This window comes from Athene noctua, chromosome 20 (genome assembly GCF_965140245.1).
Source record: "Athene noctua chromosome 20, bAthNoc1.hap1.1, whole genome shotgun sequence".
NCBI classification, from domain to species: Eukaryota; Metazoa; Chordata; class Aves; order Strigiformes; family Strigidae; genus Athene; species Athene noctua.
In genome coordinates, this window is record NC_134056.1 from 10,577,231 (window position 1) to 10,863,580 (window position 286,350).

Sequence of the window (286,350 nt, forward strand, 5' to 3'; positions counted from 1 at the left end):
TGCTCATTCCTGCAGAGGGGTCCAGCTTCCCCACCACAACCTGGGATATCCTTCTCCTTCCTCATGGTTGGGCAATGTGAGAAACTGGTCTGCACAACGTACAGATGCGCCTGCAGCTCCTTTTCATGCTCATACACCAGACGCCTTAAATGGGCCAGACTAAACAAGCCAGTCTGTCTCAGCAGAGGGAAGCTGCTAGCATTTATTCAGAAAAGCTTACAGCTGAACCTCCCAAAGCAACGTCACACCTGCTCCTCAAAAGAGGAGAGCAGCAGCTTTGTCCTGTGCTAAGTCCATTCAGTCACTTGCAGGGATGAAGGGAGGATTTACAACCATGTGCTGGTTTCCAGCATTGGAACCTGCTGTAAGTAACTGAGACTTCATGTGCAAGCTTAGACATTTCTAAATTCTTTAAGGAAAGAGTCTAGCTCTTTTTGGAGCAGGTCTCAGAAAGGTCTTCACATAGGTGAAGCCACTTGCTTGGGTATATCCACTCTGCCACTTGTTGTTGCAGAGGTGAGCATCTCCACCCAAAGCCCTGCCCAGCTGCTTCCCAACCTTGGGGCACCTCAAGTCTTTAAGGCTCCAATTTTCCACCAGAAAGTTTTCTTACATTTCTAAACACCCATCACTGGTCATGCCTGATCTACCCGAGCCTTTTCACTGCCAAGTGAATAAGCCACATGCTCACACTTACAACAAGCAAGTATCATGGATCAGGCACTTCCCTTCTAATGTGATGCACCCTGACAGGAGTTCCTGATGCTCTCATCACTGGGATACTGAGTAACAGAGGCACCACCACCTCCTCCAGCCCAGAAAGTCTTCTCAGAAGACCAACGTCAGGAAGAGAGCATGCAAGCTATGACTGGAGGAATAAGCATGATAGAAACAGTTCAGAATCCAACAGCTATGTCCTGTTGGATAGTCAGTGGAAAATTTGTACCCTTCTCCATGATATTTCCCCCAGTTGCCCTTTGGGAATCTCTCTCTTAGGCACTTGCCTCTTCCCTTGTACCTGGTAGGTGCCCAGATGCTCAGTATGGACTCCCAAAGCTCTAATAACAAAACCAAAAACAAAACAAAAAATAAAATCTTGCTATATACATGGAGATATATATATTAAAAACATGCATATATAAGTATAAATGTGTATACATATGGATTCTTTAGCACAGGATTCTCTCAAGCCAGGTCTTGTATGCTTCCACCTCAGTGCAGATAGAGGGATGGCAGCATTTCTCTCCGTGATGGGGCTATTTGGAGGAGAGAAATTAAAAAACCACAAGATGCTTCATTCCTGTTATCAAGGGCTTGCATAAAACAGTAACAGGTCACAATCAGGCATCAGGGACACCACAGCATCACCAGACTCTTCAGGCAGTGACATTACAGTGGCATTAGGGGCCAGCAGGTGATCCGTATACAACGCATGATAAAACCCTGCTGTAATCATTCAGCATCAGGACACAAGGAGGGGGCATCTCAGGAACACAACTCTGATGATTTATGAAGCACTCAGGACTCTCCAAAGGCATTATTTATTTGCATTACCAAGAGGACTTAATTATTCCTCCTCACATTAGAGGAGACACTGAGAGCTTCTATTACTGAGAAAATAATTTTAATCAGCAAACAGAGCACATGCCACAACCAAACATTTATCGCAAAGAAAGTCAGATGGCTGAAGAGTTCGTATTTCAAACCCTCCATGTATACAGCTGTGTGTGCCTGAACTGCACAGGCTGACCCATAAACGAGAGAAACTGCCTAAGTGTGGCAAAGCTGAGCAAGCTTTTCAGCGGGTAGTGCTGCAGAAGAAGCCCAGCAATGACAGAAAGAGGGAAATCAGAGGAAGAAACTGCAGCTAACATTTTCACATCACAAGAACTGGCAAGAACAGGGGTTAAAAGTATTAAATAAAATAAAGCAAAGCAGATTTAGGACCAGGAGGCCCAATTTCTTGTCTGAGTTTTGGCAGCAGGTGGAGTCCAGTGGTTAGAAGAGGGGCCTTGAAGGTATCTGGCAACTATTCACAAGCTCTAAACCTATTGCCAAGTTCTGGAAAACAACCACACCATAAACATCTCTAAAGCATTTCCATTTTTAAAAATGACTTTAAGGCAAAGTTTCAAAAAGTGTTTATAGCCCAGTGGGAGTCTCATAAGCACCTCGGCAATAGGCACCCAATTCACGATGAAGTCAGCACTTGCTGCAAAGTGTTTTTCATCTCCAAGAGCAACGGAAAGCATGGTGAGGCATGCCTGCTGATGGTGCTGCAGTTCCCAAAGGTGACAGTGACACCAAAGACATGGCGATGGGCACCATCCAGCCTGCACAGAGACCACGTCTGTAATTTCCAGGCTGGGGCAGTCCAGAAGGTGATGTCCCATCACCAAACACACAACACAGTGCCCAGAATGACAACAGCCCCTCAAGTGCTGCTGGAGCTCCTTCCCCAGGAGCTCAATGGTTAGACTAACTTGGAGCTCTAAGTCTTTTTTCCTTGCAGTTAAAGTTTTTTTCCAAGACAAAAACTAATGTCATTAAGAAAACCTGTGCGAATCCAAAGGGTGGTAACATGTATTTAAAAAAATCTGATTCAAGTCCATGGTTGCATTATTCCTAGTTAGAAAATGCTCCTGTGCCATCACTTGGTTTTATGGAATCAGGAAAATTGCCTGTGGTCTTAAAATTACAGAAAATCGTTCATGATCTGAACCAAAAAATTCCAGACCCTACAGTCTCTCTCTCCTTGGAATTTACCCCATCGCAATCTGCTGCTGGACTTGGACCTTTCATAGGGAAAGAAAACCGCAAAACTCAGGGACAAGTGGTAGTCAGCACCCGGCTGAGGAAGGCAGGCTGGATGGAGGCAAGGCCAGCCAGCATGAGCAGCCTGCCTTTCATGTCCAGCTGTTTGATCTTTTCTTTAACATCTAAGAAGCCTGTGTGATCATCAGATCAAATGTTTCTTCGAAATGCTTCTTCAGTTAACTAATCTAGGGCCTTTAGATGCAATCGGGACCGCTGCTCTCCCCAGGTTGGTTTTCTTCCACGAGCGCACCGATGCGATGGCTTCTTCCCCTGTCCTCCCCAGGAAGAGGCGAGTCCCCATGTTCCTGTCAAATGATGGTATTCACTATTCAAGTTACTCCTTGGCGAAATACAAATGTACAGCCAGTCTTTTAAATACTGGCATCTCTACAAGTTAAACATAGTAATTACGGCTCACAAGCATCCAGGGGAGGGACACGTTTCTCTGCCAGTGAATGGGGCATTCAGTATCCTCTTGACATCGTCTCCTGGAACGTGAAATTAGAGGGATCATCGCTTGTGTGGAATAGAAATGTGCATTAATGCCAGTGAGCAGGTTGGTCAGCTCAGCTCCCAACACTCTTAGCGTGGGATCATTTGCTGGAAGCTGCAGAGCAGCCCAATGAGAGCTGAAGGCTAAGACCACCAGGATCAGGACTCACTTGATCACCACAAGGATTTGGTGTGGAGTAGACTGAGCTCTCTACACTTTGGAGCAATAAGAACAGAGTTAAGAGCAACAGGAGCTACTGTGGGAGCAGGACTTGACTTTTGGGGTGTTTGAGCTGAGCAAGGTTGATAGTACCTCCCATATGGGCAGGAAGGTTGTGGCAGTGATTTGGAAGCATCCCTGACAAAGTCACCATTTGTTTTTGTGGCCCAGGCTAAGTAGGAACAGAGAGGAATGGTTCATCTTTTTGCTCACAAAACTGCCAGGACCACTACCCACTCTAAACAGCCCGCTAGCCATTGTGGCTAGTCAGGTTGGAGAGGACAACAGCCCAGATGAGCCCCACTGAACCATCTCCTGGACACAGCAGAGACAGGTCTGTCAACCATTTCTGGGGAGGAAGAGTGGCCTGCATCACTTGAGCAGGTAGCCATAGCCACACAGGTTGATACTTCTATCCAAAAAACCTTCAGAGGAACAGTACACCTTGTAGAAAAGGTGGTTCTCAAAAATAAGGAGAGCATGTGGAGGCATGTCAATAAAGCCTGGCTTTCTGCTCAGATACTAACAGCAGCAGAGGGCACAAACAGGGGAAAAGTTACAAGCAGAAGTCATGTGTAAAACAGCAAGCCTGCCTGTGACTGATTTACACTGTCTGGGAAGAGAAAATCTGCAAGGAGCATGGCTATTTTGCTCACTTTGAGGTCTCACCTCCCAGCCAGGACGGAGGGAGAGGCAGGGTAGTTGCATAATGCAGCTCTGCTCTTCTGTTTAATCCCAGCTCTGTCAGTCTCTCCTGCCGAGTCAGCCTGCAAACACCAGGTCCAGCACCATGCTCACACTGCCAGGCACAGTCTTCATCCATCCATTTTCCAACCTTTCCAAGCACTTTGTTCATCTTATATGTAACCAGGACTTTTTGTCGATATTTTAATCAGAAACCAGTTGCTTGCTTTAGTCCTAAAACATTTGGTAACACAATAACTGAGCAGCCCAGTTCACTGTTTAGAATACTTCTCTTTACTGAGGTCTTTACTGTTCCTATTTCTGACAGTTTAATAAAGGATTAGTTCTTGGGAAGAACCACATTTTTCACTTAACTGAGAAATAAACACATCAGGCTCATTTTGCTTTGCAAGTGACATAAAAGCAGGACCTCAATATTTTCAAAGAAGTCTTATGCACTCTTGGTGTTCCCTTCTCATCCCACCTTGGAGCCCTATAAACCCTCTCCTCACTCAGAGGGTGATCCTCTCCCTGCACAAAGACTGTAAAAAGAAAAAAAACACAGAGGAGTTTGGGGATTGCACAGGATAACCCCAAATATCTGTGCAACTCTGAGCAGCAGCTCCCAAGGCTGGAGGACCATTAGACTGCATCCTCATTTCTTCCCTCATTGTCTTCTCCTCTCATTATCTAATGAAGACACAGCTGAAAATAACATTTAATAAGTCTGCTGGGCTGTCAGTGGCCTGCAGGACACAGCCTGTATGAGACTGCAATCCAGCAAGTGTTCGGCATCTCTGATCTGGGGGCCTTTCTCCTGGGAGGTGAATAAAAACAGCTTCTTAATTAAGTCCTGGGTATTGATTTCATTTTTATCCTATTAACTGCTTTGCCCTACATGTGTTTGCTACACTCTGTAGGATTCCCCTTACCCCCACCCTGTATACATACAAATTGCAAAGATAAAACAGCTTCATTAGTCCTAGCTACTCTTCAGGCACCAGTTTTTTGGGTTTTTTGGTTTTTTTTTGTTTTGCTTTAAAGTGCTCATAAAAGAGCCTCCTTGACAGCTTCCAGGCCTGCATCTCTCCAGCAGAGTGAAGATGCATGAACCAACATCAAGAGCTCTGCTACTTTTGAAAGAGAAAAAGAAAAAAACCCCACTGTACAGACCATAAAGAAACCCATCTTCTGGGTAACCTCCCACACCTAGCGAGGGTCGGGTGATGGAAGCTGGAGGGGTCAAAAAAGCAAAATCGCCAGAGCTAATGGCACTTGTTGATCCTTTTTGTTTTGTAAAACATTAGCAACAGTTTGTACTTAAACACTGAACCCCAGCAGAGTCTGGCAGCACAAGGTCAGGTCACCCTGTGTGGGAGCTGCTTTTCCTGATAAGAGGAAAATCAAAGCTTTTTTTATTTTCCCCTCTCTAACCAGATACGGGAGAAAGCCTCATCAGGGAGAGGAGCAAGACAAATATCAAGTTAGAGAATGAAAATATGGAAAAATGGAAAAGAGTAGAAAGCCAATAGATTGAGGTGAGCAAGCAGAAAACCAGCATTTTCCATGAAAAGCGAAAGGCACTGAAAGGTTTGAGAGTTTATCCTGCAACATCTGCAGTTACTTGGATCAGTAACCACACAGTTCATGAACTTACACAACCACGCGGTCTTTGACCCAAAGAATTTATAATCAAAATTAAGACATCACACAAGAAATGAAAATAACCCGAGGGAAGACATATTTAGACAAGTGAATGGAGGAGGCATGTAAACATTTTGAAAAAAAAAAAAAAAAGCTATTTTCAACTCTTCATTGTCGTGTTTTTTAAAATGTCAGAGAAGGGGGCTGAAGGAATAAGAGTTGGCTAGGAAGCTCAGGGAAGATGTTCCCTGCAGAAATTGGAGCTGGCAGAGATATGGTGAGGATAAAGCCCAGCACAAGCCCCGACAGCTTGGTCAGGTTTTTACAGCACTTCCCAAACCTCCAAGTGTCAATAATTTGAACAGTGAATTTAACTTTCTCTAACATGAATATCTGCTAGCTTTCAAAAGCATAGTTGATCGCCAAAGACTTCTGGTGAAGCTTCATATTTGGATCTGGATTGTTTTTCCAAAGCAGAATTGAGTTAGATAATTTGACTAGTTCTAGGCAGTACTTGGATGTTTACACTGTTTTAAGAATTAGCTTGAAAATTGTCCTATGTGCCAAGTTAAGTGCCAGCAAGGACTGACTGCATAAGAGGTAGCTGAGCTCTATTTCACAGTCCAGATTTTTCTTTCTCTGTTTTGCTTCAAGGAATAAGGTTCAATAACATCAAAACAACATGTCCCTAGATCCAGCCCCGAGCTGGAAGAAGTCACTGTAGATGTCGTCGAAGCCACATTTGCCGATGCTGTGCGAGGATCTCAGTTCTGCAGATCTGTAGACCAGGCAGCACTTATTTCAACTGAATTAGCAAGAAAGGTCTGGAATGGTTAATTGAAATTATTTAGCCATAATGTTTTGCCCTTCTCCTCCTCCCCCCCGGCTTAATGTTTTCTAAATTGAATTCCTTTAACAGAATCCAATATGCAGCAAAACTGTTGTTCCAGAGAAATGTACCATTTCAGGTCTGGCTGATCGCCTCCCCCGCGGCTCAAGGAGGCAGCAGCTCCCAGCAACGCCTTTTGTGTCCCCATCTCTGCCCAGCATCCGCAGGAGCCAGGCACCAGAAGCAAGTTTCCTTCAGTCCAGATCCACGGGGCAGGGACGACACTGGGATCACACAGGCAGCACATCAACTCCCCTTGGGTGGCTGCACCTTGCCTCCCATGCTGGAAGACCAAAGAAATCTGTGCTTAACCAAGCTACACATCACTTGTCTGACTTTTTTTTCCGCATGCAATTCATGAAGAATTATGGAGATGCTGCAAATAACTGGAAAAAAATTATTTTACATAGGCCAGTAGACCTTGAGATCCAGGCACCCTCCAGAACAATGTGTATTTTTACCCTGCAAGGACGTTTCTGCACATAGTCAGGGCAAATGCAGACACAGCAAAGAGCATGTTCATGCAACAGCAGAGGGTCTGGCAAGTGCTTTTCCAAGAAACAGAGCTGCAATGCCAGCAAGCAGCTCCCAGCAATGGTGCAGGGGCGGTCACCTTCCAGGCACATAGAAACACAACCCTCACAGAAAGTGAGATGCATCAGTCTGCCTAAAGCCGAAATTTCGCACGGAGGAACTATTTAGAGTATCACGCCCTGAAGCAGAGGTCACTGTGCTTGGGGAGGTTGCTTGTCTGTAATAGCAGACACTGTGCTGCTGGGTCTTCTGCTATGGGAGAGCTGCAGAGCTGTACTGGGGGGTCTCTGTGTCCTGGGAGATGCCCAGCACAGGGGTAGGCACGGTGGCTAATTATCAGATAGACGCGTTCAGCAGTTGGATCACTGCATCAGAGCACGGGAGCCTGTGCGTGTAACACCCGCTTTACCAGCAGATACATTGCATGGAGAGTCAGGGATGGAAAGTTTGCAGGTCATTTGGTATTCTTCTCCCTTCTCTGCGGTAGGTTAATGAAGTTTGCAGTAGTACTTTCACAGAAAAAACAAAACAAAACAAAAAACCCCAACAAAAAACACCAACCAATATCTGCCCAAACAATCAAGTATGTTTTCCAGAGTAGTTTTACAGAAGAAACTTGGTCCTCTTAAAAACTAGTACTACACAAGACTTTCTTTATTTCCCCCAATGTCTTCACAAGGTTGGCCCCAAATCCCTGAATTTCTATTCTGTCTTGATATGAGAGCGGGAGGGTCTCCTCTAACAGGCATGTGCAGGACCCAGCACAGCAGCACCCTCATTAGCTGCCAATGACCTGGGGTGAGGTTTTCAAATGCCTGTAGGCACGTCAGGAGCACAGAGGACCACACAATCCACCGGGAAGTTTTATTCCCATTTTACTAATGGACAAATGGGGCACAGAGGTATCTTCCAGCTACTGAGAAGATGCACTGCATAGAGGTACGGGTAGGAGAATCCATGCCACTACTTAAAATGTGCAAACTCCGTAGAACATAGAAAGCCTTCATATGGGGTGAGTGAGAGGCAAGGCAGGGACTGCTCATCCACCATCAAATGCAACCAACCCTGGGGCAGAGCAGGGCACTGTCGTGTCTCATAGCTGAGCAGTTTAGGAACCTTCGAAGAGGATTTATACCCAAATGGAATGCAGGGATAGCTTGGGCACAAAGTGCATCAGCACAAAGCTGCCTGAACCCATTTAACAGCTGGCAGCTTGGCACTTCCCTGCTCCAGTCCCCTTGCACATGTGGGTGCTGATGCTGAGTATCACGTATCTGGCCACTGAGTCATCAACTCCTGCTCTTTCTCCACCCCGAGGTTTACAGCTCCAGCATCCCATCAGGTACCTAACTCAACCCACTCTCCCAGAAGAGCTGCGGCTGCTCCAGGAGATTTGCACTGTGGGCAGAAAAGAAGCTCTCTGCCACGGCAGGAGGGAAAAGACAGACAATCGTCAGCAAAACAAAATGCTTTCATGCCACAAAAGTTCCTGAACTTCTTCCAAACCAAGTCGGTGTTGAAGGGATGTTCATGATATAAATGCGAATATTCTCCCCAATCCTTTTTTACTCATTTTGTTAATGTTGCAGGCCATGTTTGCTGTTCACAAATTCCTAAGCAATTTATTCCAGCTATTTTCCTCCAACAGCTGCATGACTAGAGAGAAATTCTCTTCCTAGCAGAGGCAGAAGAAAAGGATATTCGTCTTATTATGTCTGCGCAAAGCTTATCTGCTGTTCAGAATTATATTTACAGAGCACAATAAAGACAAAGCCAAGTGCACTAATTGCTGTTGTTCAGGTGGAATATTTTCTGCCCACTCTGAGCCCTGCATCAGTGGGGCTTTATACTTTATCTAGAATGAGTGAACCACACAGAAGGCTTTTACGATTTACCCATCACTGCTACTATATTTTCTGAAAGAAGGAAGAAAAACCTCAATGATTTCTTGCATGTTGTTCTGCTTTTCAAACAAATTGCTGATTTTTTTAAGCCCATTACAAATCACAGACAAATACATCACCATTTAAATCAACCTCGCTCAGAAAACACAGATGGAGGCTCCTTCAGAGGACAGGGGAAACTCCTGATAATCAGGTGCTTTACATCCTTGACATGGTGGGCTCCAGACATCACTTTTCTGGGCTCTCAAGCGATGAGCATGATGTAGTAAGCAACCCCTCCAGCAGAGAAGACTTCTAGCCCCAAAATCTCTGTATTTTCTGCCTTATCAACACCATGGATCCTCATCTTATCTCTGCTCCAGCTTGTTTAACTAGAGAGCATTCCATTGACCCTGTGTTCATACTGCAGAGCTCAGGTCGGGCACCAGCACACAGCTCCCCAGCACTGATGTTTTAAAGTATCCCCCGGAAGGGCAGCACCAGCGTGGAGTGGGAATTAATTTGCCTGTAAAGAGGTTTGTCTGGTAACACCCTTCCCCCCTTTCCTTGGGAAGGAGTAAAACAACCCAAATGCAAAACGCAGCTGTAGATCCTTTGATGTCCCCAGAGCTCCCTGTCCATGCCCTTTTCCCCACCCACCTCCTTAAAATTAACTCAGCCCAAAATGCACTTGGCTCTGCCTGGGCTTAGAGACATTTTATGCCTTTTGCAAACCCACCCTCAGTAGTTAACTGGGTGCATAGAATGAATACGTGTCCAACACTTTCTATTCCTGCAGCAGTATTAAAGACTTCTGCAGCCAGGAAAGTTGGCAAATGGATCCCTCTTAAAATAGTCAGCCCTTTTCCTAATGTAATCTCTTGTCATTCTTGTTAGATAGCAGAGCTCCGAGTATTTAAACAAAGTCTTGGCTTACTGTGCCGATGCCCTGTTCCTACCAGGTCAGCTGGGGAGGTTCACTATAATGGTGAATTTAATCCCAGCCAAACATCAGGCTGTGATGGCTTAATAAAAGAGCATTGGCAGCCTTGGGGCATAAACCCCCTGGTCCCAGCGGGTCTAGGGAGAGGGTAAGGGCAAGGGCAAGGGCAAGGACCTTCATCTTATGTACCTGCAAACCTTTTGGGCCTCCAAGAGAAAGGATGGTGAAGAGCTGCTTAACAAACCCCAAGTGTTGTTGTAGCAACCTTCTTCAGTGCTGGTCAGGGTGTAACGTGGTTGTGACACTTCACTGCCTGAGTTTCCTTCCTTGCACTTCCCCACCCATCCCAGAGGGGCTGGGCAGCAGCTATTTATTATAGATACAAACTTTCCAGGCACAGGGGCATTTCCTTGCTTGCAGGGGCTGCTGAGGTCCCTCTGAGGAAGTAAGAGCAGAGGGAGCCCAAGGGCTGGACTCTGCCGCAGCCCCGGGAGGAGCGGGGTTCTCCAGGCTGCACACGAAACCCTCGGTACCTGGGGCCGGGTCTCGGGCCGAGCCGCATCCTGCGCAGGAGCAGCAGATGGCTCCGCTGTGCTGGGTCTGGCTGGGCTGGAATTGGTTTTCCCCTACAGCAGCCCTCACGGTGCTGTGGTTTACGCTGGGAGCTGGCAGGGTGTTGGCAGCACTCTGGTGTGGTGGCTGCTGCTGAGCAGTGCTTACACAGCACCAAGGCTCCTTCTGACATTTCCCCCAGTGGGACGGGGTGGGCAAGATCTCGGGAGGGGACACAACCAGGACAGCTGACCCCAGGGATATTCCAGATCATGTGACGTCTGCTCCAGTATAAAGCTGGGAGGAGGAAAGGGCACCACCCTTGGTCCTTCAAGGCAACCACTCCGCATATTTGAGCTCTGCTCCCTGAGAAGGCCCGACATTGCCTCTTCATGGGAAGCAGAGAATAAATCTGTCTTCTTTTTTATGCTTCCGCGTGCGGACCTTTGCTTCACTTTGCTTATATTAAAACTGGGGGTTTTTTACCCACATGGGTTGGTCTGTCTTATTTTCTTTCCCCGCTTTGCCCTGTTGAGAAAACATGGGGAAAGGACAGGAAGTGATAGAGCAACTTGGTGGGTACCTGGCATTTAGCCAAGGTCAAACCACCAGAACCACACGCTCCTCGCCATGGAACTGGAGCTTTGGCTTCTCCTGGTCCCCAGCACTGCCACCTTCCACGGCCCACAGGTACATCCAGGAAGACTCATCCCCTGTATCGCCCACCCAGCATCACCAGCAAAGTGGGAGGCCCAGCAGTTGCTTAACAGTGGTCGGGTGCTGGGTCCTCTTCAATGACTCTCACATTAGTTAAACAGAAATTCAAAGGCAGAGTCGAGCAGGAAAACTGAGGCTTGAGGCTGACCTTGTTCAACCTTCCCACCCCAATTAAAACAGCAGCATCACACCTCTGCTTGCAGGAAACCTGAAGCAATATTTGCTTTTTCTGGGCATTTAGTCCATTAGTGCCAATGCCCGGGGAACAGACGGGCAGGGGCTGAGCCCAGCCTCCCCTGGCATCAACACCTCTCCCCTCGCCTGCTTCATCACTCCCACCCTGTCTGCAGACTTTAAACCTGAACCTCAGCCTGGTGCGAGGCTCTCATAGCCAGCAGCCAGGACATCAAGGCCTCTCCCTGCCAACAGCGATAGCGCCCGTAGCTTTTCATCCTGCCCTGTAGCACTAGAAAGGAAATTAAAAGGGTGATAAGGGAGCTCTTTCAGCAGACGAGGGAATATTCTGTGCTATCAGTGAGATAAACTAATATTTCTTCCAGCTCTGGCAAAGGCTGAGGAATGAGACATGGGGTGAAATTGTACATTTATAGAGATTTTATAACTCTTATCTGCCAATCCTAGGCTGCGGGATAACCATCGCCCTCGCCCACATTTCCTCAGTGAGGGAGGTCAGGGCTGTGGGACAAAGGAAGAGACAGACTCTATAAAGAGGAGACAGACTCTATAAAGAGGATCAGCTCCAGTATTTCAGGATAGGTTTATGGCTTTGCTGGGCCAGTTCAGCTGCAGGGAGATGGCTGCTGCCTTTCAGGTGCCTTTCTAACACCCCTGTGCCCCAGCAGCCCCCAGAGAGAGGAGCCAGCACAAGCTCCCCAGCTCCACGACCTGCTTGGTGCACAGAGGGTTTGCACAGGGAAATGCCGTGTGATCCCGTGCAGATGGATTCGATCCGTCCATGTCTCATCCACTGGCCCCAGAGCAGGTGACCAACCCCTGTACAATGCTCCCCTATAGCTATAGGGGGGCTGATGCCCAGCAGGAGCAGGGTGCAGGAGGGAAGTGAGCATTTAGCTCAGTGCCATGGCCCAGCTCCCCAACAAGGCACCCCAAATGGCCTGGCCCCACCCCCATAGTGAATTAGGGCATCCCCACACGTGCGCTGAGTTGTGAGTGTGACGCTGGACCCCAAAAAGGGCTGTTGCACCCTGTCCCGCAGAGCTCAGCTCGGTGCAGACCCACTGCAACCCCCCACCTTGGCTTGGGGGTCCCCAGCCTTCACTGGGGGAGGGTCAGTGGGAAGAAGGATGGGAGTAGGGATGTCCCACACATGGAAGGAGAGCAGCATCTCCAGCTCTGTGAAATCAGGGGGTTTGCCCCATTACCCTCCTCCTAGCCCTGTGGCAAGAGTGGGATGCTGCAGGATGCACGAGATCCCCCCACAGCTCAGCCCCACGCCCTGCGTGAGCTCAACACCCAAATCCAGCATCCAGCCCTGATCCAGTCCGGGGCAGCTGCACAACTGTGGGGACATCGCAAAGCATTGCAAGGAGAATGCCAAAATCCCCAGGAAAAGGCAAATGAATGACTGAAGGTTTCTTTGCATTTTCAGCAGAGCTGAGGGGAAGCTCCCAGCCCCACACAGGGCGGCTGCGAGGCCTCGTGTCTGGCTTGGCGGTGGGTGACAAGGGAAAGGAATCCTCCCGTGCCGGTAACTGCCATGAGCAAAGTGACTACCAGCTGCTTGAGAGCAAAGCCCTGAGCAGATGCTCGCGCTGCATTAAAAGAAAAGAAAGCGCTCTCTTAAACAAAAGCAAAACCAGAGCTACAGACACCTCCTCGGGCAGCCCAGGGTGTGCACAGTGAAGTCTAAGCACCAGCGGTTCAGAAGGAGCCATCAGTTGGTGACAGAGCGGCGTAGCTTCAGGGAAAATATTAACATTAGAATCGTTGCATCCTTTGAATGAAACATCTCAACAAACCACTGCCCCCGGTCAAGCGGAGTCAGCAGAGTGGCTGGGGAGGCTTTGCCTCTGTACCCCGACCCCTTTCTCCTCCTGCATCCCTGGAGCAGCTGCCGAGCAGGGCCCGCTGGCGTTGCAGAAATGCCTGTTAAAATGGACAGCCCCTCTCCGGCTCATCCTTACCTGTGGAAATGTGGTGGGGCATTAAATGTGCATATTTAATTTGCAGTTATTTGCACAGAAAAGCAAAGACATCACTTGATAGCACTAGGGATTATTTGTGTCTATGTGCAAGCCAGTGGTGTTCAACCTCCACCCATGTCTGCCAGGCTCAAATCCCCTCTGCACCCAAACCAGCACCATGGGACCCCACATGGGACCCCACATGGGACCCCACACCCCACCGAAAACATGTGTGTTTCCCACCCTCAACCTCAGGAAAGTAAATGGTTTCGGGAAAGTTACATTCAGAGATTAGATTTCTCTGGGGGTTTTTCACTTCTTTCCTTCAATTAAAGCGTATTATTTTCATGATAATGATTAATTATACAATACTAGAATGTATTATTATAATTAACATTAGCCTGTAGTTAAATGGCCTCGACATGCGAGGGCATGTGGGTGTCTTCAGGGCTTCTGCTCGCTTTCCCCAACAGCTCTGGCTGTTCCTAATGGGGACCCTTTGCAATTCCAGTGACAGACCCCATTTCTCATCGAACAATCCCATTGGATTTTATTGACCAACTGTCCTCGAGCCATCAGACTTGTGAGTGAGGATGGTGAGGGCATCTCCAGGGCTCCGCAGGTGACAAAAGCTCCTGCCAAGTGGGCGAAAGGTGGGTGAGCGGGTGAGGCCACGGCCGAAGTCCTCCCTGCTTCTCCCATCCCTGGCTGGCATTGGGCCGGGCTTTTCCTACCATTTATGAATATTTTTATGAGCTATTGACTGGCAGTGACTCAGAGTTGCTTATTTTCCTGACGCAGGTTGAGGGCGAGGGTGCGCGGTGGCTGTGCTTAGTCACGCCGCCTCAGCAGCCCCCACCCGCCTGGCGCTCCAGGGGGAACCCCCAGCACCGCTGCCCCGGGACGTGCACCCCACAGCACCCTCAAACCCAGCCCCGCTCTCCCGGGACCCCACAGCACCCCCAAACCCAGCCCCTGCCCCAGTCAGTGCTGCTGGCCCAGCCAGGAACCTGCAGCGCCCCGCGGTTCCTCCCTGCTGCCTCCTCCCGTGATAGGAAATGTCCCTGGGGTTTGCTCGCAAGTAGGAGATTCTCCCCCTCACCTCTATCCTTGGCCTTTTTAATTTAATTTAATTGTCTCCATGCAGGTGATGGGGAAGCATCACAGGTCCCTCGAAGCCTACACCGAGCTCTGCGCAGAGGTGGGTACCAGCACCACCCACTCCACAGTGAGTCCAGGCTCCCAAATCGGATGCCTTTAACACTGAGAGATTATACAAAATTTAAAACCCAACCCAAACACTGCCCCCTACCCCCCGTCAGGGTTTGTTTTTTTTTTTTCTTTCCTAATCTTCCTTTTAAGCCCAAGGATGAGAGGACACAGCGCGTCTCCTTCACTCCAGCCCCACACAGTGCCACCCCTACCAGCATGGCAGACAAAAAGGCCAAACTCCTTTTAAAGCACTTTTTTTTTTCTTTTTTTTATTGATTTCATTGAAAACAGAACAAGAAAATGATCAGAGCCAAAAGACTGCTCCTTTAAAACTGTCAAAAACATTAACAGAAAAAAATAATAATAATAAACATGACGGCATTATGAATGTTCTAGAAGAGATGAACAAAAAAAAACTGTTACTGAACTAATTACAGTATTTAAAGATATATGCAAAAAAAAAAAAATTAAGATAATGACCTGCCCAGCCACCACACAAAAGGTGATGGCGAATTTATTCACACTACAATACTAACAATTTAAAAAAAGTTTTGTTTTTTTCCTGCATTTTTATACTAAAATCACTTTGTTCTTTTTATACAATTGATAGTTTATATTCACGTGGTGAGCAAAAATCACACCAGAATCAGCACCGTTTTGTTTTGTGGTTTCTTTTTGTTGTCGTTTTGCCTTTTTTTGTTTTTTTGTGTTTTTTTTTTTTCTTTTTAATGCTAGTCCCCAATGTTTCAGTAATGGTAAAAAATAAATCAGTTTATTGAAACCTCATAGCGTGTAGCTTAAAAATCAATCGAAGGTGCCCAGCGTTGAGAAAAGTGATGGGAACAGACGAGCTGGTGGCATCTGGGATCTTCTCGCCGTGACATGTCCTGTCTGCTGTTCGCCCCAGCCGGCAGACGCAAGTTGAGGTTCTCTATAATATATATATCATTCACTTTATTTTTAAAAAAAGAAAAAATGATTTTCTTAAGAAGTTAGTGTCTTGTACAATCCCCTTCAACCTTCCCTCTCTAAAACCGCTAATGCGACGGGGTGAGGGAAATCCTTCCACGGACGAACCGAACACTGAGACAGTAACACGGCCGAGTGGCGCAGACGAGAGCTGGTTTGTAACGGAGAAAGCCCGGGAGGGAGCGGGGTCTTAGGGGAAGCGTCTCTGGTCAGCTCAGGAGAGAGCCAGGGACCAAAGGGATTGTAAGGACTGTGGGTTTCTTCTCATCGGAAGAGAAAAAAAGCCAGTGGATTTGGTAACAAGGAGGGTATTTGTTAGAAATGCCCTCTAGCTCCTAGGGAAAGGCCCCACTGCAACGTCCTGCGAGATGTGGGAGAAATTAATGATTAAAAAAAAAAAAAAAACAACCAAAAAAACCAACCAAAAAACCAAACAAACCAACAAAAACCAACCAGCAGAACCTGCCCCGGGGCTGTGCCAAGCAAACTCAAACGCCAGCACCTCCCCCTCCCTCCCCGCTCCCCCCAGCTTTTAAAAAGAAAGTCCCATCAAGTATTCAAAGTTTATTACAAGTGAACTGGAGATGACTTGGCATGAGCGATCCATTCAATTAACAATAGTTGGAGGACGGGCGGCTCTCCCTTGGCTCTGACAACACTTAGCACATTAAGAGACGGAGGCCAGGACAGCTCGCATGGAAAAAAAATGCAACAGCCACCCCTCCACACGCAACTGTGAAAACCAGCAGCTTTCCAGGACCAGGGAGGGGAGAACAACATCACGGAGGTGGGATTTGCTTTTACTTATTCCTCAAGTAACAGTCGGTGGCACAGCCCTAAGTGTCACAAACCCTTGGCTTTCCTTGAGCGGGTGTTTTTTGTTTTTTCGTTTTTTTGTTTTTTCAGATTTTTTTTCTCTTTAAATGGAAATTCAGACAGTATGTGAATCTATAGGGTTAAAACAAGTCAGTCTCTGGGGAGCGAAGCCTCAAAAGGGGCCGGCTGCTGTGGCAGAGCTGGTGTCGGGGAGCCCGTTTTCTTGCGTGTCCTGGGACGAGGTGCTCGCCTGCCGCTGGGCCAGCGCTGAGCTCGAGTGTTTGCACTTGGGTGAACCGCACTGACAGCTGAAATATTTGCCTTTGATGTCCCAGAACCGGTCTCCGTAGTCAAAACTGCAAGAGAGAGACAAGAGATGGGGTCACCTGCAAAGCAGAAGCGCACAAAGCAAGACGCCCAGGGTCAGCAACCCTCCGTGCTGCCACACTTTGGGTTTTTGCAAAGCTTCAGGGGGACGGGGAGTGTTTGAGGGGTCCCCAGGGGACTCTGGGTCGTGGCCTGGAGAGCAAGGGGACGTCGTGAAGCAGCTCGGGAGCAGCAGAGCCCTCGTCTCTGCACTCCCCCCTTCCCCGAGCGAGGCGGTGGCTCCCGCAGGAAGGGCAGCCCCGGGGACAGCACCCACCCGATTTCTTCTCCGGCTTCTATATGCCTCGTGCTGAAGAAGGCGATCCTGGGAAAGCGGAGGTCCTGATGCGACATGAAGACTCGCACCGGGATGAGGTTTGGCTCACAGAGGTGGTTTATAAAGCGGCTGATGTTGCCATAGAAACGGGCATCTATGCAGTACACCTCTCCATCCTAGAAGAGAAACGTTGCATCTTTCATTAGATGAGGTCGGGTTTAGTATTATTACTGCTACTTTTAAATAAAACAAATGACCAAACTATTGGTCATTCCACTTATACTCTAGAGAGCTTCAAGAACAACCACCAGTGGGCAGGACACCCCCTGTGGGTTTAAAAGAGCTGAACACACACTACCCTGAAAATACAGCTTTCTGCATGGCACTGTGCCCCCACAAACCCAAAGACCTTATAAAATGCCCCTGATACTGGCTGGCACAGCAGCTCACCCCAGCCCTGCTCTGCTAAAGCACCAGTTTGACCAGGGATAATGTCTGATGCAGACACCAAAGCCACTGGATAGGGGAACAGGCATCTGTTCTGTCCTCTAATCGAACATGACAGCTTGGAAACACAAAGCTAGAGCCTCGAGAAAACACGGGTTTCTGCAGATAAAAGTGAAAGTGAGAAGACAGAAATCCCCTTTCCAGAGAGCCCAGAGAGCAGTAATATTTTGTTTTCCTTGAAAATAAAAGAACCCCCCTCAGGGATTTTTTATTCCAGCAGAGAATGACTGTGCAAAGCAGAGACTTTAATTACAGAAGCTAATTTCAGTTGCAAAGAGGCCAAAAGCAAAAGGATCCATTAGCGGTGCTCAAACTCCCTTTTGGGCAAGCACCTTGCAATTGTTAATGGATGAGCTGTGCCAGATCACGCCACCCAACTGGTGCAGAAGCCCAGGGATGATGTCCCAACGACTGGGGGAGGTGTCACCCCACACGGTCCTTATCACACAGTGTTACCAGCTCTAATTTCAATTGTAATTCTCATCACCCCCTCACTTGCATCCATGGAAATGCCATGGCTGGTGAGGACAACATCACCCACTAGCACATCTAGTGACCATCTGGAAGGATCTGAGCTCTCCACCACGCAAGTCAAGATGAACACATCTTCAAGAAAGGAGCCTGCTGCCTTGACCAACACGGGCAGCGTCCTCACTGCAAAGCTACTGAGGAGGACAAGTCAAAAGCAAACTGCTTCCCACCTTGCTGGGAGGGTACTGGGAACTAAGAGCCACACAGTGGCAACCAGAGAGGAAAAGGAGAAACTGTGAACCTGCTCCGGGGTGAGATGAGTTTCCCTCTCAAGAGTGGGAAGGCCCTGGGGTTTCTCAGAAGGGAGGCTGCCCGGAGGAAGCCCTTCTGGCCTGCAGGCAGGCTGGGGTCAGCATGCAGCCCTAACCGCTGCCTCTCCTCACAGCAGGGCCAAGTGTGCGAGCAAGGACTGCAGAGCATGAGCCCGCGCGTGGGAAAGGGGCGGCTGAACGCGAACAGAAAGCACCCACAGCAGCTAGAACTCAACTCGGTCTGTCCCAGAAATAGCATGGCTTTTTCCATCTCTCTAGTACAGAGACGAGAAAACCATCTCTTTAACCAGTGGAAGCTCAGGGAGCATCTGTTGTGCTATGTCTTCCTCCCGGGAACCCAGCAACGGCAGTGAGTTTTGGCTCTCTGATGTTTGCCCTCTTTCAAACACGGAATGGGATGTGCCGGCAGAACCTGGCACACGGAGCGACTCACCACGCACCCGGCCTGGAGGGACAACTCAAGGAACAGGGACCACAGAAATGACGACCCAACCACTCTCACTACAGCACAAGCCCATTCAGGCTGCTCCTCCGAGACACACTAGGACCCCAGGGCTGCCCCTCCCAGGGTTGGGGTTCACACCCTTAGTGACTTCCCATCTCTCGGGAGGCCACAAGACCCGGGTGGCTCTGCCCTGCCCTCCTCCGCCCAACCCGACAGGCTGCTTCTAATGATCACTCCATGACCTGGCACCTGGTTTTCTACAGATGCTCCACTTCGAAGACACCCCGAAAAAAGATGATGCTTATGCCTGTATTTAGGTCTCCCTCTTTGCTTCACAGAAGGCTTCACAAGAGCCTCAAGGCAGTTGGCCAGGGGCTAACCTAAAGGCAAGGCAAGGCCCAGGTAGGCTTTTGCTCATAAATGCACAAACCTAGCTGAAGTCCCCGCTGCTTTTCAATTTCTTAATTACTGTCTGACCCCACTGTTTTCAGACTGACTACAAGACTTGTTACTTACCTTTTTTCAGTTGTTGAATGTGTGTCACTTTAAAAATAAAAAAGGAAAAAAAATAAAGCAAAGCTCCTTTGTCACAACTAGCTGATGATAGAAAAAAGACTGTTTTACAGCCTTCCTTGGAAGCCACCCCACTCCTCTGAGTCCTCAGCTCACCTTTCTCCTCTTCTCCTTTCCCAAGGGAAGTCTGAAGGGATGATCTTGCTTAAAAGCTTTAGATCACACTTTTCAAAGCAAGATTTCTGCTCTGAGAAAACCCTCCACAGAGCAGTGCAGGATAACTACCAGCAGAACAAGCCTCAAGTACCTGCCACAGTATCTGATGGATCCCTTTATAAGTGTACATTATTTTTTTCTTCAGTATTCCAGCTCATTTTTTTTATGAAAAACTTAGGGAGCTGCCAGTCAACACAGCTGCAAGCATGCATGTACTCACTTGAGTATCAAAAACTGAACTCAGGATGCCCAAACAGTTTTGACAGAAGAGCATCTTGCATCAAAACTGGTGTGGGCAGTACATACCGCAGTGCCCCAGCACTGCTGGGCTCTCCTACCATTTTAACAAGCCCTAAGCCTTACCTCAACTGCTCTGTATTTTGACTAAAATGCAGTGAGGGTGTAGTTCTGCTCTTTGCAGGCTTTCAGATCATGCTGTACATCAAGATGGAGACAAACATTTTCTTTGTTTTTTTTCAGAGGCAAGACCTTGGGTTTATCTCATTAGACACCTCCAGATACAGTACCTTGTTGTCAAGGTCGAAGAGGTAGGAGTCTTCTTCACGGACGTCTGCCTCGGAATCAGATATCAGCTCACCAACGTACCTGTGGACAAACAGGAAAGGCAGAAATAAGATGCTCACACAAGCTTGGGTTTAAACATCTCTTTCTGGGAAACAGGAAAGAAAGGGATACAGCCTTAGCAGCGCAGGTCATCTCAGAGCCACCCAGACAAACTGAGCTTTGCCAACTTACAACAGCTAAAATCTGGCTCCAAACTCCGTCTTTTCAGGGCTACACTTTCAATATTAAAAATGGAGTCTTACTTTCAACAAAATTCACTTTTTCCTGAGGACTATGCTTCCTTTTGCAAATCTCTCTGTTGGCCAAGATCAACACATTAATCCAATTCTCCTTGTGTTCATGGTCAGACTTACGCCCTGGCTCTCCTATACACCACTGCAGTGCTTGTGCTGTTTACATCTGAAAGAAAAATATTTGTCTCTGTCCTTCCTGTATTTTCCAGGGTATTTTGACTGATTAGATAAGCTACCTACATTAAAAAGTTTTGTTTTAAAAGTTTTAGCTCTAACCTAACCTGGCAGGATCCCTGGAAGGATCTAGGCTTCTTTCGCAATCCCCCTCAAAGCAGAGCTGTGATCCCAGTAACAACCACCTTGTTGCAAAAGCAGGTGCAAGGCGGATTACAACCAGGTCCTCCAAGCACTCCAAGCACTGCTTGGCCCGGCTTGCTGAGAAGGACTAAACACACGTACCACCTTTCTCACCCAGACAGATGCTGGTTTTGATGCAAACCCCCTTGTTGCAGGAGTTCTCACTGCACTGGTGTCCCCATATTTGTCTCCCTGTCTCCATCTTAGAGAGCTTTGGACTGTCAAGGTTCAACATTTCCTGCCCTGCCCTGCTTGCAATCAAAGGGAGAGACACAACAGGAAAGGAACTGAGTCACAGGGAGGATATGACAACAGCACAGTGGATTCTGGTATGTAAGTCTTCCTGCCCTGCAATACAACACTAACTATAAGCAAAGAATTCACAATATGAGTAAATATTCTTCACAGCATCAATGGAGACTTCCACGATCAGCAGCCACAATCACATCATTCCTCCGCAGCTCTCAAGGCATTTCTGAAGGGTTAACCAGCCGTACCCATCTCCCCCCGTGGCTCAAGGCAGCATTTAACTCCAGGGCTGGGGAAGAGGAGAGCCACGAAACATTAACCTGGAGAGAACCCCCGTGCTCCGTGACAAGGGATCGCTTGGCTGCAGTTCCCAAATCTGAGTGATCTGGCAAGTTGAGCTGCCAGAGCAGGAGGCTGCCACCGCGTGTGATCTTCCTGTTTGCCCCCACTGCATCTTGTTATTTATTAAGTGCTCCCATAAGGCTGCGGCATTACTGGAAATCACACGCTCGTCAGTGACCTAAAGCGATAGGAAGATGATGGCCAGAAAGGGAGAGAAATTGCTGTAGCATGGCACGGCAGTCAGCAGAAGCTGAGAAAAAGCTGAATAATGCTGCATGGAGAGGCACTCTGCTCAGGGACAGCCACTTCAGGTTTACAACTCAGTGAAACAAGAAAACACAATTAATTAAAAACTGTTGGTTTGTTGTTTCTTTAAAGACTATTCCTGTAACTCAATTCTTTTCCAGCACTGCTTAAAGATACAAATGGTTCCCACACTTCCAATGTCCAAAGTTATGGAAAGATGTGCAAGAGACGTTCCTATCCAAAAAAGAGCAGGAGCATCAGCCTCTTCATTTAAGAACTCCCAAAGTCAAGCCAGCATCTTTCTTCTCAGCATGCTGATGGCAAGTGACTACACTTCAGAGCTTTACACTGCCACTCATCATTGCAAGATCAGAGCACACTCCATGCAAAAATCAAGAGCAACAAGAAGTCTCTAGCACAGGCTCAAGTGTTTTCCACAGCGTATGGGGGACGGGACACCTGGGGCTTCTCTGGCTGAAGGTGTGGCTAAAATACCTGGTTCGAGGCAGATGGAATGTTATTAGAACATCACTGTTTTGTACAGAAACAAAATATCTGAAAACCACATAATGGACGTGCAGTGAAAGGAAAAGACCAGATTCTCACAAACCTCTGGTTTCTGCATCCCACTAATTCAGAGCCTCTCCAGCAAAAGCCCTTAACCAGCTGTGCCACTTCCAGAATGAGCAGCTACACTACCTACCAACCAACCACGAACAGAGCAGATTCAGAACAACCCACAGCAATGTCAGGACGGGGTGAGCAACAGCCACTTCTAAGCAGTGACAAATTTGGAGGTCAGCGAGAAATCTGCACACGAGCATGTTCCTGAGCATCTGCGAGCAGAAAAGCCTAAAAACTCCATGGGAGCCCAGCAGGGCAGGGAGGCTGACACTGCTGCTTCCTTCCTCACTAAGCTGATGCTTCCAGGACCACGCTGAAGGTACTGGAGGCCATTAGTTGGAGGCTCTGGAGCAGCTGAAGGGTCTGGGGCAGCTGAAGCGTCTGGGGAATCTTGGTGATGACAGTGGGAGGGCGGCTGGCCACCGCGCTGGCCAAGCCTCATTCCCAGCTGCCAAACTGCTCCGAGCACTGCTAAACGCTCCCTGCAGAAGCTGCTGCGGGCTGCCAGAGGGGCTGCCTGCAAGCAGAAACAGAAAGGAAAAACATTTTTGGAGTGATTACAGAGAGAAGTTGAAAGGTGTCTGAAGTATGGAGCAGGCCGAAAAGCAGTATGTGTGTAAGAAAGGCATTTACACACAGAAAGAGTCAGGACCAGAAGAGTTTTGCAAAATAAAAGCGTTGTGAGAACTACTCCAGATTTGCCCCCCCCCTACAGGTATATGTGAAAAATTATGGAACAGAAGTCACCCTTACACCAATACAATTATCATCCTTCCAAAGCAGAGTAATAACCCCTGTACAAAGAGACAACTTGCTCAGGGCTCTAATCCAGACATTTAATGCAAAATGCTCTTCCACAAGAGCCAATCCTTGGAGCTGCTGTGTTCAAGCAGGCCCTGAGCACTGCCAGCACAGGGGCTTCTTTGCCAGAGAGGAGGAAAAGAAGAAAACAAGTCTATAGGTTGCACGTAAAGACTCACAGGAAGGACAGCAGTGCAGCTGGCTAGGGGAGGAGAGAAGGACTGGAGCTGGTGAGCTGAGTAAATAACATGTGTGCGTGATGGGGACAAGGAGGAACATGTACAGGCAAGACATAAATTAGCTCTAATTTTTAGTATGCAGCTCATTTAGATAATGAAGAAGATAGTGCCTACCACTGAAACAGTGTCAGCAGCTCCTGGCAAGGGTGGAGGGAAGAGTTAGTGTGGTTGTGGTATCCAAACCCTATCAGCTCTGATGTGCTGCACAATGTGTCTGTCTGTGTTACTTATCCTCCGTTTCCTTGGGCTGCCTGGTCCCCCCTGCTTATTCCTCTTGCGTATTAGCATGCCATTAGGATTTAGTTAAATTGGTGCCTTTTTTGTTTGGGAGCTGTTTGCTCCCAGGCTCTGGCTCATCTCCGGATCCTGAACAAGGACACCAAGACCTTTCGTACTTAACAGGAAGCCCCACCTGCAGACAGACTTGAGATACTCCCCACAAATTGCAGTTTCAACCTTTACCTCTGAAAAAAACATTTTATCATTTGGCAGCTCCTAACATGGAAGAAATACTTGGCCAATTCACTGCAGATTCTTCTCTTCCTTTTTTTTTTTTTTTTTTTTTTAAATTCTGCCATAATTTTACTTAATCCCCTGCCCCAATTCTATAAAACATCAATAACTGGTTCTAAAAAACTAAAAAACTCCATCACCTATTTTCATGAAGGGCACAAGTCCAGCCTTATTTAGAAGGTCTTCACTCACTGTGGTATTGCAATGAAGAAAACACTTTCCAAAATTTTTAATAAAGTACATATACCACTTTAAAGCCTAAAAACTGTGGGGTTCAATGGCAGTTTTTTCACTTGCCATAAGTCTGAACATTTTTGTTCTCAAGTACTTTATCGAATCAGCGCCGAAACATGTGCTTAACACCAAGTGCTTCACTGTTTTGCTGAATCAGACTAAAGACTGAGAGCTCTGACACTGGAAAGCCTCTTGAGAAGTCAGTACTGAAGCAGAAAAGATCTGATATAAAAAAGTTGTTTCAAATTGCCTTGGCCTTAAGTGACCATATCCATGGTGAACACATGAGTTGAGCATATCTGCAGCACAACCCAAATGCATTCTTCCCCCATCACTTGTGTATCAGAGGGGTAAGAGAGCTGAGAATATAAACCAGCAAGACGGAGAGGGGTGGAGAAAGCTCCACGCTATGAGGAAAAGGACAAACCGCAGGACATGGAGTCAGGAAACCTCTGACTGAGGACAAGCAGCTCAGCTCGATGTCAGTTATATTTCTGTGAAAATCTCTCCTTAGAGAGGAGCAAACCCTCCCGGCCCTTGGGAAGCCATGTGTTTGCATGAGCTAATGAAAGCTGAACAACTTACTCGCACACAAAGGTTCCCAGTGGAATGTCTTGCATCGTTCGCACACCCCAGCCCATCTTTTGTGTCCGATAAAGCTGCAATCGAGTCCTGGAAAAGAGGAAAGGAAGCCATGTTAGTGGCAGCACTCCACAGAAAAACAACGAATTTTCATAGAGAGATAAGCAAAACATCCAGCAACCTTCCACCACCACAAACTCAGAGTTGATTTCAATATTCAACCCCCCCAGTTCTCACGCTGCCACCGCTGTGGGTACGCTCCACTCCCACGGCTGCTCTGAGCACGTGGGCAGATGCTGGGATGGAAACTGCCTGGGGACAAGGGACAGGCACCCATCAACCTCTTCTCCCTGCCCAGCTGCACCTTGCAAGGTGCACACCTAGGGACTGAGGAAGAGGGTATGGGACTGGATGCTCTGTGTGGTTATGCCATGGATTTACACGTGGGACACCAGTATCCCACCAGCAGCATTTCCTTTCCCTTCCATGCACGCCCCCAGCGCTCAGGGGAAGGCAGGGAAGGTGGAAGGTGCAGCTCTGCAGGGAGGGGTGCTGCGGGGTGGGGCAGGGAGTTTACGGTGAATTAACACCTTGAGCTAAGTGCTCCAATCCCTTTGCCCTCTGCTGAGGCCAGTGCATTTAGCAACTCTATCATATCCAGCTCCCTGGCTGAAAGACAAGGAAGAAACGCTGCAACTTGAAACTTCTTGGTGTAATAGCTGCTCTGTGGAATTTTACTGATGGAGTTTATAGGCAGAGAAACAATCCTGTAAGTCATTCTGCCTCCTGCTCAGCCAGAACTTGAGTTAAGTGCAGGATGAACATTCTCCAGGGCTAGGGAAGGTTTGCTCCGTCCCTGAGGGAACAAAAACCCACTCTCAGCAATGCTGTTATTGGAATAAAGAGAAATCCGATGCTCACCTTAACTTCACACTGTTGCTTTTTCCAGTACTTCTCTCCTCTTCACCCACCCATTCCCTCTTTGCACTGTCAGCTCAAACCAGGGGCTGTGCATATTCTCATGTTTGCTCACAGCCCCTGGAGCCTTCACCAGGGCTAAACATGACTTCACGAGAACAATCACTCTGGTTATAACACTGTATTTCAGGCTGGGGGAAGCTCCCCCATGTTTTGCCTCGTCCATCACAGCAGAGCAGAGAGCCAAGCTCAGGTTTAGCCTCCGATCTCAGCTTCCCAGCTGAGGTGGGTCAGCCTGACAGATGGAAACATATGTGCTGCCGAGCGGAGTTAATTTGGAGCAAATCTGATAAAGGAAGCACTGAAAGTGGAGTGGGAGCACCCATGTGTCACACTGCAGCCCAAATGCAGGAGGTTTCCACCACCATCTCCCCAGGGACCTCGTGCACAGCTCTACCAAGCATCCGACCCTACCGCCAGCTTCCCAACAAAGCTGCTCTCCCAAACTCATGGCTGGGTTTCCAACCCTTCCAGTCTTTCAGAGAAACACTTTAGCAAGGCAAAAATGCAAAAGCAACAGCTCCTAAATAAACACCCACATAGACACCGGAGCTCTGGAGCTTGGCAGCAAAAACCAGAGAGAGGTAAAGTTCTGTGGAAACACATCGAGCTTTTTCCTTACTTATTTTTAACATTGCAAAATGTCACTGAAACTACAAAGCTTGCAAAAGAAGTTTTGTCAGTACTACAAAAAATTTTCAAAAGTATTTTTTTTCCAGTGGAATTCCTTTGAACTTAGTGCAGTGGCAAACTTCTTCATAGCAGAGGTCCAAAACAAGACATTTACATTTTTAGGCTGGCACCAAAATCCTAATATTAATCCTAATCTGCAGTGCTGAGGCCAACAGGTATTCAGGTATCTGATTCAGGAGGACTCATGCCAATAAGTTGGAAATTTTAAGCAGCCAAGTCTGGGCACGCTGGCCTATATTTCTAATATAGACTGCTAACTTACAAGATCTTCTAAATTAAGGCTTTGCAGTTTCTGTTGCTGTTATTTTCTTCACAGATCTCCACCTCAGAAGTTACATATAGGCTGTTCATGCAAACCCACAAACCATTTATATATTTTATGGTTGAGCTGATGAAAGAACGCCACAGTTCCCATGTGATGGCAACGGGGGCAGAGTGCAAATATTAACTGGGCTCATCAACGCCCTGCTGCTTCATTCCCACCGGCACCACACAGGAACCCATTTGCATCCCACCACTCTGCAGTGGCACCTGCCCCAACTTCTGTCTCATCTCGGGAATTCCTGGGGTTTTGTGGGTTTACGGGTGAGCAAAACTAGAGAGCCAGAAAGCTCATGAGTTTAGTGTTGGTCTTGCCAAGATAAGCTGCATTTAGATCCTCCTTCTCACCTGAGCCCGTTCTGCACCACCCGGTTCCTACAGGTTCGCCAGCACGAGCACGCGTGATTACACTCAAAGATCAGTGGTGGCTCAGCCATGTTGAATTCAGGCAGGAGTCGGCCGTCCTGAAGAGGAAAGGCATTCAAGAGTGGGTTAGTTGTCTGTTCTTGTGACCCCTCCAAACCAGAGGCAGGCCAAGAGCAGAAATTCCCCTGAGTGTAGAAACAGGCCAGAGAACCCCAAGGTGGAGGCATGCCCTGACCTCCCCAAAACCAGCATCAGACCTCAGCTTCTGCAGTGGTTTTGCTCTACCCAACAGTGGCAAACTCACCGGTATCACTGACAGCTGACAAACAGCAAGAGACTGTCTAGATTTTTGCTGCCTGGCATCACCCTACTCACCACAAAAAAAAAATAAAAATCTTACAGTGCTGTGCAAAAAAACGGTGTGCATCATCACTATTATCATTTTGTAGTGCTGGAGGGGAGAAGCAGATGCTTAGTCTGTCTCTGGAATAAAGCCTAAACTTCCAGAGTACAAGGCCAGTACACCCAAATTTTTCAATACACCACATTATCTTCCCAAACAGTACTTCCCAAAAAGCTACAATTCCATTATTTACCAACTGTGTAGGATTAAGGAAGTGACAGACGCAGTTCATCATATTTAACAAATTTGGCTTTTAAGGCTTGAAAGATGTAATCACCTATTAATGCGTAAATAAAATGGCTACAAAGGAAAGAAAGATGCCAATATTCCCCCTGGGAGAAACATGCAGAGATTCACAGAACTTCTGATCTTAGCAGAACCTGTCCAAATATTAACCTCAAAACCTCCCTGGAGGACTGAAGCGTCCTTACCCAAACCAAACCAGGCTTCTGGCAGTGTTGCAGTTAAAACATCTTTACTTTGCCTTCATCCAGAAGGATCACAATAAATAAAAGCATGAAAAAAAAAAGAAAATCTCTACTACCCTTTCCTTGTTTACATATTATAGCATTTTCTGTGTTGCTCTGAAATGGAAGCTGATTTCACGCACGGATTATTAAGTGCTCTCTGTCACACGGGTATAATTAATGGCTCAGTTGGCATGACAGTAACACAAATAAATAACACTAGAAAAGCTTCCCTGAGTATGCATTTTGTTATTATCACCTGGAGCTTAAAGCTGAGACTACAACTTTAGGCATTTTAAAACAAAAAGTAGAGGAGTTGTGCAAGGAACTGTTTTTAAGGTACTACTATAAATCCCGAATTGTGCAAAGTTCAGCTCGCAAACACTGTTCTAACCCAACAGGAGGTTCTGTGTCCTCACCTTATCATACCAGCAGCGCATACTGAGTTGGCCACACATGCAGTTACTGGAGGAGCAGTCGTCTATACATACACAATACTGGAAGATAAGAAAAGGGATTAATGCCACACCACACACACACAACTGAAAGAACAACTTCTGTGACTGGCTCAGAGAGGAAAGCACAAGTCTTCACCTCCTGCTGCAGCTCGTTAGCCAGAAAGATAACCAGCCTCATCAGTTCAGTGGCATTTTTACTGCATTATTTATTTCTGTGTGCAGTGAACGTTAACGGAAGGACTCTGGCTTGCAGGAGAGGATCTCATACAGAGCCACCTTCGTTTCTCATGAGAGGATGTCCCCCTGTGTTACTAACCTTCCTCCATGCTCTATGAGCTGTATTCCACACTTGAGGACAAGGAAAAATTCAAGGAAGGACCAGAGCTGGGAGACGATGCAACATGATGTCTCAGTCCTTCCCTGCTGCTTGCTTCTTCCCACACAGGTGCTCCAGCTGGCTGCTTCCCCAGCGCTCCCCAAGCCAGCACAGTCCCACCACCAGCTGCTGCACAACACGGCTTGGGCATGGGACCTTCACTTCAGCCTCCTGAGAGTTGTGACCAGAGGCAGGTCACCCTCACCCTACGCTTCCCCCACCTCTGCTTTCACAACCTGGCCCTGCGAGAACTACCAGTAGCACAGTGCAGACCTTGGCCAGGATGCTGCAGTCAGTAGGAAGACAGCACGAGGAAGGTCTCCCAACAACTCACTAACTCTCCGGATACAGAACAGAGGAAAAGGGTGAACAGGAGCCACATCAGCCAGCACCAGATGACTGATGCTACAGCACACAGCTCAACACAGAGGTTAGCTTAAGTCTTGGAAATGAAGAAAAACAAACTCCTAGAGCAAGAACTGCAGTTCAGGACTACAACCTGGAATCTGATGGCAATATTGGGGGTAGACAACCTCATTTTGAATGCAAAACTTCTTCTGAGGTGCAGTGCACTGCAGCATCTCTGAATGTAAACACCGGGACAGGAAAAAACATGTGGATATACACAATCCCTCACCTGTAAATGAGTGATGTTTCTATCAATGTCCATTGGGGAGGTGACACAGTTCTGCGAAACATATTTGTAGTTGCTAGGACAAGGCTCACTGTCCACTGAATTGACGCAGGGAATCGGGATCCGCTCATAACCCCGGGCAATGTCTCTGTTAGTGGGAGAAAGACAATTGTCACAGAAGAAAAGCTCCCCCCGAACAAGGGGCCATTCAAATGCCATCCTGGGGCAGAATTACTGTCTTTGATCACAAGCACTCAAAGCCTGAAAGCAATTCAGGCTAGAACAGAGTTCATTTTTTTCCACCCTGCCTTACAGATTGTTCTTTGAATATTTCCATTCAGAGAATGAATTTACAAACCATGGTCTGAATCAGCATGTGCTTAGTTTTTGCTAAGCTCAAACTGACCTTCACACCAGTTTAAAAAGCTAAGCATGCACTTACGGTCCTTTCTTAAACCAGGCCCCCAGCATTCCCCGTGAAAGGGCTCTATTTCATGACCCACAAGCAAAGCCAGCTGTATTCTCACCTGCTCACGACCTTCTCTATCTGGGCAGGCTTGTCAGTGGATGATTCTTTGAGAGTCTTGTTCATCTGTAGGGCCACCCAGACCTGAGAGTTAAGGCTGGAGCACTGGAGTGGAGTCTCACCCTCCTTGTTCTTTAAAGTGACATCCGAGCCACGGGAAAGAAAGAGACTGCAAAACAGCAAGAAAGGATAAGCAACCCCCAAGAGAAACTGCGCAAGGGGAAAATGAGCTGAATCATATCCTCCAGCCAGCCCTCAAGGGACAAGGAAGTGTCTGTAGTAGTGAATAATCACCTGAGTTTTCTTTATTAAGTATGGTTCAGTGAATCCTTCTACGTGAAGGCGCTGGCAGAAGCCACAGACTGGAGCTCTAGGCACTCACGAGAGCTCCGGGCAAACCCCACCTTGCTTCAGGCATGACAGGTACCTTGCTGGTACCAGCCTAACTTCACACAGGCTTGAAACTCTTTCTGGCGGGGAAAGATATGGGGTGGGAAGAGTAGGCTGGAAACGGAAGAGTCCTACGGGAAACTAGCATTGGACTTGGCCCTTGCTTATACTCACCAGCTTCTGGTGACTACACATGATGACCTTATTCACAGCAGTGATGAAGGAAAAGCCCTGTTACCATTATTATGCCATGCTAGTTGTGAAAAAAATAAAAGTTTTAATCAAAGATGCCTGATGCCTTTCTGGTGGGAAGCTCAGGCTGAGCACAGCCCCTCAGGTCCTCTGCCAGAGACTCCAAGACCACTCCACATTTTCTCATCTTTTTTACACCAGCTCTGATATTTCAGACCCACTGCCCCGAGGAGCAAGGCAATGGAGAAACAAGACCTCCATCCCAGTTTTGGTCTGTGCTTAAATGCCAAAGGTATTTCAAAGGATCTCCGGAGATTGCCAGCCAGCACCCAGATAGGAAGGAGTGGCCAGGGGAAAGGAGAGAAGTGGCAGGGCTGGAGCCGTACTTACACGACACACTCGTAGCGGTTCTCTCTGGCTGCAATATGCAGGGGTGAGTCCCCGTGAATATTCACTGCATGTAAATCACACTTAGCAGCCAACAGTATCTCTGCTATGTCAACACAGCCAGAAAAAGCAGCCCAGTGCAAACAAATATTTTCCTCCTGGAGGGAAAGACAACAGAGTAGAGGCTGTTTAGTGCATTAAAACCCGATCGCTTTGGGACTTCACCATCCTCAGCTCTACACCTGCAGCATGCAACATGTGGCTAGCAGTCTCCTTCCCTACATTGTTCCTTCTGGCTGCGACTGCCAGGATGGGCAGGGAAATCTCCACGCAGACAAACAGGGAGTTCTCACTCCAGCCGCCTCCGCACACCAGAGACGGGGAGGCTGCACACAAAGCGGTCCATCGCCTTCCTTATAGACACAGGCAAATCGTCTGTCTCTAAGGCACAAAACAATCTGGATCAATCCACCAGAGAGGTGACAGACATGAACAAACATGCTGGAAAAGGCTAGAAGCTGATCTTCCCCAGCCCAGACAGACAGGGAAGCTAGCACATCTCCCAGTGCTACAAAATTAAAGAGAAAAAGAGCACAGCACAAGCTATAGGGTATATGAAGGTGCTAGAAAGTGAACCACGAGCCACAGGTAAAGCAATCAATCAGACTTCAGGCATCTCTTAAATACTGTATGTACTCATCTCTCACTAGCAGCACTAGAAATAGCTGAATTGGGATGGAGATATTTTAAGCGATGATACTCTTGTTTTCTGTTACAGTGCAATTTGCAGCACACTTCGAACCCTTCCCCATGACAAGCTCTAAAGACATCGATTACAACAGTGCAATGATAGCAATGATCACCTAACTTTTCTTTTTCCTTTGTAAAGCAAAAATAAAGCACATCTTTTAGTCATTGCAAATTAACTTAGATCCTTCCTTAAATGGGGAGGCTATTAACATACACTAGGGAGTGGGGAGACCTTTTTCTATATGGATTCTGTCTCCCATTATGGTAACATCTAGAAATAAAAACCCTAATCACATCACATACCAATCTACAGAAAAAAATTAATCCTGTCAATTGCACAGCACATGCTGCTGCTCAGACAGGTTACAGACACCTAAACTCGCTACTTTGCCTTGCATCGGCTACTGCCTAACAGCAGCATAATTACAATCAAAAGCATTTCTCGCTGAGTATGATGTTTCCCAGCACAAGTGACATTGCTTCTTAACGACTGCAATCAGGAGACACTGAACGAAGGTACAGTAACAGATATGCAACACATACATCTGCTAAGAGGATACTTTTCTTTCAAGTAAATTGTTGACTGAGCTGATTTGATTTTCATCATTTAATGTGTGATCTTGTAACAGCCAACAGGCTTCTGTGACAGATCAAACAAGTCAGTTTTGCTCGGACTCTAGGGCTCTGAAGCGGTGTAACAACCCAAAAAGCCCCCTCTCTCACCTTGACTTCTGCTTTTAGGAGCAGTATCAGATCCGGGCCTGCCTGGGAACTATTTAAGCTACCAAAGAAATGAGGCTCCTACCGAGAAGGGGCTTTCAGACTGGGGATGGTGACTCCACAGCAACACCTGGATCTTTCTAAGACCCGTAAGACAAGGATGCCAACACCTACCCCTGCTAGCACCCAAGACACAAACCAAAGAGTTTAGGGAGACAAATACAAACCAGCTGCTTATATCCCCTGCATTAAAAAAGCACTAGGAGCCTTGGACAAGAAAATACCCTGCCATGAGGCATGCTAGAGTGTGAACTGACGGCAGGGTAGGTACTTCACTGCAACACCTCTGGGCAGAAAGCAGTGAAGCCAGTTAACCTTCGTTTATCAAACTATCTCACATCTACGGGCCAAAGCCTGGAGTAGCTCATTGCATCACAGTTCACACTCAAGCTTGAGTTGCAGGTACTTCTGGGGTTTCAGTATCCTTAGAGACAAAAAGGAAAAAATAAAAACATACTATTAAGAAAAAAAGGAGCAGTATTGATATAATGAGTCTCCTGAACAGAAACATAGATGACTGGCGAGAAAAGGAGACAGCATCTCGCTTGTATCTTCTCTGTTTACTTGAAAATCCCTGTGAAACTGGCTGGCACAGCCAGATACATAGCGCTGCTGGGCCCACGGAGCTCCCAGGGACACAAGTACAGAGTACATCCCACTCGAGCAGGATTTACAGAGGTGAAGAGCAGGCCAAGAGCCAGCTCCAGCACGCTGAGCTGCCAGCCTGGGCACACTCTGTCCACATTGGTGGCTACATGCCTGTTATGACTAAGAAAACCCAGGCTTGTAGTACTTGCTGGCAGAGCATCTGCCCAATCTATCCAGAAAACATGAGCACAAGCTTATGCTCCTCAAAAGGCACACAGGATGCCCCTAAACCATGCCCAGTGCACACTGGCCTGTGACCAGTGCAGACCAGGTAAGTCTGGACTCAAGGGGGATCTGCCCGGTGGCAGCACAGTAGACCCAGGTGGATTAGAAGCAGCAAGGCACAGAGCTGCCTGCAATATTACGTACAGCATCCTTATGGGCTATGCTGGAAAAGCTGGAGGAAAAGGGACTTCTTGTCAGCCTGTAAACTTCTTCCCAGAATGGAAAATTCTCCCAGCAGACACTGTTCAGTCACTGCCCCAAACCACCTGTGTCAAGGGACCACCGCACCTCCCTGCACTGAGCCCAGAATCTGCCTCCCTGGGCTTGTTTGGTCTTTAAATTGTGGTTAAAGAAATTGTGGTTAATTTCTGAAATAGATTCCAGGAAGAACCTTACATTGTCACGGATGTTGATGTCTGATCCCTTCGCAAGCAGCAGCTTCACAAGCTCAATATGCTTGTACTCGGTGGCCCAGATCATCGGCGTCCAGCCTCCGTCGTCCTGAGGAGGGAAAGGAAAGGGTGAGACACGCAGAATGGGCAAGTTGGTCTCCTGCTGGCTTCACAAACCCCTTGGCAGCCACAGCAGGGAGCACCTTGGCCTGGGAGCCACAGATCCCTTCCCTCCCCAGGTCTGTCTCATCACTCTCCTTGTATCTATGCTGCTGCAGGGAGAGGTCCCTCAGGGTCCTGCAGAGCCCAGAGTGACTGGAACCAACACACCTCATTAGGCTGGAGTTTGGGCATGACTGTCCAAAAGGCACAACAAACACCCAGCTCATGTAAAAGTTCTTACAAAAGCTCCCTGAGAAGCCTGGGGGAGCTGGCCCTCCCCCAGAAGGAGGAACCCCAAAGCAGTGCTGCCTCACCCTGTGGCAATGGATAAGCTCTGGGATGGCGAGTGTCAGGCTTGACCCATCCCACAGCATGTCCATGATCCCAGCACCCCCCGGCTAGGAGGGGCACAGTAACACCCTTGAGCAACAGGCTCCACCAGCAAATTCAGGGTCAAGAAGAAGTTGCAAATGGAGGCACGGAGAAGGAAAGTTTCCATGAGGTCAGTGGAGGGGATTGCCTTCTCTGGCAGACCGGGATGCCCATGGCACTCTCACCCTGTAATGTTTTCCAGGTGCCCCCCAGCAGCAGGACTGTTATCTGAGTAACCTCTGTGCAGACAGAACGCTGCTGAAACTTGGGTCCCTGACCTGCGCAAAGCAGCTCCTGCCCCTCGCAGAAAGGCCTCACCTGGCAGTTGACATCCATCTTCCCGTTGGAGAGGAGGTACTGAACAATGTCATAGTGCCCCTTCTTGGCAGCCAAGTGCAGACACGTGGAGCCCTCTGCGTCCTGGACACAACCACAGAACAAGCACTCAGGGGACATCCCTTCCCAGCATTTCCCATATCTGCATGACACCAGTGATGCTCAGGAACACCAGAGAATTTCACAGAGGACTACTCCAAAAGCACCCAGCCCACTACCAGGAGGGGAGAGAGCAGAAACGACCAACACCAGCACTGAGTAGAGGGAGCTTTACACAAAGCTCAGAGGTGCAACCCATGCAGAGTAGGAGACTGAGAATGCAAAGGCTACATAAAGAGATGCCTCTGCAAAGCCTCGGGAAGGTACCAGCCCCAAACCCTCACAGACTGATGTTCCCCTTCCCCAACAGACCCTCTCCAACCATTCTCCATGTGCTGAGAGCCAACAGGAAGCAGAAATCCCTTGCAGAGGCAGAGCTTGCATGTTACATCAGAAAAGCATCCTTGTCTCAATCTCAAATGCTCCATTTATACAGTTCTTATGATGTGTTTTATTAGCACAAGGCCTTATTCCAGCACCTGGCAGCAGGGCAAAGGGGGGTCCTGCACAAGGGCTAGAAGCCTCCTGGGAGACCAAGTCTCCAGCATGCCTGCAGCCATCTGCTGAGATAGGAAATAAAAAAAAACCCATGAAGGTTGAAAGGAAAAATGCCTTTGGGAGATGAGAATACAGGATCTGGTGGAGATGGACAGGCTGTGAGTCATGGCGGAGACACTCCCACACTAACACCAAGGATCTCAGCGGCTGGAGCTTGATTTTTATCAGGCATTTATATCCCAAGAGTTTAGCACAGAGCAAGGCCCAGAGACCAGGAAATAAGGAGGAGGAAATGAAAGACTGAAAACCAAAATGACTCCTTCCAGCTAAACCCCTGGAAGCAACATCGGAGGTGAGGGCTTTTGGATGGAGCTGAGCGGAGAATGTGGCACAGGGCTAGGGAGCAACCCTCCAAGCAAGGATGGGACGTCTACGGTCAGGGATTACACTGTGTGGGCTTCTTGGGGTAAAGGTGAGGTTTCTACACCTCCGTAAGTGCCTGTCACATCTGAATAATGCCACAGCTTTCCCCTTAGATAAGCATGAGCCAAGTGCAGCTTCTCAGCCCTATGGAGAGCAGACATATTTTAATACAAAGTTTCTGCAGGTTTTGAGTGGGGCTTTTACATCCTATTAACAGGACCAACAGCTTCACTCTGGGGCCTGAGAAGCCCCCACCCACCCCACCACTGTCCTCAGTACCCCCTCGGCCCCGCAGACCTGCAGGGCTGGGCTGGGCAGGCTTGGCATCCGCCTGCAGCAGTTAATGTCCAGATTTCTCATTGAAATCACTGGAGCTGATTTTAAACTGCAATGTTGCTGCTTTCAAAAAGATGACTAATCTGGTGCAAGAAACTAATTAACATAATAAACTAGTCTAGACTTCAGACGTGATCTCAGGCATCTAATTTGCTTTTGCAAGCTCAGGATTTTTTTCCTTTCCTTTACCTTTAGAAGCAAAAAAACCCCTTTTTTCTCTTCCACAGGGATAAATCAGGTGAGAGATGTTTGGATTGCTCCAAGACACTTGTGACAGTGGCCAGCATAAATCTACATGTGCCTGTCCTGTCCTTTCCCCCTTTCCAGCTCAGAGCCAGGCTCCCAAGGATCCATTTAAGGTTCAGGGTGGGCAGCACTTGATATCTTGTGCAATTCTTCTGGTCCTGCCAGCTCCTTCACAAAAAGAGCATCCTGGCCCTGCCGTACTCCCCAGCAATAGCAGAGGAGCACGCCAACAGCAGCAGGTTGTAACAATAAGAAGTTGACATGGGGAGGGTTCCTGTGCTCCAAATAGCATCTGATTTATGGGACTAATAAATGATCTGTATATTTTCCAAGACTGCAAAGCAACCAGAGCATACTAAAGGCAAACTGACAGCTGCATTTTATTGTATTTGTTTAAATTAAAGGGTAGAGTTTAAAGATAGGGTCCAATTTTGCCACTGCAGCGTGACTGCAAGAAACCACACATCAGTCCTTCAGAAAGCAAAGCTTCCTCTGTCATTTTTGCTGGCTTGGAAAGCACCTAATTATCAACCCATTTTAAAATGTCACCCCAAAATTCTCATTATAAGAGTCTAGAGGAGGAAACTCTGAAATCAAACTCCAAATTCACTGCAATGGATTTGTGAAACTAATACTTGTCAGCCTGTAAACTTCTTCCCAGAATATGGAAGAAAATTCTCCCAGCAGACATTGTTCAGTCACCGCCCCAAACCACGTGTGTCAAGGGACCACCGCACCTCCCTGCAATGAGCCGAAAATCTTCCTCCCTGGGCTTGTTTGGTCTTTAAATTGTGGTGAAAGAGATTGTGGTTAATTTCTGAAATGGATTCCAGGAAGAACCTTACATTGTCATGGATTTCATACGGCCCCGTATGAAATCAAATACCCTCTGTGTTTGGTGCCACAAACTAATGTAGCAAGTGGCAGCACTTGCCCCAGACTGCTCACAGCCAGGACACTGCACCATGAAAACAATACTACCAACAACCACAGCCTTGCCAAGCCTCTGTGCCCAAGACAAGCAAGTCCACTTCCCCTCTGCCTGTGCACTTCCATCCAGGACTTAACACATATCAAGAAATAAATGGTGGACAGAGGCTTCTTCAAGAGAAAAATATAAGGAATACACTGCTACCTTAGGATCTACTAGTGCTCCAGCCTTGATTAGGTATTTCACAGTTTCCAGATGGTTGTTTTCTGCTGCTTCCATCAGTGGGGTCCTCTGGTCTTCAGAGCAGGTGTCTATGTTAGCACCAGCCTGTTAAGACACCAAGGCAAATACAAGGACAGCTATAATCACTGCTGGTTAGCAGAGGGAGGATGTGGGAGTAGAGATTTAGTAGCAAGTTTTTTTCCTGAAATTTAGCCAGAATTAAGCAGGGGTAAAAAAAAAAAAAAAACCCAAAAAAAACCACAACAGGAAAGAAGGCAGTCCAACTTCACCTGTTTTTATAAAGCAGCACATGCTGCCTGCCCCTCTCCTAGCTTCTACAGCCAGTAACTAGAGCATAAGCCAACAGCTGGTATTAAATAACTCTTGTTATTATTGGATTTTGTACTGCTACTTTCTAGATATTGTTTGTGCATCCATTTGGAAAAATCATCCTCCTCCTTTTTCCAGCAGCTTTGTTTTCCCTGGTCTAACATTTTATGGACACAATGAAAAAACCAACCAGCTCTTCCCAATGTCACAAGGAGTGGGAACAACTTGCTGATTGCAACAGAGGTAGGAGCTGCAAAAAAACATCCTGGAGATTGGCTAACTATTCCTGTTGAAGTCAACGGTGACATTTCTACAAAGGTCTCTGAGCATATGTTCAGTCAACATGGAGAGCCTTGGACCAAAATCTTACTCTTTTCCAAATCACTACTGTGTCATGTATCTTGCCTACTTCAACTCTTTGGCTCAGTAGCCCACCCAATACTTAAAAACAAAAAGAAGATCCCAGAGACAGCACAATTTTTGGCAGGCCACACATGCATATATGAGTGAAGCACAGACCTGTTTACAGCAGCGACATGCTGACTCAGGTTCACCTGGCACAAGAAGTTGGCCCCATTGCTTCCAGGTGCCTCCCACTGAATGCATTTGTTTTGATTGCTTTTAAATAGCTAAAGCTATTTAAACCAGACCAAAGAAGAGGCATTTCAAGTTTAACAAGCTGGGGACATTCCCAGCCAAATACTGTGCTACTGCAGTAGCCAGACATCAGGGAAGAAACAAGAGGAAGGATTTTGGAAACAAACCAACCCTACTGATACTCAATTCAGATTGTTTGTAGTAACTCACAAATTTTGCTCCTTTTACTCATACAAGTCATTCCATTGCCTTCACGTGCACGGAGTGAGTGAGAGCAGCAGGGTGGACCCATAGCTGCATCTTCAAACAGCACTTTGAAAGCCTCTGACTCCAGACACTGAACTGCAACGTCCCAGCAGGCTCATTTTCAAAGACATGGCAATGCTGATTTCTCAAAAGCCCCTTAAGTTTTCCCAGTCACACAGGGTAAACAAAACATACTTCCAGTCACTCCAGATGATGTATGTCAGTACAAAAAAGAAAAACTGTAACTTTTTCAAGCCTTTTTTATTTGTATCATTTTGGAGCAGGTTCAATGAGAGCATCCCTATGTCTTTATCCATCTTCCCTCCATTATAACCCAAATCTCAGGCAATAAGCCAAACTTGCATCTTTCCTTCTCTCCTTTTCACGTGTGGGACATTTACACTGCAGAGGAAAATCCTGCTGGAGTTACTCAGGTTTTGACAGAAAGGAAGACAGAGTCTGCTAGCTTCCAGGCTCCAGCGCCTACCTGCCTTCGTTACAAAGAGCAACTTGGCAGCAGCGTGCAGGTCAGTGGCCAAGTGCCAGCGGTCAGCCCTGCTGGCACATCTGGCAGCACACGGCTCTGCAGGGTGTGCCCGGGCATATGGGCTCCCATATGCTCCACAGTGTCCTACGTCGAAGCTTCCCATGCTCACTGCCCAGACAGTAAAGCCTGCTTGGAGAACCGCTGAGAGACAGCTTCAGTCATGTCCTCTAAGACCTGTCCACCACTCCTCCCTCAGCAAACCCTGAGAATGAGGAATTTTTTATGAGGGATGTTTCAGTGCTGATTTACAGAAGTGCTTTAGCCATGTGGGGCAGAAGACCAAAAACCACAGAAAATTGCTTGTACAGAAGAATATAAGTGGAGACAGACCTGAATCAGCATATGGCAGATGTCCACGTGGCCAGACTCGGCAGCAGCATGGAGAGGGGTTCTCTTACTCTGATGCTCCATTTTAAAATTAGGGTCAATTCCATCCACTGAAAAACAGAGCACAGATGCTTTCAAGCACAATTTACAGATTAGAGAAAAGCGTAACAGGAGAACCAGGTCTCAACTAAAGGCTTTTAAAGGATAGGTTCCCAGTCCATCCTCAGCCCTTCTCACAACTCACTACACATTCAAGCCAGAAAGCTCTCAGGGTTGTCCCATGGACATTCAATACACAACAGCCCTCAAACCAAGAGCCTCAGAAACACCACGGAACTTAATACCTTTAAGGCATTACAATTTCTACATAGGCCATCTCCCTCAGATTCACAGTTCATCACCTCTCAGTATACAGCAAGACCAACAAATGCTACACAAGGATAAAAAGAAAAAAAAAAAAGGCTTTGTTTAAGCTCAGAGGTTGGAAACACCAAAGAGTCAGTACTACCTGGCCTTTTTGTTTCATCACTGTTAACTGCAATTAGTATTAGTGATCCTCGTTGCATTCCTGCAAACACAGGGCTACAAAGTGGATGGAGCTTCTCCAACTAACACAAGCTCCATATCTGGCCAGAGATTCTCACAGCTGTGCAAAGACTGACAGATGATGATGACAGCCAGACAAAGATGTCTGGGCATGATAACATGTTGCATATGATGAGGCCGTAGTTAAATATCAATGAATAACATTTTTGTGCTATTGAAGACATGAACAATGAAGCTAACACTTGCTGGACTAAAAAAAAAGAATCTGATAAATGAAAAGAACAGAAAGCGTCCAAAAATGTACTGCAAAGCACTGGAGTGGAAAGGAAATGATCCCAAGGAAACACTGTGTCCTTCAAACGGGGAGATTCCTCAGGAACATTTGTTAGTAAAAACAAGCTCAGTAGCTCAAAGTCATCCGATGACAGACAACTATGTACCCTCGAAACAAATCCTGTGTATTGAAGGGCTCTTCCTTTCTGCTCTCTTGCTGATGAGTCTCGGCTTCAGCCAACTTCCATCTTTTTACCTCTCCACTGGATGCAAATACCTAACTAGCCCATTCCACAGAGAGGAAGAGTTCTGTTGGACTGGAAAAATCATGTGTAGCTCATCTGGACACAGAAACAGCTTCTCTGGATAAAACCGTGCCCAAATGCAGAAACAAGTTGGGAGCAGGTCCACATTGCACAGACAGATGAAGCCATTTCCAATGACACATCACTTGCAAAAGTGGCTTTCTCCTCCAGCTCCACTCACAAGGGGCAGTGGGGAATATGACGTGCTGCCATGCTGGGAACTGGACTCTGGCAACTGCCTGGCAGGAGCTGGGAGTACTGCCAGACATGCAATGTCCTGGGAAGGAGCAACCTACCCAACATAAGCAGGACTTTTTGTAGCTCTCCTTGCCTCGCAGAGAAGTACAACTGCTTTGGATGGAACCGTAACTTCTTGGGTCTGCAGGAGTGAGGGAAAGAGGCATAATTAATACTCACTGAAGAACACTCCTTGGCATTTCACCCCACCCCACTGCTACCCCATCTGCACAACGAAGTCTGTTCCTATGGTACAGCTCCAGAGTGCCAGCAAAACACAAGAACAAGTCATCACAAGGAGGTCTTAAAACTTCCCACTCCAACCACAGACAGCCTTGCTCTAATGAGGGCCATATCTATTCAGTGTCACTCATCAAGAAATTCTGGGTCTTACTACTGTAAGTAGGAACTCCTAGTAGTTACAGCTGCAGTTGCAGGACCAGTGAAAAACTAAATCCTCCAGGCAATCAGTAAGACATTTAGAGCTATAAATATTCTCCTGAATCAGTAATCTGTTAGGGTGACAAATGACTGAAGTGAACAAAAAAAAGTCTCAGTGGGACCAAAATCCAGAGAAGCTAAATCTCAGTTTTGTCTAGGTTAAGTAACTTTGCTGGGAACTGGAGAGACCCAGCAGTCATCTTACTTTTCAGAGTCCAGGGCAATCAGGGCACTTTCCAGCGTTTCTTTAACTGGTCCCTGGGCCAGGCTAGTAGTAGGCTTTGGAAAAACTGAAGACCCTGCCATGTCAAACCCCTCAGTAGCTGAACTTTCTGGCTTGTCTTCCTCTGACAACCGCATCCCAGCGCCACTGAAGAGAAAAAATGAGAGACAGCCAAAGCACAACCATTAAAAATACACAACAGTGCCAAAGAAGGAAAGGAAATGGATTTTAAATACAGATAAGCTTAAGTGAAATCGAAACGTAAACCGGCATCTTTTACAGCCTTTTCAGTAAGATCTTGCCCCAAAAAGGAGTTGCATTGCCATATCATTATATTTTGATGGACTCTGTGCTACAGGAAACCCAGAAACACGGGCAAGTCATAAAAGCCACCATAATAAGATAGGATCAGGCGTGAAGTCAGAGCACTGTTCAGCACAGGGATGGCTTAATTTGCATTTTCCTCTGCATTTTCAACATCTCCTTATGCTTGTGTCCATCGGTGCAAGTCTGGAGCTACAGCCAGGTACTGCATGAATTTCCCTGTCACTTAGCAGAGCTGGCAACATCAACTCATTCCACTATTATTCTATTCCCAACAATGAGAGGAAGAAACGGTTTTAACTCCTGAACCCCTCCTATCTTCATAGCCTCTGTCCCAGCTCACCCTGTGGCTGCTGCACTCTTCTCCACCACAGTGAGCAACACAAAACACACCTGAAGATTCCTGCAGCTGAGTTTGGCTTGCCAGAGCAGGACCAGAAAGCACTTTGCTCCATCGGGAGGAGCACAAGCATTTAAATACAAAGTATGGTTTGGCATGAGGTTTGAGATCACCATGTGCTCCAAAGCTCACCTCCCCGTCGTGGTGTCAGCCCTTCCCTCCACAGCTGCTGGCTTCTGCTGCTCATAGGTCAGCGACACCGTCGAGGTTGTGTCTGCTTTTGCTATTGTCACCTCCTTTGCCTTGGAGGCCTCTTCCCCGCAGTGTGGGCAGTAGCTCATGTCATTGACCTGGGAGGCACAGTTCTTGTGGAAACGGTGGGAGATGCTGCTCTCCGGCTGACACTCCATGAAAGTGCCCTAAAAAAACCACATAGAATAAATTCACACCTTGGTCACTGCGTGCATTACCCCTTCTACATGCTTCATCCATCCGCAGATCTCTTAAATACTTCATTCATCACCACTCTTGTCCCTGGCGCTTCCAATACAGTAAGCAAGCACTGCCACTTCTTCAGAAGAGAACAAAACCAAGGTAACAGGGAAAAAATTCACTTGGTTAGGGACTGCAAAGCAAGTTTTTTAATTGTGCTTGGGAAACAGAATCAGGAAGTCCCAATTTCCAGCTCTTTCCTCTAATGCTTGAAGTTCTCGCTTATGTTTCGAGAAGTGCCAGTGTACTGTAAGGACGCCCCCAAAACTGGAAAAGAAAACTTCAGACCTGTATGCTGAGCCAGCATTAAAACTACCTAACAAAGCTGTGCACAAACCATTCAAGGACCTACATGAATAAAATGAAATCAGCTGTTAACCCCAATGTAACCTAAAGTATGTAACGTCTCTGCTTGGACCGGCCCTGTATGTCCTTTAACCCCAATAACGTGGCTCACTGCTCCTTCAGCAAACTCGGGCAACTCTTCTTAAAATTCTTTTCCCTTTCCAGCAAAGTCCTTTGAACTGAACTGCAGGTATCCCAGATTCACTACCCTGCCATATTAGTGCTACCTGAAGCCCTACTGTGCTCTGTATTATCAGTGATGGATAGCACAGACAAACACTCCCAGGTTCACCTGTGTGAACTATGACATGTCACTGAGAGATGTACGAGCATGTTAGACTAGTTAAAACCCACTTTTCTCCTGAATTCATGGTCCTCCCAAGCAATCTAATCAACTGTATCTCAGCTCTGCAAATGCCTTTAAGGGTTTTGAGGATTTTATCTTCTAAAGGATCTTTGACTCAGCATGAAAATCCAGGATGGTTCCATTTATTACTATAATGCTTGAGACTACTGTAGCATCTTTCATTGAGTCATCTTGAAGAACATCAGACAATTAAACCTCCTCATCATCCCGTGAGGCCCTCAATTGGTGTTCTTCAGCTTTACCAACAGGGAAACTAGGACGTTGACGACTTAAAGGACTGGACCAATGCTATTAAAAGCCTCAGTGGCAGAGGTGGAAGAAGCAGCAGGAGATCTCAAACACTGCCTTGTTCCATTGCCATCACTCAGGTTCCCCATCTAAACCATCATGAGCATATGAGAGGATACAGATGGGTGTACACAGATTCATTTACAAACCGAGCTAATACAATTTTTGATGCGATTGATTTGTACAGAGAAAGAAAAAAAAAAACCCTTCTTCCAAAGAAATTCCTAAGGCAAGACTTCCACTGTGTGAAATCCCAGTGAAAACCCTTCAGTAACACCCCTTGGGGTCTCCAGGAAGATAAAGGTGACGATTGCAGCTACCCTCACACACATTCCTGTTGAAAACACCACCTGATGTGCTGTGGAACGAGGTGGAGCTGATGCCAGGGAGTCAGTAAACCCCTTTAGGTACCATCTCCACCTTCAGCTCTTCCAGCTACTGCAACAGGTACCCCCTTCCCTAGATTGAGAGCACGGACTTACTGCAGTGCAAAAGTATCCACAGCCAGGGCAACACTGGTGTTTCACCATCCTCCCTCTATGGTCCTCACACAGCACCAAAAGCTGGACTTTGTTAGACGGGCGCATCAGTTCATACTTAACCACACTGTTTGTGCATCGGCCCAGCTGGAACAGGAGAAATTAAAGGAAATGAAATTACTGGAGACCAAAACACTCTCTGTGCTTGTGCGGAGGAAGATCTTGCACACTGCCTTGATGAGCCCTGGCTTTTTCACAGTAATTCAGATGTGTGCCAGATAGCATTAGCAGTGCAGCAGGAAGCTGTGAAAGCTGCTCTCACAGGAAGAAATGCATCATTTACTAACTAACATGCATGTGGACCCCGAGTCGTTTGTTCCTTGCAAGAAAAAAAATTGTAACTGGAAATACGCAACAGCCAAGCAGCGGCAGAAGGGGCAGTCCCATGGGCCTGACTCACACAACATACGCTCTCCTTTTGCCAGGAAGAGCGGGTGTCGGTGACCAAGAGAACAAGACCATACGCGCTAAATCTTGTTACTGTTCAGAAGTATAAGTCACAGGAAGATAAAGGGAAAAATAATTGCTCTTCATTGCCAGCGAAGTTATAGTCTGTACTGGTTCCAGCACTGGCCCCTGCCCAGACCACAGGGACGAACAGCCAGGCTTTCACTAGAGTTCAGCTAAAGTCACACTTTGAGCATGTTTTCCGAAGGATTTCATCAATGTACAGTTCTGGGCTTAAACAGCTGTCTTCTCATGCACCACCTTGTTCTGTTAATGACAGCAGGCTCCGTAACTGGGGTTCACTTTTCCCAACCAGTGTTACTCGCTGTGCTGCATCAGAAGGATCAGCGCTTCCTTCTGCCCCCCATTCATACATCTACGACATTTTCACATCCCAGTTGCCACCTGCTAGCATGACGCAATGCTGTTTGGGTTCTCTTAAGTTCCTCTTGATAATAACCTTGCTCTCCCCAGATGCCTGGCAAAGGACATTTATGAACTACAAATATAAACATGAAAGGCTGCCACAAGGAAACGTCCCTGCTGAAATCTGTGCATGGTTTACTGTGCGCTGCCACCATGAGCAGAAGAGTCGGTCAGGAACACGGTGCCTGCTCATCACCAACAGACTGTCCCTCTGGTCTAGCTGAGGTTCCATTTTCTGCTTTTTCTCAACAAAACTAGGATTTCTCTCTAATTTTTTTAAACTCCACTTCTCCTGCAGAATCAACGCCCCTACAGAAAAAGAGAACGGATTTTAACCTAGGCTCATCATTCACCCCTAGAATCTCTGATTCAACTTACCCAAATTCAAGCTTCAAAGTCTACCTGTGGTTGTGACACCTTGGCTAGACTGATCACCAGTAACACACAGACCTCGGGGCTGCAAGGGTGGCAGGAGAGTAACACTGCACTGATTATTACTTATGAGCTGAGAAAATGTGATTAAAATGTGAAAAGCTGCACTGTCCATGTGAGGAAATCGCTGCATTATTATGTCACACTTTATTATTTGTTAGAAACTCCAAAAAAGTACAAAATTATTAATTGCTATTTTCCAACCATCAGAGAGTGCAGCAGGGTGCTCATAACTATTTATAACATTCTCCAAGGACATGACAGTCTGGAGAACCCACTACTCACACATATAATACTTTATAACATCTATGAGTCACTTATCCCATTATGAAAAAGACTCTAACATAAAGCACAGCCTTTGCTATTCCTCTCTCGGATTTCTCCACAGACAGAACTGTCAAACCACTGTACACACGAGAAGCAACTCTTGCATATACCTTTTGTTTATTTAGAAACCCCAGGGTCCCCCTCTCTCCTATAAGTCTCCAGGGCATTCTCTCGTTAATGAATCAATTTTGCCACGCTTTGGAAACTCCCTTCTCTATAGGTACCAGCACACACTAACAGAAGCAGAGCTGGGCTGCAGATCAGATTATTCCCTTCTCCTTCCATCCACCCTTCTCCTGGGATCCTACAGGAGAACTAGAGATACTCTTATTCCTTGCCCTACTACCAGCAAGTATAGAGTGCTGCAGTGTGACTGTGGCTCAGCTGAAACTTAAAAGAAACTCAAGAATCTCCCAGCAAAAGGCAGATCTACCGAGCGCATTGCTGTCCTGCAGTCTCACTTTCCAGACTCTGAGAAGGAGTCACTTCTGTCACTTATTTCCACACTTTCAGAACCAGTAGAGCCCAGCTAGGCCAGCTGTGATCACTGAAAGGCATCGAGCACAATCATTTTCAGTCAGCCAGACCTGGAGGCTGCGCAGGGTTGCCAGGACATAGGAAGCTTTGTAACAGAAGCCTCTTGGGAGAGGAGGAGAGAGGAAGGCTGGGGCAGACTGAGCCGGCGGAGGGCATGCCAAGTTCCCGAAACTCAAGAGCTGGCTACAGAAAGGTTTGCATCAGCGCCTTCGTAGTCAAGGGAAACCAGCTCCAAGCTTCCTCTGATTGGATTTTCTCACTTTGATACATGCTAATGTATTTTAGCCCACTTGGCCTGAAGTGTGTCTGTTACATCAACTTGATCCAGCTGCACAGGCCAGGACATGCAGGAGGGATCCACCCAGCACCTCTCCAACTGCAGACCACACCACCTCCTCCCTTCCGAGTGGCTTCAACCCGACTGTGCAACACGCGCGGAGCGCTGGAGCCCTCAGCTTAGTGAGCAAGATGCTTGCCCTGCCATTCCCACATACCGGTGGGTTCCCAGTCTAGCAGGCTGCAGAGCTCCTCCGTGACCTGACACATGTTCCCAGCACAGTTTTTTATTCTTTATGTCTTTATCCTCAGCAGAAAAGTCTGCGAGAAGCTGAAAGACAGGCTCCTACCTCGTTATCCACACTCTCCGTGGCCATGCACTGGTTGTTGGCTAGCGTGGTGATCTCTCTGCTTTTGGGGGTTTCCATTCGACAGCTACAGAGGGGGACTTCCTGGAGACCATCCACTTCGATTGCTTCAGGACCATTGGAAAGACCTGGAGTACAGAAGACCAGCGAGTCAGCTCTGAAATTCTCTTCCAGGAGAAAGAATGCAGTCCATCAACACCACCCATGTCCTGTGGCATCTTCCCATTTAATTTCTTGAAATGCTCTCAAGACATTAACTAAACCCCGTAAAAAAAGACCCCTTTCTTACACCAGTAGAAGTTTGCAAAAGAATCCTGTACTTTTCTAAGTCCAGCCACACTACAGATGACTATACTGAAATCATGAATAAGTTAAGAACAGTTTACTCCGAGAAAACCTCAACAAAGAAAAACAATGGTGAAATACAGATTTTTATCAGACTGTCTCTCCTCACCACCTGCCCCACAACACTGCTCTGGCACCAGAAAATTTGTAGGAAACCACGCAGAGTTGGAAATTTGAATAGCTAGTGGAGTGATAAATAGAGAAGATCAAGAGAGCACAAACCTCTATTTGCAGAGGCTTATTACACAGATGGGAAAAGAAAATTCCTGGGACTATTTGGTCTCAGCCAACCAAGAATTATTTATTTTGGAAGGAGAACAAACCAGGAAAAAGAAGGCAGCAAGATGCTCAGATGTTCTTGACTTCTCCTCATCTTTTTCTCTCAGATTTTGAACAATTTCAAACCTCTTTAAAGGTGGATAATGGCTTTTGAGGGGGTACAGTGTGAATGTTCTTGTGGCTCCTCTGGATTCAACTCAATCACTAGGTTACCCATGATTGCAAAACACTGGCCTAAAGACAAAGGGGTTGCTTTTGGTCCTATACTCCCATTCTAATCCTACACAGTTGTAACATCTCTTTGCAACGTTTTCATTGCAGAAGCAAACCCTCAAACATTTGCCTTTGGATTGGTTCACCCTGAAGTGTCCCAAGCTTTCCCTACCCAAGCCTGCTATGAGATGGAGTCCCAGTGAGAAGGAAGCATGCTGCTATCTTTTAAGCTTTTAGAAGGAGAGTTATTTTGTTGCAGTTTCAAAGATTAACTTCATTCCTGAAGGAGATTCCTCTTTAGCTGCCCTGGCAATGGCAGCACTCGCACCCGCAGCACCCTGCCCATGGCTACAACCCTACCAGCCCAGCACAAGCTCCTTTCATCTTGTGAGGAGTTTCCTTTGGTCAACAAGTTGCAAGACCAAGCCTAGAGAAGGGCTGGGATATTTCAAGACATACAAGCAGACGGAAAGTCCTTGCAGTTTTCATGTAAAATCCTGTCAAGATCTTAGAGGTTTAAGAGCTTTTTCTAGGACCACAAATCACAAAGCTCATGCCTCGCCTTCCAAATTGTCACTTCCATAATCTTTCTGACATCTGCTGAAAGCATCCCTCGTCCATCCTGACCCTCCCTTGGTGGTGAACCGTCCCACCTGCTCTTTGATGCGCCTCTATCAAAAGAGCCAGACAACCTTGGAAAGTGAAAGAGCGACAGAGGACAGACGGAGGGGGGACAGACGGACGGATCCAGCTCAGGCAGAAGGCACTGGATGGATCCAGGGCAAGTTCAGGACTGGGAACAGCAGCTGGGCCCAGCACCCAGGAACCCACACTAGTGCCTCCTCTGCCTGGAGCTGAACAAGGGGATCCTTGGGGGGTGGCAGCAGCGATCTGGGGTGATGCTAAATCATAATCCGTCAAGGAATGGAGGGGAGCTGCCGAGTGGGACGGTAGGGCTGGGACTGCACCTTGGACCCCTTGCTGGGCGTCTTCCTGAGCCATCACAGAATCATCTAGGTTGGAAAACCCTGAAGATCACCTAGTCCATGCTCCACCCGAGCTCCAGCCTGGCTCCCCATCCCTGCTCCGTCCCACTCCCACGCCAGCCCCGGAGGTTCCGGGGGTCCCGGCCCGGGCGGGCGCTCTGTGGCCGGGCCAGAGCCGCAGCCGCCAGGGGGCAGCCGGGTCCCCGCACGCCGCCCGCCCGCGCCCGGCGGAACAAAGCCCTGGCCCGGCCTGGCGGGGCTCGGCCCGGCCTAGATCGGCCCGGCCCGGCGCACTCACCTCCCGCCGGCGAGGAGAGGATTCCCTTCACCCGGAGATCCAGGGAATCCAGGGACACCTCCATGTACTCCATGCTGTTCTCCTGGCCCGGGCCCTCTCTGCCTCCCAAAGATGGTTTATAGGCTTCGGCACCTAGATGGAAACACACGCGTGTTTACACGGCTGGGAGAAAAAATAAATAAGCAAACTGCGTGCAAGCCCGTGCGGGTGTAAGGGTCATATTTACGTGAGCAGGTGATATGCAGGCTCCTCAGAGAGGCCATGAGTACAGACACACATAGAATTATGAAAATGCAACATCTGGGCATATATGTGGCATGATTGATCTCTTATTTCATTCCCTGTCTGATCAGACAAATTTCCGACTTCCACTTACATAGGTAACAACAAAAAAAAAGAATAAATGAGACAAGTTCTGCCTCTGAAAGGCACATCTGCCTGCTGCCGTACTGCATCGGCAGTGGAAGCTTAAATGGCACAAGGAAGGGATGAAACTGGGGCTCAGCACATCGTCCTGTCTCCAACCTGCTGCAAAGGGCTCCAGGCACACCCCGGCCAGGCAGAGCGAACTGGCTCATCATGTATGTCGTGAAGAGGACGAGGCAGGTGACATTCAGCTTAATAGGAGGGTAAAAACATAAAAGCCAAGTTCTGGCTCTAAGTGAACAAAGCTGCTGCTGGGAAGAGATAGCACAGGGATCCCTCGCTGGGAAGAGACTGCATGGGGGCCCCTCGGAGCCTCCATGGGAATTGTCAATCTCTTCACACTCCCTTGGCTTCACTTTCTCTCCTGGTTTGCTTCTCCCACTCTGGCTTGGCCAGAGAGGCTTTCATTAGCCTGGAAGACTGGCGCCACCTTTACTGAGGGGCAGAAAACCAGACTGCATCTGAAACAAAGAATTAGTTATTTGCTCTGAAAGGAATCAATGGTCCCTACTTTGTCTTGAGAAAGGGGCTGTCTTGGGAGGAAGAGGAGCAAGCCAGATGACTGACAAACCCCAGGCACAGACCAAAGGCTGAAACACGGTCATTCAGCTCAGAAGTAGCCACAAATCTGCTGATTAGAAATGGCCTGTTCAAAAACCATTAGCAGGCATGGAAGAATAAACCCTTAGATGGCAATGGATGTGTGAAACCTTAATAACAAAGCTGAAGGCACAGCTTCGCTTCAGAGACTATCCAATTTTTCATCCATGTTGTTGCCTTTCCTGAAAAAGAAGAATCACATCCAGCCTGCACTCCTGGCTCTCTCCACCCCACAGCTTTTAGAAGACAAAGGACACTGAAAAATCTGAGTGCTGGGTAACTTAGATCAAACAAGAATGACCACCTGAACGATGTCCACACATGAGTTGGGTCAGAGGTAGCTCATTACAGATGTTGTGGTGCTTCCAGAAGAAGCAAAGACAACCTGCACAACCCATTCAGCTGGACAAATCTTCATACAGGAGCAACTAAGCATCACTCTGGGGTGGTTCTTCCTTTCCCTTCTGCATCTAACCACACTCCCCAAGCTCATGGGATATGAGTCCCCACGGACATGGGTCCATGAGGTCTTTTTTGGATACTCTAAAATAAAGTGAGTCCATAAACAAAAATAAAATATTCCTCCATCATGCCAAGGATAAAGCCACCTCGTATGTATTCTGCTGTCACAGTGTGCACACCAACAGCTACAGCCAGTGAGAGGCAAGTTCACACCCTGGTTTATCATACAGCCCATTCCTGTAAAGGAAGAGCGAGCTCTGCAGACAGCCACTGCCTTACAGTCCTCAGGTCCTCACCCCTCCACCTGGAAGGCTAACTGCTGTGTAGTTAAGGAACAAAACACAATTAGTTACCTAGCACACTGGCTTGTTTCTTTTTATTCCTCCGTCTCCTCTTGCGGGTGGGTTTCAGCCATGGACTGTCCGTCTTTCCTTTCCTCTTCAGCAGCTTCTTCTTGACACTGGACTCTGAGCTCTGAATAACCAGAGAGGCCACGTGCATGTAAGGCATGTTGGCATCAGCGTCCCAGCAGTCCTTTGCGCCCATGCGAAAGAGACTTCTCGCAGCTTGAGTTATGCGAAAAGGCCTTAAGGACTGGGGGTTTGAAATCAAGTGGTGCTAAGATGTCTTTATAGTGCCGAAAAGGAAACACAAGCACACGTGTGGGTGTATTTCCTGTCATTTCAATAGTGCATGCTTCACTTTCTCTTCCATATCAGCTCTTACACCACACTCATTGCAGTAGTAGCCAAGCACCTCCACACAGCAATGCAAGGATGCAGACACATGCACACTTCTAGCTTCTTCCCAGAAAAATTGTGGGTTTTTTCAAACTAAAATATTCACATTGCTCCGCAGTCATGCTAGAAAATGCCCACAAAAACCTGCCTTGCACCAGAAGAGCCACCTTATGGCGTTGGGATGGACCTGGGGGAATTGAACTCTGCAGTAGTAGACCAGCCCCCTTCCTGAGCAAGGTACAGAGTAGGATGGGCTAATCATGCAGCAAATATTCAGACACATATATGAATCTAAACAGGGTTTGGGTTTAAAAAAATACAGTTGTCTGGGGTGGGTTTTCAAAGTCAACACTGGAACGGCGAATCCGGCACCCCAACACTCTGAGGCAGTCTTGAACACATCAATCGCAAAATTCACGTTCAAATCAAAACCGTCAGCTCCTGATGCTTATCCATCTCCCACCAAAGCCTACGAAAAACCTCCTGCTACCATTAACAGTGGCTGGATCAGACCCTACCTTCACGGGATGCCGGTGCTGCACCATGCCCTGTTACCACAGTGAGCGAAGCCAGGCAAAGCGCTGAGCCCTGGCTCTCCAGGGCAGCTCTACAGTGTGTCTACACTGCCCCAGGAACGGTCCCCGAGTGTGGGCTCCGTTATGCCCCGCCACGTGGCTTATACCAATTGCATCACGCTGCTTGTGGGGGAGAGGTTTGTGTTTGAGCCAGTCCCTGTCTGGGGAACTGACTGACTCACCACATATGAACAGAGCAAAAACCACTGTCTAGGATGTGAAGATATGACTTGGGAGTTTGGACCTCACTGCAAGCTCAACCTTGGGTTTGAGCTAATGCTACAGACTAGCCTCAGCTACCCACAGACAGGAGCAGGCTACACAGGCCCTGCTCCTTGGTCCTCTCTGGCTTCTGTAGTGTCAGAGCACAAGGAACAAGATCCTAAAGAGCTTGAACAATTCACTTGGTATAGTCATTTCTACCTTCAGCTCAAAACATGAAGAAAATGAAGCCAGTAATTTTCTCAAAGTGACTGAAAAGTTGGGGTGCCTTAAATGTTGGCTCCCCAATGCGAGATGCTGTGGAAAGGAAGTAAAATTTTTAAGTAAAGAGGAAGGTGGGGGACAGAGACAATCAATGATCAATAATTTAAGTTAAAAAAAAAAAACAACAAACATGTTCTCTTCACTAGCCATCTAAAAATAAAAAATAAAAACCACCAGCAGCTGGTGAAAGTCTTGCCCTAGCACTACAGAGACAACCTCCAAGGGAGAGTGTCTCTCTCTCTATCTGTGTGCTATTTGTATGACTCCCTGACAAGGGCTGCTCATCTGGTACCATGAGGTGGCATGTCAGATCAGTGTGAATTTATGCTGTGGGCTGGGCCAGCGGGTTTGTGAAAAAACTCCACCTGAGCTCCGCAAAGCAGTGCAGAGCTTCAGGTTGTTAAGAAAACATTGCTGGCTCCTACCACTAGCCAAGTCTGCATTTGAAGAATTTAAGGATCCTTAAATATTTCTACTAATTTTCAAATGATTAAAAGCAGTCAACACCTTGTTGAAAACAACAAACAAAAGCCTATTAATTAGCATCAGAAAGCAAGCAATTGTATCACAGATCAGGGTTAAGCACCTTGTGGAAAACAATACTCTGTGTGTGGGTGGTTTCAGAGAGTGAGTTTTGTCAAAGAGACATGAAAGTGCACCGCTTTGCTCTCTCTCTTTCTGGCAGCAGTGCAAAGGGAAAAGTATTATCAGCAGGACAAAGACTGAACGACACATTTAGCAGCCAGGCTTACCAAGTCAGACTCATCTCCATCTTCCTCCTCCTCCCCAGACTCTCCAGACTCTTGTTCCTCCTCAGACTCGCCATCATCAATCTGCAGCCACCATTTGCCCAAGAACAGAAAAAATCTGTCAGGTCAGGTCTCTCGTAGCAGAGCACCCCCTCATCATCCTGCTGTGCCCAGCACCCAGCCCTAGCCTGCACATGCACTAACAGAATTTCCAGGACAAGAACTCCAAGGGTGTTAACACAGGTCATGGTACATCCATGGCAACAGCACAGGGAAAAAAAAACTCAACCCCAAAAGAAAGTTTTCCAACCAAATCTTAACTTCCTTGATTATCCAAAACCAGCCTCATGTCTCCATCATGTATCATGATCTGGGGAAAAAAAGAACTAAACCAATTTTAGTGCTTTACCAGCTTGTTACAAGGAAGATTAGGAAGATGTCTCTTACTGGTTCAGTGAAACCCGTAACTAAACGTGGTGGGATTTCTGCATGTATAGTGGACCACAGACTTTATGTAGCAAGGCTGAAACTGGGGGATAGGTGGGGAGACTCTGACAGGTAAAATGGGGGAGCAGGAAATGGTCTTCAAAAAGCCTCACTACCACTGCTGTGCTTTCTGACATCCTGCAGGCTAAGAAAACCCAGAAATTGTCTCAGCTTGTGCCACTCCTATCCCATGTGTACAAGCAGAGTCCCATCCTGCTCCCTGAAATCCTGCACAGGGCATGTGAATACCTTTCTGGCATTGTCTGCATCAGATGCGCTGTCTTTAGAGGTCCTATTATCATCTGCAGGAAACAGAGCTGCCTGTTCTGCTCCATGATCATCCTCCTCTTCCAACTCATCAGAGTCTTCCTCTTCAGAGTCTACATCTATGCTTTCCCCGTTCACGTGAGGGCTGGCATCACCCAGGTCCTTTTCACTCTGTAAGTCGCCCAAGCACATAAGCCATAAGGACAACATCAATTCATAGGACTGAGCAGCTGAACCCAACCCAGACCACCTATGTGCTAGGAGCCTTGAAGCTGCCAGGGGAAAGCTGACTACATGTCCCTCCAGAGCTCTTCCATGCTGCCAGCAAGGCCAGTCTGAAAGCCTGCCATGTGTCACCTAACCCTGTCGATCTGGGGACGGAGGAGCCACGAGGAGTCATTCCAGACTGATGTGGTTGTACGAGGCATTAAAGGGAGGAGGGCTGCTGGGCAGGAGCCTTCAGACAGACCCCTGCAGTCTAGTTCAAACATGCAAGGGCGTCTCCACCAAGAGTGCAAGATGGTTTCTAGGGAATGGAAAAAGAAGTTAAATCACAGAGGGATTTTCCCTCCACTCCATGAAAGCCTAGCACTGTTCTCCTTGAATTCAAAGACCAAAACTCCAGGACATGGATTGCAGCAAAAGCAGAATTTGATCAGGAGTGAGTCTCTGTCTACACCTTTTTAAGCAACCAGTTGTTCTGCCATACAACCTCAAGCAGCAACACTAGACAGTTACCTTGAGGACACAAAACAAAAAGGTTACTACATGGGGTATCCTTGAAATCTCTCCAGTCCCACAGGACTCATGGGACAGAAGGGGAACATTCACTGGAAAACCTTAGTTTAAGAGCTGGTATCTGAACAGGCACTCTCAAAAAGCCATTTTCAAAGCAGCAGGCTGCTACGGACAGGATGGTGTTGGCAGAGAGAAGATACAGCCTCAGAACGGAAGATGCTGACTGCAACAAGCCAGCATGTACGTCCCTGTGCCTATACATGGGGTTGGTGTGCCAGGACAAGGGACGTGTACGATGACAACAAACATGTCCAGCAGGCTCCACGCTCCCCTTACCTTGGCACCCGCAGAGGAATGAGTTATGCTCTTAAACATCTCAATCATCGTTCTCTGTTTTAACACTTTGGTCTTTTTCTTGGGAACCAGGCTATAGGTTCCCATTCTCCGTTTTTTCTTCCGAGATACTGCAGCAGCTGGAAAGGAGAAGCAAAAGAAACCCAAAGTTTTCTCAGGAATGAAAAGAAGGATAGAGAGTAGAGGCTGTACTGAGGGGAAATCACATTTGAGGGCACTATCTGAAAAAAAGGCTTCCCACTCCAAATAATTTATTTACAAGTCAACCAAATGATCACACACACACAAACACACAAAGAGCTTCCTGCCAGTGTTGCAAACCCATACAAATTCTGAGTATCCTCTCCACACTCCTGGCCTTTACATCACCACACACAATATCAAATCCTTAAATTGGCCTGTGTTTGGAAGTATTGCTGATGTCATAGGACACTGAATAGAATCCAACTTGCTCAAATTTCAAAGCTAATAATACCAACCTACAATGAAAGATATCATACAAACACTGAAGAACACACAGGGAAAAGGTACCTTAAATAAAGAGCCATTTGCCATTTAACCTCATTTCACACTTACTGTGGAAGTTTGTTTGATTCCTTTCACTACTTTGATTGGGTCTTAATTTGTTAAGTCTCCCTCCTGGCCTTCTAATCAAATCAGTCATCACACCTCACTGCCTGATGTTGTCTTTGGTGAATACACATCAGAAGGATGCTTAGTGCAGGCTCTTTTAAGAATAGCGTACAGCAGGGAACAGCCAGCTTCAGCACAAGCATTATCATTTGCAGCCTGTTCCTTGAAAGCATTTCTTCATCTCCCAATATGATGAAATTTCTCCAATGGAAGAGACCTCTCCAAGAATCTGTTAACCCGATTAAATTTCTTTACAGGGATGTAGTTTATGGTAATCAGTTGCAGTGATAAACGAAGTCCCTCAGAATTGATAGAAAATCACATAGGAAGATGGGATGAAAGTGTCTCCTCTAATAACAAGTTTTGTCAGAAGATCCTCAGTGTGGTGGTGTCTGATGGAGCACACCCACCTGCCCACCCCGCCTGGGAAGGACCTGCACCACATGAAACAAGGCCACGCAGGAAGGACTGCGTGGTGGGTGCTCCCTGTGGAGCAGGAAACTGCTGGACTTCACTTGGGAGGCTGCTTTAACAGGGGACTGCAAGAATATACCCTGTACAACATCCACAAGTGACCAGAAGGGAGTGCAGAGGACACAAGCATCACACTGGCAGTGCAAGAGCCACTTGCAGTGAAGTGTCCAGATGAAACAGCATCTGTCAGACAAGGTCTATGGCACCAGCACTACCGATGCCAGCAGGAAAGGAAATTCAGCAGGAAGAAGGTACTAACAGGTTTCAGTCCTTGTTAACCTGCCTCATCTCCCACTCAACCACACATATAGAGTCACAGAGTCATTCAGGTTGGAAAAGCCCCTTGGGATCATCGAGTCCAACCATCAGCCCGACTCTGCAAAGTTCTCCCCTACCCCACATCCCCCAACAGCTCATCTAAACGACCCTTAAACACACCCAGGGATGGGGACTCCACCCCCTCCCTGGGCAGCCTGTTCCACTCTCTGACCACTCTTTCTCTGAAAATTGTTTTCCTAATGCCCAGCCTGACCCTCCCCTGTTGCAGTTTAAAGTCATTCTCTCTTGTTCTGTCGCCAATCACCTGTGAGAAGAGACCAGCACCAACCTCTCTACAATTTCCTTTCAGGGAGCTGTGGAGAGTGATGAGGTCTCCCCTCAGCCTTCTCTTCCTCACACTGAACAGTCCCAGCTCCTTCAATCGCTCCTCACAGGATTTATTCTCCAGAATACAAACACATGTGGGAGATGGGTGGTGCTAGGGATCTGAACTCTGTCCTTTATACCTGTCTGTGACTTTGTGGTGGCCACATAGCTCTGGTTCTGAGGTAGTGACTGGTGAAGGCCTGGGAGAGAGGGCAACGGCAATGGCTTCCCAAACTCCAGGATGTTTTTGTTGCCTTCCTCCTTGGATTCTTTTTGATCTCTGATGTCTCTCCCATCTTTGGAGTCTTTACTTGCATGCTGGAAAACAAAATGCAGTTAAATTGAGCCTCTGCATTAAAAACAAATAATCAGAAAATAAATTCAATTCCTTTCTCTCAAGCATAATCATTTTCATTTGAAGACAAGACCAGACATTCAAAGCAAAACCACACAGCCCCTCCTCTAGCACATAATGTTACTTTGCCTCAAGACTGCAAAACACTCTCAGTCTGCTGCTCCCTCACTTGTTGAAGGCTGCTGCCTTTGAAGGTGAAGGGTTACCTTGCAGAGGCAGAGTGGCAGATCCAAAGAACTGCAGATAATGAAAAGGATCAGACACTATTTACACAGGCATTTGGTTGGCTCTGGAGAAGAAGAACAAATGCAACAAATACACCTGTTCCTTGAAACACGTCCCAGGTGCAGCTGTCACATCAACCATGCACAAGAACAGGCTGGCAGAGACATTTCAGAGGAGCAGGCAGCAACGTTCGGAAGGGATCCTTCCTTTCGGACAGCAATTGGCACAATTAGGTCTTAGCAAAGGCCCCACCTCTAGCCTAGCACACACTAAAACACCGGCAAAGAAGGTATTAGCTTGACATTGCACGTTCATCTACAGCACTATCACTGCCTGTCCAAGCTGACTCGAAACCAGTTAGCGCAGGTACTCCTGATCTACCTGTTGCAACACCAAACACAGCGCAGGCTACAAGCTCCTGCTGAAAACCGAGAGAATTCTGTAGCTGCTGCTGCACTCCCCGTCGCTGGAGCCAGGCTCCCAGGCACCAAGGCAGCTTTCATCTGCTCTGATTCAGGCTTATGCTCAATGCAAAACCTTATCCAGCACCTTTGGTGATGAAAGCAGGGTTCCAACAGCTCCACATCCCACAGCACTGCACCTTTTGTAGCAACCACTATATTAATAGAGAGTGGACTAAATGCTGTGTCTGATTCGATGTTTTACACTGGATTTGCCTCTTACTTAACAGATGAGCCAGCTGCATCCACACTTCTCCATACACTGTCCACTCAACTGTCAAGTAGCAGGCAGGTTTGGCAGAGATGCTCCAGAAAACCAAGAGCACAGTTAGCAGATTACAAGCTCTGTGGTGGCAATGTTTTAGTGCTGCTCCACTTGCAGAAAAGTACTTCTTACAGGACTTCTGAGGCAACAGCTGAAATACCAAAACAGAAAGAGGAACCCAGGCAAAAGAAAGGAAGGAATAAAAAGCAGCGAGCAATAAAAACACTCTTTAAAGTCCAGGTTCAGATAGGCACTCTTTGACACTGCTTTCAAGTAGTGTGACCTTGTGAACAAATGGGGAAGCGACTGATTTTCCTAATTACAGCTCTGCCATGTGCAGACTGCTGGCAGAAAGCAAGGACTCAGTCACAGACAGAAAAGCTGTAATGATAATCAAAAATGACCCACATAAAAAGGCCATCAAATTGCCAATGATTCCTGCATCAAGCCCATAACTTATGGCTGAATTGCCACATTTTTTCTTAAAAGGCATCTAGTCTTGGATTAACAATTTCAAAGACGACAAATCTACCATATCCTTTGATATGTTGTTCCAATGCTTAATTGCTCTCACTGTCAAATAATTATATGCATTATGCTTTTTCAACTAAATTAAAAAGCCCTGTATCATCAGAAACTCTCACTCCAAGTAGATACTTATGGACTATGACCAACTTTTTTTTTTTTTTTTTCAACTTTCTCTTCAACGAGCTTAATAGAATGGGCAAATGGAGTGTCCATGGGATCATTTTCTGCATACTGGATCACTCCTGAGACTGCTCCCACTTGTTCTATTCCTTAAAAAATGTATGTCAGGAGTGCTGGGCACAGTATGCTGATAATAGTCTCAACAATACTATTTATACCTCTTAAAAGTCTCTAGTTCATAAATCTAAAGGTTAACAGTAACTAATGGCTACAGGATTATTCGGAGAATTCCCAAGTCCCCTGGAACATCCACTGCTTTCCATTTTTAACTTAAAATTAGAAAAATGAGCTTGGGAGAGGCAGATCTGATGTAGAGCTGGCTGTAACAAGTGTACATAAATGCTGCATATTTTGTCCTTTAAGTGCAGGTTCTTGCAACTGGTCTTCTGATAAAATGTGCTGTTACTCCCAAACATCAAGAATTCACATTCAGACCATGCCAGGCTGTTTGGAAGAACATAATCAAATTTTAAATGAAAAAGTAGTATGTTATTAGCTTGGGGTTTTTCTCTTCCCCTGTAATTACAATATGGAAATAAATTAAAAATCTTCAATAGGGCTGCATGACAACTGTTAAATGTGACTTTTTCATGGCAATTCTGGTAAAACAGTTTTTAAAAATCAAATTAAGCCTTGTGAGATCTGGATTATTACTTGGAGGCATATGCAGCAATGCTAAAGAACAAGAATTCCCACAGAGAGGTGACCAGATCTCTCAGGAAGCCTGATGGCATGGGAAGCTGAGCAGGCCAGCAGTGAAACATATATATCTTTCACATGTGTATATATACATGAAAAATACTAAATCCAAGGACTGTAATAAAAAGGGTCAGCAAAGATTTGAAAGCAGTTATACTCAGTTTTCTCACCATCTTTCTTCGATGTTAGCAGGATAAAACAATTACATCTTTGCTGTTCTTATTAAATTTTACTTTTCCACAAGTGTTTAGTGGATGAAACTTTATTCTTTTCTCATTTCTAATATCTCTGAATTGTGCAAGATTCTTAACTCAAGCCTGTAGGTACAGCCCATACTGGTCTCCTACACTGAGCTTTTATTCTCTGCTTTACCTGCTCCAAATTTAAACACTCCCAGAAAAGAGGATTTGCTAATCCAGCACACTGATCCTCTGGGAAATTTCTTCTTCTTCCTTAAAATCCCATTATACTGGCCAAAAGCTGGTTCAGGCATACCTGGGCCCTTCCTCACCCAGATATTCTGCATCCTTCGCTGCTCAGGTTAGAACCAGCACGTCACACTGCTCAGCAGAGGAGAGTGGGCAGGTCCAAAAAAAAGAAGCAAAGGCAAAAGACAGACTGTGCATTTGGGAGTGGGGCAAGTGGGTGCTAGACTGTATTTGAGCCACAACAGACTCCTACTGAAGCAAAAGAGAAACAAAAAATTACAGTGATCCACTTAAATATAAAGCTGACAGATCTACCTGCAAGCCCCCAGCACCATCAGAGGGCTTCTCAAAATGCTGCACATCCATTTCGCTCCACTGAGTTTCCTGCTGGGGAAAAGGCTGTCCAAGGACAACCTCAGATGAAGGCTTCTCCTGCAGAAGAGGCAGGACAGGACGCAGCCCTAAGCCACCTCTGTGGGCAACAGTCACTGGCAGAGCTGACAGCAATTAATGCTCCTGTCACATGCCACCTTCTTCCAGTTTCATGATGGAGGGGTTCCTCCTGCCCTCCCTGCTCTTAGCACAAGGCACAGCACCAAGCAGTTATCTATAAACTGCTTGTAGCTCAGTATCCATCCAAGCAAACGCTTGCTTCTTGGCTTACGGCCTCCTTTCTCTTTTCCCAGCAGAGGACACTGGTGCTGGCAAGGCACAAAGGGCGTCACAAAGAGCTGGCAGTGAACCCAGTGGAGCTGACTGCTACTCAACATCTACTCATCCAATTTGATGTGACAAATCCTATCATGTTCCTGTTTCATTTCCTGAAGATCCAGAATCCTCTGCTAAAGGTGGAAAATGCCAGTGTGGCAATGCTGAAGCCTGCACCAGAAGTGACCATGCATGGCTCTCAGTGACCTGCTGGGCATGAACCGATCTGCTAAGCAGACTAACGAGGACACGCACATTTTGAGTTGCCCGCATTTTTAACGAAGCAGACTCCTATGCTCAGAAATTGGATGAAGATCATCCTCCTTCACTTAAACCAACAAACATTCAAGAGAGCAGAGATGCTTTCATCTAACACCTACATGGCCTCTACTGCAAACAGCAAAATTAAAGGTGAGAAGCATTATTCCTGGTCCTAGAGAAACTTCATTGCTGTGTGTTATCCTTGTCCAAAACAACCACGGTCTTTTTCTTTTCCACCCCAATTATATTTAACAGTCAAGACCAGTTTTCAGTTTTAGAGAAGTATGGCGAGGAAACTCCTGGGCAAAGGCAACTCTCCAGGACACAGTCTGAGCATGTTCACATGCTGTCCTAACAACCACATGTGTGGGCCACTGGAGGCTAAGAAAGGACCAAAACTGATTGAGAAAGAAACCGCGTCGCTAATGTCTTATTTCTTGCAGCTTCTCATGTGGCATCAGCTCATCCTACGCAAAAGGCTGTAAAGTCACTATTTCACATTGGGCATTGCAAGGAATAGTCAAGAAACTGAAGACAGTTATTCCAAGGCTCAGGACAACACTTCCAGAGATGCTTGGGTCTGGAAAATGGGACCACAACTACGTCTGACACCATTATGAGAGAAATAGTCAAGAGAACTGCTTAGATTGGTACAAGAACACAGTATTTTATGTGTTTATAAAAATTAAACTCAAGTACTTTCTACATTTTAATGGGATCTACCATGTTTCCATTATTGTCACAGCAGCCGGGAGAAGTTACTAAAAGTGGCAAAACTAGAATATCAGCCCTTTTTTTTTCCCCCAAAGGCAAAAATACAGAACAAACCTTACAAATTAAACCCCGCATTGGTTTGACAGACCGCACATGGAATTCTTCCCACAGCTCAGCAATTAAGAGGTCTTTCCATTACCAAAGCAAGCAAGCTAGCAACAACCAAAGAGAAACCAGACCACAGCTCCATCCGTGTGCTGTGCAAGGACACTGGCAAAGGTCCTGCAGGTCCTGCTTCTGGGCAGCTTTGAATAGTGCAGCAGAACGACTGCCGTTCGCTCCTGACACCCGAAACCATCTCCAGCTTAGACATATGAGCTCTATTATTTCTCTTCTTTTAAGGACTTTCATTTCCAGCACAGTACGAGCTTGAAACTAAAGCCACCTAGCCAGGAGGACTAAACCAACCACCACTGCCACTGGGCAACACGGCGGCTGTCACCGAGCAACCCTCTTCTTTCCATCCATCATGCAGAGGGGTAACGAGATTTGTACCAAGGCGTTGCCTTTGAACAGCACAAAGCAGCAGCTCCCAGGGGCATCTGCCTCTTAACAACTGGTGAATGATATTTAAGCAAGAAATATAAGTCTATAAAAAATTTCTCATAAGAGGATGACAGGGCCTGTAGGAGCTACGCTCTGAAAAAAACTACTACAGTAGTGGTGCTACTCTCCCTTTCCTCCACTGCTGCAGAATTATACCTTTCACTACCGGCACAGCTGCTGGGGGATCCTAACCACTGCCTAAACCTTATCTTGGAGCAACAAAAAGAAACCTCCATGGCTTTGGTTTTAAATCTAGATCAGACAAGCTGCAAGGCTGATCCACCTATTAGCGCCCTTTTATCTGCAGATTAACACGTGCCCATTAGAAGAGGGAATCCGGTGTGACTCGATTACAATTGCCCTGATTTGTGTGTGGTCAGGTATCTGCATAAAATCATAGCGGTTTAGGCTGCCAGGCAGACTGTGCTTAAGTGTAGATGTTCCTAAACCAAGCCACAGACCTGCATTTAATGGTTTTTGGAACCAGCATCACTCAGAGGTGTGGACTCTGCTGGGTCAGGGGGAAGAGACCCCACTCCCTGTCCCTTCCGAGATGGAGCAGCTCCAGGGGAAGGGAGTGTCACACATCAGTCAAAACGAAACAGGGTAGCTCAAGCGAGTTTCGATAGCAAGTCTCCTGACAGAAATAGTTCTGCTGGGGACCTGGGAGCATGACGGTTATATCTGTGGGCTGTGGTCAGCAGCTGGGGCAGCCACCTTCAGCCAGTGCAGCCACATCAGCAGCACGAAGCACAACCAGTTAATATGAAATGAGAAGTACTGCACAATATACATGCACTTTCCACTTTCCCCTGCAGAAAACCCTCTATATAAGAAGTCCAGTGGTAGTCTATGGCCTCGTCACTCCTGAAGGAGATTTCTCATAGGAGATATTTAACCGTGGCCAAGCTTGCACACATGGACTTCGCACTTTCAGTCCACCCCGTGCACACCTGGGTACCCCTCTGGAGAGGGTCCACCATGGGTGCACGTTCTAGGTTCAGATAAGATGACAGCAGCACCTGCAATCAGCTGGAGAACTCTATTTCACAACCTGTACTCTTCTTTTTATTTATTTCAAGATGCATCACCCCTCCTGGCCTAAGAAGACAATATCCCCATCACCATCCCCATTAGCATCTGCCCTTTGTTTTGAGTTTTCTGCATATGAGAGGGTCTGCGCCTGCTGAGCAATCCCAGCCACTTGCAAACCACCAACTGCCACCTGCCTGGCCCCAAGAGATGAACACAAAACATTCTTGGGCCAGGAGCTCCCGCAGAGCAACCCACAGAGCACGTCAGCACACTGCCGCAGTACGGCTGGGCACTGACACGGAAAATAATACTTTACAGCAACACCTGTGTGCACACAGAAAGAAAGCAGCTTACCGGTCCTGGGATCAGATATTTAGGGGCAATGCTGCTTAAAGGTGCCCTTTGATGAAATTGCTAGAAACACCAACATAAGTGTCTACCACTCCAAGCTCCTCCTTCTTGCCCAGGCTTTGTCTGCCCCAGTTAAATTCATACTACGTTTTGGGCACACACTATCAATCAGGCTGAGATACTAATTTCATGGATTTTTGCACTATTTCTCCTGACAGATCAGCTTCCCTGACTGAGTCCTCTGCACAGCATAAAAGAATACCACCCAAGACACAAAACTCAGACTACAGCCTCGTGGTCACCAAGTAATGAAATGAAACATAACTTGGGATTCCCAATTCAGCCGTCTCCCACTGCTCCTCCTATCTCAAGAGATAACTTTAGGATGCTTTCACTACCTTTCTCAGCCCTTATCCCTTCCATCTTGTGATATTAAGCTCAGAAACTAGTTTATGAGCATGAGGGGCCTTCTCCAAGCACAGGACACACACACACAGACACACACACTTGCTTTTCAGTCTGTCGTCTGACACTGGAAATCTTTAGGTTCTTTATAAGGTTGTAAATGGATTAGGAAGGAAAGAAAGATTCTTCCAAAAGGTGCAACGCTCATGTTATTGCACTATTCAGAAGGAGAGCAGAAATGATGCTATCAACAACTCTTCTGAGGTCTGTATTCAGAAACCACTTTAACATGCGACAACATCAATTAAAATTGTCACCTGTTTCAGATTCAGCTTCGATCCCAATTCAGGAAGCAACTCCTAAACAGAGAAAAAGCTGGTTAAATTTGCGAGAAAATTATTTTATTCCTTTCAAAGACCAATCCACATGTGCAGGAAAAGGCTACCAAGGTCCCCTGACAGCTCTTGGGTTACAGAAAATAATTTTTTGGCCCCAGTGGGTTTCTGGAGGAGCCAGGAGGAACAAATATTTACACTTTGCAGGCAACAAAATAACTTCCTGCCCTCCTTCTCCCAGGCAACACAGGTCTGCAAGAACAGGCTACCAAGAAAATAACAATGCTCAAAAAAATATCAGCAAAGAAAACTGCTGTGTAACATCAACTTCTGGGTGATTTCCACAATTTGTTTCCTGGAATACAGCACCTGCTAACATGGTATTTTTGAAGGGGAAAAGGTGTGAACATGGAGGCTGGTGCATGAAAAGTTACAGCACTGCTGTGCTGATGAGCCTCTTATAAGCAGCTTAACAAAGAAATAATCAGGACAGAAAACTGACAACTAGCAAGAGCTCTGTTACTCAAAAGAAAATAGCATGTAGATTTGAAAGACAATGGGGAAAAATTAGGTAGTAATTATCAGGAAGGCTGAACAAAACAGATGTTTTATTGTCTTGCAGAAACGAGATCAAATATTGGGTTCACATTCAGATGCAGAGGCTCTAGCAGAGAAGATGGGAAAAGCCTCTTCTTACCACCCTTCTTGTGAATTTTGTTTCTCTCCCTATTTTAAACCCAGGGAGAATGGCCAGAGGTGCTGAGGACAGGCTGTGCACTTTCTAGAGTGGCCCAGTAACTGCAGATTTTGGTTTTTGAAGCCGCTGTTACTGTGTGAGCAAATAACCATCAACAGCACCACGACAGCAACTCGTGTAACCAAGTGCTGCAAGCGTTCACAAACATTGCACGCAGCTTTCCAGAGACAAACCTTGAAGCACAAGGGCTTGCGTAAAAATATTCTTTTGATGTAACATAAATTATGAATGAGGAAAACACTCCCTCCTAACCTAGCAGTTGTCTTTTAGAAGGGAATTGCCTCTTTCAATTGCTCAGCCACAAGGGATCTCTCCCTGTCAAATTCCACATGGGTCTGGGGGTTTGCCCGACCTAATTTAAGTGCACAACAGGCTGCTGGAGGAAAGCTGTGAGGCAGTTTCAGCTGCAAAACCTTGTTTGGGTAAGAGACAGCCTTATGTGAGATTTTCATCAGGCTGCATGTATTGCATCTGGGCTTCCCTGCTTGCTAGCCAGAAAACAGAACAGGAGTGCGAGAGTGAGAGAATTCAAATGCAATCGGGGGAAGACAAGGGAAATGACTGGTTTGGGAGAATGGTTGGGAAATCATGGCAGGCGCGGTTTGTGCCCTACTATTGAGGCTGGGTGCCCATGAGGTTTGTAATCTTGATGTGCTCTTTGGACTCCCACCTGCTTCTGGAGGCACAGGTGGTGCTGCAGCCAAGGGCACCTTTCCCCATCTGTGGCTGGCTAGGTGCCACCCATCTTTTTTTTTCTCTCCTCCCCTGCTCCAGACCACAGCGATTCACAGCTTTGAGGCCTTCACTTCATATTATTGCTGTGCTGCAACATGTGGGTGACATCTGAGGATCACTCTGCACTTGCTGGTCCACAATACGCTGGTAGCTAACAGCAATCCATTGCAGCAACCTTTACAAAGCTGCAGCAGCTTCCTGTTCATTTCTGGGTGTGACTCACATTGCCAGGCAGGGCTCCCAATCCTCTCCTTGACCTAGGTGCAGGATACCTAAAGGCCAGTCTCTCTCCACCCCTAGACACAGTGCAGTGAGAGGAGCTAAGCTTTTTGTAGCTAAATATAAAGTGTCACAGGGCTGGAGACCATGTGCTCATGTGGACACCTACCTGTTCCAGCACTCATTCCCTACCATTGGCAAAAGAACCAAAAAAATTAACCAAACTTGGCCCATGACAAAGAAAGGCCCATTTCTGTTCGCTATAACATGAACGCACCAAACAATTTCACATCTTCTTTCGCCTCCTACAAAAAGGCAGAGCTTTGTTTTATTAAGTGATGGTGAATCCGCCCCTAAGGATTCTGGAGTGAAGATTCCTGAACAAGTTGCATTACTGCAGGCAACATACAGAGAGAGAAAACATCATCTGGTTTACTACTATAATGATATAGCAATGCAATCAAGTTGCCTCACATATCAGCTTCTTGACAGCTTCCAAGCTTAGGAGAAGCCTGAAGTTAACATGCTATGCTTAATTTCCTTTGGGTCGAACTTATAAGAAATCTAATTTGTTTCACAAGCAGCTCTGGATTTCAGCAGACAGCTGACGAGCAATACAGCCAAGAAAGAAAGGCCATTTAGTGCCTCGCATACATCTGTTGGAGAAGGTAATTGATCAATTATGTATTTAGAAACACATTGGGGAAGAGAGTTGATGGTGGCCATGTGACTCTATTTTAACACCTCTGTCTCTCTGTAGGAAGAGAAAAAATAAAAATAAATATTTAAAAAATAAATCAATCCACTCAGTGGGACACCTCCAAATGACACGTGTTCCCATGCAGCAAGGTATCCCTCTCACACATTCAAAGAAAGCCAAGAGCAATCGCAGCAGCACTGACTGCTGGGCATATACATTACCAGGCTAGGGGTGGGTTTAGGCATTGTCTTCCGTGCTCTGTGGACCTTGACTTCAGTGTTAGCAGCGGTGGCTTTTTTAGCGTCCATGTCCTTACTGCCCTCCCCGAGCTTGGCTGGCATCGTGGCTTGCATCTGAGAAAAGGAGCCCACAGTTCTCCCTTTGCTTGCTCCTCCTGGAAGGGTTTTTGCAGCATGGCCGGTGAGAGAAGCAAAGGTGCTGGTAGTCCTTAGAGGTTGCTCCTGTGCCATCTGCTTGGTTAGAATATATCCATTGCTCCCTGTTACAGAAGTCTGTGTGAAGTCATTAGCTTTCATATGGTTTTGCTTCCCAGTCTCACCATCTCGTTCAGAAATGCCATTTTCTGCTATCCTATTTAATTTAGTACTAGAGTCCTGCTGGCTCACTTTCGTATTGTCCTGAGTGTTTTTAGCTGGGTTTGGGTGGCTACCAGCTTCGCTGTGCTCACAGGAACCGTTGGTTTCACCATCTACTGCCATTTTTGGTTCCCCCGCTTGCTTTTCTGTAGCACTCTCATCTGCAGCCATGGCATTAAACCCTGGAGAAAGAGGGAGGATAAGGAGGAAGAGAGGAGAAAGAAAAGGGTCACAAGTGGTATCAAAATTCCAAAGAGAAGGTACAGCTACTTACAGTGCTAAGGAAGAGCAAACTTCTCCTCCAGAAAACTGTTTGCTATATGTACACCTCTGTCTCTCTCCATCTGGGTTGCTCATTCACCTACCTGAATGGCTTGTCGGGATCCTCAGATGGTGAAAACTGGGATGGGCGGCTCAGTTGAAAGCAGTGCACTCATTCTCACTTGCCTCAGCTGCAGATGTGGCCATTTATTCCTAATTATGGATTTTTTCAAGGTAAATATTATCTTTAGCTTTTCCAATAACTACATTTATTGGACCATATGTCAACACCTCGCATGTCAAACAAAACGCTGCCCAATCTTGCATTCAGATCTCTGGCAAAGCCCTTCACAATGCCAGACTGACACAAGAAAAGCTTGCTGGATGAGCTGTATGGGTGAGCTTTTGTGGCACAGACACAGCTCAGCAGCCAACTGTCTACGTCAGGGCTCTGCTGCTACACGAAACATCGCAAGGAGTAACTCCCTGGTAATCACAGCTCTCCTGGCAACGTTGTCCAGTGGAGACCGGCTCTTTCGCTGGGATGAAGTGGCACAGAAGCAGAATTCACAGTGTCATTTCAGAGGCAATAGCCAGAGTAAACACAGGGGTGAAACATGTTAAACGCAATTCTAGACTAAAATAATTACATGGTTCAAATGCAGCAAGATTTCTGCAGACGGACCAAAAGCTCGCACACAGATAAAACAGGGGTGTCCATCTGAAAAGGTTTTTTTTCTTCCCTTCTTAAGTTTCCATGCTCCCCCCATTAATGGATTTGTCCCATTAGAGATTTCAGACCTGAGCTGAAAAAAATCCAAGTATGAAAACCATGTACTCACAGAAAGGTTTCCGACATGGCAAACTAGCAGCTCCCCAGGCAACCAGGAGTGATAACAATTCACTTGCACGATCAGTAAAACGATTAATCAACCTGCTGTTAGGGATTCCTTGTATTGTTTTCCTTCCAGAGGCCAGACAGTTATGAAAAGCATCACAAGAAGTACCAGCAAAAGCTTTGTCCAAGTGGGCTGCCAAAACAGGTAGGACTGATTTATAACCAGCTTGAATCAAAGCAATTTTCACCTACAGTATTCACAAGGGCCTGGAGTCAAACCAGAGGACAACTTTGCAAGCCAGACCAGCACACTGGGTATCAGCATCTCATTTCACACTGCTCTTGAAGCCCAAACGTTCAAGGAAAACAACATTCTGAATGTCTCTGCTGACCTGGCAAAAACCTGATGCAAGGCTGAAGCATGAACAACTATGAACATGGATCCTAGGACATCAGGTCCAACATACCTGGGCTAACTCTTCAAAGCCGAGCTCTGGAGGGTTTTGCTGCATGCTCCCAAACCCAGGCAGCTCAGTGCAAACGTCAGCAGGGAGGAGAAGCAGCGCTGCACCAGAACAGCTCTTCCAAAAAAGCACCAAATTCCCATTACAGTTAGTGGCAATCAGAAAAAAAAAAAACCTCTCCCCCACTATTTGAGGGTCTACTCATCTCCCCTTCTTTCTTCTTCTTCTTAATGCACTCATTCAGTCCATGTCCTTACCACTGGGTTGACCTAAAACATTTTGATCCAGATTTCTGCACAAACAGCATTTGCAGATCTAGACTCTAAAAGCAATGCACTCTAGTACCTGTAACAACCATACTATTCCCTAAACTTTCTGGGTTTTGGTGTTCATCTGAGATTTAAAGACAAACATTTCCATCATCAAACTGAAAGCCATCTTAGAACTGGTCAATACATTTAGACCATCCAATCTAACCTCCATCTTGAAGCATGGTCAACACTGAATTCAAACCACGTTGGTCAGGGCTCTGTCCAGGTGGGTCTCAAAGACCTGCTGCAGAGCTCAACTTGCACCAGCCTAGTCCTACCCATAAATTACAAGGCAGACAGTCCTCATCCTGCTCCTTATTTCCAACTGAAAAGCACATATGTTGGACACAAAGCATCTTACTGGAAAGTGCCTTCAAACCCTAATGACGAGTGGTAACTCTTCGCTGAGGTTCAACTCTGGCCATCTTTCCTGATGAGAAACCAGCACTGAGCAGTCCGTTACCCCCAAACCCAGGCAACGCAGCCTGTGACTGTCTCCCACATGAACACTGCTGGCTCAGCTTCCAAAAAGAGCTCACTGGTGCTCGCTGGAGCACACGCAGCAGGGCAGAGGCAGAAACCCCACCTCAGTAAGCAGTAATCGAGTGGCTCTCCAAGTATGATTCAAAGTCCTTGCCTCCATCTGCTGCCCTCTCATGCCACCCAGACCACTTTCTGTGTTCTGAAAGCTCTGATAAGGCACACAAGGGTTTGTTTTGGATAGCAATGACTCTGGGAGAAGATAAAGTGCGAGTTTTTTCACTGTTAACTATTTGAAAAGTCATAGGCAGAAGGAGAGAACAGCCATACACACACTCTTTCAATACTTGTTTCTCTTTCTGCATTTGGTGTCTTCAAAAGACTGTGCTGGGGCCATTGAAACAATTATTTCAGCAAAGTCAGTGCCAGAAGAAAACAAAAAATGAGCTCCCTAACCACAGCTGCCGTTTCTAGTGCTCAGCATTAGGCACCTGGCTGAATGAAGCCTTCAGTATTTGTTGATTTAAATACTGGGCACTCCCACCAGAGCAGTCAAATAGCTTCAGTGGCTGACTACTAGATAAACTGAATAAGCAGAGGGAAAGAATTGCTCTACTTGCCATGAAGGCAACCAAAACAAGGTAAATTGGAGCACTGCCCTAAGGGAAAGAGTAACTGCATTACTCCAGAAAGCATCACAGACTCTATGAAAAATCCATGAGGCTAAAATTAAAATCCCACATACAGTTTCACACACACACACACACACACACTCTCTTATTAAGTGTGGAAAATGCAATCTGATTGACTGTGGAAGTGCCATCAAATCCCTATAAACAGGCACCAGACTTCTAAATCTGTATGAGTAGAGATTTGACAAAACAAATATGTGAAATTTCACTGTCCCTGAAGTTGCACAGAACTGGAGAACTTGACAGCAGTTGTCAGGGGTATGGTTTTGGTTTAACAGGATTACACACCCACTCTGCCCTGCTGTAAATGACTGTACACGTTGCAGGGCAAAGCAAGGTCCTACAGCTTCCAGCTCCAGCCCCGACCACCAGCACTGCCAGTGCTCAGCAGGCTGAGCAAAATGCACTGTGGAGTGTCACAATTTGGTGCCTAACAGACATGCAATCCACATGACAAAAGATGTTATGGCAATGGTCATCACACAGGTCGCTGGCTGGCAAGAATCAGCAGAGGCCAAGGACTGAACGGGGAGAGACTGTGTCCCTCTCTTCTGAGACACCACAGGCAAGCCTGTCATGAGCTGCTAGGACGGGCTTCTTTGGGGAAAGATTACCCCCATCCTCCTGCTTCCTCTTCTGGCAGCACAAAAACAAATTCATAAATAGCAGCACAGGGCTCACCACAGCCAACCCATCAACTGCAGGAGCTCGTCACCCCAGGCTCCTATCAGAACATCAAATTAAAGAGACCCACATGAAAAACTAGTTTATGTCAGAATCCATGTCGCTTAATAAGATGTAACCTGAGTAAGTTAGTAGGGTTTTCACAACCAAAATACTTGGTCTGGTAATAGGAAAATGGGAGTTGCCATCCCAGGCTCGGCTGCCACTCCACTTGCAACTCAGCGCTCCATCCTTGTGTAACAGGACACGTTTGCAAGTCTGACCACATCTTAGGTACACACAGTACTGCACATTTACAAGCATTGCTGAATAGACCCAATTCAATATATATTTACACTTTTTCTGAAATACGGCCTATAGATGGGGATGGGAACACAAACTACAGACAGCAGGAACCTCACAATGGAGAAATACTGAATAAAACAGCCTACAGAAGCTCTTCAACAGCACCAGACAGCTAAAGAGACACTTGTTCCTGACACGACCTTTTCATCTCCCCTTTTTCATTATCAAGAAAAAAAAAGTTCCACTGAAAACCTCCTAAAAATCTTGATTTCAAATACACCTCATGGTTAACAAGTTCTCTTCTTGAAAATGCTGTTCAACAGTTTTTCTGCTCTTGTGCTGCAAGTGCAAGTGAATAAAAACCTAAAAATTGTTTTTTCTCCAAAACAACTTGACAGTATTCATTCCTTCTAAACAGAGTAAAAATACGTTTTCCTCTGTATTCACTTTTCTGTCCAAGTCCCTCACTGTTCCTTAATCTACAACCATTTTTTCTGTAATTAAAAAAAATTAAGTTAGAAAGATACAGCCTATGTTCACGGAAGTGTAACCTCATTTACTAGAAGCATCCCAGTATTTTCAGAGCTCTCATGCACTTTCTACAGCATATGCATCAGTAAAAGCTTGTGACACTGACAGCAACACTGCATCCCAATCCAAGCATTCAGTATTAATTTAAAATCCAGCAACATGTAGAAGAGGTAACTTGACTAAGAGATTTATTTTCCATTACGGTGCCCGTTCTCCCATGCGGGTATCTGAAGCTGATGCAAAGTTGGAGGAAACTTCAGTATAGGTGTATCTTCTAGGACCTGGCTACATTTTAGTAACACAAGGAATTTAAGACTCAGAAAATTATACAAATACATTACCCCCGTGACTTCACATGGCAAAGAATAATCATTAATATATTCCAATCACTTCTCTGAATTAATAATTCATTGAGAGTAATAATGCAGAATTCACACCCCTCCCACCTCTCCCCAGAATCAAGCAGATCCTCTGCAGCAGTTTTGGTCTTAAGTCTTCTCAATACTAAACACAGTTATTCGAAATTGAATTAAAATTCCCATAAAGAGAACAGAATCTTAAGAAAGGAGGGGAAAAGCTAAGTCAGACATGATGAGGATACCTCATCTAATTTTAGGTGTGTAACAGGTATCTCAAACTCCAAGGTGCCCCTAAGCCTCCACTGTGACCAACAGAGAGACAACAGCTCAAAAAGCACAGTCTGACTTCAGACATCTATCTTTGGATAAAGTAAGCACCGCCTGGACATGCCTACCATGTGTAAGCAGAAATGAGTTGGACTAGTCCAGAATTAGAATGACAACTTCAAAGAAAACTCTAAATTAAGCAAAACGAAACCCACCTCTGCTCTCTCAGCCCAGACTCCTACAACGCTGGTTCTTCTCCACTGCCTTTCTCTGTTGGGTTTCCAGCCCTTCCAGCAGAGCCAGACCTGGCTCCAGTCCTGCCCTGGCGCTTGTTGGAGCTCGGTTCAGCCTGCCAAAACCTGCCCGTAGGCAGAGCCTGTCTGACAGATGTGCTAGGGTCCCCAGCAGCTGTCCTGGCCACAGCCAGAGGGAACCGAATCGCCTCTGCAGAGACCAAAGGGGATCAGTAGCCACCAGAAACCTTCTATATGCAGGCAGCCAGATAAGCAGCTCAAAACTGTGTATTGCTTTGAGAATGTTCTGAAAAAAAAAAAAAAAGTCTTAAATATATTTTTTAAATTCAGATCCCACTGCTCAGTGAGACAAAGTAAGAAAAATATGCAAGCATTAGGAGCCCTTATACTCCGGGCCAAAACACAATCATCACTATGTCTCAGGGAAGAAAAAAATAAAAGAAAAAGAAAGAAAAATACCCTGCAAGATCTGGAACTTTTACATGTTTTTCTGAACATCTTAGTGTTGAGCACTGGAAGAGTGAAACACCCAACTGCCCATGTCTTGCATGACAAATTTTTGCATGCCCCCAGCATAGAGCACAGAGCAGCTCCACATCTGCAGCTGAGCCGCGAGGCTTCAGCTGCTGCAAGAGAAACATCAAACTCTGAACTAAGCAAAGACAAAGCTCAAATGAAAAGCTCACGATTTTGAACAGCAGTACAAGTAAGTACTGCATATTTATAATTATATATACACACATTTCACAGATTTTTTACCTTAAGCACTTTGCAGATCATCTTTAAAACATCAGATACCACAGTCATTTATTCAATACCCTACTGTACTGCTGGATAAACCTCTAAAAACGAGAAATGCACCTGCTTATAATCCTTGTGTTACAACAGTTCCCTCCCTGCTTCCTTCTCAAAGTGAAAAAAAAAAAAAGAAAATTGTAAAGCAGAGAGAAGCCCAGCTGACATAAAAAAAGATGACAAAGACATGGGGACTAAAACTGTACAGACTAGGGAGATTTAGTGGCTGGAGATCCATTGGAAAGGAAACCACCACCTCTACCACTGAAGCCAAAAAGCAGAGCATTTTGAAGCCAAAAAACGAAGAGAAATAAGTGTTCCAGGCCAGAGTTCCTCTCTGGGGTGAGTTATTGATGGTCTCACCCCCCCTGCCCTCTTCTAGATCTGTGACGCCAGGTGATATCCATCCAAGAGCCTGCCCTGTATTTCCAAAACACAAATGCCACTCCTCCCAGTGCCCTGGAGCCCCGTCACCCTGCGGCAGTGTCAGTGTTTCCCATCTCCTGTCAGACATGCCAAGAATCAAAACAGGAAAAGAAAAATTAAAAAGAAAAAAGAACAACTTCTGCTGTGAATGCTCAATACTGAGATTACACAGGTCAGGTAAATGGGATTCAGCATCTGACCGGTGAGTTGCCTGTGAATACCAGCAGTGACCCAAAGCAGTTTAACAGCCTGCGTGAAATTAATTTGTTCCTTTGCTGTGGGATCGGGTCCACAGTGTTCCAGCACTGGCCATGAGGCCCCAAGCACATCTGTGACCAAGGGATGCTCCTGCTCTGGGGCTGCTGGGCTCCGAGCACATTTCTTCTGCTGCTGCAGCCTGTCTGCTGCGGGGTGCAGCCTCCCCGGAGCAGGGGTCTCAAACATGGGGAGCACCTGGGTGCATATCTGGCTGAACATCTAAAATATATAAGCATCATTTTGCTTTGTCGGTCTCCTGGCTGTCAGCCTCAGCAGGGGAGGCAAGGAGATTATTCTTTTTCTCCTTCTAAAGCAGCCATTTCTGCACCTGGGAATGCAAAGGTTGCAGCTGCTGAGTGGAAAGCAGAGCCTTCCTCACTCATGGCAGCTTCCTATCTGCAATAAAAGGGAGAAAAAGAAACAAAACCCACCACCACCACCACCAGAGAAAGAGGGTCCCTCCAGGAATTTAAAACCCTGACACTCTCTAAAAGCAGTTTTAAGTTTATTTGAGAGCAAAGTGACTGTGCACATCTCATCTAGCACTCTGCTCCAAGCACCAGGGCTCTTGTGAAACAGCTGCCTCGGGTGAAGACTCAGAAACGCCGAGGCTAATGGAGAACTTCATTACCAACTCCCCTCCCTGCTCCTTCATGCTGCTACTTTAGTGGAACTTTCCATCTCTGGGGCTGGGGAATCAGAAAAGAAGTGGTTTGCCTTGAAAGGTCAAGCGAGATGCAGCACAGTGTTAGGAGCTACGCATATTAGGAGGAGAACTGAAATCACTTGCAATTGAAATCACTTTGCAAGTGATTCTCGCAAATAAACCACTTTTTAATGAGTTTCTCTCCAAGTCAGACTAAAGACAATATGGCCTAATAAAACACAAGAGCAACTTTTTTCCTGCTCATCTCTTCCACCTCCCTGTCCCCTCCCTGTCAAAGGGAAAGATGGACCTAAACTCACACCCACATGTAAAACTTAACTGGAACATTTCCCCACGGACAACAAAACACAGTCTCATCCACAGCTGTTTTTCTATCTGTACTGAGCAGTTTTACACAGAAGGGGACGCTGAGTCTAGTGAACAACTTACACTGGGCTTTACGCAGGCTGGGACTCAATGCCAGAACTGGAAATGAAAGTGCTGGGAACACACAAAGATCTTGTTCCTACAGTTGTATGTTAAATTTCTAGTTCAATTATTTCACTTCATCAGTGCCAAAATGAAGCCAGAAAATGACATCCCAGCTGGTAACAAGAGTGCATTTCTGCAACACCTTCCACTCTAGGAACAAAGAACAAAAACACCACGACTGCCCACCCAAGGACCCCCTGACCCCCGACCCGCTGATCCCCAAGAGCACCCAGCCAGCTCCCTGCCCCAGCCCAACAGCACCAACAACTCATCCCCTGGGGCAGTAGCTACTGAGTTGTCACAAATGACAGGCTGGCACGCTGAGGACAACCAAGAAAAGGGATACACTGCCTCAAAACAACAGATTATAAACTGGGGCACCTCAGCTATTGCCCCACAAGAGTAAGAGCCTTCTCTGCAACCAGAGATCTTCATGGGCATCTCCAACATTATGATCTCCTTCAGTGGTGGAGGCAACTGCCTGCAGTGGTGCCAATGTGCTTTGCTTGAGCAACAGACCCCTAAATCTCATTCAAGGCTGCAAGCTACCTGAATTTCCTGGCTCATCCTGGACACAGAGAAAGCACAAGTTTGTACACAGAGGTGTAACTCACAAAAGGTCCTTCAGAGAGGCAGCCGCGGAGCTGTGGGACATGCTAACACAGTTCAAATGGGGATCTGATACTGACCTCAGTGTCAGTACCCTTCAGAGTCAAAGGGGAGTAGAAAGGGAAAAACATGGTAATTCACACTAAGTCTTTAGCCCAAACAGCACCTTTAGTCAATCTGGATTTGCAAGTTCAAGCCCCTGCAAGTTTTAGATCCCAAGTTCAATATCAACAGACGACCTGCCAAGGGGATTTTCCCAAGGGGAACAAGTCCAGAAGGGATCTAACCTCACACTGCAGGCCACAGCTCCCATCAAAATCAGTCCGCCGCAGCAGCTCAGCCTGAACTAGAACCCAGAAGCACCAGCAGACTTGTGCAGATTCCTATTCCCACACACGATAGAATTATAGATGGTTTGGGCTGGAAGGGACCTTTAAAGGTCATCTAGTCAATCCCCCTGCAGTGAGCAGGGACATCTTCAACTAGATCAGGTTGCTCTGAGCCCTGTCTGATCTGACCTTGAACCCTTCCCGGCATGGGGCGTCTCCAGCCTCTCTGGGCAACCCGTGGCAGTGTCTCACCACTCTCACAGGAAAGAACTTCTTCCTTCTCTCTAATCTAAATCTACCTACTTTCAGTTTAAAACCGTTACACCCTGTCCTATCTCTCCCTCCTGATAAAGGTCCCCTCCCCACCTTTCCTGTAGCCCCTTTCAGTCCTGGGAGGCCACTCTAAGGTCTCCCTGGAGCCTTCTCTTCTCCAGCTGAACCCCCCAACTCTCTCAGCCTGTCCTCACAGGGGGTGCTCCAGCCTCTCTGGCCCCGCTTGAACAGGTCCATCTCCTTCTGATGTTGGTGCCCCCATAGCCCCTGGACACACACTGCAGGTGGGGGTCTCACGAGCAGAATAGAGGGGAAGAATCCCCTCCCTCAACCTGTGCCCACAGTTCTTCTGATGCAGCCCAGGACACTGTTGCCTTTCTGGGCTGCAAAAACACATTGCTGGTTCATGCCCAGCTTTTCGTCCACCAGTACCCCCAGGTCCTTTTTGGCAGGGCTGCTCTCAATCCCTTCATCCCCCAGCCTGTTAATACCAGGGGTTGCCCCAACCCATGTGCAGGACCTTGCACTTGGCCTGGTTGAATCTTATGAGGGTCACACAGGCTCAATTCTTGAGCTTGTCCTGGTCACTCTGGATGGCATCCTGACCCTCAAGCGTGTCAACCACAGCAATCAGCTTGGTGTTGTCTGCAAATGTGCTGAGGGTGCACTTGATCCTGCTGTCTAGGTCTTTGATGAAGATGTTAAATAGTACTGGTCTCACTCTCCTTGCTAAAGGAAAATGACCATTCAAGCAAACTTAAAGAGAGAAATATCAGACTTCATGGTGCTTTTCCAGTCCACACAGTCCACCTCCATATGTTGCGAACCATCTATGAGTCAGGAAACAAGGCAAAAAGAAACTATTTCATGCCATCTCACAACTCTGATATAATGATTTCATGTTCACGCAACACTCAAAAATGTAAATTATTTGCCAATGCTAAACACTGTTATTAACAGACTTTAGGAACGTTAACTAATTGAATTCCCAAGATAATCACAGCTGGGTAACAAAGGTCTGTGAGGAACAATGCATATAGCACAACGACCATGCAAACCATTGTCTTTTACACACATGGTATGCTTGGGGAGAGAAGGATACAATCTGAACATTACCACAAGAATGGAGACTATGCAGTTCACATTTTAGGACCCTTCTTTCTCCAGCAACAGAACTGGAAAATAAGCTGAAGTGGTTGGAATTTGAGCATTTTATGAAGCCTCAAGACTGTTCCTGCACAGGGAGAGTTCTCAGCTTCCTTTTGATACACAGCATTTGCTTTAAGTCAAAATCAGTCAAGACATACAAGGTGCAGAAATGCCTCTCTTCCTACCCTCCTTCCAGATTTTTACTTCCATAGACTCTTGACACTTACCTCTGATCAATCAAGAGCCAAATAAACTAGCTTTACAATCCTGAGCCAAGCAAGACAAGGGATCAAAGCAAGAGCCTCCTCCCAGAGCAACGGGACCTCCCACTGACATCTCAGACTTCGTCTCTGGTCTGCCCAGAGCAGAGGTCCACATGCAACCAGTGTCAGCAGCAGCACTCACGTGCTCCCAGTTAATATGCAAGCACCGTGGCCACATCTGATGCAGCATTCAATATTTCGCCTGTTCTGAGCTTTACTTTCTGACTAGAGCAGCTTGACAAAACATGATGCTGGACAGAAGAGAAAGAAAAAGCAATGCTGTACTCACACACATCTGAATTAAGTCCAAAATTCTGTTTCTAGCCAAGACTAGGTATTTTGATGGGGCCAGTTCAGTGCTTTTCTAATGGTCTGTTATGGAAAAGAGAACAAAAATACACCAAATCCCTGCAGAGCTACAAGAAGTAACTAGTCAAGGAATAATAAAGCATGGAAAGAAAGGACGGGGTGAGAAAGATAAAGGGTGGTGGATTTTTTTTTCCTAATCCCACTGACACATTTATTAAGTCCTCAGATTTGTGTGCATGCAACTCACAGACAACCACACAGGAAAGACTTCGTCAAATTAACATGTGCACTGCATCCTGCAAAGTAAAAGCAAGCAGACACAACACAGAAGCCACAAAGCATCCCACAATGGCATGAGGTGTGGAGTGTCTAACCCCACCAGCCATCCTGCAGCGATCGGTGCCTGCTCTGGAGCAACAAAGAAACTCACAGGAAAACAGAAAGTTAAATTTAATAGAAGGAGGAAAAAGGCTAGGTCATCATGTGGCGGGGATCAGAGTTCAGTTAAAAGCAGTCACACAGAGGAGGTTCTAAGTAACTCCTTTGCATTTCACAGCCACACCAAAGCAGAAGTGAAAATTAGATATTATTCTTTAGGTGGGTGGCGATGGATGGACTGAAAAGCAAATTTGCATCTCCTGGGGAAGAGCCCAGCTCAGAATAAACACAGGAGAAGGGAGCCATTCTGTTCATGGGAGCACACCTGTGACCCTTGGAGGACAGAGCACATCTCCAAGCGCCCAGTTTTGTTCCCATCACGTGCTGATCTCACGAGCAAGGTCTGGCCCTCAACCGAGGCAGGTGCTCACCTTCCTCTTTGTTGTTGGTGATATCTTTCAGGAGCTCAGTCTTCATGCAGGCGTCTTTCCTTGTCTCTCCTTTACTCAGCACTGTTCGCTAGGGGTGGGGAGAGAAGGGACAGGGAGGGAAAAAAAAAGGAAATATCATGGTTTAGCTCAATGTTTATACACATGTTGCATCTGTTCATACACGTTGCATTTAAAAGAAGAGACAATCATGGACACATCCTGTTTACATCAGGGGCAAACCTCATTCTGCAAAATAACGCTGCCAGAAAACTGCCACCAAGACACAGGTCAAAGATAAAAAACACCAAGGCTTGCCCCTGCTGACAGCCCATCTCGCCCAAAAGCTGAGGGGTGTCGACCTGCGCCCAGGGCTGAGACCTCACAGCTCTTTGGTTAAGATGCAGTCAGACAGATTTTCTGAGTGTAACGCGCTTGAGAATGCAGCTGAGTATGTCTGTAGAGGCACAGATTAAAATGGTCATGAAAGGCATCGCAAGGAGGTGACCCTTGTTCCTCCCAAACTTCTTAGGTTTTCGGTGAGGGGAGGCAGATCTATCAAACTTCTCATTATACAATCACTCATCAACTTTTACAGTCCAAGTATGCTTCTGGTGTTTTGGGGTTTTTTTTGTAGTTCATTCAAATGTAACTTAGAAAATCCAAACCATCAGTGAGCTACAGCTAACTCATCACTTGTTAACAACCATGTTTATTAAAGTTAATGAGCTCTATTTTTAATTCTATAGAAAGTAATTTTTCTTTTTTCCTCTCTTTTTCTAATTTTTTTTTTTTTGTAAAAAGGGAACACCTGCTCATCTTCTCTGCCTTTCACACGCCTGGAGTCACGTTGCTAGATCAGGTTTGCAGCCTTAATACCTTCTCTTTCTTTTTTTTTTTTTAAAAGTGTCAAGACAAAAAGAGCTACCAAAACAAAACAAAAAAACAGGAAAAAGGTATTAAAAAAACCACAAACACACACAGAAGACGAGTCCTTTGACACAGCTCTGTGTTTAAGAGACAAGCTGGTCTGTACAGTAAAGATGGCGACAGCCTTGCGAAGCTGCCGTGTGACGGGGCCGGGGCCAGGCCGGGTGAGGGGTTCACCGCACACTGCCTGCGTCACAGGAGAAGAATAAGCCCAGGTCAAGCCAACTGTTGTAGGCCAGCACAGAGAGCAGATGGTGCCTGCAGCCATGCAAATCACAAGGTTTAAAGCGCCCTGAGTGATAAAGAAAGAACAAAAACAACCTCCCCATCTCCCATAAAGCAAGCAAAAGAGATAAGACGCACACGCGAAGCCCAGCGTATCAGCTCCAGAACCATTCCCAGCAGCAGCTCGCCCTTCCCCACATCGGTTTCTGTCCAAAGCTAGCAGGGGAGATGAGCTCTGGTGTTGCTATTACCAGCCACCTTGTGATTTCTGTTTCCATGTGAACTCAGCCACAATTCCAGGTGCCGGCAGGTATTGCAGCACGGGGTCTTCCCTCACCCCAATTTCAGCAGCCTCCTGCCCCATGCAGCCAGGCAGGGCTCACCCAGCACCAGGTCCCTGCCCCTTGGTGCCTGCACCACTGTGCCCTGCACCCACGTGCCACTATCTGCAAAGCCACAGGCAGCTGATGGGAAGGAGGAAACTCGAGGGACGCAGGCTGGGCACAGGTTCTTGGGAAAGGCTCCAGCGCCTGCCAGGCCTGCCCGTGCGGAGGAAGAGCACCTTCAAGGATTGCTCCTCTAGCAAGGAGGAAGGTGGTTGTGGGTGGCTGCGGGCCCCCGAGCACAAGCAAACAGTAAACACTGCCACGTCTAGATGCTCTCAGCAAGAAGGAACCTGTGCCCCAAGCACACCACCTTCAGATTTTCAGACAGAGACCAAAAACCAAGCTGTAAGCATTTGAAACCTCAGCTCAGCCAACCGATCAGATAGCCTGAAACAGAACAGACACTGGCCAACAGCTTCCATCAAGAAAAACACAGCCCAAAGTTTGAACATAGATCAGCTTTCCTTTTTTTTTTTTTTTTAATTTGCTAAGCCAATAATATATATCCTTGCTGCAAACATCTACTTAAAAACCCTACCTCTCCTCTAGCCAGACTTCTTGTAAACTGGGAATAACTTCATTTTTCTCATGGACTTTCCCTGCTGCAAGACTAATGCAAAGAGAATTGCAGAGAGCCGGGGCTCAACTGCAGCCCCACAGCTCCCACACATTGGAAGGGGCACCCAGGCCCTTGCCACAGACACTGGCAGCAAATAAAGAGCCTCAGTCTGTCTAACAGGGACCAGCTTGTTTTCCCAACCTCTGTTGCAACAAGGAAAGGTCTTGATATTCCTGCTATTAAATTGACTCAAGCTCGAAGCCCCAGGATTTCCAGCAGGTTGTTCTTAGCCATGCAATTCTAAGTTACTATTTTATTTTATAAGCAGTACCCCCACTCCACAAATCATCTACATTCTCCCTTCTACAGAGGTGTTGCTGCTGCTCAGCCCATGACGCCTGAAGAAAAGACAGTGCAGGAACCCTGGAGTCAATCACACCTTGGCAGCTAACGACTACCCTCCTTCCTCACTGCAATTACCAGGAGCTTGGCGCAGGCCCTGGCCAGCGGCAGGAGCTCTCAAAGCAGAATTTCCAATGCTAAGAGAGGCAAGAGAGAAACCATCACTATTTTCCTGTGAGAGTAAAAAAGCTGGGTGCCAAGGCAAGGCTAATCGAGGTGGCACCTGACGGGTTCTCCTGGGTCCTATCTCAGAGGAAACATCCCTTGCTAGCAGCGGCGGCAGCTTTACAACTTCCATGCCTTGCTCTGAAACAAACAAAAACTCAGCATCAAGGCAGAAAATAAAATAATGAAAAACAAAGAGCCAACTGTGAATTTTGAGACATTTTGATCAAAAGGAAACTACAGGAAACCCCTGCAAAGTGCTCGAAGCCTCTTCCCCCCAGGCCAGCGCTCTTCCCCTCCTTGCTCCATCACCACCCGGCAGATGCAGCACCCGGCACCCAGCACCGATGGGCACCCACTGGGCACCCACCGCCAGCCGGGCAGCACTGCCCATTCATTCCCACCGGCCCACGGCTCCACCCAGCCAACTTAGCAGCAACTTCACCGCAAGTGTCAATACCTCCATTTTTTTGTGTGTGTTGGGTTTTTTTTCCCTCCCCTCCCTTAAATTCAGAGCAAACTTCCCTTTCTGCTCACTCTCCCCATGCCCCAATCCGTCGGCTCCCGATTGGCAGGGAAATCCTATACCCACCCTCCCCGCCGAGAAATGTCTGCTCTTGCAGCAGTCCCAACAAAAGCCAACTGCCAAGCACAGGCTGCTTCACAATAAAAGTCTCACTCTCTCCATTTTTTTTTTCCTCCTTCCCCACTTTCCCGCAGCCGTTTGCCTCCATTCCCTCACCGACCCCAGACTGATTATTAACCTTCCGTGGCTGGAGAGCCTCCATAAAGAGTACACACCACCAGCAATGAAGCATTATCCCCCCCCAACCCTTTCATTTTTAAGTTTCAAGGGGAAGAAAAAATTAATGCATCTTAAGAATGACTGATTAGGTCTTTGAAAGGGCTTTAAAAGCCATGAGGATCCAAGCAGAGGAGCTAGTACTGGTTTAGTCTTTCCTCTCCACCTCTGTTTACAAGAAAACAGGCTTCCTCTCCTCCGTGAGGTCTTTGGAGAGGATGGAAGACGGGTCAGACCAGCCAAGGAAAGGCTCTGCAGCATTTCCAAACAGACGATGAGTAGAAACTACAGTGGTGCCTTTAAAACAAAAAAAAAAAAAAGCCCACAAAAAAACAAAAGAAGAGAAAAAGAACAAAGCTGGGAAACACAGAAAGAGCTTTCTCAGCCTCCTCCTTGGCATTTTCATCAGCCATCCGGGTGCCCTTCAAAAAGGTCCAAACAGGTTTTATAGGCAAAGACAATACATGCACAGCAAAACTCCAACATATTGCAGCTTACCAAGCCCAAGAGACCAGTGAGTTACATCATGAACCAGAGCTCTCTCCAGGCAGACCAGGAAGGAGCGGAGGTTGATGTGCTAAGATGTCTACCTTCACCAGGGTCTTTTTTTTTTTTTTTTTGTGTGTCTTAAAAATCAACCGTCTAGGAACCTGAGGCTTTGCAGCAGCATTATTCTGATTAGAGCCATGTAGCTGAAACAGGTCGATCTGAAAGAGAGCTGAGAGCAGAAGGACCCCTTTGAAACTCTGCTCGCTCCCATTCGGGGCAGCAGCTGCACCAACACATCTGCCTGCAGAGCCAGCGGGATGGACAGGACTGATCCTGCCTGGCCTGCAAAGCCTCCAGCCGGGAGATGGACACCAACCCTGCAGAGGTGAAGCCACTGGGCACGGCTCCCCACGCACTCCACCACCAGCCCCCCGGCAGAGCCAGGGCTCAGGCAAAGCTCTCGCCAGCCCTTCAGCTGGGCAGGATTTCACCTTTCCTGCGCAAGGTGGTGGCGAGGTTTGCAACACACACTGCAGCAAAGCAGAGAGATAAAGCTCTCAATAAATGATGCAACCCTAGCAGCATCAGATTCTCATTCACTCATTTTTTTCCTCCCCTTTTCTCCTAAAAAAAAAAGCAACACCACAACCCAAACCAACTTGCTCATAATAACCTTTGCCTTAAAGAGAAGACAAACATTTTGTACTTAATTATATAGGAAGTAATGACTAAGAAAATGCTTGTAGAAAGATAATGTTTCTTTTGTAGGCACGTGAAGGCTGCTCTTTTCAGATCTTGGTGCTGCTCAGGTTCTGCTGTGCATGGGCAAGGTCTGGGATCACGGCTCATGGGGACACTGACCACGGGCCTGTCATTAGAAGCAGCAGAAGCATTTGATCTGGAGAAGGAAGGAAACGTAACCACCAGCCTACCTGGCCTACAAAGCAGTCACCAGTCTCAAAGCTCCTTTTTTTTAGGTTAAGGCCACTTCCTTATAAGCCTCATGCAATCATGTGAACATGGAATTTTATCTGCAGCTCACAACAAGCACTGCCCTCCGCCTGAAGTTTGTCCCCAAATCAAATCCTTTGCAATTCTTCTGTCTCCTGAATTCCTTTCATGCAGACTCTTCCTAAAAGAAAAAAACCACTTCCTTCTCGACCCCCACGTCCTGTCTCCTATTCCAGCCACATAGATCAACTCCCAAAACAGGGGGAAGGATAGGAACGAGGCGCAAGTCCCTGCATGCAACAGCTGCGAACAAGGAGACACGTGCATGAAACGCAACAGGACTTAAAATGACTTCTCATAAGACAACGCATTCGCAATCCACATTGGCGTGCAGGCTTCAGGCAAGGGGGGTTTGCAGAGCCCATGCCCTCCAGTAAAGGGGAGATCGATTTACACTTCCTCACTGCTTCCATGCTGGGAAGCATCATACTCATCTAGCTGTGTCCCAGTAGAGTTAAAGCCAGTGCAACTTGTATGTGCAGGCAAGTGTAAATCCAGAGCAGACAAAGGCATCTCCTTCCACAGGCTGAGGTTAGCAAGGAGTACAGCTGCTGCCTGTCTTCTCCTAGCACCCATGAGGGGAGGGGGGGAAGAAAACCCTAAAATGGAGACCAAGATTCATCACTGTCTCTAGCAAAAGCAAACCAGCCATTTCAGAAACACCCAGTCCCCAGGAAGGCTTAGCCAGGATAAAACCATAGCACCAAGAGGACCCTCGAGCAAGCAGGTTGTAGCAGCCTGGGGAATGGGAGCTGGAAGGCAGCTCACCCCCATCAATGGGGCTCAGGCACCTCTTCAGCCTCCGCACTCCTCTTCCTCCCACCCCCAAACCACCACAGCCAGCGGAGCAGCTCCCTCTGCCCCTGCCTGTCTGACAGCGCCCGGCGGAAGGGCTCATCAGGTCGGTGGAGGAGGGAAAGCCCCGCATGGGCTTCCCTTGGGACCTGGAGGACCTCGCTCAGCTGCCCACACCACCTCCGTCTGGGTCACCTCCAGCCATCGAGAGGCCAGCAGCAAGACAGCGACGCCTGAGAGCTGGAAAAAGCGGACAGGGAGGGGGAGGTGGAAAAAACACAAAAGACAAAAAAATAATAATAATAATAAAACTTGCACCCTCGGGCCTGTCCCTCTAATAACTACAGCAAAACCTCACCAAGGCTTTACTCTTCTGGAGGGTGAGAAAGCGACACAGCGCTGCCCAGCACCCGAAGTCCTAGAGGTGGGAGATCCTCACACCCTCTCCTCCATGGCCTACGGGCTTCGTCCCCGGCGTGGGGCCTTTTTTTTCTGCTCTGTCATTAAGAGTGGAGCCTGGTCTTTTCCTTCAATCCCAAGAATTGCACTGAATTAGATCATCTTTCTCGGCTCACCTCCCCCTACAGGCTGCTCCCGAGCATGCTCAGCTCGGCCTGGCGCTGCCATTTCATAACTGCATTGTTTACAGACACACACTGACCTGCCATTTTTTGACAGGAGGAGAGGAGCGGGCGTTTGCCTCCCCACCGCTCGCGGCCCCCCCAGCCCCTCATAATAAAAATCCGCTTTGGAGAAGGGAAGTTGCAAAAGTGTCGGAAGTAGCAGGCTGTGGGTTTGTGGTGGTGGTTTTGTTGTTTTGTTTTGTTTTTTTTTCCCTTTTCCCTCCTTGATTTAGGTCAAAATTCACCTGTTTTGGAAGGAGAAGTTAACCCCTTTGGGTGTTGGGGGGAGTGGGGAGGAAAGGTCTCACAGAGCTCGATGCAAAATGCCAGCCATGATTTTTAGCTTCTTCAAATCACAACCGTGCTTCGATGTCACCTAAAAATATAATACCCAGCCCAGTCTGCCATCCTCTGTCAAGCCTTCCTCCGTGAGAGAAAGGGTTGGAAATATGGTATTTCCCTTGAATAAATAAGTTGGCTTAGTCCCAGCACATACAGTTTTCTCCTTTAAATGCAAACCAGAGTATTTTTGCAGGCACACAGGAAAATGAGAAGAGGAGGAGGGGAAAAGTTCCTCGTTTAACACCAAGAGCTCCATGAAAAGCCTTGCAAGGTTGCTCCGACCCCCTGTCCGTTTCAGTCCTCTCCCTGTCCGTGCTGATGATACTTTACAGGTGAAAGCAGCTCTGACTTACGACGGAGAGAAAATGCCAGAAGAGCTAGAGGTTTCCTCATCCTTGGAACAAGGACAAGTTGTGAAAAGCTTCCTTTTCAAGAGGCACTGTGCTGCTCCGACACAGTATGGCAGCATTGCAGGGAAGACGCTTGCACGTCAGATCTTCTTAACCCCCACTGCCTCGACCCTTCTCCACCACGTCCACCAGCCTTTCCCCTACTGATGGGGACTGAAGGAAAAAGATTAATAATTTACCTGATTTGGGGGAAGCAAGCTGTTATGTTGGATCTGAGAATATTTTTTTTAAAAAAGCTTGCTCCACATTTTTTTCCCCTCTTTTTTCTTTTTTTAAGGATACTTTCCAATTAGCTTGTACAGTGTATGAGCTTTGCTCCTGCTGCTTTTCCTGACTACTGTAAATCCTGGCAGGCAGTGCTGCCCGCTGCCCATCCTCCTCCTCTGCCCCCCTCCAAGACCAACTCCACCGTACAGCAAAGCCAGACCTTCCCTCCTCCACCCAAGAGACCAAGCTGCTCACATAGGCACAGGGAGGGACGAATCCCACAGGACCAAGTGAAACATGAGGGGACATAAGGGTCTTCTCCTCTGCAAAGAGGGGTTAGTGTCAAAACTCTAAATTCACAGGAGTTAAAAATAAGTGGCTGAAAATGGTAGTTAAGGGCTATAAATTCAAGATTCATTTCCAAATCACTGACATTACATGTCGCTGCAGGAACATATGGTCCTCAGAGCCTCACAAGCAGGGAGCGCACGCTGTCAGAGCCCAGAGCCTTTTGGTTGAACCAAAAGCAAGGTAACTCTCCTTCTGCAGTGATTCCTTGACCGCTCTCAGCTCCAGGAGTGGGAAGGGGAGAATGAAAAACTTCAGGGAAAAGCAGCAAAAGGACAACAAAGAGGAGCAGCAGGCATCAACCCAACTCTCCCCCAAACCAGCTGGCCAGGAGGATGAAGCTCATTGAAACTCCTTGTTTACCTGAAAAAAATAGCTCCCTGCCATTGCACGAGGTGCACATGATCCTGTTTCCTTAGAAGACGGCACTGTGTGGGAGAGGTGAGGGGAGCTGGGCTCCAGTGCTGGCAAAAGGAGTCCCTGGACAACCACTTCAGTCCAAGCCTCCAGGTCATGGGCCTGCTCCTGCCCCCCTGTTGCCAGGCCCAGGGTTTGTCTAACAGGGGCTGATTAGTAGAAAATATGCCCCATCTGTGCTGCAGAGCCAAGCTCTGCCCAAACATGCTCTTGGGGAGAAGGGAAGAGCTCGTGCTGGCACTTAAAAGTCAGTTAAATACGTGAAGGGGAAAAACCCCAAGATCCCAAGGCCCCACTTTGGGGCTCTTAACCCTTGCTGAAAAGCAGCACGAAGTCCAGACCTCGGGTTTCTCTCTTCCCTCCAAAGTAGGTCAGGCTTTTCAGCGTCTCTCTGCAGACACTTTCAAAGGGCATCAGCTGGCAGGGATGGAGCATTAGGTGTTTTCGGCCGGTGTCATCGTGGTCACCACCACACAGGAGCACACCTTGCACACTTCAGTGTTTTTTTGGTTGCTTGTTTCCTCAGTCTTCATTAAACCCAAAGAACACTTTTTCCCCTGGATGGGAGCTGATCAGGCAGAAGGCCTCTGCTCTTCACTGTTAAAAAGAAATCTCATTTCTCTCCTTATGTCTTCTTCTGATGCCTTTTCCTTTAGCACACATCTTCTAGATGCTGAATATTAGACATATTTATAATTCAGTGAAGACACGATAGATATTTAGATCATGTATCACAGATCATCCTGTAAGCTCCCTAGTCTTTTAAATGCCATCTTCACGTCTCACTCCTCGATTGAAAATTCAATAATCGTGTCTGCATGGCAATTTCAGGGGTCTGCCTGGAGCACAGCAAGCTCAGGCCAGTATTTTGCCAGCTGGCAGGGGTGCCCAGACCCCCCATGGCTCTGGGAACTTCGATGCCCATCCCAAGTCCCACCAAGGTCTGTGGCAGCCAACAGAGCTGTCTGCATGCAACACAAATGACAGCAAAAAAAACCAACAAGAGCATGGCAGGGCCAGGAGTCTGAATATAAGGGTAACTTAAAATAAGCTGCAGACATGGGCCTCCTGCCATGAAATCAACCACGGATGTTTTGTTTTAATCAGCTGTTGCCTTGGATTGCAAGCTACTATTAAAAAAAAAAAAAAAAAAGAGAGAGGGGAAGAAGTCACCCCAAAATAAAAAGGGTTGTTTCTTCCTGGTAAAATACTGTTCATTTTTGCCTCCATCCAAAGAAGTGAGCTGTAGGCTTGCTTGATGCAAGCAGAGACTGTCAAAGGAAAACTAGTCAGGAGGTGCCATGAGGCCACAGGTCCTCTCCTCCCCTTTGGAAGTTCAGTCTTCGAGCAGCTCGGACATCCCAGGGTTTGCTCTTCTTGCTTACAAGAGCTGCAAGCAGGGAGGGCTCCTGGGAGAATTTTCCAGAAACCTCACAGTTTAAAAACATTTTTTAAAAAAAGCACAAAAGAACCCAACAAAAAAAAACAACCCCAAACAAGCCTCCCCATCCCAGAAGACAAATAAAAGACCACCCAGACGCAAGGGAACAAAAGCCCGAGTTTTCCCGGAGCCAGGCAAGGTCGGATGCCGAGGTACCTGCGTGCCCGTGGCACAGCACAAGGCAACAATCACCACAGCACAGAGGGAGCCTGGCCAGGCTCCTCCGGCCCGCTCCCCAGCACGCCACGTGCCCTCCCGCGCTCAGGGTAGGAAAATACATGTGTATAGAAACAAATAAATAAATAACCCCCAGCTAGATTCCCTGAACTATCTTCCTCCTCTCCAAAGCTTCTCCTTCCCCAGCGGGAGACAGCCTGCCTGCGGCCAGGGCCGGCGGGGAGCTGCTCTGTGCGAGGCATGGGAGGTGGACCCTGCTGTACCTGCGGACATCTGTTGTCTTCTTCTGGTGAAGACTCAAAGAGTTGCATATTCCAGATCCTCATGAGCAGTGATTCAGTTTCTGCTCATGTGATAAAAGCTCCCTCTACAGAGTGAGCATGCCCAGAGGAGACCATTTCACTGCTCCCTCCAAGCTGCAGCCATTTCACAGAGAACCTGCCGGCTCCAGGGCGTCCATTGGAGCGCGATTATCCCGGGCATCCCGGGGACGCACCGGTAATGCAGATCATCTGTCAACTTTCTGACAGGGTGCCAGGCCTCAAAACTGATCGCTTGTCTGAAAAAAAAAAAAGCCTTTTAAACCATAGAGCAAGGTGTTCTGTCTCAGTGGCCTTCAAGAGTAGCCCTTGCCCGCAGGAAAAGGAGAGGCAGGAGGGACAGAGAGGGATGCTGCATGGCTTGGGGACGCTCCCGTGCTGATTTTGTTTTGCTTAATGAAGCGCCCGACCTCTGAGTGCTGGGATGAAGGCACACGGGTTAAACTGGTTCAGTGTGCAGTGTCCAACTGCAAGTGCATTCGAGATCCGATCTGCTGAGCTGAAGGGAAACTATTTTTCTCTTTTGAGATTAATAAGACAACCCGACCTGGTACAACCAACCTTAAAAGGGTATCACAAACAGCGTCATTAAAAAGAGGGGAGGGAAAAATGGAATAAGGGGGGAAAACCCTAATGAAGTGATAGTGCAATACTAGGTGCAGAAGCTCTGAGCTCAGCCTATGTCAAACCATATGATACAGCTGGCCCAGCCAGCACGATAAAAGTAGAAATTTTAGCTTCAAAATAAAAGTAGTTTGTCTCTGTTCCACTTAACAATTAAGCATAAACTCTTGGCAATCCTTGTATCTGCTCAAGCTCCCAGTAAAACTGCCGGAGCAACTCGCAGGAACATCTGTAAGCAGAGATCAGCTGGAAGGGATTCAAGTGAAAGACTGGCATTTATGGGAGGCAGGAGCAGGAGGCTGCTGGAGCTGGGTGTTGTGCTGGAGAACCTCCCACCCGAGCAGGGGGAGGGCGGCCGGCAACCCTGGAGAAGAGGCCAGAAGGAAGAGGAAACTCAGAAATGGACTGTGACACCACCCGCTTGTTCTTGGCCAAAGAAAAAACAGTTAAAAAGAAAAGTAAGAGCACAGAAGATAGTTCTCTTTAAGAATAGAAATTAAAACGAAGGCAAGCTGAATGTAATGTGTTACAGTGGGCCAGGGGGTACAGGAAGCAGCCTGCAATGTAGGGAGGAAAAAAAGCCATCAAAATCCATAGCAAGGTTTTGAGGAGCCCAAGGACTCTGCCTTACACCTTGCACCTAAAGCAAGTGTGTAAATTCAGGCCTTCAGCACAACCATGAAGCCATTGCCTGCTCTGCTCTACCCATCCCCTCCTCTCCACTGAGCACTGCAGAAGCGTGTCCTGCCATTGCATTATTGCAGGCTAGAAACATCAACAAGATATATTTTCTCCAGACCAGGCAGCTAATTCACCACTGTGTCCAGGCACATTTGCAAAACAGCGATAGTTAAAGCAGCACAAGAGCCTGCCACAGATCTGCCTTGCCTACAAGGATATTGTTTTTCTCTCCATACTGTATAAGTTTCACTACTAAACAGTTAAAACACACAAGGCTAAATCAAGATGTCTGGAATTCATAGAGAAGAAATATTTGAGGTGACAATATAAAGCAACGATCCCTTTTTCACCCATTGGGTTTTTGTTTGATGTAAATCTTAAGTTTTAATATACACAAAAGGAGATTTTCCTGGCCTTTCTATCAATCGCTGAGAGGTGTAGAGGTAACTCATTTAAGACAAACTCAAAAATCCCTGAACAAAAGCAACAAAAACCAACTACACAAACAGAAGTTGTATTATCCACCGCATCAGAAGATTACTGTAGTTCAAACCAAAGATGGCTTTAAAACAGTTGACGCTGCATTGCCCTTCCTTGCAGCATGAAATTACCAAGCTTTCATTAAAAACACAGAAATAGAAACAAAGATATTAACAAAGGCAGTGTCAGTGAACTACCACAGTCAACACCCCATGTCAGAGATAAAATAACAACAGAACCACACCACAGCCTCAGCCTTCCCGTGCGTGAAGAAGGGCAGCACTCCCCACTGTATCTCAACACTAGACATGTTTTTACTGCTTAAGTTAAATGCTTTTCAGAACTCACAACCATCCTTGAAAGCTAAATACTGGTTGTCGTGGGTTTTTTTTTAAAAAAAGGCAAAGCTGAACAGGGTATTGCAGATACTTCAACAACCAATTTGAGCAAAATGATCGATCGGCATCGTACCAGCATCTCTGCACAGAACTGTGTTCGCAGGGGATGCTTGTGTATTGATTAATAAGACCTTATATTAATGCCATCCAAAAGGACAAAAAAGCTTCCAGGGCACTGCCACTCCTGCACCCAAGCAAGGGTGACAGCTGAGGGGCTCAGAGGTGTGAGACTCCTGCCCCGGGACCCCCCTTTCCCCCCTTCTGCAGAGGTCAGGTGCTGCACAAGCACAGTCTCTCTTCTAGCCACCTGGATGGAGGGAGACCCATCTCCAGGCTGGCCGAGGAAGCAGTTTTTCTAAGGATGTAGCATAAGAATAAGCCCTTGCCCCAGGAAGCTTTCCCCTTTATTTAACTCAAGTATTCTCCAGCAGTTTCCCCACCAAGCTGGTACGAGACAGCATAACACCCCCCTTTCAAAATACCTTCTACCAGGGACCATAAAACTACAAGGTATTTTTACTCTGGAGCTCTCTAGCCTCCGTTCTCTGATTCAGGGCTTGAATATCCTTTCAGAAATCTCACATTTTCAGGAGGAAGGCAGCAGCACAACAACCTCCTTTCACAAAGGACACCAGGTTCCTCAGGGCTTTTGCTTAATTACACCATTATGTATGGCATTTTCACAGCTCCCTAGCAGAGGAAGTGCAAGTGGGAGGCAAGGGGAGATTTTTCTTTCTATAGGAAGAACAATATTTAGCTCTGCAAAATACGGGGGGTTTTCCTTATTTCCATCAGGCTCCTCTTCTTCCAGACCCTCCAGTTGCTCCAATCTGAAGCTCCCTTTCAGCCTCCTCAGAAGCCATCCCAAAAGCACAACAAGGTGAAGGAACTTTCAATATAAGATGAACATTCCTGATGGAATCCTGATTTGCTTCTGCACTATGAACCACTCCCCAGCTCCATTGCAAGCTGTGAAAATGCCTCCCTTCCCTCCTCAGCCATTATGTACGACATTTCTTAACCAGAGTGTCCCAGGACACACTGAATGAATGTCCTCAGTATCCTCCAAGGGAGCCCAAATGTCCACCTCCAGGCTCAGGTAACAGCCTTGAAGGAGCAGGCAGTCATTAATGCACACTTCTGGAATCACAGATTTCTTCACCTTTCAAAACCTGTTTTCCCTGAAGTTTCCAAGCCATCTCCCTTCCTGCCTCTCTTTCCCCAAAGTTGAAAACTGCTTTTGCTTAATAGGAAACGTGGAATGTTCCCTGGGATCCTGCATTGAGTACATCACAGACACTAAGAAGGAGAAAAAAAATGAACACACAAAAAAAGATGCTGTTGCGACAGATGTTGAGATGTAAGCTCTCTGGGAGATGTTGCTATGTTTTGATAAGAATATGTGTTGAATATTTCATTTACAGGGCAATCCTAGAACTTTATTTAGAAGCATATTGGCCAGACAGCTGTAATTTAGAACATACTGTATTCCTAACAGTTCCCAATTATAAACTCCTTCAGCTTTAACTTATAGTAACCACAGCTCCTTCTATTTTGGAAATCTAAAAACACCATTTCTCCCCTTCATTCAGCTATCGCATATCAAGAGCTTCTACTGTACAAACACAGCCTTGTTCAAAAAGGGTCCTAAATACAGCATTCCATCTCAGTAACACTGAGCAAGCTCATCGCTTTAACCACACTCACCGTTTGCTCCACAGGCAAATTGTTTTATTGCTTTATTTGGGGGGCAGTAGATGGGGTGGGAATCAGAGCCATGTCAATGCAAAGCCATCCTGCTTATAAGTAGTCTTCTGCCAGCAGAGCCGGCTGTAAAAATGGCTGCTCACATTCAATCTTGCTTCTGCTGCAACACTTCACTGAAACAAACGCTGGAGCTCGGGTGTAGATTCTGCCGATGAGCATCACGTGTTCAACGTGTCCCTGTTCTTTGACCTCACACCTATTTTTTTAAAGGATTAGAGCATTCACGTGAAAATAAGCGAGTTCTTCACTGGAGGAGAATCAGTGCCTCATGATGCTTTTGTATCTCTCCCCAAATCATGAACTCGGCTATGAAATATCACAGTTGATGGCTCTACAAGCAATTCTGCTGACATTATAAAATTTCTGCACGGAACAGAAGGAGCAGATGAACTCTTTAAAAACAAAGCTCCAGCCTTCATGCAAATCTCACTAGTTAAGAAGGGAGAAATGAAGCAAGCCTGATGTGTATACAGAATTGGCTCTGGAGAAGCTGCTTTTCAGCAACTGCCATAAGGTGGCAGTGGGTCTTTAAGGCTACCTTACACCTTTCACACAAGCACAATAGGAAATTATCACAGGAGTGGTTTTCCAGCATCTGAAACTGTTTAAGTCAAATTTCCTCATCAAGGGAGCAAGACCATACACGGTAACTTGGGGCTGAGATCACCTCAACACCTGAGTCACACAAGGAGAAAAAGCCACCAGGATCAATTCTGGAAAGCTGTAAACGCAGCCCCCATCTGAGCCAAAGAAAATCAAAACCTTTTCCTTTCAGTGTACAATTACAATGCTGCTTATTTTACATAAACACTTTCCTTTGTGCATTCATCCAACCATAAACAAGCCAGCCTCCATTAAAGAGTTAGAGAAGTTGTGCATGGCCAGCAAACTGAGGCTCCAGCAACTTTCATGCAGGGACTGTAAAAGCAACACCAGTGAGCAAGCTGGTCACCAATTTAGTGCAGGGCTGACACATCAAACAGGCTCAGAAAACACCGAGGAAGCATTGGGTACACAAGAAATGCAGAACCGGGCAATAAATAGGCAAGTTACTTTAGGTAATGAAGTGAATTATCATGCAGGTTGACCCAACTGTATGAGACTATCACCTGGGACAGAGCAATAAAATAAAAATCTGTGTTTTGCTTTTTACCTGAACTGCGCTATGAAAAGCAGCCAGACTTGCCCTGAAGAAAGAGCCAATCTACCTTACTGCACGCAGGCTAAAGATAGACCATGATCGCAGAGATTTCTGTTAATAAACACGGTAACTTTGTAATACCAACATAGTCACAATGCCCTAAGTAGAGCAAACCTCTTGCCTTACCTTTACTTACAGCCAGGCTGAAACAAGTGTGGACACCCCATAACACACCTCCCCCAGGAGACAGGGTCTGCCAGGGCTGAGGCTCGCGGCCGACGTCTCCCTCCCTGCTCCGCACAAAGTCAGATCTTCCCCACACCTCACTAATACAAACATCGAGAGCCAGTGTAAATGTTTTATTGGCACTTTACCACGCAGCTTGCTTGTACAACAACTGGAGTCAATCGGCTCATGCAGCACATACCTGCCGGTGCTTACACATTCCTTGTAAAAAGCTGGCAACTACAGATGAAATCCAAGAGCCCAACCTAGCACAACTTACAGAATCCCCTTCCTTCCCCCAAACCCACTTGCCAACATGTCAAACCCCTGCAAGAAGCACAGAAAATCTCTCAGCCAAAGGAATAAACATATCTATATTCCCTCCTCTCCTTGCCAGTTTGGAGGACCTGATGTGGCAAGGTTTGTTTGCAATCCTTGGAATGAAAAATAAGCCCAAAAAAGGGAGTTTGAGTTTTACATTCTTTCGCCCTCCCACAATCACAGACAGATCTAGATTTAAACTGCAGAGCAGGTCTGTGCCCTGCAAGGCTTCCCATTAATAATAATTAGCGACCGAGCCGCACAGCCCACGACTGAGACGCAATCACATGCCTTCCAATATTGAAGGCACAAACCAGCAAGTCCCCGCAGCCCTCGCTGCCAGCCCCTGCCTGCTGTCGCTTTATGTCACCACCTTAACATTAGACAGGTCCGTTCTTTATATAGGTTCACCAGTCAGTAAAGGTCAGTATTTTAAAACCCCTCCCCGCTGATCCGCAGGAAGCGGTGTGAAGCCATCTCGTGTCAGTGGTTAACTATGCTGCTTTTGAATCAATTCCAACAGTTTTTACTTCATCTGGTCTCCTCGCTCCCCTGGCCCAGGGGAACAGGAAGGAATCGGCCGGATTTGCCCTACCTCTGTCCCGTCTGCGGGGAGCTGCTGGGTCCTTCCAGATCCTGACTCCAGGCCTATCACTCCTCCAGCCACAAATCCATCTCACTCTATGGGTGCAGCCTCCACCCTGGAGCATGCTCAGTACCGGCTGATCTTCAGCCATTTCAGAGCTTTAATGAAATGTAAGCATAAGGAAGTGTCATTAGCAAAAAAAAAAAAAAAAAAAAAAGGAAAGAAAAAAAAAAAGGTGCAGGATTCATCCTGATGCGGCCAACCTTCCTGTTTCCATCCTCTGTCAAGGAGGTGAAGCTCTTGCTGCAGAGATCGCAGGCGTTTTTAGGCAGCAAGCATCTTGTTTTAGAACAAAAGCAAGGAAAATCCTGTCTCAGGCAAGCCTTGTGCAAAAATGAGCATTTCCTAGTGACACTCAAACCAGCAGATTTTTCACTCTGGACCTTCCACAAATTACAATATTTTCATGAAATGCCATTAATATTTTTTTTTTCCCCCCAATGGGCTTCAACTGAGGCTTTTAGCTCACAATGCAAATAGTGCTTCCCATCCATCTTAAAGCTAAACCTACCCCAGTCTACCCTCTATCACCTTGAAGAGTATTTTAACTCCATTTGCAAGAAGGTTAAAAGCAGGAAGAAAGAGGGCTGAAAAGAGACTACAGTACAACACACTTCATGCTATGTTTTCTTAAGGACCTGAATTTTATGGAAGGTTTGTTTTTCACTAGTCAGCTCTGAAATTACTCCATCGTTAACCTTGTCTCCTCAATGCAGTAAGACTGTTTCAAAGAAGAATTAATAGAGGAATTTTTTTGATCCTTTTCAGTTTTCAAAAAAACAAAATATGCAAAGACACACAGCGCTGAAGTCCACCAGGCGTTTTCTCTGCCAGAGGACAACAGCCCTGCATGCTGCGAGTGACCTCCACATGGAACCGGACTGTTCCTTAAAGACTTGTATTTCCCTATGGATCCTTTGTATATCCCCTACCAATCCCTACCAGCTCACAGAACTAGTCCAGAAAGCAAAGATAACTGTTGCAGAAGTAAAGCATTGCAGACCAGGACAAAATTGGTTATTTAATTCCAACAAAGTTTTAATGCATACCCTATTCCTCATGTTGGGCCCAAGCCAAAAAAAACCGCTGGATGTTCAAATCCGTTAATTGTGTGTGCACTCTGCCGAGCGATGCTCATTTCCGTGCATGCATGGCTAATATTTCTGCCATGTATGTACAGTGTCTGCTTCAGTGCTGAAGTTTTGATTCTTCAAAGGAAGAGGAAAAAAAAGAGAAAAAAAAATCAAGTTACTTTATCAAATCAGGGTGACAGATGAATGTCAAAGCCCAGCTTTTTTTCCTGAACCAAACTTCCAAGGTAATCACAAAAATACTAAGAGACTTTCTCTACAATGCAATAAGCCAAGTTGAAGTCAAGATTTTCATCAGTCCACAGCACATTCATGTCAGATGCACTATGCAAACAACTCAGAATGTTGTCCTCTCATCTCTTCTTTGATAAATTCAGCCCAGTCCTCAACATCAAGCTACAGCTTTTTAGCACATTAGTTGGGATAGTATTTGCGTTTGACTTCTGAACACTAGGCAGCCTTTCAAGCCAAGCACTGGTGAGTTACATTTTACTAAAATATTTTTCGAGCACAAACATTCAGTAAAGTGATCCAGGATAACCCATCAGAATTTAGCACAGAGAGCATGTGCTTAGCTCCCCTCAGACCTCTATTTCTGCTGAGGGATTGCACTGAAGCCCCGGGACCGATGCCCTGCGGTAGCCGTTCGGCCCCTGGCTGCCCCTTCTCCGGGGACCTCCGTTTGCAGTGCAGGATGCAATTCTCTCTACACCACGTTTAGGCAGCTCTTGAGATACTGCACAGTGCTTTCATTAAGCACAGATTGGTAAACCCTGCCGACAAATTCTATTCTCGTCCTCTCCCCTGCCTTTAAATTGAAGGTAGTTTAAAAATAATATTCAGACCATATAATCCCGAGGCATGTCTGCTGAATCTAGCAGTGTTTGCATCTAGCACAGCTCAAGCATGTCAAGTTTGTTTCCTTGGAAACAAAGACCAATTTGCAAGCATTGCTTTCTTCCCTTTTTTTTTTTTTTTTTTTATGTAACGAAGACATACATACCTGCAGCTCTTGTTGATACAAAGGAATTAAAGCAGATTCACTTACCAACAAGGTTCATAAGAGAATTATTAATATATTTCACTAATGAACAATTGGCTTGCTGCACTAAGGGAAAACCACAGTTCATCACTATTTAAAAATCCCTTTTTCCCTCAATAGATACACACTCGAGGCATGGCATTTATATTGTTTCCTTGGGGACAGGTAGGAAAAAAAAAGTAAAGCCAGAGTCATTTGCTTACCCTAGGCTAGGTACGCTGGTTCCAGTGGAGGAACAATTTAAGAGGGAAATCCTATATTGCTCCTATCATATCGCTCCAAAAGATACACTAGTACAGCTCAAAACACACCTGCTTTCAACACAGACTGAAGAGTCAACACAAGCTTAATAAAAGAGAAAGCAGTAACATCTTCTAGACGTGTTTTGCCAGTTTTAAACCCAACTTTTTCCCATGGAGGGCATGCATTAGGGCTTAAGTGGGAAGCCAGCCTTTTTATGCAGCCATAACTCTTCTCCTTGAGCCTTCTTACATCAAAGGTCCTCACGCTGAAGGCAGTAAATCCTATGGCGACAACACACAACCTCTCTGTGCAGGCAAGAAAAAGGAGGGAGGGCAAAAGTGTCAGAGCCAAGTTATCCATAGCCTCATTTGCAAAGGCAGTCAGTACCTCCACCCTCCAGAGCCTTTGTCAGGAATTACAAGAGCTCAGCACCTTTCAAAAAATCTGTCAGATATGGCGTAAAATGGACACACATGAGAACAGCAAATAAAATTATGGCTCCTTAAACATGCCCTACTGGAGGCTGACTCAGCACAGAGTTCATTTCACAACACGCTTGGGCTGAGGCCAGGTTGATCTCTACTTGAGAAGATTACCTTCACATTCAAGCGAGCAGAGCTTGAAACTTCTCTTGCTCCTATTAGCATCGCCACATTAGAAAAAGCCAAGGGAGCTGCATGAACAGAAGCTGAAAGGAGCAAGGAAAGCCTCTTTCCTCCACATAAAGGACAAAGCCTCACAATTCCCTGCCCCTGGAGAATTGCTAGAGTCATTGCTAGAGCCAGTGTCCAGCACTAAAGCTGATGTGAACCCCAGATGCTCCACACTTCTGAAAGTCAGGCCTTGGACTCCAACACACCAGATACTCCAAAGAGGTTCAGAGCTTGCAAATGCTACTTCGCTGACAGCAGCCGTGCTCCCAGTAGCACCAATTTAGCCACCTGGAGGATAAACTGTAAACAAAAAGCACCAAAAAAACCCCAAAGCCTGCAAATGTCCAGCAGAACTGCTGGTATGTCTCACCCTAGAGATTGAAAAATTAATCTCTTTTCAGTACACTGACTGTTTCAAATGTGGCTGAAGAGCATTCAACACGACTAACGCAGGTTTCCATTCCTGCTGCAATCAACTCATCCTGGAAACACATCCCCCAGCCTACCCTCTGCAATGGTGTGCACCGTTTACCAAGTATTGTAATTTCTTAGTTTTATTCCAACCAACGCCACAGTCTTAAGAAGTTCTGGAGTCTGTTCTAGCCAGCATGAATTCTGGGGGAAGAGCCAGGAAAACAACCCTGTTCTTCCCAATCTAAAGCAGAGCACATACTGAAAAAAGCATCTAAACACCACCGTGAAAAAAGAACCAGACAGATACGCTGTGATTTGCTTATTCCAACAGTAAAAATACTTAGGACTTTTTGTAAAGCAATTTATACTAAGAGATGGGAATAGTAGGCAATATTAATGTCTCCATTTTACAGATGGGAAAATTGAGGCTTGGAGAATTAACTGCCAAAAATTTCTGGGGTGGTCCTTAACAAACATATGGAGTAGAAGAACATGATATAGAGGACCTAGATGTGAAATCATGCCCTACTGCTGATTTACTGAGTCACCTCAGCTGACCAAGTTGGGACAGCAAAGAATGTGCGGGATAGCCTTTTGGGATGACATGACTGTGAATCTCAGTGAAGTTTGAGCACTTAAAGCTCCCTTGAAAAAAATCTCATTCTCCATTATTTAAAAACAAACAAAAAAACCCCCAAACACATCAATGTACATAACAAATATATTAGTATTTCCTCCCTCTGTGCAATATTCCCTGTAGCTAACATGTTTTTGGAGGGGAAATACTGATCCAAAACAGTAAACTTGCAATTACTAAGGAGCTTTTTATGCCCACTGCCAAGTTTGAAAGCAGGCAAATGCCATGTGGGTGAATGTGTGACACCAGGACACAGTCCAGACTCAAGTTAGTCACATCTGAGTCAACCAACAGGAATCATAAATTCAAATAAGTTACGTGGAAATTTTTTGTTGGATAACTGGGCTGCAAGTCAAAGCCCCTGGGGCAAGGGCAATAAGCTCTCTTACAGTTTTTCAATGCAGATGCATTAAACACCCAGCAAACACTTAGGTGAAAATACTGTATTGAAACAAAAGCGAATGTGGAAATAGAGTGAGATTACACCACTTACTAACAAATTTAACAAGTATTCCTTCCCTTCCCTTTCTCTTCCCCCTTCAGCCTGGCAGCCTCTGCAGTGTGCTGCTTGAAGGTATCAGAGGAACAAAGGGCTGATGGATGCCGTGAGCCCCACATGTGTCTAGAGACTGAACACAGATTTAAATTTGGGATGATAGTCATGGGATTTATTTTAATGCCCAAATCATTAAACCATCCTATTTGCCTGGGCTCCCCAAGCTATAATGCTAAAGACTTGCTGTATTATGGAGTACAAATGTAAGGAAGGTACTTAAGAGTTCAAGTCTAAGACTGACAAGCTCATTCTGATGCCTTCCCACATGAAAGCTCAAATTTCAAATCAAGAGTCATGCAGTGATTTTGGGTGGCCAGTTTAGACAGAGTCTTTCAAAGCTGCTGAGAGCCTGCACCTCCTTCAAGATGTTGAGACACTACAGCAAGGTGCAAATGGTCAGTACGCTTGAAAATTAAGCACTGGTTTCACAGAAACAATTAAGCCACTATTTCAAAAAATTATTTCCTTGATATCTTCCCACCTTTCCCCCTCCTCCATGTTTAATGCCCACTTACTTGCCTCACAAGGAGGCACAGAGTTTAATTTTGTTAGAACTTTAAACTGGAGGACTCAAAATACAGCCAAACACTAGGAGAAAACCCCCACAAAATGCTGCAATAATGTAACCAGCTCTCGGAGACATGAGCCAGAGAATGGGGAAAGATGAACATTGCAGAACATCTGCAACAGAGCACAGCAGCAGCCCCTCTCGTTTTCTCACTCGTGGCCACAGAATCTGAAATCTGTTTTGGAGGCAAAGCAAGGGAAGGCAGGAGCCTTCTGTGGAGAAGTGGTGCACATAGAAAAAAGACCATTTGCACTATTTTTATTACACAAAGAACAGGAAAGATCTTCACCCTTCCAGTGCTCTGTATGGAGACCAGACTCTCCCTCCTGGTGCTGATTTGCTGAATTCAAATGTGCATCATGGACCTTTGGAAGCTTCCCCTCTGCTCTCATGCAGCCCTACCCCACAGAAAAGGCAAGCACAAGTGGTTGGTTCTGGATCAGTAATACTACCAAAAATAAAATAAAATAGAACTGCACAGGCAATGGGGAAAAAAACCCAACAACTGAGTATTATTATTCTTCAACAGGAAGCCAAATGCTGGCCTTCAGCAGACACTTGATCACTCTCAGGATTCAATTAAACAAACTCAAGGACTGCCGAAGTCAGCTTCCATTCCTCAAGCAGTTTTGTAAGACATTTGCTTGGTAGCTGAAAGCTCTGGAGTTTCACATGAAACTTATTAGTGGCTGGATCATCCCTGTCACTGACTTCAAAACCCAGAACCAGAGCATCGTACCAAGACAGCTTGTTCCCGTGTGCCTTTGATTAATGACTCCTGGTGCACTTGGGGAGCTGAATTTCAGCATTGTTTTCACACACAAGCCAAGAAAAAACAGTCAGCCAGGCAGAATATGGCCCTCCAAGAAAGATTTCCAGGATTCCCTGCCAGTCAGCAGCTGACAATATAGAGCCAGACACCATCGGCGGAGGGAGGGTGTTGCACAGTGTTACCACGGCACGGTCGTTACGCCTCGCACAGTCTGCGGGCTGATCCTTCCCCAGACGGGTGAGAGTCAGGAAAGAGCTGCTACATCACCTGGCAAACATCACTTAACTTTCTTATTGCCGTGTTCAGCTCCCACAACAGACCAACGTCGAGGTGGGAGCTGCGGCTCTGGTCTGGCAAAGCACCTGGGAGCCACAGGTACAGGGCTTGCCACTGGCACCCGTCCTCCAAAACAGTCCCCGTTGAAATGCATGGGACTGCTTCAAAATAAACATGCCCATGCCCAAATAATATACCCTGCCCAAATAAGCAGGCTTAGTGATATATTGGTTTAAAGCAAAAATCCTGAGAGGAAGTAAAATGTTTTTCGCTCGGTACGTACCCTGCACCGTTCTCCCCACGGTATAATTCCAGCCCAAGCAGGCTTCAAGCAACGTCCTGAGCCTGCAAGAGAGGGTCCTTCCAGAGCACCGTGGGTCTGCAGCCTGCCTTGGAGACAGCTGTCCTGTCTTCTCCTTGCAAGAAGGTGTAAGGTGTCAGCAGACACCAAACAGAAACACAAATGCTTCTAAGCCTTGGCTGTAGGTAGGCAATATCCTCATCCTAGAAGAAGGATTGGTCAGGGCTTTTCTTCCCCCCTTTGAGAAAGATCATGATAATAATGACATTAGCCCAGATGGTTATAATGGGAACATCCCTTGGGTACTGCCATTATCACAGTAGTATTTTTGATATCCCCCTTTCCTGACATGGCTCAGATGTTGGTGTGAAAACCTTCAAGGGTGGATATTTACAAATCAATATGCTGTAACATGCCTGGAAAACCAATTTTTATTTTCCTAAGTCCTTCTTTAGAAGGAACAGAGGAAAGTATCGTCTGTAAAGCAGCCCAAAATGCCTGCCATTTCAAATTGCATTTAACACTCTTCTTCCTCTCCATACTGAAAAAAGCATTGCAGAAGTTCCTGTAAAGCCCTGCATCTCCCACTGCTAATCTAAATATGCCCCATTCCCAAGGAGACTGAATGGATGTCATAAATCAAAGTTTGACATTAAACTATAAAAACCCAAGAAGAGGCTACATCCACTGCTATGCACAAGCAAACAAACAAAAAAGAGAAATGTAGTTCATAAGTAACACAAGTACATACAAATTTTCCTGCAACAGTGTAGGTTGTACACACCGGTCTAAAATGTTTATACAGCAAGACTAACTCTGCAGGGCGGGATGCCAGTAAAGGGGACCTTCTGTTCAGGCCTAAGGGATGGATGAATGGACACCAAGGTGTATATACAGTAACAGAGTCCAGTGATTTGAGGGATTCTTATCCATTTATTTTTACCAGGTTTTTATACCTCATTTCTAATCCCCATAACGCTGCCTTGCACTCATCAGTTAACTTCACCCTCAGGAGTCTGTCAGTCTTCTTGGGAAGAAGGAAGGTTGCTGCCATCATTTTGTTTTAAAGAGCTACATCCCAGTGGATCCAGCTGTGATTTGCACAGCTGCATTACAACAAGCTCCTTACAGAATCAAGGTCAACTCAGCCTGTATCGCATCATAAAAATTCACCAAATATTTTGTCAGGTACATATAAAGCACTTCTAGAGGTGAAAGGCAAACTTCTCAGTAAGAAGCAAACTCCACTGAGCTCACGCCTTCCAGACTTGCAATGTCTATCAGTGACACAATTAATTTATTTCTCACCATGTAATTGATAATTAAATGGAGGATCTATCTGGACTGCAAAAGCCAATGCACGTCTGTGTTAAAAGGGCTACTTGAAGATAGGTTACATGAAGGTTAAAATTATATTACCTTGTCTTTGCTAGTAAGGATACATAGGATGAGATTGCAAATTAACTTAAACTAGCTATAGAGGTCCAAAAATTCTTTGCTTTGTCTTTATTGGGCTGCAAGTGCTGAAACAGTCACCTGTCCTGATGCAAACATGGCACTTTCAGCATTGCGGACAGTGAAAGATTGTGACACAACTCTAAGACAGATGTGGGAAAATGTGACTTACACAATGTCTTCAGTCATTAGCCAGGTACAGTTGTGCTCAATTTCCTCTCCCTTCAACCATTCACAGGTTGTGTGGGAGACATTCAAAATCAGGTTTCTCACCTGGTAGAGCACTGCCTTCTCCAGTGATGGGAACCAGAGACCCTCTGAGGTGCTCCCCATGGAGAATGGAAGGGTCGGTCCTTCCCATTCATCACTCCATCCATGTTCAGGAGACTTTTTTGTATCACTTTCTAGTCACCAGCATAAAGGACAATTAAAGCAAGTATTTGCATTCTGCTGCAGAGACAACAATCAGCACTTGCCTCTCGATCCCTCATTTTGTTTACCATCTTCACCCATTTCCCATCCTGCATATCCAGGTGAATTTCCTTTAACCTTGCTTTGGGATCAGAGTTTTTTCTGTTTGTAGTTGTTCACATGCACAGATGCCCAATCCCTCATGTTTCAAAGCTTCACCATCCATGCCATTTTTTCTCTTCTGTTTTGTACTCTCATCCCCTCTTTATAATTCCTTTATTTTCTTTCTCCTCTGTTTCTATTTTATTCTCTCCATCCCACTTCTCTCTTTCTAATCCTTTCTTACTATGCTCTTGGGGCAAGTTTTAAAACAAAGATCCTGTTGCTGCTCACCTTGAGGTGCAGGCAACAACGAGGCTTAACTGCTTTATTCTGCAGACTCTGAAAGTGAGTGAACCCACATGGAAACAACCAAAACCCAAAAAACCCTGACAAGATCCCTGCTCTAGTCTCAAAACCCACCAAATTCACTCCAAAGATATACACACACTCCACTGACCCAACAGACAGGAAGGTACTGATGCTGTGGGAATAGTCTCTGGTATCCTAATATAACCTCAGGATAAATCTGAACTCTTCCCCATTAACACTTGACCAATGAAAAGTGATAATGTGTATAACTGAACACATATATGCACATGTCCACATATGTGGAAATACAAGGAAGAATTTTTTTGGTTCTCTGTCCTTTATTCAGTACTTTTCTGCAAGCTTGGCCTACCTTGTCCTGCCCAGATAATGGTGCTGCTCTATTAAACGCATATTGGATCCTGTCTGAAAATTCACGTTTTAAACAGCTGCCCCTATCCCACTTGCAAGGTGAACTGTCAAGCAAGTATCAGTGCAGCAAAAATACAAACCTAGTCCAACAACAAAGAGAATTATCCCTTTGCAGATAAAATTGGTAGGTGAAACAAGTGGAGGAACTGAAGTCCCCCCCTCGCACACCACAGCCACACTGCTGCAGCTTTGCACGTCCACAGTTTTTAGCCAAAGGCTCAGGCGACATCAGATACCCCTTCTCATACAACACTGCAGGTAACCCAGGCTTTACTGCTTAATCAAACCTCCCAAAGTTCATGCTTACTCTGAAAAAGTGAGGACCCCATAGGTGAAGAAGGTCTGTACATGGCAGCTGGCAGTGTCACCCTGGGGCCAGTCCTGCACAGCTAACGCACAAATCAGGGGAAGAGCGTGCCTCTGAGCCTCTCCCACCTCTCACAGCCTTGACTCTGCAAGCTTCAAGGCACTTTGGTCCAAGTTAGCAACACATTTTAAGCACAAAAATCCCCTGCTTAAATAAAAAAAGCATCTGCTTGAAGTTAATTTGTGCTACAGGGTCCCTACAGTGAAGCTGACAAAACCAAGGGAGGGACAACAGGATGAGCAATGCAATGAGGGAGCCATCAGACCTCCTCCCAGGGAGCTTGCTGGAGCTTGGACCCTCCACCTGGTGCATTTCAGAGACACAAAAACTAGCCAAAGGAAGAGCTGATGCTGATTTCTCTTATAACTTTAGACCTCTGCCTCCCCTCCCCAGCATGCTCATTTGCTTTTGCAGAGGACGTGTACAGCAATGACCTCCATTCCGTTATGCCTTAGATTTTCACTTGCTTTCTTCCATCATGAATCATTAACAATCCCCATTTATCATCATATACTTATTATACTTTAAATTAAAATAATAAAGGAAATTGTGCTGAAGCTTCAGTGGTGGTGGTGGTGGTTTTTTTTTAAATCAGGCTATCCCACAGAAAAGTATGCACTTTATACTAAAAAGGAAAAGAAGAAAAAGTAAAGCATGGTTGAATATTGAGCCTACCAACCTTCTACACTGCCCTTTTTATGTCTGACAACAAAGAGGCGTGAATGCTATCAAGTCACACACGGGTACTGGCAATACGATCCTGCTTTGTGCCACTTTCCAGCTAGGTGCTCATTTTAATACAACACAAGCTGCCATGCAATTAAAAAGGCCCCAAAACAAAAGACTGTAAAAAAACTGCTAATATACCCGACTACCCTAATTTTTAACCTTAAACAATGAACAACGCACCAATATAGAACTACTTTTGCAATATGTCGAATTTAAAAACAAACAGTCCCCCACACCCCGCTAAAAAAAATGCTCAGCAATGATATTTTCTACATACTATATATTACGAATGTGTCCCAAGGCACAGTAGACCGAGCAGCATTTCATGGCTCCCTTTGCCATCCCCTCCGACATTCACAGCAGTGAAGCCCTTCCTCGGCACAGCTGCATTTAAAGCAAAAAAAAAAAAAAAAAAAAAAAAAAAAGGGCCTGCCTTACCGTGAGGCAATTAACAATTGGGGGGGGAAAAAAATGATACATAAATAGTTGTCAAGACGAAGCACCTTTGCAATCCATGGCCTTACCTGCTGGGAAGGGAGGGGCGCAGAGGGAGCCCTCCCAGCAGCAGCACCCCTCGCAGAGCACAGCTGGCCAGCGCAGAGGCTCCATGCTGCCCGAGCCTCCGGTGCGAGGGATAAACTAGCCAGGAGACAACGCGCTGCTACGTGCCGCTGAGCCATTTCAGTTTGGAGGCGTTTTGTCCGAGGCAATCTTTAGGAAACCCCAGTGGAGTGAAGAATCAGCAGTAAAAACCTCTTAAGGAAAGCCTAACGCGATGCATACCTCTGTTTGGCCGTGCTGGCTGTCTAGATTCCCGTCAAGGATTTTGGAGGCCTACACCGGCGCGTCCACGCGCTCCACACCAGGGGAGGTGGCGAGGAGCATGCTCAAAGGACGCAGCATCCTCCCGGCACGCCACGGCTCCATCCCATCGTGGCCCCACGCTGGAAGGGGAAGCGAGGAGCTGGGATGCTGCACCACTCCCGGAGCCTGGCAGGGGTAAGGAGGCGAATCGAGGCGAGTGGGGACAGTTTTTAAGCGCTCTCGATTTTTCCTCAGAATAAAATAAAAAAAATTACTCATCGAGCGATTAAAATGTGCAAACATTTTGCTTGGTGTTCCGACTGCCACATTTAATATTTCAAACAACATCCAGGCCAATATTGTTGCTTAATTTAACATAACTGGATCCCGAATGCATTTCTAACAGATTAAACCACAGAAATATCCACATGTTTTAATGAGGATTTGGCAGTACTTGGAGCCAAACAGATTTTAGCAATATTTTTGGACTACAAATTTTTTCGTAAGAAAAGAGAAGCCCACTGGTAATGGATCTGCATTCCCTACATTTCAATCTTTTTTGGATTTAAGTACAAATTGAAAAACCTAAATATTTAGTGCCATTATAATTCAAGCAACATCTGGACAATTTTCTTTGCCTTGGAAAAGATTTTAGCCAGCTTTGCAGAGGCTCAGTCCATGTTGCTCAGGCAGAATGGCTCCTTTTACATTTGCATGCTTCACTCAGATTCTGTAGTTTCTATGCCAACAAGCATTTGTAACTCTTTAAAAAGCACATTTGGAAGTGGGGGGAAGATGGAAGATTTGAAATGTGATAAAGATTTTTTTGTCTGGGGGGTTTCGTTGTTGTTGTTCTCCCAAATCTAAATCATACCTCATTTTTTTCTGAGCCCTGGAAACCTCAAAAAGGCCCAATAAACATCATCTCAGCCATGGCAACTCTTCCACCTGCTTCCAAATGCAGCAGTGACTCAGAAAGCAGAAAGTTTGTTCAGTCAGTCTGATGTATAAAAAACCATATACACACACTCTCAATAAGTATATAGACTTACATATATATAAATCCAGACAAAGAATCTATAGCAAACGTCTATCGGTGTCTCTTCAGAGAGCAGCTCTGTGGGGAAAGCAACAAATCTGCAGTGCTGAGAAATGAGCCCTCCAGATGTAGCCCAGTCCAACCCCAACAGGCTAGTGAAACGCCATGCAAATTTACGTGTCCATCTACTACTGCAGCGTACAGGGCCTGTGCAAGTTTCCAAATCCCAAGGAAAAGTAAACAGAGACAAGCAGCTACTACTGAACTGTCACTCAAAATCCAGTAGTTTGATTTTTAACCAGATTTTTGTAAACCACGCCTCCCCTTCCTCCCCACCCCCAGTCCCAGACCTCACAGATGGCTCTAATTTTATAGTTAACACTAGTGCTCAGCGCTGTGACGTTATAGGTGCAAGGAGACAAAGAAAACCACAACCATGAAAAAGCAAAATAAAACATTCAAAGCAGACAATACTACCGACCTTACAAAAATAAGAGAAAATCTATTTTTACACAGATGCAGCCTACTAGACACATAGCCATTGTGACCTCCTCTTCTACCTGAAGTTCACACACGGGACCTAGCGATGCCTTTGGAGCTACCATCTGGGGAATGCCAGCTCATCATGAAGGTGCCCATCAGAAAAACCAGTCAGCCCGGGTGGCTCCGCAGCAGGGACAGTCAAAACAAGTTGTTCCCACCAAAAGGCAGGACTACATGGGTGTTTCTTGGGGGAGTTGCTCACCAGGAGGAGCTGAACAGGCAGCTCAAGCAGCGTAGCACCTACCATTGCCTGCGTCTTATAATTTTCTAGTCCATGAGCTCCGGAGGATGAAAGACCAGAACATACAGTGATACTACTGCCAGCACTAAACATTCATTTACAGGCTCATCGTTAATGATGGAGATCCGTTAGACCCTTCAGTCCACCTCCGGTGCATATGTAATATATGTGCTGATGTGCTGCGAGGGGAGAGGAAGGGAAGACTGTTGATGCTGTGCAATAATCAATCCTAACCACAAGACCAAGAGAAAATACTCAAGGACCCGAATATGATAAACTTCTTTTACTTCAGCTAGGCGGGGAATACAGAGAAAGGAAGATTGGACTCCCTTAGCCAAATCAAAACATTTAACATGCTGCTATTCTGGCAGGGCACTGGTTCCTTTCCTCCCTGCACAATCATAGATGATGCAGTGCATCAGACAACAGATTTCATCAGCAACCCGGGATTTGTTTTCACAAGCAGGGATCAGGATGAGATCCAGGAAGGGCAAAAACTCCCTCAGGGAACAGGAGACAAAAGGACAAGATTATCAGTATAGTGGTGGCAAGTAAAAAAATTTATTAATTTTCAAAAGCAGTATTGTCTCATGGGACTAGTAACAAGCCCCCAGCTAACAAACACAGTTACTCCTGCAAAGAGCCATCAAAAGACCGGGAGAAAAGGCGATGTCTGTAAAACTCTTCTCATTTGAAAAAGGCTTATAGGTCACTGCCTAGCACACAAAATGCCTGGAGCATGAGGAAGGCGTCTTGCAACATACAGCCACTAACACCCACTTTTCCAGTCTTTGCTGTGCTGTAGGAAGGGGCACTGCATCCCCCTCTAGCCCAGCTCCCATCCTCTGATGTTCCCTGCCACAATTTCACAACCTTTGCCATTTCAAAAGCCCTTCTGGCAACCACACGAGCAAGCATGGAGCTATTTTACACAAGACTCTGTGTGACCGATAAATTCAGGCTTCTCCCTCCACATCATGCATACATAGTTTATGCTGCCTACACATCAGGACCATAACTGCTGTAAATTATTTTCACCTATTTCGATTAACTGTATGGGTTTGTACTAGCTGGAAATACAGTTCTATCTGTGATTTAGAAGACTGAGCCTAAAATACTGAAATCATCAGGCAGCTTTCAAAAGAGAGGAGGTGGCCACCTGAGTGTTCTCTGTCTGGGATAACTTCTTCCATGCTATGCACAACAAGCCAAGTGCACCAACAACAAGAAATAGCAATTCATACCAACTACAGAACAAACAAAACTGGGCAGTTTTAATGCTGCAGCCTACACCCACACTCCACCGGGACTTCTGAACAGAGAGCAGAGAGAGATGTCTTCTATTAAGAGTAGGGAAGAGTGATTCAAAATCAATCTTTGGCAAAATCAAAGTCTGCTGGGACTCATGTTAATGAATTCCCCTGCTGGGTTTATCATGTTTAACAGAAAAGATTGTTATATGCACGGCACAGCAGGTGAGACCTGAGGAGAATATTCACACACCTGATTTATGTTCCCTAAGCTCACTCTAACCAGGAGAGAGTCTCCCTCCCTGCCCTGTGCTATGCAACATTTGGGCAATGAACCACTGTCTCACCTGGGTATGGTAGTCTCCTGGAGTTGGGTGGTATTAAGATACCTCCTTTGTTCTTCTGCTTGAGATGGCAGCACAAAACTTTGGCTGTGCATGCAACAGATGATCACATGTGCTCTTCAGCTAATGGAAATACCCAGGGGCCACGGGTCCTTTGTGCCCAGCCTTCTCCCAGTGAGTCCCTTATGGGATTACTGTAGCAGCCAAGTAAGTCAAATTACTATTAGCTGGACTAAGTGCTACAGGAAGATCATGAAAATGAATTAACTCCTACCCTTCTCTATTCTGAGATGGATTATACTCTGCTCCTTCGGAGCAATTTCACAGGAGGGGAGAGGGAAACATACGACAGAAATGAGGAATTTATTGCCCTGTGGTTTCTTGTGTTGAAACACAGCACTGAAACTGTCCCCAACACCTCCAGTCATGCTGGGAGATAGGAAAAAGCCAGGGCCACATCCAGGTCTGGTGCCAGCACCTTTTCCCTGAATACAGTGGAGATGTGCTCCTCCTCCACTGTCCCTACACCTGGGAGCCCACACCTGGATGTGCAATGCTTAGAGGGACATAAATGACTGGGCAACAAACCCCTTTCATTACACAAGACTCTTGTTTTTAGCACAGCATAATCCCCCACTGGAAGCACGGCCATCCCCAGATCCAAGGTTTTATGTATTTCTCAAAGCTTTTTGGAATAAAACAGGAAAGCAAAGTGGAGGGCAGATTCCCCACTCCCCTGATGCTGGTCTAGATCTGGAGCTGTGCCACTGCTTCCACACCAGCTTTGCCAGCGTGCCCTGAACGCGTAGCCTGGTATAAAAAATAAATGTGTTAGCTGATAAAATATGAAACTCCCTTCCTCAACCAACGCACCCACAAAAGCTCTAATTTAGCTCTGAGATGCATCACTGAATATTACATCACTTTTGTGCCTTTTAAGGAAGCATTCCAGCATTTTCCCAAATTAATCAGGTAAACTTTTTTCTTCAGCCAGAGGAAGTTAATAATAACCAATAACCAGGTAGGTGTCTGTGAAAAGATCTTGCAGGGAATATCTTGTCCCATCACACCTGTAAGGAAGGAAGCTCTTGCCCATCTCCAGGCACTGAAATGCAGCAAAGCCACCTTCCCAGCAAACAAACACAACGAAGCCCAAGGACAACGCTCCCCATTAATGCCAGATAATTTTAGGGCTTCAATTGCAGGCAGTCCATATTGCTAGCAAAATCCTACATAAGATTTGCACTATCTACCACAGCAGGCTTGACCCCATTTTCATATGCAGAAGCACAAAAAAAAGCCCCCTCATAATCCTACAGAACACAGAGCAAATAGCACTCTCTGGGACTACTTGAATACCACCCTATTAAAATATAAACATGTTCCTACAGTAGCTCAATGATTTTAAACATTCACCATCTTTTCATTTTGGGTTTTAAGCACTTTGCCTGGCAACTGTCTGAAGGGCAAATCATTATGGAAATAGGAAGACAATTAATTTTCCTTTATTCTGGAAGAGGATTATTGGAATAAATAAAATAATCAGCTTAGACAAGAGCACAATTCACAACTTATGAAAAACAGAAGACTTTTTTTTCATTTTTCTTTCCAAATAAAAGATTTTCTTGGATGGAGTTTGAAAGGCAAGTGCAGAAGTTTGGGAGTTAAATAACCTTGGAGTGCTAACTCACAAATAACTCCCTATATGCCAGCAACAGGAGGAAGGCTGTCATTTCAGACACTCTTAGAACCACTTTTTAAATTTATTTAATATAGTAACTTAGAACACCCCAAAAAAAGATACAAAGGCTACTTCTCAACCTCATTTCACACAGAAGTAAATCTGAAGCAGCTCCAGCGTGGAGGCAGCCCTAGTCCAAGTGGGAGAGGTGTCGTGGGAGTAAGAGCAGCCATGGCATTGGGCACTGACAACAGCAGGTCACTGCTTTTTAGGGTCGGGTCCCTTCCCCATCCAAGGCTCTGCCCCCAGTAAAATCTACACTAAGTCTGTTAAGATTAATGAATTTATCTGGATTTTGAGCACTGTAGAAGATATTGGAACCAGTTTCAAAATCAAGCAAAGAAAGGTTATATGCTAATGCTTGCGGATGAATGCAAAGGAGAAGAGTGGCTGTCGAATCAATGCCACTATTTGATGCCAGCCTGTAGCACTACATGCTCAGCATCGTGATCAACATGGTTAAAGGAGTATCTGATACACTGACATGCATGTATACCTACATATATGAATTAAGCTAAAGGTAAGGCATTTAACTCCCAAACCCCAGTGGTAGAAGTGAACACGAGGAAAAGGAAAGCCTTCAAGTTCATATTAGCAAGAGATGAAGTTATTATTTACTGAGAAAAATTTGGGATATCTTGGTAAGACTGGTACAGTTATTTCTGAAAGACTCCTCTAATAAGCAGCGTGAGGTATAAAAATAGTATGGAAAATATGGTTCAAGGTTGCTACAGCCTCAAAAAAGAAACAGAGATAATTGATGGAGGTACAGATTCCTGGGAACACTAAGGACTGTAAAAGTACTGAGAAATCAAATTGATGATCTGGAAAATAAGATGAGATTAAGAATGATCAGGTTAGTGGGGGCTCCTGAAGGAGCAACAGTGGGAGAAAGCAGACTTTTAGTTTGCAGTGGATCATTAAGGAGGTTAGGGATGAATAATTCTGACTGTTCATATTGTGTCCTGGTGAGCCGTGTTCCCAGACAGGCCAGTTACGTAGCACCCCGCACCCCTCCCGGGAAGGAGCTCACTCGTGCATCAAGGAGCCCACACACTTAAACCAGCTCATAAATCTGAGCCTGGTTCCAGGATCCGGCACCGTCTCCCTCCACTGCTGTGACACCAGAGGGAAACGCACGACTGAAAGCTGCTCCCTTTGCTTTCTCCAGCAGTGGCTCTATAAACTCCAGGCTCCCCAGGCACAGCCATGTCGCATCGGCTGGAGAGAGCACCACTAGAAAGAGCTCCCACACATACCGGCACCCCTGCCCTTCCCACAGGGAACAGCCATTTCTTCTGTTTGCTTCTCTGGCTGCAAATCACTGTGGCTGCAAGTAGGTCACAGACTAGATGGCGCTTGAAGAATCACCTGCAGTTCATTCCCTCTTCCTTTCTTTCTTTTTTTTTTTTTCTTTTTTCAGGAGCCACCAAGTCACTTCACCACCACCTTCAAAACCAGCATCCTCCAGCACAGCACCATCCATCCATCCATCCATCCATCCATCCATCCATCCATCCTCCCACTGCCATGCTCACAGCTCTGTCTCCCACATTTCTGCTCTCTCCCTGATCTGTTTAATTCCATCTTTCCCCTGCAGGTGCATGCAGGTCATTAAAGCAGGATTTTTCTTCCATCTTCCCTTTCACCACAGACCGTATTTTTCCAAGCATAATGTACCACATTGTATTGCTTCTCTAGCACTCAGAAGCCCAAACATGTCCTCCACACTGATCAATTCATTAAGCCTCATCCACCACAGGAACGTAGTTAATTCTACTAATTTCACAGCCAGGTTAAAAAATGCAGCCCCTTCCCCCATGCCTGTAACTTCACTTATTAATCCTCACGGAGAGGGGGGTAGGGAGTCCCCTTTGCCAGCTGCTGCTCTCAAGCTCGCTCCAGTCCCCTCTCAAAGCAGGGCTCCATCAGATCCCCAGGGGCTCCCCGGGGTCGGCTCAGGAGACGCTGCAAGACCCTTCCCTGCTTCACCCAGGACATGCATGAGACCAGGCAGCCTGGCAGAAGGGCTCAGGGCAGAGGGAGAGCACTGCAAAAGGGTGTGAAGCAAGGCTGCAGCAGCAAGGAGCTAGTTCAGGGTGTTAAGGAAGCTCAAACACAGCCATGATCTGGACTTCAAAATGGCCAGGAAGGCAGGAGAACAGGAGATAAACCCCTCCTCTAAAGTGAATCTTGATAAGGCATGAAGGCGAAGAAAAGCTGCGCATTACAGAAAACCCTTCCACACAACTTCACAGCAGAAAAAGAATTCATCACAGCAAGTAATTACAAGGTTTATTTCATAATATCTGGTTTTAAAGTCATTGCCAATTGACTAAAGGTTGGCTGAAGGAGTTAGAAGGGAGAGAAGCAAAGACACTAGGCTTTGAAGTGCTCATTATTTGATTATTAAAGACTGGGACTTCAATGCAATATATTACCCAGCACAATAACTTTCTCCTCCCTGTTATTGCCAGGGATGCATGATGTTTCTTTAGATACACCTGTAAGATTCAGTTCTATTTTGTTCTTTCTGTTTTGAATACAGTCAGTCGTTGGCTGCTGCCATACCAAAGAGATGAGCAAGTCCCAAATTCAGGTTTCAGTTCCTCCACTAAACAAAGTTATGCTGATGGAGAAAGAGACAAAACTGGCCATACGGCAGAATTTTTCACAGAAATCTAAAGAAGAGGGCCTCTTAGTTCAGGCAATGAACCCTCTGGAAAAGCCCAAGCTACCCATCTCGGTAAAAGTATCCAGGAGTCCCCTACCCTGCATGCACCACAGTCCGCACAGCCCCATCCATGTCAACCCATGGGACACGTGAGTTAACTGCCCAGGGCAATGTTTTTGGGTGGGATGACACCTCTTCTCTCTCCAAGTGACTCCAGCTCCAGCACTGCCTGTTTCTTCCCCCACTGCCACCCCCATTCCCCGCAGGCTGCTGCTCCTACAGCCAGCACAGCAGAAGCAGAGGTGCCCCATCCGCTCAGGCGCTGGGGTTCACAGCCTGCCTCACAGCTGACATTCACTCATTTCAGCGGGCTGGGAGCTGCCCAGGCTGAAGAACCAACCTCCACTCCATTCGGCCATCCCAGAGGGCTGGGGGGCTCACACAGGGAGCAAGGTGCCCACTCCCTGAAAACACCCCAGCAGCGATTTGCAGAGCTCCTCCGGCAGAGCCCAAGAACACATCCGCAAACTTTAAACCAAACAGAAATTAAATTTGGATGTAGCTATTTTTTCCTTCTAGACTTAGCAGTTCCAGGGCTTGCTGGAGAGGTGCTGAACGTCTTCTCGGCAAAGAAGAGCCCTGCGCAGGAGGGAAGCAGCTGTGGGCTGAGGCTGTGGCAAAAGCTGCTCCGATCCAGAGGCACAAAGTCCCCAGGCCACCAAAGGCTGGGTAAGGCTGAAGCACGGTGCTCCATGCTTGGGGCTCTCCTCAGCCAATGAAAATAGCTTATTTTCCCCATTTTACTCTAAAACAAGAAGAGGAGAAGGGCTTTACTCTTTGGCTTTGAGCCCAAAGGCATGGCACTAAGCAAACTGTCCTTTTTCTGAGCCTTTCCCCCATTTTCTGGTGTCAGAGATGCCCACTCTGGTACTGGAGACCAAAGGAAAAAGTTTAAAGAGGGTCCAAACCATTTTAGGGATGAACTTGATTCCTCTTCCCAGTGAGGTTGCAATAAAGAATCAGATGACAGATCCAGGCTCCCTAAAGTCACCCACTGCAAAAAGGAACAACAGTGATGACCTGCACTGGGGGAGCAGCTTGCTCCAGCATACGGACCAGTCCTGCTGCCACGGGACCTCTGGGTCCCATACTCGTAAAGCAGTCTCCCACCTAGACCCCACCTAGACACTTTATGTGAAAGATGTATTCTGTTACACCCTGATCATAAATTTTAAGGTGTAACTTTCTTGCTTTCGCCTTTGCTTTTCAAAAAAATATTTCCCAGCCCTTCAACCAAATGCACTTTAACCAGAATTTGATCTTGTGCTTCCAAACTGAAAACCCCTTGTCATGGTGACAGATATGCCACTGGCATATGATAAAAATCTGAAATAGAAAACACTCATCCACCACTGAGAAACATGCAACACCACTGGATCCCAACAGAACCACAGTCCTCCAAGAGATGAGTCTTTGTTCTCACAATTTCCAAAACAGTATTCTGAAAACAGTGTCCCGTCCTTTATAGATTTATATTGCTATATCTCTATCATTTTCCTTACACTCACCAAAACAAAGATATAATTAACCCATACTCAATAGAAATTACAATGATTTTGAAACAGCAAGAAACAATCTATTTGCATTTGGTAGCTAATTATTCCCCCTACGCACACAGCCATCAATGTTCCCTAAAACCATCCACAGAACAGACAGTCTGTGCTAGCCAGAGCTTCTGGAAAGGAGGGACTGAACCTCAACAAAAACCTCAACACTGGGGTGGCAAAATTTTCTTCAAATATGCAGCATCTCAAGCTCAGACAAGTCTGTAATAGAACTGCCCTTCTGAACTCAACCGACAGCATTAGCATCCACCTGTGTATCGCATGTACACTGACAGCTACCACAGGTTGAATCTAGTGGGAGCCACTGACATTTGCAAAATTATTGAATTATTATTCCCTTCTTCACACCACTCTAAGGAAATACGAAGCCATTTTCCAGCACACAACATCACAAACAGATCCTGCTGCCATTGGACATCAATTTAACACCAGGTAACAGCAGGACTACTGTCATAGCTATGCGACACATGAATTTTCAGTGCCACAGGCAGAGTTGCATCTATTATTATTATTCACTCCTCGAAGGAGGAAGGGTGTGCCCTTCTTCCACTTGTACACAGTCCTGGAGACTTGCTGAGGAGCAATCTCTAACAGCTCGAGCTCGAGGGGACTGATCTATTCCACTTAGGTACATAACACGCAAAACGATGCCCTTCCCTGCCCCCCTCCCAAGCCAGGCAGTTTTTGCTGACAGTTCACCTCCATTTCCTCATCATTCAGAAGGATTAGCTAGATGTTTTTAAGAGGTAAAGATGCAAGCCATGGTTAGTGAGCACTGCCTCTCCCAGCTCAAACACTGAGCTGAAGCAGCCTGACAAAAAACAAGCCACCCAGGTATTTCTGTTTGACGTCCTGGGAGCCCCCAGGTTGGCCCTCCATCGCTTGTGCTGTAAGTATTTGGAAGAAGCTGATATAAAGCATCAAGGGTGGTAAATCACATCCTCCTTCACCCACGCTTTCTGGAGGCGAGTAGATAAAATGCTGTTCACTCACTAGGAACTAAGAGAGGTTTTCCTTCGTCCAGGATGCACCCGCAAAGCAGCAACTGGGAAGGAAGGAGCTCGGTTTCACCTTGACGCAATCCGTGTGCCTGCAACACTTACCTTGCTGGCAAGGCATTCTCTCCTCAACATACGAAAAGTGATCATCCTTTAAAGCAAAGCCAAAATATCTCAACGATTATTTTTCTTCCCCCATCTGACACAGGTTTGCAGCTCCTCAGGCATGGGGAGGAGGGGAAGCAAAATTAAAAAAAACACAACTATTATTCTGTAGGCAATCAAAGCTAATCCCTTTACACATTTTCTTTTCAACAGAAGCATGATATATCGAGTCCCACTGGGTTCTGATCACAACTAAACAGGACTAGGTGTTTTCAGCTCCCTTCTGCCAACACAGCTCAACGTGCAGCAGGCCTCACCTCATATAATCATTTAACTCAACACGAAGTCACCCTGGTGCTCTACCCCAGCTCTAGAAAGTCAGCCCGTGCCTCAGTATGGCCTTGCACGGAAATAGGATTACTTTGGCCTGGAGGAAAAAAAGAAACCACAACATGAAGGTCACCCATAAAATCATTACACAGATCCCTCTTCCCCAGCTCTTAGAGAAAAACCTTTATCAAACCCTCAACCTTAAAGTAGAAACACAAAAAGATATGTACATTAATCCCATATACCTCCGTCAATTTTTTTCCTCGTGTCTTTAGAGCAGTTGTTTACTGCAGCCAACTGCAGAGAAATTACAGTAGCTTAACTCTCCAACTCCCTCTAAAGGATTAATCTTCCAGTGAGCATGCTCACGCGAGATCTTTTTTCAGCAGTTGCATCCATTTCATGAAATGAGGGCTGCTGCAGACATGAGGAAATGCCATTTCAGGACTACAGGCAAAGTTAAACAGCCCCCAAAATAAGGGCTAATCCCCCCCTAGAGCTCTAGAAAGGATCTCTGCCCAACCCTCCACCTCCAACGAGGTTTAAAGATTTCACGTTAATGTGCCCTTTCAGGAAGAGGGGGGGCTAGTGGTTTCCCTGCGACACACGTTTTAAATGTCTGATCTTGGCTTTTCTCTACAAGCTGGTGGACAGTTCATCCACCGAATCTTAAGTCAAAAATAGCTTCTTCTCACTGGCAGATTTTTCTTTTGTATCACTTGTTGGCTCATCTTTGCTTTTAAAAAAGTCAGGAAGATAATTTGGGGTGCGGGGGGGAGGGGAGGGGGAACATTCAAATAAAAAAGGAATAGTTTTAAAAATCTAGTTCTCAACTCTGCATCATAGTAGGTAACAGATCCTAAGACACATTTAACGGCACAGATTAAGGACCCATGCAAATGAGGATTTGCTAGTAGACCACAAATCCAGTATCTAAACAAGGCTGTTCAAGTAATCTTGTCCATTTTCTCCCAGACCGCTGTAGATTAAACTGCTCTATTTGATGTATTTCTCCCTCATCCCAAACGGTGCACCTTGAATCAGAGCTTTCCTGGTGAAAATAAAACTTCAAAATTAAGAACAAGTATTTATACTTTAGAAATAGATTCTTCCATTTTCATCTTCCCATATTACCAGGGTACTGCTGTTCCCCTTCCCATTTATCTATTTCATGTCCTGTTGCTTAATTGCTCTTCGTAGCTGATAGAGATCCAAGCCTCCCCCTCCCCCACAAAAGGCTCTTATTTCAAGTTTTAAACCCTGCTTGAGTCTAGGACACATAGAAACCAGACTGCAACCCCTAAGCGCTGGGGAAAATCCGGAGTGGGCTACAGCCAAAGGTGTGAGATTGCTTCACAGATCCACTCGCTAGACTTCACCCCAGCCACTACAAAGATCTAAACATTTATTTAAAAAAAAAAAAAAAACCAACAACTCTTGAATGCCTTTGATGCCATGAAGCCCCTTTTATGTTTTAAGCCCTACACGTGAATCCACAAAAAAGGCAACGTGTCATGATAGTGTTAAATAAGGGCTATGTCTGCTTTTTAAAATGAACGCTCACCATAGCGACAGTCTCCGTAAGGAATGATAAAACGTATGGTGACACTGGATATTTTGTTCTGTTGTCACCTAAATAGAATCACCCACAGAAAGGAAATCTCTGTTACCATGCATTAAAATAGACGCTTTGTTTTATTTATAAAGCATCCAAACTGGTTGGTTTGGATGTGTCATAGCACAGGCTGTTCATCCACCCCTCCCTGCTCTATCCTTTGGGGACTTAATGAATGATGCCTGCATTCATCCTGCCCTCACCTCCCACTGATCTCAGGTGGTGCTGAGGCTGCTCCAACTTCTCAGAGGGAGGTCTGGACCCAGGGTGGGATCTGTCCCTGAAAACCCTGCCAAGAAAAATCCCAGACTTTAGAGCAGGCAGATGTGAAAGCCTTGATGCAGGAAGATCATGTCCTGCACTTCCTCCTCTGTTGCAGGATTATGCCCAAACATGAAGTTGGGATATCAGATATGGAGTTATCCTGACCTGTCATTCCCAATTTGGAAACCAGTCATATTCCCTGAGAGTTTAGACTTTGAAGATTGACTGCTATTGATTCTTCTTCAAGCAAACAGCCCAAGCTGGCAATCAGTCAATAATAAGCAATTACTCGACAGCCTCTTATCTCCAGATGCCAGCCCAGACAGCTCGATTCATTGAGGCAGCAGGTCAATAAATCAAAGCTGTTCTGAAATTTTAAAATATCATCATTTAAAAACCCACCCAGCCTTCAACCTTGCTGAAAAAGCAGCCAGGACAGAGAGATTCCTGCAGAACAATATGGTGGCGTATTACTAATATACCAAACAGGAGTTAGTACGTGATGTGGTGAAATCCACCTCTGACACTCCTCATTTGTCATGAGCAGCATGAAAGTTGCAGCTGGATGAAGATGATGAGAGAGAGGAGGAAGTAAAACCCTTCTTCAGACAATTACTTGTAGGGAAGAAGCAGAGCGGGGCAGCCTTCCTTAAACGCTCACCGTTCCTGGCTGGCTGACTTTGACCCACCTCACTGTTCACTGGCAGCCTCAGAAATACCCATGAAAGCTTGTTTAACAGCACTGTGACAGAAAATTGATGGCACCTTTCTAATATCCCTGCTGTGACCTCTATACCCTGGATACACAATTAATCATTTCATCCTAAGAAATACACTTCTTCCCTCTTTCATGGCCTAAACATGATACAAGTATGTGAGCCAAAGGCTCCTCTTGCGCATTTCAGTGAGACCCAGAGGTGATGCTGTTAAATCCACTGGTGTCAACACAGTGCTACAGAGAAGAAAATCAGCTGCTCATGTAGGCATTTTATCCTCTCAGTGCAGACTCCCTTTAAAGAATCATTTGTATGAAAAGAGCTAAGAATTGCCTATATAATTTGCAGGAGTCCACGCAGCTGGAACACGTGCCTAGTGCAATGGCAACCTTCTAGCTAGTCTTGCAGAACCTAGAAACATGGGTACCCTCACTGTTTATCCAGCAGTTCTCACATAAGTCAGGGAAACAGCCTAAAAGTACCAAAATAAAGGAGAAATACTTAATAAATAATTCTGCTTCTGCTGCTAGGAAGTAGGTGGCCTACAGGATGCTGCATCCTCCACATCAGGTGTTAACCACTGGCACAGAAGGAGGTAAACAAGGTACCAACAAGCTGCACGAGCACAGTAAATCCAAGACCCCTGGAGCCCGTGAAGCTCTGCAGAAGTGTCCCAGAGGCATCAAGCTTGGAGCAGCTCCACCACCATATTGCAGTGTTATCTGTGACCCCATCTAGGCAGGCTGCCAGGGATCTAAACAATGCCAAATACATAAGAGAAGAAGGTGGCATCACTTGGGAGTGTCCTACCAGCAGCTCACAAAGAACAGAGCACAGAGGCTTCTTGCTTTGTTTGTCATAACCACTGGTCCCAGGAAGGAACATATTTGTATAATGATGACCAGCTCTTGCAGACTGAGCATCTCTAACCTCACTAGCTTGAAAAAAACAAGATTTTGAGCCCGATATCTAAATAAAAAGGGGTGACCCACTGGAAGCAGGATCAACCCCATGGCTGGTACTCACTCTTCATGCTCCATTTGCCACAAAATGCAGACATCTGAGGACATGGTGTAAATGCCCTCAGTCTTCAACACTTTTCAGAGGTCTGGGGGGAAGGTCAGGTGAAAAGCAGCAGATAATGAATTACTTGAATTGTACTTGCCAGTTGGTCATACTTCTCGTGGAGTAGCCTAGTGGGATTTTCACCTCTAGCTACACACAGTGCACTTGGTTCTTCATTTCACCAGTGGCTGGGACAGCAGGAAGCTGTGGGAATGCATGCTCAAAATCTGGAAGGTATTTCTCCTCTTCCTACCCACAGAGTACCAACAGGTGGCTTTCACACTGTCAGACTAGTCTGCAACATCATGGCAAAGCATGGAAGAGCACTCAGGAGAAAAAAAAGTGTTAACGCATAATACTGTATCACTATCACCATTTATAGTAAAGCCACAAAATGCCAAACCAGCTGACAGGATCCCACAAACCACACTGCAGAGCAACAGCGGGCTCCTGAGTTTTGCAGCCTACCAGAATTATTTTCACACAATACCTGCGTTTTTCTGGTATGAAATATGGTGCCCTTTTCTCTCCCCCTCCAAACACACAGATGAATGGCAGGTCAGCACATCCATGCTGTAAGGACAGTCTAGCGGTAGCACAGCTCTAAAGAGGAGCCTGAAAAACTGCTGGAGTTGCTGACCACTGAAATAGTTATTTATTTCCCCACAAAGGAGAGCAGCCATGCTGCCTGCTACCGGCCTGGCTTTGATGGATACATGGCCTCAGTCTAACCTGCGTTGTCATACTCCAAAAAAGGAAAATAATCCCAACAACATTACAAACCATAAATGCGGCAGTAACACAAGACTATTTCTCATCTCTTATGATGAAAACAATGCCAGTTGCAAGACAACAAGATATCACAACCTGCCATTCATCCTTCCCATCTCACGGCACGACCATTTCATACAAAAGCTGGTGATGACCTGTTGTGCTCTGCTTCCTTCTTTTAAACCGTAGCGTTGTGTTAGCACCAGGATCCCGCTGCTTTGGGTCTGAAAGTGTTGCTAGAGCAACAAAGCCTAGAAACTAGAGCAGAGAACAAAAGGGCTTCACAGCCCCACCGAGGATGTTATCAAGGAGATAGAAAGAATGTAAAATGGGACCAAGAGACCTCTCTTAGAGCAGGGAACTGCCATCGCCAATAAGTCTGTCATCTCCGTAAGAAATTACAGCAGCTCAGCTACATGTCTGCTTCTTACCAGGAGTCCCATGACTGACCAAGGTATTGCTCCTCTTCATCATCCATTATTTCATGCCCAGCCATTGCAGTCTGAGACCTCACGGCTGACTTTGGCGGAGCAAGGCAGGAATCAGGGGACAGACTTTTCCGTAAAGGCAAAGTAAATCCCTGCTTGCATGTCTAGCAGGTTGCCTTTGAAGAAGAAGTGGTTAGAATACCTCTCACTGGACAAACCCAATTTAGGTCAAATGCCAGGAGTTCATTGGGCAGGGTAGACAAAATTAGTCTCTTAATGGGATCTCACTGCACCTTTCAGGGCTTATCAGAGTGGCCCACATGGTTGCAACAAATATGGATGCTTTACAAAATAATCCTCAACACAGACTGATTCAGGGACTTCCCTTTGTCCCTTCTAGCACCTTCAGCACAGAGACACTACACCAAAGATGTGTGCATATTGCTCTAATTGTAAATATTACCCACTGGAGTGTGGGGAGAGGGAGGATAATCAACATCAGGTTTCTGTGTGATTGCAACCCACTGTTAAAATCAATCCATGGGGGTTTGTGTTCGCTGCATCATGCTGTCTGCAGCACTAGTTTCAATACTGGAGAACTCTGGGAGAGCTCAGATCTTTATACTTCACATGCACATTTTGCCCTACACTGGTCAGAAGGAGCTAACTGATTTGTCTCTCAAGATAAGCAAAGACTGTTTAAGGGCATCCTTTGTTCGTTTGGCAAAAACTGTCCCTCTGTACCTGGTCTTCCTATCACCTACACCAGTGGCTTTCAACCTTTGCTCTGCCAATTACTGCCAGTAGGCTCTGAGAGGCAGCTAAGAAAAGCAAACCACTTACAGTAGTCATATCTGCTATGCAGACTTCTACACTCTCCTGGCATGGGATTAAAAACTACTCAGACAAACTAAGCAGAAGCATCAGAGAGGAAGTCCTGGAGGCATTTGGCTTTAAGTATGAAACCCCTAAAAAAAATTTTTTTTCTCAAAGCTTAAGCAAATGGTTTAGTGAAGCTGACAAAGACAAAAATTCTCATTGTGGCTTATGAAAATGAGTATGATGGTTAGTAAAGGCAGTACCAGCTTCAAGGAAGTAAGGCTGAAAGCTGGCCCCACCCCTGGCTTGTAACACCTGTACAGTATAGAAATCAAGCAGCAAAGAGAATGAACATTTGTCCACCCTCTGGATTAAAATTCAAAGGTAGAGAAGTTACATGAACTGCTGAGGATCACAGCACCAAGAGAGCACCTTGCTCTGGGAACAGATGGCCAAGCCCCACGCTCTCAGGCCTGCCGTAATGCAGGGTGAGAATCCAGACCTCAGCAAAATTGAAGGGTTTTGCTGCAACTTGATCCAAAGTTCCTGATAGCACATGGCCGTGACTGCGACCTTCCGAAACAGCCAGGTATCAGTGCTCAGATGTCTCCTAGGGTGGCTGCTCACAACTCTGGGAGAAGCACTGCCTCCTCCACATTCTGAGCCTTCCTCTGTTCTGCTCAGCAATACACCTTACACATGGCATGCAATGCAAGTGAGCAGTGGGACAATGTCCAGCCTCACCTCCACTGGCATCTACATGCTAGCCTTTCATTTCTATGTTTCCTCATTTTATCCATTAAAAAAAAACCCAAACAAACACAGAGAAATGCAAAGACATGGAATGACAAACACCAAAACAGTATAATGTAAAAAAAGGTAAATTAATTCGAGGATCTGATTACTGACTGGTCCATCCACAATTTTTGCATCTTTTTAGCTATCCTTGATAGAGATGTGCTTCATAGCATGACAGCTCCATTGAAACAATTCAAAGCATATTCAAAGTTATACCAACATAAATGTGCCCCTGTCACCATGACTTCAGTCAACACACTTACATGATGTGCAGCACAGCCACATTCACACCAGCCTAAATGTGCTTATATTGACATGGCTAAGCCCTGTGTCTTCATATAAATTAGCTATACCAATACTGAAGTGCTAACTTAACAGCCTGTTAATTGGGGTTTGTCAGAGGTTCAGTCAGTATATGCTAAGAGCTGTATGTAAATGAGCTCTCCCAATACAATAGTCATAGCTTTCAACATGCAGAGGAACTGCCACGATCGTCCTGTCAGTGGTTATCTCTACAAATCCAGTGGCTCATGGATGAAAACCTGCAACTGCTGTTTCAAACACGCCACCATCATCTCCTGCTTCCTGGCTTCTCTGCTCTGCTGCGGAGGGCTGAGAGGAATGCAACCTCCATGGGAGCCCTTAGCCAAGAGGTCTTTATGCCATGGAAGTACCTTGCTTCACTCACGACGGCTTATTTTGCCAGCAAAACTGCACCCACACTCAACCAGTACAAGGCACCTGCATAGCCTTACCAAGGAAGCATTCCTAGTTATTCCTAGGCTCGCACCTACCCACACGTCTAGGGCTTAGACGTGCAGCCCTGTATCCAAGGCAGAGCCAGCATCTGAGCCATTATGTCACCGACGAGCAGCTCTTCTGTAAGGCGGAATACTACAGCATATTAGTAATTATTACTCAGATGCGTAAATGTTTGCAAGATCAAAACCTACCTGTCTAGCCGCATGATGTAATTACAGAGCAGAGCACTCAGCAGCACACAGTTGTGCTCCTCTTCTGCCAGATTTGGATCTGCAATGTACCATTACAAGAGGCACCGTGGGCTCATCCCCTCACCAAGCTGCATATGTATAAATGACCTATACCACGGGCAGACTACCTGGCACACTTGGGGGGGGCTGTCAGGACAGCAAAGGGGTTTTATCTGATTTTGGGCACCACATCCCTGGAGAAGCTAATGTTCTCACCACGTAAGCAACTCATAGGATCTAGTAGAAAAGATAGAGATTTTAACTAGTCCTCCCATCTGCTGCCCAGCCCAGAAGGCAGCAACGTGATACAGCATTCTTGTGTCAAGAGAGACAGGCGTCCTTAATACCACAGTGCAGCTGGTGAGTTAAGGGGAGGAGACACATCACCAAGATAATGGCAGCGTCTGCATGAAGATTAGCTCTAAAAGTAAGCTTGGTAAAACAGCCCCTGAATTCACATGGAGAAGAACAAAAATTTTGATTCAAGTATTCCTTTAGGAAGAAATGGGGAAATGACCGTATTCTTGGAAATTCATTTGCAGAGGTGGCCTATGTCTAATGGTCTCCAGACAGCAACACCCTTTGAAAGAGCAATCTGTTGAGACAGACGTGGCTGAAAACCCAAAGAACAGGTAATGTCTGGCAGAGGCAGGAAACCCTTTCCTCCTGCCTTTACTCCCCTGGTGATGTAACAAACAGGGATAGTTACAGTTAGCAAACCGTAGCCTACACTGGCCAAACCTTCACAAAGCTCTGATAACGCAGTGAAAAAGCAATACTGGTTGATTTTCCTTCCATGCAGTTTAACTTCTAGTACTCAATATAACACACTCCTTCCCACTCTTGTGCCCAGAGCCAGACAAAGCGGGTCTGCTGGGGAGTGAGTTTTAAGTAAGATTTAAGACACGCCTTGACCTTCAGATGGCAGTCCACGAAGGAGAGGATCCTACCCAGGCTGAGCAAGAGACTGTAACCACATGGTTTTGTCACGCACAGGATAAAAGCAAGCATTGTGATTTCATGCCAAAATATTAAGGGCTTTTTTTCTCATTCAAAAAAATAAAATGGCTGAATCAACCAACAAAGCAGAGCTTTTCCCAGTGCTTTTGCAAGGTCAGATGCAGCTGCAGCCAGGAACCTGCACTGGCAGCGGGTGCTCCTGGGCTGCATGGCCATGACACAGCCCACGGCAGAGGATGCTGATGGGGGGCTCCAGCCCTTTTAGTCCCCTCCCTGCTTTCCTCCACTCACCTGCACTGTGAAACTAGGCCTGAACCTCCAGCTGCAACTGCTATGCTCTTGTAAAACCACATAAAAAAACAGATGGGAAAAAAAGGAGAAAAAAAAAGGGAAGTTCACTAAAGTGACACTTTTCTACACAACGTTTTGCTTTAGCAAAGTCAGTGACAGATTGTCAAAGTGGATTTGTTTATTAAAAGTGGATTTTTAATTGCATAGGCTGGAATGATATACGTTAGCCTAATTTAAGTATGGAATAAGAGCACATGTGAAAAATTACAGAACATGTTTTCAAGATTCAATGCTGCTATCAGAAGTCCAAAGAAGAGGTGCTGGACATTCGAAGTCATACTGGCTTTGATCACAAATAGTTCATATGTTACAAAATGCTTCTAGAAGTTTTCTCTTTCTCTTAATCAGGCCCACCCATGATCTCAAGGAACAAAGCCAGAAATCAGAGCACATAAACCAGAGTATATAAAGTAGTGAACGTTCTGACTTACATAACTTGCCATCTCTTACCCAGTGAAGATAACCTGTAAATTTAAGAATTAACATTCCGCATTTCTAGAACACTTCCAGTTAAAGGCTTCTAACACCAAGTCAAGCCTTACAACTTTGTAAAAATACTACCTCTGTTTTACAACTAGGAAAAGCATCACAGGTAGCAAATCATCAAACAACCTGTCCCAGGGACAAAGCCTGGAGAGCAGCACAGGCTGCAGAACGCAGCCACCGTGTCCAGGCAGGACAATTCAAGAGTGGGAGCCTCTACTCATCCCTGGGATGTGTTAGGATGAAGAGGCCACCTCACAGACCTTCACAAGAAAGAAACCCATACAGATCCACACACCTCATCTCAGCAGGCTCACGACACCTCCACAGAGATCCCAAACTGATCTGAAATAGCAAATTCAGAGGTGAGAGCGCAGCCTTGCCCTGCGGATACGCCAGCACCAGCTGCACACGGCTGCACCTTTAAGGCACGCAGGCTGCTGACAGCAAGGACACTGCATCTGCAGTAGACAAAGCACCACACTGCGATGCCAGGCCAGTTTGCAGAATTTCAATTCACTGGCATTTAACAAGGCTACAAAGTCGTCTTGGGCACAGCAGCTCTTCAGTAGGGACAAATTCTAAATCTCATAATCAGAGCCCGCCAGCCAGCCTTGCCTGGACAGTTAGCTTCTTTTGTTCCAATTGCTGACTGCCCCATTGCTTGGGTACCCTGCAAGCAGTCTCCTCTCACTGAAGCTGATGGCAAATCCCTCCCCACTTTCTGAGGTTTTGGATCAGGTCCCAAGACTCTTTTTAATGCAATACTCTACTTCAGTCTATGTAATCTTCCATCTTATGGAGGGTCAATGCTGCAAACTCTCCTTGCGCTTAAGTCCTATTATCTGTCTGCACTAATTCTGCATACAGGGCATTTACAGGTCCTTAGCTCTCTGCTCATATAGCTCCACATTCACCAGCCCCAGTCAGACATGAAGCCGGGCATCTGCTAAGTAAGAGGGAAAAAAGAAAACAAAACCCAGAGATTTACCTTACTTCAGTATTCAACCACACAGTCAGTTTTTCCAATACTCTCATTTTGCACATGGCACAACACATACTTCAGAAACTCTGAGAAACAAGCAGGCTATGTTCTGTGCTTGCAAAGCACCATCTATACTTACAGGGCAATAAAAATTAGCTTAATTAATAATACATCAGCAAGAAAATGTTAATGAGCACTCAGCAGGGAAAAGAACTGTTGTCTAATCTCCTTGTGTGGACTCCTTGCTTTGGCAGCAATCAGCAACTTCATCAGCGTTACCATCCCAGTGCAAGCTAAGATATCTGACTCATCAGGGAATGCATGCAGGAACCACGGGGCTTTGTGTCACCATTTACATTTCTCTTTAAAAGCAGACACTGTTGCATCAGGAGCAGCTCTTGGCCGCTCCACACCAACTTCCACTTGTGGAGTTTTCGTCTTTTAAAGAAGAATTTAGAATATCCCTGGGCATCCAGTGTATAAATGCACATAGACGGCAGGGGCCTCCCGCAATTGGCTCTTTGGCCACGTCTGCAAAATACAGAGCTCTGCCGGCAGAGCCTGCATCGGCTTCAAGCTGCTGACACAACCGTGCTGCTGGATCACAAGCACGTTGGGGGAAACCATACCAAACCTCCCTACTCCTGGGAGCTCGCCGAGAATATCCAGGCCGTTTCCTTGGGGCCTGCCTGCCCTCGCCGAGCAAAGAGGCACCAGAGGCTCAAACCGTTGTGCCGCTAGACGTCTCGGCTAGGTGTGTTTCAAGGCAGATAATGGAAATCCCCTCTCCCGGCTGTTTTTCCTCCATGCTGCCTCCCCACTGCAGGAGACTGTTTTGGCAGGAGCCAGCACCCCACGAGTAAGAGCCCAGGGCTCGCAGCTGCCAACGCAGCTCTGACACTGGAGCGCATCCACACTGGCACTCGGCCGCAGCGCGTGTTCGTCAAGGGCTCGTGCCGCATGGGGAGGTGGTTTCCTGCAGCCAATGGAGGAGCTGCCGTTTCTGCCTTTCATCAAAGCGTGGCTGAAAACAAAGGCCCGGTGAAGAAAGGCAAGTTGGCTGGTAAAACTTCCTAGCACTAGCCCAGCCTCAGACCTGACAAGTCACCCTCATTCCTCCTCACCTCCTGACCTTCTCCTCTGCAGCCAGGCTGCCTCTGGGGTCACACCGGGGCCTGTGTTTAAGCCCGCATGCTGGCTGGGGGCGAGGAGGATCTTTGTGTCGTATCTCATTGCTGGCAGCAGCCTCGAGCCACAACTCCAGGACAAACAGCAGCAACGTGCATCTTGTAATTGCATAAAACACCAGCATTTGCATCCGCAGCGGTAGGTAAAATTTCAGTCTGCTGTCACACAGGGGCAGAAGATAAATTATGTCTATAAAACAGCCTCTGTGAGGATAGTCGGGAGGTGTGGATCTGAGAAGACATCAAACCAATCAGTTTTTAATATAAGTCATAAATGATTAAGACCAATGTGCTATCAACACAGAGCTGCATGAGAAAAGGCGCTAAACTCTGAGAAACCCAAGAATGTAACCATATCACCAGCACAAAGGGTACTTTCACTCGGGAAGGAGACTCGCAGACAAAGAAATCCCCAAAATGTGGGAGTTAGGCACGGATGACACTGCATGTGACAGACACCTGGTGTAAATCTTTAAAAAAATGGGAAATACAACTTGCAGTGACAGGAAAACAAAGTAGAAATAACCAAGACAGAATACGATCCCCCCTTGCTGGCCTTTTCAAACGATACAAGCCGGAGGCTGTGCTAACCTCTCCCTACTGTAAATTCTCAAAAGTCAAAGCAGATGAATCTTCAGCAAACGTGCTCAGTAGCAGTTTGTTTGCTCACTGGTGGTGTCTCCCTGGTACAGGGGGATGTTGATTAAAAGACAGCATGGCTCTTCACCTCGCCTCTCCACACACGCTCCGAAAGCTACAGGATCTGGCACTACAGAAGTGTAAATATTACACCTCATCCAAGGGCCATCTTTAAAGGAACATCCGTTGTTTCTCCTCAAAGTATGGCAAAAAAGATTAAATATCCCAGATGTCGTCTCCAGGTCCTATAGGACACCTGCTTATAAACAATCACCTTTGCATATTAAAGAGGCATTAAGCACCAATTTGAAACACTGTATTGTAGCATCCTAAAAAATATCTTTCCTAATCCAGAGAACAAAGGCTTTCTAATGTATGGAATTAACAGATCCTTAACATTTAAAACTCAGAGTTGACAAAAGCTATTACAAACAAGTTTGCAATTAAAATCACCTAATGTCTTGGTTACCAGTTCAGCAGTGACGCTTTTTGCAAAACCTTCTGGGTGTTGATTTAATCTATCAAATATTAATAATGCTCCTCAATTAATAAAATATTTAGACTCATGCTTTATGTTCTCATAATCTGGAGGTTTATGTTCAAACTTGCAGGCCATCAGGATACTAGATGGAACCATATAAACCAGCTCGCAGCCTGATCATTAGTGCTTTCATCTCCAGAATACAGATACTCTCTTCTTTATACTGACAAAAATCACATTTGACAGGGTGTAAATTTGCTACCTACCCCCTTGGACATAAGAAATGCATCAAAGAACTAAGTTAATTTCTCAGGTCCCCAAACGCAAGTGCCTTAAACGCCCATCTCCTGTTTAGTGCAGGTCCCGATGACCTCCAGGCTGGAGGTGCTGCCTCCCCAGCCCCCAAACCCTCCCCTCATCCTTGGCTGGTGGCTCGCAGGGCCCATGGAGCCGGCACGAGCCGCACAGCACTGCCGGCCTCCAGCACCTTCCCACCAGTCCCTTCCACGTGCCTAAAGCAAAACTCACAGGGAATGAACTTCAGTCAAGGGCAGCATAAATACATGCCTTGGGTCACACCTCGGGAACTGAGATAATCAAGACATGATAAATTAAACTAGAGGGAAGAAATAGTAAGATACATATATGGCTTTGCTGCCCAGCTGTTCACACCTGGGCTGAGCTAATGCAGCACCAAAAACTTTAGTCAGTTTGGAGGTAGGGCACGGCTCTGAAGTCAGAGGCCTTTGGGCATTTGCATTCACTAGACACCGACGAACGTTGTGTTTCAATAACTGCCTCCTGATATTGCGACAGGCGTACTTTCAATTCCCAAATCAACAGCTGGATGAAGCATGTAATTTTGAAACCCATTAATCCTTTCTAAGCCTTCTACCATGCACATGTTTAATTTCCCACTTCCTGAAACAATATTATGATTTTTGAGAGAACCTGACTATAGCTTCTGAATGCTTTGGGTCAGCAGTATGAAACATCCCCAATTGCCACTGATGTTGGATAAAACATTTGGGTAATTTGCCTTCTGGTTTTGAGCCTTGGGGAGAAACTATCTATTAAAACCTCCTCTGAAACTGCAAGGACTAGAAATATGTGACTGGAGAGGAAGAAGGTAGCTGAGATTCTCATGAGTCCAGGAGCTCATGCTTAAAAAAGAAAAGAAAGGCGAGGGGGAGGGAATGTATTTCACGGCACTCTGGGCTGTATTCACATGCATGAGCAGGTCATGGACAATAGTCCTGGGGAGACCAGGGTTCCCTTTTGTCAGTTAACATGCTAAAATACATCTGTCCACACCTACACTTGAGTTCTAAAATTAATTAAAAATCTGAAGTAGCACTCTGAATAACACATTGACTTTTTCCATTAACATAAACCAAGGCCAAAGCACAGCACATTTCAGCTTGGACACCTGGGCTGCAATTCTCTCTACACAGAGGTGCCCGTGCTCTCATGGGCAGGTTCCCCTCGGCTCTGTGGATGGCTCAAGCCATCATATTCATCCTGACTGCCCTCTGTTCTCAGGAGCCATAAGCACCATGTTCCTTTACTTTTTAGCAACAAGATGATGAGCACAAGCAGGCACGTTTTTCTGCAGCATGACAAGCCTCCTGGACTTGGCTCAAATACTTTGCCCCAGATCACAGGTAATGGGCCTGCTGTGTAGTCTTTGGGCATCACTATTACCTCTACTCACCTCAGTTTGCTCACTTCCCCAGTTCTCTGCTGTTGGTTTTGCATGCTGTAGCCATGGCAAGCTCATCACCACCTCCTGGGTTATGTACTGGCCGAGCTGACCCAAGAAGCTATAATCACTTTGATTATCTTTATCCCTGTTTACATAATTTTACATCTCCCTGTAACAAATGGGATAAGTCACTTACCTGGCTTTATTTTGAGTTTATCCATGTCAGCCTGGTTATCTTGTTCTCCTGGTTTACTTCCTCCCCAGCTGCGCTACCTGCAAATTTTCTCCCTCTCCTGTGTGCTGTCTCTGCAGGATGATTATCCATATGCAAACAGAAGTGGACCTGAATTTTCTGCTCTAACAGTCCATCCCACTCACAGCCTCCCTGTCCTAAACTGACACTGTTCACCACTGCCTCTGAGAGCTCTCCCTTGAGAAGGAGATATGACACTGAAAAGGATGGATTTAATATTTAATAGCCCACCTCCACCCCCAGCCAGTCCCTTGTACGCACAAGCAGCTCAGGCCTACACCGTGCTGGCTCACCTTGCTCAGCAGCTGTCTGCAGTTTATGTCAGGCAGCGTGTTTGAATGGTGACTCCTCCATGGAGCCAAACTATCTTAAATGTAAACTCGGGCAGATGGCAAGACAATGGTGGGGATCAGGCTGGGCATTAATGGAACAGGAATCCTCTTGGAAGAACATTTCCTACTTGAAAAGAGGATATGCTGGATGTCCTTGATACTTTGCCTATGCTAGAAATTTTTAATTAAAAGCAGGAAAGCCTTTCTATTTTAGACACAGTGATACCAGCATCAAGCGCTTTTATAAGTACAGTTTATTCTGGGTTTATATGCATTTCACAGAGCTTGCCAGCCAAGCTAAGCCAGCAGGGCTAAAGCAAACTCTTCCACTCCCTGCTGGATTTACTCCACCACTTCAGCCAGCCACCAGCCATCACCAACAGGACATGCCTACCCACACACTGAGGAGGGACGGACTCACAAGGCTTCTGCTGGATCCACCTGAGACACAGTCAGGTGAGCCTTTCAGTGGCGACCTTTGGCTTCCACAACAGTCAAGGAGGTGCAAATCTCCAGGAACATGTCTTGAAGCTCTTGAGCAGACCCCCTGAACCTCTCACAGTCCTGCACAAAACATAACCCCCTTTCACCTCCTCCTTTTCTGGGACTCAGTGACCCAAACCACAGGCACCAGCTGTGCTCTGCTCCATGAACTTTGCTAGGGAAAAGCCAGAGGACTATGGCCTGCTGTGGCCTGCTGCCATCCCCCACACAGCCCCGCTTCCGGAGCAGAGAGGCATTGCCCCAGCTTCAGGAGGGGACGAGGCAGATCCCACATTGCCAAGCAAGCTGATAAAGAGCAAGGCCTCAGACTAGCGTTTCAGATCAGTGGCAACGCAACAGTATCAGTCCCTAATCACTTCGATATCAGCTGCTCTCGCGCACATTCGGGAGTGCGATACCCCAGGGTACCAGCACACCGCTCTCTGCTAGCGGCAGTGAACCGCTAAGGGATGCTAATGCCTCCATCAGCCGGCACAGCTGTTCGCAAGGTGAGCGCCCAGCCAGCTCTATCTGCCAGCGCAGCTCGAATCACTTCCCTTCACGGAAGAGCTGTTTGTCTGTTTTTCCTGTTGTTGGGGTTTTTGCTGGTAATTGCATCTCTACCAGGACTTCTGCTGACACAGCTATGGCAGAGGGGAGACCAATTTCTTTGTATTTGTGGACAGATAACTAAGTCGGCAAAAATTCTCAAATGCAGACCAAGCCTCTGCTTTGGAAAACAAAAAATAAGCTACCTTGGTCTAAAATCACTTCTAAACTAATACAGGTAGGTCCACAGCAAGGATTTTTATTAGTATGACTATTTCAGCAAAGAAAAATGAAAAATCATCCTCTCCAGACAGCATAATTATATTGGAGGAGCTTTTTTTAAAGTATAAACCAAGCCTTTGATTCTGCCTCAACCAACAAAATGCTCTTTAGATACTTTCTTCAGCCACACTGGTTCAGCCACGTTAGCTTAACACAACTGAAGGGCACTTTTAAGGCTTTCTTAAAACTACAGAAGTCCTATTTTCCCCTTCCGTTATTATTTAAAGCTTCTCTACATGGAGGAAAAGGATGAGTTCCCAAAGGGCCTTTGCTAATCCACAGCTTGCTCAGCATGCAGGAATTCATGTTAGGAAGGTAAATGCTAGCATCCATTGGAAACAGGATAAAATTCTGGCATGGACAGGACAGAATGTAATTTTAACATGTTAACAAAGTAACCTTTGTACAAAAGCCCTAACTGATAAAGTTATAAACTCTCCTTACTGGGTGTTTAGTATCAGAGAGGGAAAAACCTCTTTTCTTCATACAAAGACACAGCTAAAATGTTGCAAGCCATATTAACCTGGTACCCCAGAAGAAATTTAACACAGCAACTGGAAACCCTGTGTTCACAATTTCATGTCAATATCGAATCAGCATCCCTCACTGCACTAAGGAGACTGAGCAGACCAGCTGTCCTGCAGCCATCAAAACATGCAGGCTTCCAGACAGCTCACAAAGGAGAAAGGATGATGGGGTTTTAAATGCCCCAGGTTTTCCTGAGGTTGCTTACTGAAACAGACTCCGTATTAAAAGCAACGGCCCTGGGAAAAGCAAAGCCCTCTCCTCACTTGCAATAGCAGCTGGCAGGAGTAAATGAGAGAGGAGGAAGGGCAGGGCAGGCCTGCAAGAAGCACTGGATTTCACGTCACCTGGAAAACAGAAAGCTGGAAACTGAAGAAATCATCTATGTTCTCACTGCTCAAAGGCACTGCTCATTAGGTCCTGGCTTTTCCTATTATCACTCCTGCACTTGGTGGCCTATTACAGCAAGCTCCTTCCAGCCAGGGACCCATGAATAGGAAGCGCTTTGACATGAGTGAATGTTGCCCCTTAATCCAGTAGGAAGTTCATTGAACAGGCGGAGGGCTGCCTACAGAGCTCCCGGCACCAGCTGGCTGAGGGGATGAGAGCAAGGATCAAAGCCAGGGCAAAGCCTTAGCACTGCAAGCCTGATTTGCGGAACTGCTCAGCCTGTTGAGTCCTCGCCTTTAAAAGGTGGGGAGCTGCTGGGTGCTGAACTTGTCGGAGATCCGGCCTCAGCTGAGGGTGCTGAGCAGTGGGGAAATCTGTCCTCTATGTGGCTTGCACGCCGTCTCTTCACTTTAAAGATCAAAGCTGCATCTCCAGAAAAAAAGATGTTACAGATCAGAACAGATAGGAGGAAAGAAAATGATGAAAAATGCAGTGTGACTTCTGAAGAGAACCACTTCATTCAAAGCCACACACACACCTTGCTTCCTGCTTAGCATGCAGGCACCAGCCTTCCTGAGGTTAGCATGAGCCTGAGGAAAAACATCGTGGCTTGAAACCTCCCTTTTCAAGATCACACCAAACAGTCATTTTAGGAAACACACAAACACAAGGTCAGCTGATTCTCTTCACTAAACTGATGCAAACTGGAGTAGCAGCATCAAATTCAATGAACCTGCACTATCATAAAACTGGCTGAGCAAGACAAACTCAATTCCTTTAATCTTTAGTGCTGTATTCGCAGTAGGCCTAGAATATGTAAATCCCCACACTAGATTGGATATAAGACACCTGCTAAAGAAACCCAACAGCAAAACCAGGCTTTTCTACAGCAATGTTGTTATTGCACCTGATGACTGCAGCACAGCTACTCACCTGGCAGTCAAGCGCTTCTCTCAGCACAGAGATCACTTGGGGCAGCCTCCGAGTAAGGCAGCCAGAAGAGAAAAACCACCAAAGTTTACAGCCCAGAGCTTAGGAAGAACTTGGTGCTCAGCGAGATTCTCCCTCACCCATCAACACTAAGATCTGGCATGAAGCTGGAGGCTTTTGTCGTGAGTTAACATTGTCTGCAGAGGCGGCATGGACACTCCCTGGAGACACACAGCCAGTGCTCTTCCAACCTGCCCACTCCCACCCAGCTCTTTGCTGGGAGCAAATATCTCCTCCCAGGAACACACCTCTGCACCTCTCTTGACCAAGTGAAATAATCCCTCATCTTGCACATGGCAGAACACCACGGTTGTGGGATGTTAGTCCTTGCTCTCCCCCACCAGCACTGGGGAAACAAAGAGCATCTCCTCCAGTCTCTAAATTCCAACCTGATTTATACCAACTTCCTCCCCTCCAGCCTCAGAGGGGTATAAGCAAAGGCAGATCCGGCCTCAGATTTAACTGAGTTTATGGGGGAGGGGAGGAATTAAACTCCAAATGAGTCACCGTTCCCTCCCCATAATCCACGGCAACATCTGTGGATATTAAGCCTGGTACTAAGAGCGACGTCTCTTAATGCTCTGAGTACAAAGCAGACCCAGCCTGGACTCCCGGGAGATGCTTCCCAAAATAAAAGGTGTGCATCTGTAGTGTTAAGACTAACCTGTGCATTAAGAGTTGATGAGTTACAAGACAACTCCCATCTGGGGTACAGCCATGCCATTCTCCTGAAAGCAATCACACCAAGGCAGCTGAAGGCAAAACCAGACCACGGAATCCCAGAAGCACATGAGGGCTGATTCCTCTATCGCATGGCAAGATTAACACCCGATTGTCTTCAAAAGCACAAAGGGAGGGCAGCAGGATCAGGCCTTGAGATGCAGTTGTGATGGAATAGAAAGTATAAGGAAAGACTTTGGACAAAACTCTCACCAAAGAGGACAGGAATCTTGTCCGAGTGACAAGTCTGAGTTGTCTTTAGAGTGCTTTGCCAAAAACTGCTGTTGCCACCTGAACGGCTGTGCCATAAACTTCATCCCACGCAGGGCAGAAGTTCCGGGCTGCAGCACATCTCACCGTATTTCAGAGAGAAAGCTGGGAAAGGCTGCAGCACAGCCTGACATCCCTGAATGGTAAGGTGTAACCCAGCTGTCAGGAGATGCTGCTCAGGAACTGCATCTGGCTACAGTTTTGGGGCATCCTCTCCTCTCCAGCTCTTAGTTTGTGTATGAATGTACACCGGTGTTATTATATTGTTACTCTCTTTGTGCATGTGAAGGCTCAGCAGCCAGGGCGCTGCAATCTAGCGTTTACCTGAGGCAGACAGACTTGCAGTTTATATTCTCCAACAAAACTGGGGGAAAAGTTTCAGGCTGGCATAAAGAAACACGGCAAGTGCCGTAAGTACTTCAGCTCGCATAATTTTACGGGGTAGCTGAGCTGCGTGCTGTACTCTTTGGGGACGTTTACAGATCTGCCTAATTACGGCTAATTGTCATTACATGGCAAACTTCATTTTCTTTGGGGATTTTGGATGCGATTCTGGTATTTCCTCAGGCCTTGCGCTCAGTGCATTTCAGGCCACTCTACCAATAATGGGAATAACAGCTCCGTGGAGGCTGGCACCGCCGCCGCCCCGGCTCGCTGCGGGCTGCCGAGGAGCTCCCGCACGCCGCGGAGCGACCCGCAGCCCGCCGGCACCCTCGGCCCTCCCACACGGGCGGCTCTTCCAGCCCGACGGATGACCACGGGCGGTTTCCGGGCCTACTGGAGCGCGGCGCAAGGAGGGGGAAGCCCGGGGAGAGTCGGCCCGGGCTCTGCAAGGGGGAGCGGAGCCGCTGTCCCGGGCCGCTCGGCCTCTGAGGGGACTCGGAGAGCTCTCGGAGGAAAAACTCGAGAGTTTTCTTCTCCAAAAGCTCCCGTCTCGGCCGCCGCTTCCTAGAAAGCGCGAGGCTGCGGCCGCCCGCCCGACGAGCGCTGCCCGCCCGCAGGGCCCTGGTTCCCGAGGGCAGCGCGGCGGGGCCCGCCGGGCTCCGGCCTGCCCGGGGCCGGGGCCGGGGCCGGCAGCTCCTCCCGCCGCGCGGGGCCAGGCCGCCGGGGGCGGGCCGGGGGCCGGGCCGGGGCCGCCCCGCCGCCGCCGCGCGGGCCCGGGGCCCTGCATGGCTCATGCCTGCCCCCGCACGGGCGCCGGCCCGCCGCCCGGGACCCTGCATGGCGCATAGCGGCGGCCCGGCCGCGGCCGCCGCGCCCGGCCGGCCCTGGACTCTGGATGGAGACGCGCCAGCGCCGCCCGGCGCCCCGCCGCACGGGGGGCCCCGGAACATGGATGGCGGTCTCGCCGCTCCCCCCGCCTCCGCCACACGCACTCGCTCCCATTGGGGGAACCCCGGAACCTGTATGGCCCATACCACTGACTCACCGTGGAGGGGTGTTACTTATACAGAGTCCCGGGCCCCCCTACACACAATGGCAGCAGCTCCCACATTCTTCCCCTCAGAGGAGTTGGACTGAACCATGGGGCGGCGGGGGCACGGTCCCCCTCCCGGCCTCCGACAGAACCCGCCTGGCCCTGGGCGATACCACTGCACGCTCCCCCATCTTCCTTCCCCCCGCCCGGGTAGATGGACGCCGCCGCTCTCACTCACCTCGGCATCCACTGTGGCCATGGCCGGAGCCCCGGAGCGTAGCCCCGCCCCCTCGGCGGCTCCTCACGCCTTGGCTCCGCCCCTTTCCCCTCATTCTTCTCAATGGAGACGCTCCGCCGCCCAGCGCGCATGCGCGCGGCAGCATGGCGGCCCCCGCGGGGCTCCCCGAGCCGTGCGGCGTCATGGCGGCGCCCGTGGGGCGGCTGCCGTACAGCCGGCGCGGGCCGCGGGGAGCGGGGTCGGGCCCGCGGGCTCCCCGCGCACGGCCGCGCCCACAGCCCCACCCGCGGGTTCTGCTCTGTGCCCGGAGCCCCCCGGGACAGCAGCTCCGGCCCCTCGCGCCGCGGGTTCCCCCCCGCCGGCCGGAGCTGGGCAGAGCTGCGAGCTTCCCGAAGTTCCCGCAGAGCCCCGCTCTGACAGTGCCCGGCGGCGGCGCTCGCCCAAAAATCCGCACAAAATCCCTGTAAGAAGGTACCGGAAAGAGTCGGAGTCCCTCCAGCCTCCTGCCAAAAAACTGCCCTTTGAACACCATCTCCCGGTATTACTTCTCCCACTTCTACGCTATTTTTTTTGCGTGCAAGCTATTAGGAGTTCGTCTGAGCTAAAGACAGGGATGGATGTGCCAGGGAGGAGGGAGCGGCTCGCCCCGGTCCTGCTCCGGAGGGTCCCATGGGGGGGAGGGGGGGGGGGGGTCCAGCCTTTCCCACGCCACGAGCACCCACAAAAGCCGCTTTCACCCTCCCAAATCCCACGGGGTCGTTCCTAATGCCCGGGTTTGTAAATCCATGATTGCAAAACTTAGCTATTTCACAGCTCTTCGGTAAAGCAGAAGATACCCCGAGGGGGGAGATAAACACCTCCTGGGGCTCCTTGTCCCCGCAACTGCTTCTGCTGTCACCCGGGGGAATCCCCCGTGGCACCGGGGCGGCGCAGGGACCGGCAGCCGCCGCTGCACCAGCCTCCCCGGGCAGGGCAGCGCTTGTTTCTCAGAGAGAAACGGGACCCTTCGAGGGCCCTGATGCCAATTTATACATTTATTATCAGCTCTGCGGAGGAACCACGTTCCTCCCGTGGTCCCCGGGCTGATTCCCCGCAGCCCCGCTCCCACACCTCGCTCCTCTCAGCGGGCAGACGGACGCCCGGTTCCGTTCGCTCCGCAGCGGGACTTTCCCCTCCCGCGCTTGGAATTCCACGGGCAGCGGCCGTGAGGGGCCCCGGCCACCCCGGAGACTTTGTCCGCAAACTCTGGGGTCTGGTGCCGGGGTTACATCTGGGGTTACCGCACCCCGCTCTCACCCCGACATCTTCGCAGCGCGGGTGGCTCCTGCGCGCCCCGCACAGAGACCGGGACGGCATCAGAAAACGCGTTTATTGAACCCAGAAGGCTCTGGGATGGCGGAGCGCGGGAGGGAGCAGCGGTGCCCACCGGTGCCCGCACACACCTGGGGAGGCTCAGAACTGCACCCAAATCCTGACAATTAAGCGACCTCGGCGCTGGCAGACGAGCCGCACCGGGGGAGCCCGGCGGGGTGACACCCCCCCCCGCCAGCCCCAGCCCGGGGCCGGTCCCCGCGGGGGCCCTCGGGCCCAGTCGCTGCCGCGGCCGCTCGTGCAGAGCCTCCCCCACAGCAGACCCCGGGCGCGGAGGGCGAGAGGCCCCAAGACCCGGCGGACGGGCAGCCCGGGCCCGGCGGGACGCGCCGCTGCCGCTCGGGCGGGGAAGAAGCCGCCGCCCCCCGCGGCCCCGCCCGGGCCCAGAGCGCGGCCCGGCGGCTGCTGCTGCCCCCGCCCGGCCGCGCCGCGGTCAAAATAAGAGTCCCCGGGCCCGAGGCCGGTGGCCCTCCCCTCCCCGCCCTGCTTCATCCCACCCCAGCAGCCCTTACCCCCATTTTTGCGGCAGCTAATTAATTAATTACCCCCCCCAGGGAACGCCCCCATGCACTGCCAGCTCCGGCAACATCCTCGCGGGGCCCCACCGTGGCCCCTCCCGCCGTGTGGGGACCCAGCGGCCCCCGGGGATCCCCTCACTCCCAGCCGCAGGCAGGGGCCGGAGCTGAGCCGGCCGAGGATGGGGGCGGCAGGGATGGGTGACCTGCCCCCTCGGTTCCCCCAGGACAGAGTGACGGTTCCCCACACAAAGAAAAACCACCAGCACCCCAAAACGGCGTGTCGGGAAAGCCTTGGCCCTAGGGAGGGCCAGTGTCACCCTGGAACATCACCAGGGGATGCTCAACGGGACAGGGAGGGAGGGAGGGACTCGCTCCCCTCCATCCCTGCTCCTACAAACCACCACGCACCCAGGCCCCAGCACCCGCAGGGGCCCTCGCGCCTTCAGGACAGGCCAAGGGCAGGTTGGTAGGGTGGGGTGGTGGATCAGGCTGCTGGCTCTTGTGGCACCTCTCCCCTTGGGTTTGCTGGGGCTCCGTCTTGCTCAGCTGGAGCCAGGGATGCTGCAGCCGCTGGGACAAACCTCCCTGGGCCGTCTGGAAGCGAAGAGGCTCCTGCAAGAAGCAGAAATAACTGGGAGCACACAGAGCCCTGTCGGCCTGTTGCCGCCTGCCACAGTTCTGTCCCACCTCAAACCCCGCCGCTCCAGCGGTTTAGCCTCATGTGCTAATAATTAACGCGAGCACTCGTGTTTTGCCACGAACTCCCCGTTTTCCTGAAGCAGCTGCCAGGGGCCCCGAGAGGAGCCGTGGGGCTCAGCCCCGGGCAGCCTGGAGCCAGCAGGAAGCTTCGCCATGGCGCTGGGGCTGCGGCCCTCCAGCCAGGCTGACATCGCCCTCTCCCGCACCGAGCGGGGCGAGCAGGGATGGATCTCCACATCCTGGGATTCCTGCCAGCAGGAAGAGAAAAACCCAACCGCCCCAGTGCTTCCTCCGGCTGGGAGCCCGCGTCTGGCCAGCTGGACCTTTCTCCATTACGGGAGCAAGGGACAATGTAGATCACCCCACCAGCATCCTCCCACCCCGATGGTTTCCCCGCGAAGCTGGAGGAGATGTGGCTTTGCCTCAGCGTTGGCTATAAATGAGCTTCTGAGCATCAGCTGCAGACACGGATGCCTCCTCTGAAAGCCAGCAGCTGCTTCTCGCCCGCTGTGCCAAGGCCCTCCCAGCAGGTATCGGCACACTCATCACACCTTTACCCCGAGCAAAAGCACATGTAGTCTTAAAAAAGGACATCTTTATTTACATTTTTCAGTCCTTTACATTTGGTGATTTAAAACCCAGGACAAAAAAATACTCCCCAGAAGCCATGGTAAACATGTAAAACTGCTAGTTTACATTTTCAAACCCAGTAATAAATTGCGCAGAAGTCTTAGGTTGTACAGAGCCATCATAAATACTGTTGTATAAAACCCCAAAATCTGTAAAGGAATAAAAGAATTACATCAATGAGTATTGATACAAGAAAGGGCACAAGTTTTTAGGGTTTTACACCACTAGTCCCTCTTGGGATGGAGGGATGGGACATTCCTGTTGCAGATAGCTGGAAATATTTTAAAATACAAAATAAAAACCCCAAAGACCCCAGAATACTCTTGACATCCTCTCTTGTGCTGACTCAATAAGAAAACTTCCTAGCAGAAAATATTTACTTTTAGAAAATTACTGAAAGTTCATTGGAAAGCTAAAAAGAATGACTGTCCAACAAAAAGAAGAGCCTTCACATCCCCTGTCGCCCCTTTCCCCATCTCCTGCAGGCAGTGGGGCAACAGGCGCCAAAGCAGAGTTTAGCAAGACACAAAACAACACTGAAAAAGCCAAAAATATGGAGGTGGCACACGTGGAGAGTGGAACGAGAACAAAGCCATGAAGGACAAAAAAGCAGCAGCAGGAAAAAAAAAGGACAGACAGTATTTTTGGTATTTTCCACTGAATGCTGGTTTGGAAACAATTAGCTCACAAACTTCACTCACGCCCCACTCCTTCTCCCCATTTCAAACAAAATCAAAACCAAATTGCTTAAAAAATTTGACTGAATTCCTGTGTGCTAAAGTTTTTTAGCCAGAGCTGGGCTTGGAAAAATGGGCTTTTTTTCCTCTTTAGGGAAAGAGGGATGACGCGGGGCCTACAGGAGCTCCCCAGGACTTAAAGAGGTTGAAGCCAGAGAGGCTGCAGAGGAGACAGCAACAAGACTGAGGACAACAGGACCATCCAGTCGCTGTCTCCAGAGAGAAACATACTCACACCCAAACATCAGTTTTTGCGCCACTGTGCTCATCCAAAGTACTTCTATACCCCAAGAACCTGCTGCCATGCCCTGGGGCCGTAACTGCTGGAGAGGTTTGAGAAGAGCTGGACTAGCTCCTCCATCCTGCATGTCAGGACTGTTTCAAAGGGGTCCACAAAACATGAACAAGGCTCTTTGTGTCAGGCTTCAATTCCCTGCTGCAGTGCTGGGTGACAGGCAAGGTTGGGCAGGAACGTTGAAAACCACAGCGCTTTGCCAGTTATTTCTGTCCGCTTGCACAACAGCAAGGTTGCTCAAACGCAGACTGATACCCAGCTGCATCCTGGCCAGAGCTGCCTCTCCCTGCAGGAGCTGGGTGTGCCCCGCCCAGCATCCGAAAGAACAAGGACCACCATGAGGTCTGGCTCCAACTCCCGCCACAGCAGCCAATGGAGATGGACACCAAGAAGAAGAATGTGTCCACTCGCTCTTTGCTTTGCAAAGGGAACTCCACACACAGCAAGAGGTGCTGAAGGACCAGTTTGTAGCAAATATAATTTGGGAGAGCAAGCTCAAGCGCATAGGAGCGCTGCAGAGATGCTGGGCACAAGGCAGGAGCTGCGGGAGGTCCAGTTGGTCCCTCCTCTCCACGGCCTCCACCGAGAACAGGAGCTCAGCCGGGTCAGGAGCCCATAGCCCAGCCCAGCCCATCCAGAGCACTGACAGCTCATACAAATTTTTACAGAGGTGTGGAAGGGATTTGAGCTGAGCCAGGCAAAACAGGTTCAACTAACTGGGAGGAAGAAGAAGAGCACTGGGGAAGATACACCATTATGGACAAACAAGCACCTGCCTTTGACCCCCCGCATATCAAAAATGCTTTTCATGGCGGGCACAGACCACCACGCAAAGGAGAGTCTTAAATAATAAAAGCTGGGCAGAAGCATAAGTTGAAGAAGGATCCTCATGCCCGAAACACAGATCACACCTCAGGCTACTTGCACTCACTTTAGGCAACACCAGCATGCTTCAGACATGGTATCACCAAGGTGTGGGTGTGGGGAGGAGCCTCCTTCCATTTTTAGTAAGTTTATTCCAAGTGGCTCTTTAGGAGAGGGCACGTGCTGGTGGGCTCCAGCCCTTCCAGCCAGACCTTAGCTGTTCCATCTCCCTCCTCCTGAAGGGAGAGGCCACTCTTCCCTCCCTCCCCACCAGCCCACCTCTCCCGTCAGGTAGCAGCACCCATGGGCCACCAGGACAAACCACGGCTTTGGGACACAGCACTGCAGTGGCTGCTCCCTTCAGAGCCAAGCCCACAGGGTGCCAAGCTCCCTCCAACCATCGGGAACTACGAGCTCAGCACCGTGGTCAGGCTGCACCGTGTTTGTTTTCCTCAAGCTGCCTTGGCAGGAGTCACCATTCTTCGCAGGGAGAGCAAAAAACTTGCTTCATTTTATAAGAAACCAGCAAGGTGCTTTCCTGGATTTGGCATGAACAGGCACATGGATAAGCATCAGAAATGGATGAAAAAGCACAGCATTTCTCTTAGAATAATTTATTAAATACATCATTAAAATTTGTATTTATGAATTCAATCATTAAAAACAAAACATCTCATATATATATATATATTCAGGGACAATGACAATCATTCTATCAACATTGGTGCATGTTGTGCCAGCACTGCTCAGAACAGCACCTTTTCTACACTATCCTTAAAGCAGCTCAACACTTAAAAAAATAAAATAAAAAGCATTTGCAAAGAAAGAGTGCAAAGCCAGCTGCCTGCCAGGGGTGTGCAGAGGCAGGCTAAGATGAGGAGGCAGAGGCTGTAGTGCTCTTAACAGGTTTGTTAGATATTGCCCACCCAGCGTGAGACAGCGTGCAGACCAATTCTCAGAGGTGCCAAAGGTCTGCAGTCCACAGTTTTAGCTGTGGCTGGATGCCTGCAGCTCTTAAGTATCTGGTTTGTGGTTTCCTCAGCTTGGGCAGTCAATACTAAAAAAGCTTAACGAGGGGGGGAAAAAAAAAAAAGCAGCGCAAAAGAATAACGTTGTTTTACATCCACCAGCTTCTTCCCCCGACCTGCCAGGTCCAGCAGAGGCTGCATATGAGGCGCAGCAGTTGGTGTTCCCGCTCACTCATTTCTGCATCCTGCTGTGGCTCGAGAGGTGACAAGCGGTGATCCAGTACCGGCTGGTGGAGAGGACAGTCCCCAGGCCAGGCACCCTCCTGCGAGAGCCGCCAGGCCGGGCCTCAAGGGAGGGTCGTCCCAGAGGGAAGGGCTTCCAGCGACAGGGTCCTTGGGCAGACTCGGAGGTAGCATCAGACAGACTTTTGTAACTTGATTGTCATGTAATTCTGGCCTGCCGAAGGCAGCGGCAGCTGGGATGGTGAGGGCACTCCGCAGGGGTGGGAGAAGGGACTCGGGGGAGCAGGTCCCCCCTGCTTCCAGACTGACTAGCGCTGTTCGTTCTGGGCACTGCACTCCAGCAGTGAGCAAAAGGATGGACCATCTCCTACAGGGCTTCTGAAAAACTGCCCTTGCTGAAAAAAGCCAGAAGCTGGCTGTTGGGCACCCCACAGTAAGGCTGGGCTCTCCCTTGCAGCCCACCAGGGCCTCCTGGGTTACAAGCAAGTGCCCCAGGGAGCTCCCCGATGCCAGAGCCTGCTCTGCTCTCACCCCACACGGGCAGCAGCCCAACATGCTGCAAGAGGGCTGAAGGCTGCCAGTCACTCACCCCACAACACAGGCATAGTGAGGGCTTGTGCTTTTGGCTTTTGAAGAGTCCCTGACCTCTTACTCCAAGAAACCTCCTGTTTCAGCTACCCTTAGGACCTATGAGGACAAGGAGGAAGGGCTGTCAAAACCCCTTCTGGAGAGCACATGGCCCCTAATAAGAGAAGAGAAAGTCCACACAGCCCAGCCTTCACCTACAGTGGAGACATGCCAAGTCAGGAGCATTTCAGATAAGGCATCGCAGGTGCTTTGATAGTAAAGCAGTTAGTGTTGACTACAGTACAGAACACAGGCTGCTGCAGAGGGCATCCCTGGAGCAAAACCAGTTCTCCAGCACTTGGTGCAGCAACAAGAGATGGTTCAGTTTCTCAGACCTCTCCTATGCACACACACAGGTCACTCTGGCTGCCCTTTTTTGGATTATTTTTCCCCCCTCCCTAGAAAGAGACTTAAAAAGCCCAGGCTGGGATGTGCCGTTTACCCCACCAAGCAGCCAGAGAGATAAAAAGACACCTTGTGCTGTACCAGACTTTGCAGTAGGCAGGTGAAACGTGGCGCCTGGGGTGGGCAGCACCAGCGGGACTCAAAGCAGGGGAGGCTAGTTGCCATTGCTGATGCTGGAGTTGGCACTGCTGCAGCTCTGCTCATAGGATGGAGGCGCCTCTGCGGGAAAAAGAAAGAGTAAGAGTGGTTATGGTGGGTGTTTGGGAGGTCCCCTTCACAGAATCCCAGAATCATCCAGGTTGGAAAAGCCCTTGAAGCTCCTCCAGTCCAACCATGACCCTCACCCTGACCGTTCCCAACTCCCCCAGATCCCTCAGCGCTGGGTCAGCCCGACTCTTCAACCCCTCCAGGGATCCCGGGGACTCCCCCCCTGCCCTGGGCAGCCCATTCCAACGCCCAACAGCCCCTTCTGCACAGAAATCCTTCCTCAGAGCCAGCCTGACCCTGCCCTGGGCAGCTTGAGGCCATTCCCTCGGGGCCTGGCGCTGGTTCCTTGGCTCCAGAGACTCATCCCCCCTCTCTGCACCCTCCTGGCAGGGAGTTGCAGAGGGCCAGGAGGTCTCCCCTCAGCCTCCTCTTCTCCAGACTAAACCCCCCCAGTTCCCCCAGCCGCTCCCCAGCAGACCTGTGCTCCAGACCCTGCCCCAGCTCCGTTGCCCTTCTCTGGACACGCTCAAGTCATTCAATGGCCTTTTTGGCGTGAGGGACCCAAAGTTACTTCACCCCAGTCTGCATAACTCAGTGCAGAGTAAAGCGAACTGCTAATGTGTACAGGTTCAGGCATGCAGGCTCTCTCTCCAGGACCTGAACCACTGAAATCTATGGGGTTTTCATACGCACACACAGAATTGGAGCCAGCCTGTCCCATCCTTATCCTGATGCCTACAGAGATTAAAATCAGCACCTCAAAGTCCTGCTCTGTGCCTCCCCTTCTTTCACAAGCATCCTCCTGTACTCCAACACTCCAGATCACAGGTGACCCATGCTCCGTGCGCCCCACGCCAGGTCTGAACTGACAGATCACGTGTCTCATGACCCCAGTGCTAACAGACAGGTTTGTTTGGGTAGGACTGTGCTAAGTCTGTCTGTGCTAACTGACACCGCTGGTCCCTGCCACTCCAGCCTGGGACAAGCATGGCTCCAGCAATCCAGCACGCTGGGATTTCCCCAAGCTTTTTCACCCTGGACAGTCTTTCAGCTCCCGCCCCCACAGCTTGTGTCTTCAGACCAGCTGCAGGCCCACTCCAAGTCAGACAGAAGATTTCAGTTACATCATTTTCCTGGCTCTGTTCCCACCAGCCTCAACATAAGCCAAGAAGTTTTTCTATCAGTGGGAGGCTGAAAGCTCATTTAAGAACAGGGAGATCCTCTCATGGCGAGCCCAGGGCAGGCACGGGTGGAGACGTGGGAATGGACAGCCGGCTTTTACAGCTGTAAGAGGGGACTCCTGCAGAGGCTAAAGCAGGCAGAGATCTCATGATCCCCTGACATCAACGCCCAGCAGGCTGATATCCCTATATTCCCACCCAGATCACAGCTAGCAAAGAGACTCTTGTCACAGGAGACGTTTACTACCACACTGCCAGCCCGTTCAGCTCTCCGGAGCAGGCTTCTCACCGTATGGGTAACCCCACGTGCTGTACTCTGGAGGCAAAATGAGAGAGCTGGCTGTGGGGACAGGCACCACGTTCCCCTCAGCATAGTAAGGGACAGTGGCTCCCGTTGACAGGCAAAGCGTGGGGTGGTTTGGGGAGCCCGTCTGCTCTGAGTCCACCCTTATCTCCTGGAAGCTCAGTCCTGGGGCATAGCTGAACGGCTGCTGCTGGGAATGGCTTTTGGTGGGGATCAAGACATTGTCCATCGGGTGATAACCGCTGGCAGCCTCCTCTTCCTCCGGGGGAGCACTGGGTACCACTGCAGATGGTATGTGCTGGATGGACCGGGAGGGGCTCAGTGGCACCCTGTTCACAGCAATGTTACCAATATAAATGGGGAGAGTGACCGAAACCTCTGGCGACTTGAGGGAAACCTGGAAGAGAAGGAAAGAACAGTGGCATCCTCTGCATTATACACTGCACCGGGAAGGTTACCTGAAATGAGGGCCACCTGCACCACACAGCTACAGAGTTCAGAGACTGAGCTCTACCCAGAAGGGAGCACGGAAATTGCAGAACAGCCCACTGCAGCTCCCCAGCAGCACTGATCTACTTACTTGGATGTAATAGTCGATATGTATGAGGCTACAGCCCTGCAGAATGGACTGGGGTAGTGCCGGAACGAGGATCTGCTCCTTCCATTCTGCATGTTTCCAGGCTTTCACTCCAGAGCCTTCCACCTCTGCAATGGTCCTCAGGTCGTAAATCCAGCGCTTGGATTTATAAGCTACTTTCTGCACAGACAGGAGAAAATACAGCTAGCAGAAACATTTCAGACAGTCTTCTGTCTCCCATAAACATGTCAGGGCACAAAACCACTCAACTGCTTTGTCAAATAAGCATAAGCACAAACTTAATGTGCATTAATATAAGCAGAGCAGAAATACCCATCATTATATGATAGACTGAGTTGGTATAAGCAAGACAAGATCTACCACCTCCTTCCCCAGGAAGGTAGAGAGAAACAGAGTTAGCGAGAGGTCTGGACTCCTCACTGCCACCTCCCAGCCACATGCAGCAGAGATGCACACTGGTGAGAACTGCCCCAGTTTCAGAAAGGCCTCGTGGGGCTGGAGTAGAAGCACAAGCTGAAGAATCGCCCTTTCCAACACTCACCTGGAGCAGACTGGCTACCACAGCACCAGTGTCCCGGCCTGATTTGTTCTCTATGTCCGTGCGGAGCTGGATCGCTTGCCCCACAATATACCCCTTCAGATCCGAGGTGGCAGTCAAGATAATGTTGCCACTTTTCACAAGCTTGTAGTTGAACTTCTTGGTGATTGACATAGTGTTGGGCTGCTGCAGGACAGCAAAGAGAGATGTTGGCTTGAGAGAATCAGAGAGCCTCCAGGGAAACACTCAGAGATTCAACACAAACAAGCAGAAATATCTGGTCTAAGAGGACACAAAGAACCAGCAACACAGGACTGCCACAGACAACAGGTCTCATTCTCCATCCCCCCAGTTTTGCTGTCCTATTAGTCACTCTTCCCTCCAAAGCGAGGTCCCCAAACCCACGTCTCTACAAGAAACCAGTGCTATTGGCCAACACCTCTCTCCGCATGCTGGAAATTCACCTAAATCTGTCAAAGCAGCATGTGGAGGAGTCAAACATCACTTGGAGCAGGGCAGGACAAGGCAGGACAGATCAGGAGTCCTTGTCCTGATCTTGCACAGTCAGGATGTGCAGAGTTGTCCAACCACACAATTTTTCCCCAGACAGCACGCAGGACAAGGACAAGTGCTGCAGCCCTGGCACTTCCCAGCCATGCTCCTCCTTGTTCTTACCTCGATGTCAGGGATGTCATTCAAGTTGAGAGGGCAGAGAACATAGAAGATCTTGTTGCACTTGTAGTCCTTGGAGAAGCGGGGTGTGTCTATCACAGCTTTCACCTGATGGAGGACCTTGCCAAAAGGGCCTTCAAATGATGTAGGAGCAGAGGCTGGAGCCAAGAGGGAAAGAAAAGGATCATAAGGCTGAATCAGGCCAAGTGTTTCTGAACTGGAAGTACAGTCCTTTTAAACAGCTTTCCTCTTCACTTAAGGAGTTCTGCAAGTACTTGAGAGACAAAGCACATGGAGATTCCCCCAAAGCTGAATGCTTAGGTCACTCAGAGACCTTGCTGCAACCTCCTTACAGGAGGGATCCTCTGCAACCACAGGCGCAAGAGCAGAGATCCTCTCTCTGTGCACACTGCGTACAGGACAGCTAGCCACAGGCCAGGACCCCTGCCCACACCCAGAGAGCTCACAGGGTCACGCTTGAAGAGACATCAGCGACAGCCCAGACCTGGCTTTGCACCAAAACAGAAGGTACCCGCTTGTCTAAGCTGCTCTGCTGTCTGTGGCTGACCTTACGCTCCCTCTAGCATCTCCGGGCCAAGCTGCCTGCCTCTGTCATCCGGCCCGAGTCCTGCTCAGCACAGCTTGAGAGGCTGGAAAAGCCAAGGCTTATGTAGAACTGCCTTCAGCCATTTATCTGCATCGTACCTGGCAGCAGAAACTGGAAGGGAAAGTTGTGCTCTCCAGCTGTCAGGACCCCTGCAGGAAACAAGAGTACAAGGTAAGTGGGACAGGCTCTTGCCTTGGAATGGTGTGATCATCTGGAGAGAGCGGCCACCACTTGGGGAACCACACACAACCTGTTCAGCTGCCTACAGGCCACTGGGCAACTCCAGACCCTATGAGCAGTGCCTGAGTCAACAGGAGCATCTGCTCCTACCCACCTCTCCTTGGGACAGGAGATGTCTCCATTCCCAAGGACTGGTTCTACATTGAGATACCCTGAAAATATGGTAGTTTGGGGCAGGGTTTAAGGGATCCCAGTGCCATAGCAAGTGGTTAGCCCCAGACTATTGACACAAGGCATGGAGAAGGGATGCTGTATGTTTATCTTTTCTCAAGTAGGCTACAGCTGCGGGGAAGGTGAGAGAGCATAGGCACTGTCTGATGGTGGTAAGGAGTTCTGGTGGGCACCAAACTGCCACAGCCTTAACCACACACCAAGCCCCATGCAGACCACACAGTGTTCAGGAACCAGAGGTCCACCTCCAGGCCTGAATCCACTCCTCGTCCCAAGAAGGGACCTGCAATACTTCAGCCTGGATGCTTAGACAACAGAAGGAGATTTCAACAACATTAAAACCTCAACACTGGTTTTCTTCAATCACATCCCACTCTACAATGGCAGCCTTGAGGGCACAGATCAGAGCCAAGACTCAGTGCATGGCTAAAACAGCTACAGACTCAGACTCTCTGAACCCATCCAATCTCCAGCACTTCCATCCAGATTCCCTCCCAGGGCAGAGTGATGGCTGAACTGGTCCCACAGTGTGATCCAGTCACATCAGGCAGCTCCCAAGATTGCCCTTCAGTAAGAAAAGCACTAAGGTTTATCCCCATTTGTTAAATATGTGTACACAGGAGAGGTTCTGTTTTAAAGTGGCAGTGCTAGGAGGAGACCTGGAGACCTGTGAAATCAAGCTGTGTTTATTCTGCTTGTAGAATCATTGCTGGAGGTACCAAGGCTCTAGATTTGGCTAGCTCTTTTGTTGATGCAAGACGGAGGAGACAGCTTGCCCGTTAGCAATATTGGCTCCACAGAGCTGGCAGTAAGAGCCCTGTTGTCAGGGGATTAAACAGATTACGTGACAGGGGGAGGTGGGGAAGAGAGAAGGGTGAATCCCCACCCCCCCGACACTGCGAGGTAGGAGGTAGGGAAGGTGGCGTTTGACTTGATGCACCCTTCTCACCCCAAAAAGCTGCACCTCTGCCCCTCTGCTCGCTCAGCCAGCCCACGGGGACCTAAGGACACCCCAGCTGGCGTGCATCCCGCCTGCAGTGCAAAGGTGGGCAGAATAAATAATATGACAAGCATCCCATCACATACCACCACAAAGGCAAGTCAGGAGAAAACTAAGAAATGTCTATTTATACACTTTGTCCTTACAGAGAGGAGCCAGATTTGCTCATTCCCATCACCCCAGCCAGAACACCTCCCTAATCACTTCACTCCCCGTCCCCCAAATAAAACTGAATTATGTAGGCTAAACTGCAACACCCGCTCTTGTCACCAGGTGGAGGCACAAAGCCAGTGACTGCCTTGGCTGCCAGGCCTGATGCCTTGCAGAGCTGGGACAGGCACGGAGGTGTAGGGCAGCTTCTCCTATTCTCTTCTTGGGAAGCCTCGCTCGGTTAAAGGCAGTAGCTTGAGATGTAGCAGGCGCCGTGGCTTGCTGGTTCCAGGGTAAAGCCTGGCTAATATGAATGACTCGACTAACCCAGTGCTTGTTTGCTTCTCCAAGGGTTTCTGCCTTTTACTGGGCACCATTCAATGCTGATCTTATACCCATTACCCTCACTTTGCCAAGCAAATACATAAACTCTCTCGTGCAGCTTCTGCATTGCAGTAAGGGGACTTGCTCCATCTGAAAGGGAGAGAGAGCAAGTCCTGTTACTGCAATGCAAAAGGGAGATGGGAGTCCCAGAGGGTAGTGGCCACTGAGTTTCCACCAAGACCTGGACACTTTTCAATTGTCTGACCCACAGAGCCCAGACAAACATGCAGACAGCAATTTCAACTCTGCTAGGAACATGAAACTTCACAGCCTTTCCAGGACCCTTAGGAAGAGCTCACAGACTCCACGAAGTGGAAGTCCCTCTTCTACATTAGAAGCAGCATGATCCAACAAGTCATTTTGGTCAAGCTCCTGCCCAGCTCATATGCACCAACAGAAAACCAGGCTGAAAATGAACCTGTGAGCACTTCATGTTCACAGTTTCTAACCCCCTGCAGAAAACCAAGGGCCTTGAAGGATGCTCCCAATGGCAGCACCGAGCAAGGCAATAGGCTCTCCCAGCAACATGATGGCCAGTATCACTCACAGAAAATGTGGTTTGACTGGCAGAGCCACCAATTGACTTGGTGGCACTGATACAGTTTCCACACAGGTAGCCCAGTCTCCGAGTAGGTCACCAGATGAGAACTGCACACAGGTCAGTGCAGACCACCCCGAACAGCTCAGACCAAGCCCAAGCACCCAGAGATCTGTTGGCTCCCAGCATACCGAGACTTGCTGTGACCCCACCTGGGGCAGGGAACAGCCTGCAAGCCCCTTCTGCAACAAGCTGCCCACAAGGGCTGGAAAACACTGTTCCTGCTCTTCACATCCAGTGATGAGTTCCAAGATGAGTTACCCCAGGCTGAAGTTGCATCCCATAGCAGTTTACAGGGACCAAAGCCATGGCAGCAGTGCTTGGCTCATGGCCATGAGAGCCCAGACCTCAGTCCTGCACCTAGCAGGGAGCCAGGGAAACAGTGAGTTCTATTCTCCACTCCCTTAAGTGGAGAGATGCTGTAGGCAATTAGCAGTAGCTCTTGTGTTCAGACCTGCTTCTTCCAGCCCACACCCTCCTTCCCCCAAAGAGAAAGAAGCATCTTTATGCCAGCCCTGAGATCCTCCACATACAGGGAATTTTCCAGCAGGCTGGACCAAGCACCCAGGTCCTACCTAGAGGGGCAGATACCACCCACCATATGCAGCTTCATTTTGTAGCACGGCTAACGAACAGCCGGCTGCTCACCGAGCCCCACCTTCCAGCTGAATGCCTGCATTTCTTGCCCTTATGGCAAGCATGGCAGCTCTCTGCGCAGGTGGAGGGCCTATGATGGGTGGCAGCACCTTCAGCCCTGTGTCTGGCTGGAGCCCCCAGTAGCAGCTGTAGGCACCCTTGGCAGCCCGGAGCAGGCATTTGAGAAGTCTGATGGCACAGAAAGCAGAAGGGGTGTTGGAGTTCAGTGCCAGAGTTTTTCAGAGACAATGGTTAATAAAAATAAGACGAAGAAAAACAAGTGATCCTGACCAAGACGGGAGACTCCTGTGAAAGCACCGGCGTGATCCAGAGCACCTAGCAGAGCAACAAGGCAGCAAGAGACTGCAGGCAAGCTTGAGTCCTGCTTGTCTCCTGCTGCAGGCAGGAGAGGCAGGTATTTAGCAGTAACCCCACACATAGAGCTGATTCCTGGGCTCCTGCTTGCCTCTCCTGGCAGAAGCTCCTCCGTCATGGACGCAGTGGAGGCTCTGTGTCCAATTTGCCTGGGATTACAAAGCCATTTTGGTCTTTTGCCATGTGTCTTGGTGCCTTTGGCAGGTGGAAAGTTGGCGAGTCCCAAGCTGAGCCCTCCCTTACCGTGGGAAGGGAGGTGGCAACTACTTTTAAAGTCTCCAGCTGGCAAATCTGCTCCTAAAGGCTCAGTTTCCATTTCCAAATGCTGTCTAGTCTTGCTATAATGGGGAAAATCTGCAATTTCCCTTATCCCAACCACCCTGTGAGCACAGGCAGGGCACAGTCTGACCTTGTGCCAACACCCAGGTACCTCTCACATGGAAAACAGCAGCAAGAGGCACCTCAGCTCCCTGGGAGGGATACTTGCAGTGCTCACCCATCTTGCCCGGCCACCGCGATGGCAGGACAGGGCAATGTGTGCCCTGCTAGCCATGCATGTGCCTTGGATAGATCCCCAGATCATGGCATCGTGTGCAGCATACAGAGCTGTTCTGCCTGCCCAGCTCCAGCACCCAAGCAGCGAGGGGGACACAAAGCCCATGGGAAGGCATTCATAGCCCCTATTCCTCCAGCCCTGAGAGCTGCAAGTAAAGATCCAGGACATTTATAATGTGTTAATTTCACCTGCAAACTGACTTTGCAATAGAGACAGTTGCTGGCAGCAACAGAGGTGAGAAGATTTCCCGATGGCCACCCAGACATGCAGATACCCGGGAGGAGCAGCCCTTTCTGAAAGCTCCTTTCTGAGCTGCTCCTGAACCACCAGCTTTGCCAAAGCAAGCCCCAGCCTGTGCCTGGGTGAGAGCAGGTCAGCAGAGTTCAGCATCTCTCGAGGGGTCTCCGAAAGCCCCACGCAGCAGGCTGCAATGCACGCACCGCGAGGGGAAAGGGCTGTGCAACCCACCGCAGCCACGCTGAGCCGTTGCCTCCCCATTCCCAGAAGTATGAACAAAGACCACAGTCAGCTTGGCCGAAAAAAAGCTTTTCCTGAAGTTTACGCACAGCTAAAAATAACCTGAGAAAGTCATTAGGCGGCAGAGGCAGCTGGATTAAATGCAGGGTTCTATGTTAGTGCCATCCTGCAGCAGCCTCTCCTCCAGATAGGAGCTGAGCCAGCAGAGATCAGCCACCCCCACACTGCTTTTGGAAACATCCTCCCTAAAGATTCCTGGAGGGAAGGGAGCTGCTGCCCCAGACAGCCTGGGAAACAAACCCAAACCCAGACAACAGGAGCAGAAACAACTCGCTTAACAGTGCGCAAGAGCCACCTTACAGTGCAAAGCAGAGAGTGACCTTGGCAATTTCCCTGAATCCAGTGGAGATTTGTCTGGAAGCAAACAGACTCTCCCATTCACAGCTCAGCTGGTCCCCTGTGCTCCACACTGGGACAGAGGGACAGGGGGTCGTTCACTTGTACAAGCGGGCACAGAGGAAGCCTGGGAGGAATCATCATGCACAGAAAGTAAATGCCTTGATCCAGAAGGCTGAAGCTGAGTCTTCTGCTGGGTGCCCAGGAGGTAATCTGGTGACACAGACAGGCCGAGGCGGGGCTCCCTGGTGCCATGAGAGCCTGCAGAGCATCACCAGTGATGGGGAGCACAGCCCCGAGGTCAGCTCTGTGTGTCACAACAGGCTTCGGTGCTGCAGCACCATCCCACAGCACTCAGGGCATCTGTGGTCACACTGATGTGCAGTGGAGGGACAGAAATTAATGGGTTTTCCTCAGAGTTGTATGGGGTTCCCATGCAAAGCTCCAGCTGACCGTGCCCTGAGCCCACCCAGGCGCTGGACGCACCGTTCTCTCCCCTCAGTCCTGCTTTGATCCACACGTTTCCTCATGCTCAGTGCAAACCAGCACACCACTGCACAACCACAGGGGAAAACATGACACCATCGTAACCGTGTGTTGGTGAAATGACCACACGTCTGTATTTACACTGCTAAATGATCCAAGTAGAGCTTACTCCACCACAGCTCAGGTGTTGAAAGGGTCTGGACTCTTTCTGAGCAGTGCAGCTTCCCTGGCTAGTGCTGCCAGGCCCCTGCCCAGGCAGATCCAAAAGCCAGAGGAAGCGACCAGCCCTTCAAAGTCATCATCCCTCCGAGAGCGAGAGGAAGCTGCCTGCCCACACCCTGCCTGCCAGCCGAGGGCTGGGAAAGGTCCTCTGGCAGCCTCTGCCCCAGCAGGAGAGCAGGGCAGGGCTGGGGTTCAGGAGGAACCAACTACACACCAAGGACACTGAGGCCTACCTGCTGCGCCCTGCCTGGGCTTCCCAGGGCTGTTCTACAGCTTCCTGGGTTAGTGACCTGTGCGAACAGGCCAGTCTTACAGTACTGGTGGGGCCAGATCTGCCTGGGCTGCACGCTCAAACCAGTGCCACCACAGGGACATCTGCCAAACGCCTCCTCCCAGGCTGGTTCCCCCAGCCCCAGTGTCACCATCCCAGGGGAGCTGGAAGCCACAGGTGGTCACAGCCGTCTCTCCCCAAGGCTGACCTCCACCACGACAAAGCTAGGACCTCCAGGTTGGTGCCAGTGGGGGGAGGCACTGGAGAGAAGCCAGAAGAGGGTTGGGAGCTGCCTCGGTCACTGATGCACAAACACGACAGACTCAGCCAAGACTTACTACTCAGCCATGTGAGATCTCACACTCTGGTGCACTGGGAGAGACAGTCCAGACGTCTGAGCACACAGCAGGCAACAACAGTGCACAGTACAACACACCCCTCTGCCTCGCCAGGATTCATCCACAGCTAGACTAGGGTGAGAAAGATGAATATTCTGTGCATTGCTCCCTTCATCTCCCAAAGAGGAGGCTGCTATTTGCTCAGCAGCCACAACTAGGATCCTGGAAGGTGTCCCTGCACCCCAGGCACAGGACCTGGGGCACATCCAAAATGGGCTCCTGCCCCAACCTTTGAGCAGACAGCACTGGCTCTGCCCCCTCCTGCTGCACACGTGGATGCTAGAGCAGGAACAAGCTGTGCCTTTGGAGTACACATTTTTTTGGTTCTTCTAGTAGAGGAACAGCAGGCCAGGCCATATGGCAATTTCTCTCTGGCTACTTGGTGAGTGATGCATTAACTGTCCTGGCCAACTCATGTAGTACGGAAAGGTACACGGTGCCTGCTGGTCCCCTGCCATTGCTTGTAGCAATATAGTCTTCCTGCTGCCTAAAATCAGCCCTCCCTCTCCCCTGTGGAACGAGAGCTCCTTCAAAGCTGCTGAGTTAGACTGGCATCAGTGCTGCTGCTGCACAGCTTGGGTACCCTCCTCTCTCCAGGCAGAGAGAAGGAAAGCAGCAGGTTTGTGTTTTCCACTTTCAGATGGAGAAACAGGCAGCCCTGCCTCTGTACTGTGCTACAGGACATGGATTCTCCAGCTACTGGAAGAACCATCACTCTCACTACAGTCCTAGCAGCCAGCACCCTCCTCACGCCTGCCCTCCTGTCTCTCCTCATCCACCTTCACAGCCCAGAAAATTGAGTATTAGACATAAACAAGAAGGTCAAAGCTCTCCTAGCTCACAGGAGGCTGCATCAGAGACATCAGATAGGAAGCATTAGTTTTGCACTTCAGGTGATGCCAGGCCATTGCAACTTCAGCGTGAAGACTCCAACTCAGTCTCCAGTGGATAAGCTAATCCATGGGATTGCAAACTGCAGCAAATTAGGGTAAATGCACACAATTGCTGGTGCCATCCCTGGAGCAGACACGGGTGCCTCAGAGGGAGCAGCCAACAGCTAGAAGAGCGACCTGCTAGCAAGCACAGCCAGGGAAAAACTTGGTGTTTAGCTCAGCTGAGTTTTGCTCAAATGAGAGCTCTCGTGGTACAGAGCAGCCCTTCAGCCGAGCAGAGCAGCTGTGCAGCAGCGAGGGAGCGGAGTCCCCAGCAGGCTCCAAGCTCCTGTTCAAAGCAGCAACTCACACTGGATTTGGGTGCACACAAACACACAGTAGGAACAACCTCTAGAACTCTGACATGGTTAATGCTGCTGAGATAAACCTTTCTGTAACACAGAAGGTAGAGAGAAAGGAAGAAAACACACCATAAAGCCCAGCACTGAGGCTAGGGCTCCACCATTCATAAATCCCTGTCAGCAGTTTTCAGCAACATTTTCAATGAATTAGCAGGATCTGGCAGTACAGCAACACTGCAAAAAACCTCTGAGGATTAACAGTGATCTATTGAGGCAAGAAATTGGGAAGTGCTGAGGAAGCTGCTGTGACCCAAGGCAATTGCAGCTCCTTCCATGTGGTTTTCCTGGGCTGAACCTTCAGTTACTGCTCCTGAACCCAGCAGCACAGTGTGACCACGAGCTGGCACCAGCCCATCCTAAACGGCTCACCACTGCCCACAGGCACCCTCCTACTCTCACCTGGCCAGGGGCTCTTCAGGAGCATCACTCGCTGCTTTGCTACCTCCTGCTCACACAGTGACTCCTCAGCACAGAACAAGAGACATAAGTCTCACTGTGACTGCTTTGTCAGGTCACTAACCTTTTTAAATTCAGCTGGAAGACAGGATTGTCACCCTGTGCCAACTGTTGACCATGAAGGTGTGGTGCTAGGCCAGCAGAGAACCACCTCAGGGAAGAGGTGATGCACAACTGCCCCTTTTTAGCAATTTCTGCAAGAAATCTGCCAGCAAAGGAAGCGTGTGGAGCAGCCAGGAATTCCCTGCAGTGCCTTCTAGCTAACTAACAACCTGCCAAAAGTAAGGTCAGCTGGAAATTACAGGCAGCTCCCTGCACAGGTTCAACTCAGGTACAAGCAGGATTTAAAGAGAATGAATAAACTAAAAGTCTACCTTTGCATGCACCACCCATCCACAGGGTAAGAGTTGTGTGTGCTGTGGGAGATACAGGGTGTCCGAAGAAAACAGCCCCATGTGGGTACAGGCACATGATGGATCTGCTCCTCTCCAGCTGAAAGAGGCCAGAGCTGCAGCAGGGGAGGGGGAAGAGGAGCGGGGCCCTCCAGAGCTGAATTACTCCATTATATGGGATCAAGAGAAGCATCTCTCTGTCCAAGAGCGGCGGGTACAAGCAGTGCTATTTTGCACCCGCTGCAACTGGTGTACTTGATCTCCTGCATTGCTGACACCTACAGAAACCCAACACCCCCCACACTTGCAAGGTTCCCCCAACCCTACTGCATTTCTTTGCAAAAAGAGAAACTAAGAAAAAACAGCACCAGGGAGCAGTCAAAGTCCAAGTCAAACCCAGGCCAAGTGAGAAAAGCAAATCCCCCCTTGGCCTCCCCTCCAGGATGCAAATAACGAGCCTCCTGTGAGAGCTACCCACGGGCTGAGCAACCTCCTGGACACTGAGCTGTGTCCTCCAGCAAACAGAGCAGCCAGAGGCTCCAGACCAGCTGGTACACTCAGCACTTCCCTGCAGCTTTTACATAACGAGCCCGAGTTCATTAAACCACCGGCCTGTGTGTTATTGCCAAGGCTGCGGCACAGGTCCCACACATCCCCCAGCAGCTGACGGGTGCTTGCTGCCTCCCGTTTGCTGCTCAGCCCTGGCCAGTCCCAGCAAAAGGCTTTCCCAGAGCACGGATTGCACTGCTTGAGCAGGGACAAGCACTGCGCCAGCAGGGTCCTCTGCAGAAAAAACACTGGTTACCAACCTACGGATGCTCCAGGGACAAGGCTGAGCCCTCCACACCCTGGACACTGCTTTGATGAGGGGTGAGAAGGGAAATTAAGGATGAGGCCAGTGCCTTAAATAAGTGCCATATGCTCTGAAGCAGGCATCTGGGTTATTTCAGGGCCTGCCTCCTTTCTCATACAACATACACCCTTAAAAAAACCCACAACCAAACAGCGTGTAATACAAGCAACAGCTAATGCTACAGAGGACACGCTGCCTCCTCACTGACTTCAATGCAAACGTGTGTGGGTGGAGAAGTGCGGAGCCGCTCTTCAATGCTTAAAGACCAATCCAAACCTCGATAGTTTTGCAAGCCTCCTCTCCCCTTCCCCCCCACGTGTCCTCAAAGAGCACAGCTCGCTGTTTTTAAAGTTACTGCTCAGGATGTGGGAAGGGAGAGCACGAGGAGGGTTGTTTTTCAGGCTGAGCCTGCCTCCCTGTACCATCCCCCCAGATGCCAGCACTGCTGTGGCCCCGCTGGAACATGGGCCAGGGACCCGAAAGATGGAGAGGCCTTGGCTGTGCGACCTTGGGGACACCAGGGATCCTCCCTCAACCCGAGCCAACACTACAGGGCTGGATAAGACCTCTGCCAAGTGCGCTGGGGGCTGCTCCACCTTGCTTTTTTAAAATTATTTTTTGACACAGAGGTTCAAGAAGGAGAGGTAACAGCATTGCTGTAAGGAGAGGGGAATGCAGGAACATAGAGTCCTCTGAGGCAGAGGCAAATTCCTCCCCTTCCTCCATTTGTATTCCATTTGTGCTGCTAGGAGGTGACATCCCCCTTTGTGGATTAGATGCTCTTGCAGCACTGCAGAAAGGCAGCCCTCCCACCTGAACACGGGGCCTGCCACGGTCCCTGCCCTCCCTCCTGCTCTTTGCTTTCCAGGGCATGAGAAGCAAGGGGGCCACAGCCAGCCCTCACCTGAAAAACAGGCACGTATTCACCCCAGGGGGTTTCTGCATGTTTTTATGCACATGACAGGACCATTCCATACACCACCGCAGTACTTATCCGCAGCCGCAGTAACCTTTGCTCGTGGCACTTGCTGCTTTTCACCTGTGACTGGCCAACACTGGCCAGGGAAAGTCACACGCTGGTGGTGCAGGCTGGGCCCGTGCTCCTTTGGGGGTCCTTGCTCGGGAATGCTTCTGACTCCGGTAACTCACCTGCACCCCGGGCTCCTGCCATCACCCATCTGAGAGCATGGTCCAGCTCAATGCCCCATGTCCCAAGAGCACAAGACTGCCTCAGCTTCCCCTCCCAGCTGGGTGTCAGACATGCAGGAGGCACCCCAGGGAGCACCCACGAGCACTGGGTGTGCCTCCCCAGAGGCAGCTGCACCCCAAATCGCTTTGCTGCCAGACACGGGAGCAGCCCGTCTCTGCCAAACGCTCTTGGCCAGAGTCGTTGGGAAAGGGACAGCTCTGCTCTGAGCAGAGCAGACACCAAGGGACGTCCTGTCTGGCTGAAGCTCCTTCAGGCTCCTTTCAGGAAAGGCCAGAGCAGCTGAGAGCTATTCCTGGTGAGCCCAAAAACGCCGTGGCTGAGTCAGCGTTGAGGTCCTGCCCTGCTGCTCGTGTCCACGAGGCCATTGCACGACTACTTAGCAAAACTCCAGCCGCTGCCTCGCTGCAGGGCTGTGCTGTGCCAGAACGCCGTGCTGCCAGCGGCGCCGTCGAAGGAGGCAGAGAGACGGACAGGCAGGGACAGGCAGGGACAGGCACGCGCGGAGGCAGTCATAGAGCAGCAGCCCAGCTTCCCCGCTGCTCCACTGGCTCGGACATGCATCAATGTCATGGCGAGGGCTGCGACAGCAGACAGTTATCTCGCTTCCCCATGCCGCAGGCTGGAGCGGTGCCAGCCCCCAGGGCTTTTGTTTCCATATCCGCACAGACCAGCGCAGCAATTGCAAGGGACAGTTTGAAAACTGTCTCTGGTCCTGCCCTCTCCCACCCACATCCCATCGCTCATTCCTCTGCACCCTCCAGGCATGGGGCAAACATGGCAAGCCCAGGACAGTAACTCCTGAGCTTGTACCAGCCGCACAAAGAGCAAGTGCCCCACAAGCACTGTCCTTGGCTGGGATCCCATGCACAGGGACCACCCGCCCTCCATATCTGCTTCCCCGCAGCTGGGAGCCAGAGGCTGACAGCTCCCAGCAGTTGTGTCCACTTTGACACAAAAAGCAGAAGAGCACAGGTCAGTGACTGTAAGTACCTGGCACACTGCTCCAGACTGACTGCTGGTAGCTGGAACCAGGCTTTTTCCTGTAAGAGCACAGCAGCTTTGCAAGACAGAACAGCAATGGCACCACAACACACCTCAGCTTTTGAGCGCAGGACTCCACAGTGCTACAGGACAGATTCTCCCTTCAGTTCATTACACCTCTGACACAAGTCATGCACTACCATTTCTTGTCTTCCTTGCCTTAAGTTGCAGAAGCTCTGGATGCCTTCAGCTGGCCCCTTTTGTGCCCATCACATCCCAGGCACGCAGCTGGGCAGCTGCCAGCTCCAACACCAGCTCCATCGCAGAGTGAGTAGCCGAGCCCTGCCACCCCAGACCTGGGCACCCACTCAAGTCTCGGGCTAGCAGAGTCTGCAATACCAGCAGTTGACAGCAGCACTGCACTGAGCAAGGTACAAGAGTCTGGGTCCCAGAAAATTAAGAGCCAAAAGACTAGGGCTTTCCATGAACAGTTTGAGAGCTGGGAAATCAGATTTCAGACATCTTTGAAATTCAGGCCTTCAAAGGGGACATGTCAGAAAGCACATAGCCATCAATGCATTTTCCTTCCATCCTTCCCAGTCCACATTGGTCCTAGTTGTCAGGGGGATGGCTCCTAAGGACAATCTCACAAGAACTGACTGCCAAAACAGCTATCAAATTCTCCCAGGGGCTACAAAACTAACAAACAGCACACCCACCTCTTACCACTCCTGTCTCCTGCTTGGCTTTTGCCACTGCTCAGCAGCTTCACCAGGACAGAACCGACCACAATATGACAGCTCTCCCTCGAATCATTAAATATTAGAAACAGAAGTTGGAAGGTGCATTTTTTTAGTGCAGTTGCAGGTTTAAACCTCTCCAGAAGTCCACAGTCGTTCATGGCCTCCAACTCCCAACTCATCTAAGCTCAACAGCCTGCAGCACCTTATAAAACCTCTGGGATTTTGCTACTCGAACATTCACAGCTGGGCTCTCTGGCTGCGCTCAGTGCCGCATCCAAAATCAGGCAGGAACATTCCTTACTGCCCTCCCAGGCAGTTTACCTCCAACTGCAGCCCCTGGGCTATGAGCCAAGCCAAGAGGCGAGCCAGCCAGCTGTCTCCCTTCCCTGGGACCAGAAAGCAAGCAGCGCTCTTGCCAGTTGCTGCATGGATGAGGTCAGTCTCCCCTTGACGCTAAAAGCTCTGCTTGAAAAATTGCTGAGCTAGCAGAAACTACCACTTCAGTTTTACCCATTTCCTGTTATAAGATAAAATGGCATCAGAGGGCTGAGCTCTTGCCACCCTGGGCTTCTGCCATGTTAGTTACAGCTACAGCCACTGCCTTCAGCAGGTGAATACATCTTGATTTCAACAGGAGACAGAGGACAGCATGAATTATTTGTGGTAAGGCTGACCTATTTAACAGCAGAAAGACAGCATTCATTCGAGCCCAGATTCCCCAGAGGCTGCTGGTGTCACTTTACCCCACAGGATAATACAACCCACCACTATCTCTGGGCATCTTGGCTTGCTGGGGGTGTGGAGGTAATTGTCCTAGGCTGTCCCTGCCATGCTCTCAACATGACACTTCCACATCCCTTTCAGTGCAATCTACTCCTGGTCTGCAACTGGCTTCCTACTGACCAGCTTTGATGAGTGTTTGTGACTGTCATTGACAACACACATCAGAAGTGGGCAGAGTGAACCCATAGGGCCTTGAAACAGCGAAATCGCTGCTGGCAGCTCCATTTCAGGCAGACCTGGGCCAGAGGATGCAAGCAGTGTTTGCAGGGTGGCTGCCAAGTTCTGCAGCTATTCAGGATGCCTCCTCTGCACAGCCCCTTCTAAGCTCTTGTAGTCTCTAATATTGGCTTCCATCCTCTGTACACAGGCCAATGCAGCCTGTGAAGGGGTATTTCACATTGAGAAGATGCTGAAGTCTTGGTGATACATTTCTGTAGACATCTCAGAATCACAGAACTCCACTATGTCTCTGTGGAACTTACCTTTGTCTGCCAGAGACAGCGTGCTGTTAAAGTACTGCTCCTCCACAGTCCATGCTGTGTCATTGATCTTGTTAGACACCCCACAGGTTCCAATGCAGCTCACCTTGATGGCTGTTGAGAGAAAGCACAGATGTAAGCACTGAAAGCAAAACCTAACACTCATACTCGCTTCATATACTGTATGTGGACTTGTGCAGGAGCAGGGCCTCATGAAAACACACACAGGGTGGAAAAATGGAGCAAGGGAACCAGGTCATGCTTTCATTTCAGAAGTACATTTTGTCCTTACTCTCAGCACTACTGCACACTCCCTGCTACCCCAGTGCTATTCCCGTAAGTCCTCGAGCTGGCCTCCTTGCACTTTGAAAGCCTAAACAGCAGTGATTTCAGCTCCCTGAGAGGTAACCCTCTCTCTAGTTTTCTCCCAAAGGAAGCAATATCCCCTCCCAGTATGTGCCTCAGCACTCAGGCTGGCAGCAGAGATGCTCTCCAATAGGCTCAGGTGTCCCTGTCCAGACAGGGATGAGTGGTCAAGTGCTCTGCTGCCTCCCACCCCACAAGGAGCTGGGCATCCCTCCGAGCATCCCACCATCCCTGGGAGGAGAGACAGGTCCCACACGAGCCTGTGAGCCAGCTGAACAAGGTGTATAGCCCTGTTTGCAGCCGCAGCAGAGTGCTGGACACCCCAGGGCAGGCTGAATGAGCTCTGCTGCTGCTTGAGTTCACAGCCAGTCACCCCCACAGGACACCCCCAGCTCCTGGGAGCCTGCTCCCATGTCACGGGGTCAGTCTCTGCTTCAAAGGATTGCAGCAGAAGCACTTTGCCCGCTAATGCTTGTCCTGGATCAGGACCTCTGATCACCTTGATAAGCATGTTTCTTCTCAGCAGCCAGATACCACTTAAAGTGAGTGGGTTCCTCCTCCTGTTAGAGACACAGGGCTCACAGCAAAGACACAGAGCAAGGTCTGGAGGCACTGGAGATGCTATCTGACCCTCCCAAAGCAAGGAGAGTAATTTAAACTGTGTTTGTGCCATGCCTTGGGAAAGTTACCCCAGAGCTCACCCTGCAGCACAGCTTCCACAAGAGTTACATGCCTTTCAGAAGAGCTACACACAAGACATTTTCAGTTAGTCTTGGCCAATTCACAGCAGGCTGAAATTAAGCTCTGATGTCGACACTGGACAGACACAGACAGACAGACGTGACAGACTGCCCTTGTTGCACAGCAGAAGACGATATTCGGTGCTACCCTCATGCAGGGAGGATGCAGGCAGACCTGTTGCAGTACAAACTGGGCCTTCAGGGTTGTCCCAGCCTGAACATCCTGTACTTACTCTCACCAGTTTTGCAACAGCTTTAATGGATCCCACAAGAATCCCTCACCTGATTTGCCAGGTGAATAGTTCTGCTGGCAGGAAGGTGGCAGGAATTACCAGACACTTCCCCCATTTCACCCATCTGCTCTCCTGTACTCAAGCTGTGTCTCACAGAAGAATCTCCCTGGGAGGCGGGTGACCAATTTTCGTTGGCTTAAGAGCTCTCCCCACTGCACACACTCCAAAGCTTCCTCAGCCATGCTGATCTCACCACCTCCACCCACCTACCCAAACAATGAGGGCTGTAAGTGATGCTGCTTGCAACCACCTCAAACAGCTCCCCAGAGCACCTGCGTGGCCAGAGAGACCTTGTCCTCCATGCTGACTCAAGACAGGGTGGATAGAAACCCAAATCCAGCCCTCTCTGCAGGGAAAAGGCATAGTTCTTACCACAGGCCCCTTAGCAGTGCTCTTTATCAGGCATGCAGGTGGAATGGGCTCCTCAGGGTTCAACGCCTCTAATCCCACAACGAAGAACACTTTCCACACCAGATCTCCTAGTACATCTTCACAGCCTGATCATGACTTTGAACACCAGAGCCTGTTGCAGGCAAAGTGCTGTTTTATACTCAAGGGCAAAGGATAAGCAGCTCCAGAGGTCAATTCTCATTAACCAGACATCAACAGAGCCACAAGGCCGACACCTTAGCTTGCTAGTTTGTGTCTGTGATGGCACTTCCAAGGCAGGGGGAGAACAGGAGAGCGTGGCCTGTGATGGGAGCTGCCCACACCACAGCACCCAGCATGCCTGGTTTGAGCAGATACAAGCCCCCTCCCAAAGCAAATCATCACACCAAACCCCCCTGAACGCCCCCATGTGACATCCAGTTCTTTTTTTTTGCCAGATGGCAGAGTCAAAACCACGTCAGGGTTTCAGCATCAGAAGGAGCAGGGAGCAGTTTTAGCAGGGTGACATCCTGCGTACCCACACACTGGTTCCAGCTCTCATGCTCCCACCTCAGGCACACCGCCACGTCTCTGGGCTCACGACGAGCCTGTCCCGCTCTGAGTGCGCCCAGATAACTCAGATGGCTTAAGTCAAACCAAGCTCAGACTCAACCACTCCACTCCCACATTTTCACACAGGAGATGCAAGTGAGAAAAGCCCAACAAAGAACCGGAGGACAGTCACATCCTTCAGGAGCAACAGCCCCTGAACAGGCTCCCCCTCAGCCTCCCTTCACCACAGAAGTTTATAGATCACCACCATCTGTTGCAACGCCCAGATAAAGGGATGGCAGTCTTTAATTCAAGCCCGCTTGCTGCATTGCGGTGCTGAGGCACTCCTGTTCCTGGGAGGCAGGTGGGTGGGCATGTTTAAGCACATACACGTTATGGCCCATCTCCCTTCCCACGGCAGGCAAGAGACTCAGAAACCAAAGGCAGTGGGTTTGCAGCCTGCCAGTCAGAGCCAACCCCTGGCTGGTGGTCCCTGCTGCGATGATGGACACCCCCCCCCCAGCCCACCATTAGGGCTAAAATCAGACTGTGTCTAGAATTCTCACTGCAGCTACCTATCGAGTTCTCCCCATCGAAGGCACAGGAGCCGTCAGCTCCAAGGCTTCTCAATTAACCACCGACATCCCAAACTGGCGTGGTTGCAGCCAGCCTGTGCCCACAGAGGAGGGATGGTTCCTGGAGGGAGAGCTCCAGGGCACTCAGGGGTCCCAGTCCTGCGTCCCCACCGAGGGCAGCCCTCTCCAGCCACGTTCCTCACCATCACACCCCCTGGGGCTGCCATTCCAGGTGCATAAGGGCAACTGAAGGAGCAGAAAGCAGCATTTCAAGCTGAAAAGCTTGAAGATAATTTCACAGCTATGGAGAAACTCTCCCCTTTCCCCCCACACTCTCCAAAGCTGCCAGCGTACCGTTACCAGGCACACCAAGTCACTAGATGTAGGACAAGCCTTGGAGCAGTTCAGGTGGTAGAGGATTTGTTATGGAGTATCTTCACCAACCTACTTCAGAAACCTGAGCTTCCCCCACCTCACTGGGGGAGCAATGGGGCAGACATCAGCTCTGAGCATACGCATTGTCCCACGGCTGAAAGCGGGCTTGTGGCTGGATACTGGGATTGCATGTCCCAGCTCACCCCCAGGCGCCTGGAGGAGCCAGAAGATGTCCAGGCCCACACAGGGTGGGCAATGCTGGGGACAGCAGGTCCAGGGCAGCCAGAGAGCCACCCCCATTTCAGCCCCACAGTCACAGAGCAAGCCCCAGCAGGAAGCCTGGCAGCTGCAGGCTTTTCATTCCCCCAGGTTATCTAAAGGGTTTCAGAGGCACCCGCTTCAACACGTCAAACCATTTATCTTATTCCTAACCAGGTTTTGGAGCTCCTAACCATGACATCAGCCTCTCCATGAGCATCCCACAGGCAGACCGGGGACTTGCCTGGCTATCACATACCGGCTCCTGCCCACAAACAGGAGGAGGGATGGGGGCAGCTGACAGGCACAACTGGGGCACGTGGTGCCGGGGGCAGCTGCAAGCTAAAAACAGCATCAGCGGGACAGGTCCGGCAAACCAGCACTATCAGAGCTGCTGCAACTGGAGCCACCTGAAGTGCAGAGCTTGTCAGCCTGACCGTCAGGAAGCAAAACGCACAGTCTGAGCCTTTCCAAGGAAATCTCTGTGCCAAGCTACAGACAGAGCAAATAAGAAGAGCTTCTACATAGAACAGGCCAGTTCCAGTTACTAGAAACCCATTAAAAATGCCTCTGGAACCCAGTGCTACCAATGCCCCTACTTACCATGCTCCTGCTCTCTGTTTACCCAGACTACTTTGAATAAATATAGAAAAAGAAGTCCATAACCTATAAGGGAAGTGGAAGAGCAGCAAGCGGAGAAGAAATGAATTACAAAGCCATGCAGAAGACAAGAGCCCTTCACCCCTGCAGTCCCCCAGGGATTCAGGGAAGCAGGCAGCTTCACATTCAGGCAGACACATCTTTAGCAATGCACTACAGCACATGCCAAATGCTGGAAATAAAAGGAGACAACTCAGCCATATCCATCTCTGCATGAAGTAAAAATAGAGATGCCAGGAGCTGGGCACGTCTGCCTTCTTCCAAGGTGATTTAAGGAGAGCAGTCATAGACTTCAAATTACTTTTTCTGGTGACCCTGTGAGATGTTCTCCTCAGGGGAGCCGGTGTTGCATCTTGGGCAAGGGGAAAGCAGAGGACATGCATGGTGAACTTGTGCACGCCTGGATCCAGATAATGGGGGAGGAGAGGGGGAGAAAGCACCGTGAGACTTTGCATCAGAGAAGTCTTAATTTCATGGAAACCAGCCATGGGAAGCCAGAGCCCCCTTTCTTCACCCCTCTCCATCACAGCCACAGCAGGCAGCTATCACAACATTTTAATTAGATTCCCTCAAGCTGCTGCCTGTATGCCCAGAGCTGCAGGGACCAAGAGCATCCCATGAGCTGGGAACGAGCTGATTTTCACCTTTGCACACCCCAGGGGACAGAAACAGCCCAGGGAGAAGGGGGTGATGGATCGCCCTGAGCCCCGATCACCCCCCAACCGATGGCAGTGGTGACCTGCCCTTGACAGATTGATGGGCTGTCACAGCAGCAGCAGGAGACACCTCAGCACACAACATGACAGCCCAACCTCGGAGCAGAACCTCTGGGTTCAACAAAGATCACAAGTTTTGGTATGCCTTGAGAATTTCTGGCACTGTAAAGCCCCTGCCTTAGATCTGGATGAAGTCACCCACACCACCAGCAAAGCAGGACCAGATTGTGCTGGGAAAATGGAAAGCCTGGGAGACAGCAAGACCCACAGACTGAACACGTTACTCTCAACCAGTATGTAGAGAGTGGGTAATTCATAGAAAAGCTCCATGAAAAGTAGACACTGAGGAAGCTGAGACCCCAAAAAAGGGGCAGGCTGAGGTGTTCATACTGATGGCCTTTACAGAAACACACCAGTAAAACCTCAGACACAAAGGGCTCGTGTCCTCCAAGCAGGAAGGCTGGAAGCTCACAAGATATGCTACCCCCTTGGCACCCGGCCCTCATGTACGAATATACTACTAATTAAACCAACATCTCCTAATTAATTTTCAGCTGTCCCCATCCTTCTGGGTCCATCCTGTCAGACACAAATAGTCTTGGGCATTTCAAGAGCAGAGCTTACACCTAATGCTGGAGGCAGCAGTAGGTTTAGTATGGGGTTAAGGATTGTCTAAGGAGGTTTTTATCTTCTTCCTTCACAGAAGCCCAGCACAGGGGCAGGAGGGGGATTCAACCTCTAATGTGGAAGGAGAGGAACTGTCTAGAAGAGTAGTTTATGCTTTCCATCTCAACTCAAACCCAAACCTTCAGCCAGGCCTCAGGAGGTGACTTGTCTGGAGCTGACACACATCGAGCAGCACCTCCCACACCAGCAGCAGCCTCCAGCCTTCCACACAGAAGACTCGGCTGCTGCTTGCTGCGACCCAGGGGGACATCCCACCTCCCACAGCCTGCCAGCCCATCACACAAGTCACACCCAGTACAGCTCTCTGTTCGGAGGCTGTAGACAGGCTCCCAGTGAAACACTGAGTTGTTGCTATGCTTTGCCCTGTCTCTACCCCTGTGCTGCTGCCTGGGGGCAATGCTCCTGCCACGCACAAGCCCAGCTGGGGCTCAGGACCACCCTGCAGCCTCCTCTGCAGTGGCACGGGCTTTAGCATCATTTAGCCTCCAGGAGCAAGATCTGCTGCTCAGCCATTCCTTCCCCAGGTTGGCACTTGCCCTCCTCACCTTACGAGAGGCTGGACCAGCCAAATTACTCACAGCAGTGGAAAGGACAGCCCCTCTCTTCCTGGCTCTGAGCTTCCAGTGTGCTTGTTTTCCCTGGCTGTGGCAGCAGGGCTGTATTTGCCTGCTGTCAGGCTAAGGCAGGAGGACCCAGCTGGGTCTCCCGCACAACCTGCAGAAAGCCCAGTCTCACCCAACCCAGCTCCATGCTGCAGGAGGCCAGACCAGCTCCTCAACATAGCCTGTAGAAACTCCACCTGTAGCAACAACAAGGGAAGAACAGCTCTGCTATGTGGACAAATCAACCTACCGTCATTATTTTGGTTATGCACAAGTTATTTTAGCCAGAATCCAGCCCTGCACAAGGAGGAGCATGTCCAGGAAGGTAGTATCAACTCACTGAGGATGTCCTCATTGTATGGAAAGGGAGACTGGGCAGGTGTGTGCTTGTAGAAACAGAGTGGCAAATCTTCTCCGAGTCCCTTCCCAGGCAGATTGATTGACCTGTCCCCTCTGCAAGCACTTCCTTCCATGAGGCTGAGAGCAACAGGGAAACCCGTATTTTCCAGATCCTCCCCAGAATCAGGGGTCAATGTGCATCTCAAGAGAAGCAGGCAAATTCATGGGCTCCTGTTTGTTCAAACTCCTGTTCAAACCGAAGGCTTTCCTCCCCTGTAAAGCCAACAGGTTTATTTATAGCATCACAGTGTTTTATCAGCACGCTGGCTGCCCTCAGAAGAAGAGGGTCATCTCAAACATCTGGAACGAAATCCCTGGCTAAGCACATTTAACAAGCCTGTCTTTGCACATGTCGAGTTGGGGGTGGAAAACTCACCGGTGAACAAGGCCACACGGGCTGCGGGAAGGGGATGACCATGTGCCTCAGATCTGCCAGTCCTGCTGCCAAATGCACCTGCAGCTCCTTAGCAACAGGCACAAAACGCCACAGCATCCGTGTGCAGGGTCCGACTGATGGGCTGCAGCCCATCCAGCCCTTCACCCTGATCCCCACCACACTACTGCTGGCCACAACCACCTCACTGTTCACCAAACAGGCTTCAGAAAGGACTCCCCCAGCATCCCCTTTCTCCAAAACTGACAAAACTAAAGGATGTGTTTGGGGGTTTTTAAGCTTCAGATTGGCGTAGGTCCCAGGGCTGTGCCACCCAAAGAGCCTGGGAAGAGAGGTGGGGACGAATGGGGTTACTCTGCCTGCAGAGCCCACAAGGGCAGAGGTGGCTGCACTGTAGCAGCGGGGCAGCACAGAGCCTGTGCCCGGGGGCTGGCAGGGCTGTACAGCCACACAGCTACCACTGCCCGCACCAGGCCACCTACCCCGGCCTCCCCACCAGAGGCACCGGAGCCAGGCTGCCAACCAGCACACCCACCGGCGCCCTGCAGGAACAGCCCAGGCTGGGCCTGGGATAGGCAGTATCCCTCGATGGTGGCTACAGAGGAAGCAGGAAAGAGAAAATTCTACCTCAGACCAGTTTTGAGAGCCCAAATTCTGGCCCCACCCTAAACAGAAGCATGTCCCAGTAAAACTGCTCCACGCAACACCTGCTGCCACATGCGGGGCAGGGGTTGGCGACGCCAGCCCTCGGGTCACTGTGCAAGGAGAGTGACCGTGCACCACCACAGCATGCTGAGGGACTGGCATCTTCCTCCCAAGCCAGGGTGGCAGATGCAGACGCCCCTGTGTGCTGGGAACAGCCAGATCAGCCAGCAGTACAGGAGGCACTGCGAGAACTTAAGTATTTGGCAGAGAGAGGCAGATCTCACAGCTCACTATGAATATCTCCATGCCAGCCACCCACCTCAGCCGCACTGCCAGCATTCAGAGCCTCCTCTCCTAATATCCATCCCTCTGATACGCAGAGGGGAAATGCAGAAAGGTTGCCGAGGAGCAGAAGGCTGGAGGAGATAGCAGCAGTGTTTCATGTGGATCTTCAACCGCTCTGGTGTGTGAAGCTGACTTTCAGTCTCAAGAAATCTCTTTCCTTTCTGGAAAAGGAAGGAAACTCCTTTCCTTTCCTCTGGACAGAAATTCAGAGAGGAAAATTCTGACCTGTTAGAAACTAGCACGCCTGCCCTCCTTCTAGAGCTATGCTTGAGACGTGCTTCTGTTCGCCCCATCCACTAGAGAGCCCTCTGTGCTTTTACTAGGATGGGACTGAGCTCTAGGCAGGGCTTGCACCAAGAGTCACACGCTGGCTAAGAGCAGCTCAACTTGTGACCCAGCAGATCTCTAACAACACTGCCTGTGCTGCCTCCAGTCTCCTTTCTGCACAGAGCTCAGTACAGCCCCAGTGCAGCCCCCCAGCCCAGTATCCTGCCACTGCCCAGCGCCAGTACACCCAGCTCTGTGGGGCTGCAGCTGCCTGCCAGCACCACCACCTCTGAGCAGCAGATGCTGCCAGCTTGATACCGAAACATCTTCTGTTTAGAATCTCAGTGAGGCCCAGAAGAGTTTTACTCATGAACCCCCAAGCAAGACAGATCCTAATTTACTGCCATCTTTCTCAGGGTACCCGGGCAACTTAAACTTGCTCTTTTGAGCCCTGAATTTAAGAAAAACTATGCTCTTCAAAGAAAAACAAGGCTGGACATACATAAGCAGTAAGAGCATCTTCATCTTCAGTGTTTGGCCCTTAGAACAAAGGGGAGGGGAATGAGAGTCCCAGATGCCCAGCATGCAGACAGACAAGTGAAGAAACACCAGCAGCTCGCCCCAGCTCACAGGAATGCCGACGGACACCAGGACCTGCCAGCACACCACACTTCAGCCAGCCAGGGACCACAGCCACCCTTCCTTGAGCTGAGCAGCACTGAAACAGAAGAGAGGAACCTTTTTTTTTTTATAGCTTGCCTAAACTGAAACAGGTTTCCACCCAGCACTTAGCACTACTTTAGGCCAAAGCAGTTAAGGTATTCCAGTATGCTTGACTTCACTATCTAAAAAAGGAAGAACCAGGCAAGAAACCCCAGCACAGTCTACCACACAGTGCTGCAGGTCCCAGGAGGTATTTTCTGGGTACTTTGAGACCAGTCAGGTCCATGCTGTAACAAACTGCCCCTTTAAACTCATTAACAAACTCAGTTGCTCTTTCCCAGCAAGTACAAAGCCAGGCACCTTCTCTCACCTCGCTGGCAGAACAAGCTGGCAATTTACCCAACCCAAGGAGCAGCCAGGAAGGCCGAGCTCTCTGATGTCCTGGGAACACACCTCTGTTTGCGACCACCGCCAGCTCTGCTGTGTTCTTCCCACACCCCAGAGCAAGTTCAACCAGCTCTCCCCCTCCAGACAGCCCCTCTGCCCCCGCCGCAGGAGCATCACCCCTCTGCACTGGGTGCAAAAGCCACTGCAGGCAGATAAACAGCCGACTGATCGGGTTTCTCTACTTACCACAAAGAGGTTGATTCACCAGAGCCTACTCCCTTTTCAGGCCCTTTCTAAATAAAGGCTTCAAAGAGTTCTGGAAATTCACGCTTAACAGGCTTACTGTAATGCCAGAGCACAAGGGTTCCTGTGGGCCAGACTCTGCTGTGGGACTGAGTCACACTCATTTTCTTCTGAGACTCTCAGATACACTTGTCTAGGAGTTAAGGCTAGAACAAGTCCTGTTGGCTGATGCTCATTTTGGCAGATACTCACTGCCACCCACAGCACAGGCTGACACAGATCTCCCCATCTTCTCAGCCATGGCCAGCCCTGCAGATGCAATGCAGATGCTCAGGAGAGGAGGTGACGCTCCTCCATCCCCTCCTGAGGTTCAAGTGATGTTCCTGGGCATGAACTCCCCAGCACCTGCTTCCCATCCTCAGAAAGGAGCATTCGCAAAGTCAGCTCAGTACCATAGGCCAGGAAAAGGCCTGTTGCAGGCTGACACCTCCCACCACACACACCTGGGGCTGAAATGATTCAGCACTGACAATATTGCCATAGCCAGTCATCCTGAGTGAGCCTCTGCCTCCAAAGCACCGAGAAGGACTAAAGCAACAAGTTCAGGACTGCTTAGCCACCCTGGAAAACAACAGTTTTGGTGTGAGGGGTTGGAGCAAGGAGAAGAGACAAGAGCATGGGGGAGAAGAAATGGAGCGTAAGTGCACTAAGAGTCGTCCGCCCTCCCGCTCTGCTCTAGGCACTGAACTTGCGAGTCAGCAGCTAGAATTTGCTGAGACACCTCCAAATGATTTAGCACTGCTGCAGCTCCCAAGCACGAGCCCGAAGCCAGCTCACCTCCTCCTAGCAGGGAAGGTTTCAAGTGCCTTTTTTTCTGAAGAGCTTTATTTATAAGCAGTAAAGAAATTCTGCATTTAGTGACTCCTCATTTCGCCCCGGTACCAGCGCAGGCAGGTTCTCTGGTGGGGAGGCAGGAAGGCACAACGTGAGTCAGAGCAACGGGAGGAGCGACGGGAGATTCCAGCCACCTCACCTCACCTGCTCCCCGCTGAAGATTTCACACACCGCACCGGGCTCTCAAGCATTGCTTTCGCACATCTTGGTTGTCAAGAAATCCCCCTGCCCCAGCATCTTTGGAGAAAGCAGCCCAAATCCACTTCATTCTGCACAAGAGCTGCTCCTGTAATTTTCTTTGATGCTTTTCAATGCAAGCAGCTGGATTCTCTATTTATAGCAAGAGCATCAGTTTGGAAAGACAACTTATGTTCTTGTTATTACTAGAGCCCCAGATAACAAACCCCTGCTATGCTAGGAGTGCTACAAGTTGGTAAGACAGTCCTCACAGTCAGGCTGGACACCTGCAGAGGTTCAAGCAGACAGAAAACAGAGCATTTAGGACTGAGGTAAACCCTCAGACCTGACATTCAGTCCTGTGCTGACACTCCCCACCAAGGCAGTACCGACTCATACCCATGCAATGAGCTTTCATCCCAGGAGATGTTGCCTTCCAAGTCAGTTTTATTCAAGTCTTATTGCAGGGAGCATTTGGGATTCAGGTGCAGGTGGGTGCACTCGGGAAGGACAGACAGCAAACAGCTGCAGCATTGTTACCTCCAGCCTGAGTTGCTGGAGCCAGAACTACCGAGAACACAGTTCCGTCAGCAAGAACAAAGGATTGGAAGTTATAAGTATTAGTACTCCAGAAATGATTCATGCTTCTTGGAAACAAGTCTTTTTTGCTACAGATAGCCAATAAGCTCTGATCTTTAATCAAGATTAAGGTGCTCAGAGGTCAGGGTGTTTTTAAACTAGGTCTACAAATAATTCCAGGCTGGAACTAGCTTGCGACCCTCATCTTGTTGAGGGGGGTCAAAAGCAGCATCCATCCTTAACCTCAGGACACCCCCATATCCTCTCTACCGCCACCATCCAGCATCTCAGGGTTCTGATTCACCCGTGGGAGTTTGGTCAATCCCTTCAATTCAACCACACAGCACTGACAGCCCCTCTGAACACAGGACCTGATGCTGGACAAAGTGCTACCCAGGCACAGTTACCCACTTTCTGGTGAAAAGCCTCCACCCACAAGCTTATTCACTGCAAAACACCCAGCTCACGCTTGACACTGGCACCCTGTCAGCTAGTTTTAACTGGCCATCAGTGAGAGTTGGGGGATGTGGCATTGCTGTTTAAAAGCCACCACAAAGAGACAGAAGCCTGCACATCTTTATGGTCTGGAGCCATTTCACCTCCTGTTTCAGATCCTGGACACAACCCAGGGACTCTGCACACATGCAGGCACAACTATGCACAAGGCAAAAAATCCACTGACTGGCAGCAGTCTGGTCCTTTGCTCATTTTCTCCTCTCCTAAGCAGTTTGCACTTCTACGTGAGAGAGTTGAAGAGGCACAGATTTTAAGAGCAGCACAAAGAGGTAATTAACCTTTCCCAGCAATCCCCATTGCCTGACTTCAGAGGTCACAACAGTAGCCTAAAGGCTGCAGGTTGGGTATCTCAGCAATCAGCCCTCAAGAGGCACCAAACCAAAACCCAGCCCCTTGGTGCTTGCCAGGCTCTTTCAGGATATGCTGCCCTGAGCAGGAGGAGGAAAGACTTGCCCCAGTGCCTGGCAAAGCACATTTCTCTATGCTTTTGCACAGGTCAGGTCTGCAGCAGCCTCACAGCAGAACCCAACCACCCCATTGCCCTTATTTTCTTTGAAGGGCCCAAGCAGTCCCCTCTCCGGACAGCAGAGGATGGTCTGCATGTCCATCCTACTCTTTTCTGGCCACGAGAGCCTCTATCAGGACTTCATCAAGTCGACAGCTGTGTCTTCTACAGACGTACTTCTTCCTCTTCCCTGAGGATGACTTTCAGCAAAAGGTATTCCACAACACGCTAGGAGCGGAGCATGCCCGTCCATGCACCCACACCTCCCCTGGCAGAGGGGCTGGACTGAGCCACCACTCTCACCCTCCCTGGCTGCCCCTCCTCCCCCAACCCTGCCTGAGGGGTCAGGCTAGGGATGGGGAGCTGCCTCCGGAGGAGAGTGATGGAAACCCACAGACTTCCTCCTCCCAGCCAGGGAGCCTCCCTGCTGCCTACCTGACTCCAGCCCTGGAAGACAAGCTACAGCTCTGCCAGTTCTGCACTGCTCTAGGGAAGGAATAAGCACTCACACCCCGTTTATCACACTTGGAAGCAAATCAAACAGACAGAACTCCGCTCCACTCGTTCTCCCATTTTGTTAAACAAGAGATAGGAGGCCACATCATGTCTCCTCTCCAAGGAAAGCACAAGCAGAGTTTTTCAGATGAGCATAAGTGGTGCGCGGGCAGGGGGAGCAGCGGAGAGAGGCACACACTGCAGCGACAAGAGACGCAAAACAATCTCGTGATTAGTTATTGACTCCAGAGAAGCTGAAGCTGTAGCAGCAAGCCAGCCAGGAGAACAAAAATCCCTCTTTTGTTCCACAGCCTCAGACAGACTTGGCCACACAACTCCCTGCTGTGTCACTCCAGACAATGAGAAAAGAAAGTTAATCCACTTCTCTTGTAGCAGGAGCCATCCAGCCTGCCGGAGCGATGCTGCAGAACGATATATGAGCATTCCTGAGCATCAGTGCCAGCCTCGCCTCGTCCTGGCAACACTGCTGCTAGTGGATGCCAGACAGCTCGAGGACCTCACCGGGCACTGCCGGTATCACCAGAGATAGCAACAGCTTTGGATCCTCTCCTGCCTTCCAAACCCACCAGGCCCCTGCTCAGCGCTGCACTGCAGGCACGGCGCTCCCGGCCATGCTGCACCCTGAAGCAGAGACCAGCTGCAGGGTCCCTCCCGTCGCTGCCAAGCCCAGAGATTTCAAATCCACCTTTACAGAAGGCAAACTTCTGACTCAGGATAGAGCAAGCTTCAAACCACTAACCTGGGACTGAATCCATTCTTTCACCATCACTTTTCCAAGCAGCTCAAACACAATCTTTCTGCAGGAATAGTATCTTCCTCTGTATGAGGGGTCAAGTGGTAGTGATCATAGCCAACAGTCTTTCGGTGTCACCTCTTCCCCTCAGGAAGGGCACAGGTTACATGCATGTCAGAACCACATTACATGTTAGGCAAACCCAAACTTCTTCCTACTGACCTTCTAGGAAAGCAGAAGTCATCTTTTACTTTGGACATGACTTACGATTCAAGTGACCTGCTTTTGAACACTCTTCACCACCAGCTTTCTCGGTTCTCCATATGAGAAGTGAGAATATTTACTACATTTAAGATAGAAAAGGAAATTATGATTCACAGGCTCTCTGCTCTGCAGAAGTGGGAATTAAGTACATGGGTACTTGTGTCTGGAGCTTTGTAGTTCAAGGGAGTGATTTTAAAGTCAAGTCATCACTGCGTAAACCTGGACAGCTAAATAACAGAGTATAGCAAAGCATTGAAATCTGCTCTGGAAAGCACTTGCATTTTTTTTTTTTTTTTTTTTACTCTTAGTGACCCAGGAGAGAGGGCTGTTATTTTAACATTATACTCCTGCCTGCAAGAAGCCTTGCTGAATGGCAGGCAGCAGGACTGAAATAATCTGCATGGCCCCTGGAAGCCACAGAGTTGAGAGGAAAGTGCTTCAGCATCCCCGAGCAGCACAAGCCTTTGTTCTAGCACGCTCCTGCCAGCAACCAGGGCTGCCTGCCCTGCTCTGAAGGAACTTATTTCCCTCCTCCCTCCTCCCAAATTAACTCCATCTCCAGCTGTCCCAGTGCCAGCTTCCTGTTAAGATTAATTATTCTTTGTACACTCGTTTGATGATTTACCCAGCAAGCCAGGCACAATGATTAGGAATTCTGCATTCCCATCAGGGCTCTCCCCTGGGGCTCAGAAGTTTTCAGGGAAGGACTGTCACTCTGGCACAGCCATGGGGAGAAGTGTGCCTTGCCAGAAGGGTGGTCACCAAAGGCCAGTCGCCATTTGTGACGCTGCCACAAGGTCAGCTGAAGATGATGTGCTACTGAACAGCCTTTATTGCTAGTCAGCAAGGAAACCAGCGTAGGTGGGAGCATTTATGATCTCAAAAGGTGTGTCTCCAGTTACGCTTTCCTATGGCCCAAGATTTCTACTGCGTTTAGCAAGGCAGAACAAGCTCTGTTTGTTTGTACTGTCCACCTTTCAGAAGGTGCAATTTTCAAGAGCCATAAAATGAGTTACCATGTGAAATAGTCATCTACAGTCTTGTTTGCATTTGTGATCTCAAAAACCACAACAGAGAGAAGCCACTTCACCAGACTGGTCCAGCTCAGGAAATGGAAAGCACCAAGTCTTGGTGCTGTGGGCCAGACCTGCAATGGGCAAGGACTTTGTGTCTTCTCCTGGGAGCTGTTTAATAGCCTGAAAAGTCACAGCTGGTCACAGAAGGTGTAGGTGTATATACTATATAAGCCAAGCTGATGCTACCCACCTCTCCCCACACCCCAGCAGAAAGCCACAGCATGACAGAAGTTGCTTGACCCCTCTGCTGCTGAGCCTGCAGAGCTCAACAGGGCTGACCTTTAAGATCTCTTTCCAGCAGGTATCTCTGCCTGCTGTCACACAAAGAAGGATGTTTCAGCAGCTACAGGAACCTCCTCCTCTGAGGGCGAGGCATTTCCTTCAGCAGAAGGAAGGAGAGGGCACCCATCCGAGAGTTCCCTGGCCCCAACATGGAGGATTTAAACACCAGAGACCATAAGATACAGAGCAACCGGGAGGACACACAGCAAAAATCCACCTTGTGCTCTGCAGATGTTGGTGTCACATCCCAACCTGATTTATTTGGGCAGGTTCAGACACCAGCTATGAAAATTTTCTGCCCCAGCTAGTGAAGCCAATGTGCAGGGACCTCAGCCAAAAACAGCCACCCAGGTCACTTCTACACAGAAGCAGAAGGAACAGGCACACACAGCTTACCTCAGATTTTGTCTCAATGCTTCTGCCAGCTTTCCTAGAGCCTTGCTCAGCTGCCCCAGCTTCTTATCACAATTCCTGCACTAGCATCAACTACCAGATCCAACAGCAAAACCCCTCCCGGCTCCAGGACCAATACTTAACCCAGACCCGGAAGTTTCCGAGTCAAAGCCATATGGAAGCAGAAAAAAGGTCTAGAACAGAGACACCTTCCTCCTTCCCCACAACGAGCTGCAGCACACTGGGAATGAAAGAAGAACTGGTGTAGATAAGACCGTGGCAGTTTCTCTCCAATACTGGAGTTGTAGAGGCAACAGCAAGGTGTAACCATGGCCAGCTGGCAGTGTGAGGCGCCAGCACAACTGAGCCCTCTGAGGCCAAACGCTCTCATCTCACCCAACAGGCACCTTCAGGAACAGAGATGTAAGTCAATGGGATGGGCTGGGGACAGAAATGAACCACACCTTGTCAGGAACATCTCTGCTGGAAGAAGTACATCTGGGAGTACCCTCCAAGGAGATAAATGCTGGATATGCAACTGTTTTGCTGCAACAGGAGTTAAACAGGCTACAAGACTGTACTTGTCCTAGATACTTTTTTTCCCTCAGGAAGCTTCCAAGAAAGCTACTGCACTGGGAGAGGTGCTCGCAAAAGCAAGACATAAGCAAGCATAGGCTCTATCATCTAGGCTGACGTCTCTGTTCAGGAGACTTTACATTTTACATTCTTTGGTCTTTCTCCCCCCCAATAACTTGTTATAAAGAAAGAAGCATGCACACAAGAGAATCAGGCAAGACAACCTCAGGGAAAAGAGCAAATCAGTCTGCATTTCCATGGCACCGAGCACAAAACTAACTTGCAAATGCAAATGACTTCTCTAGGGTGGGGGAGCAAGTTCCCAGTTTGGAAGATCCAAACCCAGTAGCTCCCTTCCCCATCCCTCCACCCCGACGGAGTGCACCAGCCACCAACAGGGCCTGGGTCTCGCTTGGAGTAACAGCCACCACACACCCCAGAGCCCTCCTGCACCCCGAACGCAGCGGAGACCACCGCTACCTGCCCGCTGCTGCCGGCCCCGCAGGCGGGCGCTCTCTCCCCCGGCACACACAGGACCACGTACTCAGCCTACATATCTCCCAAACTGGTACTTTCACAACTCAAAACCTTCATTTGAGACGTTACGAAACGGTTGCTCGCCGCGGACCGTGCTTGTAAGCGGGCGGGCACGGGCACCCCTCCTGCTGTGGCGGGGACATCACATCGCCTATCCCCTCCCGGCCTCCCCCCATCGCCCTGCCATAAAAACCCCGCATTTCGGCGCTCCAGGAGCACACGGGCCCGGTGTTCGGGAGATGCCGGCAGCCCAGGGAGGCCGCGGGGTCCAGGCTCCCCCGGCCACCTCCCGGTGCCACCGCCCCGGGGACCCGCCAGCTTCGGGGGCTCCTGTGAAACAATCCCGCGCTGAGGGAGGTGTTCGGGGGGGGGTGGGGTGGGGGGAGGGGTTGGTTTGTTTCTTTTTTTATGGGAGGAGAGGAAAAAGTAAGAGGAAAGCAGAGGAGGAAATAATCCAGCAGGTTGCTCCTACCAGCCCCGCCGCTCCCTTCCCCAGACCGCCTCACCGCGGGAGGGGCAGAGCCGAGGGGCGAGCCCCGAAGCACCCGGGCCCGGCTCTTCCCCGCGCCCTGCACCAGCCCCACGGCGTCTCCCACGGGCGAGGGGACCCCGCGCCCCCCGCACCGCCCTCGGCCCGCGGGCTGCGGGCACGGTACGGCCGCGGGGGAGGCGGGCAGGGGGCACCCCCCGCGCGGGAGGAGGCGGCGGGCAGGCCGCGGGCTCACCTCGGTACTGCAGCGAGCCCGAGAGGCGCACGGTGACGGTGCCGGCCAGCGGCTCGCCGGGGCTGTAGACGACACGGCTCTCGCCCAAACGGATCTCGAACAGCTGCACCTTCCCCATGGCCGCGCCGCCCCCAACGGCCCGGCCCGGCCCGGCCCGCTCCGCCGGCAGCGATACCTGCCGCGCCGGCCCGCGACGTCCCTGCCCCGGCGGGCCGGCCCCGCCCCGCCCCCTCCGCCCCGCCCCGCCTCCTCCGCCCCGCCCCGCCCCGCCTCCTCCGCCCCGCCCCGGCCCGGCCCGAAGGGGGCGGGGCCGGGCTGTGGCGGGAGGAGCCGGCTGCCCCGGCACGGGGACATCTTGCCTCCTGGCGCTCCCTCTAATCTCATCTCCTCCCTGTAAGTCGTCCAGCCCAGCTGTCGCCTCCCCTCTCCTATTTCTATAACCCCCATTGCTTTAGGTGTCCAGTGAGAGGCAAATACGGGGGACCCCATGGTGGCCTGGGACTGGGGCTGAGGGGTCAATGATGGCCCCGCGGATCAGCGGGTGAAGGCGTCCGAGGAAGGTGGGGGCTGAGCAATGGGCTGGTGTACCCCCTCAGCCCCGTGTGACTGAATAAAAAACATCTGTAAAGCCCACACCGAAGGCAGCGCTGGGGAAAGGCACCTCCCGGCGGGGCCTCCCGGCCGCTGGCAAGCAGGCTGCGTACACAGGCAGAATGAACAAGTATTAACCAGGCTGTTTATCTGCAGAGCACAGCCAGCCCCGACCCGGCCGGACAGACAGACGGACCTGCAGTGACCCCCCCTGCTGCCTTATGGTGGGTGTCACAGTGTGAAACCCCTCGTAAAACACCAAAGGAGTTTGCGTACTCCCAGCGCACAGGCTCTGCTGGGAAGCCCTGCCAGGTCCTCGCTCCTCCCGTGTTTAAAAGCTACCTCTTCTTTCCAGCTTGCGTGTAGTCACAGGCAACGTACACCCCTACGGTCTTGTGCCACGGCTTTCAGCAGCGCATCTCCTCCCACGGGCTGTACCCTGGGATGCACCACTCTCCTTGTGCTGCCCTTAGCTTTTGTTTTGTCAGGCTCCGCACGCTGATTTCCTCCAGCCTTTTTTTTTTTTTTTTGTAAAAAGAGCCTGCAGCCTCTTTCATCAGTCTCTGCAGCCCCTGTTTAGCTCTGCCAGCAAAACCAAACAACCTGGGGGCGATGCGGGGGGAAGCACCCTGTGCTACAGCAGATTTTACTGAATCCCTTTCCCCTGTGGGAATGGCTGAAGACTCAGGGCTTTGGGCACTGTTGGGACCACCCCATCTGGGGCAGCACCAGCACCCTCACCCCAGAGGGACACCGCACACGTGGCAACTCAGGGGGAAAAAAAAAACCTTCGGCAAAACCAAGCCCCTCATGCCGCACCACAGCTCTCCTGCCGCAAAGAGATTTATGTGCCTTGTTTGCAGAAAAGTTAATTTTAAGCATGGCAAAGTTGCACGCCCAAGGTCACAACGTGAATAGAAAGGATTCCTGCGCCAGGAGCAGAACAAAGGCGCCCAGGCTCCGGCCGTGGCTGTGCACGCTGTGGCACAGCTACAGTACTGCAAGACAGGCGCCGTGTTCTTCGACACAAACACGGGAGCTCTTCTCGTGACATGGCCGGCAGCGGTGCCACAGCATTAATCCATCCTCAGACCACGGCTACACTGTGCATAGCAGTTTGTAAGACGTAACTAGATGGGTATAATTCAATATATTTGATGCCTGTGGTCCCAGGGCACCTGGTGTTCCCTGTACAGACCCGGCAGTACTGGGTTCAGGAGGGTTTTACTCACTGGAGTCAAATGTGTTTGCATTCCTGCCTCCCTGCTCATCTGCATGTGCCCCGGAGTCACCCCTGTTATCTAATTGTGTGCCAATTCACCAGTGCTGAAATTCAGAGCAGGTAAAATAAAGCTAAGGATATTTGGTAAACTGCAAAACATTCACTTTTGAACTATTGTTTTGTTTTAAAAAAATTGTTTTGAAGAGTTCATTGCAGTGGTGGGAGATCTCACTTCCTCTGGGTTGTTTGCTCTCCCTTCCTCATTTTCCCTTATTAAAAGGAGAATTTACAAAGAGAGAAAAGAAAAACAAATGTCAAGCCCATTTTTAGGATAAAGTTTTCCTTTCACATGTCATCACATTCCCCTAACATGAAGGAACATGAAATTTCTTGACAAAGTTATGAAAAAAACCTATTTATCAATAAAACACCCCCACTGGCACCTGAACCGTGCTCTGCCCACAGCACAGATGAGCTTCGACCACGGGCCCTGGGAGAGCGGCTGTGAGTGCAAATATGCCCACGGAGGGATCAGCCGGAGCTGCAGGCCCTGTACTACCTGTATGTTTGTTGGTTTATATATGCAAAAGGCTTCAGGATTAAGTCATAGGCATTGTCTTGTGACTCAGACCTGTTCCTCTCTTGCCCTTCCAGATGTTGTCCTGTAGCTGTGCCCAGTGACATGAATGAGGCACAGCCCCACCTGACCGTGCCTCAGTTTCCCCTGTGCTGGACGCAATCATCTCACCCGGTGGGGCTGAGCTGAGCAAGGGACCAGGGAGTCCTCAGGGAGAGGCACCACAGAAATGCCCGAGAATACCTGAGCCGTGAGTGATACAGGGTTTAATGATGTGAACACTTCTGGGTGAGGCAGCAGCACAGTGTCCCTGGGGCAATTTGTAGCCTTCGAGGTCATTTCCACTCTGTTGCTTCGGGATACGTGGCTGCTGGGGAGACAGGCCAGCCTCGCAGGGTGCTGCCCCGCAGCCTGGGGACACTCCTAGCCTCTCTGCTCTCCACCCCTCTGTTACAAGATGAGGAGTCTTCCCTCAACCCGGGAGTCTTCTCACTTTTGCTCTTCCAATCTCTCCCCCATCCTGCTGGGGGGAGCAAGTGACAGACAGGGGTGGGGGCTTCACTGCTGGCCAGCTCAGCCCACCACAGCCCAAAGGTCAGGCACTGGCACGGCTGGGATGGAGGTAAAACAGCAGAGCAGCACAGCCAAGGAAGCTGGGCATTAGATTTCTTAAGCTTCCCTCTGACCAAAGCACACACATGTGAACAGCGCACCCATGGGGTCCCAGTGCCGTGATACTACATATACCACTGATAACTGCTTTATTTAACTATGCATGTATATAAAATCCATAATATTGATCTATTTATATTACACTTAAGTTTATTACCTTTCTAAATCACATCCCTTCTGCACTCAGTACCTCACTGCTTCTCAGCTGATCAGTCAACCACGTCATCTGATACTAACAGCAACAATTACTCATTTGTTTGGGACTAACACCTTTCTCCAGTTGTACACAGTATTTTTCAGCCCCAACTTCCCGCACCGCTGCCCTCTCCTTGGCAGGAGGCCACAGCCCAGGTGCCCCGTCTCCTTTCCGTGAGCTCACAGTCTCTGCTGTGGGCCACCAGGCAGCTCCCAGGCAGCTTCTCCAAGGGCATATGGTGGCACTGGAGCTGAGTGTCCCACCCATGGTGCGTGAAACTCCAGGCTCTCGATGTCCTGCGGCTCTGCAGCAGTTCCCAGCCGCTCCTGGAACTGCATCTCCCTGAGACACCCCATGGTTGCACCAAGCCTTCCAGACGGGAGGGCCACCAGCCCCCCCCCAGCCCCACCGCTGGGGTCAGTGAGAAGGGAGTAGTAAGAGATCAGGGGCTCCGCGAAGGGGCCAGGTGTCACCTTTGGGCTCCATCTCATAGTGTACCAGGCCACATTCAGGGAGTGAGATTAAAAAAAAATCTAAGGAGGTGTAATAACATAATAAATATCATCTGCTTACCCTCATACTGTGTGCCTGATTAAAGAATATATTGGCTGAGGCGTCCCTACCAGAGGGATGAGACTACCCTTCAAGGGACAAAAACCCCCTGCCATGTCCCTTGGCAGTTTGCTTCTGCTGCTCATCCCTTTTGCTGCTAACATGCACGCCTGCTTTTTAGTCTGACTTTGGCAGTTCTTGTTCTGTCTTCCTCTGACATTAAAGAATCCTTTAGTGTCAAGTAATTTCTCCTTGTGATGGTACTTACACACCAAAATCAAGACACCTCTCAATTTCCTTGATAAACTGAGCAATTTGAGCTCTTCAAGTCTCTCCCTGCAAAGCGTTTTCTCCAGCCTTCGTGTTATTGTGCTGGCTTGTGTCTATGCAAGCCCACGTACTGGCATTTGTGTGTTGATGGAAATCTGCATGCAGGAGCAGTCTCCCATGTACAGACACGTGTGCGTACAAGAATTGATGCATTAGAGTGTATTATCCCCAAATGCACACACGAGCCCTTTAGCTCACATCACTAGAGACCAGACAAGCGTCTTTGGGTAGCACATAGAAGCTCCTGGCCTGATTTCACACACACACACACACACACACCCCCACCCTCATCCAGGTTAACCCTCACCCCTGGTTCAGGGCCATCCCTCCTAAACCACCTCCTCCCTCTTAATCTTTTCGGAAGCTTTGGAGAAAGGTGAGAGCAGAGGGAGCGAGCCCCCAGCTGAGCTGCTGCAGTGCTGTGACCCAGCTGGCACCCATCCCCTTCACAGAGTGCTATTGCTTTAATTAGTTAATGCCCAGCCAGCACCTGGCGAGCCTCACTAGAAAATCCTTGGAGAGAGGCAAAGCATTAATTACTATTATTATAATTCTAATAGCACTGCCTGGATTTCTGGTCTCCTCCTTTGCTGGAAGAGCCTCTGTTGCTCGGTGTGGGACTGGGGAGGAGGGTGGGGTGGTGGGATGCCTGGCCTCCCTTCCCCACGGGGTTCAGCATCCATGCACAGGCAGAGTGGGGACGGCGGTTATTTTGCACTCGCCTACAGGCTCTGGGAATAAAAATCATCAAGACACCCCCCAACCCTCCACGCAGCTCAGGTGGAGGTGTCTGGGGAGAGGAGATCATGTACCAAGGGGTATATTGGTGACCCAGCTTGAGAGTCCTGGGGTGGGGGCACCCCACAACACCCATGCTGCTCTCCCACACCTGGCTGCCTTTGCCAACTCACAGAGAATCCACTGCCTCTCTCAGCACACATCTCCCCTCCCTGCTGCAGAGAGAAACACTTCATCTTCCTGCTCATCATCAGTCACTCCATGTGTCCAGAGCAAAAAATATCAATCTCCAGCAAGGATAAACATGTCCCGGCAGCTGCTCCCACAGGAGCACAGACATCAATCCTCTTGGCACATGTGGGAGCTGGGTGCCTGAGCCAAACCATGGCTAGGTGCAGGGACAGACACATCTGGAGGACCAAGGCTCAGGGTGACACTGACACTCCCCCCTCCCACCTGCTGCTGCAAGAGGCTCCAGTGGGTGAACAGCCCAACACCTGGTGATAGAGCTCAGGGTCCCCTCCTGAACAAAACCACACCTCCATAGCATAAGGCTAGCCTGAGTGCAGAGTGCCGTCCCCATCACCCAGGGCCTGGGTAAGGGACAGGATGTCACCCCAGCAATGCTGACCCCAAGGACACCTCATGGGGTGGACCAGAAAGCCACCCAGGCCCAGGCATGCAGGGGAAAGAGTTAATCTCTCAGCCTAAACTGCTGCCAGAGCAGCACTCTGCCGGAGGGCACATCAGCCACTGAACATTTTTCTTCCTGAAGTAATGCTTTCCAAAAGCGTTTGCTGGCTGGCTGCATGATGGGTGGAAAAGCACGGGGGCACAGGCATCCCCCACCACTGCACTTTGCCGTTCCTAGCCCTGTTCATCCCAGTTCCTCAGCCCCTGCCTACAGCGGGGCTGCCCCGGGATTGTCCCTCATCGGCTGTTTCCCTTTCCCCAGTCATTGTTGATTTGGTTTTCCATGACCTAATACACGAGACTTGAAGGTTGCTCATCTGAGGCCAGCCAGGCTTGTCATGCGGCAGGTGAGTCACATCTGACAAATCTGCCTTGGTCAGAGCAGGAGCCATGGTTAAAAAGTCCTCCACCGCCACGACATGAGCCATGCCTGCCGCAGCCACGCGTCAGCACAGTGCTGCTCACATGAGGAGCTGGCAGAGGCTCTGCCCGTGCTAGAACCACATGCTGGGCATCTCCTACCAGCCCCTGATGCTGCCAGCTGAGCTGGTGGCAAATAAAGCAGTTGAAGGTGGGTCTACAACTCATTTTCATCAAGTGACCAGGCAAGGATGATGCTTATGCAGGCAGTTGCTTTGTGGCTCTTGTATTAGGCCAGTTGGCAAAATCAAGCCCGCTATATCCAGGGGGACACAAGCAGAGGACAGAGAAGAGCAGCTCATGACAGGTTCTAGGAGCAGCTCCTGGGACACTGCTCCTGCCAGCAACCCCCAGCTCTCTGCATAGAGGATAACTGCCTAGCCCGCTGACACAGTGATAGAAAAAAAATACACATGGTCTTGGTGTGGCCCAGGGCTGGCCCTGAGTACAGAACTGCCCGGGGGAAGCAATCGGCACGTGCGACCACAGGGTAAGGGAAGGCAAAAAGCTGTCAGTATGTCCTCACTGCTCTGCCTGCCTCCACACCTCATGCTGGTGGGAGCTGAGAGTGATGAACTCCTGTGTGTCCATGTCCAATCCCGCCACACTGCCTCTGTGGGGGAAACCTGACAAGCTACAGTCACCCAGTTTCCCCAGTGGGACAGTGTGAGCTGAGGCCACTCTGCCACCACAGGGACCTGCTCTGACACAGGGTCCCAAAGGGGCTGAGGCAAGCAGCATGTCAGAGGCAGTGGCAAGAGCCTCTGGCACCCAGGGAAGGTATAAGGGTGCAGCCTGGCAGGAAAGAGGCAGAGAAACGTCCAGCGAGTGCAGCTGGGAAGGCAGAGCACATGCCTTGGAGAGCCGCACATGGGCTTTCACCCATTAAACTGAAAGCCAAGAGCAGATCAGTGTGTTACAACAGCACAGCTAGTCAGAAAGCACAGAGAGGCAGCTCAGGGCAGACCAGCAGTGAGCTATGTGCAAAACCTTATAGCCTTTCCCTTCCCCAAAAGGTTGCGAAGGTGGGAGGAGGACATGTTAGGTACAGAAGAGCTGGTGTAACAAGCCATGAGACCCTTGTCTGAGGACAAGGAGGGAAAAGACATGGCATGCCTGATTTAATACAGCCAGGATGACTGTTAACAGCGTGCTTTTGGTTCCCTTTGAACATGTGGGTGAGGTGGAAACATCCCAGGCACAGTGTGGGTCAATGTCCTGGATTAAGCTCCATGAAGATAGTCATGCTAGCTAAATCTCCTCAGATTGATCTTATTTCACCATTCTCCTTGAGGCTGGAGTTTGCCTTACAGATCAGCTGCTGCCATATCTGTCAAAACTGCTTTTACTTTCCCTGAACTCCATCACAGCTGTATTTTCCCATCTTCCCTGTATTTTGTACACTTGAGATGGTTTAGGATGAAACCAGTTCTTTCACTAGAAGCTCCGTTTCCCAGCAGCACCCATCACCTTTGCACACTCCTCCCATGGGCAAACATTCCAAGCCCAGCCCTATCTACAGATATTTGTACAGTGTCCTCCTAAAGCCTGCCTTGCATTGACAATTCAGCCAGTGAAAAAACCTACTGTGATGTGAATCAAAGCTGACGACTGCATTTGATTTGTGTTATCACAGTTATCAGGCTAGAGCAGCACCAGAAGAAATCGTTTCATTTGGGTTTGAATTATCTCTCCACCAGACACCTGCCTGACTACAGCACAGCTACAGCTCGACCTGTCCCTCCTTCTCTGAGCAAGCTCTGCCATTATAATTTCACCACTTGCCTTCTGTGCTACAACATAAACACCTGCAGGAGCTGCAAAGAGCTTAAATTAAATGGGTTTGAAAAAGAGAGGCATTACAGCAATTGTGTCTCGTTGTCCTCTGCAAGATACATTCTTGCTCGTGGCACCCCATCACTGGCATCGCTTCTCAGCCGCTGAAGGAAGTAAAGATTGAAGAAGAAATTAAATTGCCCAGACCCTCTTTGCCATGGCTTGTCTCCATGCACAGTCAGGGGACTTCTCTGGTGTCAATACTCTGTGGGGCCCAAGTTTCTGCTTTCCCAGTTCCTCACACGGGTGCCTGTGCACAAGGTATTGCCACAGGGAGCTGACCCTGCGCTGGAAATGTGGCCGTTTCAGTGTTACAACACAGCCCTTCAGGGACTGTCACTGTGGCAATATAGAGCACACGTCCTCCTACCTCAAAGGTCACCAGGGGAAATTTAGCCTCTCAAGCCTGGCAACTGCCAAAGCCGCATTGTTGCGGCCTTTAACCAAACAGATGCACAGTGATGTTTCAAAAGGCAGCACAACAGAGACAGATACCAGTGAGGAATCTGGTCCTGCACTCAGAAATGCAAAGTCTGCATTCCGCCACCAGCAGTGCCTGAAAAATCAGCTGCAGCTTCATAGCTCAACTGCTCCTGCACAGCTTAACATGTCACCTCCCTCCTCTACGCTCTGCACCCCAGCTGTGGGCACCAGCAGCTCCACCAACCTCGCACTGAAGAAGCATTGGCAAGCACTGCAAGGAGCACTGCAGAGGAGATTGTCCTACCCCATCCCGGCAGACACCACCCTGTAACACCTACACCCCATAGACCCTCTCTCCCAACACTGTGTTTTCCCCTGTAGTCCTTTGTGCACCCCCTCACCACCACCCGTCGGGGCACAGCAAGGGCCAAGGCTCCCAAAGATCCAGGAAGTCTGAAGACACACCACAGCTACAAGGCAGTCTCATCAGCAAGGGCCCCATCCCTCTTCTGCCAAGCATGGCAGATCCAGAGATGTTCAAACAGGAGTCCAGACCACCAGAAAAGTTCCCTACAATGAGGCAGGTCTAAAATCAAGCCAGAAAAATCAACCTGCATTTCAGGATCAGTGAGTGTAATCAGGGTGAGACACAGCCTGGTGATCTTCTGGTAGGTCTGCAGTGATAAGACAGATCAAGCTGGGAAATTTGTCCATGCGTTAAGGTCTGGACGACCAACACTGGAGACCAACACTCCTTAATATAAGTCAGACAGTGATGGCCCTGGCAGAGCTTAAATGGACTTCCCAGGCCCATGGGCTGGGGCTCCAGGTCAGGCTGATCTGGAGCCTTTTAGTGCCCTGACACCCTGCGCAGCTCCTGTCCCCTCCCAGGTCCCATGCAGCCCCCAGGCTGCGGCTGGTAGGGTGCTTTTGATGGCTTCTCTGGCCCTGTTCACCCCTCACTAGGACTGGCTGCTCAGGAGGGGTGCTTGATGCTGGGGTGAGCAGACGTGGTTGCTGCAGGTCATTAAGGACTCGTTGGTGGAGGATGGTCTAGGGACACCTAAGAGAACTGGATTCTTTGCAGACCTTCCTCAGGCCAGCCATCAAACTGCTGCTGCGGGCTTCATGGCCCTGCTCTACAAAAATGTCTTGTCTGTGCAAAGCAGCAGCCCCTGCTGCACAGGGAGCACTGAGACAGACCCTGCCCCGACCTCACTGGGGCACTGGGGACTCTGCCCGTCCCAGTGTGGCTGAGATGAGCAGGGATGGTGCAACCCTGTGGGACCTGATGGGGACATGGGGCTGATTTGCTCTGCACCCTTCCAGCCTCTGCTGCCTTCTCTCCCAGGAGCAGGAGGGCAGACCCTTTGGCTCCTCTTACACCCAAGTGCAAGCCCCAACTTAGCCCCAACCACACTCCCCATGAAGTCATTCATCCCCAGGGCCCCTACAAACAACTGCCCGGACCCTGGGTGCTGCCACAGGGCATCGCGTTGCTCATGAGTGCTCGGCTTTGCACCATCGAGACACAACGCAGGCGGGAGGTGTAATTGAAGCTGTTGGGCCTATATAACCCCTCCAGACTAAATCCCCCTTGATTTGTGGATGAGGTAAATGACCATCTACTCCCAGTGCCCTGCCATGGTAACGGTCTTTCCTGGAAAGTCTAATTGCTGTGTCTTCCCAGCAGTGAGCAAGCAGCAGGTTTCTGGCAGCCAGCATGACCCCGTTCCCACACAGCACCTGTGGAGAGAGTTTTTAGCAGCGGTGATGCCATGTGGGTTGGTCACATAGATGAGAAAACCCATTGTGCATTGCCAGGTTACTGGCTGCATTATCATCTCAGCAAGACGCTGCTGTCACCTGAGGTGTCCCCGGGGACCCTCTGAACAGCACCCCTGAAGCTGAGGTTGTGCTGCTGGGGCTCTTTCATCCCAGACTTTTAGGGACCAAATTGAGCTGAAAGCAGCTGGCTGCAAACCCAGCACCAGTCTGGTGGAGGTTGACCTGCCAGCCCGGCTCCCTGCGAGCAAGGGTCTGTCAGCAGAGCCATGTAGGGCTGTAGGGGGACAGCACCAAGCACCCCCCAGCAAACATCTCCCTAATATTTCTCCTGGCATGTTGGGTGCTGCTGCATGATGCCTGTCCCCCCCCAGCTGCAGCTGCAGCTGCATTTTGACAGCAGCGAATTGCTGGTAATGAGCCATATCTCTCTACGAGCTGAGAGCCTTTGAGATCAAAGATGCTCTTATACAAAATCAGAATATGATCACTGGCCTTTAAAAACCAGACTAAGCTTCTGAGGGAAAAAAACTTTCAATTTTCTGTAGATCTAATTCAAAACCATTTTAATGCTCATTAAGATAGAGAGACCCAAGCAGATTGTGCAGGCTGGAAGACAGGGAGGGGAAAAAAGAAGTTATTATTGACATTTTAGTTTAGGTCTTTATTCTACCCAGAGCTCCCTACTTCTGGCCAGCGGCTTTGAGTAATGCTATTGTTAGCACCAGAATTGTAATTCTAATGTCCTTTTTATAAGTGGCTTGGAAAAAAAAAAACCCAAACAAAAACCTGAAGGCTTTGGCTGAATTCAAAGTAATGGAATTTACAGTGATGAAAAGAGAGCTGAAGACAGAGAAACATGCAAGCCCCAGCGCTGTCACTCCCTCTCACAGGCTATTCATGATGCTCACCTGTCCTGGGTGTCCCCCTCTGCAGCACCTTCCCGGGGTGCTCAGTGGTGGGGGACAAAGGAAGGGGCCGCAGCGGACCCCGGGTCCTCGTGTGTCCCGGCCTGGCAGCCCACTGGAGCCGTCTGCTGGGTCACAGCCCTGGGCAGCACCCAGCTCTGTGCCTCCAGCGAGGGGTGGGATGGGGACAGGAAAGATCCCAAAGTGGGATTTATTGGCCACCGTCTGTGAGTACTTGTGTGGAAATGCAAGCTTTGGTAAAGGCGGGTGCGTCTGTCCAGCGGGTGAGGGTGTAGGGTGGTCCTGGGGGGTGAGCACGGTCGGAGCCTAAAACCAAGGAGCTTGTGTTGAAGAGCTTCCCGGCACCGCCCACCCAAGTCTCTTTTAGAAACAGGGCTTTGGCGGCCGTCACCAACGCAGCCTCCCAGAAAGACCACGGGGGAAGCGGGGCAAAGCCGGGGCTGCAGGGCCGGCCCGAGCCCCCCCGCCCGGCGGGCGCTGCTCCCTCCGTGTTATGTGCGGCTGCGCCTGCGGAGGGCAGCAAACCCCCAAGAAGCGCCTCCAGACCCCAAAGCGCCCTCCTGCTCCCCAGCCCCGGGACCTGCTGCCCCTTCAGGCTGCGCAGGATGCGGCCCGGCCCCCGCCAGGAGCCCCAGCGAAGGGCCGCGCGGGATCATCGCCCCCCACCCACCCCAGCACCGGCTCCTTGGGGTGCTCTGTCGGGAAAACCCCGGGGAACAATTACCCGTATCGCAGCACCCCCGTTCTGCGGTGGGTTCCACCTGGCGTCCCAGCCCCTCTTCCACCCGTCGCGGTCCAGCGCAGAGCGCTGATGATGCTGGGCGCATCTCCTCCCGGCACTGTCCACCCCTCGGGTGGGGACGGGGACACTGTCCCCCTGCCATGGCCTCAAGCCCTGGCCCGAGGGCTGGCTCCATCCCCAGCACCGGCTCCACTGCCTGAACCCAACAACCCACCTTTGGCAGAAGCAGGCACACTAAAATTATAAGAAAAGCTCATGTGGGAATTTTCTGGTGTCCTTGTTTCCTCTGTGCTGCTGGCCCTGTGGGTGGTAATCACTCCTGCTTTAGGAAAAGAAAAACCCTGACATATGGTTTCTGGCCTATTTTGACCTCAAAAAGTACAAGCAAGATCTGTGTTTTGGCAAAGGACAGCACGAGAGCATCCAAGCAAACAGCAGCTCCCAGCCTGTGGGGGCCGGCAGGCAGCGTCCCCAGAGAGTGGTGGCCAGGGCTGATCCCAGCTCAGGGAAAAACCCCAGCTGTGGCTTTGGGTGAGTCCCTGGATCTCTTCTGGAGCTTCACTGTCCTCTGCTGAAGAGGAGAGTCCCCTGTCAGAGGGGAATCACACGGTGACACAGGAACAGGTACAAAGTGTTTGGATCTACCATGGTGCTGTGTCCGGCCAAAGATGTTTGCACGTTGGCAATGCAGGTTCACACGATTCCCCAAACTTAGCAAGGGCTGTACAGCACTGTATGATGAAAGCTGAAATACCTTAAGCCACTGGTACTGTCAGAGAAGCAAACATGAGTCTATCTGCTCCAGATTTAGCTATTTATTTATTTTCCAGCTGCATCCAGCAGTCACTGTCCCAGTGCTCAAATTACCCATTAAAGACATCACAGAAATGAGAGCAAGACAGTGTCGTGGTTTTGATGAAAAACGTTAAGAATCCTGAACAGCAATTTCTGGAAGGAAAATTTGTCCTTCTTAGGGTGGGGACCTGGTTATGTTTATTCTTGAACAGCTCAGAGACACCAAGGGTTCCTGGCTGCTCATGGTCTGGGGCCCGGCCACCTCCCCAGCTCCCGCTGCCTCCGTTCCCTGCTCTGCTGGCAGCACCAATGACCTGCAGGAGGGATCAGAGTCCTCCATTTCGGCTCATCACCTGTGTCGCGTTCAAAGATAAACATAAACCCAGTTTCAAAATCCCCACGACTGCACCGGAGTGGACATGATGTCTTCTGCCTGTGCATGCTGCTGCTTCCCCTCACCCACTGGTGACTGCAGCAGGGGTCACATCCTGCAGGTCTGTCCCAGTGGCCTGAACCCGCCTGTCCAAGGTGTCCCTGGGACCAGAGCGCTGTCCCCTGTGCTCGCATCCAGCTCCTCCCCATGGTTGCAGCATGGAGAGACCCCAAGGGACACCCCATCTACATGGAAATGCCCTACCTGGGGGTTTTACTCTGTGAATAAGATCTATGACCCCCCCACCTTGTAAAGAGACTCCAACCCAAGGAGCTGCACCGTGTCCTTGCGGCTTAGCAAGGCATCACCCAGGGGTGCAGCAGGAGGATGTCCCCAGGCTCCCCTCCCTCACCCTAAGGCGCCCCTAGAGAGGAGGGCTGCTGCTCACTGTGCCCAGCGCTGGGCCAGCTTTGCTGACTCAGCAGCACACACCCTGTGTAAACGCCTGCCAGCTGCTGCCCCGGCCACTGTTTGCTCAGCCCATGCCGCTCTGTTTGCCTTTCGGGGGATCACGATGGAAGGAGATGGCCTTTCGGCTGCTGGCAAATGGGGCAAGGCAGCTCCAGCACCTGCCCCAAGGATCCTCCAGCATCTCTACTCCTCCAGCCCCTGCTCAGGGTCAGTGCAGGCTGCCCAGTGACTGCAATCCATCAGCAAGAGCCAAATTAAATACCACATGGACCTCTAGAAGCTACAGAAAAATGCATCCACCACAGCATAACCCAGCTGCCACGCAGCCAGGAAAATTATTTATTAGCATTTCCTTGCAATAGAGATATGGAAAAAAAAAAAGCACCCGCCCTCCCCAGGTGCTAACAGCAGCAGCTGCAGCTTCCACATAGGGATCTATGTACATCACAGTGTAAAGTCCATCGGGAAAATATTCGATCCAAGTTTTAAAAAAAACTCCCCACGTATAACCTAAAACCAGGAACCAGAAAAAAAGTGGTTGAGAAAATATGTTGGGCCTCTCCCTCTGACTTATAAAATATATATATTTCTAAGGCAACGTTTCACAAAACCAGAAGCAAGGTTCCTAAAGAGTCTGAGCTTGCAGCCGAGGACACCACACAGGCACAAATCCCACGTGAGAAGCTAGTGTAGAAGTGAAAACCCCCACCCACCCCACAGCCTCAGTGGTCAGCATAGTCCTTGGTCTCCACCCCGGTCTCGTTGAGCACCGTTGTCCTCATGATGGCCTCAGTGACCGCGTACGGGTCGCAGTTGGCTGCCGGCCGCCGATCCTCGAAGTAGCCGTAGCCGTCTTGGCCGACCTGGCGTGGGATGCGGATGCTGGCACCTCGGTTGGCCACGCCGGCAGAGAACTCAAAGATGTTGGACGTCTCATGGTGGCCAGTGAGCCGCCGGGAGTTGTCCCTGCCACCCCGTGGGTCGTAGACACAGATGTGGTAGTCGTGCCGCTTGCTCAGCTTCTCAATTGCAGCTTCAATGTGTCTGTGGGAGAGGAGAAAGGGGGTGGGTTTGTCAGTAGGTCCATGTGGGGGGTGTTCCCATGGCCAGGAGGGATGTCACCCCCTCCTCCTGTGCAGGGATGAGGACAGCCCAGGGGACACTTTCATATGACCAGCTACTTTTAAAATTAAATGAGCCGGGACAACCCCAGGTATGGAGACATATGTGCTACGGGGAGCTGCCACACGGCCAAGGACATGCCAAACCTCTCGGGTACATTGCAGGGACCCCCCCCAGGACTCACTTGAGACCCCCTTCTTTCCGCATCTCCTCAGTGCTGTAGTTGGTGTGACACCCGGCGCCATTCCAGTTACCAGTCATCGGTTTGGGGTCCAGAGTGGCCACAACCCCAAAGTCCTCGCAGACACGGTGGAGGATGAACCGAGCCATCCAGAGGTGATCCCCCATCTCGATGCCTTCACATGGGCCCACCTGGAATTCCCACTGGAAGGGGCGAGTGCATGTGTCAGTGAGGATGGGAAGGCTCGTGTCTCCCCAGACCTCACATCCCTGCAGCCCCCCAGCAAGGGCTGCCAGCCTGGGGTACAGCTGAGCTTTAATCCTTGGAAATCAGCAGCAGGGATGGGGAGCATCAAGTTAAGCAACAGGACAGCTTTGACATGCAAAAAACTGGGAATAAACTGCTCATGGCTAAATAGAGCAAATCGGAGGGTTTTAAATCAAAACGGAAGTAAATAAGCACCAGGCCTGCCTTCGAGGCTGGTGCTGGAGCTGCTGGCATGCAAGATTGCCCAACACACACTGCAAACAGAGCAGGGGACTAACGAGGAGCCTGTTAGTCCCTCCCGGGGCTGCTTCCTCCCCAGCCGGAGCCAGGGTTGCGCCACCCACAGTGACTAAGCAGAGGGTGACGCATTTATGGCCACTGGCATGATCTGGCCGAGACTAAGCCCAGGATGCAGAAAGCAGCCAAGAAGGACCCTGAAAAAGTCAGGGCAAACAGGAGGGTCATTAAAAATCCTGCTTCAGCTGCACCACAGATAAGGCCCCCGCTTATTGCCGCCGCATCAGCAGCAGGAGAGTCAGCGATTCACAGACTGCAGGGCCAAATGGCCATCCATCAGTCTGGCCACCCGCCTAATGCAATCAGGGACTCCCTCTGGTTAATGCCTAAATAAACCCAAATCCCTCCCAACCCCTCCCCAAGGCCGTGTACCATCTGATCTTTCCAGCTCCTGGCACAGAAGAGCAGGATGCAGATACCTGTCGCTTCACATTCTGCTCCTGCAGCCTGTCCTGGCTCCACGGGGGAAGGAAAGCACAGGGGGGCACCCAGCCCCGCACGGGCTGTCAGAGCTCAGGCTGCGCTGCGCAAGGAGCTTGTCTGCAGTTTGGCTTGGCTGCAATTTTTATTGTCTGCCCCAAAAAGTGGGGATTTGCATGCCAGGGTGAGTTAGGAGAAAATAAAAAAATGTGCATTTTCATCCTAGCAGTGCATTTCACATAATCACAGAATCATCCAGGTTGGAAAAGCCCTTGCAGCTCCTCCAGTCCAACCATGACCCTCACCCTGACCGTTCCCAACTCCACCAGATCCCTCAGCGCTGGGTCAGCCCGATTCTTCAACCCCTCCAGGGATGGGGACTCCCCCCCCTGCCCTGGGCAGCCCATTCCAACGCCCAACAGCCCCTTCTGCACAGAAATCCTTCCTCAGAGCCAGCCTGACCCTGCCCTGGGCAGCTTGAGGCCATTCCCTCGGGGCCTGGCACTGGTTCCTTGGCTCCAGAGACTCATCCCCCCTCTCTGCATGCTCCCATCTAGACAAAACTGATGTGGCAGTCACGGGATTTGGGATCCCAGAGGAGCTGGGAGTTGCTGGGTAATTCCAGCCTCACAGTAACCCGTATCCCTCACTGGCAAGAGAGGCTGTGCAAGGCCATGCCCACGTACCTGGGAGGGCATCACCTCCGCATTGGTGCCACAGATCTTCACTCCTGCGTAGAGGCATGCCTTGTAGTGGGACTCCACGATATCACGCCCATACACCTTATCTGCTCCAACCCCACAGTAATAGGGGCCTGGAAAGGAAAGGAGTCACCACCCAAATAAAGTTTTTAGGAGCAACAACAGCACTGCAGCACAATCCCACCACTTCCAGGTACCAGCCATCATCTGCAGAGGATTTGTGGGAGTTAGATGGTGTTGCCCTCCATGGTGCATTGAGCAAACAACCCCTATTCCAGGACCAAGAGTGTGAGCAATTAATCTGTGCAACCTCAGCCTTATCTAGGCAGCTAAACAGGACTTGTAATGCATCAACTGGGAGGTGGCCAAGAGATAAGGAAAGCTTGGCTTGGTCTGCCCCGCGGCACCTCACTGACCCTCTGAGCACATCAAGCATCTGAGATTGTTCTGACAACAGCTGCCATTGTTCATGGCTAGAAAATTCAACTTGATTTTATACAACTCTTCCTCATTCAAGTGGGTCAGACAAAGATCTTCTCCCTGCCTGGGGGGAGATGTTGAAAGCGGCCAGTCCCCACAGAAGGCTGATTCAGTCAGGTTGGGAAACCCCTGGCCATCTCCCAGGAGGCAGCTGAGGCGCTGGGGCTTGCTGCACGCTGCAGGAGGGCACAATGTGCCGGCTCTTTTCCAAACAGCCACGGGAAGGAGGGGTTTTTTTCTAGCCCTTGCCAAACAAGTCGTGCAGCTGAGCTGTTTGTGCAACCCGAGTCTGGCGAAGCGGCACTGCCGGCCGGCTCACGTGAGCCAGGGGCACGCAGCGCTCTTGGCAAACAGCTCCTGACCTCGTCCCAGCTCCTGCCCAGTGTCAGCTATGGTGGGAAAGCTGCACCCGAGGTTGGGGATTGGAGGCCTGCTGTCAGGCAGCACCCCCAAAGCAGCAGGGTGGGAGCTGAGGGGAGCATTTGGGTTAGGGGAGGGAGGGAGCACTTACCCTGCGGGCCAGGGAAGCCGTTGTCGGGCCAGCCATAGGGGTGGCCGTTGACACCCAGCAGTGTGTACTCCTGCTCCATCCCGAACCAGGGGTGGCTGTCCTTAACCAAGTCCATGACTTTCTTGCACGTGTGTCTCAGGTTGGTCTCTGGGAGCAGAGAGGTCCAGGTTAGACCCGTGCCATGGGCAGGCGCCCGCCACACTCTGCTCCATCCCGCTCAGAGGTCGAGACTCCGCCATTGCCAAGCGCTTCCCACAGAAGCCTTAAGGAAACCAGTGAGTGGATCCTCCCTTCCTGCAACATGCTTTGCTCACCAGTTTCCTCCTTGCAGAAGTACCCCATCACCACAGCATCAGGCCACAGGCTAAGGAGGTTTAATTAGCTACTCCCCAAACCACCACCAGTGGTACATAAACATCCACACACTGAGAGAACAGGAACCATACCCCAGCCCCATCCTACAGGTGCCCGGCAGATCTGGGAACAGGGAATAAACATCCCATCACTACTTCACCCCCACTCTTTCTACTAGCCTCAGCTTAATTATCCTTATCTCTCTCCTGCTCTGTGGATTTGGTTGGCATCCAGGCTGGCTGCGTCTGCCTTGTCTCTTTGTGGTGTCAGGGTGCTTAGGGGCAACTGGAGCTTTACCAGGAAGATACAGATTATCAAAGAACCATCCTGACAAGGGACAATACGCTAGGCAAGGGGAGTGAGAATTTGGACTGAAACAGCAGGGCTGAGAGACTTGTCACAGGGACAGGCAGCAAATTCTACCTTTACATTACAATAAAAGACCCCAGAGCAGCTATGACAAAGCCTAGGATGTGGGGCTGGAGAGGAGCAGTGCCATCTGCCTTGTGTGACTTCGCCCCCCAAGCCCACACAGACCCACCCTGGGAAGAGCCGGAGAGTGCATCTGCCTCATCCGCGGGGCTTTGGGCTGAGATCTCTGCCCCAGCAACAGCCCCAGGGCCAGGGGTCTCATTACAAACTGCTCCGGCAGCCAAGTAGCTTCTGGGCAGGAATCTCAACCGAGACACTCCCCCCGCGGCTGAAAGGCATGACACTGTCTGAAGAGGAACCAGCCCTGTCTTTCACCATCGCTGCCCACAACCGCTGCTCTCCCAGCAGATGTGTGCATCACCCTGCACATGCCGGCTCCCTCCCCCCCCACAGCCAGCGGGAATGTGGCCCCACTTTACTGGCAAATAACCACTCTGGGAGCCCTGTGGTGTGTCCCTGCAAACCAGCTCCCCCTCCTCTGTCTGGGGCTTTAGCAGATGGACAGGACAGACACCAGGACTACAGACTTCTCCCTGAAGCAATAAAACTGAGTGCCAGTGTGCTCTGGTGTCACCCTGAGCCAGCCCGCACCAACCCAGCACCTTCTTCCTCCTTTTCTGCAGCCCCCCATCAGTAAGGAGGGCAGCTACAAACCTGGCATATTAACCCCCCCCGCCACGTCCAGCTCCAGCTCCCCGTGGTAACCCTGCAGCCCGGGGGCTGGGTGCGCTTCGGCTCAAAAACAGGGCGACGCCTTTGGCGCGCTTGAGTTGGCAAACGCTGCAAGCTCCACGTCTCGCTGCTCTTCTCACCCTGTGCCACTAAAACAGGTTCCCGCAAACAATGGTTGCCACCAGTGCTTGAATTTCAGAGCCTCAGGCCAAGTGCTCACTGCTGAGTTGCTTCCTTGTGCCAGCAGTCCAGAGCCAGCAGCCCCTTGGAGAGACAACTCCTTCTCCTTAAATAATAAGGGGGTGACCTTCAGGAGCCGGGGGGTGCATGCTGGAGGTGCTCACCTGCGGGTTTCCTGTTGTACTTCAACACTTCACAGAGCACCAGCTTGTTGGGGTCCAGGCAAAAAGGGTCCCTGAACATGCGGACGGGCACCAGGAACATGTCACTGTTGGAGCCCTCTGCCTGCGCTGTGCTGGAGCCATCGAAATTCCACTCAGGGACATCTGCGAGGCAGGAGGGAGACAGAGACAGGAGTGGGATTGAGAAAAGATATCTTGTAAAGATCCTGCCAAATTCTGGTGGCTTAGACCTAGGATGGAGCGCCCAGAGGGCACCAAGTGCCATGGAATGACGGCCACAAGGGTTTTCTTGAGGTGCTCTCCAAGCACCACTGTGTTCACCCCCCCAGCACCATTGGGGCACAGGCAGGATCAGCCATGGCCACTTCACCTCCCTGTGCCAAACCCCACCTGGATGCCAACACATTCCTATGCCTGTTTGCCTAGTGGAAAGGGGCGAGGATCTCGTCCTCCCCTTCCCACCCAGTGCTAATGACAGAGATTAAGCAAACCACAGGCCAGATATTTACCCTGCTGCTTGATAGAACTCCACACAGCAACTGCAGCAGGTATCACCAGTGCCACGCAACCAGGGAGAGCCAGTGCCAACTCCCACTGCCTAAAACACCCCAGAACTTTTCCCTGGCGCTTCTGAGGGCTCTCCACCACACCAACCATCACCCAGAGCAGCATTACCTTCGATGCTCTTGGGCTCCTTGTCGAGGGTCCTGCTCTTGCAGCGCACGCCCTCACCGCTGCCGTCGATCCAGACGTAGGTGACCTGCACCAACCCATCCTGGGGCAGCCTCACGTACTGCTCCCGCACCAGCTTGTTCAGCCTGGAGCTGTGCGACACCGACATGGCGATGGCCCTGCGAGAGCGCGCAGGTGAGAGCGGCATCACCCCCGGCCCATTTCCTCCCGCTTATTTTTAAAAACCAACATCCCCCTCTCCCCCCCCACCCCGGAAAAAAAAAAAAAAAAAAAAAAAAAAAAGCCACCCCAGGGCTCGCCTGGTCCTGCCGCCCCCTCCCCGCCGCAGAGTGTCCCCCCGCAGGACTCGAACCCTCAGCCCCGCCGCTCACCGGCCCCAGCGCTGCCCGCGGCCGCGCCCGCCGCGCTTTATACGCGCCCGCGGCCGCCCCGCACGGGGAGGCGGTGCGGGCGGCTCCGCCCCGGGGCAGCTGCGGCAGCGCGCCGGGCCCCGGCCCCCCCCCCCCGCCGAGAGATACTGATTTCTGTTTCTTATTAAAATCGTTCTTACTAAAACCAAGAGCTAGCATATTGTTAAAACATCACTTCATTAATGAATAACAAGTTATTGGCTAAAAATAACAAGTATTACTCATTGAAAATACTATTTACCATCTCCCGCCCCCTTGCTGCGTGTGTCCTCCCTCCTGGCACTTTCTTGTTGCGGGGTTGCCCTCTGACATGCGAGCGGGTGTTTTGTGCCCCCCGGCCCTGCCACGGCGCCCCGGGGTGCGGAGCGGTGAGGCTGGCACCCCCGAAAGCCTCGCTGGGACCATGCCCTGCGGTGGTGCAGTTCCCGGGAACGGATTCGGGTGCCTGGCTGGCCCTGGGGACACGGGCACCCAGATGCCTGGCAGCCCTAACACCACCTCTGTCCCCCCCAACCTGCCCTGGGCCCCCCAAGGACAGCTCCTGCCCACTCGCCGGCCAGGCTGCGTTTGCCTCCCGGGTGTTCGTGCCTTGAAGGAACAAAAGGCTGAGTGCTGCAGGGAGGGTTACTGAGAAAACACTGAAATCGCCCACTTTAGCCCCTCACATCTATAAACCATTGAGCTAAAGTACATTTTTTTTACATTTTTAAGCACTGGAGCACAGTTAAGTACCTTTAAAACCCCAAACTCTCCACACGCAGCAATGGCTCTGATCTGATTTAGTCAGCTAAAACACCTAAACCAACAGGTGTGAGTTGATTATCTCAATACAGCAGCAATTTCCAGCTGAACCCGGATCTCAATTATATTAATTAAACGGGCTGCTACCTTTTCTGTTTTCCATAGATTCTGTGTTACAGGGCCCACATTTGTTAGAGCAGACAGATCCCAAACGTGCCAGCACACAACCGGACGCGAACACAGAGGCAGCGCAAACAACCCACATCGGGACCTCCCAGGTGTTATTGCAAATACTCCAATATTTTTTTTTCTGGGAGGAGGGTAGGATTTCAAATAAACTCCCAGCAAACCCAGCTGGGTGAGAGCACCGCGACTCTCCAGTCTCAGTTTTTGAAGCAGTTTTTCAATGGTACAAAAGGAGAAAAGGCTTTAAAGCATGACTGGGCTCCAAAGCAGCTTGGGGTTTTGCTAATTCCCCCGATCCTTAAGGCAGACTCATGCTTGCGGCTGACTTGCCTGACTCACCCCCAGGAATGTTTTTCTGTAAAACATCTGCAATGAAGCAGCTAAAAAAACCCCCTTCACGATTGATGCCCCTCCTGGGGACACTTCCTCGCTGGGCACGGACCCAGAAACTGCCCCCTCCATCACACCTCTTCACCAAGCACTGACCCCAAACCCCTGGCTCTGTTTTTCTTCTGAAGGTGTTTTGGTCCCGCAGGCGGACAACCAACCAGGAAGAAACCTGAAAGCATCTGTGATTGCACAAGAACCAGGAAATGAGATTGGCAGAGAGAGAAGCAAAACTTAATTAGCAATTTTGGTCCCTGGGTGGTGACATCAGTGGCAGCGGGCTGTGGGCAGGCCAGACGTCACCCACCCCACTGCCCATGGGCACTGCCCTGAGCGGATCTTGCGCGAAGGAGGTTGGCACCCAGGGATGTGCCCGAGGTTCCCCGGAGCATCAGTGGCAGAGCTGCATGGGTCTGCTCTGCGTCAACCGTGTCCTTGCTGCTGCCCAGGTGACATGCAGGGTCTCCTGTAGCTGAAACTGGGGTGCAGCTCGAAAGCAGCCACCTCCCTCTCTGGGATATTTCAGGGACACATTCACAAATGTAGTTGCGAAGCTCAGCATTTCCTCATTCCTGTTTGGAAATTGTTGCAAGCAGGGTGGCAGCACAGGAGGAAACGTACCCCTCGGTCCAAAACCCAGCAGCAGCATTTCCCGGAGGTGTTACAACATGTGGCTGAGCCAGTCGGAGTGATGGAGACGTCAGGGGCTCTGCCGGGTCCCTCGGCCCTGTGCACCCATCTCCGTCCTGCTCAGGGAGCCGGCACCCGCAGGACCAGCCTGGCGAAGCAGGGGCTGATGCTGAGCTTTCACGAAAAGCAGGGAGGAGAGGGGTGGACCTGCATCCCTTGGGAAGCATCGCAAACCCAACGTGGGGAGAGGGTGAGACGCCCCTCCAGAGCGCCATGTATTGCATCCTTTGTGGCAGACAGCAGCCCCAGCCACAGTGGGTTCTTGTGAGATGCCAGGGTTCGGCCAAGACTTGTCACCTCCCCAAGTCAGCTGTGTATGGGAGGACCTTATTGTATTCCCAAAGAAAGACCCAGCTTCCCTCCTGGATGTGCCCATCTCTGCAGAAATGCCCCAGAGCATGAGCAGGCTCAAAACCACAGAGAAACAAAACAAAATTCAGGTTGTGTTAATGCTCAGTGGTAATCTGTTTTGGGGAGGAGAGCTCCCCTTTGAACATCTGAGCACCAAAATACCCAAATGGGGAAGACAGAATAAACACTGATAATCCCTTACATGGTCAAAGCCCACCCAGCCGCAGGAGGGCAAACACTGTGTGTTTATGGCTGTTTGGGGGCAGCAGGGACAACGCCAGCCTGCAGGCGCATGGCCAGGGTCCCATCCCTGCCCAAACACTGCAGCCGAAGCAGCTTGCCAAATAGGTGATTGATGCCAAATTATTTCATGTCAAAAGGGATTTTATTAGCAGAAAAAAATATTTCTGTCACACAATGTTGGACACCTGCTTATTCAGTTCTTCTTGGGATCAAGTCTCACCTCAGCACTAATTCCAGCCATTTCTATAGCATCGACTCTGTTGCACTAACAACGTCAAACACAATTCATACCTGAAACCTCGAGCCTCTGGAGTAATACTTTATCCCCCAAGCAAGCCCACGCTCTTTGCAATCAGCGGGTTCCTGCTTGCTCCCCTCCACGCCAGGTACAGTAAATATTAACCACCATGAGGCACCCGACTCAGGGAATCAGTGACCGGCCCAAGGTCAGGCAGCTGGAGGAGAAGAAGGCAGGAAGGGAGCAGCGGTGTCCTTGCAGAAGTAAAAGGTCACAGATTAAATCTCCAGAGGACTTTGCTGAGGACCGTTTAGAGCTGCACAGCACAGGGGTTTCTTGAGTTAAAGGACAGCAGGAAAAGAAGCTGATTCTGCTTTACTGCCACAGCACAGACCAACCATCGCCTCTGCCAGGGCAGCTGAGATGCCATCCCAGTACCCACCGGCATCACCCCCCAGCTGCAGGCGATGTTGCAGGATGCAGCACGGCTGTTCCCTTTCCCAGCACCTTTTTTTTTTTTGTGTGGTGGCCATCAACCTGCAGCCAGCAGTACCTGGAGAGCTCTCCTGGGGAGACCTGGCCAAGGCCTAAATACTTTCAGTTTTTATCTCTCTGACTTTGAGACTTTATCAAGTCTCAAAGTGTTTTCCAGCTTTGCCAAAATACACCAAAGATATAATTAAAGCCTTTGCTTTAATATAGTAATAATAAAAGCCTTAGCAAATTTTCCAGGTGGAAAAACTTCAGTAACACCACATGCTTTACAAGAAGGAGTTAAACATGGACTAATTTACCTCCTGGGACTAAACAGGGACTAATTTACCTCCCGGCATGACTTTTAACACCTCACCCCAGCTACAAGCTGGTGCTACAGCAGGGCTGGGGACACTGCTGCTGTCAGATCCCGCCCCACACCTCCCTGGGAAGGATCATTCCTGGGCACAGCAGAAAGCAGATACATTGGGATGGAGAGTTTAGGTTTTGCTCTAAATTATCTCGCAGGATTCAGGATGCTGCTCAGAACCGAGGGGGTTTCACCCTGGTTGTTAAACCCCAAAGCATCTCCCGGACCCCTGGACCATGAAGCCCCAGGCCAAGCATTTCCTCTCCCTGGGTCTGGGTCTGAACAACTTGTGGTTGTTTGTCTCCTGCCCAAACTGTTTGGTGGGGAGATTAGAGGGAAGGCAAAGAGCAGGGTCAGCGCAGGGGAGCCCAGCACAAACACCATAAAGGGATTAGAGGGGCTGGGGGGGAAGAGTGGGTGGGAATTTTCCTGTGTGTATCGCTGGGGAAGAGGCAGTGTTCTCTAGCCAAGGAAGTGCGAGGGGGATGCTGCGAGGAGGCTGGCAGGTGGGTGCGTGTGGCCCAGCAGGTCTGCAATAACTGTCTGGGGATGCTGCGGGGTGCTGGGATGCAGCAGGAGGTGCCCAAGGTGGGTCAGATGAGTGCCGACGGGTTTAGCAGAGACTACCCAACACCATGCCCAGGGGGGGCTGCGCTGGCATTTCCCCACCCCCAATACACACTCACTTTACACTTTTCCTACAAAACAGCTAAACTGACAGCTTCCCTTTACAGTTAAAACACGTTTAAATAACAGCAAATCTCCTTATGGCTAGATGTTTGCACTCAAACCACTTTCTCTTAATTCAAGTCGTACTGCTATATCTTTTTCTGTACGTACATGCACGCATAGATATATATATATGCATACACATGCACGTAATTCTTCATGTCTGTCATACCAGAACACGCCTGGGGAACCCACAGTCCCAACTCGAACAAGACTTTTGTGGCCAACAAAGGTCCCAACACCAACCTGTGCCCCTCCTCTAAAGCTGAGATCTTCCTGCTCACTCATCCCACCCATTTCTCCCATGCACACTGGCAAAGCCAGTAGCAGAAGAACCCACCCAGCAACCGCTTGCTCCTGCCCTGAGGGAAGCCTGGGAGACCCTGAAGCGTGATTTTCCTTCTCTATCACCCTGGGAAGGCTTCAACCCACTGGTGGCTCCAGATCCACCAGAGCCAGCCCAGCCCAGGCAGAAGCAGCTCATGGCAGGGAGTCTCCCTGGGCACGGTGGAGGCTTCAAACCCTGCTCTGAACCAGGTGATGAAGGATTTCAAGCACCTGCTGTCCTTCAGCCTTCACACACAGGCAAGGTGGTATTTGGCTGCCTCTTCACCTTCACAGTCAGAGATGAAGCTCAATGCCAGTGTGGTGAAGCTTTGCCTCTTCCTCCATGTGCCACCCAGCCTGGTTTTGGCAGCTTCTTGCTCAGCTGGTTTGGGAGGACGCCCTCCCATGCTCACACCTCTCCTGGGGTGGCTGCTGTGGGAAGTGAGGTCTCGGCAATGGGGAGATAACACTTTGCAACACCTACTGACCTTGAGGAGCCAGGAACTTGCTCAAAGTCACAGAGCAACCTCGCTGCAAAGCCAGCAATTCCCCTCCAGCCTCGGGGTCTGGTGTGAGCTGCCAATAAAAGCCCAAGCTCCCTCACAGCACAGCAGTTCATTAGAGTGTGTTTGCAGGAAGCTCTTGTAAATGATTTTGGAGGTTATTTTCAGCTTCGGGGATGTGTGTGTATTTGTCAGGGTAAGGTTGCTCTCAACAGGCAGCATAAAGAGCAGGGGCACAGGCCATGGGCTGCCCTGAGCATCCTCATGCAGGCCCTGAGCATCCCCGCTCCTCCAGCCCACAGACAGAATAAAACCCAGATAAAAGCCCCAAGTGGTTTCCCCCTGCAAGGTTTTTGTCTGAATTTGCTTTTTAATCCTCTGGCAGTCACTGCAGGCTGTAGGAAAAGAAATTTGTGGAAAAAAAAGGGGGCATACAGCACATGCACAACCTTGGGAAGCCAAAGCAGAAAGGGACCAACCTCCAGCCAAGCTGCAGGTTGCCAGTGCAGGAAAAGCAGCACAGGGTGGCTTGACACAGTAGGAACGCAAAACCTATTAGAGAGGTGAATGGCTGGGCTAAATTTCACCTGAGCCTTCCCCTGGGTCACCCACAGCCCAGAGATGGGGGAGGAAAGACTGCCTGCAGCAGCCACAAATCAGGGCTGCCCCAGCTCACTGGGGAACGGGTGGTGGGGTTGGGGGTCCCCAGGGTTTCCTGGCCATCGAGAAGGACCAATGTCCCTGTGATCTCTGCCGAGGCAGACTGGGCGAGCTGTGACTCACAGGGGGAAGTCCCTTCTCATCGCTTTAGAGAAAGAACTCGCAAGTTGGAGTTCCCCATGTTGCAGCTGGGAGCCCTTGTCCCACGGGGATCTCGCTCAGCTCCCAGGTTTTTCTGCAGCTCTTTGCTTTAGGGACGGGACTAAGGGTCCCATTGCCGCCCTGTGAAATCCCTCTCTGGGCTATAGCCAGCCTCCTGGGACACAAAGCCAGGGGATTTTTGACCAACAGCATTTATTTTACCAAAACTAAATCTCAAAGCCCATCAAAACTCCCGTAGGAGCAAAGTGCTCTGAGCAGGCTCTCTAAATAGACACCAGAAAGATTAACTACCATTTATTGTGAATAGGATTATAAGCACCAGCAAGCGATGCACCCGAGCAAGACAGCCAGCTCGCCGCAGCCTCCTCGCCCAGCTGGTTTCCCAGCCTATATCCTGTTTGGCAACCCGATTCTGCAGTCTTACATAAACGCAAATCTTTTTCACTTCCCTCTCTGCTCACATCAAGCCCTTGCTGATGCCAGCTTGGGTGTTCAAACCATCGTGACTTTGCTGTAGTCATAAGGGTTTTTTTCCTCAGAGGAAACAGGAGGAGGCTCTTTGTTGGTGTTTTTTCTTATGTTGGTGCTTACCCAAACCCAATACTTTTCTCTGCAGAAGCAATGCCATCTCCTTGCACTCATGTGCTTTCAGGAGCTGGAGCTTTAAAGGGGAAAAAAAGTTAATTAAGCACCTTCTAAGGTAATTCTAATAACTTGCAGGATTTGGCCTTAGATACACAGGATGAGGCTGCCTTGAAGAGGGGCTGTGTATGTCTAAGGCCATTAGTGCAGCTGGGTGGACAGTTTGGGGGCAAAAGCTTTCTTTAAAAACACCTTATTGCCAGCTTATTGCAGTCTTTTGTGCAAATAAAAAACAAATTCTGGCAAAAATTGACTTTGAGTTAACCCAGAGCGAAGTAGCTGGGTGCACTTAAGCACAGAACTTGCGGAGTCTGTAACTCATTTCATATCTTACAAAACTGAAGCCCCCTCAGGAGGCCTTCAATGTGAATTTAAAACAAACCTGCCATTTCTAGAAACTCCCTTGTTCTGGGGAGAAAGGCCCACTAAGCACTTCATTTTGGTCTCATTTAACCCGTTTTCCAAGTACATTGATTCAAAAGGGATTACTTTTGTTCCCTAGCAGAGCATCTCCATCCAGGGTCACTTTCATCCCCTCCCAGCAGAGATTAAGCTGATGCAAGTTTGCTCTTCTGCAACAACAACAGCCACCCCAGAGTCATCACCCCATTCAGGCCCTCATCTGTGCTTCCAACATGAACCCCGTCCAATTGCTACCAAAACCAAAAGGCAGCTTTTATCATTGCCCAAATCTTGGGAACCTCTCCCCGCATTGCTCTGGGGTGAGCTGGCAATGCAGCCCTTCATCATCAGCTGCCCCTTGGGGCTTTTTCTGCCTGACACACTGGGCACACTGTTGTGCCTACAGTTTTACTCTGCCTTAGCCGATTAGCAGCCAAAGCCAAAAAGCCAAACTGATGGCACAAGGCAGAAGACCCCTGAGGCCAGAGCAGGCACAGCCACGCACAGCCCTTATGCATGTGTGGGCAGGGAGGCTGCATACCCAGATCTGAGCCTCCAGCCTGGCCAGGGGGGGTCCAACACCCCAACATGGCTGGAGACACCCCGATCCACCCAGAGCTGGTCCCTGGGAACCTCCCTGTGTCAATTGGAGCAGGTGGTGCAGTCGGCCTTAACTCCCCTAAAGCCATCGGTCTGGTCCACCCCTGCCCCTCTCTGCAGCCCCATCCCCTTTCCCTGTTTTATTCCCCAGGATGGGGCAAAACAGCCCTCGAGTACCTTTCTCTTCAGATTCCCAAAATTCGGCAGCGAAATCCCATTGCAAGGAACAGATTTGTTTCTGCTACACCCTTAACCCAGTGTCTTCAAGGCTGATGCACTGCTTCCTGCACAGCCAGAGCAAGGCTGTTACACCTTAAATCAACCTTCTCTTCCACCCTCTGGCCCCGCAAGGCTGCAAAGTCACTAATTACTCCTTGCTCGAGAACACAAAGTGGTCTGGGACCAGCAGTGCTCCCTAATGAACCACTCACCTTCCAATGCAATGGCAGGGACGGTCTAATTACAGGTATAATTTTTCCTGTGCCCAAGCTGCCACTGAAGGCAGGGGCTCTGCTGCCCTCTTGGCTCAAGGCTTAGGTGGCCACAGGAAAAATCAGAGCAGAAAAAGTCACAGGGGAAAGTTGAATTTAGCATCCTGGGGGACTGAGAGCCTGCTTCAGTCCTGGACAAACCCTGCAGGTGTTTCTCTGCCCCTTTTAGCCAGACCTAGCCCACGTTCACCACACATGGTCCCTCTGCTGAGCCCTTTCCAGCTGCCCCATCGCCTCCTTCAGCTGATGGCACATCGGGGATTTCAAGGGACAACAGGGAGTGCAACTGAAATGTGACAGCAGGATGAGCACAGAGGGGCCCTGTCGGCTCCCTGCAGCACCTGGTCTGGGGCAGCCTCCCTCCTCCAAACCTGGGGACATCCTGACTTGTCCTCAAGGACTTCAGCCTCTTTCTGCATGAGGATCCATCCCATCCCTTGCAGCTTCAGGGAAATGATTCCTGGTTTTCCACACTGCAAGGGCAAGGAGGATTAATGGAGATATTAAAGCAGTCCCTAACACATGGGGGTTTACTGCCCGTGGGCAAAACCTGCTGCTGTGAGAGCAGGGATGTAGCAGAGGGATGCGGGACAGGCACCTCCCTGGCTCAAAAAAGAGGCTTTGCTCTGCATCACTTTATTTTCTGGCACTTGATGGATAGGCAACAGAAAGTCCTGCCCATGGCCAAACACTGGCTGAGGAGCTGCAGGAGACTGGGCAGCAGTGATGCCTGGGAACGACCAGAGGGAAAGGAGAGAAACAGTACAGGCAAGCAAAGCACTGCTTGAGCATCAACAGGATTTTCCCTGTGCTTGGCCAGGGTGAGACACAGCAAGAGCCCGTTCTTTTAGCAGGCACAGGTCCTGGCATTGTTGTGTGGGTTTAGGAAGCAGAGAGCAAGTTTCTTGGCTAAAACAGCATCACAGATGCACAGGATTCCCCACCAGCCCCATTTTATTTGCAGTACAGCAGTAGCTCAGGATACTTTGGTGATGCCCAGGGAGCCCCCATCAGGGCTTTGTGGGGAAAGGGCTTTGGAGTCAGCACACAAGTCCCGACATGGCCAGCACTGCATGGAAATGACGCAGTGCAGCACTTGCAGCCCAGCAAAGAGCCTTTGCTGAGCATGAGGTGCAAATAAATGGGAAATTTCTGACATTTTCCCCCCATTTCAAAGCCTTATTTGCAGAGATGAACTTCAGCTGCTTCTGTTTCCACTGGTAACACATGCAGAGCAGGACTAATGAGTGAGAAGAGGAGAGCGGCCCTGTGGTGCTGCAGCTGGTGGACACACCCCCTGCACAAGGCAGCTTTGGCATGAAGAGGGAAACCAAGGCATGGAGCCAATCAGCCTTGGCTGCCAGGCACTGCTGTCAGCACCATCAGCAGCAACCAGCTGGCCCAAAGTGCCCCAAGAACCATAGTGGTTTGTTATCTTTCACTATTTTTAAGTAGCTCTGGCTGCCCTGGGGACTGCCAGCATCCCGGGAGCAGGATGGTGCTGATGCAGGATCTGGCCCAGTCACAGCTGGTGGGAGGATAGCGAAGGTACCCCCAGGCCCAGTGTTTCCCCTCTCCCTCCACGTTGCTTTAAGCAAGCACCCTGGGCTGAACCCCCAAATCCCTTGCCCCAAGACCGAATGCACAGAGCAGGAAAGCCACAGCCCTGTCCCCCACACAACTGAGTGCTGTGCAGAGCAGGCGTAATTATAAGAGTGGGGTAAATAGGATCTCGTAGTTGGCCATCTCTGCCCCAGCCAGTGCCTTGGAGGGGATCAGCCCTGCCTCGAAGCAATGCCAGCCAGCAGAGCTGTAAACCCCTTGGCTTGGGGACAGGGAGACACCCACAGCTATGGTGTCTCCAGCATCCCCTACCTCTGGTCTTACCTGTGGCAGGGTGGGAAGGACACAGCTCCTCATTTAATTGAGTTGAATACATGCTCAGGTTGCCCTGGCCAGGGAGACCAGGCTGGGTCATGGACACAAGGGTGCAGAGGGTCCCCCATGAGGACTGAGGACAGCCCTGTGTGCAGACCCAGACCTGATCCAGCCTCCCAGGGCCAGGCAGGAGGAAGAGGAGGATGGCCCAGAGGGATGGATGTGGGAACCAGGGCAGCTCAAGGAAGGGCAACATTCCCCATCCCACAGTGGTAGCATCATGCTTGCCCCTTTGGGGTCCACCCAACCCCCCCAAACAGCAAAATGTGATGAGCCCCAGTCTGAAGCGAGGCCCACAGTCCTGTGCCTGCCAGTGGGGACCCCCTGGGGGGTCCCACCCAGAGCCAGAGGAAGCTCATCACTCCACCACCACCGGCAATGGGGTTTGCACTACCAGTCCCAACTGTGCAGGGTGGAAACCTGTCCCTGGCACTGCCCCAGGCAGGGGTGTGGCTGGTCATCCCTTGGAGATGGCTGGACATGTTTGCTCCCACCTGACTCAGCTCTAGGCAGGAGGGAGCAGGGATGGAGGGGAGGTGGGAATAAAGCAGCTCCTGCCCCAGCAGAGCTAGTGCAGCCCACAGTCTCCCACTCAGAGAGCCCAAGAAAAGATGCCATAAGATAGGGGAACTTGGAGGCTGTGGCACTGCCACTGGTGGGATCTCCACCCAGAAATGTTGTCCCCACCTCATCCAGAGTGGTACTGACCACAGCATCCTACTGAGGAAGGGACACCCCATGACCATCAATATGCCACCAGGCCTGTGCGCACCATGTTTAGAGGGAACCATTGCCAGGGTGCTCCAAATCCTGCAAGACTGAGGGGGGAAGGTGACCTCTGGATGGGGACCCACCTCTTGGTCCTTTGCCTGCATGCCATCCACTTTCCATCCCTAGTGGCCTCATCAGCTTCCACCTGGGAGTGGACCTAGAAAAATGAGGGAGGCCAGGAACGAGTTCCTAACTACAGGCTGTGCTAGGTGGCCCTGGGAAGCTCAGCCACCACCTGGAGCCAGTTCTGGGACACCCACACTGAGACTGGTGGAACAGTTCCCTGAGGTACTGCTGGCTGAGCCTCAGCTGCCGCACAGGCACCCCCTGTGACGCTCCCCACATCATCCAGCTCTGCAGAAAGCCAAAGTAACACCAGGTTTGGCCCTTACAGGGCAGGTCCTGGTGCTCACAGCAAGGGTCCAGCAGCCCTGGCCAGCTCCAGGCAGCATCCTGTGTTAGCCAGGGCTAGTCCCTGCCCTGGGGCTTCATGCCCTCCGGCAACACCTCCTGCCTTGAACTGTGGGGGATGATCACCCTCCATCCCACACCTACACCTTCCCAAGCAGTAGCAGGAGGTGGGTGTGGTGGAACTTGATGCATCCCTTAGGAATGGGGAATGGCTTGGGATAGGATCAAGACCCCAAAACTGAAGCTTTCCTCATCCCTCCCCCAGCTCTCCATTATCAGGATGGTGACAATCTTAAGCAAATGAGGGCAGGCAATGAGGGCTCAGCAAAATGAGGCACAATACAACGAGACCATGCAGCAGGCTGGAGGAGGTGCTGGGGCAGTGATGGTGCTTCATGTCTCTCCTCTCTGAGCTGTATTCCTCCTGGCTGGGACAAGCTCTCCAGGGCAGCTGGCACTAAACAGAGCCCCACAGAATCCCAGAATCATCCGGGTTGGAAAAGACCTTGAAGCTCCTCCAGTCCAACCATGAACCGCACCCTGACTGTTCTCAACTCCCCCAGATCCCTCAGCGCTGGGTCAGCCCGACTCTTCAACCCCTCCAGGGATGGGGACTCCCCCCCGGCCCTGGGCAGCCCATTCCAACGCCCAACAGCCCCTTCTGCACAGAAATCCTTCCTCAGAGCCAGCCTGACCCTGCCCTGGGCAGCTTGAGGCCATTCCCTCTGGGCCTGGTGCTGGTTCCTTGGCTCCAGAGACTCATCCCCCCTCTCTGCCCCCTCCTGTCAGGGAGCTGTAGAGGGCCAGGAGGTCTCCCCTCAGCCTCCTCTTCTCCAGACTGAACCCCCCCAGTTCCCCCAGCCGCTCCCCAGCAGACCTGTGCTCCAGACCCTGCCCCAGCTCCGTTGCCCTTCTCTGGACACGCTCGAGTCACTCAATGGCCTTTTTGGGGTGAGGGGCCCAAAACTGAACACAGGAATCGAGGGGCGGCCTCACCAGTGCCGAGCACAGGGCTCAGATCCCTTCCCTGTCCCTGCTGGCCACGCTATGGCTAACACAAGCCAGGATGCCATTGGCCTTCTTGGCCAACCGGGCACACTGCTGGCTCGTGTTCATCCAGCTGTCGATCAACCCCCCCAGGACCCTCTCTCACTGGCAGCTCTCCAGCCACTCCTCCCCAGGCCTGTAGCGCTGCTGGGGGTTGTTGTGGCCCAAGTGCAGCCCCCGGCATTTGCCCTCAGTGAAACTCATACAGCTGGCTTTAGCCCATGGCTCCAGCCTGTCCAGGTCTCTCTGCAGAGCCTCCCTGCCCTCGAGCAGATCAGTCTCACCCAACTTGGTGCCGTCTGCAAACTGACTGAGGGGGCACTGGATCCCCTCGTCCAGATCATCAATGAAGATGTTAAACAGGAGTGGCCCCAAAACCGAGCCCTGGGGGACGCCACTCGTGACCGGCCGCCAGCTGGATTTAACTCCGTTTACCACAACTCTCTGGGCCCGGTCATCCAGCCAGTTTTTTACCCAGCAAAGTGTGCGATTGTCCAAGCTTGAGCAGCCAGTTTTGCCAGGAGAATGCTGTGGGAAACGGTGTCAAGTCCTTGCTAAGGTCAAGGTAAACTACATCCACAGCCTTTCCCTCATCCAATAAGCAGGTCGCCCTGTCGTAGAAGGAGATCAGGTTTGTCAGGCAGGACCTGCCTTTCCTAAACCCATGCTGACTGGGCCTGAGCATCTGGTTGTCCCGCATGTGTTGTACGACGGTGTTTAGAATGAGCTGCTCCATCAGCTTCCCAGGCCCCAAAGTCAAGCTGACAGGCCTGTAATTTCCCCGATCATCCTTCCAAGCCTTCTTATAGATGGGTGTCACACTGGCCAATTTCCAATCAGTCGGGACCTCCCCGGTCAGCCAGGACTGTGGGTAAATGATGGAAAGCAGCTTGGCGAGCACCCAGCCAGCTCCTTCAGCACCCTCGGGTGTCTCCCATCTGGTCCCATAGACTGGTGTGTGTCTGTGTGATGCAGCACATCACTGACTGTCTCCTGGATTGCGGGGGGGTCGTTCACCCAGTCTGTGTCTATGTCTTCTGGCTGAGGAGGCTGGGTTCCCTCCATACAACTAGCCTTATTATTAAAGACTGAGGCAAAGGCGGCATTAAGCACCTCAGCCTTCTCCTCATCACTCGTTAGTTTCCTCCTGCATCTAGCAGGGGATGGAGACTCTCCCTGGTCTTTCTTTTGCTACTGACATACTTACAGAAACATTTCTTGTTGTGCTTGATTGCTGAGGCCAAATTAATTTCCAGCTGGGCTTTAGGCCTCCTGATTTTCCCCCCGCATAGCCTCACAGCCTCTTTGTAATCACTGTGTGTGGCTAGCGCCTTCTTCCATAAGCTGTAAACTCTCCTTTTCTCCCTGAGTTGCAGCCAAAACTGCCTGTTCAGCCAGGCTTCTCTTAGAGCACCTGGGGACCGCCTGCTCCTGAGCCATTAACACTGCCTTCATAAAGAGCACCCAGCCTTCCTGGACCCCTGTACCCTTCAGGATCATCTCCCAGGGGATCCTTTCAAGCAGGTGCCTAAACAAGACAAAGTCAGCCCTTTTGAAGCCCAGGATGTCAGCCCTGCTTAGCCCTCTCCTGGCCTCTCTAAGAATAGAGAACACTACGATTTTGGGATCGCTGGGCCCTAGTCAGCCTCTAACTGCCACATCATCCACCAGTCCTTCTCTGTTGACAAAGAGGAGATCCAGCAGGGAATCTTCTCTGGTCAGTTCACTCACCAGCTGCATCAGGAAGTTGTCTCCCACACATTCCAGGCATCTCCGAGACTGGTCCTGCTCTGCAGTGTTGTATTTCTAGCAGATGTCTGGGAAGTTAAAGTCACCCACAAGAACAAGGGCAAGCGATCGTGAGATTTCACCTCAATGCCTATAAAATATCTCATCCACCTCTCTGTCCTGGTTGGGTGGCCTATAGTAGACTCCTACTACAACATGTGCCCTGTTGGCCTTCCCCCTGATTGTAACCCAAAGGCACTCTACCCAGTCTTCACTAGGCTTGTACTCAAAGCAATCATAACAGTCCCTCACAGACAGAGCCACCCCACCACCTCTCCTTCCGTGTCTGTCCCTCCTAAAGAGCTTGTAGTCATCAAATGGCGCACTCCAGTCATGGGAGACATCGTTTGTTCCAGACTCAGGCCATCAGAGTTTTCTTCCTCCAAAGGTAGGTATTGAAAGTCTTTGGTATTTGGTGGATAACTCTGAAGAATTGGTCTTCAGTTTGTCTACCACATGGCTCCTTGCACTTCAAAAAGGAGGTTGGTTGCTTGTCTTGGGGACACCCAGCGATGTGGGACTGATTCCTGATGACACGTGATGAATTTTCTTTGTTAATAGTTGACCGTATTTTATTTTAGCAACAGATAGACAATTGTTAGGTTCCCCTTGTTGTCAGAAAGGGTCCAGGGTAGACTGTGACCCTCGGCGCTGTTGTATGACCCCAGAAGGAGGCTGCGTAAGATTATGTAATGAAACCTAGTTACATGTGACCCACCAGGGCTTTTATCACTGGAATGCTCTCGCAGTCCTGTTGCGTTTCTCCTCCTCCTCCTCTTCCTTAAGCAGTGCCCTGTCTGAAGCAGTGAATCCTTTTCATCCCGGTACATGCGCCTGGGCTCTGTCCTGCTTGTTCAGCCTAGACTCCTAAAAATCCCTTAGATTGAGCTTCACGTTGCTGAGCTCTGATTAAGCTTCCAGTATTTTTGGTAGCACAGGGGCACAGTTCCAGTGCCCAGCTCTTTAACTCCTTTTATATTTGGCATTTCTCTCTTGTAGGTCAGCATAGCCTAACAGATCTGCCAAGCAGAATAAAGGGCAGAAAGTGATGCTTTGCTTAGTGCTGGAAGCCCAGGTGCTGATGGGCTGCAGCAGTGAACCCAAGTGAGCGATGAGGCTGTACCTGTGCGTAGTGGCTTAAAACAGTTGTTTATTTTAAAAACAAAACTACTGAGAAGTAAAATAAAGACTTACTCAAAGCGCACACTCTGGTGTGTTGAAGATGGTGTGGAAGAGGTAAACCCAAGGCCTTAACTTTGCTCATCGTGTGGACACATGAGTACCAACAGCTGAGCTGCTGGGGAGGAGCTTCCTGAACGGCCGCTCATCTGTGGAGCCACGGTAGCTGACGGGTACACTCCTAGCTTGCTCCGGTTGTGAAGTAGAACACGATAGTTTGTTGCACGAGCTGATGTGTTTGACCTTGTTTGCAGTGGGCTAGTAGCACCCAACCGCTCGGCTACTGTGGTGGGCTGACAAGTATAATGCTGCAAGTTGCAGGGGGGTGACTACTTATGGGTGGCCGTCTGTGCCCCGAGGTGTACGTCAGACATCAGAAGATGGAGGAACCCCAGCCAGCTGACCAGTGACATTTTCCTCCTACAGGGATGTGACAGCTGATCCAAAGATGATCGTTGTTGCCAGTCAGACCCAAACTAATTCAGAAGCATCTTGAGCTTTCTGGCATCTGTCTGTCTTCCCCGCACAGCTGTGGTGAAGGGGGTCTGTTGTTGCTGGGATGAAGGGACGCTGTCTGGGGTCCAAACGTAGACAGAACCAGGCTCCATCAGTCCTCCTGCTCATCGAGCACCTTACTGTCCTGCCTGCTTTGGACTGTTGGTTCCCTTTGGTAATGTTTGCTATAACGTGCCTGTCAGGGATCTCGGATGCACTTAGTAGTCAGTGAGCAGCAGCAGTGAGAACCACGTGTGCTATGAGCGTGTAGGCACACCCAGTCCGTGTTGTAGTTGGCACACTAAGACTTTGACCTCTGACAGCTCACAGGTTGGCTCAGTGTTGAGTTCTGCCGCTTTGTCCCTGTCCTGACCAGCACTTGCCTGCCGTAGCCGTGAACTTCCAAAGGAGGATTCTGCAGGGCCTGCTGCTCTGCGTCTTCATTGCTGTGAGGTCTTACGGGGGCTCTACTGGGGAGCGGAGCTGCCGGAATAGGAAATAACAAACCAGAATATGCCCCAAGCCACATAGCAGGGGGCCTGCAGGGGACGTGGTGAAGCGGTGGTTGTCTGCGTGCCTTAGAGGTTTGACAGGGCGTGTGGGATGAATGTAACTGCATGGGGGTGTCTGATGGGGCAGCAGAGTCTGCAGTGCTTGCCTTTTACCTCAGAGTTTCTGAAGTGGCCTGTTTTCTTCTTTCTACAGACCATTTTAGGTCCACGTGTGATATCTGGGGGAAAAAAATAGAAATATGATAGCTGCTTCCAAGAGCACACAGACCTGCATGCCGTGGATGGGGAGTATTGTGTTGGCACTCAGACACCCAAACCAGAGTGAGAAGCCTTTGCTGTGTTGTTCTGGGAAAAGGCCAAACGTGGTTCTGCAGGACCGTGTGGCCCAAGCCTGCATTTCACTGTCCTTCAGCTCACCCCTCAAGGACCCCAAGAGAGATAAACGGCTCCCTGTTGCCCAGCCAGGTAGCCTGGGCAGTTGGCAAAGCAGCAGCAATGCTCTTTTGCCTCTTCTTAGCTGTAGCATGTATCCTTCATTGGAAATGGTCACGCTTCTTTCTTGCTTCCCTTCTCTTACTTCTCCATCTCTGGAAGGCTGGAGAATTGGGCTGAAGGGAAGCTCACACGGTTCAACAAAAATTGCAGCGTCCTTTGTCTGGGAAGGAACAGCTCCATGAATCAGGACACGCTTGGGGCCAGTGGTCAGGAAAGCAGCTTTCCAGAGGAGGACCTGGGGGTCCCGGTGGACACAACATTGAACGGGAGCTGGCACTGGGGCCTTGCCACCAAGATGTCTAATGGCACCCTGGGCTGCCTCCGGCAAAGTTCTGCCACCGGTGGAGGGAGCTGCTCCTCCAAGGGATTCGGCACTGGTGAGGCCACATGTAGAGGGCTGTGTTCTGGGCTCCTACTTCTTGTGCTGGGCTGCCCAGGAGTGCTCTGTGTGTGCCTGGAGAAAGTGTCACCTCAGGCCAGAGCGAACTGACGGTGTCCCGGGAAGCCACAGCCAAGGCCGCGATGGCTGGCTTGAAGCTCTGATGCCAAGTATTTGACAGAAGACGTGGGGGATGGAGCGGGCAGTGGCGTTGGGGTACGGCCTGAGGCGTGTGCCGGGGCCACAGGGCTGCTGGGTCAAAGCACCACAGGCAGAGACAGCCCATTGTGACATCACCCATCCCTGCTCTGTGACGTCACCCAGCCACGCTCTGTGACATCACAAAGCCCGCTCTGTGACATCATGGCCCTCACTGCTTCTATCCGGGCTCCCAGACCCCCCGAGACAGCTCGCACCTTCACTCCAGCTGAGTGATTTGGCGAGGCTTGGAGCGTGGAGCAAGCTTTTGGCTCAGTGCTGGGCTTGTGCCCTGGGAACTGGGGGCTGCAGCTCTCAGTGCCCATCCCCAGAGCCACTGCAGGTTTGTCCCCGGCCCTGCCTGGCTCAGGCAGCCGGGGTGCCCGGGAGGTGCTCTTGCTGGAGAGGTGAGTGGTGTGGAGAAACTTCACCCTGGGGAGCTGGGCAGGTTTCCTTCTGGAGGCACCTGGGCTTCTCTCCCACCCCTCCCTGGGACGGCCAGTAACTGTGGCCTCTCTTTCTCTTCTAGCGGGACAGCTGCTGCAGTGTCAGAGAGGAGTCCTCGTCCATCCCCAGCAGATCTCCACATTGCACCGCAGCACGTTCTGAGCATGGCCTCAGCCTCGCAGGACCGCTGCTCAATGTGCCTGAACACCTTGGACACCGCAGCCTTGACCATGCTGTGTTTCCACCGCGTCTGCTACTGCTGTATCCAGCGGTTGGCAGACATGCCTAAGTGCCCCCTCTGCAGGGGGATGTGGACACCCATCCTGTACTTGCTGCCAGGAGCGACTTTCCCGATTAGACAAACATCTGTGTCATTCTCGGGCAGTGCCCGAAATCAACCACCTTACAGAATGCCAGAACAAAGAGCGTCCAGCTGGGGCGCCTACCGAGGAGGATGGGACCGTAGCCCCGTGGCCAGCACTAGGAGGCGTGTCTCCAGAGCGGAACGGGAGAGGAGCCCCGTGTCCAGGACCAGGCTGGGCTTCTCCAGATGGCTACGGGAGCGGAGCTGCATAGCCAGCACCAGCCGGGGTGCCTCCCAAGGGGCACGGGAGCGGAGCCCCATAGCCAGCACCAGCCGGGTTGCCCCCCGAGGGGCACGGGAGCGGAGCCCCATAGCCAGCACCAGCCGGGATGACTCCCGAGGGGAATGGGAATGGAGCCCCGTGGCCATGACCAGCTGGGGTGCCTACCGATGGAGATGGGAACGGATCCCTGAGACCAGCGCCACCTGGGCTATCTACCGAAGCAAATGGAAGCGGAGCCCTGTGGACATCACCAGGTGGGCTGCCTATGGATGGCTACCGCAGCAGAACCTCATGCCCAGCATCAGTTCTGCTTCCCGAGGTGGCCGAGAACTCAGCCCCGTGGCCAGCACCAGTGCTGTTCCCTCCCCAACGGGGACTCCTGAGCCTGGACCAGCCCCCTCTGCCACCGCTGCCACAGCAGACACAGAGGAACTGCCGGGCACCTCGATGGCTGCTCTTCAGGGAGGGCCCAGCTGCCCCCCCGCTCCCATCCCTGGGCAGCAAGAAGAGCTGCAGGGGGAGCCGGGGGAGGCTGCGGCACCTGACTCTGCTCCCGGGCGGGCAAGGGGCAGGTCACATCAGGGGCCCCGGCGCGCTCTGAAGAGAAAGGCCAGTCGTAGGTCCATGGACTGTCCCTCACCTGCCAAGAAGCCACGGTACTCCTGATGCTGGAAGCAGGCCGCAGGGGCAGGCAGCTGGAGGAAGGAGGGCTGGTCTAACAGCCCAGCCTTTGCTGATCCCCAGGGGTACCAGAAGGCTCTGCTCAGGACTCAGAAACGTAGCTCTCCCAGAAAATAAAGACTTGATAATGAGAGGAAGAGTCTTTATAAGTGTGTCTGGCATCGTTATCCCCTCCCGTGATGCTTTCACCCTTTCTCCTGGTGCTCAGCCCAAGTTTTCCTCCCAACTGCTCTGGGCCCTAAGGCCTGTGGGGACAGTTTGGTGCCAGAGGGGCTACGGGGATGGATGTGACCCGTTTCCATGGCACATGTTAGCTGGAGGGTGTCTGTGGCTCCTCCTGAGGCCTATGGGTGTGGGTGCATATGCTGGGTCGCGAACTGTCTGCGTCACTGACAATGTAAAAGTGTCAGCATTCAGGTTAGAAGATTAAAGACGTCTTATGACACGCTTCTGTTAGAAGACTAACAGTGTCTAGATTAACAACGGCTAAAAGCAAAAGGATTTGTGCTTGTTAGGGAAGAAACAGAGAAGAAGGGATTCTTTCGAACAACAAATCAGAAATTTATCTACCGGTTGTGCACGCTTAGTAGTGCTTGTTGAAAGTGCTGAGAGGAACGAGTTTGAAATGAGCATGCGCCAGAGCAACACACGGATTTGCTGTGACAAGAATATATAAGGACTTGTTTTTCTAATAAATGTCACAGCTTGACTGTTAACCATATTGGTCTGTGTCTTGTCTCTCAGCCTCATCCTGCAAAAATAAGGCCTCCTGCTACAACTGGTGACCCAGACGTGATGGCTCTTAAAATCGCTTAACTGCGGATCGCTTAAATGCGGAAGACTCCACAGCATCACTGAAGGCGCTACCGGGAGCTTGCAGGCGAGGAAGCAGAAGGGCACGGGACGAAACGCCGGAGCATGGAAATCCTGCAGGTATGGAAAAAGACGCAGCACTAAAACCGCTGTTAAGTATCCTCTCTATGAGAGGCGAAGAAACAGCTCTTAGCAATCTTAAAAAGCTCACTGAGTGTGCGCATGGAGAATTTGTCTGAGATAATAAAAAGACAAAATAATGAACGCGGCCAGGCTGTTAATACAGAGAATGAGAACACAGAGGGCGAGGATGCATATTTTGAACCCCGGGAGCAAGATCTATATACTGGGTCTTTTGACTGTGATAATCTTTTAGACCCTGACGCTGTAAATCCTGAAAAAGAATCTGGCCTGTGTCCTCCCTTAGCTGGGGATGATCTGTGGGTAAAAGTGAGGTGAAAAACCTCAGCGCAAGGGGATATGGACATGGTGAGAAAGGTTGTTGCTCCTGTAAGCTCTGAGCCGGGACATCAGCCACGTTGGGAAGGACGGCATTTTTCTGTTATGAAAGATCTACGGAAAAGCATTCCTGAGGACAGGCTGCAGATCTCATTTACAACAGCTGTACTGGAGGGAATCGCTCACGGATACCGATTGGTCCCATGGAATTGGCTGGCACTTTTAAAACCGGCATTCCCGCCGGCACAGTTCTCCACCTGCAAACCCGAGCATGCGGATCTCTGCGCTCAGCATTCGCCCCCCACCTGCAGGCACGGAGCTGGCGGCGGCGGCCCGGGGCCTCCCCGAGCCCCCCCGCGGAGCGGCCGCCTGCGGCTGAGCCCGGCACTGCTCCCTCGCCCCCCCGCCACAAGCGGCCGTTCTTGCACAGAGAAGGTGCCGACGCTGTCGTGCCGCACTGGCTTTATATGTTCTTAATGGAGTTTCCGTGTCTGTAACGTCTGTCAGGTTACGCTGTGTCAGTAACAAGCGCCAGGCCCCGCTGTGTGCTGTGTCGTTGTCCCGCGGGGGTCAGACGCGGCCCAGCTGCCGCTGCGCAGGGCGGAGTTCTCCGGCCGCCAGGGGAGCGCCCGGGGAGGAACGACAGGGTCCGAGGGCCTGCCCGCTGGGTCATCAGCGCTGCGGTTGGTTCGCGCTCAGGGGTTTAAGTGTCTCAGGTGAAATATCTCCTCTAGCAGGAGGCAGTGATTCTGTGTTCAGTGTTGTCTTGAATTTAGGCGCATACTCTGTGGGGAGAGTGCACCTCTGTACCATCTGCCTGACGGAAATATTGTCAAAAGATCATCTACAATCTTACGGGAGTTGTTCGTTCTACCAGGAGTTGTAGATGCTGATTATGAAGGGGAAATAAGAATTATGGCCTGGACCCTTGTACCCCTGTGTTCAGTAACAAAAAGGTCAAAAAATTGCTCAGCTTGCTTATTTTACTGCGGCTCCCCCTAAGAGTATGCCAAGAAGCCGCGGTGACTCAGGATTTGGATCAGCAGGTACCCCTTAAATATTTTGGGCTCAGACAGCGACAAGGTTGACTTCTGGTAAAATGTACTCTCACTAAAGCTAATCTGTTGAGCTGACAGGCATCTTAGATACTGGTGCGGATGTGACCGTAGTATATGTGAGCAGATTGGCTCTTGGCTCCGGTAACTCAGATGCTTTTCAGGGTTGGTGTCATGCTGTAGCAATTCAAAGCAAGGATCTCATTCACGTAAGGGGCCCAGAACACTGGGTAGCAAATGTTCACCCATTTCTATTGGAAACCCCTGTTACATTTTGGGGTTGTGACTGTATGGCTCAGTGGGGAACTCAAATTGGATCAAATTTGTCTTAATCACCACTGCAGCACAACCCACCCTGAAACCCACCCTGAAACTAACCTGGGAAACGGAATCACCTGGCTGGGTGGGTCAGTGGCCCTTGCCAAGGGAAAAGTCGTGCCACCTTAATGATTTAATTCAGGGACAATTAAGTTTCTTACTGTAAAGACAAGTAGTAAATAGTGACTTTTACATCATCTCTGACATATTAATGATACCACGGAAGATAAAAATACTTTATAACCATAAATGCCCTCCCCAAAAATGATTACCTGAAACTGCCATCTTGTAGTAATTGATCTAAAGGATCGATTTTTTTTTTTTACCATCCCCTTGCATCCCAATGATGCACCTAAATTTACCTTTTCTATTCCCACTATTAATGTTAGTGAACCTGCAAAACAATACCACTAGGTTATTTTAACATAAAACATAAAAAGTCCCACCAGGTCCCCCAGCTATTATATATCATTGTATGATGACATTCTTATAGCAGCAGAAACACAGGAGATCATGGAAAGGCTCTTGATTAACGGAAGACTCACAATCTCAAATGGAGTTACAAGTAGCACCTGAGAAGGTACAACAATCACCACCGTGGCAGTACCTGGGCTGGACAATTTGTGAACAGACTACTGTCCTGCAACAGGTTGAACTAAAACTGATATTAAGACTTTATATGATTTACAGAAAGTGTTAGGAGCCATAAATTGCATAGGGCTATTGTTGGGCCTAATTAATGATGATCTGCATAGCTTGATTGATATTTTACAAAGAGATCCTTCACTGACATCGCGCCAAGTTCTTACAGAGAAAGCGAAACAAGATCTCCACTGTACAGGGAATGCCATCTCAAACAGACAAGCAACATGAGTATATGTCACATCATAGGTATACTGCATTCCCCCACGGGACAAGCCATCGCGGAAAGAGCGCACCAAGACTTGAAAGCCCTTTTGCAAAAACAAAAAGGGGGAGAGATCTTGGCTCCAGGGCAGCCATATGCTCTGCTGTTTCAGTGGGATGAAAAACACATGCATTTTTTCCACCAGAATGCCAGAGCAATATGAAAACAGTTTTCTTTATCAAGACATCAGGCTAAAGACATCATTGCGACTCGTCCTGAATACCAGAAAGACTCCATCTCTTCAACAGGGAAGTGGTGTCGGCCCTTGGGGACTCACCTCCTCAGAATTATGCCAATCTGATGTCACTCACTTAGCTGCATTTCAAATGTTAAAATATGTACATGTGTCTGTTAACACCTTTTCTGGAGCACTGTTTGCATCCTGCCGTACAATGATCCGACTGGCATTCCCCACTCACTGACCAGACAGGCCATTTTGGAGTGTACGCGTGGCAAGCTAAAGCGTCTGTTACAACAACAAAAAAGGGGAGATGCACGGTATCAATCTACACCTCACGAAAGGCTAAATAAGGCATTATATGTCATGAACCTTTTAAACATTTCCCCTGTCTCACAGGGGCCACCAATATTGTGTCATTCCTCATCACAGAGACCTGATCAACAAGAAGTCCAGAGCAAGGCTCAAGTGTTAACAAAAAACCTAGAAAGGGGTAACTGGGAAGGACCATTTCCTTTAATAACCTGGGGAGGAGGTTATGCTTGTGTCTCCACAGGTCTCAGACTCCAGTGGTCACCAGCAAGGTGTGTGCAACCACACATGAGGGTGAGAGGCAGCCAGCACTCAGGATCCAGCTGTGGGTGCTGTGAGTGCCCCTGTGCGGACAGTTTGAGGTCTCTTCGACTGATGTTTTAAGCAGAATGTCTGGGTAATGTTTGCTCCTGCAGCAGGACAAACTACACCACGGTTGCCAACTCTTAAAAGAGAAAATGCTAACAGTAATGGCAACTCCTTAATGAAATATATAGGCTTACTAGTCATTAGTGAAAGATGTAGTTTAGATGAAATGTAGTTATTACTAAGGATGAAATGCTGTAAGAATGTGTGTATTCAACTTTCTTTGTTTAGCAATATTAAGAATTAAGAGCTCAAAGTGTTTAACCTTATTAGAAACTCCCTTGGTTTTCCCCCTGGAGTGCTGGCCAGGCTCTGGGTGGAACCCAACAGGAGGATGGAATCAGATGTTCCTGCTCAAAGAAAATTGCCAGTTATTTTGGCCTGTTGATTTAGAGGCCGGACCTGCTTGCAGCGACTTTGGATGCCTCACCTACGGATGGACGCATCGCGTAGGGTTTCCGATTTGTGAGGAAGGGCACTCTGAATTCTCGCTGTATCCAGGGTTCCCTAGCGATTGCGGATCTGAATGTTAGTACCCCATTACTCCGTGTTTTCCTTACAGTTTATTTTGTAGTATTTAGTCATATCCCTTATTTATAGGTAGTGAAATCAGCCTACTCTTTTAACTAGTAATTGTAACTGCTGTATAGTTTTAATCTTCTGTGGAACTATTCTAAGTACGTTATGTTTTTGAAGTTTGTCTAACCTTAACTGATACAGCTCTCAATTGCAGGGGCCGCTGCAAACCCAAGAAAGGGGAGATCTGGGAGGCATCGGCCTTACACAGCCTCTGACAAACAGCTAAGCTTTGATGAAGAAGGGGCCTCGTAAGATAGATAAGAAACTGCTGAGCTGTGCCAAGGTGGCAGGGAAAAATCAATCAGGACAGCAGGCATTTTGCCTGGGCTTAGCAACTGCTGCCGACCCATCCCAGACCTGTTTGATTGGAGTTAGAGCTGAGAGGCTCTCTTCCCCCAGCAGCTGGGAACAGCATGCAAGATCAGGCCTGGGGATGTATATAGTTTGGTGGACAAAAAGCCGATCTGACAGATGGTTGGTATAATCAGACAGTCTGGCTGGAATGGCAAAACGTGACTCCTTCAGCAGTACCGGTAAATGACATTTGGTTTTGTAGTGTCGCTTACACGATGGGTTTACATCTTGAAGAAGGAAGAATATTTAATAATGATTTGGCTAAAAGGTTACCAGTTACTGGATGGTTAAAAGATTGGTTTTTATAATTCTTTTAATGATGCTAAACTGTGTGTGGAAGCGTTTTGAGAATGATAGACCGAGCAATAAAAGGGGTCTGGATTGCTCAAAAAAGAACAAAAAGAGGGATTTGTGGAATGGCTGGAAAACAACGGGCATATTATGAGTGATCCAGACGCAGTGTCCTCACTGTAACAACAGCTGTGAAGAACACCTGCAAGGCCAAGGGGCTGAGAAACTGCGCGCGTAGCAAAAAGGAAGCTGGACTGTGGAAAACAAGATGTTTGCCTGGCAGGAGAACGGCTCGTGGACACCACACCAGGACCAGTCATAGAGGGTAAAAGGGCGCATGGACAAGGACCTTTAGCCTATGAGCAATCAAGTAGCTGCACGTGTACTTTATGGTGGTCTATAAATTGCTGTGTGTCCTTTAATAAAGTGGCATTGTGGAGGCCTGGAGAGATTGTCACTGCATCTCTCTTAGCCCCTGGGAGTCGGGGTTGTAAAAGCTCTATCCACCTGGAACAAATTAGCCTGTTGGAGTGTAGAACAATTTAACTTAACATCTATTATAATAAGCAATATGTTGACAGATGTAGATAGTGTAAGGCATGCTGTTTTGCAGAATAAAGCGACTATAGATTTTTGTTACAGGCACAAGGACATGGATGTGAAAAATTTGAGGGTATGTGCTGTGTGGATCTTTCTGATCACTCTCAATTTATATTTAGGCATTGTTATTAACTGCAAGACAACGTGCATAGTGGGACTATTGAGTCCAGGGCTGCGAGCATGCTGTGCCTCCTCCTCGCTGACCTAGGGATCTCAAACTCCACCAGTTCACGGTCACTGGAGCCAAGGCTGTCCTTGAGCTGTACACTCCCCACCACCCCGTCCTTGTTGCTGAGAACAAGGTCCACCAGCACAGCACCTCTCCTCCTCGGCTTCTCTATCACTTGGAGAAGGACGTTATCATCATCGCATTCCAGACGCCGCCTGGATTGCTGGTGCTCTGCTGAGTTGATAGATATTCTTCCTCTGGGTTGAGGCTTCGAGGCTGCCATTTGATTCTTGTGTATGTTAGAGTTTAACATTAGCCTACATTAGCCTAAGACATAGAATGGGCGACTGGGGGATCAGGCCTAGTCAGCATGGGTTTATGAAAGGCAGGTCCTGCCTGACAAACCTCATCTCCTTCTTTGACAAGATGACCTGACTATTGGACGAGGGAAAAGCTCATATCCAGGTAGATATTGTCTTCCTGGATTTTTGAAAAGCATTGGACACAGTTCCCCATAGAATTCTCATAGAAAAACTGGCTGCTCATGGCCTGGAGGAGCAAACGGTCTGCCGGGCCAAGCACTGGCTAGATGGATGGTCCCAGAGAGTGGCGGTCAGTGGAGCTAAATCCAGCTGGCAGCCGGTCACAAGTGGTGTTCCTCGGGGCTCGGTGTTGGGACTGTTTCTGTTTAACATCTTCATTACTGATCTTGATAAGGACACAGGTGACACCAAGTGAAGCGGGAGTGTCGATCTGCATGAGGACAGGGAGGCTCTACAGAGAGAATTGGATAGATTGGATCGGTGGCCAGCGTTAACGGGATGAGCTTCAACAGGGCCAAGTGCCAGGTCCTGCGCGTGGGCCACAACAACCCCCTGCATGGCTACAGGCTTGGGGAGGTGTGGCTGGAGCTGTCTGGAAGAGAAGGATCAGGGGGTTCTAATTGACAAGCAGCTGACCATGAGCCAGCAGTGTGCCCGGGTGGCCAAGCAAGCCAAGGGCATCCTGGCTTGTATCAGCACTAGTGTGACCAGCAGAAGGAGGGAGGTGACAGTCCCCCTGTGCTCTGCACTGGTGAGGCCACACCTTGAGCATTGTGTCCAGTTTGGGTCACCTCAGTAGGAGAGAGATCTCGAGGTGCTGGGGCGAGTGCAGAGGAGGGCAACGAGGCTGGGGAAGGGCCTGGAGAATAAACCCTGTGAGGAGAGACTGAAGGAGCTGGGACTGTTCAGTGTGAGGAAGAGAAGGCTGAGGGGAGACCTCATCACTCTCCACAGCTCCCTGAAAGGACATTGTAGAGAGGTTGGTGCTGGTCTCTTCTCACAGGGGATTGGCGACAGAACAAGAGGGAATGGCTTTAAACTGCAACAGGGGAGGGTCAGGGTGGACAGTAGGAAAACAATTTTCACAGAAAGAGTGGTCAGAGAGTGGAACAGGCTGCCCAGGGGAGGGGTGGAGTCACCATCCCTGAATGTGATAGAATAAACAAATCATTTATTAGATAAAATAAATAAATCACTTATTAGAATAAATGATTTCCCTGTCCAGCTTGGAGAGAGACCCTGGAATGAAAAGCCTGCCAGAAAAATGCACAGCGTCTAGGAAGTTTTTTAAGAATGGAAATGGTATTCCAAAGTTTTCAGGAAAATATGATGAAAACCAAGTTTTCTAGGATGTACAGGAAGACACCTGTAAATCTCCCTAAACAACGCAATCAAAGACTCTCTAGATCCGGATTAGGGCAGGTCACGACTTGGAAGAGCAGGAGCTCTTCCTGAGTGAACCCCTAAGTGGACCAGCCTTGTTACAGTCCTTGTGGCAGAGCTACACAAGCTTTCCTGCACCTCTGAGTGCAAGCACAGCATTTCCATTTGATGGGCTGACAAAGATGAAGAGGCACCCTTCTGCCCTCCCACCTTTACATGGGCTTCAGGACATGGATGGAAAAGCCTTTGCCCTCTCTGCCCCTCCTGGCAAGCTCTATCTTTGAAACGCGCCGTTTTCAGCAGAGCAGGAAACGATGGAAGATTGATACCAAGGGGTTTAGCTCGGACAAGGTCCACGGTCCGCTGTTTAAAGAGATTTTGGTAGCCGGCCCATGTTTAGCAAGTAGCATCAGCGTGTTTGGTGTTACGTGCTGCAGCAGGGTTACTGGGGAGAGGAGTTTTTACCTTAATTATGAAGTACCACGTAGATTAAGAATTCAGCCAAACGTACTGCTACTACCCAGACTGGGAGCCCAGGGAGTCATAAAGATTTTGTGATCCGCTCCTCTTACATTAAGGTGAAACAACACCAAAGGAGCCGTTAAAACATGCTTGAATTGCAGGAGAAACAAGCTTGGGAAAGGACCATAAGGGATGTGGCCTCTCACTGATAAATCTATAAGAAAGAAGGGGACGGGCAAGGGCAAGGGGAGGGCGAAGAGTGCTAAAGAATCTGGATCACCACCCCAGGTCCGTAAGCTGGGGTGGTGGGTGCACACCCAGCAAAGTTTGCTGTTGCATTTGAAGTTCATCTCGTTGGCCGATTTGCATATGAGACCAAGACAGGTAGATATTCGACAATCTCATTTGCATGAGAGACGAGGAAAAGGTGGAGCATGGGTTCCACGTGTGCTCTGAGGGGGAATGGGGTGCGTTAACCCTTTTGTCCAATTGGGTCAGTGGTCACAATCTCCCAGTACCACCTTTACCTTTTCCTTCAGTTTTTGCTTCTGGGGCAATTATCCACCTGTCTGGTGCTGGGTGATTTTCTCTCTGAGTTCTCAGTCTTTTAGCTCTTCTTCAAGGCCTTAGTCCTAAATGAAGGTGCCACCCTGACCATGGAGCAGGACAAGTCGTGCTGTCCAGACTGCCCTCTCTTCTTCCTTAATTTTGCTGCTTTTTTCTTGACTGGGACCTGCAACACTGATGGAGTTTAGGCATAATTCAGGAGGCTGCTGCAATCTGTGTACATTGCGCAGTTGTGCCCTTCCACATTTGGAGGCTGTGCCTGCTGGACGGCTATTGCTGCAGTGCTCGGTAAGAGTAGGATCACTTCGGATTCAGGAGCATCTGCAAAGTGCCTGGTTGCCGTGAGAGCTCCTCTATCAAGGCGCTTTTGTGGCTTCGTCCATTTGAAAGGTCAGTGTGAATTGTGTGTCGGCTGGGAATTGTTCTTCATCTCGGAGGAGTCCTTCAGAAGCTCCCACAGCCTGCTGTGTGGAGACCCCATCGTTCTGCACCCTTAACGGGGTGCGCTGTCAGCGTTGCAGGGATGTCGGCTGGGTGATGTATGTAACTGTTTCCCGCCTGGCTTTCTGTGATGCTGGGTAGAGCTCTCTGAGCCCCGTGGAAACTACTTTGTACAGAGTTTCTGTGGTCTTGGATTCCTGCACTTAGGAGGGTGGGTTGAGTGCTCTGTATTTCCAGCTTGTGACACAGGAGGCCCCACCTTTCAAAACGTCAAAATCTGGTGGCCATTGCTCCCTTCCTGGGTTTGCAGAGCAAAATGCCCTGAGGCCCTGGGCCTAAGGAAGGAAACCTCTTCCGCCTGCCGCTGTTGGGCTTGTGCTCTCTGCCCTCCCTCTTTCCTGCCAAAATGAAAGACGTGCTTTCTTCTCTGCTGAATATTTGAAGCAAACCAACCCAAATAACCTTAGAATAGGTAATGTAACTGCTGGAAAGAAAGGTGAGCTGTCATCCCTAGGGCAGGGTATTTCAGCAGCTACGAGTCACTGCTGAACACAGACCGTGCGACAGGAGACAGCCAGCAGCAGCCCCGGGAGACAGGCAGAGAAGAGCCGCACGTTCCCTGTCTTTTACTGGAGGTGCGCTTGACTTGCAAGCACAGTGGTCAGAAATGCTTTCAGGTCCCCCGCAGTTACTTCTTGGGGTTCTTGCAGGCATAGCTGAGCACTTGGAGTCCCTCGGAGCTAGCAGCGTACAGGCTAACGGTGCTCAGGGAGTCTCTTGCTAAGAAAGCTGTCGCTGCTGGGAACAGCACTGGAAGTGTTTGACAGCTGTCAGCAAAGACAGCTTTATTGGGTGAGGAGGAGGAAGTCCTTGGGTGCAGCCCTGCAAGAGCGGCTGTTGTTTGGAGAGGGTAAAGCACAGCTACCTGTCAGCAGTCTCTGGATACTTCCTGAATTCTCCCTAAACCACTTCATCTCTGAGACTTGGCACCGTTTGCTCGGTGTTCTCTCCTTTAGAGTCACAGAATCACAGAATCAACTAGCTTGGAAAGGACCTTGAAGATCATCTAGTCCAACCATTAACCTAACACTGACAGTTCCCAACTACACCACGTCCTTAAGCGCTAAGTCGACCCGACTCTTACCTCCAGGGACGGAGAATCCCCCCCTGCCCTGGGTAGCCCATTCCAACGCCCAAAAACCCCTTCTGCAAGGAAATACTTCCTGACATCCAGCTTAAACTTTCCCTGCTGCAACCTGAGGCCTTTACCTCTTGTCCTGTCGCTTACTACTAGGTTAAAGGACTCATCCCCCCTCTCTGCACCCTCCTGGCAGGGAGCTGTAGAGGGCCAGGAGGTCTCCCCTCAGCCTCCTCTTCTCCAGACTAAACCCCCCCAGTTCCCCCAGCCGCTCCCCAGCAGACCTGTGCTCCAGACCCTGCCCCAGCTCCGTTGCCCTTCTCTGGACACACTCGAGTCATTCAATGGCCTTTTTGGCGTGAGGGGCCCAAAACTGAACACAGGAATCGAGGGGCGGCCTCACCAGTGCCGAGCACAGGGCTCAGATCCCTTCCCTGTCCCTGCTGGCCACGCCAGTGCTGACACAAGCCAGGATACCATTGGCCTTCTTGGCCCCCTGAGCACACTGCTGGCTCACGTTCATCCAGCTGTCGATCAACCCCCCCAGGTCCCTCTCTGACTGGCAGCTCTCCAGCCACTCCTCCCCAGGCCTGTAGCGCTGCTGGGGGTTGTTGTGGCCCAAGTGCAGCCCCCGGCATTTGGCCTTACTGAAACTCATACAGCTTGTTTTGGCCCATCGCTCCAGCCTGTCCAGGTCTCTCTGCAGAGCCTCCCTGCCCTCGAGCAGATCAGTCTCACCCAACTTGGTGCCATCTGCAAACTGACTGAGGGGGCACTGGATCCCCTCGTCCAGATCATCAATGAAGATGTTAAACAGGAGTGGCCCCAAAACCGAGCCCTGGGGGACGCCACTCGTGACCGGCTGCCAGCTGGATTTAACTCCGTTTACCACAACTCTCTGGGCCCAGTCATCCAGCCAGTTTTTTACCCAGCAAAGTGTGCGATTGTCCAAGCTTGAGCAGCCAGTTTTGCCAGGAGAATGCTGTGGGAAACGGTGTCAAGTCCTTGCTAAGGTCAAGGTAAACTACATCCACAGCCTTTCCCTCATCCAATAAACAGGTCGCCCTGTCGTAGAAGGAGATCAGGTTTGTCAGGCAGGACCTGCCTTTCCTAAACCCATGCTGACTGGGCCTGAGCATCTGGTTGTCCCGCATGTGTTGTACGACGGTGTTTAGAATGAGCTGCTCCATCAGCTTCCCAGGCCCCAAAGTCAAGCTGACAGGCCTGTAATTTCCCCGATCATCCTTCCAAGCCTTCTTATAGATGGGTGTCACACTGGCCAATTTCCAATCAGTCGGGACCTCCCCGGTCAGCCAGGACTGTGGGTAAATGATGGAAAGCAGCTTGGCGAGCACCCAGCCAGCTCCTTCAGCACCCTCGGGTGTCTCCCATCTGGTCCCATAGACTGGTGTGTGTCTGTGTGATGCAGCACATCACTGACTGTCTCCTGGATTGCGGGGGGGTCGTTCACCCAGTCTGTGTCTATGTCTTCTGGCTGAGGAGGCTGGGTTCCCTCCATACAACTAGCCTTATTATTAAAGACTGAGGCAAAGAAGGCATTAAGCACCTCAGCCTTCTCCTCATCACTCGTTAGTTTCCTCCTGCATCTAGCAGGGGATGGAGACTCTCCCTGGTCTTTCTTTTGCTACTGACATACTTACAGAAACATTTCTTGTTGTGCTTGATTGCTGAGGCCAAATTAATTTCCAGCTGGGCTTTAGGCCTCCTGATTTTCCCCCCGCATAGCCTCACAGCCTCTTTGTAATCACTGTGTGTGGCTAGCGCCTTCTTCCATAAGCTGTAAACTCTCCTTTTCTCCCTGAGTTGCAGCCAAAACTGCCTGTTCAGCCAGGCTTCTCTTAGAGCACCTGGGGACCGCCTGCTCCTGAGCCATTAACACTGCCTTCATAAAGAGCACCCAGCCTTCCTGGACCCCTGTACCCTTCAGGATCATCTCCCAGGGGATCCTTTCAAGCAGGTGCCTAAACAAGACAAAGTCAGCCCTTTTGAAGCCCAGGATGTCAGCCCTGCTTAGCCCTCTCCTGGCCTCTCTAAGAATAGAGAACACTACGATTTTGGGATCGCTGGGCCCTAGTCAGCCTCTAACTGCCACATCATCCACCAGTCCTTCTCTGTTGACAAAGAGGAGATCCAGCAGGGAATCTTCTCTGGTCAGTTGACTCACCAACTGCATCAGGAAGTTGTCTCCCACACATTCCAGGCATCTCCGAGACTGGTCCTGCTCTGCAGTGTTGTATTTCTAGCAGATGTCTGGGAAGTTAAAGTCACCCACAAGAACAAGGGCAAGCGATCGTGAGATTTCACCTTAATGCCTATAAAATATCTCATCCACCTCTCTGTCCTGGTTGGGTGGCCTATAGTAGACTCCTACTACAACATGTGCCCTGTTGGCCTTCCCCCTGATTGTAACCCAAAGGCACTCTACCCAGTCTTCACTAGGCTTGTACTCAAAGCAATCATAACAGTCCCTCACATACAGAGCCACCCCACCACCTCTCCTTCCGTGTCTGTCCCTCCTAAAGAGCTTGTAGTCATCAAATGTTGCACTCCAGTCATGGGAGACATCGTTTGTTCCAGACTCAGGCCATCAGAGTTTTCTTCCTCCAAAGGGAGGTATTGAAAGTCTTTGGTATTTGGTGGATAACTCTGAAGAATTGGTCTTCAGTTTGTCTACCACATGGCTCCTTGCACTTCAAAAAGGAGGTTGGTTGCTTGTCTTGGGGACACCCAGCGATGTGGGACTGATTCCCGATGACACGTGATGAATTTTCTTTGCTAATACTTGACTGTATTTTATTTTAGCAACAGATAGACAATTGTTAGGTTCCCCTTGTTGTCAGAAAGGGTCCAGGGTAGACTGCGACCCTCGGCGCTGTTGTATGACCCCAGAAGGAGGCTGCGTAAGATTATGTAATGAAACCTAGTTACATGTGACCCACCAGGGCTTTTATCACTGGAATGCTCTCGCAGTCCTGTTGTGCTTCTCCTCCTCCTCCTCTTCCTTAAGCAGTGCCCTGTCTGAAGCAGTGAATCCTTTTCATCCCGGTACATGCGCCTGGGTTCTGTCTCGCTTGTTCAGCCTAGACTCCTAAAAATCCCTTAGACTGAGCTTCACGTTGCTGAGCTCTGATTAAGCTTCCAGTATTTTTGGCAGCACAGGGGCACAGTTCCAGTACCCAGCTCTTTAATCCCTTTTATATTTGGCATTTCTCTCTTGTAGGTCAGCATAGCCTAACAGATCTGCCAAGCAGAATAAAGGGCAGAAAGTGATGCTTTGCTTAGTGCTGGAAGCCCAGGTGCTGATGGGCTGCAGCAGTGAACCCAAGTGAGCGATGAGGCTGTACCGGTGCGTAGTGGCTTAAAACAATTGTTTATTTTAAAAACAAAACTACTGAGAAATAAAATAAAAACTTACTCAAAGCGCGCACTCTGGTGTGTTGAAGACGGTGTGGAAGAGGTAAACCCAAGGCCTTAACTTTGCTCATCGTGTGGACACATGAGTACCAACAGCTGAGCTGCTGGGGAGGAGCTTCCTGAACGGCCGCTCATCTGTGGAGCCACGGTAGCTGACGGGTACACTCCTAGCTTGCTCCGGTTGTGAAGTAGAACACGATAGTTTGTGGCACGAGCTGATGTGTTTGACCTTGTTTGCAGTGGGCTAGTAGCACCCAACCGCTCGGCTACTGTGGTGGGCTGACAAGTATAATGCTGCAAGTTGCAGGGGGGTGACTACTTATGGGTGGCCGTCTGTGCCCCGAGGTGTACGTCAGACATCAGAAGATGGAGGAACCCCAGCCAGCTGACCAGTGACATTTTCCTCCTACAGGGATGTGACAGCTGATCCAAAGATGATCGTTGTTGCCAGTCAGACCCAAACTAATTCAGAAGCATCTTGAGCTTTCTGGCATCTGTCTGTCTTCCCCGCACAGCTGTGGTGAAGGGGGTCTGTTGTTGCTGGGATGAAGGGACGCTGTCTGGGGTCCAAACGTAGACAGAACCAGGCTCCATCAGTCCTCCTGCTCATCGAGCACCTTACTGTCCTGCCTGCTTTGGACTGTTGGTTCCCTTTGGTATTGTTTGCTATAACGTGCCCGTCAGGGATCTCGGATGCACTTAGTAGTCAGTGAGCAGCAGCAGTGAGAACCACGTGTGCTATGAGCGTGTAGGCACACCCAGTCCGTGTTGTAGTTGGCACACTAAGACTTTGACCTCTGACAGCTCACAGGTTGGCTCAGTGTTGAGTTCTGCCGCTTTGTCCCTGTCCTGACCAGCACTTGCCTGCCGTAGCCGTGAACTTCCAAAGGAGGATTCTGCAGGGCCTGCTGCTCTGCGTCTTCATTGCTGTGAGGTCTTACGGGGGCTCTACTGGGGAGCGGAGCTGCCGGAATAGGAAATAACAAACCAGAATATGCCCCAAGCCACATAGCAGGGGGCCTGCAGGGGACGTGGTGAAGCGGTGGTTGTCTGCGTGCCTTAGAGATTTGATAGGGCGTGTGGGATGAATGTAACTGCATGGGGGTGTCTGATGGGGCAGCAGAGTCTGCAGTGCTTGCCTTTTACCTCAGAGTTTCTGAAGTGGCCTGTTTTCTTCTTTCTACAGACCATTTTAGGTACACATGTGATATCTGGGGGAAAAAATAGAAATATGATAGCTGCTTCCAAGAGCACACAGACCTGCATGCCGTGGATGGGGAGTACTGTGTTGGCACTCAGACACCCAAACCAGAGTGAGAAGCCTTTGCTGTGTCGTTCTGGGAAAAGGCCAAACGAGGTGCTGCAGGACCGTGTGGCCCAAGCCTGCATTTCACTGTCCTTCAGCTCACCCCTCAAGGACCCCAAGAGAGATAAACGGCTCCCTGTTGCCCAGCCAGGTAGCCTGGGCAGTTGACAAAGCAGCAGCAATGCTGTTTTGCCTCTTCTTAGCTGTAGCATGTATCCTTCGTTGGAAATGGGTATGTCACGCTTCTTTCTTGCTTCCCTTCTCTTACTTCTCCATCTCTGGAAGGCTGGAGAATTGGGCTGAAGGGAAGCTCACACGGTTCAACAAAAAGTGCAGAGTCCTGTGCCTGGGAAGGAACAGCTCCATGAATCAGGACACGCTGGGGGCCAGCGGTCGGGAAAGCAGCTTTCCAGAGGAGGACCTGGGGGTCCCGGTGGACACAACGTTGAACGGGAGCTGGCACTGGGGCCTTGCCACCAAGATGTCTAAAGGCACCCTGGGCTGCCTCCGGCAAAGTTCTGCCACCGGTGGAGGGAGCTGCTCCTCCAAGGGATTCGGCACTGGTGAGGCCACATGTAGAGGGCTGTGTTCTGGGCTCCTACTTCTTGTGCTGGGCTGCCCAGGAGTGCTCTGTGTGTGCCTGGAGAAAGTGTCACCTCAGGCCAGAGCGACCTGACGGTGCCCCGGGAAGCCACGGCCAAGGCCTCGGTGGCTGGCTTGAAGCTCTGATGCCAAGCACGGAACAGAAGACGTGGGGGATGGAGCGGGCAGTGGCGTTGGGGTACGGCCTGAGGCGTGTGCCGGGGGCACAGGGCTGCTGGGTGAAGCGCTGCAGGCAGGAGCAGCCCATTGTGACATCACCCATCCCTGCTCTGTGACATCACCCAGCCACGCTCTGTGACATCACAAAGCCCGCTCTGTGACATCATGGCCCTCACTGCTTATATTCGGGCTCCCAGACCCCCCGAGGCAGATTGCAGCTTCACTCCAGCTGAGTGATTTGGCGAGGCTTGGAGCGTGGATCAAGCTTTTGGCTCGGTGCTGGGCTTGTGCCCTGGGAACTGGGGGCTGCAGCTCTCAGTGCCCATCCCCAGAGCCACTGCAGGTTTGTCCCCGGCCCTGCCTGGCTCAGGCATCCGGGGCACCTGGGACGTGCACTCGCTGCAGAGGTGAGTTGTGCGGAGAAACTTCACCCTGGGGAGCTGGGCGGGTTTGCTTCTGGAGGCACCTGGGCTTCTCTCCACCCCTCCCTGTGCCGGCCACTCACTGCGGCCTCTCTGCCTCTTCTTCTAGTGGGACAGCCTGCCTGCTTGCAGAGGAGTCCTCGTGCATCCCCACCAGACCTCGTCAGTGCACCGCAGCACGTTCTGAGCATGTCCTCAGCCTCGCAGGTCAACTGCCCAATATGCCTGAACACCTTGGACAACGCAGCCTTGACCATGCCGTGTCTGCACCGCTTCTGCTTCAGCTGTATCCAGCAGTGGGCAGACATCAGACCTGAGTGCCCCCTCTGCAGGGGGAGGTTGACATCCATCCTGCACTCGCTGACGGGGGAGGACTATCAAGAGTTCCTGATAAGACAAACACCTCAGGCATTCTTGGGCAGTGCCCGAAATCAGCCACCTTACAGACTGACAGAACCAAGTGCATCCAGATGGGGTGCCGCCTGGGGACAATGGGAGCGGAGCCCCATGGCCAGCACCAGCTCGGGTGCCTCCCGAGGGGGATGGGACTGCAGACCCGTGGCCAGTCCCAGCACCAGGTGGGGTGCGTTCAGAGGGAGACAGGAGCGGAGCCCTGTGGCCAGCAACAGCTGGGGTTCTTCGCCATGGAGACAGGAGCGGACCCCCGTGGCCAACAGCAGCTGGGGTTCCTCCAGAGAGGCATGGGAGCGGAGGACCATGGCCAGCACCAGCAGGGGTGCCCCCAGAAGGCAAGAGGAGAGCAGCCCCCTGGCCAGCAACAACTGGGGTGTCTGCAGAAGGGAATGGGTGCGGAGCACTATGGCCAGCACCAGTAGCGGTGCCCCCAGAAGGCAAGAGGAGAGCAGCCCCCTGGCCAGTAACGATTGGGGTGTCTGCAGAAGGGAATGGGTGCAGAGCACCATGGCCAGCACCAGTAGCGGTGCCCCCAGAAGGCAAGAGGAGAGCAGCCCCCTGGCCAGTAACGATTGGGGTGTCTGCAGAAGGGAATGGGTGCAGAGCACTATGGCCAGCACCAGCGGGGTTGCCTCCAGAAGTCAACAGGAGAGGAGCCCCCTGGCCAGCAACGACTGGGGTGTCTGCCGAAGGGAATGGGTGCGGAGCACTATGGCCAGCACCAGCGGGGTTGCCTCCAGAAGGCAACAGGAGAGGAGCCCCCTGGCCAGCAACAACTGGGGTGTCTGCAGAAGGGAATGGGTGCAGAGCACCATGGCCAGCACCAGTAGCGGTGCCCCCAGAAGGCAAGAGGAGAGCAGCCCCCTGGCCAGCAACGATTGGGGTGTCTGCAGAAGGGAATGGGTGCAGAGCACCATGGCCAGAAACAGCAGGGTTGCCTCCAGAAGGCAACAGGAGAGGAGCCCCCTGGCCATCAATGATTGGGGTGTCTGCCGAAGGGAATGGGTGCGGAGCACTATGGCCAGCACCAGCGGGGTTGCCTCCAGAAGGCAACAGGAGAGGAGCCCCCTGGCCAGCAACGATTGGGGTGTCTGCCGAAGGGAATGGGTGCGGAGCACTATGGCCAGCACCAGCGGGGTTGCCTCCAGAAGGCAACAGGAGAGGAGCCCCCTGGCCAGCAACGACTGGGGTGTCTGCCGAAGGGAATGGGTGCGGAGCACTATGGCCAGCACCAGCGGGGTTGCCTCCAGAAGGCAACAGGAGAGGAGCCCCCTGGCCAGCAACGACTGGGGTGTCTGCCAAAGGGAATGGGTGCGGAGCACTATGGCCAGCACCAGCGGGGTTGCCTCCAGAAGGCAAGAGGAGAGGAGCCCCCTGGCCAGCAACGACTGGGGTGTCTGCAGAAGGGAATGGGTGCAGAGCACCATGGCCAGCACCAGCTGGGGTGCCTCCAGAGGGGGGCAGGAGCAGAACCCCGTGGCCAGCATCGATTCTGTTTCCCGAACAGGCCAGGACCTCAGCCTCGTGGCCAGCAGCCATCCTCCTGCCTCCCAAGGGGCCCGGGAGATCAGCCCCGTGGCCAGCACCAGTGCTGTTCCCTCCCCAGGTGGGACTCCTGAGCCCGGACCAGCCCCCTCTGCCACCGCTGCCACAGCAGACACAGAGGAACTGCCGGGCACCTCGACGGCTGCTCTTCAGGGAGGGCCCAGCTGCCCCCCCGCTCCCATCCCTGGGCAGCAAGAAGAGCTGCAGGGGGAGCCGGGGGAGGCTGTGGCACCTGACTCTGCTCCCGGGCGGGCAAGGGGCAGCTCACGTCAGGGGCCCCGGCGCGCTCTGAAGAGAAAGGCCAGTCGTAGGTCCATGGACTGTCCCTCACCTGCCAAGAAGCCACGGTACTCCTGATGCTGGAAGCAGGCCGCAGGGGCAGCTGGTGGAAGGAGGCCCGGGCCAGCAGCTGGGCCTCTGCTGACGCCCACCGAGAGCAGAAGGCTCTGCTCAGGACTGAAACGTAGCTCTCCCAGAAAATAAAGACGTGAAAATGTGAGAAAGAGTCTAACTGTCACTAAAAATCTGTCTGGCATCGTTATCCCCTACTGTGATGCTTTCACCCTTTTCTCCTGGTGCTCAGCCCAAGTTTTCCTCCCAACTGATCTGGGCCCTAAGGCCTGTGGGGACAGTTTGGTGGCAGAGGGGCTACGGGGATGGGTGAGATCCGTTTCCTTGGGCTATGCTAGCCGGAGGGTGTCTGTGGCTCCTCCTGGGCCTATGGGCTCCGTGTGGAACCGGTCCTGGGCAACTAGCACTGGGCGGCCTTGTTTGAGCCAGGAGGGTTGGCCCAGATGACCTCCAGAGGTGCCTTCCAACCTCCACCTGGCTGGGATTCTTGGGATTGCTTTGAATTCTGGGCTTGCTCCCCATGCAGCAGCACAAGGCTCTCCCCAGGATACGGGGTCCCTGTTTCCACTGCCCGGGCATTTCCTCCTTGCCCTCTAGTCTGACCAGCAGGTCTCAACTCAGCCATGCTGGTCTCTTGCCTTCCTTTCCTGCAGGCTTACACCTGGGCATGGAGAGCTCTTGCGCTCGGTGGAAAGTGTCCTTAAAGATCTGCCAGCTCTGTTCTGCTCCCTTGTCCCTGAGGGCAGTTTCCCAGGGCATCTTTATTGACTTAACTCCCTGAGGAGCTGGAAGTTTGCTTTCCTAAACTTCAGATTCCTGACTTTACTCTCTGACTGACCCATATCCCTCAGGGCTGAGAATTCCACCAGGGCATGATCACTGCAGCCCAGGCTGCCTCCCATCCGGACGTCACCCATTCGCTCACTTGCGTTGGTGACCAGCAGGTCCCGTATCGCATCCCTTCTGCTGGGGCTCTCTATCACCTGGCTGAAGAAGTTATCCCCAGTGCATTCCAGGAGTCTTCTGGATTGCCTCTAGGCTGCCTGCTGTGCTGCTTTTCCAGCAGATGGCAGGGTGGTTGAAGTCCCCCAGCAGGACGAGAGCCTGTGAGCACGATGCCTCCTGCCGCTGCAGTAACAAGACTTTGCCAACAGTCTCCCCTTGATTGGGCGGCCTGTAGTAACCACCAACCACAAGGTTCCCTTTGTCGCCTCGGTCTCTGATTCTTGCCCATAAGCTTTCAAGCTGCTCGTGACTATTCTTCAGAGACACCTCTCCACACACTCTTTCTTGATGTAGAGGACAAAGCTTCTGCTCCTCCTTCCTCACCCGTCCCTTCCTCGCAGCCTGCAGCCACCCAACGCACCACTGCTGAGCTCGGAGGAGGTGATCCTTGAATACTAACCAGCTTTCTTGGGCCCCTCTTCCCTCAGGGTTTTATCCCACACTACTCTGCCAAGCCGATCCCTGAAGAGGCCAAAGTCTGCTCTCCTGAAGCCCAGGGCAGCGAGCTTGCTGTGCGTCCTCCTCGCTGACCTAGGGATCTCAAACTCCACCGGTTCACGGTCACTGGAGCCAAGGCTGTCCTTGAGCTGTACACTCCCCACCACCCCGTCCTTGTTGCTGAGAACAAGGTCCACCAGCACAGCACCTCTCCTCCTCGGCTTCTCTATCACTTGGAGAAGGACGTTATCATCATCGCATTCCAGACGCCGCCTGGATTGCTGGTGCTCTGCTGAGTTGATAGATATTCTTCCTCTGGGTTGAGACATCGAGGCTGCCATTTGATTCTTGTGTATGTTAGAGTTTAACATTAGCCTAAATTAGCCTAAGACATAGAATGGGCGACTGGGGGATCAGGCCTAGTCAGCATGGGTTTATGAAAGGCAGGTCCTGCCTGACAAACCTCATCTCCTTCTTTGACAAGATGACCTGACTATTGGACGAGGGAAAAGCTCATATCCAGGTAGATATTGTCTTCCTGGATTTTTGAAAAGCATTGGACACAGTTCCCCATAGAATTCTCATAGAAAAACTGGCTGCTCATGGCCTGGAGGAGCAAACGGTCTGCCGGGCCATGCACTGGCTGGATGGACGGTCCCAGAGAGTGGCGGTCAGTGGAGCTAAATCCAGCTGGCAGCCGGTCACAAGTGGTGTTCCTCGGGGCTCGGTGTTGGGACTGTTTCTGTTTAACATCTTCATTACTGATCTTGATAAGGACACAGGAGGCACCAAGTGAAGCGGGAGTGTCGATCTGCATGAGGACAGGGAGGCTCTACAGAGAGAATTGGATAGATTGGATCGGTGGCCAGCGTTAACGGGATGAGCTTCAACAGGGCCAAGTGCCAGGTCCTGCGCGTGGGCCACAACAACCCCCTGCATGGCTACAGGCTTGGGGAGGTGTGGCTGGAGCTGTCTGGAAGAGAAGGATCAGGGGGTTCTAATTGACAAGCAGCTGACCATGAGCCAGCAGTGTGCCCGGGTGGCCAAGCAAGCCAAGGGCATCCTGGCTTGTATCAGCACTAGTGTGACCAGCAGAAGGAGGGAGGTGACAGTCCCCCTGTGCTCTGCACTGGTGAGGCCACACCTTGAGCATTGTGTCCAGTTTGGGTCACCTCAGTAGGAGAGAGATCTCGAGGTGCTGGGGCGAGCGCAGAGGAGGGCAACGAGGCTGGGGAAGGGCCTGGAGAATAAACCCTGTGAGGAGAGACTGAAGGAGCTGGGACTGTTCAGTGTGAGGAAGAGAAGGCTGAGGGGAGACCTCATCACTCTCCACAGCTCCCTGAAAGGACATTGTAGAGAGGTTGGTGCTGGTCTCTTCTCACAGGGGATTGGCGACAGAACAAGAGGGAATGGCTTTAAACTGCAACAGGGGAGGGTCAGGGTGGACAGTAGGAAAACAATTTTCACAGAAAGAGTGGTCAGAGAGTGGAACAGGCTGCCCAGGGGAGGGGTGGAGTCACCATCCCTGAATATGATAGAATAAACAAATCATTTATTAGATAAAATAAATAAATCACTTATTAGAATAAATTATTTCCCTGTCCAGCTTGGAGAGAGACCCTGGAATGAAAAGCCTGCCAGAAAAATGCACAGCGTCTAGGAAGTTTTTTAAGAATGGAAATGGTATTCCAAAGTTTTCAGGAAAATATGATGAAAACCAAGTTTTCTAGGATGTACAGGAAGACACCTGTAAATCTCCCTCAACAACGCAATCAAAGACTCTCTAGATCCGGATTAGGGCAGGTCACGACTTGGAAGAGCAGGAGCTCTTCCTGAGTGAACCCCTAAGTGGACCAGCCTTGTTACAGTCCTTGTGGCAGAGCTACACAAGCTTTCCTGCACCTCTGAGTGCAAGCACAGCATTTCCATTTGATGGGCTGACAAAGATGAAGAGGCACCCTTCTGCCCTCCCACCTTTACATGGGCTTCAGGACATGGATGGAAAAGCCTTTGCCCTCTCTGCCCCTCCTGGCAAGCTCTATCTTTGAAACGCGCCGTTTTCAGCAGAGCAGGAAACGATGGAAGATTGATACCAAGGGGTTTAGCTCGGACAAGGTCCACGGTCCGCTGTTTAAAGAGATTTTGGTAGCCGGCCCATGTTTAGCAAGTAGCATCAGCGTGTTTGGTGTTACGTGCTGCAGCAGGGTTACTGGGGAGAGGAGTTTTTACCTTAATTATGAAGTACCACGTAGATTAAGAATTCAGCCAAACGTACTGCTACTACCCAGACTGGGAGCCCAGGGAGTCATAAAGATTTTGTGATCCGCTCCTCTTACATTAAGGTGAAACAACACCAAAGGAGCCGTTAAAACATGCTTGAATTGCAGGAGAAACAAGCTTGGGAAAGGACCATAAGGGATGTGGCCTCTCACTGATAAATCTATAAGAAAGAAGGGGACGGGCAAGGGCAAGGGGAGGGCGAAGAGTGCTAAAGAATCTGGATCACCACCCCGGGTCCGTAAGCTGGGGTGGTGGGTGCACACCCAGCAAAGTTTGCTGTTGCATTTGAAGTTCATCTCGTTGGCCGATTTGCATATGAGACCAAGACAGGTAGATATTCGACAATCTCATTTGCATGAGAGACGAGGAAAAGGTGGAGCATGGGTTCCACGTGTGCTCTGAGGGGGAATGGGGTGCGTTAAACCTTTTATCCAATTGAGTCAGTGGTCACGATCTCCCCGTACCACCTTTACCTTTTCCTTCAGTTTTTGCTTCTGGGGCAATTATCCACCTGTCTGGTGCTGGGTGATTTTCTCTCTGAGTTCTCAGTCTTTTAGCTCTTCTTCAAGGCCTTAGTCCTAAATGAAGGTGCCACCCTGACCATGGAGCAGGACAAGTCGTGCTGTCCAGACTGCCCTCTCTTCTTCCTTAATTTTGCTGCTTTTTTCTTGACTGGGACCTGCAACACTGATGGAGTTTAGGCATAATTCAGGAGGCTGCTGCAATCTGTGTACATTGCGCAGTTGTGCCCTTCCACATTTGGAGGCTGTGCCTGCTGGACGGCTATTGCTGCAGTGCTCGGTAAGAGTAGGATCACTTCGGATTCAGGAGCATCTGCAAAGTGCCTGGTTGCCGTGAGAGCTCCTCTATCAAGGCGCTTTTGTGGCTTCGTCCATTTGAAAGGTCAGTGTGAATTGTGTGTCGGCTGGGAATTGTTCTTCATCTCGGAGGAGTCCTTCAGAAGCTCCCACAGCCTGCTGTGTGGAGACCCCATCGTTCTGCACCCTTAACGGGGTGCGCTGTCAGCGTTGCAGGGATGTCGGCTGGGTGATGTATGTAACTGTTTCCCGCCTGGCTTTCTGTGATGCTGGGTAGAGCTCTCTGAGCCCCGTGGAAACTACTTTGTACAGAGTTTCTGTGGTCTTGGATTCCTGCACTTAGGAGGGTGGGTTGAGTGCTCTGTATTTCCAGCTTGTGACACAGGAGGCCCCACCTTTCAAAACGTCAAAATCTGGTGGCCATTCTCCCTTCCTGGGTTTGCAGAGCAAAATGCCCTGAGGCCCTGGGCCTAAGGAAGGAAACCTCTTCCGCCTGCCGCTGTTGGGCTTGTGCTCTCTGCCCTCCCTCTTTCCTGCCAAAATGAAAGACGTGCTTTCTTCTCTGCTGAATATTTGAAGCAAACCAACCCAAATAACCTTAGAATAGGTAATGTAACTGCTGGAAAGAAAGGTGAGCTGTCATCCCTAGGGCAGGGTATTTCAGCAGCTACGAGTCACTGCTGAACACAGACCGTGCGACAGGAGACAGCCAGCAGCAGCCCCGGGAGACAGGCAGAGAAGAGCCGCACGTTCCCTGTCTTTTACTGGAGGTGCGCTTGACTTGCAAGCACAGTGGTCAGAAATGCTTTCAGGTCCCCCGCAGTTACTTCTTGGGGTTCTTGCAGGCATAGCTGAGCACTTGGAGTCCCTCGGAGCTAGCAGCGTACAGGCTAACGGTGCTCAGGGAGTCTCTTGCTAAGAAAGCTGTCGCTGCTGGGAACAGCACTGGAAGTGTTTGACAGCCATCAGCAAAGACAGCTTTATTGGGTGAGGAGGAGGAAGTCCTTGGGTGCAGCCCTGCAAGAGCGGCTGTTGTTTGGAGAGGGTAAAGCACAGCTACCTGTCAGCAGTCTCTGGATACTTCCTGAATTCTCCCTAAACCACCTCATCTCTGGGACTTGGCACCGTTTGCTCGGTGTTCTCTTCTTTAGAGTCGAGGAAGAGATCAGTACCAGCACCAGCTGGAAGGAATTCTTACTTCTCAGAACAACTTGTTTCACTGTAATGTCTGGAGGTCATTCTTCCTTAGGGAAAACAGTCCCCTAAGAGAACAAGCAAACCCCTGATCTCTTAGGGTGTGCTGTTGTACTTTTTCTTGTGCTTTCCTTTACCCCACGCTGCCTAGGGAAGGAAGTGGTCATACCCAACACGTCCTACTCACGTGTCTGCTGTTGACAGTGAGACCCCCGCAGTCTTTCCCAAGTGTAGAGAGACTAGAGCTAGCCATGCCTGTACTGAGTCTGTGAAATGGTGGTGTTAGGTGTTGGAAGCGTGGGAAAAGCAAAACAGTGAGAAATCTGTCAAGCACGCATATTTCCTTGGCGCAGGGAGCCCGGGGTGGGCACGGGACGCGACGGAGGTCCAGTGATTTGCGTTTGTGGTGGCGCCAAGGAGGAATGCGAAGCGAGGTGTAGGCCGCGTGGTCCCGTTCTTTCACTCCTCTCAAGGACAGATTTATCTCCTGCTCTACCCTTTTCTCCGAAGGGATGATTTTTGCAGTAGCCTGCTGGCCTTGTTGCTCATCCTCCTTTCTTTCTAACAAAACCCTGCAGCACCCCATGCAACAAGCTGGCCTTGTTTCTCATCCTCCCTCTTCTTCCCCCCAAAACCAGTGGTTCCCCTTGCACCAAGGAACGTACTGTGTCGTTACTCAAAAGATAATGGCTTGACTACAGTCCCACCCACTCACACAAGATAAATACTACCCTGAGTTTGTAGCTAACTTGGAGGGACGATAATCCGACACCAAATTGGAGGGACAGATTGATAGGTTTGTGCTCTCCGCCGCACACCCCCACCCTTCCAAGAGGGACATTTTTTGGTAAGATTTCCCTGGGCTATGCCAAGTGTATACCTGGGAACTAAGTGTGTGTGATTGCAATCTTTTTTCTTTTGTGTGGAGCTATAGAGCCATCCTGCAGTTTGTGCATTTATCTTAGGCAAGCTTAAAGAATGTGTAGATGTTTCATAAAAATAAACTGTACTCTTTGTATCTCTCTAAATTCTGAGGACCGGCTAGGACGCAAGGAGATTTATCTCTTACCAGACTTATTCTCACCCTAAATGCAACAGGTGTGCCACTAGCATTCACTTTCATTCTGTTCGAACAAGTCTCCTTACGTATCAAGCACGTTTGTTCCAGACTCAGGCCATCAAAGATTTCTTCCTCCAAAGGGAGGTATTGAAAGTCTTTGGTATTTGGTGGATAACTCTGAAGAATTGGTCTTCAGTTTGGTTGCTTGTTTTGGGGACACCCAGCGATGTGGGACTGATTTCTGAAGACACGTGATGAATTTTCTTTGTTAATACTTGACTGTATTTTATTTTAGCAACAGATAGACAATTGTTAGGTTCCCCTTGTTGTCAGAAAGGGTCCAGGGTAGACTGCGACCCTCGGCACTGTTGTAAGACCCCAGAAGGAGGCTGCGTAAGATTATGTAATGAAACCTAGTTACATGTGACCCACCAGGGCTTTTATCACTGGAATGCTCTTGCAGTCCTGTTGCGCTTCTCCTCCTCCTCCTCTTCCTTAAGCAGTGCCCTGTCTGAAGCAGTGAATCCTTTTCATCCCGGTACATGCGCCTGGGCTCTGTCTCGCTTGTTCAGCCTAGACTCCTAAAAATCCCTTAGACTGAGCTTCACGTTGCTGAGCTCTGATTAAGCTTCCAGTATTTTTGGCAGCACAGGGGCACAGTTCCAGTGCCCAGCTCTTTAATCCCTTTTATATTTGGCATTTCTCTCTTGTAGGTCAGCATAGCCTAACAGATCTGCCAAGCAGAATAAAGGGCAGAAAGTGATGCTTTGCTTAGTGCTGGAAGCCCAGGTGCTGATGGGCTGCAGCAGTGAACCCAAGTGAGCAATGAGGCTGTACCAGGGCATAGTGGCTTAAAACAGTTGTTTATTTTAAAAACAAAACTACTGAGAAGTAAAATAAAGACTTACTCAAAGCGCACACTCTGGTGTGTTGAAGACGGTGTGGAAGAGGTAAACCCAAGGCCTTAACTTTGCTCATCGTGTGGACACATGAGTACCAACAGCTGAGCTGCTGGGGAGGAGCTTCCTGAACGGCCGCTCATCTGTGGAGCCACGGTAGCTGACGGGTACACTCCTAGCTTGCTCCGGTTGTGAAGTAGAACACGATAGTTTGTGGCACGAGCTGATGTGTTTGACCTTGTTTGCAGTGGGCTAGTAGCACCCAACCGCTCGGCTACTGTGGTGGGCTGACAAGTATAATGCTGCAAGTTGCAGGGGGGTGACTACTTATGGGTGGCCGTCTGTGCCCCGAGGTGTACGTCAGACATCAGAAGATGGAGGAACCCCAGCCAGCTGACCAGTGACATTTTCCTCCTACAGGGATGTGACAGCTGATCCAAAGATGATCGTTGTTGCCAGTCAGACCCAAACGAATTCAGAAGCATCTTGAGCTTGTGTGTGGCCCAAGCCTGCATTTCACTGTCCTTCAGCTCACGCCTGCAAGGACCCCAAGAGAGATAAACGGCTCCCTGTTGCCCAGCCAGGTAGCCTGGGCAGTTGATAAAGGAGCAGCAATGCTGTTTTGCCTCTTCTTAGCTGTAGCATGTATCCTTCATTGGAAATGGGTATGTCACGCTTCTTTCTTGCTTCCCTTCTCTTACTTCTCCATCTCTGGTTGTGAAGAAGTTTTTGAAAGATAACGGCCACCTGGTCCTTGATACAGACATGAGTAACTCTCTGCTAGCTGCCCCTGTGTAAAGAACTTACTGTTCAATGTTCTTCTCTGGCTTGCCACTGCATAGAGAGCAATTGTTTTAGCAAATTCCTTAACTAGATATATGGAATGAAGTTGAAACATTGAGTAGGAGGTCCATAGGCTTGTGCTTCCTGCGTGTGTTTCTCGCGTTGTACCAATGAAATATGAGTTATATTGTGTGGACAGTAGCTTAGAACCACTCACAGATTGTTTAGCTGTATGCGATCACGCCTTAATAGTATATAAGATGCTCTGTGCTTAATAAAATTGGATCAAGCTGGCAAACCATATTGGTGTTATTCTTGATACCCGGGCTTATCCGTCGACAAATTGGCGCCCGAACAGGGACGGGGGCGGCCTTTTTCTCAAAACATCGACCAAGACGTGGCGATGAGCGGAGAACTTCGGATAAAGGCGGCGCAGGGAAACACAGAAGCCGGTGCATAGATGCACTTCTGGAGTTAGGAGACAGTTCTGCAGGCTGTCCTCTGCGAAGGTAAGCTGCTATGGCACGAGAAGTGGTAGCAGCGATAAGGCTCCTCACAAGTATACTCTCTAAGAGAGGCAGTGATGTGAGTCAGTCCAAGTTAAAAGACTTGGTGCAATGGGCACAGGAACAACAGCTTTGTCTTAGTGCCTCTCCGAGTGGAGGGCAGTAGGATATTTACTGTGGAAATTTACTATAAAGGGTGGAAAAGCAGGAAAGAAAGCAAAGGGACTTGGATCGGTGTGGTGGGAAGTGATTACTGCTTTACAAGAGATGAAAGCTGAGTGGAAGGTCGCCACTGCAGCAATAGAGGCGTTAGAATCAGATAACACAGGGGTGAACAAAGCAGCAGCCACTCCACATCGTCCAGTGGCGAAATTTTTTGGCTTTGATGTTACTAAGTTGCCAGTTCGTGGTATGTCAGCTCCTGTTGCTCCTTCTGCAGCGGAAGTCATAGCTCGTGTGGAAGGGGGGGGTACGAGCAGTGCAGTTCCGGTTTCAACTGAGAATAAAACGGAAGTGAAAGAGACTGTTTCTAAGATGGAGGACGTTAAGAAAGAGGAGGCGGAGCAAGGTGGATCTAGGTGGCCCCCACGAGCATATCCACCTCTTCCGGTTTCTGGTTCCTCCTCTTCATCATCGTCAGCTAATAACTCTGGCAGTAACACGCCTCCAGCAGCTCCTGCTGCAGATGACCTAGAAAACGATAAACTGTTACATCAACTAATGAAAAAACTGGAGGAGTTGCATCCCAGTGCTGCGATAAAAAAGGACTCTTTAAAAATCTACCACTTGGCGGCATTCTAATACAGGCCCTGCAATTCCTTCTGCACCACCACTGCCACCACCACCAACAGCAGCTACAACAAATACAGTTCTGGCTACACAACAACTTCCATCTTATCACACTACAGTATCTAACCTTGATCCTGTGCAACGACGATGGACTGGAGTAATTCGAGATGCTATTTTAGAAGGAGATTGGAAAACAGCTGGATCTTTAGCTTGCCCTGTGGTTATTGATGGTGGAGCTGGGAAGTGGGAACCACATGATTGGAAAATTTTACAACAAGCAAAACAGACAGTAACTACTTATGGACTAAAATCAGAAGCAGCAAAGAACATTATAAAATATATATTTACAGCAGATTTGATGGCTCCTGCTGATTGTCAGAATATTGCTTCACTTCTGCTGACTCCTTCGCAATATATAATTTGGGAAAGAACATGGAAACAACTTGCAATTGCTGAATTAAATAAGCATCAATGTGATCAGAATGATCCATTCTATGCTGTGACTGTAGATATGCTAACAGGTCAAGGCCCATATGCCACCACTAACGTGCAGGTGACTTTTCCTTCAATTTTTCATCAAATGTCACAACATCTAGCTCACCAGGCTCTTCTACAGATTCCTGAAGGGAAAAGGTCATCTCCATTCGCAGCTGTTCGACAAGGAGTTTCAGAACCATATAATGCTTTTATTGATCGACTGTCTCAAGCTATAAAAGATCAAGCAGATTTACCTGATGAGATGAAAGACTGTATGTTTCGGCTGTTAGCTTTTGAGAATGCCAATACCAAGACAAGGACTATATTAGCAGGTTTACCAAAAGAAGCCCCTGTTGATGAAATGTTATTACGTGCTTCCAGGGCAGAACAGAATGCCCAAGCAGCCATGATTGCCTCTGCTGTGAAAAGTGCTTTACAGGTAGAAAGAGAAAAACCAGTAGTTGCTGCTGTTACTAAGATGAGCAATGAAATACCAGAAAGGAGGAAATTTATTCAGGATATGGGTCCATGTTTTCATTGCGGAGAAAGTGGACACTTTAGAAAAAATTGTCAAAAAACAGCAGTATGGTGTCACAATTGTAATAGATCCTCTCATGCAACTGCGGCTTGTCTCCGATCGGGAAACGGGAGATGCAGCGCGGTGGGACAACGCGCGTCGACAAAAATGGCTGTTCCTCCTCAATCGACAATAGATACCTTTCCCAACATGCACCAGCCACATACGGAAGTCTCGGGGTGGATGTGGCAACAGCAATAGATGTCACCTTAACAGATAACAAAGTCACTTTAATTCCAGCTACTGCAAAAGGACCATTATTTGTACCAGAGTATGTTACAGGTGGATTAGGAGGTTTGTTAATCAGAAGATCCTCCTCTGGAATAAAAGGATTTATAATTTTACCAGGAGTAATTGATGCTGACTACACTGGAATAATTCATGTCATGGCCTATACGCTGTTTCCTCCCCTGACTATTCCTGCTGGCAGCAAAATAGCTCAAATCATTGCGCTGTGGAACTCACAACCTAAAGCCGGTGATTTGTCTCTGTGATGGTTTGACTCTGGCTAAATGCCAGGTATCCACCAAGTCGCTCTATCACTTCCCCCCCCCCCCCCTTCCCTTTGTTTTCTCAACAGGGTAAAGAGGGGAAAGAAGATAAACTAACCCTTGTGGGTGAAACAAAAGCAGTTTTAATATAAGCAAAGCGAAGCAAAAGTCCACGCGCAGAAGGAAAAGCAAACAGATTTATTCTCTACTTCCCATGGACAGGCGATGTCGGGCCTTCTCAGGAAGCAGGGCTCCAATACGCGTAGTGGTTGCCTCGGAGGACCAAGGGTGACCCCACCCCCTTCCTCCTTTCTCCCAGCTTTATACTGAGCAGACGTCATATGGTACGGAATATCCCTTTGGTCGGTTTGGGTCAGCTGTCCTGGCTGTGTCCCCTCCCAAGATCTTGCCCACCCCGTCCCACTGGGGGAAATATCAGAAAGAGCCTTGGTGCTGTGTAAGCCCTGCTCAGCAGCAGCCACAACACCAGGGTGCTATCAACACCCTGCCAGCTCCCAGCATAAACCACAGCACCGTGAGGGCTGCTATAGGGGAAAACCGATTCCAGTTCAGCCAGACCCAATACAGTCTCTTAAACATCATAATGAAAGAGGAGAAAAAGGTTTTGGCTCTACTGGACCTGCCATTTTATTCACTCAAGAATTATCCAGTCGACCAGAACAGTCACCTTACATAAGGACTCAACCCACTTGCAGATACAAGTTATATTAGACACAGGAGCAGACTTCACTATTATTAATAAACAACATTGGCCGCATCACTGGCCTGTACAAAAGCCTGTTACAAGAGTATTGGGAGTAGGGGGTGTAGAAGTACCTGCCTTAAGTACTGATCCAGTATCTATTATATTCCCAGATCAACAAAGAGTCACGTTACGACCATATGTTATGTCATTACCAGCTGGAATTCAAGGACTGATAGGAAGAGATATTTTGTCGCAGATTGGTGCAGTATTGACTACTGATAAGCAGCTTTTTTAGTAATGGCCATTGATCAACAGCCGCCCATCTTGCCCCTCACATGGCTTACAGAAACACGTGTATGGGTAGATCAATGGCCAATGACAAAAGAACGGCTGAAAATTGCACAACAATTGGTTCAAAAACAATTAGTTGCTGGTCACATTCAACCCTCAGTAAGTCCCTGGAACACTCCTATATTTATTATACCGAAAAAATCTGGAAAATGGCATTTATTACATGACTTGTGAGCTGTAAATGCACAAATGCAATCTATGGGTGCTTTGCAGCCTGGACTTCCTACCCCTACCATGTTGCCTGCCGGTTGGTCTCTTTTCATAATAGACTTAAAAGATTGTTTCTTTACCATTCCACTGCATCAAACTGACCCTCAACGCTTTGCATTTACCAGCAGTAAACCGCGAAGCCCCAAGCCAAAGATATGAATGGACGGTGCTTCCTCAAGGAATAAAAAATTCACCAACTTTGTGTCAGTTATATGTAGCATGGGCGTTGACACCGTTGTGTCAACAGTTCCCTGAGATGCTTATATATCATTACATGGATGATATTCTTTTTGCACACCCACATGAGATTTCTGATGAACTTGTTCAAAGTATAATCCTATCATTGGCCACAAAGAAATTGACTGTAGCACCAGAAAAGATTCAACGCTCGGCACCATGGAAATATCTTGGATGGATCATCACAGATACACAGATACGGCCACAAAAGATCCATCTGCGCACCACTATTAGAACCTTGAATGATGCTCAAAAATTACTAGGTGATATCCAATGGGTTCGAAATATTGTTGGAATCACTAACGATGATATTGCTCCACTTTTATCATGGTTACAAGGTACCGATGCAGCAGAACCCCGTATATGTACAACAAAACAACAAGAGGCCTTGGATAACATAGCACAAAAAATTTCTTCTCATTGGAGCTCTCGCTGTCTGGAAGACACTGCAATTTCTGTTTATGTTGTCAATGTTGCAAACCATCCTTTCAGTGTTTTACGTCAATGGATTAAAAAGAAAAAAGGGGAGTTGAGAGAGGAAGGTTTGCAAGATGGAGAGATGGTGATTTTAGAATGGGTTTTCTTACAGACGCAACCAAAAATCTCAGTATTGACACGGTCAGAAGCTCTTGGGCTTCTCATCAGAAAAAGTAGAGATCCTATATGTGAAATTGCGGGTGTGGAACCAGAGGACATTAGTGTTCCAATCCGTTCAGAAGACTTAGAATGGATGCTGCGGCATTCATTGCCTATGCAAGAAGCTGTATTGAGTTTTTCTGGAGTTATTAATAATAAACAACCTAAAGGTCAAATGTGGCAAGTATTAGGTGGCCAACAATGGATTGAAAGGCCATATGTATCATTTTTACCTGTTGATGGAAGAACTGTGTTCACTGATGCTGGAAAACGAACTCGCTTAGCTGTATGCGTGTGGAAAAAAGATACTGAGTGGCAAAAGCATATTTTACAGGGTGACAACCGAGACAGTTTACAGACTCTTGAGTTGAAAGCAGTGTCTTGGGCTTTTCAAAATTGGCCACAGGAACCTTTAAATGTTGTATCTGATTCTCTTTATGTTGTAGGAATTGTGCAGAGAATAGCTGATGCGCTTTTAAAAAGAACGAAAAATGTCAGGTTAAACCAACTATTTCAGCAGTTGTGACACATTCTGAATCAGAGAAATCAGCCTTACTGTATTATTCATATTCGTAGCCATTTATGGGATATAGGTTTAGGAGAAGGGAACACAAAAGCAGATCAAGCTGTCAGTTTAGTTACACACTTACCACCTTTGAATGCATTTGAACAAGCCAGAAACAGTCATGATGTTTTTCACCAAAATGCTCGTTCTTTACAAAGACAGTTCAATTTAGCCAAAATAGAAGCAAGTGGTATAGTACATGCCTGTCCTCAATGCAGTCATCATGGCCCAGGTCTGGGTCTGGGAGTAAATCCTAGAGGTCTTCAGGCTCTAGAGTTATGGCAAATGGATGTGACTCATGTTCCAGAATTTGGACGATTGAAATATGTTCATGTATCAATAGATACCTTTTCAAAATTTATCTGGGCTACAGCCCAAGTAGGAGAAAAAGCATTACATGTCAAAAAACATCTGACAGCATGTTTTGCAGTCATGGGTGTTCCAGTGCAAATAAAAACTGATAATGGACCAGCCTATGTTAGTCAAAGTGTAGCAAAATTTATGTGTATTTGGAATATAAAACATCTTACAGGCATACCTCATTCTCCTACTGGACAAGCTATAGTTGAACAAGCACATCAAATGTTAAAAGACTATTTGAAAAGACAGAAAAGCAATGATGAAAAGAACCCAATTCAAAGATTGAACAAAGTTTTGTTCACTTTAAATTATCTTAGTATTACAGTGGGAAGAGAAGAGCTGCCCGTTGTTATCCATCATGCTACTATAAAATCTGGAAGACCACAATCTTTACCTCAGTTTTTTGTAAATTATAAACATCCTCGAACAGGACAATGGGAAGGACCATCACCTGTTTTATTTAGTGGTAGAGGTTACATGTGTGTTTCCACAGGGGAAGGACGTCTCTGGGTGCCGAGTCGGTTCACTCGCCCTGCATATCATCAGGAGGCGAACGAATCACCCGTAAACGAACAGAAGGAGGCAGCCAGCACTCAGGATCCAGCTGTGGGTGCTGTGAGTGCCCCTGTGCGGACAGTTTGCCGTCTCTTCGACTGATCATTCAAGCAGAATGTCTGAGTAATGTTTGCTACTGCAACAGAACAAACTACACTACAGCTGCCAATTCTTTTAAGAGAAAATGCTAACAGTAATTGTAACTCCTTAATGAAATATCTAGGCTTACTAGTCACTTGTGCAAAATGTAGTTTAGATAAAATATAGTTATTAATAAGGATAAGATACTGTAAGAAGAGAGCTCAAGTGTTTAACCTTATTTAGAAACTCCCTTGGTTTTCCCCCTGGAGTGCTGGCCAGGCTCCAGGTGGAACCCAACAGGAGGATGAAATCAGATGTTTCTGCTCAAAGAAAGTTGCCAGTTATTTTGGCCTGTTGCTTTAAAGGCTGGACCTGCTTGCAGCCAAGTTGGATGCCTCACCTACGGATGGACGCATCGCGTAGGGTTTCCAGTTTGTGAGGAAGGGCACTCTAAATTCTCGCTGTATCCAGGGTTCCCCAGCGATTGCGGATCTGAATGTTAGTACCGTATTTTCCTTACTGTTTATTTTTGTACTATTTAGTCATATCCCTTAAATATGGGTAGTGAAATTAGTCTACTCTGTTTAATTAGAACTATTCTAAGTATGCTGTGTTTTGAAGTTTGTCTAACCCTTAATTGATACAGCTCTCAAACAAGACTTGCAGGTGCCGCAGCAAAACAAAGAAAGGGGAGGGCTGGAAGGCATCGGCCTCACACAGCTCCTGACAAACAGCTCAGCTTTGATGAAGAACAGGCCTCATAAGATAGATAAGAAACTGCAGAGTTGTGCCAAGGTGACAGGGAAAAATCAATCAGGACAGCAGGTATTTTGCCTGTGTTTAGCGACTGCTGCTGACCCATCCCAGACCTGTTTGGTATGCCATTTGTACTGGTCATTATGGTTGGTATAATCAGACAGTCTGGCTGAGATGGCAAGATGTGACTCCTTCAGCAGTACCGGTGAATAGCACTAGGTTTTGTAGTGATGTTTATACAATGAGTTTACATCTTGAAGAAGGAAGAGGGTTTAATGATTTGACTAAAAGGTTACCAATTATTAGATGGTTAAAAAATGTTTGTTTTTACATGGAATAACAGTTTAAATTGTCATTGTAATCCTTTTAATGGTATTAACCTGTGTGTGGAAGTGTTTTATGAGAATGATGGACTGAACAATAAAAGGTGTCTGGATCACTCAAAAAGGGGGAGTTGTGAAGAAGTTTTTGGAAGATAACGGCCACCTGGTCCTTGATACCGACATGAGTAACTCTCTGCTAGCTGCCCCTGTGTAAAGAACTTACTGTTCAATGTTCCTCTCTGGCTTGCCACTGCATAGAGAGCAATTGTTTTAGCAAATTCCTTAACTAGAGATATGGAATGAAGTTGAAACATTGAGTAGGAGGTCCATAGGCTTGTGCTTCCTGCGTGTGTTTCTCGCGTTGTACCAATGAAATATGAGTTATATTGTGTGGACAGTAGCTTAGAACCACTCACAGATTGTTTAGCTGTATGCGATCACGCCTTAATAGTATATAAGATGAATAATAAAATTGGATCAAGCTGGCAAAATATATTGGTGTTATTCCTGATACCCAGGCTTATCCGTTGACATCTGGAAGGCTGGAGAACTGAGCTGACGGGAACCTCACAGAGTTCAGGAAGAACAAGTGCAGAGTCCTGTGCCTGGGAAGGAACAGCTCCATGAATCAGGACACGCTGGGGGCCAGCGGTCGGGAAAGCAGCTTTCCAGAGGAGGACCTGGGGGTCCCGGTGGACACAACGTTGAACGGGAGCTGGCACTGGGGCCTTGCCACCAAGATGTTTAATGGCACCCTGGGCTGCCTCCGGCAAAGTTCTGCCACCGGTGGAGGGAGCTGCTCCTCCAAGGGATTCGGCACTGGTGAGGCCACATGTAGAGGGCTGTGTTCTGGGCTCCTACTTCTTGTGCTGGGCTGCCCAGGAGTGCTCTGTGTGTGCCTGGAGAAAGAGTCACCTCAGGCCAGAGCGACCTGACGGTGCCCCGGGAAGCCACGGCCAAGGCCTCAGTGGCTGGCTTGAAGGACCGATGCCAAGCACGGGACAGAAGACGTGGGGGATGGAGCGGGCAGTGGCGTTGGGGTACGGCCTGAGGCGTGTGCCGGGGGCACAGGGCTGCTGGGTCAAGCACCATGGGCAGAGATAGCCCATTGTGACATCACCCATCCCTGCTCTGTGACATCACCCAGCCACGCTCTGTGACATCACAAAGCCGGCTCTGTGACATCATGGCCCTCGCTGCTTATATTCGGGCTCCCAGACCCCCCGAGACAGCTCGCACCTTCACTCCAGCTGCGTGATTTGGCGAGGCTTGGAGCGTGGAGCAAGCTTTTGGCTCGGTGCTGGGCTTGTGCCCTGGGAACTGGGGGCTGCAGCTCTCAGTGCCCATCCCCAGAGCCACTGCAGGTTTGTCCCCGGCCCTGCCTGGCTCAGGCAGCCGGGGCACCCAGGAGGTGTGCTCGCCGCAGCAGAGGTGAGTTGTGTGGAGAAACTTCACCCTGGGGAGCTGGGCGGGTTTCCTTCTGGAGGCACCTGGGCTTCTCTCCACCCCTCACTGGGCCGGTCACTCACCGCGGGCTCTCTGCCTCTTCTTCTAGTGGGACAGCCAGCCTGCTTGCAGAGGAGTCCTCGTCCATCCCCACCAGACCTCGTCAGTGCACCACAGCACGTTCTGAGCATGGCCTCAGCCTCGCAGGACAACTGCCCAATATGCCTGAACACCTTGGACAACGCAGCCTTGACCATGCCGTGTCTGCACCGCTTCTGCTTCAGCTGTATCCAGCGGTGGGCAGACATCAGACCTGAGTGCCCCCTCTGCAGGGGGAGGTTGACATCCATCCTGCACTCGCTGACGGGGGAGGACTATCAAGAGTTCCTGATAAGACAAACACCTCAGGCATTCTTGGGCAGTGCCCGAAATCAGCCACCTTACAGACTGACAGAACCAAGTGCATCCAGATGGGGATCCTCCTGGGGACGATGGGAGCGGAGCCCCATGTCCACCACCAGGTGGGGCGCATGGGAGCGGATCCCCACGGCCAGCACCAGCTCGGGTGCCTCCCGAGGGAGATGGGACCAGAGCACTCTGGCCAGCACCAGCTGGGGTACCTCCTGGGGGCGATGGGAGCGGAGTCCCATGTCCGCCACCAGGTGGGGTGCATGGGAGCGGATCCCCACAGCCTGCACCAGCTCGGGTGCCTTGCGAGGGGGATTGGACGGCAGACCCGTAGCCAGAACCAGCACCAGGTGGGGTGACTCCAGACGGAGACAGGAGCGGAGCCCTGTGGCCAGCAACAGCTGGGGTTCTTCGCCATGGAGACAGGAGCGGACCCCCGTGGCCAACAGCAGCTGGGGTTCCTCCAGAGAGGCATGGGAGCGGAGGCCCATGGCCAGCACCAGCTGAGGTGCCTCCAGAAGGCAAGAGGAGAGGAGCCCCCTGGCCAGCAACAACTGGGGTGTCTGCAGAAGGGAATGGCTGCGGAGCACCATGGCCAGCACCAGCTGGGGTGCCTCCAGAGGGGGGCAGGAGCAGAACACCATGGCCAGCATTAATTCTCTTTCCAGAAGGGGCCAGGACCTCAGCCTCGTGGCCAGCAGCCATCCTCCGGCCTCCCAAGGGGCCCTGGAGATCAGCCCCGTGGCCAGCACCAGTGCTGTTCCCTCCCCAAGGGGGACTCCTGAGCCCGGACCAGCCCCCTCTGCCACCGCTGCCACAGCAGACACAGAGGAACTGCCGGGCACCTCGACGGCTGCTCTTCAGGGAGGGCCCAGCTGCCCCCCCGCTCCCATCCCTGGGCAGCAAGAAGAGCTGCAGGGGGAGCCGGGGGAGGCTGTGGCACCTGACTCTGCTCCCGGGCGGGCAAGGGGCAGCTCATGTCAGGGGCCCCGGCGCGCTCTGAAGAGAAAGGCCAGTCGTAGGTCCATGGACTGTCCCTCACCTGCCAAGAAGCCACGGTACTCCTGATGCTGGAAGCAGGCCGCAGGGGCAGCTGGTGGAAGGAGGCCTGGGCCAGCAGCTGGGCCTCTGCCAACCCCCACCGAGAGCAGAAGGCTCTACTCAAGACTCAGAAACGTAGCTCTCGCAGAAAATAAAGATGTGAAAATGTGAGAAAGAGTCTGTCACTAAAAATCTGTCTGGCATCGTTATCCTCTACTGTGATGCTTTCACCCTTTTCTCCTGGTGATCAGCCCAAGTTTTCCTCCCAACTGCTCTGGGCCCTAAGGCCTGGGGGGACAGTTTGGTGGCAGAGGGGCTACGGGGATGGGTGAGATCCGTTTCCTTGGGCCATGCTAGCCGGAGGGTGTCTGTGGCTCCTCCTGGGCCTATGGGCTCCGTGTGGAACCGGTCCTGGGCAACTAGCACTGGGCGGCCTTGTTTGAGCCAGGAGGGTTGGCCCAGATGACCTCCAGAGGTGCCTTCCAACCTCCACCTGGCTGGGATTCTTGGGATTGCTTTGAATTCTGGGCTTGCTCCCCATGCAGCAGCACAAGGCTCTCCCCAGGATACGGGGTCCCTGCTTCCACTGCCCAGGCATTTCCTCCTTGCCCTCTAGTCTGACCAGCAGGTCTCAACTCAGCCATGCTGGTCTCTTGCCTTCCTTTCCTGCAGGCTTACACCTGGGCATGGAGAGCTCTTGCGCTCGGTGGAAAGTGTCCTTAAAGATCTGCCAGCTCTGTTCTGCTCCCTTGTCCCTGAGGGCAGTTTCCCAGGGCGTCTTTATTGACTTAACTCCCTGAGGAGCTGGAAGTTTGCTTTCCGAAACTTCAGCATCCTGACTTTACTCTCTGACTGACCCGTATCCCTCAGGGCTGAGAACTCCACCAGGGCATGATCACTGCAGCCCAGGCTACCTCCCATCCGGACGTCACCCATTCGCTCACTTGCGTTGGTGACCAGCAGGTCCCGTATCGCATCCCTTCTGCTGGGGCTCTCTATCACCTGGCTGAAGAAGTTATCCCCAGTGCATTCCAGGAGTCTTCTGGATTGCCTCTAGGCTGCCTGCTGTGCTGCTTTTCCAGCAGATGGCAGGGTGGTTGAAGTCCCCCAGCAGGACGAGAGCCTGTGAGCACGATGCCTCCTGCCGCTGCAGTAACAAGACTTTGCCAACAGGCTCCCCTTGATTGGGCGGCCTGTAGTAACCACCAACCACAAGGTTCCCTTTGTTGCCTCGGTCTCTCATTCTCGCCCATAAGCTTTCAAGCTGCTCGTGGCTATTCTTCAGAGACACCTCTCCACACACTCTCTATTTCTTGATGTAGAGGGCAACGCCTCTGCCCCTCCTTCCTCACCCGTCCCTTCCTCGCAGCCTGCAGCCACCCAACGCACCACTGCTGAGATTGGAGGAGGAGATCATTGAATACTAACCAGCTTTCTTGGGCCCCTCTTCCCTCAGGGTTTTATCCCACACTACTCTGCCAAGCCGATCCCTGAAGAGGCCAAAGTCTGCTCTCCTGAAGCCCAGGGCAGCGAGCTTGCTGTGCGTCCTCCTCGCTGAACCTAGGGATCTCAAACTCCCCCAGTTCACGGTCACTGGAGCCAAGGCTGCCCTTGAGCTGTACAATCCCCACCACCCCGTCCTTGTTGCTGAGAACAAGGTCCACCAGCACAGCACCTCTCCTCCTCGGCTTCTCTATCACTTGGAGAAGGACGTTATCATCATCGCATTCCAGACGCCGCCTGGATTGCTGGTGCTCTGCTGAGTTGATAGATATTCTTCCTCTGGGTTGAGGCTTCGAGGCTGCCATTTGATTCTTGTGTATGTTAGAGTTTAACATTAGCCTAAATTAGCCTAAGACATAGAATGGGCGACTGGGGGATCAGGCCTAGTCAGCATGGGTTTATGAAAGGCAGGTCCTGCCTGACAAACCTCATCTCCTTCTTTGACAAGATGATGACCTGACTATTGGACGAGGGAAAAGCTCATATCCGGGTAGATATTGTCTTCCTGGATTTTTGAAAAGCATTGGACACAGTTCCCCATAGAATTCTCATAGAAAAACTGGCTGCTCATGGCCTGGAGGAGCAAACGGTCTGCCGGGCCAAGCACTGGCTGGATGGACGGTCCCAGAGAGTGGCGGTCAGTGGAGCTAAATCCAGCTGGCAGCCGGTCACAAGTGGTGTTCCTCGGGGCTCGGTGTTGGGACCGTTTCTGTTTAACATCTTCATTACTGATCTTGATAAGGACACAGGTGGCACCAAGTGAAGCGGGAGTGTCGATCTGCATGAGGACAGGGAGGCTCTACAGAGAGAATTGGATAGATTGGATCGGTGGCCAACGTTAACGGGATGAGCTTCAACAGGGCCAAGTGCCAGGTCCTGCGCGTGGGCCACAACAACCCCCTGCATGGCTACAGGCTTGGGGAGGTGTGGCTGGAGCTGTCTGGAAGAGAAGGATCAGGGGGTTCTAATTGACAAGCAGCTGACCATGAGCCAGCAGTGTGCCCGGGTGGCCAAGCAAGCCAAGGGCATCCTGGCTTGTATCAGCACTAGTGTGACCAGCAGAAGGAGGGAGGTGACAGTCCCCCTGTGCTCTGCACTGGTGAGGCCACACCTTGAGCATTGTGTCCAGTTTGGGTCACCTCAGTAGGAGAGAGATCTCGAGATGCTGGGGCGAGCGCAGAGGAGGGCAACGAGGCTGGGGAAGGGCCTGGAGAATAAACCCTGTGAGGAGAGACTGAAGGAGCTGGGACTGTTCAGTGTGAGGAAGAGAAGGCTGAGGGGAGCCCTCATCACTCTCCACAGCTCCCTGAAAGGACATTGTAGAGAGGTTGGTGCTGGTCTCTTCTCACAGGGGATTGGCGACAGAACAAGAGGGAATGGCTTTAAACTGCAACAGGGGAGGGTCAGGGTGGACAGTAGGAAAACAATTTTCACAGAAAGACGGGTCAGAGAGTGGAACAGGCTGCCCAGGGGAGGGGTGGAGTCACCATCCCTGAATGTGATAGAATAAACAAATCATTTATTAGATAAAATAAATAAATCACTTATTAGAATAAATGATTTCCCTGTCCAGCTTGGAGAGAGACCCTGGAATGAAAAGCCTGCCAGAAAAATGCACAGCGTCTAGGAAGTTTTTTAAGAATGGAAATGGTATTCCAAATTTTTCAGGAAAATATGATGAAAACCAAGTTTTCTAGGATGTACAGGAAGACACCTGTAAATCTCCCTAAACAACGCAATCAAAGACTCTCTAGATCCGGATTAGGGCAGGTCACGACTTGGAAGAGCAGGAGCTCTTCCTGAGTGAACCCCTAAGTGGACCAGCCTTGTTACAGTCCTTGTGGCAGAGCTACACAAGCTTTCCTGCACCTCTGAGTGCAAGCACAGCATTTCCATTTGATGGGCTGACAAAGATGAAGAGGCACCCTTCTGCCCTCCCACCTTTACATGGGCTTCAGGACATGGATGGAAAAGCCTTTGCCCTCTCTGCCCCTCCTGGCAAGCTCTATCTTTGAAACGCCCCGTTTTCAGCAGAGCAGGAAACGATGGAAGATTGATACCAAGGGGTTTAGCTCGGACAAGGTCCACGGTCTGCTGTTTAAAGAGATTTTGGTAGACGGCCCATGTTTAGCAAGTAGCATCAGCATGTTTGATGATACATGCTGCAGCAGGGTTACTGGGGAGAGGAGTTTTAACCTTAATTATGAAGTACCACGTAGATTAAGAATTCAGCCAAATGTACTGCTACGACCCAGACTGGGAGCCCAGGGAGTCATAAAGATTTTGTGATCCGCTCCTCTTACATTAAGGTGAAACAACACCAAAGGAGCCATTAAAACATGCTTGACTTGCAGGAGAAACAAGCTTGGGAAAGGACCATAAGGGATGTGGCCTCTCATTGATAAATCTATAAGAAAGAAGGGGACGGGGAAGGGCAAGGTGAGGGCGAAGAGTGCTAAAGAATCTGGATCACCACCCCAGGTCCGTAAGCTGGGGTGGTGGGTGCACACCCAGCAAAGTTTGCTGTTGCATTTGAAGTTCATCTCGTTGGCCGATTTGCATATGAGACCAAGACAGGTAGATATTCGACAATCTCATTTGCATGAGAGACGAGGAAAAGGTGGAGCATGGGTTCCACGTGTGCTCTGAGGGGGAATGGGGTGCGTTAAACCTTTTATCCAATTGAGTCAGTGGTCACGATCTCCCCGTACCACCTTTACCTTTTCCTTCAGTTTTTGCTTCTGGGGCAATTATCCACCTGTCTGGTGCTGGGTGATTTGCTCTCTGAGTTCTCAGTCTTTTAGCTCTTCTTCAAGGCCTTAGTCCTAAATGAAGGTGCCACCCTGACCATGGAGCAGGACAAGTCGTGCTGTCCAGACTGCCCTCTCTTCTTCCTTAATTTTGCTGCTTTTTTCTTGACTGGGACCTGCAACACTGATGGAGTTTAGGCATAATTCAGGAGGCTGCTGCAATCTGTGTACATTGCGCAGTTGTGCCCTTCCACATTTGGAGGCTGATCCTGCTGTACGGCTATTGCTGCAGTGCTCGGTAAGAGTAGGATCACTTCGGATTCAGGAGCATCTGCAAAGTGCCTGGTTGCCGTGAGAGCTCCTCTATCAAGGCGCTTTTGTGGCTTCGTCCATTTGAAAGGTCAGTGTGAATTGTGTGTCGGCTGGGAATTGTTCTTCATCTCGGAGGAGTCCTTCAGAAGCTCCCACAGCCTGCTGTGTGGAGACCCCATCGTTCTGCACCCTTAACGGGGTGCGCTGTCAGCGTTGCAGGGATGTCGGCTGGGTGATGTATGTAACTGTTTCCCGCCTGGCTTTCTGTGATGCTGGGTAGAGCTCTCTGAGCCCCGTGGAAACTACTTTGTACAGAGTTTCTGTGGTCTTGGATTCCTGCACTTAGGAGGGTGGGTTGAGTGCTCTGTATTTCCAGCTTGTGACACAGGAGGCCCCACCTTTCAAAACGTCAAAATCTGGTGGCCATTCTCCCTTCCTGGGTTTGCAGAGCAAAATGCCCTGAGGCCCTGGGCCTAAGGAAGGAAACCTCTTCCGCCTGCCGCTGTTGGGCTTGTGCTCTCTGCCCTCCCTCTTTCCTGCCAAAATGAAAGACGTGCTTTCTTCTCTGCTGAATATTTGAAGCAAACCAACCCAAATAACCTTAGAATAGGTAATGTAACTGCTGGAAAGAAAGGTGAGCTGTCATCCCTAGGGCAGGGTATTTCAGCAGCTACGAGTCACTGCTGAACACAGACCGTGCGACAGGAGACAGCCAGCAGCAGCCCCGGGAGACAGGCAGAGAAGAGCCGCACGTTCCCTGTCTTTTACTGGAGGTGCGCTTGACTTGCAAGCACAGTGGTCAGAAATGCTTTCAGGTCCCCCGCAGTTACTTCTTGGGGTTCTTGCAGGCATAGCTGAGCACTTGGAGTCCCTCGGAGCTAGCAGCGTACAGGCTAACGGTGCTCAGGGAGTCTCTTGCTAAGAAAGCTGTCGCTGCTGGGAACAGCACTGGAAGTGTTTGACAGCCGTCAGCAAAGACAGCTTTATTGGGTGAGGAGGAGGAAGTCCTTGGGTGCAGCCCTGCAAGAGCGGCTGTTGTTTGGAGAGGGTAAAGCACAGCTACCTGTCAGCAGTCTCTGGATACTTCCTGAATTCTCCCTAAACCACCTCATCTCTGAGACTTGGCACCGTTTGCTCGGAGTTCTCTCCTTTAGAGTCACAGAATCACAGAATCAACTAGCTTGGAAAGGACCTTGAAGATCATCTAGTCCAACCATTAACCTAACACTGACAGTTCCCAACTACACCATGTTCTTAAGCGCTAAGTCGACCCGACTCTTACCTCCAGGGACGGAGAATCCCCCCCTGCCCTGGGCAGCCCATTCCAACGCCCAAAAACCCCTTCTGCAAGGAAATACTTCCTGACATCCAGCTTAAACTTTCCCTGCTGCAACCTGAGGCCTTTACCTCTTGTCCTGTCGCTTACTACTAGGTTAAAGGACTCATCCCCCCTCTCTGCACCCTCCTGTCAGGGAGCTGTAGAGGGCCAGGAGGTCTCCCCTCAGCCTCCTCTTCTCCAGACTGAACCCCCCAGTTCCCTCAGCCGCTCCCCAGCAGACCTGTGCTCCAGACCCTGCCCCAGCTCCGTTGCCCTTCTCTGGACACGCTCGAGTCACTCAATGGCCTTTTTGGCGTGAGGGGCCCAAAACTGAACACAGGAATCGAGGGGCGGCCTCACCAGTGCCGAGCACAGGGCTCAGATCCCTTCCCTGTCCCTGCTGGCCACGCTATGGCTAACACAAGCCAGGATGCCATTGGCCTTCTTGGCCTCCTGGGCACACTGCTGGCTCGTGTTCATCCAGCTGTCGATCAACCCCCCCAGGTCCCTCTCTGACTGGCAGCTCTCCAGCCACTCCTCCCCAGGCCTGTAGCGCTGCTGGGGGTTGTTGTGGCCCAAGTGCAGCCCCCGGCATTTGCCCTCAGTGAAACTCATACAGCTGGCTTTAGCCCATGGCTCCAGCCTGTCCAGGTCTCTCTGCAGAGCCTCCCTGCCCTCGAGCAGATCAGTCTCACCCAACTTGGTGCCGTCTGCAAACTGACTGAGGGGGCACTGGATCCCCTCGTCCAGATCATCAATGAAGATGTTAAACAGGAGTGGCCCCAAAACCGAGCCCTGGGGGACGCCACTTGTGACCGGCCGCCAGCTGGATTTAACTCCGTTTACCACAACTCTCTGGGCCCGGTCATCCAGCCAGATTTTTACCCAGCAAAGTGTGCGATTGTCCAAGCTTGAGCAGCCAGTTTTGCCAGGAGAATGCTGTGGGAAACAGTGTCAAGTCCTTGCTAAGGTCAAGGTAAACTACATCCACAGCCTTTCCCTCATCCAATAAGCAGGTCGCCCTGTCGTAGAAGGAGATCAGGTTTGTCAGGCAGGACCTGCCTTTCCTAAACCCATGCTGACTGGGCCTGAGCATCTGGTTGTCCCGCATGTGTTGTACAACGGTGTTTAGAATGAGCTGCTCCATCAGCTTCCCAGGCCCAAGTCAAGCTGACAGGCCTGTAATTTCCCCGATCATCCTTCCAAGCCTTCTTATAGATGGGTGTCACACTGGCTAATTTCCAATCAGTCGGGACCTCCCCGGTCAGCCAGGACTGTGGGTAAATGATGGAAAGCAGCTTGGCGAGCACCCAGCCAGCTCCTTCAGCACCCTCGGGTGTCTCCCATCTGGTCCCATAGACTGGTGTGTGTCTGTGTGATGCAGCACATCACTGACTGTCTCCTGGATTGCGGGGGGGTCGTTCACCCAGTCTGTGTCTATGTCTTCTGGCTGAGGAGGCTGGGTTCCCTCCATACAACTAGCCTTATTATTAAAGACTGAGGCAAAGAAGGCATTAAGCACCTCAGCCTTCTCCTCATCACTCGTTAGTTTCCTCCTGCATCTAGCAGGGGATGGAGACTCTCCCTGGTCTTTCTTTTGCTACTGACATACTTACAGAAACATTTCTTGTTGTGCTTGATTGCTGAGGCCAAATTAATTTCCAGCTGGGCTTTAGGCCTCCTGATTTTCCCCCCGCATAGCCTCACAGCCTCTTTGTAATCACTGTGTGTGGCTAGCGCCTTCTTCCATAAGCTGTAAACTCTCCTTTTCTCCCTGAGTTGCAGCCAAAACTGCCTGTTCAGCCAGGCTTCTCTTAGAGCACCTGGGGACCGCCTGCTCCTGAGCCATTAACACTGCCTTCATAAAGAGCACCCAGCCTTCCTGGACCCCTGTACCCTTCAGGATCATCTCCCAGGGGATCCTTTCAAGCAGGTGCCTAAACAAGACAAAGTCAGCCCTTTTGAAGCCCAGGATGTCAGCCCTGCTTAGCCCTCTCCTGGCCTCTCTAAGAATAGAGAACACTACGATTTTGGGATCGCTGGGCCCTAGTCGGCCTCCAACTGCCACATCATCCACCAGTCCTTCTCTGTTGACAAAGAGGAGATCCAGCAGGGAATCTTCTCTGGTCAGTTCACTCACCAGCTGCATCAGGAAGTTGTCTCCCACACATTCCAGGCATCTCCGAGACTGGTCCTGCTCTGCTGTGTTGTATTTCTAGCAGATGTCTGGGAAGTTAAAGTCACCCACAAGAACAAGGGCAAGCGATCGTGAGATTTCACCTCAATGCCTATAAAATATCCACCTCTCTGTCCTGGTTGGGTGGCCTATAGTAGACTCCTACAACAACATGTGCCCTGTTGGCCTTCCCCCTGATTGTAACCCAAAGGCACTCTACCCAGTCTTCACTAGGCTTGTACTCAAAGCAATCATAACAGTCCCTCACATACAGAGCCACCCCACCACCTCTCCTTCCGTGTCTGTCCCTCCTAAAGAGCTTGTAGTCATCAAATGGCGCACTCCAGTCATGGGAGACATCGTTTGTTCCAGACTCAGGCCATCAGAGTTTTCTTCCTCCAAAGGGAGGTATTGAAAGTCTTTGGTATTTGGTGGATAACTCTGAAGAATTGGTCTTCAGTTTGTCTACCACATGGCTCCTTGCACTTCGAAAAGGAGGTTGGTTGCTTGTCTTGGGGACACCCAGCGATGTGGGACTGATTCCTGATGACACGTGATGAATTTTCTTTGTTAATAGTTGACCGTATTTTATTTTAGCAACAGATAGACAATTGTTAGGTTCCCCTTGTTGTCAGAAAGGGTCCAGGGTAGACTGCGACCCTCGGCGCTGTTGTATGACCCCAGAAGGAGGCTGCGTAAGATTATGTAATGAAACCTAGTTACATGTGACCCACCAGGGCTTTTATCACTGGAATGCTCTCGCAGTCCTGTTGCGCTTCTCCTCCTCCTCCTCTTCCTTAAGCAGTGCCCTGTCTGAAGCAGTGAATCCTTTTCATCCCGGTACATGCGCCTGGGCTCTGTCTCGCTTGTTCAGCCTAGACTCCTAAAAATCCCTTAGACTGAGCTTCACGTTGCTGAGCTCTGATTAAGCTTCCAGTATTTTTGGTAGCACAGGGGCACAGTTCCAGTGCCCAGCTCTTTAATCCCTTTTATATTTGGCATTTCTCTCTTGTAGGTCAGCATAGCCTAACAGATCTGCCAAGCAGAATAAAGGGCAGAAAGTGATGCTTTGCTTAGTGCTGGAAGCCCAGGTGCTGATGGGCTGCAGCAGTGAACCCAAGTGAGCGATGAGGCTGTACCTGTGCATAGTGGCTTAAAACAGTTGTTTATTTTAAAAACAAAACTACTGAGAAATAAAATAAAGACTTACTCAAAGCGCACACTCTGGTGTGTTGAAGACGGTGTGGAAGAGGTAAACCCAAGGCCTTAACTTTGCTCATCGTGTGGACACATGAGTACCAACAGCTGAGCTGCTGGGGAGGAGCTTCCTGAACGGCCGCTCATCTGTGGAGCCACGGTAGCTGACGGGTACACTCCTAGCTTGCTCCGGTTGTGAAGTAGAACACGATAGTTTGTGGCACGAGCTGATGTGTTTGACCTTGTTTGCAGTGGGCTAGTAGCACCCAACCGCTCGGCTACTGTGGTGGGCTGACAAGTATAATGCTGCAAGTTGCAGGGGGGTGACTACTTATGGGTGGCCGTCTGTGCCCCGAGGTGTACGTCAGACATCAGAAGATGGAGGAACCCCAGCCAGCTGACCAGTGACATTTTCCTCCTACAGGGATGTGACAGCTGATCCAAAGATGATCGTTGTTGCCAGTCAGACCCAAACGAATTCAGAAGCATCTTGAGCTTTCTGGCATCTGTCTGTCTTCCCCGCACAGCTGTGGTGAAGGGGGTCTGTTGTTGCTGGGATGAAGGGACGCTGTCTGGGGTCCAAACGTAGACAGAACCAGGCTCCATCAGTCCTCCTGCTCATCGAGCACCTTACTGTCCTGCCTGCTTTGGACTGTTGGTTCCCTTTGGTATTGTTTGCTATAACGTGCCCGTCAGGGATCTCGGATGCACTTAGTAGTCAGTGAGCAGCAGCAGTGAGAACCACGTGTGCTATGAGCGTGTAGGCACACCCAGTCCGTGTTGTAGTTGGCACACTAAGACTTTGACCTCTGACAGCTCACAGGTTGGCTCAGTGTTGAGTTCTGCCGCTTTGTCCCTGTCCTGACCAGCACTTGCCTGCCGTAGCCGTGAACTTCCAAAGGAGGATTCTGCAGGGCCTGCTGCTCTGCGTCTTCATTGCTGTGAGGTCTTACGGGGGCTCTACTGGGGAGCGGAGCTGCCGGAATAGGAAATAACAAACCAGAATATGCCCCAAGCCACATAGCAGGGGGCCTGCAGGGGACGTGGTGAAGCGGTGGTTGTCTGCGTGCCTTAGAGATTTGACAGGGCGTGTGGGATGAATGTAACTGCATGGGGGTGTCTGATGGGGCAGCAGAGTCTGCAGTGCTTGCCTTTTACCTCAGAGTTTCTGAAGTGGCCTGTTTTCTTCTTTCTACAGACCATTTTAGGTCCACGTGTGATATCTGGGGGAAAAAATAGAAATATGATAGCTGCTTCCAAGAGCACACAGACCTGCATGCCGTGGATGGGGAGTACTGTGTTGGCACTCAGACACCCAAACCAGAGTGAGAAGCCTTTGCTGTGTTGTTCTGGGAAAAGGCCAAACGTGGTTCTGCAGGACCGTGTGGCCCAAGCCTGCATTTCACTGTCCTTCAGCTCACCCCTCAAGGACCCCAAGAGAGATAAACGGCTCCCTGTTGCCCAGCCAGGTAGCCTGGGCAGTTGGCAAAGCAGCAGCAATGCTGTTTTGCCTCTTCTTAGCTGTAGCATGTATCCTTCGTTGGAAATGGGTATGTCACGCTTCTTTCTTGCTTCCCTTCTCTTACTTCTCCATCTCTGGAAGGCTGGAGAATTGGGCTGAAGGGAAGCTCACACGGTTCAACAAAAAGTGCAGAGTCCTGTGCCTGGGAAGGAACAGCTCCATGAATCAGGACACGCTGGGGGCCAGCGGTCGGGAAAGCAGCTTTCCAGAGGAGGACCTGGGGGTCCCGGTGGACACAACGTTGAACGGGAGCTGGCACTGGGGCCTTGCCACCAAGATGTCTAATGGCACCCTGGGCTGCCTCCGGCAAAGTACTGCCACCGGTGGAGGGAGCTGCTCCTCCAAGGGATTCGGCACTGGTGAGGCCACATGTAGAGGGCTGTGTTCTGGGCTCCGACTTCTTGTGCTGGGCTGCCCAGGAGTGCTCTGTGTGTGCCTGGAGAAAGTGTCACCTCAGGCCAGAGCGACCTGACGGTGCCCCGGGAAGCCACGGCCAAGGCCTCGGTGGCTGGCTTGAAGCTCTGATGCCAAGCACGGGACAGAAGACGTGGGGGATGGAGCGGGCAGTGGCGTTGGGGTACGGCCCGAGGCGTGTGCCGGGGGCACAGGGCTGCTGGGTCAAGGGCTGTGGGCGGTAACAGCCCATTGTGACATCACCCATCCCTGCTCTGTGACATCACCCAGCCACGCTCTGTGACATCACAAAGCCCGCTCTGTGACATCATGGCCCTCACTGCTTCTATCCGGGCTCCCAGACCCCCCGAGACAGCTCGCACCTTCACTCCAGCTGAGTGATTTGGCGAAGCTTGGAGCGTGGAGCAAGCTTTTGGCTCAGTGCTGGGCTTGTGCCCTGGGAACTGTGGGCTGCAGCTCTCAGTGCCCATCCCCAGAGCCACTGCAGGTTTGTCCCCGGCCCTGCCTGGCTCAGGCAGCCGGGGTGCCCGGGAGGTGCTCTTGCTGGAGAGGTGAGTTGTGCGGAGAAACTTCACCCTGGGGAGCTGGGCGGGTTTCCTTCTGGAGGCACCTGGGCTTCTCTCCCACCCCTCCCTGGGACGGCCAGTAACTGTGGCCTCTCTTTCTCTTCTAGCGGGACAGCTGCTGCAGTGTCAGAGAGGAGTCCTCGTCCATCCCCAGCAGATCTCCACATTGCACCGCAGCACGTTCTGAGCATGGCCTCAGCCTCGCAGGACCGCTGCTCAATGTGCCTGAACACCTTGGACAACGCAGCCTTGACCATGCTGTGTTTCCACCGCGTCTGCTACTGCTGTATCCAGCGGTTGGCAGACATGCCTAAGTGCCCCCTCCGCAGGGGGATGTGGACACCCATCCTGTACTTGCTGCCAGGAGCGACTTTCCCGATTAGACAAACATCTGTGGCATTCTCGGGCAGTGCCCGAAATCAACCACCTTACAGAATGCCAGAACGAAGAGCGTCCAGCTGGGGCGCCTACCGAGGAGGATGGGACCGTAGCCCCGTGGCCAGCACTAGGAGGGGTGTCTCCAGAGCGGAACGGGAGAGGAGCCCCGTGTCCAGGACCAGGCTGGGCTTCTCCAGATGGCTACGGGAGCGGAGCTGCATAGCCAGCACCAGCCGGGGTGCCTCCCAAGGGGCACGGGAGCGGAGCCCCATAGCCAGCACCAGCCGGGTTGCCCCCCGAGGGGCACGGGAGCGGAGCCCCATAGCCAGCACCAGCCGGGGTGACTCCCGAGGGGAATGGGAATGGAGCCCCGTGGCCATGACCAGCTGGGGTGCCTACCGATGGAGATGGGAACGGATCCCTGAGACCAGCGCCACCTGGGCTATCTACCGAAGCAAATGGAAGCGGAGCCCTGTGGACATCACCAGGTGGGCTGCCTATGGATGGCTACCGCAGCAGAACCTCATGCCCAGCATCAGTTCTGCTTCCCGAGGTGGCCGAGAACTCAGCCCCGTGGCCAGCACCAGTGCTGTTCCCTCCCCAAGGGGGACTCCTGAGCCTGGACCAGCCCCCTCTGCCACCGCTGCCACAGCAGACACAGAGGAACTGCCGGGCACCTCGACGGCTGCTCTTCAGGGAGGGCCCAGCTGCCCCCCCGCTCCCATCCCTGGGCAGCAAGAAGAGCTGCAGGGGGAGCCGGGGGAGGCTGCGGCACCTGACTCTGCTCCCGGGCGGGCAAGGGGCAGATCACATCAGGGGCCTCGGCGTGCTCTGAAGAGAAAGGCCAGTCGTAGGTCCATGGACTGTCCCTCACCTGCCAAGAAGCCACGGTACTCCTGATGCTGGAAGCAGGCCGCAGGGGCAGGCAGCTGGAAGAAGGAGGGCTGGTCTAACAGCCTGGCCTTTGCTGATCCCCAGGGGTACCAGAAGGCTCTGCTCAGGACTCAGAAACGTAGCTCTCCCAGAAAATAAAGACTTGATAATGAGAGGAAGAGTCTTTATAAGTGTGTCTGGCATCGTTATCCCCTCCCGTGATGCTTTCACCCTTTCTCCTGGTGCTCAGCCCAAGTTTTCCTCCCAACTGCTCTGGGCCCTAAGGCCTGTGGGGACAGTTTGGTGCCAGAGGGGCTACGGGGATGGATGTGACCCGTTTCCATGGCACATGTTAGCTGGAGGGTGTCTGTGGCTCCTCCTGAGGCCTATGGGTGTGGGTGCATATGCTGGGTCGCGAACTGTCTGCGTCACTGACAATGTAAAAGTGTCAGCATTCAGGTTAGAAGATTAAAGACGTCTTATGACACGCTTCTGTTAGAAGACTAACAGTGTCTAGATTAACAACGGCTAAAAGCAAAAGGATTTGTGCTTGTTAGGGAAGAAACAGAGAAGAAGGGATTCTTTCGAACAACAAATCAGAAATTTATCTACCGGTTGTGCACGCTTAGTAGTGCTTGTTGAAAGTGCTGAGAGGAACGAGTTTGAAATGAGCATGCGCCAGAGCAACACACGGATTTGCTGTGACAAGAATATATAAGGACTTGTTTTTCTAATAAATGTCACAGCTTGACTGTTAACCATATTGGTCTGTGTCTTGTCTCTCAGCCTCATCCTGCAAAAATAAGGCCTCCTGCTACAACTGGTGACCCAGACGTGATGGCTCTTAAAATCGCTTAACTGCGGATCGCTTAAATGCGGAAGACTCCACAGCATCACTGAAGGCGCTACCGGGAGCTTGCAGGCGAGGAAGCAGAAGGGCACGGGACGAAACGCCGGAGCATGGAAATCCTGCAGGTATGGAAAAAGACGCAGCACTAAAACCGCTGTTAAGTATCCTCTCTATGAGAGGCGAAGAAACAGCTCTTAGCAATCTTAAAAAGCTCACTGAGTGTGCGCATGGAGAATTTGTCTGAGATAATAAAAAGACAAAATAATGAACGCGGCCAGGCTGTTAATACAGAGAATGAGAACACAGAGGGCGAGGATGCATATTTTGAACCCCGGGAGCAAGATCTAGATACTGGGTCTTTTGACTGTGATAATCTTTTAGACCCTGACGCTGTAAATCCTGAAAAAGAATCTGGCCTGTGTCCTCCCTTAGCTGGGGATGATCTGTGGGTAAAAGTGAGGTGAAAAACCTCAGCGCAAGGGGATATGGACATGGTGAGAAAGGTTGTTGCTCCTGTAAGCTCTGAGCCGGGACATCAGCCACGTTGGGAAGGACGGCATTTTTCTGTTATGAAAGATCTACGGAAAAGCATTCCTGAGGACGGGCTGCAGATCTCATTTACAACAGCTGTACTGGAGGGAATCGCTCACGGATACCGATTGGTCCCATGGAATTGGCTGGCACTTTTAAAACCGGCATTCCCGCCGGCACAGTTCTCCACCTGCAAACCCGAGCATGCGGATCTCTGCGCTCAGCATTCGCCCCCCACCTGCAGGCACGGAGCTGGCGGCGGCGGCCCGGGGCCTCCCCGAGCCCCCCCGCGGAGCGGCCGCCTGCGGCTGAGCCCGGCACTGCTCCCTCGCCCCCCCGCCACAAGCGGCCGTTCTTGCACAGAGAAGGTGCCGACGCTGTCGTGCCGCACTGGCTTTATATGTTCTTAATGGAGTTTCCGTGTCTGTAACGTCTGTCAGGTTACGCTGTGTCAGTAACAAGCGCCAGGCCCCGCTGTGTGCTGTGTCGTTGTCCCGCGGGGGTCAGACGTGGCCCAGCTGCCGCTGCGCAGGGCGGAGTTCTCCGGCCGCCAGGGGAGCGCCCGGGGAGGAACGACAGGGTCCGAGGGCCTGCCCGCTGGGTCATCAGCGCTGCGGTTGGTTCGCGCTCAGGGGTTTAAGTGTCTCAGGTGAAATATCTCCTCTAGCAGGAGGCAGTGATTCTGTGTTCAGTGTTGTCTTGAATTTAGGCGCATACTCTGTGGGGAGAGTGCACCTCTGTACCATCTGCCTGACGGAAATATTGTCAAAAGATCATCTACAATCTTACGGGAGTTGTTCGTTCTACCAGGAGTTGTAGATGCTGATTATGAAGGGGAAATAAGAATTATGGCCTGGACCCTTGTACCCCTGTGTTCAGTAACAAAAAGGTCAAAAAATTGCTCAGCTTGCTTATTTTACTGCGGCTCCCCCTAAGAGTATGCCAAGAAGCCGCGGTGACTCAGGATTTGGATCAGCAGGTACCCCTTAAATATTTTGGGCTCAGACAGCGACAAGGTTGACTTCTGGTAAAATGTACTCTCACTAAAGCTAATCTGTTGAGCTGACAGGCATCTTAGATACTGGTGCGGATGTGACCGTAGTATATGTGAGCAGATTGGCTCTTGGCTCCGGTAACTCAGATGCTTTTCAGAGTTGGTGTCATGCTGTAGCAATTCAAAGCAAGGATCTCATTCACGTAAGGGGCCCAGAACACTGGGTAGCAAATGTTCACCCATTTCTATTGGAAACCCCTGTTACATTTTGGGGTTGTGACTGTATGGCTCAGTGGGGAACTCAAATTGGATCAAATTTGTCTTAATCACCACTGCAGCACAACCCACCCTGAAACCCACCCTGAAACTAACCTGGGAAACGGAATCACCTGGCTGGGTGGGTCAGTGGCCCTTGCCAAGGGAAAAGTCGTGCCACCTTAATGATTTAATTCAGGGACAATTAAGTTTCTTACTGTAAAGACAAGTAGTAAATAGTGACTTTTACATCATCTCTGACATATTAATGATACCACGGAAGATAAAAATACTTTATAACCATAAATGCCCTCCCCAAAAATGATTACCTGAAACTGCCATCTTGTAGTAATTGATCTAAAGGATCGATTTTTTTTTTTTACCATCCCCTTGCATCCCAATGATGCACCTAAATTTACCTTTTCTATTCCCACTATTAATGTTAGTGAACCTGCAAAACAATACCACTAGGTTATTTTAACATAAAACATAAAAAGTCCCACCAGGTCCCCCAGCTATTATATATCATTGTATGATGACATTCTTATAGCAGCAGAAACACAGGAGATCATGGAAAGGCTCTTGATTAACGGAAGACTCACAATCTCAAATGGAGTTACAAGTAGCACCTGAGAAGGTACAACAATCACCACCGTGGCAGTACCTGGGCTGGACAATTTGTGAACAGACTACTGTCCTGCAACAGGTTGAACTAAAACTGATATTAAGACTTTATATGATATACAGAAAGTGTTAGGAGCCATAAATTGCATAGGGCTATTGTTGGGCCTAACTAATGATGATCTGCATAGCTTGATTGATATTTTACAAAGAGATCCTTCACTGACATCGCGCCAAGTTCTTACAGAGAAAGCGAAACAAGATCTCCACTGTACAGGGAATGCCATCTCAAACAGACAAGCAACATGAGTATATGTCACATCACAGGTATACTGCATTCCCCCACGGGACAAGCCATCGCGGAAAGAGCGCACCAAGACTTGAAAGCCCTTTTGCAAAAACAAAAAGGGGGAGAGATCTTGGCTCCAGGGCAGCCATATGCTCTGCTGTTTCAGTGGGATGAAAAACACATGCATTTTTTCCACCAGAATGCCAGAGCAATATGAAAACAGTTTTCTTTATCAAGACATCAGGCTAAAGACATCATTGCGACTCGTCCTGAATACCAGAAAGACTCCATCTCTTCAACAGGGAAGTGGTGTTGGCCCTTGGGGACTCACCTCCTCAGAATTATGCCAATCTGATGTCACTCACTTAGCTGCATTTCAAATGTTAAAATATGTACATGTGTCTGTTAACACCTTTTCTGGAGCACTGTTTGCATCCTGCCGTACAATGATCCGACTGGCATTCCCCACTCACTGACCAGACAGGCCATTTTGGAGTGTACGCGTGGCAAGCTAAAGCGTCTGTTACAACAACAAAAAAGGGGAGATGCACGGTATCAATCTACACCTCACGAAAGGCTAAATAAGGCATTATATGTCATGAACCTTTTAAACATTTCCCCTGTCTCACAGGGGCCACCAATATTGTGTCATTCCTCATCACAGAGACCTGATCAACAAGAAGTCCAGAGCAAGGCTCAAGTGTTAACAAAAAACCTAGAAAGGGGTAACTGGGAAGGACCATTTCCTTTAATAACCTGGGGAGGAGGTTATGCTTGTGTCTCTACAGGTCTCAGACTCCAGTGGTCACCAGCAAGGTGTGTGCAACCACACGTGAGGGTGAGAGGCAGCCAGCACTCAGGATCCAGCTGTGGGTGCTGTGAGTGCCCCTGTGCGGACAGTTTGAGGTCTCTTCGACTGATGTTTTAAGCAGAATGTCTGGGTAATGTTTGCTCCTGCAGCAGGACAAACTACACCACGGTTGCCAACTCTTAAAAGAGAAAATGCTAACAGTAATGGCAACTCCTTAATGAAATATATAGGCTTACTAGTCATTAGTGAAAGATGTAGTTTAGATGAAATGTAGTTATTACTAAGGATGAAATGCTGTAAGAATGTGTGTATTCAACTTTCTTTGTTTAGCAATATTAAGAATTAAGAGCTCAAAGTGTTTAACCTTATTAGAAACTCCCTTGGTTTTCCCCCTGGAGTGCTGGCCAGGCTCTGGGTGGAACCCAACAGGAGGATGGAATCAGATGTTCCTGCTCAAAGAAAATTGCCAGTTATTTTGGCCTGTTGATTTAGAGGCCGGACCTGCTTGCAGCGACTTTGGATGCCTCACCTACGGATGGACGCATCGCGTAGGGTTTCCGATTTGTGAGGAAGGGCACTCTGAATTCTCGCTGTATCCAGGGTTCCCTAGCGATTGCGGATCTGAATGTTAGTACCCCATTACTCCGTGTTTTCCTTACAGTTTATTTTGTAGTATTTAGTCATATCCCTTATTTATAGGTAGTGAAATCAGCCTACTCTTTTAACTAGTAATTGTAACTGCTGTATAGTTTTAATCTTCTGTGGAACTATTCTAAGTACGTTATGTTTTTGAAGTTTGTCTAACCTTAACTGATACAGCTCTCAATTGCAGGGGCCGCTGCAAACCCAAGAAAGGGGAGATCTGGGAGGCATCGGCCTTACACAGCCTCTGACAAACAGCTAAGCTTTGATGAAGAAGGGGCCTCGTAAGATAGATAAGAAACTGCTGAGCTGTGCCAAGGTGGCAGGGAAAAATCAATCAGGACAGCAGGCATTTTGCCTGGGCTTAGCAACTGCTGCCGACCCATCCCAGACCTGTTTGATTGGAGTTAGAGCTGAGAGGCTCTCTTCCCCCAGCAGCTGGGAACAGCATGCAAGATCAGGCCTGGGGATGTATATAGTTTGGTGGACAAAAAGCCGATCTGACAGATGGTTGGTATAATCAGACAGTCTGGCTGGAATGGCAAAACGTGACTCCTTCAGCAGTACCGGTAAATGACATTTGGTTTTGTAGTGTCGCTTACACGATGGGTTTACATCTTGAAGAAGGAAGAATATTTAATAATGATTTGGCTAAAAGGTTACCAGTTACTGGATGGTTAAAAGATTGGTTTTTATAATTCTTTTAATGATGCTAAACTGTGTGTGGAAGCGTTTTGAGAATGATAGACCGAGCAATAAAAGGGGTCTGGATTGCTCAAAAAAGAACAAAAAGAGGGATTTGTGGAATGGCTGGAAAACAACGGGCATATTATGAGTGATCCAGACGCAGTGTCCTCACTGTAACAACAGCTGTGAAGAACACCTGCAAGGCCAAGGGGCTGAGAAACTGCGCGCGTAGCAAAAAGGAAGCTGGACTGTGGAAAACAAGATGTTTGCCTGGCAGGAGAACGGCTCGTGGACACCACACCAGGACCAGTCATAGAGGGTAAAAGGGCGCATGGACAAGGACCTTTAGCCTATGAGCAATCAAGTAGCTGCACGTGTACTTTATGGTGGTCTATAAATTGCTGTGTGTCCTTTAATAAAGTGGCATTGTGGAGGCCTGGAGAGATTGTCACTGCATCTCTCTTAGCCCCTGGGAGTCGGGGTTGTAAAAGCTCTATCCACCTGGAACAAATTAGCCTGTTGGAGTGTAGAACAATTTAACTTAACATCTATTATAATAAGCAATATGTTGACAGATGTAGATAGTGTAAGGCATGCTGTTTTGCAGAATAAAGCGACTATAGATTTTTGTTACAGGCACAAGGACATGGATGTGAAAAATTTGAGGGTATGTGCTGTGTGGATCTTTCTGATCACTCTCAATTTATATTTAGGCATTGTTATTAACTGCAAGACAACGTGCATAGTGGGACTATTGAGTCCAGGGCAGCGAGCTTGCTGTGCCTCCTCCTCGCTGACCTAGGGATCTCAAACTCCACCAGTTCACGGTCACTGGAGCCAAGGCTGTCCTTGAGCTGTACACTCCCCACCACCCCGTCCTTGTTGCTGAGAACAAGGTCCACCAGCACAGCACCTCTCCTCCTCGGCTTCTCTATCACTTGGAGAAGGACGTTATCATCATCGCATTCCAGACGCCGCCTGGATTGCTGGTGCTCTGCTGAGTTGATAGATATTCTTCCTCTGGGTTGAGGCTTCGAGGCTGCCATTTGATTCTTGTGTATGTTAGAGTTTAACATTAGCCTACATTAGCCTAAGACATAGAATGGGCGACTGGGGGATCAGGCCTAGTCAGCATGGGTTTATGAAAGGCAGGTCCTGCCTGACAAACCTCATCTCCTTCTTTGACAAGATGACCTGACTATTGGACGAGGGAAAAGCTCATATCCAGGTAGATATTGTCTTCCTGGATTTTTGAAAAGCATTGGACACAGTTCCCCATAGAATTCTCATAGAAAAACTGGCTGCTCATGGCCTGGAGGAGCAAACGGTCTGCCGGGCCAAGCACTGGCTGGATGGACGGTCCCAGAGAGTGGCGGTCAGTGGAGCTAAATCCAGCTGGCAGCCGGTCACAAGTGGTGTTCCTCGGGGCTCGGTGTTGGGACCGTTTCTGTTTAACATCTTCATTACTGATCTTGATAAGGACACAGGTGACACCAAGTGAAGCGGGAGTGTCGATCTGCATGAGGACAGGGAGGCTCTACAGAGAGAATTGGATAGATTGGATCGGTGGCCAACGTTAACGGGATGAGCTTCAACAGGGCCAAGTGCCAGGTCCTGCGCGTGGGCCACAACAACCCCCTGCATGGCTACAGGCTTGGGGAGGTGTGGCTGGAGCTGTCTGGAAGAGAAGGATCAGGGGGTTCTAATTGACAAGCAGCTGACCATGAGCCAGCAGTGTGCCCGGGTGGCCAAGCAAGCCAAGGGCATCCTGGCTTGTATCAGCACTAGTGTGACCAGCAGAAGGAGGGAGGTGACAGTCCCCCTGTGCTCTGCACTGGTGAGGCCACACCTTGAGCATTGTGTCCAGTTTGGGTCACCTCAGTAGGAGAGAGATCTCGAGGTGCTGGGGCGAGTGCAGAGGAGGGCAACGAGGCTGGGGAAGGGCCTGGAGAATAAACCCTGTGAGGAGAGACTGAAGGAGCTGGGACTGTTCAGTGTGAGGAAGAGAAGGCTGAGGGGAGACCTCATCACTCTCCACAGCTCCCTGAAAGGACATTGTAGAGAGGTTGGTGCTGGTCTCTTCTCACAGGGGATTGGCGACAGAACAAGAGGGAATGGCTTTAAACTGCAACAGGGGAGGGTCAGGGTGGACAGTAGGAAAACAATTTTCACAGAAAGAGTGGTCAGAGAGTGGAACAGGCTGCCCAGGGGAGGGGTGGAGTCACCATCCCTGAATGTGATAGAATAAACAAATCATTTATTAGATAAAATAAATAAATCACTTATTAGAATAAATGATTTCCCTGTCCAGCTTGGAGAGAGACCCTGGAATGAAAAGCCTGCCAGAAAAATGCACAGCGTCTAGGAAGTTTTTTAAGAATGGAAATGGTATTCCAAATTTTTCAGGAAAATATGATGAAAACCAAGTTTTCTAGGATGTACAGGAAGACACCTGTAAATCTCCCTAAACAACGCAATCAAAGACTCTCTAGATCCGGATTAGGGCAGGTCACGACTTGGAAGAGCAGGAGCTCTTCCTGAGTGAACCCCTAAGTGGACCAGCCTTGTTACAGTCCTTGTGGCAGAGCTACACAAGCTTTCCTGCACCTCTGAGTGCAAGCACAGCATTTCCATTTGATGGGCTGACAAAGATGAAGAGGCACCCTTCTGCCCTCCCACCTTTACATGGGCTTCAGGACATGGATGGAAAAGCCTTTGCCCTCTCTGCCCCTCCTGGCAAGCTCTATCTTTGAAACGCGCCGTTTTCAGCAGAGCAGGAAACGATGGAAGATTGATACCAAGGGGTTTAGCTCGGACAAGGTCCACGGTCCGCTGTTTAAAGAGATTTTGGTAGCCGGCCCATGTTTAGCAAGTAGCATCAGCGTGTTTGGTGTTACGTGCTGCAGCAGGGTTACTGGGGAGAGGAGTTTTTACCTTAATTATGAAGTACCACGTAGATTAAGAATTCAGCCAAACGTACTGCTACTACCCAGACTGGGAGCCCAGGGAGTCATAAAGATTTTGTGATCCGCTCCTCTTACATTAAGGTGAAACAACACCAAAGGAGCCGTTAAAACATGCTTGAATTGCAGGAGAAACAAGCTTGGGAAAGGACCATAAGGGATGTGGCCTCTCACTGATAAATCTATAAGAAAGAAGGGGACGGGCAAGGGCAAGGGGAGGGCGAAGAGTGCTAAAGAATCTGGATCACCACCCCAGGTCCGTAAGCTGGGGTGGTGGGTGCACACCCAGCAAAGTTTGCTGTTGCATTTGAAGTTCATCTCGTTGGCCGATTTGCATATGAGACCAAGACAGGTAGATATTCGACAATCTCATTTGCATGAGAGACGAGGAAAAGGTGGAGCATGGGTTCCACGTGTGCTCTGAGGGGGAATGGGGTGCGTTAACCCTTTTGTCCAATTGGGTCAGTGGTCACAATCTCCCAGTACCACCTTTACCTTTTCCTTCAGTTTTTGCTTCTGGGGCAATTATCCACCTGTCTGGTGCTGGGTGATTTTCTCTCTGAGTTCTCAGTCTTTTAGCTCTTCTTCAAGGCCTTAGTCCTAAATGAGGGTGCCACCCTGACCATGGAGCAGGACAAGTCGTGCTGTCCAGACTGCCCTCTCTTCTTCCTTAATTTTGCTGCTTTTTTCTTGACTGGGACCTGCAACACTGATGGAGTTTAGGCATAATTCAGGAGGCTGCTGCAATCTGTGTACATTGCGCAGTTGTGCCCTTCCACATTTGGAGGCTGTGCCTGCTGGACGGCTATTGCTGCAGTGCTCGGTAAGAGTAGGATCACTTCGGATTCAGGAGCATCTGCAAAGTGCCTGGTTGCCGTGAGAGCTCCTCTATCAAGGCGCTTTTGTGGCTTCGTCCATTTGAAAGGTCAGTGTGAATTGTGTGTCGGCTGGGAATTGTTCTTCATCTCGGAGGAGTCCTTCAGAAGCTCCCACAGCCTGCTGTGTGGAGACCCCATCGTTCTGCACCCTTAACGGGGTGCGCTGTCAGCGTTGCAGGGATGTCGGCTGGGTGATGTATGTAACTGTTTCCCGCCTGGCTTTCTGTGATGCTGGGTAGAGCTCTCTGAGCCCCGTGGAAACTACTTTGTACAGAGTTTCTGTGGTCTTGGATTCCTGCACTTAGGAGGGTGGGTTGAGTGCTCTGTATTTCCAGCTTGTGACACAGGAGGCCCCACCTTTCAAAACGTCAAAATCTGGTGGCCATTCTCCCTTCCTGGGTTTGCAGAGCAAAATGCCCTGAGGCCCTGGGCCTAAGGAAGGAAACCTCTTCCGCCTGCCGCTGTTGGGCTTGTGCTCTCTGCCCTCCCTCTTTCCTGCCAAAATGAAAGACGTGCTTTCTTCTCTGCTGAATATTTGAAGCAAACCAACCCAAATAACCTTAGAATAGGTAATGTAACTGCTGGAAAGAAAGGTGAGCTGTCATCCCTAGGGCAGGGTATTTCAGCAGCTACGAGTCACTGCTGAACACAGACCGTGCGACAGGAGACAGCCAGCAGCAGCCCCGGGAGACAGGCAGAGAAGAGCCGCACGTTCCCTGTCTTTTACTGGAGGTGCGCTTGACTTGCAAGCACAGTGGTCAGAAATGCTTTCAGGTCCCCCGCAGTTACTTCTTGGGGTTCTTGCAGGCATAGCTGAGCACTTGGAGTCCCTCGGAGCTAGCAGCGTACAGGCTAACGGTGCTCAGGGAGTCTCTTGCTAAGAAAGCTGTCGCTGCTGGGAACAGCACTGGAAGTGTTTGACAGCTGTCAGCAAAGACAGCTTTATTGGGTGAGGAGGAGGAAGTCCTTGGGTGCAGCCCTGCAAGAGCGGCTGTTGTTTGGAGAGGGTAAAGCACAGCTACCTGTCAGCAGTCTCTGGATACTTCCTGAATTCTCCCTAAACCACCTCATCTCTGAGACTTGGCACCGTTTGCTCGGTGTTCTCTCCTTTAGAGTCACAGAATCACAGAATCAACTAGCTTGGAAAGGACCTTGAAGATCATCTAGTCCAACCATTAACCTAACACTGACAGTTCCCAACTACACCACGTCCTTAAGCGCTAAGTCGACCCGACTCTTACCTCCAGGGACGGAGAATCCCCCCCTGCCCTGGGTAGCCCATTCCAACGCCCAAAAACCCCTTCTGCAAGGAAATACTTCCTGACATCCAGCTTAAACTTTCCCTGCTGCAACCTGAGGCCTTTACCTCTTGTCCTGTCGCTTACTACTAGGTTAAAGGACTCATCCCCCCTCTCTGCACCCTCCTGGCAGGGAGCTGTAGAGGGCCAGGAGGTCTCCCCTCAGCCTCCTCTTCTCCAGACTAAACCCCCCCAGTTCCCCCAGCCGCTCCCCAGCAGACCTGTGCTCCAGACCCTGCCCCAGCTCCGTTGCCCTTCTCTGGACACACTCGAGTCATTCAATGGCCTTTTTGGCGTGAGGGGCCCAAAACTGAACACAGGAATCGAGGGGCGGCCTCACCAGTGCCGAGCACAGGGCTCAGATCCCTTCCCTGTCCCTGCTGGCCACGCCAGTGCTGACACAAGCCAGGATACCATTGGCCTTCTTGGCCCCCTGAGCACACTGCTGGCTCACGTTCATCCAGCTGTCGATCAACCCCCCCAGGTCCCTCTCTGACTGGCAGCTCTCCAGCCACTCCTCCCCAGGCCTGTAGCGCTGCTGGGGGTTGTTGTGGCCCAAGTGCAGCCCCCGGCATTTGGCCTTACTGAAACTCATACAGCTTGTTTTGGCCCATCGCTCCAGCCTGTCCAGGTCTCTCTGCAGAGCCTCCCTGCCCTCGAGCAGATCAGTCTCACCCAACTTGGTGCCGTCTGCAAACTGACTGAGGGGGCACTGGATCCCCTCGTCCAGATCATCAATGAAGATGTTAAACAGGAGTGGCCCCAAAACCGAGCCCTGGGGGACGCCACTCGTGACCGGCTGCCAGCTGGATTTAACTCCGTTTACCACAACTTTCTGGGCCCGGTCATCCAGCCAGTTTTTTACCCAGCAAAGTGTGCGATTGTCCAAGCTTGAGCAGCCAGTTTTGCCAGGAGAATGCTGTGGGAAACGGTGTCAAGTCCTTGCTAAGGTCAAGGTAAACTACATCCACAGCCTTTCCCTCATCCAATAAGCAGGTCGCCCTGTCGTAGAAGGAGATCAGGTTTGTCAGGCAGGACCTGCCTTTCCTAAACCCATGCTGACTGGGCCTGAGCATCTGGTTGTCCCGCATGTGTTGTACGACGGTGTTTAGAATGAGCTGCTCCATCAGCTTCCCAGGCCCCAAAGTCAAGCTGACAGGCCTGTAATTTCCCCGATCATCCTTCCAAGCCTTCTTATAGATGGGTGTCACACTGGCCAATTTCCAATCAGTCGGGACCTCCCCGGTCAGCCAGGACTGTGGGTAAATGATGGAAAGCAGCTTGGCGAGCACCCAGCCAGCTCCTTCAGCACCCTCGGGTGTCTCCCATCTGGTCCCATAGACTGGTGTGTGTCTGTGTGATGCAGCACATCACTGACTGTCTCCTGGATTGCGGGGGGGTCGTTCACCCAGTCTGTGTCTATGTCTTCTGGCTGAGGAGGCTGGGTTCCCTCCATACAACTAGCCTTATTATTAAAGACTGAGGCAAAGAAGGCATTAAGCACCTCAGCCTTCTCCTCATCACTCGTTAGTTTCCTCCTGCATCTAGCAGGGGATGGAGACTCTCCCTGGTCTTTCTTTTGCTACTGACATACTTACAGAAACATTTCTTGTTGTGCTTGATTGCTGAGGCCAAATTAATTTCCAGCTGGGCTTTAGGCCTCCTGATTTTCACCCCGCATAGCCTCACAGCCTCTTTGTAATCACTGTGTGTGGCTAGCGCCTTCTTCCATAAGCTGTAAACTCTCCTTTTCTCCCTGAGTTGCAGCCAAAACTGCCTGTTCAGCCAGGCTTCTCTTAGAGCACCTGGGGACCGCCTGCTCCTGAGCCATTAACACTGCCTTCATAAAGAGCACCCAGCCTTCCTGGACCCCTGTACCCTTCAGGATCATCTCCCAGGGGATCCTTTCAAGCAGGTGCCTAAACAAGACAAAGTCAGCCCTTTTGAAGCCCAGGATGTCAGCCCTGCTTAGCCCTCTCCTGGCCTCTCTAAGAATAGAGAACACTACGATTTTGGGATCGCTGGGCCCTAGTCAGCCTCTAACTGCCACATCATCCACCAGTCCTTCTCTGTTGACAAAGAGGAGATCCAGCAGGGAATCTTCTCTGGTCAGTTCACTCACCAGCTGCATCAGGAAGTTGTCTCCCACACATTCCAGGCATCTCCGAGACTGGTCCTGCTCTGCAGTGTTGTATTTCTAGCAGATGTCTGGGAAGTTAAAGTCACCCACAAGAACAAGGGCAAGCGATCGTGAGATTTCACCTTAATGCCTATAAAATATCTCATCCACCTCTCTGTCCTGGTTGGGTGGCCTATAGTAGACTCCTACTACAACATGTGCCCTGTTGGCCTTCCCCCTGATTGTAACCCAAAGGCACTCTACCCAGTCTTCACTAGGCTTGTACTCAAAGCAATCATAACAGTCCCTCACATACAGAGCCACCCCACCACCTCTCCTTCCGTGTCTGTCCCTCCTAAAGAGCTTGTAGTCATCAAATGTTGCACTCCAGTCATGGGAGACATCGTTTGTTCCAGACTCAGGCCATCAGAGTTTTCTTCCTCCAAAGGGAGGTATTGAAAGTCTTTGGTATTTGGTGGATAACTCTGAAGAATTGGTCTTCAGTTTGTCTACCACATGGCTCCTTGCACTTCAAAAAGGAGGTTGGTTGCTTGTCTTGGGGACACCCAGCGATGTGGGACTGATTCCCGATGACACGTGATGAATTTTCTTTGCTAATACTTGACTGTATTTTATTTTAGCAACAGATAGACAATTGTTAGGTTCCCCTTGTTGTCAGAAAGGGTCCAGGGTAGACTGCGACCCTCGGCGCTGTTGTATGACCCCAGAAGGAGGCTGCGTAAGATTATGTAATGAAACCTAGTTACATGTGACCCACCAGGGCTTTTATCACTGGAATGCTCTCGCAGTCCTGTTGTGCTTCTCCTCCTCCTCCTCTTCCTTAAGCAGTGCCCTGTCTGAAGCAGTGAATCCTTTTCATCCCGGTACATGCGCCTGGGCTCTGTCTCGCTTGTTCAGCCTAGACTCCTAAAAATCCCTTAGATTGAGCTTCACGTTGCTGAGCTCTGATTAAGCTTCCAGTATTTTTGGCAGCACAGGGACACAGTTCCAGTGCCCAGCTCTTTAATCCCTTTTATATTTGGCATTTCTCTCTTGTAGGTCAGCATAGCCTAACAGATCTGCCAAGCAGAATAAAGGGCAGAAAGTGATGCTTTGCTTAGTGCTGGAAGCCCAGGTGCTGATGGGCTGCAGCAGTGAACCCAAGTGAGCGATGAGGCTGTACCGGTGCGTAGTGGCTTAAAACAATTGTTTATTTTAAAAACAAAACTACTGAGAAATAAAATAAAAACTTACTCAAAGCGCGCACTCTGGTGTGTTGAAGACGGTGTGGAAGAGGTAAACCCAAGGCCTTAACTTTGCTCATCGTGTGGACACATGAGTACCAACAGCTGAGCTGCTGGGGAGGAGCTTCCTGAACGGCCGCTCATCTGTGGAGCCACGGTAGCTGACGGGTACACTCCTAGCTTGCTCCGGTTGTGAAGTAGAACACGATAGTTTGTGGCACGAGCTGATGTGTTTGACCTTGTTTGCAGTGGGCTAGTAGCACCCAACCGCTCGGCTACTGTGGTGGGCTGACAAGTATAATGCTGCAAGTTGCAGGGGGGTGACTACTTATGGGTGGCCGTCTGTGCCCCGAGGTGTACGTCAGACATCAGAAGATGGAGGAACCCCAGCCAGCTGACCAGTGACATTTTCCTCCTACAGGGATGTGACAGCTGATCCAAAGATGATCGTTGTTGCCAGTCAGACCCAAACTAATTCAGAAGCATCTTGAGCTTTCTGGCATCTGTCTGTCTTCCCCGCACAGCTGTGGTGAAGGGGGTCTGTTGTTGCTGGGATGAAGGGACGCTGTCTGGGGTCCAAACGTAGACAGAACCAGGCTCCATCAGTCCTCCTGCTCATCGAGCACCTTACTGTCCTGCCTGCTTTGGACTGTTGGTTCCCTTTGGTATTGTTTGCTATAACGTGCCCGTCAGGGATCTCGGATGCACTTAGTAGTCAGTGAGCAGCAGCAGTGAGAACCACGTGTGCTATGAGCGTGTAGGCACACCCAGTCCGTGTTGTAGTTGGCACACTAAGACTTTGACCTCTGACAGCTCACAGGTTGGCTCAGTGTTGAGTTCTGCCGCTTTGTCCCTGTCCTGACCAGCACTTGCCTGCCGTAGCCGTGAACTTCCAAAGGAGGATTCTGCAGGGCCTGCTGCTCTGCGTCTTCATTGCTGTGAGGTCTTACGGGGGCTCTACTGGGGAGCGGAGCTGCCGGAATAGGAAATAACAAACCAGAATATGCCCCAAGCCACATAGCAGGGGGCCTGCAGGGGACGTGGTGAAGCGGTGGTTGTCTGCGTGCCTTAGAGATTTGATAGGGCGTGTGGGATGAATGTAACTGCATGGGGGTGTCTGATGGGGCAGCAGAGTCTGCAGTGCTTGCCTTTTACCTCAGAGTTTCTGAAGTGGCCTGTTTTCTTCTTTCTACAGACCATTTTAGGTACACATGTGATATCTGGGGGAAAAAATAGAAATATGATAGCTGCTTCCAAGAGCACACAGACCTGCATGCCGTGGATGGGGAGTACTGTGTTGGCACTCAGACACCCAAACCAGAGTGAGAAGCCTTTGCTGTGTCGTTCTGGGAAAAGGCCAAACGAGGTGCTGCAGGACCGTGTGGCCCAAGCCTGCATTTCACTGTCCTTCAGCTCACCCCTCAAGGACCCCAAGAGAGATAAACGGCTCCCTGTTGCCCAGCCAGGTAGCCT

The 286,350-nt window shown here is 49.9% G+C and overlaps 3 protein-coding genes across 12 annotated transcripts; all 3 read right to left on the reverse strand.

Annotated features, from left to right (window-relative positions):
- Positions 1 to 15,001: 15,001 nt before the first annotated feature.
- EHMT1 (euchromatic histone lysine methyltransferase 1) lies at positions 15,002 to 138,102 on the reverse strand. Of its 8 annotated transcripts, none has more exons than XM_074923356.1 (28): positions 138,050 to 138,102; positions 78,964 to 79,051; positions 66,805 to 67,361; positions 64,155 to 64,196; positions 56,757 to 56,934; positions 54,847 to 54,983; positions 53,755 to 53,943; positions 53,023 to 53,103; positions 50,823 to 51,063; positions 48,982 to 49,113; positions 46,843 to 46,988; positions 43,991 to 44,134; positions 42,209 to 42,435; positions 41,335 to 41,499; positions 40,748 to 40,830; positions 39,331 to 39,437; positions 37,263 to 37,385; positions 34,508 to 34,609; positions 33,660 to 33,764; positions 30,864 to 31,018; positions 29,893 to 30,060; positions 29,369 to 29,513; positions 28,317 to 28,394; positions 27,010 to 27,125; positions 24,673 to 24,759; positions 20,192 to 20,270; positions 17,181 to 17,356; positions 15,002 to 16,893 (listed from the first exon to the last, which is right to left on the reverse strand). In XM_074923356.1, exons 1-28 carry the CDS (start codon positions 138,068 to 138,070, stop codon positions 16,710 to 16,712), a joined length of 4,056 nt encoding a protein of 1,351 aa, XP_074779457.1. In that variant the 5' UTR covers positions 138,071 to 138,102; the 3' UTR covers positions 15,002 to 16,709. The 8 variants fall into 8 exon arrangements, with proteins under 8 accessions (XP_074779457.1, XP_074779456.1, XP_074779459.1 ...); XM_074923355.1 differs by lacking the exon at positions 138,050 to 138,102 and adding an exon at positions 136,069 to 136,091; XM_074923358.1 differs by lacking the exon at positions 138,050 to 138,102 and adding an exon at positions 117,587 to 117,676.
- A 3,157-nt stretch (positions 138,103 to 141,259) lies between these two features.
- ARRDC1 (arrestin domain containing 1) lies at positions 141,260 to 180,577 on the reverse strand. Of its 2 annotated transcripts, XM_074923823.1 has the most exons (8): positions 180,374 to 180,577; positions 163,068 to 163,178; positions 149,612 to 149,662; positions 148,910 to 149,064; positions 148,238 to 148,420; positions 147,679 to 147,855; positions 147,084 to 147,495; positions 141,260 to 145,625 (listed from the first exon to the last, which is right to left on the reverse strand). In XM_074923823.1, the coding sequence occupies exons 1-8, from the start codon at positions 180,489 to 180,491 to the stop codon at positions 145,561 to 145,563; spliced, it is 1,272 nt and encodes a 423-aa protein (XP_074779924.1). In that variant the 5' UTR covers positions 180,492 to 180,577; the 3' UTR covers positions 141,260 to 145,560. The 2 variants fall into 2 exon arrangements, with proteins under 2 accessions (XP_074779924.1, XP_074779925.1); XM_074923824.1 differs by lacking the exon at positions 149,612 to 149,662.
- A 13,441-nt stretch (positions 180,578 to 194,018) lies between these two features.
- Positions 194,019 to 203,580, reverse strand: LOC141968708 (glutamine synthetase). Of its 2 annotated transcripts, XM_074923725.1 has the most exons (7): positions 203,570 to 203,580; positions 200,193 to 200,371; positions 199,500 to 199,661; positions 197,698 to 197,844; positions 196,692 to 196,819; positions 195,025 to 195,224; positions 194,019 to 194,762 (listed from the first exon to the last, which is right to left on the reverse strand). In XM_074923725.1, exons 2-7 carry the CDS (start codon positions 200,356 to 200,358, stop codon positions 194,441 to 194,443), a joined length of 1,125 nt encoding a protein of 374 aa, XP_074779826.1. In that variant the 5' UTR covers positions 200,359 to 200,371; positions 203,570 to 203,580; the 3' UTR covers positions 194,019 to 194,440. The 2 variants fall into 2 exon arrangements, with proteins under 2 accessions (XP_074779826.1, XP_074779825.1); XM_074923724.1 differs by lacking the exon at positions 203,570 to 203,580 and having other exon boundaries at positions 200,193 to 200,397.
- Positions 203,581 to 286,350: the final 82,770 nt, after the last annotated feature.

What these genes read in the sequence shown, in the direction of transcription:
- LOC141968708 (XM_074923724.1), bottom strand. Translation starts at nt 200,397, where the DNA reads ATGCCGCTCTCACCTGCGCGCTCTCGCAGGGCCATCGCCATGTCGGTG. An exon ending in GGAGCCCAAGAGCATCGAAG is followed by an intron (nt 199,662 to 200,192) that starts GTAATGCTGCTC and finishes CCTGCCTCGCAG; the next exon opens with ATGTCCCTGAGTGGAATTTC. An exon ending in CGGAGGTGATGCCCTCCCAG is followed by an intron (nt 195,225 to 196,691) that starts GTACGTGGGCAT and finishes CGCCCCTTCCAG; the next exon opens with TGGGAATTCCAGGTGGGCCC.
- EHMT1 (XM_074923354.1), bottom strand. Translation starts at nt 89,015, where the DNA reads ATGAGGATCTGGAATATGCAACTCTTTGAGTCTTCACCAGAAGAAGAC. An exon ending in AAAAGTCCTGCTTATGTTGG is followed by an intron (nt 39,438 to 40,747) that starts GTAGGTTGCTCC and finishes TCTGTTTTTCAG; the next exon opens with TGGATGGAATTGACCCTAAT. An exon ending in TCTTCGACCTTGACAACAAG is followed by an intron (nt 17,357 to 20,191) that starts GTACTGTATCTG and finishes TTTCTCTTCTAG; the next exon opens with GATGGAGAGGTGTACTGCAT.
- ARRDC1 (XM_074923823.1), bottom strand. Translation starts at nt 180,491, where the DNA reads ATGGGGAAGGTGCAGCTGTTCGAGATCCGTTTGGGCGAGAGCCGTGTC. An exon ending in GGGCTCGCTGCAGTACCGAG is followed by an intron (nt 163,179 to 180,373) that starts GTGAGCCCGCGG and finishes TTCTCTCAACAG; the next exon opens with CCATCAAGGTGAGCTGCATT. An exon ending in GCTGTCTCTGGCAGACAAAG is followed by an intron (nt 149,663 to 163,067) that starts GTAAGTTCCACA and finishes TGTTTCCTGCAG; the next exon opens with GGGTCCTGACAGCTGGAGAG.